The sequence below is a fragment of the Crocodylus siamensis genome, chromosome 9 (genome assembly GCF_052110815.1).
Source record: "Crocodylus siamensis isolate JL-2025a chromosome 9, ASM5211081v1, whole genome shotgun sequence".
Lineage (NCBI taxonomy): Eukaryota > Metazoa > Chordata > Crocodylia > Crocodylidae > Crocodylus > Crocodylus siamensis.
The window spans coordinates 67,554,271-67,838,621 of NC_143403.1; the positions used below are offsets into that span (position 1 = coordinate 67,554,271).

Here is a 284,351-nt window from a genome sequence, read left to right on the forward strand (position 1 = left end):
TACCAGACTCTCTTAGGTGCACTGAACAACTTCCAGGCCCTGTTTTCCAAGGGTGCCAAACACACTCACCAATCACGCTGACTTCCAGTAGTTGCACGTGCTCCACACTGCTCCAGGTCGGGTCCTTGAGATCAATTGAAGCAGAAAGAGGTTAATTTGGAAACTGAGTATAATATTTGTCTAAGTATAATATCCATCACGACTTAACTGAAGGGCTCAAGTCCTTGTGCAGTCCTTAGTCCAGTTTTCACTATACAAATGCAAAACACAGCATTATTCTGCACCAAGGCTTGAATGTATGCATTAAGCCAAACAAAACCGAAAGTTTCAAATTTCATCTGTTAATCATCTGAACTTTCTCCTGCGTTTTTGGTAAATGATAGAATATATGAAAAAACACCATTCACCTCTAGGCAAAGTATACATTTTCAATACATCCCTGCTTCCAAACCATCTTGTTTTAATTAATAAAATATTCCAAGATTATTTATTAATAAGGGTTTGTGTGCTTTGCAAACTCCAGACATTTTGCATGGATTAAAGAATGGCATCATTAAGTTTTAATGAACACGAACAGAGTTAATATAAAATGTATATGTTCCATGCTGGAGGGGAAGGGAGTTGAGAACTACTAAATGGGGGACGTCTAATCACAGGTTACTGGCAGCTCGGTTACTTGCTTCTCTACTGTTTTCAAGACTGCTTGGCCTTTATCTTGGGACATTTATCACTCCAGCACAACAGCTGAGTCACACAGAACCCAGAAAAACCTTGCTGGACTACGAGGCATCTCAGCATCCCACAGGGAACATGATGCTGTTGCTGACGATAGCTCCATTCTTCAGCTTTGGCCAGGGATTACAGCAGAACCTGGATCATCCATACCTGGACTGCACAAAACGTACTTAGCTCTTGGCAGGTTGCCAAATTAGCTGTTTCAGCTGCTTGCAGTGACTCTTACATTAAAAGGGGACAGCTTCTCCACTCAGCTGGAGCACCTCAGCGGTTGCACTCAGCTATCTGCTGCAGCTATACCCCCAGGTAGGTCACAAACCCTCATCTTCACAGGGAAGAAGGAACCTCTCCCAGCAAAGCATGCAGGTTCTACGTATATTTGAGACAAGGGCTTTCTCCGGAGCCGGTCCATAGGTTCATACACATTTGAAGATGCAATTATTGTGCACTTAATTTAAAACAGTATTTTGGTATTTTAATGGCACATATTCAACACCCATAAGCCTCCCCATATTACATTCTCAATATATCATGCTTCCAAACCATCGGGTTTTAATTAATAAACTATTCCAAGATTACTTATTAATAAGGGTCCGTGTGTTTACAACTTGCCTATCTGTCTACAAGAAGTGCTAAGGTTATATCTTTGGTGCAAGAAAGGAGTATTTATGAACCAGGATGAGCAACTCAATAAACATCAGTGAAGGAAAGGCTATGGCAGTTTTTACATGGGTTGATCTGCACTGGATTCATCCAAGTGGAGGTGCTGTACATTAAAAATGCCAAGGTTTGTCTCCACTAGGATTTCACAGCAGTAGTGAACAGCACCTTCCCTGCAATGAAGAAGGTTTGCCACACTGCTTCATGCAATTGCTGCAAAGCTCAAAGCACCAGGGTATATCTTCAGCAGGTTTTCTTCCACACCTGCTCACATGTACCAAGGAGCATTCAGATTATGTAGCTACACACGTGCATTAGCTGTGATGTGCACCTCCAAAGCTGTAAAGCACAGGGGGCTCCTATACACGTGCAGGGGCCTGCTCCAATGCGCTGTAATTCCAAGGCGTTGGAGCAGACTCAATTAATCAAGTATGCTGGAGCTTGAAAATTAGTATGCTCCAACATCGCATGCATCAGCATCCCCATGCTGAAAAATGGCCGTGAGGCACTTTAAAGCTCATTCAATCAGCTTTAGTTCAAAGCACCCACCCCACCACCTTTTTTCAGCGCAGAGACCTGATACACATGACGCTCTGGGTACTTTTAATTAGCGTGGCTCTCAGAGCAGTGCTATTTCAAGCGCCCCCCAAATGCCACCCGTGCACGTATATAAATGCCCAGGGTGACAATATGAAACGCCATTGCAGGAAAAAAAAAAACAACTATGGAGATAACTGAGTGAAAACGAAAAATCCACGCAAATTAAGAATCAGAGTTTATTTCCTTTTAATTAAATCTTAACAACCTCCATTGCACAGATACAATTATAAGGACACCCATGATTTTAATGCATTAAATACTTTACCCACAATATTCAAATAATGCAGGACGTGCTGAAGGCCAGAGGTTCGGTACAACTACTGCAACTGCATTTTCATTGTGAAAAAACACAAGGTGTTTTAGTGTTTCCCTTTTATAGTGTTTTCATCTTATAGTTCCAAAATACTTGTAACAGCTTTTCCCCGCTCTTTATAAACTGGAAGGATCAAGAACTAGAAAACGTTTTAGTTTCTCACTGTCAAGAACACATTTAGTAAAAAAAGTTACAAAAAGATCAGGTTTTTATTAAATTAATACACTGGAATTCTTCTGCTACTGTAAAACTGGATTTTTTTGCTTTCTAGACTCTAATAATGGACTTTAAAACCAGATTAGGGCAAAATCGTGTCCTCAGTTATGCTGACATAAATTCAGAGCAATTCAAATGATATCAACAGAGACTTTCTGAATTTACACCAATGTAAATGAAACAGCATTTGGCCCTCACGAAATACACAGACGGATAACACTAAAAGCTTAAAAACAATATGAAGGTAACATCACAAAATTAGGCAGCAAAGTACCTCCAGAGGTGTGATGAGATGCTTCAAGACTGCACTGTACAAATAAGATGGGCATAGTGCATTAAGATCTGGACAATATGCACAGTATGCACAGAATGCTTTTGTGTTTTACGGTGGTGTTTCAAGAAAAAGCTAACATGCCTTTACCCTCAGATTCGGCAGCACAAAAACATCAAGTATTTTAAACAGCCACAAACCCCTTGCTGGCAGCTCTAATAAAGATGTTTAAAAGAAACCCCTAAATATAGTTAGAAGTCCAGTTAAAAAGTGGAAAGTTTTATGAAACAGAAGTATTCCATTAGCAATCATAAATATTTTGCTGTTGACGGTATTTGTTGGCTTGCTGATGCAAATCTAACTGGAAAAGATGCATTTGTCACAGGTATAAAAATCAAATGACAGGCAGGTTCTTCTTCCTGGTTGGAAGAGCCTCCTGTACATATGGCGTATTTAACCAGTGAGAGAGAAAGAGCTATGCCTTACCCAAGCCTTTCATAATGCACTTAACGAAATATTATTTTTCTTTTAACAGAACCACTGGTATTTAAATAGCTTCTTCTTTACATACAGTTTTCATATATACAATACACGTGGGACACAGAGAGATGAAAAGATCCACTGACTTCAGAATTTCTGAAGCTCGGGAATATTTTGATACAGGTCCAAGGTCTCCGGGTTGGAGAAAGCTCCCCGCTGCTCCACTTCCTTCCCTGCAATGATTTGCTTCACAGCCACTTCCACTTTCTTCCCATTTATTGTGTACTGTAACATTAAAAAAAGAAGAAAAGAAGGGCAACAACCAAGTTATGCTCTCCCTTTGGTTGCTTCCTGGATGGCTTAACACAATGATTCTCAACCAGGTGTCATAGTGTCAGGGGTGCCATGAGATTCTTTCAAAGTGTGCTACAGGTGCCACACAGTATTAGCGCTGTTAGGTGCGCCAACACCTACACGAGATTCACGAAATAAACCCAAAGATGTCAAACAGCAATCCAGAGCATCAAAAACATTCTGACCTGTCATCGTCTTTCTGGGGTCTTCTCAACAAAAGAATTGCTTTATTATTTTTCTGTAGTCAAAAAACCAAGTGAAAGTTAAAAGGGGGCATTTTCCAAGGGGTGCCTTTAGTCTAATGAGCTTGAGAGCCAGTGGCCTTATGAAAAAGCCACCACCAATGCTGGAAACAAGCCATAAAGACCGGCTCATCTCCTTGCCTCCACTGCTCTACCTGGTTTTTCAAATGGTTTGAATAGGTACAAAGAGTTCAACGAGCGGTTTCAGTAATCTGTTCAGGTTTTCAAGAGGCAATACTGGAAACACATACCAGGTTCCCTTTTTCATCAGGGGACATACAAGTGGGCCTAGCATATCTGAATTATTTTGAACCTTTTTTTATCAATTTAAAATTATACCCACGGTTTTCAGCTGCTTTAAGTCTTCTGGAGTTGGCCTGAAATTAATATCTCTGGGGAGCAGGGGAAAAGGGGGGCAAGGTGTGCAAACCTGCATCTTAATGCTCTACAAGGACACTCTCTTTATGATCGGCCAAAGGCCACTTCGTGGGAGTGCGGGGGTATTTTGTGCATTAAGGAACCAACTAGATAATTGAAAAAAATATATATATTTGCAGTTTTGGGGCTCACACACCCTTCCTCAGGCAAAGGAGAATAAAAACACTGTAACATTTCTCCCAGGTAGAAACAAAGCTTCATATTGCACAGGAGAACTGGAGGATGATATAAGTTTCTACCGGGGAGAAATTTTACAATCTTTGCATTCTCCTTTACCCGAGGAAGGGCATGTGAGCCTGAAAACTTGCAAATAAAAAAAGTTTGCTTTTTTTTTTTTTGCAACTATCTAGTTAGTCTAATAAAAAAATATCGCCTCTACCACAAGAGTTCTGACTGCTTTTGCCTTTAGGCCAACATAGCTACACCCTATATCCCTGAATGCATTAAAGAAATTATTGAACGACTCCTCTCAGATCACCACAAGCGGGACAACTACCATCCAGTCCGGACTACTCTTCCTCCCGAGTCTCAACACACCAAGACGGTTATGGCAAAGCAACTCTAAGCACTGTTGGCCCGAGACCGTCTCAGTCTTTGTCCACCGGCACCTGACAGAGAGACTGGTCTTGTCCTGTTCTCTGATCTCGTCCTCCTGTCTCATCAAAGGCCCCCCCATGACTGTTAGGTCTGTAAACTGCTTTTTATACTGTTGATCCCCAGGCATTAGCCCTTCTGAGTCTACTCCAAAAGGTGAAAGCAGGCCAAGTCAGAAATGACCTTCTGTGCCGTTGGGAATTTGTTCTTGATAAGAGGCACATTTCTCCCTGTTTACACTAATTGGCTCTCGTGTAGTTCCAATCCCCTAAACCAGCACTCTCCCTCCTCAGCAAGTGCCAGCCTATCTGAAGCACATTAATCTTCAAAGGGATGAGCTTCCAGGAGCTGCACTAGGGTACGGTGGATTCCAGGTCCGTGGCACTTCCAAGATCCAGGCTGGAAGTCTGCTCACGCAGAACCCCCCAATTAGCAAAGCAAAAACATTTACATTACTTCAGCATGTGCTTAAGTATTTTGTTGACACAGGGCTGCAGCACATGCCTTCCCCATTCTAAGTCCACAACGTGTCTTCAAGTTGTTTTTATAATTTCTAAATTATGGGTCAATCCAGACCTCAGACTTTAACACTGCTTGACTGCTGACAGCAGAGCAAATCTGTCGATTCCTGCCAGTATAAAATGGCATCAGAATCGGACCCTATATTTTCAGATGGGGGCGTTTATTTATCTAAACCTACTTCCAGAAATAGCAGAAAGTGGGGGAAGGGGAGGGAAAGATCCCTCCCCCAAGCAAGATCTTCAAAGAAAGCAAGGAGACGGCTTTGATCACTTTACTGCTGGCACATTTTACCTGAAACGTAATTAAAATTCATTCAATTGTAAATTCAGTCAAAGTGGGAACTAATTAATGATCTAAGCAGGCATTCCTAAGAGGCTAGCTGTCATAAACACCTCATTGCCATCAACTTCATTCTTTACATTCAGGTGATTTATGCGTTTTCATAAAAAGTTTAACATTATGTAGAAGCTGGAGTTTCAGCTGGGACTATCACTTAGGAAGTAAGTCTTGCAGCAGCAATTCGTTTCCACCCATTCAAATAAGCAAAATCAGAGCCCAGTCCTGTTCTCTTATGGCATCGTAAACTACAGTAATCCCATTGAACTCAGCAGAGAGCAGAATTAGGCTCTTGCCTACGCTATGAAGGCAGCTGAGGCTGCCAGTTCTCAGCATCTCTGGAAGTCAGGCCACCACTAGCTTGAAACCTGCATTTGGATGAAATGAGGCATCAATGTCTCAAGTTCAGTTCAGTCTTAAAGCACTGTCCCTGCAAGGGCACAGGCAATGACCTGCAGACAACTATACTTCCCTTTCTCACCAGGCCATGAGCGACCTGTTCACCCAACAAAGCCTGGCTGGGGACTGGTTTTTCCCACTGTTGATACTTGGTTTTTTTCAAGGGGCCACAGTTCTAGGACCAATTTAAAAGGAAGCTTTTCCTAATACACACCTTCATGCAAAACTAACTAAGGGATGTCTTTCAGATTTCCTGCTCTGCTCTGCCTGCAAATACACCCACTACATAGCACTTCACTTGCGTCTTATACCTCCAAGGTGAAACAGCAAAGAAAAAGAGCTACTTAGAAGCAGTAGGATAAAGATCTATAATGGAGACAGTAAAAGACTCAATTCTACAGAGTCCATCTGAAGGATGGGCCAAAAACACCTTGCAGAAAATGCATCTGATGTGAAAAGGGTTCTACATTTGAAACAAAGCATGTCTGTACCATTACGTGTGTCTCTCATAGACATGAGCTGAATTGTATGTGTATGTGATAAACTTGCCTCCTCAACTGCCTCCAGAACCAGAAGCATTGCAGATGCCCCTGCAGAGCACTTGGGGAGCAGACCAATTACCACCGCTGAGTGACAGTGCCAATTACCTGCCCCATGGCTCACGAACCCACCTCAACAGCAAATGCAATGTTACTTCCAGGTTTGGAGGTAGTTCACCTGGAACACCAAAGAGCTGGTGAGTTTACGGCTGGGCATGGCCTTGTTGAGGCTATTCCTACTACTATAACATGAATGGACCAAAAATTAAAATGCTCAGCTGATGCAAGAGAGATGCAGCCTCCACAGCGATTTCCAAACATGCTTGCTTTGTGAGCTCACTCTCAACTCCTGCACCGTTTGACCTGGAAGAACAGCTAAAGAAGTAAACGTAAGCTTCTGGGCATACTCCAAAGCCAAAAGTAAATTAGCTCATTAATATTTACTTAGAAAACACAGAAAATATCTTTTGTAAGAAAATAACCCTAACACCTAGCACAGAAGGGCATGTGTATATTTATAAACCAAGGATTGATTTTTATATATATATTATATATATAAAAATAAAATTGTTTTAAACACAAGCTTAGTTGAGAAGAAAGCAAAAAAACGAAAGACAAGATGTGAAGTTGCTAGGCAACATGGACAAACTATTTATAAAACTTGAGTACACTTTTTAGATGCTAAAATTTCCATGTGTGTGGGTTTGAAGAGCAATGACAACTGCTCCTTAATTATTATTCAAGGTGACAAAGAAAAAAAGTTCAGCAGCATTTTCATGACATACCGGAATGCCTTTGGTTTCTAGAATGAGGCTGGGAACATGTCTGGCAGAAAGCGCAATGCGTATCGCATCCCTAATCCTTTTCACCAGCTCCTGACTGAACACGTGATTCAAAGCCATCTTCAGGAAGAGGATCACCCTTTCCTCGCCATCTTTGTTGTACTGAGGGATGCAGAGGCTGTCTGAAACCTCTTCAAAAGCTTCCACTGCAAAAGATAGAAAAACTTCTCTTTATCATGTGCCTGTGTTCTCTGCCGGATCCATTTCTCGCTTCACATTAAAGGACCTATACCGAGGAAACAAACAGCGAGTGGACATTCACTGGGATTCTCAAAAGACAGAGAGAGAGCAGGCATCCAACTGCCATTGGCAACCCGTGGGATTTGCAGACCTAACTTCTGTAAGCTCCTCTGGAAACCCCAGCTGCTCACTGCTGCTTGGGGGAAAACCCTGATTTAAAGACCCAATAAATAACAACCAATCCCAAGCCAAAGTTAGGATCTCATTTGGATCAATAACCTTTTTGTTCAGTCTAAGCCACATACTTGCTGCCTCTTCACCTGAGGCAGTTCTATGCCTCCTATTCATATAGACCCTGAATACTTAACGATCTTTAAGATGCCTTTATCATCACAAACTCGGGTGTGAGCTAGGGGAAGAGCTACTATCCCCATTGTACAGACAGGGAAGTGAGGCAGACCATGGCTGAGTGACTTGGGTAAGATCACAGAGGAAATCTACAGTGGAGCAAGAGACTGAGCCCAGGTCTGCAAGCCTTCACATCACTGATCAGCCTCCCTCCCTCCTTGCAGGGCGAAGGTGTAGGTAAGGGTGAAACTGGGAACCCAACTGAGACTGTGTGGATTTAAGACGAAGAGGAGGGGTCTCTGCAGAACACAGCAGGGTCACAAACTGAGTAAGTATTCAACTTCACCCACTATGGGAATGTAGCAGTCTAGTCCCTACAAAGCCCTTGCCTATGAAGAGTCAGACCTCATTAATACTGGTGTAACCTAGATCAGAAACTGGCTTATACATAAACGAGACGAAGGAGCGACTGGTCTCATTCCACAGCTTCAGGAAAGGAGGAGCTATATGGAATATGGCTTCAGGCAACAGCCGTGAACTTCCTGAAGGTCCCACCAGCTCCCATAAGGGAGGCTGGCCCTCCAAATACTCCTCTGGACGAGACAAGCACCTCAATTCACTATGTCCACCACCTCTCCACCCTCCCTCACTACTGCTGGCTTCAGAGAGTTACCAGCGTTCCCTTCGTGCACAAATTCGTCATGGCAGTGAGGAAGGGCACTACTACACACTATTAACAATGGCTCAGTAAGAGCCACCGTGCATTGTCTAGAAGTTCTCCTTGAAAGAACAAGCCACAAATGTCAGGCACTCTCCTACAAAGCCAGGTAAAAATGGTTTGCTTGTAGACCTTGCTGTATAATTGCTTGTAGACCTTATTATACAAATGCAACATCTTATAAAGAGAACAGAGCTTATTTCAACTAGCCACCTCCGGTTCTGTACACACTTTTGTAAATCAAGCAATTTCACAGCCTACAAAGCAGAATTTTATTGTTAATGACAATATGCTCTTTAGTGCCTTTCATTTCAAAGAGTGCAAGTGTTTTATTAATTAATCCTCCCAGCAACCTTTTTAACGCTTATATTTCAGATTTAAGGCTATAAACAATGTCACGGTTGAAAAAGGTGAAAAGTTAATTTCATACCTATGTTATAGATTTCAGAACTTCCAAATCTCACTCCATTCGGATTTAATGTACCATCGCTGAAAATCACACACAAACAAACAAAGGAGCATTAAAATATAATTAGGGTTTGATGAAAAGAAAAGAACCGATGCAATTACATGGGTTTTTCAATATTCAGGGTGGCGAATTGTGCAGGAAGCTGTACAAGAAACAGGGTTACAAGAGATCTTTGTCTACAGAAGGCTCTTCATGCTTCCTCCACAGCCCAGCAGCTTACCTATGCACAGGCCTTTGCAAAGTAGTCAGCAACAGCCAGGCATGAAATTACTGCCAGGTGCTTTTGTGGTACTCCTTGGCACTGCTATTGCTTTTCATTCACTGCCCGCGTCCCGTCTGTATTAGTAGTGCTTCTCACTCCCCATAGATCACAGACACTGTGCGCCAAAGCCTCATAACTGAACCACGTCTGCTGGACAAGAGAGCTGGACACAACTCTAGATGGCTAACCCAGCTCTCTGTTTTCATGGCGCGTTGTAAACGGTAATACAGAAGCTTGCAATGCTCCTGATGCTCAACTTCTATAAAAGTGTTCAAAATGCACACTGCAGCTTACAATGAAGTACTTGGCATTTTACACATATAGCTTTAAAGTCCTTTACAAGGTCAGTCGGTACCATTATCACCACATTAACGATAAGTAACCTGAGGTATAAAAAGGTTAAGGTAGGACTTTTTCAAAAGCCTCTATTAACTGCGTCTCCCTGTTTGAGATGCATAGGATCTAATTTTCAGAGCCACCGGACATCCACAGCTGGCCATGAAGCCCCAGCCAAGGAAGCTTCCTATCTGTGGTTTCTCATTCTGGACTCTTGAAGACTGAGGGACTCTACTTCTGCAGGCAGGACAGAACTAGGCTAAGGTTACATAGCAAGTCAGTGGCAAAGCCAGGAAGAAAACTCGTATCTTCTGACCAGCGTTCCCTCTAAGCTGTGTGGCGTGAGCGGCCGTGCAGGTGCACTCATGCTGCACTGCCAGGCGTGCCTGCACGGCTGCACTGTTTAGAGGGAATGCTGCTTCTGACTCCTCACCCATTCATTCACTATCACTACATCCCCTAAAGCACTAGCTCCCCAATCAGGGGACCCATCCTCAAAAACTCAAGGGGCTACTGTCTTGTAATGGTGGCCAACTAGCTGTGCTCCCTTTGGTCTGATCTTGAGAGCAAATAGAAATGCTCCTGTTTTACAAGAACTCTGAAATGACGGGGAAAGGCAAGGCAGCAAGCAGAGTGGAGTCACCTGCTATATGTACATGTCCTCCTACAAGCCAGAAACCAGTAGGTCTCCTGATGATGGCAGCCTCCTTATGTACACTGACTCATGACTTTTACCAAAATATAATCATTTTTACCTGCGGCCCAGCATGACGATTCCGCCTGTCTTGGGATTTATTTTGCAGTAGTCACCATGGGCCCAGACACCTGCCGGTACAAGACAAAAAGGAAGACAGTCTCGTTTATCAGCCGTCCAGCTCTCTCTGGCTTTTCAAAAATTTACTTCCACTGATGAAACTAAGACCAGAGGATTTGAGGACCAGTGTTTGGAGGAACAGAGTTTAGAAGAAAGAGTTAAAATAAAGGTACTGCCCAGCTTGGTTAGAAGACAATTAAAGGGACACATGGCAGCCTAGAAATATTTGCAGTGGGTAGGACGCCAAAGATGGAGAAGACTTTTTGGATTCTCTAAGTGGGACCACATGTGTGAAGTCCCTTGTGCTCACTGGTTTGAGTAGTGGCTAGCCAAATCAGCCCTGGTCCTGATTCTGGTTACAAGTAGAAAGATCAAACACCATCAGGACAGACTCTGACAAGCCACAAAACATCCACCACAAGCAAACCCCAATCGGATGTCACCTCTCCCCGACCCCTTCAGAGCGTGATGGGAAGAGGGTCTGATTTCAGGCACACTCAAAGTCACCTCCTCACTCAACACCCCCACAAGGCAGATGTCTGATGACTTTGGAGCTGAAGGCCTCACTGAGCACTTGATGAGAGATCTTTGGCAAAGAGATGAAAAAATGCTTTGAACAGCATGCTCTGGAGAGGCTGCAGCTGCACAGGTAATACACACACTTGGGCGTGTTACCTGGCTGCTCCTCTCCACCACCGCACTATGTAATTCTGGCAGAGAAGAAGTTCTCTCTTCTGGGCTTGCATGGCAGGCCCCAACCAAGTGAATCCACAGAGGATTTCCCATGTGCCCAATGGAGCTCCTCCAGACTTGCATTAGTGCAGAATCAGGATCAGCCTGTCCCCGTCTGTGCCAAACTGCATTTGTGGTGTCAGTCTGGAGAAACTCCTCTGAAGTTAGGGGCTAAGAAAAGAAACATGACCCAATTTTATTCTAATTTTGCCTAAAGAAAACAACCCCAGCCACACGCTTACAGGCATTCAAATTCCTCAGTTGACACATTTTATGCCAAGTATCAGCCTAGAAAACATTTATATAGAAGAATAGGGGCAAGGGGAAATCATAGCCAGGTTTTTAATAGAGCCTCTGAATCACAGTGGTTTCAGTGCTGACTCCTGTCACATGCAGCCATTCTTCCTTTCAGAGTTATGGTTGTTAAGCTTATACTCACCCGTCTGAGCTTTAACATGAATTCAATGACCCCTTTGTTCTTAAAGATCCCCTCCGGCTTCTTATGCCCAGTTAAAAACACTGCACATTAAACTGCTAAAGCACCAGGAATAGCAATATGGTGATCCAAAGCTTAATCTATTATGAGCAGACAGTTTGCAAACAAAGATGTCATGTCTGCGTGTTGCAAACTACTGACACTGTGACAGAGAGCGGTGTATTTTCTGCATACTCTTTGGTATTGCTACGAGGCAGAAATGGAATTGCAAAAAAGATTGTATTTTGATTTCCAAGTCAGGAAAAGCTTCCTGCATGGAAAAACGAATACTTTTTTTTAGTGCATCAAGGCTCTATTTGGAGCCTTATTTCATCAGCTATTATAACGAGCAATAGATTAGGGAAAGAGAGATTTATAGATAGAATTACAAGTGCATGGGATCTTGCCACATGATTTCATGTCAAAATCAATTCTCTTCCCACCCAAGCAAAGAAACTACCCACTTGGTATAAATGTGGGACAGGAGGATTGCTGAGATTCTGAATGCCAAGCAAGAGTTTGCCATTTTTTTCTGACAGTGGAGGCAGAGTATACGGAATGGGACATTAAAAAAGTACCACTCAAAAAAACCCAAACAAAACAGCAAGGACGTCAAGCCTTTTTAATCAGATCACAGTCTCCTGATGCAGCACGTAGCATCTCACTTAACCACTCTCTTCCTAGTAAACCTCCTAGTACAGCTTGGTGATGCAGCATCTTGCAAGCAGATCCCCATCCCTCTCTGAGAAAAAAAGGATGTGTGAGGCTTTGCTCCCCCAAGTCTTTGTCTGCTGGGCAGCAGTGCGTACTGAGTTGCTGCACTCCAGTGCTAGCAGGAGCAGAAGGAAAGGATGGGCTGAGCCCCTGATGATGACCACAAATAAGTCTCTAGCCCAGAGCACACCAGCTCCTTCACTCCTATCAACATAGAGAAGTGTGAGAGTGGGGATGTGCATATCCAACAAGACACCAGGTTAAACCCAGTCCCCATGCTAATGGGGAACCAGGCCAGCACTTATCTCTTGAGACTCACTCCTTCTGCTAGGTAGGAACTGTCTGGCATCAGTGCAGTGACACTTTCATTAATGCAGGACTGCTCCCCAACCCATTCATCACTCCCTGCCTTGCTTCCATGCCGAGTACTCCACACCTGTGCAGTGCAGGACCATTGGCTGCTATGGCCATAGCTGCCTATTGACAATAAAGCAGCAACAGCAGAAGAGCTGGAGCTTTCCAGGGATTTTAATTACACCAACCTGGACTGCAGTTCAAACCTGTGCATCACGGAACAAGGAGCAGAAGATTTATCAAACACTCCTTACAATTCTCATCCTAGCAAATCCAGACACACAGCTACCGCTAGCTGTTCAGCAGTGGGAAAGAGCACGTTTGTGAATTTCCAGGTTTGTAAATGACCCACCACTTCTACAACCAGTTCAAATAATGCCAGTGTTTTCCACGACTAACCTGGGAATTTTGAAAAATAAGCTTTCCTGTATTTGTTTCCATTCTCATCATTCCAGAAGTGGGTGGGTTGACAAGGAATAGGCTTGGTGCAAACCAGCTCGCCACTTTCTCCCCATACTGGTTTCCCTGTTTACAAATCAAATCAAGAGATATGTTTAGTATCTCTCTTCTGTGAACCACAGAACATCAAAGCAAAGAAAAGAACATTATTCTTTATAAATAAAAATCCAGCTGCATTGGAACTTGTCTAGAAACTTGGCTAGATATCACTGCTGGTTCAGAAAGCCACGCAACAGGTCACATTCATCCTAACTTTGGCTTCATTAACTTCGGCAGAGTTGCAACACACATGAATTTAGCCCAGTGTCTAAAATAGAGTTTAACTACTAAACATAAATAGCAATGGAAGGGTTTGGAGGTTAGCAAAAAAACCCGCAAACGAACCACTTTCCCAAAGTGAGAGAGACAAGGAAGGTCAGTAGTGACAGAGTTTTTACCCACAAACTCTCTTCACTTAAGACTCCCTACTCCAGCAATTGTTGGACAAGTTTCCACATTGCAAAATCCACAGTCATTACTGGGCACCACTGTGGAATTAGACTGAAATCCCCAACATGTTTCAAGCTGGCTTTGTAATAGCCAATAGATGTTTGCAACTTGTGGCCATTCCAGGTACAGGCAGGATTAAAGCTGAAGTAGCAATGAAGACACAGTACCAGTTACCAGTCTCGTAAAGCACCAGCCAAATTCCCACAGCTGTTACCTTTCAGTTCTTACTGAGTTTCCTGGATCAGTTACCTTCATCATTCCAGGCTTCCACTGCCATGCCAAGGTTTCTAGCCTGAATCTCTCCTTTGTAAACTGGAATTGCAACATTCTGGCCCATGAAACAGGAAACTATATCTGTTCCACCTGCAGCAAAGGAAAGACGCTTAGAATGCATGAACATGTAAAGTGCTTGCTTTCAAAGGTTCAAATAAAGTCCACGCATGAACTGGGAGGGAGGGTAGGAGATCAGCATGTAATACCGAATTTGCTCTGTTCATGCTAAGTAATAAAATCTAGAACACACTAGATCATTTACAGAGTGATGTGTCAGGAGTCTTAATTAACTGCCCCACAGTAAATGAAACAGAAACCAGGTGACATCTCCTCAAGAAGCAGTTTCTGCTGAAATCAGCTGTTTACAGAATAGTGTGTACTGTAAGTTAATAGACTCTTTGCCTTCTCTTGCCCTGCTGCCCCTAGGGACATCCCCTACAAACACATGACCCTGCTCCCTTACATCAGAATCATGCCACCTCCAAGTTATTATGCACACCGGCTTCATAATACTAATATAAAGGCATGCTGAATTATGCAAGAAAACCCTGCAAAAGCCACAGCTAGTTGTGGGTTTACCAAAACCAAGGCTGAGCACTCCAAGGCTCAGTTTTCCTCTCCTGAAAGTAAGCAAGAAATGCACAAGCTGCAGAAGGGATTAGCAAATGGAATAGGTTTGCAGAGTAAAGCATCACCTGAAATGGATCCCAGGAGCACACTGCTCTTTATGTGCTTGTAGACATACTCGTAGCTTTGAGATTTCAGTGGCGATCCTGTAGATAGTATAGTGTGGAGTGTTTGAAGATTATGGGTTTCACCTTAAAAAAAGAAAACCAAAATAAATAAATAAAAATGACAAGGTTTTTAAATCATATCGCCTTATCTATTCACCACTTAGATTCAAGAAATCACAAACAGAACAGTCAATTTGCTGTACGCAGACAGGATACAGAACCAGAAGAAAAAATAAAAATCAATAGGCATTTGAAGCTTACATGGTTTTAAATTTTTCTCTTCTAGAACAGCCAGCCACTTGGCGCCTGTTCCAAGGATGGTGATCCTAGAGGGAAAAAGAAAAAGAGAGGAGAATTTTTCAGCTACTTTGCCTATTTAAATACCATCCTCTGAGGTGCTGAAGACCTGCAATTCCCAGAAATGCAAGCAGAAGTTGTAAGCACATTGCATCATCTGCACATTGATCAGCCAGGAAATGTAGCCACTTCCAGCTTTGAAATTCCAGGCACGCTTTTTAGGGGGGAATGAAAAGCAGTCAGGTCACTGGAGACATTTTTATAGCCTTGAAACTTTTACTTCCAGTTTTAAATATCATAAGCTAAGCCTTCCCAGGTAGCAAAGAATATTCACTTACAAATCCAGGAATGCATAAACTGCAGAGCACTCCAAATCCATTAGGGACACTAACAACATTTAATTCATTAATTGACGATAATTGTCACTGCTCTGTTTAGCAGAAAGCTAATGCCTTAATATAGGGTACACATCAGATACGACTTGGCCTGGATACCTGGTCAGGCGAACACTAAGGAACCGTTCTAGAGGGGGATACGTTGATCAAGAGTATTCTGAAGAGATGAAAGTTTCCTCTTCCATAAGGAGGAACTTCTGGTTCAGCTCCTTTTGGCTTCTCAAAAACCCCCCAAAAACCAGGTGGTTTGATACCACACCAGGTGCTGAAAGAGTTAAGGTCAGGACATCATCTTCAGCATCCAAAAATCTGAGCAAGTCATTCCTTCAACCAGCTGCAAATCACCGATCTTTGTGACAAGGCAATCACCCTACAGCAATTACTAGTCCCATGAAGCAATGTATTCACACCAACACAGAAGGCAGGGAGCGAAATAAATATTTCAATTAATGCAATAAATAAAGAAAATGGATAGCTAGAGAATGTTGTCTGTCTTGCACATTTGACAAAGCATCACATGCATTAGGAACAGAACTTTTTTCATTTTGGAACCCAGCAGAACAGCGGGCAAAATGCCTCGGGTATTAGCAACAGCCTGAGCGTTAAATAATTGAATTGTTACAAGCAGCTCAGAGCTAAAATGGATGGCTGCCTCCTACAAGGGCCCAAACACCTGCACTGATAGGAAAATGCACATGGGGAGAAATCTGTTTGGTCCTTTGAGCATAGTGACTGCAGCAATGATTAGCCGCACTCTGGCAGGAAACGACTTTGCCCCTTCCATATCACACAAACATCAGCCATTACTGGACCTCAATTCAGCCTTGCCCAACCTCATACAATCCTATAATGCCCTGGTATTGAGGCAGAGAGGGCTGGCGGGACCTACACAGTGTCACAGCCCAATCCAAAATCTCTGCTGGAAACACAACTCACGACTCCTGGCTCCATCCTCCTCCCCAAACCAGCAACTATGCAATACAACCATGAACGCTCTCAAAAACAACGTCGGTGAGAAAAGAAATCCTTTGGAAAAAGAACTGTGCTTGTTTTTTAGTTTGAAAAAAAGTTAAATTATCCACAGTAATCAATGAGGCCTAATACCTACATTTATCTACATTAGTTATAATATCACTGAGGCTGAAACAGAATTTCCAGAGCTTTATTTGCCTACTGTTTTAATATATGAGTTCTGAAGTGCCATTAATCTAACCGGGAAACAACAGAATTTTAAATGACTGCATATAACTCATTTTCAATGCTCTTAGCAAGAGGAGAAGGAGAGTGGGGGGGAAGTGTTCTCACACATCACCCGAAACTTAAGTGAACCTCCCTGCCACCTTAGCACCTTCTACTGCCAGAGCGTCAATCAGATCTATACATTAACCTTCTTCACCAAATCATATTCCCACATCAGGAATGTCCAAGTGGTTTCTGCCGCCTCGTATAATAGCAATAAACTCACTTAAGGAAATCCCGAGAAGTACTAACTTTATTGTTATTTATATACAATGCTTTATAGAATTAGGAGTGTAAAGGAAAGCATGTGACAATTAGCATAGGCAATAAAAGATACCTTCAATGGGCATGTGTACACGTACAGGTTTCCCTCGCTTTATGCTATACATGCGTTCCTAGAAAATGGGGTATAACGTGAATTTGCATAAAGGGAACCCACTTTACAATGTAACAAATAGGGATACCTTCCAAGACCCCGACTGTACTGACCCCCAGACCCATTTCTACCACTTTTACAAGACAATTTTGTTACTCACACAAGCACAGGGTGGTGGTGAATGTTTAGTTGGTGTGAAGAGAGGATGGGGAAGGCTTCATTGATGGACATGGGAGAGGGGTAGGAGATAAGCTAGCGAGACGCTTAGAAGCCGTATGGGGATGGCAACTAGAGAAACACGCATCGCAGACAGTAAGCGAGGAGCACAGTCACGCAAGAGACTATATTTTGGTGCACATCACTCCCACAATACACCGCAACTGACTGCGGGCTTCCACCACCGGAATCACATAAGAGTGAATTTACCACACATAGAACGAATTTTTGGTATAAAAAGGGTCATCACTCAAGAGCAAATTTGCACATACACAACCTGCACAGAGCGAGGGAAACCTGTACATTTGTCTGCTCCAAAGCTTTGGAGATCCAGTGCATTGGAGCAGACTAAATTAACCGAGTCTGCTCTGCATGCAAGCTGATGCGCCCAGTGCTGCATCACATGCATTTGTATAAACGGCAAAATGCATGTCAGCACCGAGAAAATGGCAGCGGTGCACTTTTGAACTAAAACACCTTCGATGTGTTTTAGTTCAAAAGCATGCCACTGCCATTTTCTCAGCACTGATGCGCATTTCGCCATTTGTACAAATGCATGTGCCACGGCACCAGGTGCTTTTAAAAGTGCCCAGTAGTGCAGCACAAACATGTGTACAAATGCCCAATATTACTCGCATTAAAACTGATAGAGAGGAACCACTGATGAGCTGCCAACACCACCAAGACACTCCAAGGTGGAGGAGGCAGCAGCTGCTGAAATGATGGTAGGATATCAGGGGCGGCAGGCAGAGGTCAGTGTTTCAGCAATACAGAACAAACTCTTTTCGGAGGGGGAGTTTTCTCCCTCTGCAGATACACGCCTGAAGGGCACCTCCAAGGCTGCCGTTTCTTAAGCAGTGACAACCTGTTGGCACAGATATTCCAGTGCATGAAACAACTGTCAGACACAGAGACCATCTCCTGGGACAAGAGCGCTAAGTTAGCCCAGGGACATAAACTGGTTGTTCAACAGCAGCTCAATGCAGTCATCTCAGCTATTTTTAGCCGTGTGCAGTATTTCACTTGCCTCTTGTCCTTCAAGCCATTTCTTATCATGTAGCAGGACTAGTCAGTGCTTCCCTTTCCTTTTTGTCTTTATTGTTTTGGGGTTTTTTAAATTGATGTTTCCTCTTTTAGAAACCTGGAGATTAGCGTTTTCTTTCTATCTGTATTTAATGCTAATTAAACCACCACTTAATCCCTTGGTAGAGGCTAAATATAGTCCAACTGAGCAGAATCTTTGCCAGGCAAGTCCCAATCAAGAAATTATTATAGTTATTGACTACCACTAGGGCAACCAATTAACTGGGGGATACTGTAGTAAACATGCCATCTCTGTTATGTAGAGCATATTGTGCCTTCATCAAAGCAGCAAGATAATCCAAACATGCTGCAGCTTTTTTGTAGATGAGAATATAACATAAGAAAGATATTCAGTAACAGACTGCATTAGAAGAACGGTAGGACACAGATGGCTAACACTAGATTGCAAAAAAAACTAAGACCTGCATCCACACTAGAGTGGCTTTCCCTTGCTTTCGGCATACGTGGATGGTGCTCAAAAATCAACGTTGTCTTTCATTTCTAGCATCTACATCTTTGCCCACTAGGCTCTGTTCATGCATCCTTTCTAAGTCTCACTGGGTTTTATTAACCTTTCCTTCTAAACAATCTTGCTTGGCTGTAACCTTTAATCATACTAGCCAGAGCCAAAATGTCAGCGTTTAAATATTATATAGCATGAAAGGGAAAAACGCATTTTAAATTACTAAATGGCAATAGTCATCAAATGAATTTTTCTGTACCCACCTTCTGCTACAACTGGATTAAAACAAAGCATCAAATAATTTTTAAAATGCCAGTTATTTAACTAGTGGATATCTGCAGGTCTTCCATATGGCATCCAGCCTACAGAATGCCAGCGTTGTAACATCATTGCCCTGCCTAGTTTGCAAATAAAATATCACTCAAGGATTCAGATTTAAAGTCCTGATATTTCTTTATGCACCAAGAGAGGGCACCATACCCCTCATTTCTCACAGAGATACACAGGCTAATTAATGAATTGCCTGACAGAGTGAAGTATTATAGGTGAGAAAGCAAAGTATGAAAATACAAGAAGCCCTGCTGTGCCTTTCCAGTCAATTTATGGCTTTTAAATCAAGCGCAGCATTCAGTTTTATGTTGAGCTGCCTGAAATAAAGGATTCTTACTTCATAAGTTCTGAGTGTAGCGAGAAATTACTCTTTGATTGCACCCAATTACTGCCTTTTCAAAAGGCAACACTTGAAAACTGACTATTGAACTGAAATTCTTTGTTTGCTGGGAATCTGAATGCCTAAATCAATTTTGAAACAGTAAGGCGTTTGTCTCTTCCAGTCCCTCTAAGAGACCATTTCAGTCTTAAATTTAAATAAGTGGTTTATTCTAGCTTAAGCCAAAAGGCAAAACTATGACATCCTACATGCTGGCTTCAGACCCAAAGAATGGCATCTTCAATTAAGGTGCTTTTATGGGGTCACTGTAACATAGAGAAATGAGTGCATACAGTGGACTTCCAGAGCTCACAGTGAAAAAAGTTTGATCATTCACTTTAACATCATCTTTACTTACCCAAGTCGGTCAACCAAGTCCCAAAGCACATTGGGTGATGGGACGAGAGGAGATCCATCATATAAGACCACTGACGCTCCTGTAGCAAGTGCAGATACCACCCAATTCCACATCATCCAGCCAGTCTGTAACAGAGAAGGCAGCTGTGTTAGCTTAGGTCTCTGTGGGGTTGCGTAGGCAGACATCCCTCCCAGCAATCCCCTGATCTGTGAATTCAGCCTTCACTTCATGTGAGAATGCCCTGGCCTCAAGTTCATTTGCAACCAAAAACACAACCTTGCAACTAGGTCCCAAGTTCAGTTAACATTGCTGTAGGTCCCAAGTGATTCCATGGAAGTGAGTTGCCTGAATCAGAAACCAGACCCTGCTTTCAGTGTCCTGCTTCTAAGACTTTTAGTTGGGGACACACACACACACACACACACACTTACTGTAGGACCCCAAAAGGGTGCCGGCTGGTTGTATACTAACAAAAAAGATCCTCAATGATATAAATAGATTAAGCCTAGAAAAGACCAGTAACTCATTTAGTCTGACTCCCTGCATAAACACAGGGCATGCAATTCCAACCAGACACTCCTACACTGAATTCAGTAGCCTGTGTTTCACTAAAGCACGTCTACCAGAAAGACAACCAGTCCTGATTTGAAGATGTCAAGAGATGGAGACTCCACCTTAAGTGGAGAGCACATACTTATCTCAAATTACAGTAATTGCAAGGTATAAAAATTACCTGCTAATTACAGACCAAAAATACAGTGCAACTTTATTTATGCAGCATCATTCACACATGCACATACACATATATATAAAAAATATAGCGTGTGTGTGTGTGTAATTTTTTTTTTAGTTGGCACTTGTCCTAGTATTTCACCCCAAATACTTCACAGGGAAATGTAGTTTTTAGGAAACAACTAAAATGCCATTTCTGACATAGCTGGTAGGATCCCGAGTGTGTTAAACGATGTTCCAAGCTCCTTTACAGTGAGCCCTATATATGTCTATCTGATAACCAGACAACATTTCTCAATGAAAGTTTAGAGAACTCTGAAAGATTCCAGCTTATATTGTCTGTAGGCATTTCTATGCAGGGCTGAGAGAACGATTTATTCCATTCCTATTCCCACATGTGTGCGTGTCTGTGCATGTGTGTGCGTGTATGACTGTGGTCTCAACTGACACTTGGGAAGGAAGAGGTAAAAATAACCCCAATAAACCCACTTTAGGCCAATTAACAGAACCATAATATCCTACAAGGAGCCACCAGGGAAAAGACAGACTGGCAAAGAAAAAAAATACTCCCACTCTATCACGCACATTACTAGAGAATCTCTTCTTCCTCGGTTCTGCACCAAAGTGATGCAAATAAACCCTAGCAGAAATCAACTTATGCTTCTCTTTTACAGCTGATGATCCCAGGATGTGGGAAGTGTGTCACCCTGTAGCATGATACCCACTTAAAAAATACTTGTAAAAGCCCCAGCACAGTGGATTGGGAACCACTTCTCTAACATGTCACAAAATAGCAGCTTGTTTTTTTCCTTGCTTTGTACCTTATTAGTATTAAAAACATCAGGAACTTGGAACACATGAGTTTCTAGGCTGAATCAAATCAGTAATCCAACTCATAAAATAACAAGTGTCCAACAGTAACCAATATTGGATGCTTTAGAGGAAGCAGGGAGGGAGAGGAGGTATAAAGTGATCGTTTGTTCTTTTATCACCACATGTCCAGATCCCTGCATGATGCAAGAAGGTAGAATATGCTATGGAAACGGACCGATGAGACATTTATAGTAAGAACCCGAAGAGGCAGCAAGAGCCAGTTTTTCTCCAATTACACTCGAAATACAGGTTTAAAATTTCATCAGAAAACACCCAATTACATTTTACTATTTCACCTGATTTCTAATACCACTGAAAACAAAAAGCCCTCCCTTAGATAACATGAATTAAAAATATGTGGAACTGTATTTGAAGTCTTGTGGGAAATATTACCACTCTTAAGATTCATTAAAAAAAATACAACACAGAGATCAAGTTCATAAATGTCTTATAATCCACACTTGCCGTTGTATAGTACATAATGACATCATTGCTGGTCATGTTGCCATGAAAAATATGCTCCTTCAGGTGCTGAATTAGTGTGCCCTGAAAATAAGAGTGAAGGAAGGAATTTATGTAAATGCAAAGCAAAAGACGTGGTGGCAAAATATGCTTTCCTAAATCAAATGTGGCACACACACACCAGAGCGTATTTCATGATTACAAACAGATATTAAACCCTGCCCCTTTGCAAAATAGAGCACACCAAAGCAGGCAATACCTGTCCCCATCAGTACAACAGTTCAGGCAGTGTTCTCCATTCCCCTTGCATATAACTTTTCATCCCCGCTCACTAGACCTCAGTATTTCCTGTGCCTAACCTGAAACAAAAGGCAAAGGTAGCTTCCCTGAAGAACTTCATCGCCTTTCCATCATCAGCCTGTAGGGTTGTGCATTCCTGTACAGAGCTCACTAGGGCTTGTCTATAATTTTCTCTCTGCGGTTCTGCCAGTCGCTTTCCCCAAGTAGATAAGCCTCAGTGAGCGTTTCAAATGTAACAGTATACGAGACCCAAAGCTGTTCTGAACCTAGCCATCATGGCAGCGGATTAACATTTTTTGACTAGGTCACCTTGATGATTCAAACCATTTCATACTTAAACGCTTTGGGGATTGCAGACGTAACTACCTACACGTCCTCCAAAGCATTCAAGTTACAGAAGACATTAATAGTAAATGACAGTACACTGAAAAAATACTACTGCTCACTCTTCTCTTTTGCAGAAAAGGTAACTAACAGCAGGACACTGGCCACCTTTGTCCCCTTGCCTGACCTGTGGCAGGTTGCGGTGTAATGCCTTGTGGTTGTGTCAGGGTTGACTGTGTAGTTTTACTAATAGGTTAGAGAATGGCTTGGATAGGGATGATCCTGCCTCTGGTGAGGGTTGTGACTAGACAACCTCTGAAGGTCCTTTTCCAGTCCTCCTTTATATGATTCTATGATAAAGTATCTTTTTTTTTTTTGATCGCCGTTACAAAGTGACTTTTCAGGACCAGTGAATTTATAAACTACTTCACTTTATTCAAGTGACAATAATGTGGAAGATTTAAGAATTTCTGCAAGGGCTCATGATGAACCTATGAAGGTCTTCATATGCAAAAAAGATGCATGTGGAAAGGAAATACATTACAGGTAAAAACTGACAATAAAATGAAAGAATGACAGGGGCAGGGGGCTGGACTCAATGATCCTCTGGGGTCCCTTCCAGCCCAAATGTCTCTGAAATCTATGAAATGACACATGCTTTGTAGGAAGAAAAAAAATACTGAAATATATAAACAAACCTGCTTCTCCCTTAGCTTCCCACAGGAGCCATGACTAGATTTTACCTGCCACTGCTGCTGTGCCCTGAGGTATCACAATGCTGCCATCTAGCTACACGCTGTGTTCATCAGCCCGGAGTTTAAAAGCAGAATTCAAGTCCATAACATGCAAAAATAGTGTTCACAGGCTTACTGAGACTACCCAGAGTATGTTAAGCGTACTACGGGCCTTGCAAGAATTGAATCTCAAATAAGCATCTTTGTTAGACACCTGTATCAGGACTACATCCCACTGATTCAAACTCAGCTTTTTTTGCTCTTTTATTCCAGTTTATACTTTACTAATACAAAGCTTGAACACTGGAATGCCATTTTAAATGAGGAGTCCAGCCATTGACTATGAACTTGGAAAAAAACTCAGTTTAAACAGAAGTCTGGGGACAGAAAGCTTGGAATTTTCTCTTTTGTATGTAAGGAACTTATTTAATTCCTATTACCATTGCATCCACATGCCTTACAATCTACAGAGGATATATCTTCACAACTTCCCCATGAGGTAGAGAAGGATCGTTCCCACTTCAGTCAGAGCACTAAGGCACAGAGGGACAAAATGATGTGCCCAAGGTCACAGAGGCAGTCTGTGGCAGAGTACAGAACTAAGCTCAGCTTTCCAAAGTCCTTAGGTAACCAGTAGACCAAGTTACCTATCAGTAGAGCTTGCGTCTCCTCTTCTTTACAGGAAATTCAGGAGTAACCACAAAAGCATAAAATAAGCACAAGGAAGATAAGAATGAGGGCCAATGTTTCTATGACTAGGAACAGGAATGACTGGATAATTTCTTTAAAAAAATTAGGGAAAAAGCCTCCATACATTTCTCTTTCATACAACTCACTGCAGGATCACTACGCAATACAACAGAACTTTGCTTCCAAAAGGCCAAAAAACAAAATCCTTCCGCCTGCAAGGCAATACAATTCAAATCTTTTCAAAGGTTTGGCTTCATTTAACTTATTTACATATGTTGTTTCAGTACAAGACACAAGAGGCATGCAGAGGAAATGCATTAACACAACACAAGTCGCGCCCTAGGCTAATTTAAGTTATAAAGTTAAAATTAAAAAAAAAAGGGAAAAAAATTTCTATCACTGTCTATACAGAGATCAATAGGATAATCAAGCCGCATTAAAAGCCTACTGCAATCAACAGTAATTGAATATACTTTTGCTGTCATTTCATCATCTCTTGTATTTTTAATTACACTCACCAAACTTCAACTAACCTTCAGCTGGGTTCTGGAAAAGACCTAACTTCACGTTACGTCAGGGCTGAAGCAATAATGACCTGATTCTCCCTCTGCTGAACTCAACAAGAGTCTTACCACTGACTTCACCAAGAGCCAAACTGTCAAATGATGGAAGCCAGGCAACCGCGCACACTGTGAGACCCTGCGTGTATGCATGTTCTGGGGGCTCTGGACCCTATTCAAGTGGAAAAATGTTTGCAACAGGCCAGTCCGGGGCCCAGTGTAGCCACACCTGCCACATACACCAAGCCAACCCACATAACAGTCATCCCACCTCAAAAAGTAGTCACTTCCCAATAGGTTGTGGTAGAGCAGCTCAGTGGGAACACAGAAAGTGATGACACACCTTGTCATCCCATTTTCAGTCTGGCCTTTCCTGTGGTGTGGCACAGATGACCGCAGGAGTTACCAGGATCTTAGGGCTGATTTAGTTGCAGCTGGGGCTGGGGCAGAACTTGGCAGCAAACTGAGCAGCTGCCTAGATAATCATCAGGAAGGAACAAACCTATATAATAATGGGATTTCTCTTCCCTGCGAGCTGCAGGTCTCACCTCTCAAGTGTTTTATCATGCACCCTTGTTCAGCTCGCTGGCCCTTTTGCTCCAGCCTGGCCTTCTAAACCCTGTGGGGCTCTGGAATTCCTTCCATTTTCTGCTACCCAAGTGGGATTCCCTTTCCAAAACAGCTCCCATGAAAAGCATGATGCCTCATGGATGATCCTCTGTTGGAGATGGGCAGGAGGTGTCTGGGAGCAGGGTGGAAACAAAGGAGTCACCTCTGTCCAAGTCTCGCTTAGACATCCCAAACGAACTTGGCAAAATTGTGAGATGAGGCTTGTTGGGCTGAAATTGTTTAAATCTTTGACCTCAAAAAGTGCTCCCCAAAGCTTTGCCTCTGTACGAAGAAAACTTGCAACAGGAAACTAAAACTATGGACAGATTAACAGGCGCACTGTTTGACACAGGGTGAAAAGAGTTCTTGCCCATTACAATTCAGCTGATCTATTGTTATGGTGTCATCTGGCTGCTCCTGTCACCCAGTAAGTGAAGTTAAACACTGGTAACTTGAACCAGGGCAGCTTACCCCTGAATGACACGGGATAAACTTGTACTTACAGCAAGACAGGAGGGCCTGGTAAATCCAGCTGAATAGTGGTAAATTCCTGACTTTGAAATTGCAGATCTGTCCACCCCCTAACATGCTGGTTGCTTTTTTTCTTTTTTTAAAGGAAAGGGAAAGGAGAACAGATGATCAGATTGGCAGCTTTGGGGTTTGAAGTCCTTCAGTCACAGATGTCCAGCCCAGTAGCATGAGCTTCCCCACATCCTTTGCCAGCAAGCCTCATACTTGACAGTTAGTCATTAAGTCTGAGGGTCATTCATCCAATTACAGGCTTCTCTGGCAGAGAGGGCATCAGCCATGCCAAGCAAGCTTTTCCTTTCAGGATGGACACCTGTCCACTGGGAAGTGCACCAAGAGGCTTCACAGGGCACCACGACAAGGTTCAGACAGCCATGTCTTTGGGTTCTTATTGACCTGCATGGGACCCCAGCCCTGAGCTAGAGGTGAACATCTTTACAGTCAGCTACTGAAATCCCCCAAGCCAACCCACCACCTAGACACTAAACAACCTCCCATACCACAATACACTTTTAAGAAAGACGAAAGGGTAACTGGCCATCAACAAACACTGCATCTCCAGGAGGAGATACCTACCCCTGCGGAATGAACCATGCATTTAGGTGCTCCTGTTGTACCAGATGAATACATGATGAAGAGGGGATGACTAAAAGGCAGCTGTTCAAACTCCAGCTGGGGAGCCTGGTCTCCCTTCCCGCCACCAAGGAAATCTTCTAGGAATACACTGTGAAAGTAAGCAGGGGAAAATATAAAAAAAGATCAACTGATACTCAAGCACAGCTGTGTACAACGGTGGTGCTCAAGACTCCAGCCCCATGGACCGAGTTGGTTCGTGGGCCTGATCCAGCAGGAGCTTAGCACGCAGGTCTGGTCCCACCTGCCAAATCACAGTGCAACCTGCAAACGGGGCCATGTCATCCAGCCCAGCGTGCCCCTTGGGTCTGCAATGGTGGCAGTGTTAACTGCCATGGCTCTGGGATTAAAACTGCCACCACTCCACTGCCAACAAATTCCTGGACCCAGGAGGAGTGCCATGGGGCTGAACAGCAGCCCCGCTGGCCAGATTCAGGCCATAAGCTAGAAGCTGAGCATCACTGATCATCTCTAGATGCAACAGCCCTCTTATTGTCGTATCATAGGATCATAGTGCTTAGGGTCGAAAGGGACCTAAATAAATCATCAGATCCAATCCCCTGCCTCAGGCAGAAATGGGTGCCGGGGTCATATCACCCCAGCCAATAATCTGTCCAGCCTCCTGTTGAAGACCCCCAGGGTAGGATAAACAGCCTTCATTGAATTCCTCTCCCTTCTCAGTCCTTTGTTTAAATTGCTTAGCTGTTCAGCTTTAGGAAATTTTTTTAAGTGTCAACAAAACCGCATAACAAGCCAGAAAAGGTTTCCCCAGGAGAACAAGTGTACCATTCTGCACGTGAAGTCCATCTAAGAGTTAAAAAGCCCCGAACAGAGAGCAAGTCAGCCAAAGGGAGCCTGGCTCAGTGACTGGGGCTATGTAGGCACCCATGACAGATGCACCAGCTTCAGAACACCTCGGTCTACAGGGAGTGACGTGGAATCCAAGTGCTTGTGGGTCTGAAGGCCAAGTCCTCCTTTCATCCTCTGGTCCTAACAGCTTGAGTCCTGGTGTGCCATGCAGATGAAAGGGCTAAGGCCCTACCTACAGTGCACTCCAGAAGAGTGTCAGGGGACAGCTATGCTGTAATGGGGGCCCTTGACACAGCTGAGAAGGTAGCTATGGCTGCAGTTCCAATTGCACTGGAGCTCTTTTGGGGTGACAAAGAATTTGGCCCTCAAAGCGTGATTTGGAACTGTAATCAGTTGAGAGAGGGCTCCAAGTAACCTAACCCAGAACAGTAAATAAGCAAAACAAATTACTTCTAAAAATGTCATTTAAATTATTCATCGCTCAATTTTGAAGCTTGCTTCCCTTTCCCCAATATACACTATTACATTTATATAAACACCCCGCCTAATAGGATATTTCACACAGAGCAAACATTTTCCTTAAGATGATCAATAAATCCAGCTAAATAGCTGCCACTTCACTGCTTTTATAAAAATGAAAAGCTTGGTGGGCTTTTTTTTATGTTTATCTGTAGTATCCAGCAGTCAAAAAAAAAATGAACAGCAATGGGGAGCAAAATCCAAGCTGTTTAATGGAGGCAGCTTGTTTTACGGTATAAAGCTAAATGAAGTGGATAATGTAATTTTACTGGATGCTCCTATTTTATATCAATTACTGTTGCTCAGAGTGAAGGCGATATATGAGAAAAAGATACTGTCGCCTATTTCAGGAAAAAGGAGAGAGGGGAAGACAGATGCACAAAGTAATTATAAACCCAGTGCTGACAAGTTGAAATTACAGGTAAATTAGTTTAAAAGCAAACTAATTCCATCTCTTTGTAGAACTACTCGCTGTGTCAATACAAACAGGGAGATAAGAAGCATTGTAATTAAAGAAAGCAGTTCAGTGGCTTGCTCATTTAACTTCATGCATCTTGATAGTGGGGTTTCCCCTAAAGTAAGCACAATACAAGAGCTTACTGAAGTACAACGGCACAATGTACGCATGATACAAGAGCTTGTGTCCCCACAAAGGACTCTACGCACTTTTACTCCCTTGGTGCTCTACTACGGGTTCAGCTCTGTTGAATAAACAATCGGGGTTTCATTTCTTTAAACTAAAGCTCCCCAAACGATGTTGAAAATTAAATGGCCCAAACATAATGTTGGCTCAGGAGGAAACAAAAAGGTACAACTGACAAAACAAAGCAGGGACTTCCTTTCAGTCAAAATTTAACCTGATCCTGCCAACCATGCTCATTAAGAGCTCCAGTAGAGGCAAGAGCACAAATTCTGCTTCCACTTACATCTTCAACATGAACCTACTGAATTCATCTGAGTTGCAGATGTGTTGATGGGAACAGGAGCTGAACCATTCAAAATTATTTGCATAAGAAATGGATAAGCAGAACCTAAGCTATGACCTAAATACAGAAAACTAACTGAAGGATTAGATTTCTGAGCTTCTTGCAGGTTTAGTCAACTGAAAAGCTACCAGAAATAAAACAAATCAAGCCATAAAACATGATTTGTATGTTGACAGAAACCTAACAAGGTTATCACATAGATTTAAGGAGATAACATCTCACGGCGTATTGTGAAGTATAGACACGCTTCCTTCATGCCAACACTCATGGGAGAGGGGACAACTCTGCTTATGCTAGGCACTGTACAAGCAGGTTTCAGGAACCCGACAGGGACCCTAACACTGCCGCGGCAGAAAGAAACCTGCAGCACAAGTGTTCAGAGCCAAGATGAAGTGGGGCAGAATTCAAGGCGACAGAAGTTGGAAAAGTCTTGCCAGGCTTCTGGTTCCATCCAGTCCCTATTTTAAACAGGGGCAACAGTGGCTCAAAGACATTTACTTCATGCGATTACCTGTTAGGAATTTTAGAAATATCAATCGTTTCCCTTGAGGAGACGTACGGAATCACCACCACTTTTTTTAAATCAGGAAGTCCTGGGAGGGAGGAGGAGGGAGAAGCAAAATATGAAAATTGTTATTCATTTCATTTAAGTTTTATAAACAAAACCCCTTTTCTGCTCGGTGGGCCTGTGTAATGTCATGCCCCGGGTAATGGAAATAGCTCAATCTTTTCTCTTCTCCCATCTATCTGCTTCTCCATGGAACATTGCCAAACTGTGCCAGCTTAATATAACCAAGTGCTGGATCATAATCTCTCCAATGGGCCACATTTTGCTGTCAGGTGAGCCCACACAACCCCAGACAGCCTCTGGTTTCCTGGGTATAAGCAAGAGTGGATTTGGGCCAAATGAACGTATCTATTCACCTGCCTGGCCAATATAAACACATATAACACATTCCTCCCACAACGAGTTCCCTTCTCCTTCTTTGCATGGAGAGGACGTAAGTCCAGGAAGATGTGGAAGGACCCAAAGGCCAGCGCTACTCTGGGCTCCAAGCCTGTGCCCCCAAATGCTGCAGGAATCCCTCTATGTGGGGTACTTAGGTCTCAAGTGGACTGTGATCTTCAGGGTTAAGTAATTTTGCCTAATCTGGATTCTATTTCCTCTTGTTTTACCCTTGAGGTTTCTAACAAGCTCCGTGAGAGTTCACGTGTGATGTAGTGAATGAAATACCTTTTACCACGCTCTGTAGTTTCTCCATGTGGTTATGCTCTTTGCCATTGTAAATGACAGCTTCAACCGAGAAGATCAGCTTGGGCTGAATTTGAGAGAACCTGTCCAGCACGCCCTGTGAAAAAAAGAGAAAGGAGACAAACAATTGCACCATGAATTGCTGCAGGGGGGGAATCCACTGGCTGCTAAATCCAAAGCCTGGTCTCAAAGAAGCAATAAAGGAATAAGAGGGGCTACATACAGGAATAACATTAAAGCACTGACTGAACCTGCTCTTGCCACCCAACCCCCAACATTTTGAGGAACAGTGCTTTGGTGAGGGCTAGGCCATTTCATGATCCCAGCACCTGACCAAGCCACTGAAATACTACAGTAATTGCCCAAGACACTCCACCAACACTACTACCTGCAGGGCTAGTTTTACAAAAGGTACGACATGAAAGTAGCACCTACATGCAAGTGCATCTGCACAGGTGAGGCACCTAACTGCCTTGATGCCAAGCAGAATTATGCACTACACCTATTTAGGCACTGTTGCACAACTTAGCAGGTGCTAGTTTGCACCTACATATCTCTGTAAATGCAGCCCCAGAGTCTGAGCCCATTTAGCAGAATATTGCATTTGTCTGTATAGTAAAACTGAAAGACATTTTGGAAATCACTAAAAGACATGTCATTTCCAAAGGCAGAAACTTCCCAGGAGTTCAGAGATATTCATTCTGCTAAGTCAAGGACACAATTTCACCAGCTTTATTGGCATGATTCGGTTTTGCAAGAGAATAAAGTCAAAACAGTCCTTTGGGCATCTCATACCAGGTCACGTGCAAAAACTAAACACTCAGACGTTATCCTCCAGTTAACTGGAGACTATTCAGGAATGAATTGCAACTATTATCACATCTGAGCAATAAAAGCCTCCTGGCACTGTGTTGATTTTTCAGGTGTACCACATGCTGTGGCCTTCCCAAGATGGGGTTTTTGTATTCGACAGGAAGAAGCAAATCCTATTAATAAAACATCTCAGCAGAGAGCATCTTCATCTCTCTCTGGTTGGATTACTGAAGCATTAGCATTGCAAAATCTGCCCAGCATCAGAAAATTGACAGTCACCCACAACAGAAGAGAATCTCCCAAAACACTCTTTGAAGCCACCAAACTCACTGGAGTGTTTGTTCTGCCTCACTACCCATCCTCTCCAGCCTCCAGCCTCGCCTTCTGCATGACAGTCCAATTGAGACGCAACAGCTAGTTTGCTGGGAATTCCTGTGGGCTTCGCATATACTGCGCAGACAGCAATTTCCTTAAGTCATTTGCCCAGAAAGAATAAATCCATTATTCCTTTTATGCACACTCAATAAATGTGGTATCACAGCAAGCAATTGAGTTCACTAAATAAGTAATAATACAGCTTAAAAAGCTCCTCACAAGAACCAGCCTTTGGGACCAGATCAGCTGAAATGGAAACCCAATTGTACCACTACCATACGAATAATGATGAATTCCCCCACCCCTCAAAGCCTGAGCAATTAGGCTTTATGCAAAGTTGCTCTGAGTCACCGTGGGCAAGAGAGAGGCTTCTGTACCCTGTGCGTTCCTGCTGTATAGACTGTCCGTGTACAGAATATTTTTGAGCAACAGGATCGATTCTGCTCATGCCACCGTGAACAGGGGCAAGTCCATGGAAGTTAAAGGAATCACTCTGATATAAACCTGATGAGAGATCACAGCCAAGCAGCGTGAAGTTCTTCCTCCTACATAGCTTCTTCGTACTGGCCTAGTCAAGCTTGGCATGGAGTCTCCTGAAGGACTGTGAAGCCATCCTGTATCATTTCTCCGTGTACTCCTACAGACAGGATATAAAAGAGTAAGGGATGGAGCACTAGGCACTAGGCCAGCCCTCCAATCCAGGGAGAATTTCTTCCTAGTTGGCGTCACATACTGCTCCTGGGTTTTGCAAACATTCACTCCTAAATTCTGGCCAAGAAACATTTCTCCCTCCCTTCACATATTTCTCTGATACCCAGGAGAGAGAGCCTCATGCTATCTCATATTCCATGTCATGCAGCAGCTCTCCAAGTTATCAGCTACAAGAAAGCCTTCTGCAGACTACAGAAGAGCACCAAAGTGCATTTCTCCAGAGATGGAGCAAGGAAGGGAAAAGGAAACAGCAGTGTCAAAGTCTGAAATCTAAATGTACTAATTAGTCGAGAAATCCCTAGTGTCCATTCCAGTGACAGGGAACAGATTTTTCAGGAAACCTGTATCCACAATATCAGCTGTCACAAAAGCCCCGGACTCTAGCATGGTGATTTAATTACAATGTTAAAATTAGCCTTTAAAGGGAGCGCAAGTCACATTTCCACCTGCCTCCAACAAGTCTGCTGTCTTATCGATTTGCTTGCAGCATTTTCCAGGAACTGCCCAAATGTCAAAGTGAGGGGCGCACATGCTTCAAAGGCTGTCGTGCTTGCAGGCTGAAAGCCATACTGAAACAAGACTGCTTTTAAGTTCCAAAAGCTAGCTGGCAAACTAGCAAGGATGTCCCTATCCTGTGGGGGAAAGAGATGGGGAAAAGGAAAAGAAGAATTTTGCATCCAAGGAGAGACAACCTTGATCCTGAGACTCTTTAATGGGGACTGCCAACACCCCAGGCTGGATTCATTAGCAGCGACAAGGTGAGACCCATAGGGCAAGCTTTGAGTGATCAGACTACAAAGTGATGGAGGTCACCAACTCAGCTGTAACATTGGCTCTTGGATCCAACAAAATGGCTCAACATGTATCAGATCTCTCCAAAGCCCAGGTTGTGCTAGACTCAGCTGTATTCTCTTAGACCCAGATGTATAATCCCCTTGATTATAAACATGCTCCCTGCAAGGGTCCATCTGCCCCATTCTCAAGAGCAGAACCTGACCCTAAAGCTTGCATTTCAAACACCTGCTTACACTTGGGCAATAGTAGACCCTTCTTCCTGCAGTTGTACCCTTTGGGCACAGGAGGCCCAGAGATGAGGGGAAAGTGCTCCCAGCACCAGGGTTCACCATGACAGGGAACCACCAAGTTCCCTCTTCTATTTGCCTCTGGCAACTGATTTCTTCCAGGCTTGCATAAAAGACTTAAAATCCACGGCATGCAGGAGGCTGTTCCAAGCAGTGCAAGAGAAATCCTAAATTTTGCAAAGCAATCACATCCATTTGGACAGGATACAAAACAGAAGCATGTTGAACCCTGTAAGTCACTTAGCACCCCCCAACCCACACATAATGGAAATGGAATCTGCATTTATGTTAACAGGCGTTATACCAGCACATAAAAGATGACCTGTCCATCAGTCTGGAAGCTGATACATCGGGGGTCTCTCTCAAGCCCACTGAGAGCCTTCTGATGTGGCCCTGAATTCAGGCCAGCCAACCTCTAACAAAAGGAGTGTAAATGATATTGATGGCACCCCCACTCTGAAGCTCAGCTTGGTTAAAAAGCTATCACAAAAATTTAATGAGCCTGGGTAGCGAAAATAGCAGCACATTGGTGCGGGGAGAAACATATTTGTACTCTGTAATAGGAGTAAAATGAACAATCTTGCCCCAAATGAAAAATCAAATCACACTGCAAAGAGAACGTTGTGTACTGTCATTTTCTGACCCAGCAAAAAACATTTGTAGAGCAGATTGGTCATTACAAGGTGTAACGTTCCCCACCCCCCAACCCCTGACATCATTAAGGTTTTGTCAATGTGTAAGAATAGAATCATGCTGCCCTCCAGTGCTCACTCGGCAATACAACAGGTCTCTACTTTCAGCCAACTACAAAGACTCTTCTTATTATAAAGAAGAGCTAAATGTTTCAAACTGGTTTGACCTTTCTGTGCTTCGTAGAATATAAATACATAGCAAGCGAGATGCCTCAAAATGCTTACAAATCCGAATGCCTGTAAGAAAGAAATGAATGAGGATTCTATATGCCAGTATTATGTGCTTTAGCAATTTGTATCTGGCGCTAATTATGACATGCCAGGTACTTCCTAAAAAGAGAAGTTATGCCCAAAGCTGCCAGAGAGCACTCTGTTATCTCAGTGGAGCCCTCTTACATTTTGTAGGCAGCACCTTCATTTGCCCAAACACACCGGTGCTATTCAAGCCCTGAATGTTTAATCCATGGAGAAGTATGCCATTTGGTGATTTCACATAACCTTCAGGATCTTATGACAGTGAAGCAACAGGAAGATGCAACCAAAAATGTGTCTGCGGTAACTCAGTGATGCTTGATCATCTAAAGCTTCGTCTTGCTGAAGATGAATCCCCGCTATTGTAACTGCAGAGAGCCTGGCATTATCACTCAAATGCCAGCGGTCTGGAAGAGAAGCAGCTCTTATCCACGGAAGACACTCTCATGCAGAATTCCCACTTTATCCTATTACAGGGGCTGATGTTCTTTTTCACGGAAGAAAGGTTGACACATCTTAGCCCCATCCAACATCTTACCAGAAAGACTGAAGGGAAGAAAAGGAGGGAAGTAAAAGACTAGATATTTTTTTTTATGGTAAAAAGCCTGTTTAACCTTGCGTGTACCTGAAATTATTCCAGGCTAATAGCTCTGTATAATCTGAAGGAGAGTTAGGCCTACAGTTTCTTTGCTCCACAGCAGACACGGATTGCCAACAGAGGTCAGGAAGGAATCCCTCACACATACTGCAATGCTTCTTATGCTTAAACCATGCCCTAGAGGCCACCTTTACACCAAGGCAACCATTGTTGCCCTTGCCTAATTCAATCCCTGACCTCTCAAGTGGTGTGCCATTTTTCATCTGTTGCGATGCACTTTTTTCTATACGCCCCCCCCCAACTAGGAAGCAAACTGTGATCCAATTGATTAAATACAAGAAGCAATCACCAGGTGGCAACAAGTTTTTAATGTTACTCACCTGGCCTTGATTTGGAATGGAACAAAACCAGCTTCAGCTTTTGGACACTTCATTCTCATTAAAATTAATGGAAACTGTCCTTCCAAATCACTTGGCAACTTCGAAAAAAAAAATCTGCCTGCAGCCAGGAGTTTTCTAAATTTTGCCACAAGATGGCAATAGAAGGAAAGGCAGGGTAGGTTTGCACCTTATAAACTAACCAAATCAGAAATGGATAGCATAAGTTTTTGTAAGCAGACAGCTTACTTCATCAGATGCATCTGTTTATGAAAGCCCACTGCTTACAAAAGCTGATGGTACACGTCTCTGATTTAATTAGTCTTTAAGGTCCAAATCTACTCTGACTTCAGACTAAGAGGACTAGCTACCTCCCTGCTGACAGAAGGAAAAAAGAATCGGATTTAGAAGACACATCCAATGCCCTTCCCTTTTACACCAGGCAGGTTCATGATTGTAATGTCTCTGGAAAGGGCAATTCTCAGAATACTTACATTAATTCCAAAGTCGGGTGAAGTTGAACTCCAAATGGCACCAATACTTGCAGCAGCCAACATCGCTTCTACTGCATGGATGCTGTTTGGCAAATAACCTGCAACCAACAGAGTTGGAGAACAGTTAAAGGTGGAAAAGACCTAGAAACCTTGACTCTTCTAATAAAGCTAAATGGCACTGTCGCCAGTGTACACAGAGGTTAACAAGCGAGCGCTCTGCTTCTTCCTCTGTTTTAAAAGATCCTGACAGTAACACTGCCCTCAGAAAAACAATTACTCCACATCAGATGTAAATCGAATTACTCCCTGTTCGTGCTGGTCCCAGAGGAGTGAATCTCGCCTCTTGTTAATTAGCATCTCAGGGAGGCAGATTAGCAGAGCAAAGGGAGAAAAGAGTCATTTAATGGCCAAGTGATAGATGGGCTGAGGATCTAGCCCTATATTGGGGGGACTTTAAATGATAACAGGAAGTAGGATTACAAAATGCACTGTGAGATCCAAGAAGACCAGGTATGCCCGAGTCAGGTCACTGCTCCTCCCCAGCCAACATGCTTGCTGCAGAGCAGGAAAGCTGTGTACGTACAGCAGGTGTCTGCCACATCCCTGAGACCTTTCCACCCCCCCCATTCTGCATAAAGCCAGTTAGGTTACCTGACCAGAAGTCATTGTTTCTATGGGCTGAAATGACATCGCTAAAACCCTGCTGAGATCAACTGAAGGCTCCAAACTTCTAGCCTTGAATCAACACACGACTCAGAAAGCATAGGGAAAACCCTAACGCAAGACGCTCTGCGTACGTGTGCAGACCTGAGCAGGAAGGAATGCAGCCAGTATCTTTCCTTTTAAAACTGAGTTATCTTCCCAAAGGTGAACTGCATCCTAATTTCAAGGTTTAAATGCATCTTATAGATATGCAGAAGAAACGAAGTGTCGAGAGAGGCCGTTTTTCAACAGACTCCATTTCAGTCCATCTCCCACAAAGTCAACTGTGGGATTGAGACAGATCCTTAAAAATGATCAGGATTGAGCAGAGAGATTAAAGGCACAAAATTTACATGAGCATCTAAATCATGGGACTCAAATCCCAGGCCTGTGCGCTCAGATTCCCTGTTTCAAGGAAGCAACTGAATGCTCAAGGGCACTGGGGTAATTCTCTAATTAGACACAAGATAACAAGTGGTGTATGCATCTAAGGGCTGCAGGCCTCATTGTTAAATTCGCTACCCACAGGCAGCTCCCAAGGACTTTGCTAGCAAGCGCGGCACAAAGCAGCTGCGTACACGTGTTGGGAATTCTCCAAACACAGAGCAAGAATCCCTGCCCTGAAGAGTATTTCTGCAGACAAGGCTGGAGACTTTTGTAGATGTATCCATTCACGTTTTAATCATTATCCAGCAATTTCAGGGGGTACAGAATGCCCTTTTTGGCCAGGTGCTTGGGATGCTGTTTGAGAAGCTGGCTATTTCCAGCCTGTAAGGGTCGGACGTATTTGGCAGGTCTTTCCCTCCTCAGAGGCACTGAAGTACATTGTTTTAAACCGAATGGACCAATTTCTGCTAGTTGATAAACGGCTGGGCCTTTCAGAATAACAGGGAGCATTATTTTCAGTGTCCATAAAAGAGATTATAGCACCTTGATAAGCCCCCGTACAGGACTTCTGAAAGAAATACGGAGCTCTTCCTGTAAAGGATGAGCTGTATATAAAGAGGGTGTTCGTTCATATGGAACTTGGTGTGTGTGACTTCATTTGCAACATAAAAAAGTTCAAATGCCTAGCGTACTGTCAGCTTAGCTTGCAATCACACCCTGGAAGACCAGGGCTCATTATTCTAATACAGAGTCCAGTACTTTGACCTTGAAATGCTCTTGGACATTTCTAAGTCTTAAAAGGAAACACCCTTTTGCAGACACTTTCCCTTCCCTGTCCCTGACCTTCCTTACAGCAACTATAGTGGTTGGCTTCACGGAAGCAGGGAAACAAGCCAAAATGCTCTGTGTAATATGATGAAAGCAGCTGTTTGGCTAAGTCCCCTCATTTTGTATTGTGTATTTCTACTGTGTATTTATTAGTACTGGGTCAGGACTCTTCTGCAAATCTTGCAGAGTCCTGACCAGCAGTCATAAAAAAGAATTTATTGCTGGAACATCTGGGAGTCTTCGGTGTCATCAGAAGCTGGTCCACAGACAAAATTACCGTGCTCAAAAGGACCAGATTACACAGCAGAAGAGCCTGTGCTATAGTAGGAGGGAGTTCTCCCCTCTCCCATCTTTTCTAGTATTTCCTGAGGGCAGGTATGCCAGCCTTTCACTTACAGTTATAAACTGTTATCAGTTATTTATGACTCACAGCTTGAGTCAGACCTTTACTTGGAGCAGTAAACTTAAACTGTGGCTTTGAAGCTGCAACTGAACTTGCTCTTTTAGAGCAGTGTCTCTCAACCAGTGAGTCCTGACCCAAAAGTAGGTTGCAAGAATATTTCAAAGGGTTGCGAGCAAGTCCCAAAAAAACCTGGGAAAGCATGGGTTTCTCCTTACAGGCAGGCAGGCTTCCAGCCTGCAAGGAGCTGCTTAGGGCAACTGGAGGCAGTGGGTGCACATCTATCTATGCGCACGCACACACGTGGCCGGTGTGCAGCCAGGCAGGGTTGTGGAAGCAGCCACAGCAGCTGGATGCAGGAAGTGTATGGGGAGTGGGGGTTGGAGGTCCAGGGCTTGGGAAGCGTGTGTGTGTTTGTGTGTGAAATGCAAGAGGGGCAGGTACCAGCACAAGAGGAAAGGTGGCAGGGCACTGAAGCTGCATCAGGTCAGAGGGAGTGGGGGCCAAGGTCCTTTAGGGGCAGCAGGGAACTGCGTTGCTAGGCTGGCGGCACTGGGGCCGATGTCCGTATTGACAGGGGCAGGGTGCCCAGCAGATGCTGCTTGTGGGGCAGGTAGAGCCATGACCAGGTTGCCTGGCATGGTGTCCCTCCTCCTCTCTCCAGCCCCTGCTGGGCTGGACTCACTGCGCTGGCTCCCCCATGAGCTGGAACTGCTGCAGCCACAGCACTCTGGCCTGAAGCGGGGGGCAGCTGAGGACCCCCTCTGGCAGGGCAAGGGGCAGGGGGCTGCAGGTTGGGAGTGAGGGGCACCAGCACAGCCAGGGGTCTGTGGCTTGGGACTGGCCGTCAATGTTTCCACGTGGGTCCTGGCAACCCACTGCACTACAACTGCTTGCTGCTGAAAGAGCAGGACTGGAGGAATGCTGGAGAGGAGAGGGTTACCATGCAATGACATCATCCTCACCCATAACATTATGCAAATCTTCAGCAGCTGTTTTGCAGCTGGCAAGGAGGCAGCGAGAGACAGGGAAGAATTGAGGGGGTATAAATAAGGGGTTTGGGTTGTACAAAGGGGGCAGAAGCCAGTGCCTTGAGCCCATGGGGCAGGAGACAGGTGGGGAGGGATTTTCTGCTGGGTCTTACGGCCAGAGGCTGCTGGTGATGACTGTGAGCAGACAGGCCCTCGTGGCTTAGCTTGTGGTGACATCTGGGAGGCTAGACCTGGGGGTGCTGGAGTTTGGGAGAAGTTCAAGGTATCGCTTCTTGGCTTCGTGAAGGCTCAGATCAAGTGCCTGTTCTTATCAGCTTTTTCTTTTTTCCCCCCTGTTTTTTTGCACCAGTCCTGGAAGCATTACAATACCAGGTCAATGCATGGAGTGGATGGAGCACGCTCCCGTTCCACCGCCCAGCACCAGAAAGACTGCTCAATATAGACCTCTGATGGAGGACATATCAGAGACAATCACCTGCCCTGGGGAGTCCACCTACGTGGTCACGGTGCTTCCCCTGCACCCGCCACACGTGGTGTGAGCCGTGGGATACAAATACCCAGCTGTTTTACTGAGGTGGAATCTCTGCACCCGCCACATGTGGTGGTAGGAGTGGGAGCCGAATAACCCTGCAGTTTTACAGGCATAATTTGAGAAGAGTAATAGAGTCACTGAAATCCCTTGAGCAAACAATTTCTAATTTGGCATCGGGTCAACTGGATAGTGTAGATAGCCAGGATGGCGGAGCAGTACGCCCAAAAGACCGTGCCTGAACTGAAAGAGCTGGCGAAAGAAAGAGGCCTTCATGTGAAGAAAGGGCTAAAGAAGGAGGAACTGATTAAACTCCTGTGTGACTCAGCCATAGAGCAACCTCCACACACGCCAACTCCTGAGTCCTCCCCAGAATCACAGGGCCGCACGCCAAGTTCGCAGTCCTCAGGGAGATCAACCCCTCCGGAGGAGCGACAGGGCAAGCTCAGGTATGAGCTGGAGCTGAAAAAGATGGAGGTGGAGGCCCAGCGTGAGCACGTGGAGGCTCAGCTGGAGCTGAAAAGGACAGAGCAGGAGGTGAAAAGGATGGAGCGGGAGGCCCAGCGTGAAGAGGCCCAGCACAAGCACGCTTGTCTCCATACCTCTGTGAAGCTACGGATCCAAGCTTTTAAGGGGGGGAGAGTGTGGCAGAAAGCCACCTTGGTTTCTCCCCAAAATCTCTGCCCTGTGACACTGTGACTAAAATCTCTGAGCTGCAACCATTTGATGAGGGTGGGCCCTGCACGCAGGGGACCGCACCCTCAGCCTGTCTATTTAGGTGACTTGAGCTGGCTGCAGTCCTGAGGGAGGGGAAACCTGCTTCCTCTGCCTACGTGTCTTGCATCAATTACCTGGGTGGGGGGTTTCTACCTGGGGAGCTGGAATCTGCCTGGCAACTGGTGATGCATTTCAAATTGGTTGGCGGAGAGCCAACTGGAGCTGGCCTCCACTGGGCCAGGTGAATGAGGTCACGGGGGCTATATAAGTTAGGACGGGCTAAAAAAAGCCTGTTCTTATCAACTGTGATATCTGATATGTCCATAGGAGGTCTGTGTTGAGCAGTTTTTTGGCACTGGGAGGCTTAAGTGGAGCTTGCTCCATCCCCTCTATGCATCGGCCTGGTACTGCAGTGGTGCACCCCTCTGGGGGAACACGTGGTGGTAGCAAAGACAGAGCTCACAATCATTTCTGAGGATGCTTGATAGCAGCTCAGGGTGCAAGACCCTTGAAGAGGGAGGACCGTTGTCAGCAGACAATCAATTGATGTGACTGTTCCTGCATCCAAATGGAAAGATCGTGGCCCTTAAGATGCCAGAAGTCTTTGGGTTTTGTCATCATAGAATCAGAAAGTTAGGGACCCCAGGAGATCTAGTCCAGCATTTCTCCACCTCTGGGTCACCAGAATATATGAAAGCTTAACAAGGGAGTCTGCACCTCTTGCCCCACTGGCACAGCACCTTCAAAAGCAGCCAGGGATTTTGAAAGGGCATCCTGAAGCAACAGCAAGGAACCTGATGTCTGAAAAGTCAGGCCTGTCTGAGAAGACCCAAATTGGGCACAAACAAAAAACCCCTTAATCTCTCATGTCTGTGGCATGGTTTAAATGCTACAATACAAACAAACAGTGGAGAGTGAAGGGCTGAAAAAGTCCCTCGAGGCAGCTGATGTAGACTTCCCCAATTCCTGATATAGAAAGAGAACAACCATAGGCCAGGGTTCAAGCCAGAGTTTGGACTTTGACAAAGCATCCTATGCCCCTGTTGGGATTTTAAAATGGTCTCCTACCTTTATGACCACGGCCTGGGACTATTAGTCACACGCTAATCCTCTTACAAAGCTAGCTTTAAAACCCACGTAAGCTACTAGGGCTAATGCAGTTGCTATAGATAAAGGACTAGCTTTAAACAGTATAATGTAGGGCTGCTTTGTTGAGCACTGTCAAGGGCTTTCAGGTTGGAGGGAGGAGGGAAAGAGTGGTTTGAGCTGCTGACGGGCAGGACAGGATTTACTACCGCAGCACGGTAAGGGCACTCACTCTGGAGATTAGAATAAAAGCCAATTCCAGGGTCATTTTACACCAAATTGTTGTCACACCTGTTTGCCAACTAAGGTGATTTTGCCAGCTCTAAAAGTAGCAGTGGTTGCCATGTGGCAAAGCATGCAGTACCTCAAGATTTGGATGGTTTCAATTTCAGTACCTGATTTGCATCTTCCACCTCGGTACTCATCACAAGCCCTGCTGCAAGACCTCACCAGGCAAAAAGGACAGCTGCTAAAGTTACCTGTGCTGTTAAATGCCTCCCCCGAGCTGCTAAGCTGTGACAAAAGGCCAAGGAGAAGAGATGAAGTTGAAGAAGAAAGCATCAACAGGACTGCCTGGTCCACTCGCCTCCAATTTTGGTAAGAGTGAAGCAAGTTCACAGTGCGCTTAGAAGAAGATATCTCCTGGTGCTAAAGAACTTGAAGCTTTAGTAACAATGAAGTAGAAGGCAAAAAAAAATCCCTAGAGCCAGCTGTATGGACTGGGATGTGGTTTCCACATTCCTGGAGCCTGCTACTGACTCAACACCTGGAATGCTTTAGGGGACAAAGTGTCAGGGGCAGCATCCACACCCTGGCAAGAAGGCTGAGGGTAGAGACAGATGCACATCCAAAGGGCTCCAAATCCTGAAGCATGTCACATTCAGCAGTGTGCAGACATGTGCCTGCTCCCTCAACTCCCTCCCCATCCAGAGCATGTCAACATGGCTGTGAAGACGAGCAACAGCAGGAGAGCAGGAATCCCTGCACGTTTTGGCCTCCAGAGTTTCCCCAAGGAACTCTCCATGGAGGACGTGGCGAGAGTGAAGCACTGTGGGATGCTGAAGGACTGCTGAGTGAACAGATGTTTCAGGAAGCATTGCAAAGCTGTTCCTCTCTCTTCAAGGGTCATTTCTGACTGCTTATGGGGCCCTGCACATCTGTACCCTCACTGTTTAGAGGGCTTCAAAAGGTGCTTGTAACTGCATGTCTTCTCATGGCTTAAGCATCAGGCAACTCTAACCAAGTAAACCTGCATTTCTTCCTATTTAAAAAGTGGACTCTTGGGAGAGGGGAACTCTGTCCCTTGTTGTTACCAAAAGATATAGAATCATAGAAGTCGGGTCAGAAGGGACCTTGTAGATCTTCAAGTCTGACCCCCTGCCTGGGCAGGAGAAAAACTGGGCTTAAATGACTCCAGCCAGGTAGGCATCAAGCCTCTTCTTAAAGACCCCCAGGGAAGGAGCCAGCACCTCTTCCCTTGGAAGTTGGTTCCAGCTCCTAGCCGCCCTGACCGGGAAGTCGTTCTTACGGATGTCTAATCTAAACCTCCTCTCCAACAACTTGTGGCCATTATTCCTTGTTATGCCAGGGGTGCTTGGGGAAACAAGGTCTCTCCCAAACCCTGCTGGTCCCCCCAGTGAGTTTACAGACTGTCACCAGGTCCCCCCTCAGCCTTCTCTTGTGAAGGCTGAACAGGTTCAGGTCCCGTAGTCTCTCATTGTAGGGTCTGCTCTGTTGTCCCCGGATCATGCAGGTGGCCTCCTCTGGACCCTCTCCATGTTGTCCACATCCTCCTGAAGTGGGGCGCACAGACCTGGACGCAGTACTCCAGCTGTGGCCTGACCAGTGCCGCATAGAGGGGGAGGATCACCTCCTTGTCCCTGTTAGAGATACACCAGTGGATTCATGACAAGGTCCGGTTAGCCCTGCCAACTGTGACCTCGCATTGTCGGCCCATGTTCATCTTGGAGTCAATAATGACTCCAAGATCCCTTTCTGCCTCCGTGCTCTCAAGAAGGGAGTTTCCCATCTTATTAGTGTGCTGCTGGTTACTGCTGCCCAAGTTCAGCACCCTGCACTTGCAAGTGTTGAAACGCATCCTGTTTTTGTTAGCCCACCCCTGTAACCTATCCAGGTCTTGCTGCAGTCTTTCCCTCCCTACTAGCATGAAAAACCCTTTCCCCCAGCCAAACTTTCCACTTGCTGTTGCTGTGTATAAGATAGGTTGGTAGATTCTGGAGGACCTGGCCTGCAAAATCACAATCAAGGGAGATACCACAAATAGCAGGCTTCCCCACTCAAAACCCAGGATCTTCTTCCCTCTCCGAGTGGCTTCCCCATGAAGATGTGGGATGGCCATATTTCTCAGAGACAAAAGACGGTCTACCCCAACAACAGGATTCTAGTAACATATGAGCAAGTGCACAGTGACTGATAGTTTCATTGTTGTTAGGGGCTGAAAGGGACCTTACAGATCAGCAAATCCAGCCCCCTGAACTTGGGCAGGAAAGACTGGAGATCAGATGACCCCAGCAAGATGGACCACCTCTGGAGGGAGCCTGTTCCAAACCCCCAGCACTCGACTTGCAAAGAAGTTTTTCCTTATATCTAGCATGAAGCAATATTCAATCAGTTTGTGCCCATTAGTTCGTGACCTCCCCTGGGGGGCCTCAGTGAGCAGATGCTCCCCCGAGTCCTGATGTATGCCTCGATATACTTATAGGCTGCCACCAAGTCCCCTCTGAGTCTTCTCTTCTCTGGGCTGAACAGTCCCATGTCTTTCAGCCTCTCCTCATATGACCTGGTCCCTAGGCCTCTAATCATGCACATGGCCCTCCTTTGGACTCTCTTAAGCTTCTCCACATCCTTCCTGAAGTGTGGTGCCCAGAACTGGATGCAGTGCTCCAGCTGCGGTCTCACCAAGGCCAAGCAGAACGGGAGGATGACGACGTCCTTAGCCTTGCTCAAGATGCCTCGGTAGATGCATGCCAGTGTTTGATTAGCTCTGCCAGCTACGGCATCGCATTGGTGGCTCGTGTTCATTGTGTTGTCAATCATGACACCCAGGTCTCGTTCAGTTGTGGTGGTGGCAAGCATAGCACTGCCAAGCCTGTAAGTATGTTGTGGATTATTTCTCCCCAGACGGAGAGCTTTACATGTCTCTGTATTAAACGACATCAGGTTGAAGTCCACCCAGTGCTGACATGGTTAGGATCCTCACGAAGCGTGAACGTATGCACTTCCACTGAAATGGGGAACTAATAAGGACTCACAAGTGTATGCTTTAGCTAGGTGGAAGTGGGGCACATTTGCACTGACACATGGGGTCTCAGGCAGACAGCATTTTGCAAATGCGAACAATGTACTAAACAAGTGAGGGGTCAAGACTGAATTTCTACACTATGAAAACTTAAAGTCCAGCCATGCTTCCCTGATAGCTTTCCATCTACATTACATTCTGTAGTGCACTGGTTTTCTTAACATCTCTCTTCTTCAGATAAAGCTTTATTAGTGTTTTCATAAGGTTTAATAGGAATATTAGTGCCTACAATTTAACATTCAAAATGTAGCCTGTACAACTGAAAAATGTTGTCTTTGCATTTGTTTTGCATACACACTTATAAATTGATAGGAAGTCTACAAAGTAACTGGAAAAGCTATTACAAAGGCATTGTATTTTTTAGGAAGAGAAAAGTACAAAATATGTGAAGGATGAATCCTTTCTGGTAAATCAAACACACACTAATAGCTCATATAAATGCATCAAGTACAATGCTTGGAAACGAAATATTCTGGCTTTTTCACAGAACCACAAGCATCGCACCCTATAATTTAAGTACTATTCTGTTGGTTTTTACAGTAAAGCCATGATTACCGTGGCAAGCAATACCAACTGCCAACTTCCAAGCCCCCCTCTAAAGCCAGGAAGAGGTTTTTTTCCCCATGTTAAACCAGCATGGCTAAGACCTTGGGGCTTGCAGTTACTTGTTCCTCTACACATAGGAATTAAAGAGTAACATTAGGATTAGTTAGGATGGAGCATCAGCAGGACTCGGGAACTGATGAGCTCTGGGAGGTTTGTCTCTCGACATCACCTTAAAAAAAAGCAGCAAAGCAAAAACGAAGCACTGAAAGAATACTGGATGTTAGCATACAAAGCCAGGGGTTTTCAACCTTTTTGAGTCAGCGTACCCTCAGCGGCCGGTCGAGAAGGCAGGAGTCCAGCAGCCAGACAAAGCGGAGGGGGCTCCCCAGCAGCCAACTGGCAAGGGGGGCCCCTGCAGCCGATTGATAAGTGTGCTGGTAGCACGGCAGTGGCAGAAGTGTCGGCAGCAGCACCCACCACCAAGTACCTCCTGAGGCCATCCCAAGTACCCCCAGTTGAAAACCCCTGATATAAGCAATAAATATATCCACCGACTTGTTCCTCCGAGCACAGCTGAATTAATTTTATAAGTTATTGGTACTAAATATTGATCACACTGTTAATACCAGGACCCAACATCTCCCTAGCAGACCCTTAAGATCCTGCCTCTTAGGAGCTGGTATTAGTAAACATTTAATAAAAACCTAACTCTGCACCTGCCACAAGCAATGAGTTTTCTCGTGAATTTTAAAAGAAGCTGAATCAGGCCCTAAAGTGAAAAGAAGAAAAGTTATTTCATACATGCTTTCAGGGCTTAGTAATCCTACCTCAGCACCCAGAAGGCATTAATGTTTCTTTATTTAAAATATTAATGAAGTTTTTCCAAGTTAAAACCAAGAAAGAGATGGTCTCTGACTCAGTTGCTCTTGCTTTGTCAGCCCTAAGATTCGCAAGTCAGCCAGGCTGCAGTTCACCTAAGGAAAACTCTCTCATCACAGAAGTTAAGAGAAGTGGCAAGCTGGGCCCAAATTACCTTTCAACTACAACACAGACCTCAGTGAATTCTCAATGTGGGAGGAATCTTGCAGTGTCACTCTGGAACCCGTGTCCCGTCCCCCCAGGCAAAAAAAGCAAGAACAAAAAACCCTGCACACACAAGTACCAAGACAAGCATAGGATTTTCTGCCCCTACTCCCATCCCCCCCCACCCTGAATCTAGAGTCCCTCTCATATAGACCAGTCTGGCAAAACCTCAGGCAAACTATATGCTTTTATCCAGATGAATGTGTTCACTTCAGACCAGAAAAGGTCTGGATTTAGCAAATTTAATCTGTGTGTTAGCAGACTAATGAGCAATTATTTGTTCCCATGGTTTAAATGCAATCAGTTTGAATTCACTGCTCTGAATTTGTTAATTCACTACTCAATTAATGAACTCCATGGAATGGGCTTTGTCTGAGTTATTAAGAAGTGGTAGTGTGGACAGAGGAGTTATCCATTCCCAAGAAAACACGAAGCTGACGCAAAAACCACCCCGGGCAATTCTCAAGCTTGGGGGCTGGAACTGTGTAGTAACCCCTCTGTATCCCTACTGAAAAGCTTCACAGACAATAATGTATTCAGGGGCCTCCACTGGTTTCTCTTCTGGAACCACTGACTCTCCAATCAGTGAAGTGCCAAGGGAAGCATCAAGAGACTAGCAAACAGCCTTACCTGGTAGCAAATACATGAGCTATAACCCCCCTTTTAGCACTCAGTCTGCAGCACACCTCACACCCAGCCATGGGAAAGCCTCAAGAGGTGGGTTAATAGTTGTGCAAGCTGCAGGTAAAGCTCCAGAGAACACCACTTGGGGGGATGTTGTAACACGTCTTTCCAAAGATCTCTGTTACAATGAACCGCTTGCCTTTATATAGCACTGAGCAACAGCTGCTGCGTTTTAGATTACTAACTCTAGACTTTCCCCTGTGCATATAAAGGTTAAATTTCATTGCAGAATTATCAGTGCTCAAAATCAGTGCAAATTTGCTTAATGCATGCCCTAATTAAGAGCAGTGTTTACAGACAGCATTACAGAAGTGGGCTGGGCTGTTACAGGACTTGTGCTGCTTTCAAAATGCTCTGGTTTCCAGTTACTTGTACTGACTTGACTCCATTTGCCAAGGCAGCTAATCAGCGCAGGCAGGGCAGCAGTCTGAACTTAATGCATCCGTGACCTACATTAAACAGGCCATGCACCAAACGAGCAGCAAGGCAAGGACACTACAGATTTAAGTACCAGAATCACAACATCCTTCTTGCATTACGCTTTCCATCCCCTGCTCTCACTCAAGGCCTGTTTCACATATAAACTAGGCACTGTCTTCCTGAGCCAATTGTCAGCACCAAGCCTGGCAGTGGCAGGGCAAAAACTGAGCCAAAGCCTCACCAAGTTAGATGGATATTTCACCAAAGAATGGATTTGGTACTGCCTTGTTATACAAGTGCTCTTTTCACTGAGCAGAGGCCAACTTAAATTAGTTGAAAGTCCTGCTGGCTGAGCTGTATAGGTGCTGACAGATGTGGAAAAAAAACCCAAACCAAACAAACAACCCCCCCCACACACACATTTTACTGGAAGCAGCCACACATTACTTCAACCCAACTCTACAGCATCTGTATAGATTGGGCATTTCACCAGAGCTTTTCAGCACTTTTCTCTAACAGCTGATTGAATCAGCTATTAGGAAAAAGTGCCAAAAAGCCCCACTAACGCATCTGATCTATACAGGCATTGGGAAAGCCAACTCTAACTAATGTGATGCTTCTTCTAGGCATCTGCTGGGCTTAGCACAAAAGCATGCAGAATTTAAAGTAAAGCCACGCCCCACCCCATGTCTGCAAACAGCTTTTAGAGCACAAGTCCTTTGGGAAACAAATTTTTCAATCAACAAGTAAGGAAGCACAAAGGAAGTCCATTCCCAGGCAGAGAAAAAGGTAACAGAAGAGCTGGGAAGCCCTCTTGGCTAAACAGGGAAATCATGGTCCTCTCAAGAAAGAGGCTTACAAACAACGGAAGCTCAGGGCAGGCCCCAAAGAGGACTACGCAAAGACAGCCTGCATTTGCAGTGAACAGATAAGAAAGGTGAAAGCGGCAACCGAACTTAGATTAGCAACAGAAATCAAGAACAACAAGAAATCCTGCTTTAGGTACATAGGGAACAGGAGGAAAACAAATGGGAGTGTGGGGCCATTGCTCAATTCAGGAGAGCTGATTACTGGCACCCAGCAGAAAGCTGAACTCCTGAATGACTACTTCGCCTTGGTCTTTCACCAGACCAAGGGGAAAACAATGCCAGAAAGAGTACAGGATGAGCACGGTAGGAATAATTGCCTTCCTACTATTGCTATTGAATTGATGTATGACCAATTTAAAGTTAGACATGTACAAGTGAGTGGGACAGATGATCTTCATCCGAGAGTGCTGAAGGAGCTGGGTGAAGTCACTGGTAATCCCTGGCAAAACTCTTCCACAACTCGTGGCTCTCTGGAGAAGTCCCTGAGGACTGGAAGAGGGCCAATGTTGTACCCATCCACAAGAAGGGCAGAAGGAAGGACCTGGGTAACTAGGTCACTCAACAATCTTCAGTCAAGTGAAATGTCAGAGGTATTGCAAATTAGCAACAGATGCACTGACAGAGCCAATTGGGACTAGTTTGCATGACATGTGCCTATACTTTGCTGGACTTCAGATGTTGCAATTAATTCATGAGCAAAGAAAAGATTTAAGCAACTCCAGGTAAGAGAAAAATTCTGGGTTACTAACTGGAGCAAAGTTAGCTCAGTGTTGACAGGCGCACCTTGGTCACTTCTGACTTCCGCAGAGGGCATATTAAAGGATCTCAGCAAAGTTATAAAGCGTTTTCTTCAGCCCTTGGAGACGGAAAGCTTCAAGCCAACTCAGCTTCCCTCCCTTCAGAAGCACATTTCATACAAATATAAATGCACTCACAAAAGTGTCTGGTCTTCAGAGTGTTTCTATGAAATGGGGTCTCCCAACATTTGTGTTTCTGTAGCCCCACACGAATCACCTAAACATTTCAAGGGAGCATCCGCTCCCTTCAACAAAAGCTTACTCACCAACAACTCTGTCTCCAGTCTTCACTCCCATCTTCCTCATGGCTGCAGCATACAAAGCAACATCTTGTCTTAGTTCTTCAAAAGTAACTTTCAAGATTTCTTCTTTCCCTTCCTCTGAAGAAACAAGATTTACAAACAACAACCAGTGAGAAATGGCACATGGCTATCAAAGAGGTAGTCTACTGCAAAGTTGCAACCCTGGAAGAAAGAGAAAAGAGGAAGTATTGCAACAAATAATGTTCCTGGCACTTCAAAAGCAAAGCAAAAAACCCCAAACTAATAAATAAGCATAAGCATAAACAGAACCAAAAACCACCTACCATCCTGTGTAAAAGCTTGTCTTTTTTAATTTAAAAAAAATACAGTATTAAATCATGGAGATTCCCTCAGCTGGCCATGAGGAATGTTAAATGGTAATACTTAAGTCGTTACTGACTGTACATGAGCCAAGAGACTGCTCCAATGCACTGTAATTACAGCGTGTCAGAGCAGACTCGATTAACTGAGTCTGCTGGACCATGGCTATTACAGCGCTCCAGCCAGCCTCCACATCTCGTCCATCAGTATCCCCGCAGTTCAGAATGGTGGCAGGGGAACTTTAATTAAAGATCGTTCAACGAGCATGTGGAGCCACTCTTCAAAATGGCACAGGGACGCCGATGCACAAGACGCTCCGGGCGCTTTAATGAGAGCAGCTCTTGGAGCCACTTTAATTAAAGCACCCCCTCCCCCACTTTTACATTTAGCATGTGTAAAATTGTCCTAAATGTATGTGCATCTGTAAAGAGACAACACAGAGCCAAAAAAAATAAAATAAAATAAAAATCACTTGTAAATGCTAGGAGGTGGACTATATGCCTATTTATGCTTTTATTCTTCTAGGAAACAATTTCTAATTAGATCTATGGGGAAGTCAAGCGTTTAAAGCAGGTCATTAATTAGGGCAGATCACTGGTGACTGGACACACTTGTAAGACTGTTAATGAAGTCTCAGTGAAGACTTAAAATGTTATGACTTGTGGTATTCTAGGGCTGCAGAAGAGCACAGAAATTTCCTGTTAGCCTGTCTCCAAAACAAATATACTAAGCTAGGCCAGCTTCATGCTGGAGGAGAACTACAGGGCAATTTGAGGGGTTTTTCATGCAGTGCCAGAAGTTACATAAGCCTTTTATAAATCACTGGCTAAATAAAATAGAAGCAAATAAAAGAAGAAATGTGGAGATGCAAACTCTGTATTGTTTGAGCTCCTTCTCCCTCACAGCTGGTGTCCCAGGAATGGACGCACCTGCTCCACCTCCAAGGACAAGGATCTCCCACACCACTGCATTTACCCCACAGAGGCAGCAGCTAATATGCAAAGCTCACCATGGATTCAACACCACCGTCCCAGCAGAGAAAGGGTGTTGTACCCTGCCAGGTTAGGGCCAACACAAGTTTTGTTCTTCATCTTCGATAGCCTTGCCCTCATATAAGTTTGGGGCCATATGGAGAAGGCAGACTCTCAAACGCTGAGAGTCAGTGTGAAATTAAACAAAAGCCAAAAAGCCATTTTAAGTTCGTAAACTCTCCAGGGTAGGGGCAGTTCTTATCATTCTGTTTTTAAAGCATGCTCTAGCATAGGACCATCCAACTGGGGGCCCATGGGCTGCACATGGCCCCCAGGCTCCCACTGCCCCTACTGTAGCAGCCTGGGTCTTAGGGCTACCCTTTCCTCCCCTGGCTTCTGCTGCATGCCCCTGCCCCACAGCACGGGGCAGCAAGGAACTTCACAGCACGGCCTGCAGGCAGGGGAGCCGGCAGCCCAAAGCATCCATGTGGTGAGGTGCCACAGAGAAGCCCACGGGGAGATGCAGGTGAGGCAGGGTGATATGCAGGGGAACACCCACCCGTCCACCCCTGCAATGTATCAGGAGAGAGCAACCTCCCGCACGCATGTGGGGCATGCAATCTGGGGTGGCCGTGGTCCCCATTTATGCTGTTCCCATGGTGTACAGCCCCAGCCACTTTGGAGTTGGAAAGCCCTGCTCTGGCATTGCAGCAATACAGATCAGAAGCTGTGGGAAGAAGCGTAACATGTGGCAAGTGAAAGGACTAAACTACGTTCCCTGCCACCGTTCTCAGGCACCCACAACTCTCCCCCATCCTGGAGCCCTGCACAGCCTCTCCAAGCTCTGTTCTAACCTAGCAGAGAGAAGTAAAAAAACAACTGCAGCAAAAGGCTGGGAAAAAAAGTTGCTGCTGCAACTCTATACTGGTGGCAAAAGTATTGAGGCACAATGTGCTCGTGCACCTGCCAAGCTGAAAATACCAGTAGTGATTGTTCCAAACGTATAACTAGGCATTACAAATATGTTTCCTGGCTGATGGTGGAATATTTCCCTTCTTTGGCTGATAACATCCATGAAGTAATCCGACAAGATGCAATGAGACTGGCACATTTAATAGTGCAATAACCAAGGAGGTTAGGATCTAAAAAGTTACTAGTAAATTGTATGTTAGCTGACTCACTCATCTAAGTCACCAAAAAAATCCTTCTGTTACTAGGACTGAAAATATTTTAAAACTCCATCTTTTTTTCTGGTCATGCCATACAATTTGTTGCATTCCTCTTGGGACACTGTAAGAAGGAAATAAAAAAAGCAGGGTACCCCAGAGCCATCAATCCTGCTGTCTAAGGCCCCAGCTTCTTGTGAGGTATGGCTTGAAGCCACCCACAATTTAAGGGGAGCAGGAAAAAAAAAACAAAAGATAATTAAAGGTAGTTTTACATCTGTTTAGGGTTAGTTTTTGTGGTTCGCATTTGACTGGCAACCACTGCAGAGGGCTAGTTTAAAAGCAAGTCTGCATCTCTTTTTTTCCTTTTAAATAGTAATAGACAAAAAAGCATCCAATGGCCCTAGATATTTCAAGTAATGAGGCAGTCCTTCAAGACTGAAGCTAGATTTTCATTACATACCTCTGTGAGACTTTACCAGTCACTTCTTCAGGCAACTGATTTAGGTTCAACTTTGCCATGCATTCTTGACTGGATGCAGATTGTGAATGCAATTAAAGGGATACGTTTAAAAAAAAAAAATGTAAGAAACAAGATCTGGGGTACATCTAACCTCCATTGCAACGAAGAGCCATTCAGCAATGTAAGCAATGAAGAGTTATTTGGACAGGTCTGAAAAAGGTGATCTCAGAGATGAGTGCACAAGCCCAAAAACCTGGGTGTTCATAGTTCACAGTTCATAATGACTTTTCATGAAGACAAGGGATTTGGTGTAAAGCAGTCTGCAAGCATTTACAGAGTTTGAATCAAGCCCCTGCTATAGGAAGAAGGCAAAAAAGGATAATGCAGGAAACCCTACCACCTTTATTCTCCTGGACTTAAGACCTTCCCAGTACAATAGGATAGAAGTAGACTTTGATGTTCATGCGCACAAGCAATCTTTTTGCCTTCCTGCAAAGCCCAAAAAGAGGTATTCAGGCACCCACAATAAATTACCCGCTATTACAGGAACAGACTAGGGGGATGGAGAATGAGGAGGTATCAGGAAATCGTTATGTAAAGCATTTATTCTAGAAAGTCAATCATGCTGGATAACCATTCACTTAAAGGACTGATAACTAATGTGGACTAAATAGTGCAAGTGCTAGAAGGTGCTCATCAAAACTACAGCCCAACCCCAATGGGAGTAGGCTTTAAACCTAATAGAGGGCCAACTTGTGAACTTCCATCACAGTTTTTGATAAAGACTGAAGAAGCTAAAGCAGTAGCTGCAGACAGAGAACATGGACTTGTTTGTTTTTTTAAAGAAGTGTGCATTACCACCAGTCACGAGTGTAAGCCACAAGTACTGTTATAACAACAGTAGTATTGAACTTGTTAATGAGCTTACACTGGAAGTTAAATTTGAACCTATGATAAATGGCAGTGTCAAAATGAATGGCGGGGGATAAAAAGTTAAACAAAGTGGGATGCTCTTGAGATGTGTACAATCAAACAAGCATTCAAATAACAGCCTCAGAAAGAAGCTCCCAACAAGATGCCATTGGGAAAGAACAGAATGGTGGAAAGCTAAATCGCCGGTCTACCTGACCTCCCCAGGATCCTGCGAGTATTGGGTACGCTGTCCATTTTGTATCACTTGCCTCTCCTTTAGACCCAAGCTTCTCTGCTCAGATTCAGTTTCAAGCTCAAATAAAACTATACTATATCCACTCTCTTACATGGAGACCCTCGGTCCAATAGTACGTACCAAAGCCACCAAGAGGCAAACTCTATCAAGTGGCCTTATGTTAAATAAATCTGAGCAATATGAAAATAATTAAAATTACAAAAAGCAGTACTAGGTTCTCAGCACAGCAAACCTTAAGGCCCCACAGGGCTTGCTGCAGCCAACAGCCTGCTACCAGAGGTCACATCTTCCCCATCCTCCAATGTAGAGGGCATGAGTCAAACTTTCCAAAGCAGCCTGCCTTCCTCATCTTTTCTTTGTGGAAAGGCATGTTTGACCAATCACGTTTGATGTGTCCTGGTGCCTTCTGATCAATAGGGCTGTATTGTGCTACAGGGCACAGCTTGTTTAAATTCTAAGTGAAAAACAGGGATCTATCATCGAGAGACACAGCTCATACTTACTTGCTGCATAGAGTGCGATTTTGTCATTTTCCTTGTGCTTCAGGAGGTTTTCCGCATAGTTCAGCCGACTACCCTTAAACCACTCTGGGACGTCTGCAATTCCCTTAGAGAGGTCCACCACCTGCAGGAATGATGCCAGACACCCTTAGAAAACAGCACCAGCACTTGCTCTTCAAAGTGCACCGCAGACATCAGCTGGTTAATTCATACCCAGTGGCAGATAAACACCATTATTCCCAGTCCACAGGAGGGCAAAGCCCAGACCCTACAGTGCTGAAAGACAAGCGGCATGCCGACTGCCAGTACTAGGGGCAAGATCAGAACTCTACAAACTCCATGGCAGGAAGTCTTGCATCCAAACTACCTACCTCCAAGATGCTCAGAAGTGAGCAAAGCTTCCTTGTGTATTTAAATAACTTACTGAACAGCACAATAATCTTTCTAAATCTTTCTAGAAAGTATTTGGTTTGGAGGGGTCCCCCTCCACCTTCTAATTTTCCAGTTAAGAAGAAGCACCTCAGGACAGACAGACAAACACTTACATTGTCTGGCCTAATTTCCCCCTTCCCCTTCGGTAAAGATCTACCACAAATCTCATCAGATTAATGACAGCATTTTCCATTCCCAGGCACATTCCAGCCTGGTGCCTTGCTGACACCCCAGCCCACCAGTGGGCCGAGTTAGACTGCCGAGGCAGAAAAAGGATGAGACAATCTGATGCCTTCCTCCAACAGCACTTATTCAGAAGATATAGGGGACACAATGGATAGTATCTGCAGGTTACAGACTGCTTCCCCAAGGTAGGTAAGAAGAGAGGGATACTGTACTGGAAAAACAGAAGCTCAATACAGAGCTCATTTGAACAAGCTACAGTGTGCATATTTTTCCAAGCTATACAAGTGTAACATTAAACAGATTTAGGGCTCATTTAAAAAAAAAAAAAAAAAAAAAAAAGTGGCAGCAGGTTGTCCAGCTGTAAGTGTCACACTGAACAGTTAGCCGAACTGGTACAACTCCACACGGAGCAGGTTTTAGACTCCAAAAAACTAAGGAAACGGGGCAGTGAGTTGCAGAGAAGTTTGCAAAATGGACTCCTGTGTTCTCTCTCTCTCCAAGTTCAAGGCCCTGACCAGCCAGCAAGAGCACTGCTGCTACAGGCCCCTGCTGCAGATGTGACCAGGACCCTTATATACCATAGTTTTACATCATCTGCAAAAAGTCCCTGGAGAGGGCTTAGCAAATCCACACCAAAAGATCGATCCAGGGCTTGAAGTGTTCTAAAAGAATGAAAAATGCAACAAGGAGGCTGTGGCAGGGCACTGTTTGTGCTTGCCACTTTTAAGGGCCCGAGACAGCAGTTGGCAGGTGCCTGATTAGGGCAGCCATTTTAGATTCAGGGCTGCCCATATAAACATTGCCTGGCTGCATGGCTGCTGGTATCATCTGGAGGTAAGGGAGGAGCTGTAGGGGATGGTCAGGAGGCTCCTGGCTCCGAGTACGACCTAAAACTGTACCTGCTGGGAGTGGGTGGCCTGGTGGGGCTCTCAGTGGTGTACCAGGCCAGTTACCACCCCGGTGAAAGGTGGGTCAGGGCACCTCAACCCCCTAGCCCCCACAAATGGGTGGGTTCCCCCCTTTGTAGGGTCTGGAAGGTAGAACCCCAGAGAGAGAGTGGGGCCATAGACTCACACCTGTCTGGACATCCCCTGACTGGTCAATGCTGGGGACAGGACCGGAAGGGTCAAAGGGCCAGGGACCCAACACGAGGAACACCCAAGAGCCTGGGGTTCCAACTGGCCTGGAGGTGAGCCAGGGCTAGTACCCAAATGTCTCGGGGGGATCACACCCAGAAGAGGAAGCAGTTCAGGGAGCTATGCTGCCCAGGATGAAGGCGGAGTAGGCCTCCAGAACGGAGGGATCTTACAGGGTCCTGATCAGAGAAGTCTGGGGCCCAGCATGGGGCCAGTGACTGTTGAGAACATCTGGATGCCACCTGTGAGGCTTGGGCTGCAGTGTAGGGGAGGAACAGAGCCGCAGACAGCACCTCCTGGCATCAGGGCAAAAAATGGGCAGCCTCCCGCTTAATTACATCAGTGAACTAGTTACCAACAAGGCGTAGCGGGAAAGAAGGCGGGCGGTTAGCCCAAAAACAGGTGGGCAGGCCACAGGGAAATCGGCCCCAAGACGGCCCCCTGTTACAGATGCATTACCAACAGTTGCAGAAGAAACACTTTCCTCCCTTGCCCCCTCAAACTGATGAGCATGGATTAAAATTTCACTTTTATAACATTTTGCAGTTGTTGTTAAACATTTTAGTAATCTCTCCTTATATAAAGGGATAGGGGAAAAAAGTCACCTAGGCTTACTCGCTTCAAGCTAATACACTGGGACTATTCAGGACACTGTTTTGATTTCAGCTGCCCAGCAGGGTACACATTTCTTATTCGCCACATGGAAACATGCTCCTATGACCACATCAGCTTTTTTTGAAAGTTCAAATGATGCCCTCCAGTCCTACCATAGGGACTGTATAGGTACTGCAATGCCAGACTTCATTTGGTCAAATACAAAGCTGTCTTCTATTAAAAGCTTGACAAGATCCCAAATATAGTACTTCTCTCTTTCAGATTAGTGGTTTTAAGACTAGAACAGCTCCGCATGCGTATGTTATCAGTGGCAATTTGGAAGTTACAGCTCAAGCCTTTTTAAGAACAGCAAAGCTCACATGGATGCACTGTATTGCCCAAGGATGCATTCAGGGACACAGTTCAAAGAAGCCTCACACGGCTTTCTGTTCTGTGCACTTATAACTAACTGCAGTTCAGTATGTTAGGCTGTAGACAACTCACTGGTTGATGCAAAGGAACAGCTAAATGTTTCCCTTGCACCAACACTTGACTGTACTGTGAAACACTTGAGGTCACTTTTGAGATGCAGACTTTTCTGCAGCTACACTTTACAACATTGATGTCCAAGTTGGGGTTGCCAAATATACAGACTCCCCTAAAGGAGTGCACTGGGGGTGATATGCAAGTCTCACACCAGTAGCATCCTTATTCATTTGCACTGGGTATTACTTAAAAGCTGCAGTCACCTACCAGGACACTGTTGTCCTAGATATACAGATGCAGAGCAGAAATAGTTCCTACCCTAAAGAAGCTTGCAATGCAAGGAGCTGGTTTCACAAAAGCTAGCAGCACAGAGCCAAAGCAGCATGTCGGAAGCTGCTGCCAATGTAGTGACAGATCCCAACTGTTCCTAGCTTGGGTGAGGTGAGAAGGGTTGTACAAGTCATCATTTCTCCACCGTACACAGCCAGGACCAAACACAATAACACTCTGCAAGTTCCTGCAAGAGGCAACGCTCTGCCCCATATGGAGCACAGGCCATACCCTGAAGGGACACACCATGCGCAATCTGATGCACTAGGGAGAAACTGTTTGTCTAGAGGCACGATTTTCCTAGCGTTCCCTGGATGCAAGACTCCAGCATTCCCCACTGTAGGCCTGTGAATTCATGGCACAGCATGACTCAGGGCAGTAGCTGTCCCCGTCATGTTTATACAAGACGAACAACACACCCAGGCACAGCCCTTCTGGCAGGGCTTCCTGCCAAGGCACAAGGTTTTGGCAATTCTACTGCAGCCTTCAGTTTAGTATCCAGAAATGGGGCTCCAGCAGTCCAACATCCCATTCCCTTGATAGCAATCTGGTTAAACATGCTTTTTGTGAACACATGCTCCCATCCTGTTAACAACGGGGCTAACCAAGGTGCTGCTCCAAGCTGGACTGTCTCCCACAACTTTGTCCCTCTAAGTAAAATCAGCCATATAGCAGCCAAACATCTGGCTTGTATTTTATTATGAGTTATTGCTTCCACATGGAGGGTAATTTCCTCTGAAGCTTACTCAATATTATGCAAAGGCATCCCATGCTCGTTCTCCACTGCTGCCAGGCACTATAGGATCATTCCTGCAGTACACGATGGGAGATGTAACAAGAGCCCCAGCTCAGTTCAAACTCAAAAAAAACCCCATGATCCAATATTTTTTGGCAATCAGTGCCATTTTCAGACTCCCAATAGACCACTGTGGACAGAACAGATCTCCATGGTGAAACACCAACAGACAGAAATAAGTATCAGCTTGCACTCATGTGCATGCATACACATACAGACACTGGACAGGACACACTGGATGGCTGCAGCTCTGCAAGCCAACTGCCAAGCAGTCCTGGCTGCAGTTTTTTGCACCACAAGCAGCAGCCTAAAGAGGAAAACAAGAGTCAGGAGTACAAAGAGGTGCAAGGATCACGACACTAAGCACTTGAATTTTTCGGAGAGCAGCTTGGCTCTTGCGCAAGATGGTGCCTGGACTTGCAAGCCAAGCATTGCCTAGTGGATGAAGATGGTGGTATAGATCTAGGGTGAGTGGAAGAGGCTGCAGAACTTCAGAGTGACCAACACCATCCTAAGATCACCATGGATCTTACTCCAGAGTACTCCAGACTAATGACAACTCTGTAGCCCTTCGGACATATGCAGCCGCTCGTGGAAGCTTGCAACCTGCAACTGCTACCAGTGGGTCATTAACCAAATCTGGTATGAGCAGATGTGTCAGGGTAGCTTGCCACATTTAGCTTTAGTTGCACCAGCTTGACCAGTGACTTATAGTATCTATAAACTTTTCTTTTATATTTAGCTTTATTTAACCACTGCTTAAGTTTTTGTATAGCCTCATTATTTGAACTTTTTTTTTTTTTTTTTGTATCTAGCCTTGAGCTTGCTTTCACAGGCAGCTTATGTTTCAGTGTTATCAACATAGGCATGTGAAATGTAGGCCTTATTACCAGGTCAAATTAACTGAACATGGCACTAACTAACTAAATTAGAGGAATGACACGTTTGGATATGTTAATGAAGGGCAATAAGAGGGAACCAAATGGACAATGCCCAATTGCAGAGCCACTGGAATTTCCAGAGGTGATGGACAGACCAAATTAGGAGTCCGGCCCAGATTAAGACACCAGTAAAAAACCAAATTAAGATGTATGCAAGCACGTGATGGCTTTGCTGGAACAAAAGAATATGCTGACAGGATAAAAACATGAACAGCATGATGATCACAGGGAAATGAATTAACAGTACCCAGAAATCAAGAATCAAAGGAATGAAGTTAAAGAAATAGCATAAAGGGGGGGCAACAAGGAAGTTGGGGAGGGGTATCATCATCTAGCAACATCTGGACTGAAAAACAGCCATCACCCACAGACTACCCCCTACTTATAAGAACTGACTTCAGCTTTTCTGTGAAGTAGAGTAACATCTGAGAACAGAACAGAACAGGACACAATTCAACAAGGACAAATGCAAAATGCTGCACCTAGGGAGAAGGAAACACTAGCACACTTACATGTTGGGGGATGACCCTCTCAGCAGTACCGCAGCAGAAAGGGATCTCAGAGTCACAGTTGACTCCGATATGACCATGAGTCGTCAATGTGATGAAGTGATCAGTAAAGCTAACTGCACTTTATCATGCATTAGCAGGTACATCACAAACAGGTCCAGGGAGGTGATACTTCCCCTCTATGCAGCACTGGTGAAGTCGCAGTTGGAGCACTGCATGGAGTTTTGGGTGCCGCACTTCAAGTGGGATGTGGATAACCTTGAGAGGGTCCAGAGGAGGGTCACTCATATGGTTAGGGGCCTGCAGGTAAGGCCCTACGAGGACAGATTGAGGGACCTGAATCTCTTCAGCCCCCGCAAATGAAAGCTGAGAGGTGATCTTGTGGTGGTCTACAAAAATTCATCAGAGGGAGGGACCCAGCAAGGGATAGGAGACGCTCCAGGGCACCCCCTTAGAGTAACTAGAAATAATGGCCATAAACCAACAGAGAGCAGATCCAGGTTGGACATCAGGAAGAACTTCTTTACGGTAAGGGTTGCTAGAATCTGGAATGGTCTCCCAAGGGAGGTGGTGCTCTCCCCTACCCTGGGGGTCTTCAAGGAGGAGACTGGACAAGCATCTGGCTGGGGTCGTCCGAGCCCAGTGCTAGTTCCTGCCCACAGTGGGGTGGACTCAACGATCTACTGAGGTCCCTTCTGACCCTAATATCTATGAATCTGAGATTGGGTGAGACCATTGGACTAAGTGGTCTCTCTCCCTATGTAGAAGTTATTAAAGTAACATTTCATGTATTATTAAAAGTTAGACAAGGTTCTTTGGGTAAATCCAATACCTTATTAGACCAAGTCAGAGAGTTAGAAAAATTCTTCTTAGCAAGCTTTCAGGCACAAACACCAGGCTGAGGAAGTGTCTGCAGATGGTCTGTGCTCTTCCTGTAAAGCAGCCAGAGGCTAATACGTGTGCATGAAAGCCAGTCAGTTAAAATACAAATTGAGGTGGTCAGTAAATGAGAAACAGGTCAGGGGGGAGAGGAATGAATGTAGCTGTAGTCAAAGGATGGGAAACAGGAGAGTGGGGGGAAGGAAGAAAGTGAGAATAGCTGGTAAAAAGTAGAGGGTTTACCTGGGAAGTCAGGCAGGTTGTGTGTCATAAATCCAACGTCTATATTTAGTTCACAATGCGCCTGAGAGCTTGCTAAGAATTTTTCCAGCTATTTGAGTTGGTCTAATAAAAGATACTGGATTTACCCCCAAAACCATGTCTGCCCATGTCCTTAGACGAACTGTGAGGCACATTCCATGTTAAACTCTAGGCTGATTATGCCTTGGCAAACCGTTAGCACAATGAGTGTATAACAGATGGACCCTTTGGGCTGATGTGATGGAGGTACATGTCACTAATGGAGAGGCAATGTCACTGCATGTTGTAAAACCTGAGAATCCTCAAGGGGTTATTAATGGCTATTCACGTGGTACCCTAATTGTACTGAGGCAATTAACAGAATCCACATTCTCCCATGCCAGACCCTGGGGGGTCATGGACAGAAAGGAATACATCTCTTTAGTGCACCAAAGCCAGGTTTGCCAATATTAACGCAGGTTAGTATGGAAGAGTCATGCCACTAGACTTCGCAGAAACTGCCAACTCCAAAAAAAGGCTGCTGAAGCATATGGAACACAAAAAAGGGAGAGGAGAGTTTTCTATACACAAGAGGTATTAAATGTGCTAGGCATCTCCAAACTTTAAGATACCATGGGGAAGCGAGAAGGCAGAGGCGGGAGAAGGGGCAGCTTTCACTGAATAAGAACACTTTGGCTTCCAGGCAAAAATAAGACCCCTTAAATTAACATCTCTTTATTTTCCTAGAAAGTGCAAATGCCTAAAAGAAATTGCAAACAGGAACAGTTTGATTTAAAGCAGTGGTTGCCAGTCTTTTTAGACTGCAGACAGGCAAACTGCAGACCAGAAGTGACCGCAGACTGGCAAACTGTGGAGCAGCATACTGCAGACCAGAAGTGAACGGCACACTGTGGACCAGGAGCCAACCCTTTTTTATACTTCGTATAAAAAGGGTTGACTCTCAGTCTGCAGCATGCCAGTCATTTCCAGACTTCTGGTCTAGCAGCCAACCCTCCTGTAGACTGACAGCCAACCTTTTGCAGCCCAGGGCTCGGGAACCTCTGATTTAAAGGATAAGAGACAGTTTGATTCACAAGCTTCAAATGTTTGGCTCAGAACATCTCACAGTCATGGTGAGCACCTCCCCTCTTGGTGTCTGCTTAGGAACCCTGGTGGGCTAGCGCAATGCAGCACAAGCCTCATGTCTGCACTGGACAGATCACAAAAACTCTGCTCCTGCAGCCAGTTATCACCACAAGGTTGGAAGGAGCTGGGGTAGGGTTTTTTTTGTGGCAACCAACCACTCCTATAGGTCTGCAGAACTATAGCTGCTGAACCTCAAGGCTGATGCAGCCATGGGGGGAGTAGATAGCACAGCAGTTTTGATGGAGCATGCTTCCCAATTAGGACGCCCATTTGTTGTTGCTAGAGAAACAGTAGCTAAAAATGTATCCATCTCTACCCTCCTATACCACAGCAGGGCACTATTCCACTCCAGGAAGCCCCTTCTTGCCCTGCCAGGTCCATGGTTGCGGCAAAAACTTCTGTGCCAGGTCCTGCCTAGAAAAAAAATAACTCTTCCCTCTCTCCCCCTCCCCATTTCGGACTGCTTATCCCCAAGAAGCCCTCCCCTCGTTTCTCAGAGGCTTCTACAAGGCCAGCAAAGTGTCTTCTGTTCCTCTCTCAAATTTGTCAGACATTAGGCAGCTGTTAACAGCAGTGTCCTTGAAAGTCTGGGTGCCTCAAGTACCAAACCTGTAAGACAAGAAAATGCAACAAGCACTTATTTCACACAGTCTGGTTACTACAGCGGAAACTGAGCAATCTACTTGAACAGTGTTCTGGAAAACTAGATTATTGACGCTCCGCTCTCATTTAAGGGATAAGGCTTGGGTTTTTCCAAGACTCTGGAGCAGGTGGCACATGAACATATGGTACAGAGGGCAAGTGGGATAAGGTGACAGGAGACCCTACACTGAAACAAGCAATTAACTGGTGGACAGCAGATAAATAGGTTAGTGCAGATGCCTTAATTTTTGAGGATGTGGCAGGGCTGTGAGGGCCTGAGCAGAAGGGAGAGATATGGCTGCCAAGCCCATTTTACAGCAGAGATGGATCGTATCTGCCATTTTGAGGGCATAGGAAAAAAGATGCAGTCACTCTGAGGGGGCAGGACTTGGAGAAGCTATTTGCTGATACATCCCCTAAAAATATAAAGCACTGTCTTGGGTGGGTCGGTGGGTGGGAGGAAGCCAGGGACAGGGCAGCTGTACAAGTGGAAAAAGCAGTGGATTTCCAATAAAGGCAATGCAATGATACTTACCAGCCTCCTCCACACCACAGCTGCAGTCCAAGTGTTTTCAAGGACAAAAAAGTTTGGCTCGCAACAAGGATGGAGGCCTGGATGTCTACTCCTGTCTCTGAGGTCTCAGCTGAGTCGTCACATTAAAGAAATCCCACATGTCAGACACGTGGTCACCAGCTCCACAGTCCTTTGGCCACCTCTGAGGCAAAGCATGAGTTGATGCTGGCTTTCTGTGTCCAAATCCTTTCTAGCTCCTCATTAAATGGACAGGTGGCTGGCCCACTGCCAGAGGTCCAGATGTCATCCTTTGCTTTCTTGTAAGCTGTCTTCACATCCTCCATCTTAAACACAGCACTACAGGGGCTCTTGGCTATGACCCCACCCTGGTATCACCTCAGATAGTCTTCTTTCGTAGGACTTTTGGTCCTATACACAGTTCCCAGAATTTACTGTCTTTTTGCCTCTCCCTAGCAGGCTGCACACCCAGGACCTCAGCATGGCCCCAAGAAGAAACATGGCAAAAGCAGCATGGAAGAGCTGGAAGAAAACACTAGGTGCATGGAGCATGCAAACGCAAACGAACCAAACCTGGCCACACTCCAGCATTTGAACAGGAGGGGACACCTGATCCCCATGACCCTACTGTAGTAGACGGCACTCAAGTAAAGAGCAAGGCAGCTGGAAGGTGGCCCGAACAGTTCCAAGAAGATATGAAAACAAGGGGAACCGCTACACATTGGAGTTGCTGCCAATTCCAAGAAGGGTAAGAAACACTCGCTTACCAGTTACCTCTGACTAACAAACAGCATCATGTGGATGCTGATATTTTTACATTTATGCAACCTGTTTATACTGGTTTATGCCACCCATGTAGACCAGCCCCAAAACGGTCATTCAGCAACAGCGTATGAAATAGTAAGAGATGCACTTTTAACACTGACTCTCTACTTCCCCTCTACTTAATCTGATTCTTGTAGTCCAAGCCCAGGAGGATTACTTAATACAAATTAAAAACCACTAAAGAAAGCATGAACTGACTCACCTCGTCATACAGGCGAGAACACACAATGCCACTGTACTTCCAGACTTCGGCCCAGAAATCTGGGTAGAACTCCAGGGACCACTGGTACAACTCGTCGTAGTTGGCTAGAAGCAATATATAATATTTATGATTATGTGTGTATACATTTACAAAAATGTTATAAAAAATAGGCAATGGTTTCCTTCAAAAAAACATTTTTAATGGAAATCTACTAAGTGGAGCAGGAGAGTAGAGAAATCAGTGGAACAGAAGGAAAAGAGGACAGAGTCACATGAATGCATCTCACAAGGAATGATCTGCTCCATCCAAAGATAAACAGTTGTTTCCCTTTTCGGGGCCTCCTGTACCAACTGTCAAGCAGAAATTACTGGCCCACCTGAACAACTAACAGACTGTTTCAGCTTCCTCGACTGCTTTTGCAGCCATTAGCTAGACTGAGAGATGGGAATGTATTTATTGAGAAAGTCTGTACCCACGTGCCTCACTGAAACTCACAAGAACTATACCAACAGAACAGCACCCAAAAAGCTTGCTAATTAAGTATTTCTATCCCTTATGAAGGGCATCAACAGTAGACTCAAATGTGGCACCAGAGGGAGGAGGCCAATCACCTACAGTGCCCTGCCATCTACGACAGCAATACACTAGATCGGGGTAGGCAACCCCCGGCACGTGTGCTAGAACGTGGCACGTGAAGGTATTTTGCCTGGCACTCGCATCTCCAGAAAGAGGCCAGGGCTGTGCTTCCACAACAAGGATCGGGACCCTTGCAGCCTCCCTGCCATCCACCCCTGGCACATCAACATCTTATAAGTTGAGGAGGTGGGCATTTTTTGGCACTGCCCAAAAAACGTTGCTGACCCCTGCACTAGATCTTGGTTCCCACAGCAAGGTCTGGAAAGGGAAGGGAACAGCTTCTCCACAGCAAAGCACATCATTTAAAAATATGTACTCTTCCCCAAAATCTAAGCTAAGTGCATAGGGGCACCCCACCCTTCTACTCAAAAGGAAAGTAGAAGGTTAGGGCGCTGTTCCCATGGTATTAACTACACTGAGCTATTAATGCAACCAAATCTCATGGTGCATTAACCAGAGTACAGCCCAATGAATCTAACAGATCAATCGCTCTGTCCACCTCCACTGTAAATTGTACATGACTACAGTGCAGGGACAAAAGCTTCCCCAGGTCATTTCAAGGATTATGTGCACACACATTTAGTAAAATTCAGGTACTTATTAAATAGCGGTTCCTGTGCCTCTGGAACAAGAAATCTTTAAAAAAAAAAGCTTGAACCACATGGTATCTGATTTTCACAGTACACATTAGCTTCAGCTACAATGAAATGCTCAGCACTTTTAAAAGTCAGGTCCTTGCCGTCTCAAACTGAGCATCCAGGCTAAGTACAGACACTCAAAAGCCCGACTCTAAATCCATTTGATCTTTGCAGGTTAGTCGAAGCTGCATAGATTGAACCAATAAGCAAGTGAACATTCATTTCTGATTCAGAAATGCATCCACTTGCCTGTAGTGACCCAGGCCAGAAGCTGGGAGGCACTAGAGCACGCCTCCCTACTCTGCTAGAGCAGACAGCTTGGGCCAAGGCTGGCTCACCTACTCTATGAGAGGGGGTGGAGATCAGGGCTTGAAGGGTGCAAAGCATCCTGGGATGTTGGGGGACTGCAAATTAACTTGAATCTGGAGGGGATCTGGGACAGAAGTTCAATAAACTGATTTAACCTAAAAATTAGTTAAGTCTGATGCTACATCCATCAAGGTTTATCTTAACCTGGTTTCAGCCATCTTGAAAGCAGTTTATGTGCACTGCATGCCTGTTGCGTTACAGATTTGAACCAGTTTCTGATCACTTATACTGGTTTGCATGTAATCTGTGTCCCTAGCCAATGTTTAAGGCACCTAAAACTACAAGCTTCAAAAAGTTAAATCTTAACCTCTTTATATGCCTCCACAGCTGTAAGTAGAAGAAATTTGAGATATCCAGAAAGAAGTTTTAAAATATCCTCATCACTTTTCTCCTTTCAGCGTAGACCCCTATGTACCAACAGTTGCCATTTCACTGCCAACAAGTGACAGAGCCAGAAGCAGTTGTAACCACATCGCACACGTTGATATTTTAAGAGTGGGAAGCACCTGTCTTTTTCTCAGACTAGATGACAGCAGCCACCTTAGATGCCAAAGATGAACTGAGAGGTGCACTTCTCAGTGCATGTCTGTCACTTTCAATTGCTCTCTTCTGGTCACCCCTCATATGCTCCACTTCTGCCAAATCCCACCTTTTTTTCCTCTTTTTTTTTTTTAAATCTACACCTACAAATACATGAATCCTTTCTCCTCCATTACAGCATCTAAAACATTCACATTGATCACTGCATTCTCTCTCTCCCAGGCCTACCTCATTCATCTTTGGCAGCAGCTGACTTTTTGGATCAACCAGAGGAATTGGTGTAAGCCATTACCAGATGCTCTCTTACTTCTTGCAGACCTACAGCAGCACCACTCTTCTACCATACCCTTTGAAGCTTTATATCCCCAACTCCATTCTTGCCTACATACCTGCACTAATCCCCACCCTCTACATTTTACTCTGCACAACACCTAAGCTTCTCCCTTTACTACCCAATTTGTCCCCACACCAACCTATATATTGGGATAACCCTGTTAAAATACTCCAAGGTCCCTTCTGTTTCTCCCTTCAAGAAACCATTAGAGAGCAGCAAGAACAGTTACAAGTTTTACTAATCATTCAAGCTCTTGGAGATGGCCAGTCCCTATTCTACTCTCTCCATCCCGTCAGTCCTGTTTATCCTCGTTTCAGCCTCAGTCTTCCTAAGCTTCAGGGCAGACCCGTCATGTACATGGCACTGACATGCCAATGGAGATCAGCAGGCGTATGCAACATCATGTGCATCGATAACCAAAGCTCTCTACATGTGTGCATAGACCTAGGACCCCAACACACAGCCACCTGCATATAAGCAAGCACCCGGGCAGGGGCCAACTCAAATCTGTGCGCCCATGTCCTCATCTACCACCACAACAGAACCAAGGCCAGAGCTTTAGAGCAAAAAGAACAAGCTGCTAACTGTGCAACTCATATAACTGAGTCTGCAGTTAAAGACGTTTCGGGCTCAAAAAGCTAGTCACGTTCACTCGGATACTTCATTTTAAATTTGCACATGCGATTGCTATGGCTCCCTAGACTAGCTTGGAGTGCCGTTACATTTTATTTGCATCACGGGCCACCGTACAGGACCTCAATTCTCATCTCCTTCATATTTGAAACCCAACGTGTGTAGTCTACATGAACAGCCCCCCAAAGCTGCAGCAGGGGGAAATCTCTCCAACGTAGAATCGATGCCCTGGATTAACACATTTCGGGATTGGAAGCCAAAGTTGAATGGAAAAGGGTTTCACGTCCAAAACCCAAGCACGTGCTTTAGAGATGAAAATGGGATGCTCTGAAACACTGACGTTTTATACCACTCCGTAACCTCATAAAACGAGGCCTTGAAAAATTCACCCGGCTGAATACAAGTTCCTTGTTTGCCGGTACCAGGGTAACAACGACACAACACCGACCCCCTACATCAGGATCTCCATCAATCGCACAGGGAGCGGCCCCCTTTAACGCTTTGCATTTTGCCGTTTGCTGCCCACCGCCGGTCGCTGGAAATGCAAAAACCACAGCAGATTTAAAACCACGATTTTTACTTCCTCGGCGATCAGCAACAAACGACCCGCTCCGCCAACCTGAGATGGTGAGCGGCAAAATAAAACACATTCGAGGAGCAGCTGCGGGGGGACTGACGGACATCCCCACCCGCAAGACGGTTTTCCTGAAAGAGAGGTGGGGCTCGGGGTATGAAACCCATCGGGATATGCACCCCCTCCCACCCACTGGACTCCTACTTTTGGGCGCCCAACTCCAGCACCCCCCAGCTCTGGGGGGGTGTAGATCAGGGGTGGGCAACGATTTTGGCCCAAATGACGTGTAACATCGACGCGGCAACGATTGTGCCCCAAAACCCTGTGAGGTGTCACTTGAACGCGGTGAGGGGGAACCTCCCCACCCCTCCCCGGGCGACCCCCGCCCCGCTCACCCAGGCGGAGGCCGTAGGCGCCGGCGAGGGCGGCGCGGAAGCGGTCCATGTGCGTGTTGCGCTTGGAGTCGGGCTCCCACATCACCCGCGCCTCCATGATCTCCGGCTCGCGAGACATGGCGACGGGCAGCTCCCCCCAGCGCGCCCGGTCCAGCCGCTCTGCGCGCACTGCGGAGCACGCCCACGCCCCGCCCGTTAAAGCCTCCGCGCGCCGCCGCCTGTAACCTTCCGCCGCGCCCGAGAAAGGAGTGCGCGGGCCAGCGCCCCGCCCCTCCGCCGCCCGGGTGCCGGGTCTACGTTGCGTACAGGGCTGCGCGCTGCATCATCGCGCGTGGTGCGTTACAGGTAGTGCGCGTGTCTTGTGTGCGTGCTTCATACGCTGCACGGTGTATACTGCTGGCGTGCATTACACCCGTCATGCAGTGCATGGCATGTTATAGGCTGCACGTTACATGCACTACACACTGAATGCTGCGTGCGAACACTGCTACGTATGTTACACGCTGCACACCACATACAGTACACAGTGCATGTATGTTGTGTCCTTCGTTACACACTGCGCACTGTATGCACCTGACATGGGTTACTCATTGCACATTATACATATCATACATTGCCCGTCACATTATGCACTGCACATTACGGGCCTTACCCAGTGCACATGTATTGTGTACGTACTTTTTACACTGCACATTGTGTACACCTGAAATTATTACTAGCTTTGCACATTACACATAACATGCACTGCATGGCACATTATGCACTGCACATGACATACACTACGCAGTGAACGCTGCATACATCACAAAGTGTTACACATGCTACGTACTGCATACTACCTACACCACTCACTGCACGTTGCATTATACACTGCGCACAGGATACACTGCACGTGATATATTATACACTGCGTTACATACATTATACACTGCACTTTGTATATACACACTGCACATGACATCTGTTACTCATTGCACATTACACCTATCGTGCATGGCATGTCACATTATACACTGCACATTGCATACATTAGGCACAGTGTGTTACATATATTATGCACTGCACATCACATACATTGTATACTGCACATTATATTATACACTGCACTGCTGCACACATTATACAAGGCACATTATATATTAGGCACTGTGCATTGTATACATTATACACTGCACATTATATACATTGCGCACTGTGCATTACATATATTGTGCGCTACATGACAGGCAAGGTTCTTTGGGTGGATGTGATATCTTTTATTAGACCAACTGAGTGGTTGAAAAAAGTTCTTAGCAAGCTTTCGGGCACATGCTTTCAAGCTTGCTAAGACCTTTTCTCCAACTACTCAGTTGCTCTAATAAAAGAGACCACATCTACTCAAAGAACCTTGCCTGCCTCTGTCCTTAGGCTGACATGGCTACAACCAAAAACCCAGCACTACATGGCATACACGACACACTGCACATATATTGTACACTGCACATTGCATACATTACACACTGCACATTGCGTATATCACACACTGCATGTCACATACATTACATATTGCACGTTACATACACTTGTGAAGCATGCAAGAAATTCAGACTGGTCATCCATGCAAAGTCACGCTCCCTCTCATGATAAAAATGACTCCAGCTATAACGAGCCAATCAGCAATGACACGAGCACTTGCAAATGTGGAACAACTCTAGTCTGTGAGCCTGTTGGAGTGCCTCTAGCTTCCCCCATGTGCAGTGTATAATGTATGCAATGCACAGTGCATAATGTAATGTGCAGTGTGTAATGCGTGCAGTGTGCAATATAACATATCTAACACAGTGCGTAATGTATGCAGCATTCAGTGTATAATGTACGTAACGTGCAGTGTGACATGCAGTGCATATGCATGTCTGCCCATCTGGGTAGGCCAAAGCCTGCCACTCATCCCTCTGGGGACTAGAGCCATGTTTGATACCGTGTGTCTAATTCAGTGATTCTCAGCCAGGGGAGTGTGGCACCCTGGGGTGCCTTGAGAGCCTGTCAAGTGTACCACAGAACATTAGTACAGCTAGGTGTGTACTAGACAAACCCAAAGACTTCAAATAGGAATCTGCGGTGTTAAAAGCATTCTGCCCTGATCTGGGCTTGCTGAGCTCTTTGCCACAGGAGAATCCCTCTATTATTTTTTGTAGTCAAAAAATGAGTGAAAACTAAGAACCGACAATTTCCAAAGGCTGCCTTGAGTCTAGTCAGGGGTGCTTTGAGTCTAAAAAGGACTGCGACCCACTGGGCTAATAATAATAATGCAATGCATCCTCTTCTCCCCCATCCCCTATGTCCTAATTTTTGGAAAATGGGGCAGAGGTACCGCCCCGTATCTGTCCTGATGCAAGAGATCTTGGTTATGAGGTAAGAGTAACTCCTCTTCTGCAGTGAACCTGATTGCAGCATCCACCTAGCAGCTTTTAAGGTCATTCTGTCTGAGATTACATGTGCACAGATGCACATTGCATATATAACACAGAGACAGACAGGATATCTGAGATCAGCATTTTGAGTCCTTACCCTTGTTAAAATTCATCAGCCCTTCCCCTGACTGAGACTCAGGGACAGCCAATTTTGGCTGCTCTTCAAGTAGTCCCAGAAAAATGATGATAGCTTTTTTTCCCAAATAAATCTGCAAAAGCCACTGCCATAGATTCCATAAACATTAGGGCTAGAAGGGACCAGGAAGTCAGCTGGGGTCAATGAAATACTACCCATGAGCCAAAATTGCAAGAATGAGGTGTCTTTTATTAGACTGTGCCTTTGCTGTCCCAATTAAACCTCTGCAATGTTACCAATATGTTGAGGTTCGTTATTTTATTTTTATTTCTTTCTTTGATATATTTGCTGCCCTTCCCAACAGAAGTTCATGGCCGCTTACAACAGGAGAACAGAATAACTTACAGAACACAAAAAAATGCTTCTAAAACAGGAAAAAACATAAAAAAGAAAGCCACTAAATATCCCAGCTTAGCTTTGTTTGCTAAATGCCTGCCCAAACCGAAAGTCTGATAACTCTTCCTAAAGGTGTGCAGGTGCGGGAAGCAGAGCAACCTGTACAAGCATTGTATGAGTAAAAGTCCATCTGGATTTTGCCATGCTAGGACTTTTAGGACACTGGAGCACACCCATTTCCTAGCAGCTTTGCAGGACAGAACATGCTGCCTTTCTAGAATCAATCTGCTCTGGGGCAGGGAGGGAAGGAAAGGGGTGAAGTCGGGGCACAATGAAAGGATGTATGGAACTTATTTCCACCTATAGGACCTCCAGCCAGGGAGAGGGTTTCAAATGAGAGAGGTCCAACTGCACTACAGCACCTGCCAGGGGTTAGAGACAGCAGGGACAAAGTAGATAGAACAGCTTTGACCTTCCACATAGACTTCAGCATCTGACAACTTGGAGGGTTAGAGCTCAGTGGAGGCCCAGTGATTAATTCCCTTTTTGCTGTTATTAAACCACAAAGCAAAGCAGCCTTAACCAGGAAATAGGAGTTTATTCTCAATGGGGGAGAACGTTTTCCCCTTTTCTTTGATGGTCTATTTCTCTCTGCCACTTTACATATATATTATACCATTCACTGATGAATTGCTCAATAAATTTAGACCGGCCACACCTACAAAGTAACTATCACATGATAAAAATGACTCTCCAGCTCTAAAAACAGCCAACCAGCTGTGAAGTTAGTGCTTGAAAATGTGTAACAACTCTGTGGCTGGTTGCTGCCCAGCTTTTACTCGAATGTGGAGCAGAGCCCTTAAATACTTCCAGAGCAGTTTGGCATGTTTTGTACCACCGTTCATCCATGCTGCCCCCCAGCCCTGCATCGCTCTGCTCTGTAACTAAACAGCGCCTCTGCCACATTTAGCAAAGAGCTGGAAAATCTTTTGCTGCACGTGGCGCAATATATACTTCTTAGAAATGCAGTTATTACATCTCTCACTTTGCATTCGTTCTTGGCCAAGCTTTAAAGCCTCTCGCTCTCTTCTTTTCTTTGTCTTTTTCCTTTCTTTCCCTTTTTCCTTCCTTCTCTTTTCTTTCTTTTTCCTCTCCCTCGTCTTCTTTTTTCCAATTTTCTTTCCTTTCTTTCCCCTCTCTCTCCCTTAAGACGAAGCCTTTTTCTTGCAGCGCACCCACCCGGCCCCGAAGAGCCCCCGCCCCCCGCAGGGCGCCGCGGCTCAGGCCCCGCCCCCGGGCCGGCGAGGCGGCCGCAGCGCGCAGGGATCCGCCGGCCGCCGCTCACCACAGTCGCACTATCCCGCGATTGGCCGCCGCGCGCCTGGCCACACATCAGCCCAGCCAGACAGGGCACGGCGGCCGCGGCCGCCCGCCAATGACCTGCCGCCCTCCTGCCCCGGCAGCCAATGAGCGGAGAGACGGCGGGGAGGTGTGCCCAATCGCGGAGCGGGGCTCCTGGAGGCGTGGCAGGGAGGCAGCCGCTTGCGGCGGGCACCGAGGCGTCCGCGACGTGAGGTGAAAGTTGCAATGGGAGCGTGCTGCACAAGCAGGGTGGCACAGGAGGGGCAGGTCTGCCCTGGGTTTGCAGACCCGGGGGGGCAGAGGGGAGCACGGATCCTGCCCTTGGCCCATAGGCTGCCTTGCGGGGCGGTGAGCCCACCCCTGCTCCCGGCTCGGGGCTCTTCTTGCTGCTCCTCCGCCCTGTTCGCCCTTCTTTCCTTCCTCCCCATCCGCCGTTCCCTCTTTCCTCCCCGCCTCCGGCTCTGTGTCTCTTTCCCCGCCTGGCTGGCTGCAGACAAGCTCTGACAGGGCACAGGGAACAAGCATCCCTTGAATGTGGGTGCAGGAGAGAGGTGCAACGAGGCGACAGCATCCCCGAATGCAGGGCCACGGAGAATTTGGGGATTACTTTTAAAGGCTTCAGTAAGATGTATTGTGACTCGCTATTTTGGCGAAGCATTTTTCGGAAACAGGGTGCGTGACGATGGCACTCCAGGTTTGGATTAAGGATGCTGACTTTCACAGGTTTCGTGCTGCTGTGATGGCTCTTCAAGAGCTGTGCTCAGCCTAGCAGGGGTGGGATTGTTGTCCACTGAGGTGGAACATGCCCTATCGAGCTGTTCTGTGGGCCAAGGGCACGGGTGTCCCTCTGAAAGTCAGCCTTTCGGCTCAGATCAAGCGTAGCCTATGCCTGTCTAGGGGAAATATCATGGTCACCACAGTGGCTTCCTAGCCACACCCAGGGAAGACTGCTCTGCTGGCATGGGATAGTACCCATGTAGATAATGCACAGGTAACCTTGGCTTTACAGCCACTTTATGGAAATGGGAGACTCTTCCCTAGCTCGCTCCTGGGGCCTTATGGCTAAGGGCAAGTGAAACTCGGGAGCATCAGCACTCCTCTGCAAGTAGGATGCCCACCAAAGAAGTTGGGAACATCTGAAGCCCCAGGTTAGGGTGGAGGATGTCTGCCATTTATGTATGGTTCTGGACTGACACGGATTTGGCCAATTTGGCTTGGAATATGAAAAAAATGTTAAAGCGCCCTCCTTTGTGATATTAGTTGTGAACTTTTAGAAGTACGCTTTGGTTAGCCAGTGCAAAGCTTATAGCAAGGAGGTAAAAAAAAGAAGGCTTCATAAATAGGAAACACCCTGATTATGGGGCCCCAGATCTCTTTGTGGTATCAGGACTAGGGCCACAGAAATCCAGCAGATGCCCACAGAAAGAGGAAGAAGAAATGGGGAAGCCCTGCCGTGCAAACAGAACAAGCTGGAAGGTGCTCAGGGTTAGCTCAAAGCAGGAAAGAAGTCTACAAACGCAAGCAGCCCCATGGAGAATCGCTGTGGTGAATCCAGGCAAAGGACAGGCTGCAAGGAACACTAGTTGGGCTGCATCCCCTTATTCCAGGCAATGGAAACAGAGGTGGACATCTATTTAAAAACAGCAGTGATGATTACATCTGCCCCAGCTTTTTCCCACCACAGCAAATCCAAGGAGTCCCATGAGGCTTCCAGTATAGATCAGCAATGAGAAGGAAACATGTTCATATCTTAACCCATACAGGGTTAAGAGCGCCTGTCAGGCTTTCTGAAAAAGCCTCAGGGCATGAGCTTTTTCAGAAGCCTGACAGGTGCTCTGATGAAACAGTTCAATGGAGTTTAAGAATCATCTGTTAAAGATTTCATGCTGTGTTGCAATGTGATTTTTGAGCAGACACAATTTCATTTACGCAAACAAGAGAAGGGTGGGACAGCAAATAGTTTCATACAGGCACCAAGCACCTTCAGTCAACAGTGTGACTATGGGGAGATGACTAAAGGTCTTATCAGGATACGCTCATTGTAGGAGGGCAGTCAACTCTCAGAGTCACCAGAAAGTGATCCCTAACCTCATGTTAGAGGTAGCCAAGAACATTGGCCTCCAAGGTCGGTTTGTAAAGAAGCAACAGATTCTTCTCAAGAACAATTTTGAGGAGGAACCCACTACAGAAAGCAGGGAGGACAATACCCCAGGATGCCCAGAAGCAACCAAATACAAGCACAAGGGAGTTCAGAGATGGCAGAGCAAATAGGAAGGTCTATAAAAAGTCTATGAACAAAGGCTCAGAGGGTAGCAAACCGCCTCATGACAATGACTGTCCAACAAAGGCCTCCATATGCAGGGAACATCTATAAAAGGACATTGTACAGCCAGTCTGCCAGTCTTGGAGTAGCATCACAGGAAGGTGATGTACCCTAAAGACATAGGATATGATTCAAACCTACTGTCTATCCAAGATCATCCCTGGGCAAGCGTGACATAGACTTCAAGATACACACTAGTTCTGAAATAACGACTGCAGGCTGGGAGCACGAAGGCTCAGAACTACAAAGGCATTTGCATGTCTACCTCCCACTGAAATCAAGTAGCAGCTAGCACCTAAATACATTTATGGATCTGGACTCTAAGGGGTGGGGGAGATACTGAGAGGTCCAGGACAGACAGCCTCATTAAGCATGAAAGGAAAAATGCTGGCCACTCTAAATCAATGGGAGAAGAGAAGGCCCAAGAAGTCTATGTGGCAGATAACCAACACACCGCTCGGCTTATCTACTGACACCTCTAGATTGGATGATAAGGGCAAAACCAGCCCTCATGACCCTAGAACTGGGAAAAGGACCCCAAAAATTATCTCCAGGTCTGAGGAACCCAGAGGGAGAAAACACATACCAAGTTCAGAGTCATCTGCTTTGCTTTGCAGAACTGCTGACAGAAAGGTCGTGCTATCTTGGCCGCCTACCTGTTCCCAGTCAGATTGTTGTTGGCCTGATTTCCCAATACTACTGAAGAAGAGAGATCAACATAAAACCTGTCAGAAGAGGGGGCCAGATACTTAAGAGCACTGCACCCAGCAGATCATATCTAGGTGAATGTGTCTTAAGAAAATGGGACAGGGCAAAGAGACGCATGCCAGACCCTCTGGATCCTACTGGGATTGTGTGGCTGGAACTGGTTTTGTCTCAAGGTATCACCGGGGAGACCTCCTGTGCAGTCTGATTGAACCTGCAAGCAGAACCCCACCTGTTCACACAGGACTGCCAGCACGTCCTCTCGGACCACACCTGCAAAGATATCCCAGCTGAACACAGCCTGCCTCCAGCACCCCCTAAGAATGAGATCAAATCTGGAGAAGTCAGGAACATCAGAAGGCAGAATAAATTACATTTGTGTCTCTAAGATTCAGCAGGTCGACACTATCCCTCACGGGGATTTTTGTTCTTTTTTTGGGTTGTTCTTTAACAATTGAAATGACACTTGCTGGTTTCAAGAGACATCTCCTGTTAGTCAGGAACCTTTAAAAGCACTATACAGAGTGACCACGTGGGGGCATGATAACAAAGAAATAAGTGTTAAATAGGAAGTAAGTCCTTCTGCATTTATCCCACTCACCATGTCCCCCCCCCAGGATTAAGTACATCCTGCATGCCCTTGCTCACTTGCATGTAAAAATTAAAAGCATTAAGTAAATGGAAGCAAATATATAGAAAATTATAATAGTCTTTTGTTGCTACAGGTTACTTTGGCTCACTTGAGTGGAGGGGGGATTTTGCTATGGATCCCAACCCTGCTGCTGCTGATTCCTTCTCCAAACTCCATCTACTCCCTGCACTGAATGAAGGGATTCTGTGGAAAAAATAGCATGTGATTCTCTCATTAGACAGCCATATCATGCGTATGCACAAGGGGACTGAACTGTGGTTGCAGAGACCACCTTTGTGGATGCATCAACTAACTTTATAGGCTTGAGTTTATAACCTGATTGTTTTTAGCAGTTGAAATGTAATCTTGTCAATAAGAGTGCAGCAGTTTTTTCCTTATGATGCAGATGTTGTCAGGACTACCTGGTGTAGATCATTTGGGGGTTTGCATATCTTTATTTATCCCCGGTGTATCTGCACATTCAGGTTTACAGTTGAAACTTTTCTACTGAAAGCTCTTCAGTGAGTACAGGCAGATGTATGACGAACAAGCAATTAGTCTGTTGGAGCAGCAGCATATAGCACAGCATGTTCCATTAGAGTGTTTTGGGGTTTTTTTCAATTAATGACTATGCCTAAGGGAAGACTGCTGCTTGACATGAATTGGGACTGTTTCTACACAGGTCAGCCATCAGTTTTCTGAAGCAGAAGCGTACAGGAAATGACCTGCCCATTTTGCCATATCTGAGCTTTGTTTTAGAGTCATTCTCAGACCATCTGCATCCTCTATTAGGATATTTATAAATGAAAGTGGGGTTGTGAGCAGCTGAAGAAGGCAGTGATAGCTGCATCCGTGTGCTAACAGACAGTGCGCTTCATTAGAGTAGGGGGTAGGCACCCACACAAGGCTTTTAATATATTATTTTATGTCAGAGTTGAGGGAGTGGTTTATGTGTAAGCACCTGTGGCAGCTACCAGCCCAATGTACTAAATAAGGCTGCCTTACTGTTCCGTGTAAGTATTTTCCAATGTGAATAAAGCTGTGTGCATGCATGTTGCAGGCTCCGAGGCTAATGCTGCAGGCAGATGGTTCTGATGACAGCCTTCCTTCGTTTTAAAGTCTCGCTGACAGTGCAGGTATTGATTGGTTCTTCGGTTTCATGCAGTTGCCAAGCCCTTGTGAAGTAAATCAAATGCTTTCTTTTTAGCCTACCAAAGTCATGGCGTGTCTGAAGTTGTCAAGAAACATACTCTGTACTTAAAACAGAAAGGCTTCTAGCTATGTCAGACAGATCTTTTCCGACAAAGCTGTGGTGGCAGAAGCACCTAGCAACCAGTTATACCACCCTACCCACACTTTTACTAGTTAACTGCTGGATTCACACACCGGGGGAGGTTTTACTATATCAGCATAGATGCCTCCATGCTAGGAACTTTGCCAGCATAGTATGCTGGTAGTTCTGTAGTGCTGAAATGTTCCTAGTATAGCCCTAGCCCTAGTGCAGGAAGATCTACTTGTGAGCTGCTGCTTGCATGTGAAGATAGGTGGAGAAGTCTGAATTGAAGGTGACACACAGGTTGTGACAGGCAAGAAGGCACCCACACCAGCAGAGCAAGCTAGTAGAGGGGAAGGACTGGAGGGGAAGATAAAGAAGAACTCTCTTCTGTCCATGTGGACCACAAGAGCGTGGTCAGACAATCCACAAAGAGATGTCAAAGGCAGGCTGAGCTTTTATTCGTGACATGTGGAGGCAAGTCTGGAGTCGAGAGATGGATCTGTGAGTTCGTAGAGACGGTAATTCAATTTGTATCTGTAAAAGGGAGTACCCAAAGCTAATGAGTGAGGTAGGAGGAGAAGACAGAGGAAGCCAAAGAAGAGGAAGAGTCCAAGGAGCCAAGCATGGTTTGTTGCCCGACTCCTAACAGCTTTGCACAAAGCAAAGAAAAGACCCTCCAGAGCGTGAAACAAACTTCAAAACATCAGCTAAATATCATTATAAAAATCGTTATACCAAACCACAACAATCCCATTCAAACAAGGCTTGTTAGCATGCCTTGCCCAAATATATTTGTAAGTACAGTAAATTCCAGTAGAAACAATGGCAATTCTACAGAAGATAGGTCATGTCCTAGAGGGGAAAATAAAATGACAAGCATGCACAAGTTTTGGCAGGACACGTAGTCTTCAGCAGTAGGTTCAGTGCCAGGGTCATTGTTTTCTGTTCGGGAAATAAGAGTTTCTTTTGAGTTCCCATATGACCTTGATTTAAACACTGAGGGCAGGATTTTCAAAAGCACACAAGCGACTCTGATGTGAGTCCCACTGATTTTTTTCAGTGGGATTTGTGCTGCTACATCATTCAATCATGGCTGAAAATTCCCAGAGGGAGTAAATAACTGAAGATGCACAGAGGCAATGGAGCTAGTGTCAAAGCGGTAAAGCAAGCTGGGAAAAGGTTTGGGAGCTTTCACTGTGAAAGCAGCACTACCTAAAATCTTGCAGCCTGGCTACAAGAAGCAATACTGCTGATCCGAAATGCTCCAAAATAAGGACTCAGACCCACAAAAGTGTTATTTGCCTGCTACCCGCTTCAGTGACCTCCATGAGCTGTATTTTGTGGTGAGCAGGTGGGCGTGTAGGGTGTCACCCTTTCCCAGAGTGGGGACTGGGGTGTTTGTGGGAAGCCTGAGTGAGCTGCGATGTGTTTGTGTGGGGGAGGGTGGGGGGGTGTGATGTAGGGGCCCCGTCACTGGGGTGTGATACAGGGGTGTGGAAACAGTGGGATGTAATGGGGGTGTTGGTGTGGTGGGAGTGCCTGTCAGAGGGGTGTGATGTGGAGGAGTCTGCAGTGGGGTGTGATGGGGATATCTTTCTCAGAGTGCAATGGAGATACCTGTCAGCAGCGTGTGAAGCAGGTACATGTCAGTGGGATATGATGGGGGTGCTGGTGTGATGGGGTGTGCGTGTGATGGGGTGCCCATCTGTTGGTGTGAGGCGGTGAGAAGGGTGTGACGAGGACGAGTATGAGGGGTTGTGTGTGTGACAGGGCTGTCTGTCCATGGGTGTGAGGGGTGCTGGTTCAAGGAGGGTGTCGGTGTGAGGGGGCGTGTGTGACAGAGATGCCTGTCTGTGGGTGTGAGGGGTGCTGGTGCAAGGGGGGTGTCGGTGTGAGGGGGTGTGTGACACGGGTGCCTGTTCACAGGTGTGAGGGGTGCTGGTGCAAGGGGGGTGTCGGTGTCAGGAGGGGTCTGTGACAGAGGTGCCTCTCTGTGGGTGTGAGGGGTGCTGGTACAATGGGGGTGTCGGTGTGAGGGGGTGTGTGACACGGGTGCCTCTTCATGGGTGTGAGGGGTGCTGGTGCAAGGGGGGTGTCGGTGTGAGGGGGTGTGTGACACGGGTGCCTGTTCACGGGTGTGAGGGGTGCTGGTGCAAGGGGGGTGTTGGTGTGAGGAGGGGTGTGTGACAGAGGTGCCTGTCTGTGGGTGTGAGGGGTGCTGGTACAACGGGGTTGTCGGTGCGAGGGGGCATGTGACACGGGTGCCTGTTCACGGGTGTGAGGGGTGCTGGTGCAAGGGGGGTGTCGCTGTGAGGGGGTGTGTGTGACAGAGGTGCCTGTCTGTGGGTGTGAGGGGTGCTGGTGCAAGGGGGGTGTCGGTGTGAGGGGGCGTGTGTGACAGAGGTGCCTGTCTGTGGGTGTGAGGGGTGCTGGTGCAAGGGGGTGTCGGTGCGAGGGGGCGTGTGACATGGGTGTGAGGGGTGCTGGTGCAAGGGGGGTGTCGGTGTGAGGGGGTGTGTGTGACAGAGGTGCCTGTCTGTGGGTGTGAGGGGTGCTGGTGCAAGGGGGGTGTCGGTGTGAGGGGTGGTGTGACACGGGTGCCTCTTCATGGGTGTGAGGGGTGCGGGTGCAAGGGGGGTTTCGGTGTCAGGGGGTGTGTGTGACAGAGGTGCCTCTCTGTGGGTGTGAGGGGTGCTGGTGCAAGGGGGGTGTCGGTGCGAGGGGGTGTGTGTGACAGAGGTGCCTGTCTGTGGGTGTGAGGGGTGCTGGTGGAAGGGGGATGTCGGTGCGAGGGGGCATGTGACACGGGTGCCTGTTCACGGGTGTGAGGGGAGCTGGTGCAAGGGGGGTGTCAGTGTGAGGGGGTGTGTGTGACAGAGGTGCCTGTCTGTGGGTGTGAGGGGTGCTGGTGCAAGGGGGGTGTCGGTGTGAGGGGGTGTGTGTGACAGAGGTGCCTGTCTGTGGGTGTGAGGGGTGCTGGTACAACGGGGGTGTCGGTGTGAGGGGGTGTGTGACACGGGTGCCTCTTCATGGGTGTGAGGGGTGCTGGTGCAAGGGGGGTGTCGGTGTAGGGGGGTGTGTGTGACAGAGGTGCCTGTCTGTGGGTGTGAGGGGTGCTGGTGCAAGGGGGGTGTCAGTGTGAGGGGGTGTGTGACACGGGTGCCTGTTCACGGGTGTGAGGGGTGCTGGTGCAAGGGGGGTGTCGGTGTGAGGGGGTGTGTGTGACAGAGATGCCTGTCTGTGGGTGTGAGGGGTGCTGGTGCAAGGGGGTGTCGGTGCGAGGGGGCGTGTGACACGGGTGTGAGGAGTGCTGGTGCAAGGGGGCGTCGGTGCGAGGGGGCATGTGACACGGGTGCCTGTTCACGGGTGTGAGGGGTGCTGGTGTAAGGGGGGTGTCGCTGTGAGGGGGTGTGTGTGACAGAAGTGCCTGTCTGTGGGTGTGAGGGGTGCTGGTGCAAGGGGGGTGTCGGTGTGAGGGGTGTGTGTGACAGAGGTGCCTGTCTGTGGGTGTGAGGGGTGCTGGTGCAAGGGGGTGTCGGTGCGAGGGGGCGTGTGACACGGGTGTGAGGGGTGCTGGTGCAAGGGGGGTGTCGGTGTGAGGGGGGGTGTGTGACAGAGGTGCCTGTCTGTGGGTGTGAGGGGTGCTGGTGCAAGGGGGGTGTCGGTGTGAGGGGGCGTGTGTGACAGAGGTGCCTGTCTGTGGGTGTGAGGGGTGCTGGTGCGAGGGGGGTGTCAGTGTGAGGGGGTGTGTGACACGGGTGCCTCTTCATGGGTTTGAGGGGTGCTGGTGTAAGGGGGGTGTCGGTGTGTGGGGGGTGTGTGACAGAGGTGCCTGTCTGTGGGTGTGAGGGGTGCTGGTGCAAGGGGGGTGTCGGTGTGAGGGGTGTGTGTGACAGAAGTGCCTGTCTGTGGGTGTGAGGGGTGCTGGTGCAAGGGGGGTGTCGGTGTGTGGGGGGTGTGTGACAGAGGTGCCTGTCTGTGGGTGTGAGGGGTGCTGGTGCAAGGGGGGTGTCGGTGTGAGGGGGCGTGTGTGACAGAGGTGCCTGTCTGTGGGTGTGAGGGGTGCTGGTGCAAGGGGGGTGTCGGTGTGAGGGGGCGTGTGTGACAGAGGTGCCTGTCTGTGGGTGTGAGGGGTGCTGGTGCGAGGGGGCGTGTGACACGGGTGTGAGGGGTGCTGGTGCAAGGGGGCGTCGGTGCGAGGGGGCATGTGACACGGGTGCCTGTTCACGGGTGTGAGGGGTGCTGGTGCAAGGGGGGTGTCGCTGTGAGGGGGTGTGTGTGACAGAGGTGCCTGTCTGTGGGTGTGAGGGGTGCTGGTGCAAGGGGGGTGTCGGTGTGAGGGGGCATGTGTGACAGAGGTGCCTGTCTGTGGGTGTGAGGGGTGCTGGTGCAAGGGGGTGTCGGTGCGAGGGGGCGTGTGACACGGGTGTGAGGGGTGCTGGTGCAAGGGGGGTGTCGGTGTGAGGGGGGGTGTGTGACAGAGGTGCCTGTCTGTGGGTGTGAGGGGTGCTGGTGCAAGGGGGGTGTCGGTGTGAGGGGTGTGTGTGACAGAGGTGCCTGTCTGTGGGTGTGAGGGGTGCTGGTGCAAGGGGGTGTCGGTGCGAGGGGGCGTGTGACACGGGTGCCTCTTCATGGGTTTGAGGGGTGCTGGTGTAAGGGGGGTGTCGGTGTGAGGGGGTGTGTGTGACAGAAGTGCCTGTCTGTGGGTGTGAGGGGTGCTGGTGCAAGGGGGGTGTCGGTGTGTGGGGGGTGTGTGACAGAGGTGCCTGTCTGTGGGTGTGAGGGGTGCTGGTGCAAGGGGGGTGTCGGTGTGAGGGGTGTGTGTGACAGAGGTGCCTGTCTGTGGGTGTGAGGGGTGCTGGTGCAAGGGGGTGTCGGTGCGAGGGGGCGTGTGACACGGGTGTGAGGGGTGCTGGTGCAAGGGGGGTGTCGGTGTGAGGGGGCGTGTGTGACAGAGGTGCCTGTCTGTGGGTGTGAGGGGTGCTGGTGCGAGGGGGGTGTCAGTGTGAGGGGGTGTGTGACACGGGTGCCTCTTCATGGGTTTGAGGGGTGCTGGTGTAAGGGGGGTGTCGGTGTGAGGGGGTGTGTGTGACAGAAGTGCCTGTCTGTGGGTGTGAGGGGTGCTGGTGCAAGGGGGGTGTCGGTGTGTGGGGGGTGTGTGACAGAGGTGCCTGTCTGTGGGTGTGAGGGGTGCTGGTGCAAGGGGGGTGTCGGTGTGAGGGGTGTGTGTGACAGAAGTGCCTGTCTGTGGGTGTGAGGGGTGCTGGTGCAAGGGGGGTGTCGGTGTGTGGGGGGTGTGTGACAGAGGTGCCTGTCTGTGGGTGTGAGGGGTGCTGGTGCAAGGGGGGTGTCGGTGTGAGGGGGCGTGTGTGACAGAGGTGCCTGTCTGTGGGTGTGAGGGGTGCTGGTGCAAGGGGGGTGTCGGTGTGAGGGGTGTGTGTGACAGAGGTGCCTGTCTGTGGGTGTGAGGGGTGCTGGTGCAAGGGGGTGTCGGTGCGAGGGGGCGTGTGACACGGGTGTGAGGCGTGCTGGTGCAAGGGGGGTGTCGGTGTGAGGGGGGGTGTGTGACAGAGGTGCCTGTCTGTGGGTGTGAGGGGTGCTGGTGCAAGGGGGGTGTCGGTGTGAGGGGGCGTGTGTGACAGAGGTGCCTGTCTGTGGGTGTGAGGGGTGCTGGTGCGAGGGGGGTGTCAGTGTGAGGGGGTGTGTGACACGGGTGCCTCTTCATGGGTTTGAGGGGTGCTGGTGTAAGGGGGGTGTCGGTGTGAGGGGGTGTGTGTGACAGAAGTGCCTGTCTGTGGGTGTGAGGGGTGCTGGTGCAAGGGGGGTGTCGGTGTGTGGGGGGTGTGTGACAGAGGTGCCTGTCTGTGGGTGTGAGGGGTGCTGGTGCAAGGGGGGTGTCGGTGTGAGGGGTGTGTGTGACAGAGGTGCCTGTCTGTGGGTGTGAGGGGTGCTGGTGCAAGGGGGTGTCGGTGCGAGGGGGCGTGTGACACGGGTGTGAGGGGTGCTGGTGCAAGGGGGGTGTCGGTGTGAGGGGGCGTGTGTGACAGAGGTGCCTGTCTGTGGGTGTGAGGGGTGCTGGTGCGAGGGGGGTGTCAGTGTGAGGGGGTGTGTGACACGGGTGCCTCTTCATGGGTTTGAGGGGTGCTGGTGTAAGGGGGGTGTCGGTGTGAGGGGGTGTGTGTGACAGAAGTGCCTGTCTGTGGGTGTGAGGGGTGCTGGTGCAAGGGGGGTGTCGGTGTGTGGGGGGTGTGTGACAGAGGTGCCTGTCTGTGGGTGTGAGGGGTGCTGGTGCAAGGGGGGTGTCGGTGTGAGGGGTGTGTGTGACAGAAGTGCCTGTCTGTGGGTGTGAGGGGTGCTGGTGCAAGGGGGGTGTCGGTGTGTGGGGGGTGTGTGACAGAGGTGCCTGTCTGTGGGTGTGAGGGGTGCTGGTGCAAGGGGGGTGTCGGTGTGAGGGGGCGTGTGTGACAGAGGTGCCTGTCTGTGGGTGTGAGGGGTGCTGGTGCAAGGGGGGTGTCGGTGTGAGGGGGCGTGTGTGACAGAGGTGCCTGTCTGTGGGTGTGAGGGGTGCTGGTGCAAGGGGGGTGTCGGTGTGAGGGGGCGTGTGTGACAGAGGTGCCTGTCTGTGGGTGTGAGGGGTGCTGGTGCGAGGGGGCGTGTGACACGGGTGTGAGGGGTGCTGGTGCAAGGGGGCGTAGGTGCGAGCCGCGCCCGCCCGCGGGCCGTGGCTGGGGAGGGCGGTATGAGGGCCGCGCCAAACAAGGCCCGCAATCGCGCGGCCTCCTCGCCAGGGGTCGCTGCAGCGCCGGAAGGGGCGGGAGAGTGAGCGCGGCGGCGGCGGCGGCGGGCGCGGCGGCCGAGGCGGCGGCCGTCCGGGGCTGAGGCCGGTCCGGGCGGGGCGGGCGATGGCGTTGGGCGGCGGGGCGCGCCTGGTCTGGCTGCTGGCGGCGCTGGTGCTGGCGGGGCCGGGCGCGGGGGCGGCGCGGGCGCGTGGCGCCGACAAGCAGAACAGCCTGCGGCGGGCGGCCAGCGGCGTCTACCAGGGCGTCAGCGGGCTCGTGGGCGAGGACAACGTGCGGGCGCTGCAGAAGGTGAGCCCGTGTCGGTCTCTTTGCGCCGCCCGCTCCCCCGGCGCGCAGAGGTTTCCCTCATCGCCAGCCTGAACCTCCCCGGCTGCAGCTTGAGCCCATTGCTGCTTCTGTCACCACTGAGGACAGCCCGGCTCTATTGCCCCCGCCTTTGCAGGGAGCTGAAGGGTGCTGTGAAATCCCCCTTCTCTTCTCCGCACTAAACAAGCCCCGTTCATGTGTCCTGGCCCCCGAACCAAATGTTGAGTTTTTGACGCGCGGCGCACCAATTTTTTTGCTATAGTTTTGAGGAGGAAGTGGTGAGAGAGAGCAAGACCGTTGGGGTACCCGCATACTCCTGGGGGTGCACGTACCACTGGTTGAGAAACTACGGACTCGATGATCTCCGAGGTCCGTCTGGCCCCCGGTTCCTGCGATCTTCGAGGGTAGGATAGGTTGGCAGTAAAGACCTGAGAACTGGATTGAGAGTGGGGTTTTGCATCGCTTGGGCGCCAGCCGTGAATGGGCCGGACCTGATGTGACCACAAACAAACTGCCGTGTTCATCCAGCTATTTTTCCTTCCGGCCAGAAAGGCAGAGAGAAATTTGTTAAATGCTTTGGCAGCGCTTGGGTACTATGGTGATGGGGAATATGCATCACTCAGTTGAGTGATCGGTATATATTTTTTTAATGATCAGTGATGTGAACCCTCCTGATAGCCATGATTTCCGTACTGCTTCTGACTTCAGAATAGGTCACATAGGTGCTTTAAACAAACAAACAAAAAATTATTTAATTTTAGTATGGCAGCCAGAAACCTGTGGTTGGGTCCTATGAGATATGAAGTATAAAAATATAAATGAAATCTATTTTTATGGGCAGAACCTTGTAGCTTTTATCGCTTGTGGGGGGTTTATCATGTTTTGCAACTTGGCTCCTATGATTTATTGTGTTACCAGTGATAAGTTTCAGATTCTGAGTGTGAGAATGTGTCAAAGATCAATGGAGATTTTTCTTAATTTTTAAATTGTTTTATTTCACAGTTTTTCTCTAGGCTGACAGAGAGGTTTGTGTATGGGGTGGATGTTTTAGTAGACACTTTCTGGAGGATATGGACAGATCTGCTAGATGTTCTTGGAATTGATGGTAAGTGTCATGGCTGGGAATGCTAAAGTTACGTCAGGTAATCATTGCAGATGTTTTTAGAGGGATAGGAAGATTGCAGAGTGTATTTCTCATTTTTGCTTTTCTGTTACTCAGGCTATCTTTGTTTTATAACTTGTAAGTCATCAATGTGGTATATGTGTTCACTTCATGTAGCTTTGAGGTTTCAGTTCATATTTGTGAATAAATGCAGTGAAACAACCGCACTGCTCTATATTTTCTACGTTCTAAGGCAGAGACTTGAAAGAGACCCTGACCAGCCAGCTGTAAAGTCAAAGATCTGGTAGTACAATGAATTGAAATTCTGGCCCAATTGATTTCTTGCAAAACTTTCTAAGTGTGGCCAAGTTTGTACTTAAACTTTGCTTTACTGCTTTTGCTAAACCTTAGGACTGTGCCTTGTCTGTCCAAGGCACTAGAAAGGACAATTTCCATCTGCAGCACACAGCTATGCAGGTTAGTTTAGGTAGCTATCGTCTTCTGTGTTGACACAGCCTGTTTCCCACATTTAATTTGAATTTTTTATGGTATAATTCCCCAAGTTTTACTGGCCTATCTCTCTTCTTACTACTCCAGAAGGGAGTGAAGTATGTTGTTAAGACTCTATGTCCTCTGAAAGACTGAACCTCCTTCCTCCCCGTGGGTTGAGTGGGTGAGGTCTGTAGCTTAATCTTTTTCTATTGTGTCAACATGGTTGGGTATTTGTTCCCTCCTTTGGAAAGATCAGCTATTGGAAAATACTGTCTGGGAAGGTCTGAAAATGCCTATATACTTTTTTTTTTGGTGACATTTTAGTTTTTTCTTCATGTTGTTTGCATCTGTGCCTTTCACCTTCCTTTCTTTCTCTTGTTTCCTTTTTGAATATTTATTCCTCCCCCTTTTCCCTTCCCCTTCCCCCTCCCCGGTATAGTATTTATGATGCTTTTAATACTCTTCTAATGGTGGCTCTGGTCATGCAGAGCACTCTGAATATTCTCCCGACCCATCTACCTGCAAGGGAAGATCACCTGTGATCCAGGGGATGCGGTGGATCAGACAGGATCCTAAGTAGGAATTTTACCTGCTGAGTTTGTCATTGAGTGATGGAAAGCCTGTTGAAGTTAGTGAAGTTGCTTCCTATAATGTGCTATGCAACAGTTCATGATGGAATGATCCCTCATAACCTGATATCGTTTGCTAGATTGACAGCATGCCCAGCTTTCCCTCTACCAGGACATACTGCTGCATCTTATCCATGTGCTTTGATAACTAATATGGCAGCACACTTGCTTGTGGTTGAAGGTCTCTTCTAGTAGACTGCACTTGGCTCCAGTGTTTTGTGCATTTTTTTTTAAACAAAGTTTGAGAGCTGTTATAGGTGTTGCATCTTAAAACAAAGGATAGGCAAGCTAAAAATCTGGATAATGCTTTCCTTGCTAAGTTATTTTCCTGCTGGTTCTGGGTTCTAGATGTTGCAAAAATGAATAATTCTAAGATGACTTGCATGTATGTGAAGTGTCCATTAATCTTTATACATGTTTTAATTTTGTTGCTGCTCATTTTATTAGATGGGATGAGGGAGGAAACTGCAAAGAGATGCTGCAAAGGGAGAATAACAAGGTGTGGGGAGGAACAATGGGTTTCAAGATAAGGAAAGAACCTGGGAATGGGGGGGGAAAAGAGCACAGAGTGGGGAAGAAGGGAAGCAGTGGGAACTGTGGTAGTCCCAAAGGGCTGAATGTGTTTATTCAGTGGGTGAGGCTGAACTCAGCTGAACAAATAGCTAAAAGTTGTGACTTCAAAAAGGCCATATTGTACCATTCAAAGCTTTTGTCCTCCTTCAGGGAATGTTTTGCATCTCTTATTTAATGGAAGTCACTCAATTGCAAAAATAGAGATGGTCCATTGGTTGCTATTCAGAAAGTAGGCTATTGTATGCCACTTTATACAGTGTATTCTGTGTAAAGCAAAAAAAAATCCCCCAAAACAATGCAATTCTCCACACTTAACCTGAACAATGGTTGTGAAGGATACAGGCTATGGGGGCTCTGGTACTACCAGCCCTATAACTGATGAGCTCCTGTCACTGTAGCAGTCAGTTTCTCTCTGCCATTAGAAACCCTTGAACCTGATAAGGACTAGCTGGTTTCAGAGCTGGTACTAGAGAACAGGTGGTGACAATAGCCATGATACTCATCAGTTGCCATCAGTTTCAAGGCTTTTTATAGGAGCCCTTTGCCAGCTACTGTTTTGACCCTTGTGAATATGCAGTTAAACAGGGTTCACTTACTCTTAAGTACCTGAAAGATGCTATGTGCACTAGGATGCCAAACAGCTTTTGTTACCATGTAAGTAGTAAGCAACAAAGTAGGACTGGCACTGTGGTATGCACTTCAGAGAATCGTGCCATCATGCAGCAGAGTACACCCTGTGTCATTATCCAGGAAATGAAGAATGAGCTTTTTTCCTATTCTTAGAAACCAATCATGAGACCTCTGCAAGTAATATGGCCCTTCAGTAGTTACGCTTACAGCTACCTCTGCCCACTTCTGATTAAACTGCCTTTTTGATTTATCTCATGAGTGTTTCTTTATTTTTCAGCCTCCAACTTGACCCATTATTTCAGCCCAGCAGCAGTTGCCAACAGCCCTACCCGTGCCCTGCTGCTGGTTGGTGCCATTTTACTTGCCTACTGGTTTTTGTCTCTCTTCGTTGGATTCTTCTTCTATCTCTTGCATATGGTGTTTGGTCGCTTCTTCTGGATCGTGAGAGTTGCTCTGTTCGCCCTGTCGTGTGTGTACATTCTCCAGAAGTATGAAGGTGAACCAGAGCATGCAGTCTTGCCTCTGTGTTTTGTTGTAGCTGTCTATTTCATGACTGGGCCTGTTGGATTTTATTGGAGGAGAAACAGCAGCAGCAGCCTTGAGGAGAAGATTGACCATCTTGACAGTCAGATTAGACTTCTGAACATCCGTCTTACTAGGGTGATCGAGAACATGGACAGAGGCAACGACTAACGGAATAAATCTATAGATCACTTTACACCAGCTCTCTAGATATTTACTAAGCACGATCATTAAAAAGTTACAAAGCAACAAAATATCCATGGTAAAAATGTTCAATGTTAAAACTTTAGAGCGTATATTAAGGATAAGAGTAATTTATCTAGACTATACACTTGAGACGTTACACTTGTAAAAATAAGATGTGAGATGTCAGCTGTATATTCAGAGATTTTATCCATGACTAGAATTTTATCAGTAAATAAGCAATTACTTTTACAAGCATTTAAAAACATCTTTTGTAAAGTTTTTATAAAAGCAAACTGAGTAGTCTATTTAAAATACTGAAATTGAGCTGAACATATGCAAATTTGACATTGAAAAAAATTAAAAATCTCTCAAGCTACCAAACATTTCTATGGAGAAGTAACTATTGTGGGTCCTTGTTTTCCTGTCTCCTCCCCCACCTCTCACAAGTTGTGACCCATCATTTTATTTTACAGTTGACTTATTTCATTGCCTTGAAGTTGACTTTTCACGTGGTAGCTGATGAATATTTTGGGTTCAGGCCAATAATTTCATACCATGGCTTTTAACAGCAGATAAGGAGGGGTTCTCCAGAAATTAGAAGTCATTTAACACTACTTCAAAATGGAGAGCCCATACCTCTCTGCAGTTGTATAGTTTTCTTTATTAGCTTTTCATATTACAAACTTCAAATTCAGTGTATGAAATTTTGAAAGGAATTTGAAGAAAAGAAGCATACTGTGATAGAAAATGTTTAGTGGCAGACTATAGCTGATCTTCATAGCTAAAGCATTTTTCAAATAGAATCGTATAGGATGAAATATGATTTTTAATCTCAGGACCCACATACTTCCTTAGAAAAAAGGCAGCAGATAAAATACTTGCAAATGTATTGTTGCTTTAAGCTTTCTCAGGACCAGTAAGCGGCAATAAATTTATCTTCAGGAAGATCTGGATTTTTTTTCTAAAGTTGTAATAGGTTTTTATAGGTGCTTTTTGCTTGAAGTCTGTATCCTCGCTGCAGTGGATTTTGGGGGAGGTCAGGCACATTAGGAGATGAGCTTATAAAAAGGGGTCATATTTCAAAGTGATGTTAGTGCTTTGAAGCAACATTATTTTGGTGGGCTGCATGTATATGTAACCTAATGCTAGCAAGCTTGGCTCATCACAAAGCTGGCTTCGTAGAGTTCGAAGTGCTTTGAGACAAAGGTAATCTCAGGGAAGAAAGTAGTAATATAATGTTAGTAATGCAGTGTCCTCAAGGGTATTTTGGGAAGTATGGCAGGAAGCATACCATAGTGATGAGCACAGTATAAATATTTAGATGGATAAAATGCATCACCGCTACAGGAACACCGTTTCCTAGTTTAAAAGCAAAAAAACCCCAAACAAAACAACCCAACAAAAACAAACAGAAAAATGTATTGGAAACTGGGCAAAAGCAAACCCAAGGAAATAAATCTGAATTGCTGAGCCAAAAGCTGTTGTCCCCCATGTGTAAACTTCCCTCTGTGCAATTGCACATGTGAAATTGAATAGAAATTGGCGGTTTATCTTTTAAGTTGCTGCTGCTGTTAGGTTAACACAGGATTTTGAAATTTAATTGAATGTGACTTTTGAGAAAGTTCATTCTAATTTATTTTAAACTCTGAAGTATGAGTATTCTACAAATTCATTAACTTGACTAACCTTACTTGGTCTGTCACATTTAAATTTACATAGGCTTATTTAAATCCATGTATATGGACATTTTAAAATGTAGGTTTCTCATCTTTTGATAGTTCCAGCTTTTTAGCAGTCACTTAAGATAAGTGTATTGGTTTAATATGCCATTGATACTGCATATACCACAAGCTATCATGCCAGCTGAGTGGCACTCTGTACACAGCCAAAATCCTGTGAATTTTTTGCTGAAAGTTGCAAAGTAGTTGTGCTAAAAAAAAAAAATTCCTTCCCTGTAAAAACCGGGTGATAAACACTATGATGATGTGCAGACTTTCAGGTTAGTAAAGCCATATTTAAATTGCAGTATACATGTTTGTGCAGTTCATTTTCTGCATCCTTATAACTTAAAGCTAGTTGTTCAAGATGAAACAGGCTTGACTGTAAATTACTAACCATGGTGCTTGCTAATGAGTAGTCCAACTAATAGGAACAAAAGAGTTGGGGGGGGGGATTTAGCATACACTGTGTAGTCTGTTGGGCTACAAAATAGACCTGAAATGAGAGATTAAAGCCTTGCCTAGGCAAAGCACTTAAGCACCTCTACTTAAGTTCTTTGCCGAATTTGAGGCTTTTGGACCAAAGTATGCAAAGCCTTATTCATGCAAGTAGCGTCATAGACTTCAATGGGATTGCTGCTATGGAAGATAACTCAGAGGAGTCAGTGTATTTTAGGTAATCCATAGGTAATATTGTAGTGAAAAGCACTGATTATAAAAGGTTAATGTAAAAATAAGAGCTGAATATTAGAGATTTATTTTAAAACGTTATATAAAAATTACTTAATATTCTTCCCATGTTTCCCTTTAGTGACATCTTTCAATTTTGGTAAAACCAGACCTCTTGGTTTAACTCTTCTCCCAAATTTGCTTACCTGGTTGCATGCACAAAAATATATATTTTTGTATTTGGTTATGTCCCATGTACAGTGAAATGTTATTGGAAAAGCAGTATGTGTAAAATTTGTTATTTTTAATCAGTATTGTTTCCCAGTACTCGTTTTTTTTTTCTGTGGTCAGATTTAAAAGTAGTCATTTTGAAAGAGCACAAACTAACCTTCAACACATGTACTTGAAAATGCTCAGAATGTTAATGTGCGCTGTAGTTGATATGGTCTTGGGAGGTAAGTCTGGTTTTGTGTGTGTGTTCTTAATTTTTCCGTGTGAAATTCCACTGTTCATTTGCTAGGTTTTTGTGCTTCATTCTTCATAAATTTATCCTACTGGCAGTGAGAATGCATTGCTGTTGTGCTGCCTTTCATCTGAGGGTCTCAAAGCACTTTACAGAGATGTGTGTCCCCATTTTACAGATGGTAAACTGAGGCACAGAGTTTGAGCAATTTGCCCAATGCCACATATCAGGTTGGTGGCAGAGATGGGAATAAAACCCAGATCTCATGACTCCCTGTACCTTGCTCTAACCACTAGACTGCTTGTTGCAGAATGGGCAGTAGTGCCTATGCATTCACTAGCATAGATAAACCCTGTCCCTAGTTCAAAAGGCTAGCGATTTTGAACTCTTCCATCTGATTTTCCTGTTTTTAGCAGCTACTTGAAATACTGACACCTTACTTGTACTGTTTTGGCGCACGATAGCTTACGATGGAGTTCAGACTGTCTGGTGTCAGAAATTCCACTAGGGTCTTAAGTGTTTAAGCGTCATGCTTCAAGGCCTAATATTTGAAACTTCTCTATTCCTGTATGTATTTCAATACATCAACGTTCTGGAGAACTATTTACATTTGTAGTAATTTATCTCAGAGTTCACACCTCACCTATAGGTAAATGATTTATTATATTCAGAATGTAATGCTTTGAAAGTGGTTTTGGATGTCAGAGTACAATGTACAAAATCTGGTGTAGCTCAGTACTGTACTTAATAGTGCATTCTTTGAATTGTGATTTGCTTTTAAAGATTTGTTGCATAGTAATTGTGGAAAATAGACAAGTATAAACCTTAGTTTTTCGATGGCGTAAAGTTTTTAATGTGATTTGCCTCACACACCAATAACCTGTATTTGGCAGCTAATGATGTTACCGACCGTAAATTCCATTTATCTGTTTTTTGAGAATACAACGATTTTATTGTATCAGCATGTATTTTAAACTTTTGGAGAATTTCATTGGACTGTGATGATGATTAGCACATTAAAATTGATCTTTTTTCTTCTTAACGAGAAATGATATTTGCTCTTGTAGCACTAGTTATCAGCACTGATGTTAGTGATTTCACATGCTGTTTTGTACATCAGATTTCAAGTTTAGATAGTGTTTAAGTTTGTACAACTGGATGTTTATGTAAAATGATTGGGTCTGAAGAAAATGGTGTATGTATACTTTTGACACGTGACTCTTAGGGAAAATATTAGGTTCTACTTGATGATGATGTTGTTAAGTAGTTATGAATATATCAAACTTATTTTCTACAAAGCTATACATGCCTTTATTTATTACTTACATGACCACCAAATCAACGTATTATGTAGTTAAATATTTGTAAACCAATTTCACAAATGAATTATGGTATTGTGACAGCTTAAACAAAATAAATGTTTATTGAAACTTTGCACTGAGACCTGAACTGTACTTTAAGACTCTCTGTGTGTTGTTGCAAGTCACCTTTGACCATTGATAGTTCTCAAGGTCGTAGATTTTGCTCACATTTCCACTCAGTCTGAGATAAGTTCAGGTAAGAATGAAGAAGATGGATTATTTGTACCCACCAAACTCACAATAGTGTTTCCTTGCCTTTTTTTTTTTTTTAAATATGAGCACTATTCTGTGCCACTGGCTTGTACAGACATATCTGAGCTCTGAGCTTTTCACCTGATACCACGAAGAGCTGGATGGATTAGCTCGCTTCCTATGTTGGTGTACACCAATGCTCCCCAGCCACTGTTGGTCCACAGGTAACAATATTGAGCATTTAACAGGCTGTGAACAACATCATAGAGTTGGGTTTCCTTTTGATCTCTTCAGCCCACCTTTGCCCCTCAGCAGTGCCCCCTTTCTGTATCCTTTGTATTTAAATGACTTTAGTCCTTTCTGTACAGTACTCCCATTCTCTGCAAGATCATTCACAGCATCTGCTGAAGCCGGCCATAGCCGACAAGCTCGTGCCTCTGAAAGAGCCCACCGTGGTTCCTCTGCTTTGCCTGTGGCATGTCGGGGCATTACAGATACTCTGCAGTTGTGCAGTTCTGCTAATAGTTTAGACCAGAGATGTCAAACTCATCCGGCCCCATGGGTTGCATGAGGGTTACTGGGCATGCCAGACCCAGCGTGGGCCCTGTGCCAAGGAGGCTCCACCACCCCTGCGTGCTGGCTCGGGCAGGCCCAGTCCACGTTAGCCCTGGAGCTGGCCCACGAGGCCGACTCACACACGTGCTACCACTGCCCCGCCCCCCCCGCTTCCCGCCCTCCGGAGGGGTGGTGACGTCAGCGCGCCGCCGGGTCTCCCCTTTCCCCCCCCTTGTCTCCCCCCCCCCGGTATCGCGTGACTTCGCAACTCTCGCGTGACCCGAGCGGGTGACCCCGGAAGTGGTTGCGTGCGGGCTCGCACGTGGGTGCGGCGATGGGCCGAGCGCGCCGGCGGCACAACTGGAGGGCGCGGCGGCCCGGCCCCGGGGGTCTCCCGCCGCGCCCCCCCGACCCCGCCCTGGAGCCGCTGCAGCTGGAGCTGGGAGGTGAGTGCGGCTGCACTCCGGGGAGCTCGGGGACCTGCTGCCCCTTTTGTCCTGAGGGACGTCGTCCTAGCACCCCCCCCCCACCATACACATAGCCACGTGCACGCGCGCACTGGGCGTACACATGCAGTGCCAACATAATGCGCAAGACAAACGCAGAGGTTTCGGCTAGGGGGATCAATCGCTGGGTCTAAAGTTTTTTGCCCTTCTGGGTTTCCCGAGTTCTTCGGGCTGGAGTATGTTTCTGTAGTCAACAAACGAGAGCCAGCATATTGGTTTGGGTCTGGATGATCCTGCGTCAGAGGGGCTTGGACCTGATGACCTCTCCTCCTAGTCCTGCTTTTTCGTAATTTCCAGGATCTTCTGAGGCTGCTTTGAGTTTTCCGAGGGCTGCCTCGAGTCTGTCTGGAGGCTGAAAAGATTCAGACCCCCTGAATGAAGGGGTCTAGTTTGTGAGCAGAATGTGTATGGTCACGGGAGGCTTGTCTGTAAAAAGCAAAACTCCAGTTTAAGATTTTTTTTTTTCTCTCTCTCTCCAGAGGATGGAAGTGGGTTACAGAGGCAGCAAGTTGAAACGGTACTTGACCCAGCTGCCGCTGCAGCTTTTGAGAGAAATGACTCGTTTGTCACAACGCCGATGCCAGAATGGCCCGGTCTTGGGACACAGCAGGGATTTGATTTGTTTGGGTTCTTGTCTGGTGGGAGCATCGCAGACCTGGGCAAGCTGCTTGTTCTGGGCACAGGTCACAGCCTGTTCTAAAAACAAAGCACTAGAAGCGCTTAGATTGAAAACAGATTGCTGACGGTCTCTCTTGCAGCCGTTCGCAGCAAAACCAAGGAGCAGGCAGACCTCAAGTTGAACCACCACCACTTTCTGTCACCAATTTTTTTTTTAAGCTGTATTGTCATAGGCAGCTTGCACTGTGTTTACTCGTATTGCACCTGCCCCGGTGTCAAATGCAGGGCTGTTGCTATGTCTAAGGCTCTCAACCTTTCAGCAAGAACAAAGTGCATCTGAATGCTTAGGTTAAAGTTATTATTGAGCTATGTGGCGAAGACACAAGTGTCGCTAACCTGCTGTGTGCTGTGGACAAGTCACCAAGTCTTTGTGTGATTTTGCTCACTTATTAAAAACAGAGGTAGTTTTTACTTAGCAGGTGAAGTTTGTGTGGTTCAGTGTTTGCAAAAAGGGCTATGTTTCTCTCATGTTATCAGTCCAAACAAGGAAAAACTCGGTTCTCTTTTCACAACAGCAGTGAGGAGAGCACCCATTCCTTTCCGTTGCTGTAGCCAGTAATGTCCTTTAAATTGAAATCAAGCTGAAATACCTTGAAAACTTTGAATTTTGCAAAACAGCTTAAGCAATAGGTTAAGAATAAACCATCTAGACCCTGTGAATAATCAAGCGAATGCTTGCAGATGAGACGCTACTCAAAGGAGTGGATGAAAGCAATGCTCTGGTTCTGCCAGCCAGAAAGGCAAAGAAGAAAAAAACATCAGAGGATACGAGAGAAAAGAAGAAGCCCCTGAGCAAGAAACAGAAGAAAATCTTGCAGAAAGTTTTAGAGCAAAAAGAGAAGAAAATTCAGGTATGTTGCTTCTCAGTAGTAGGGTTCTAGCCAGGTTGTCTGAGGCAGTGATTTAAAAAATAGAAAAAAGCAGTGTTTAAAGACAGCTCCTGTCAGTGAGCTTCTCTTCTGATTTCCCTGGGAGAGCGGGAGGGATATTCTCTTTAGAAGCGTTTATAAAGCCATTCTAGGCCAGGTTGGGGAAGCAGAAGAGTGGTGCTTTGCTCATCGCGATCTTGTGTGCTTTCAAGCAGTGTGAACTGATTTAAACATCTGGATTGTCACTGGCCGCACCTGCGTTCACCTGCTTCCCCTAGCGGACAGCAGCTGGCACTGCCAGCCCACCAGTGGGTCTGCGCAACTATGTGCTTCTGGCAGCGCTGCACAGCGCCACTGCCGCAGCTGTTCCAGCAGAGCACAAAGAGCACGTTCGGAAAGCTGTAGCTGCAAAAGGTGCAGATGTATCTGTGCATGGCTTCTGCTGGCTGCCGCATAGTAGAAGAAGCCCCTTTTCTCTCTTGGGAGACGTGGTGCATCATGTGTCCCTGCCAGCAGGAAGTGGCATTTTGCAACTGCTGAGCAATGCGAGGTGTAGATATACTCAAAGTATTGCCAGAGGAGCTTGGGTTTTGTTGACAGGACATTATAGAGTAGATCAAAACATACATGGCCACCTGTGTGGTAGGTGCAGCCTGCGATTTTGGACATTGTCAGGGTGGAGTCCCAGCTCTTTTCTGCCAGTCTAACCTCTCAGTTTATGAGATGTCCTAAGTGTGGGTCTGGAAGCCTAGGGCTTTTGCAGGCCACTCCACTTTGACCCTGAGCAAATCGCTTCATCTCTTTAGAGGGCAAGTTTCCCTATCTGCAAAATATGGGCCGTTCTTAGAAGGGAGCCATGAGCAATGGCTAATGTTGATAAAATGCTGTAGTATGAAAACTGGTACTTATTTGAAAAAATGTGTCATGCTTGACCTTTTACCAGATGAGCAACAGCATGAAAGGCTTTAATGCCTGCATTGGACCAAATTTGGAGAAAGATTTGCCAATTAAAGTGTGTAAAAAGGGTGTTGTTCTCACTGTATGTACAAATTGTAATGTGGCCCATCCACAGAGTCACTGCCAACACTTCTCTAGTTTGCCCTGTCTGCAAATGGCAGTAGGGTGGCTGTCCCTTGAGACCCCTATCAAGCAGATCCCCCATTGACTGTACTGAAACAAGAGTAAAGGGTCCAGCTTGAAGTGAGTCTTTTTGTTGATACAGCTGTACTAACAGTATAATTTTTCCCCTTAGCGCGTCGAGTTGTTAAATAAATTAAATGAGGTCCAGGCTTCTGAGGCTGAAATGAAACTTCTCTACACCACTTCCAAGCTGGGCATCGGAGAACGCATGTTCCAGGCCAAACGGTAAAGATCATATGGAAAAGTCCTGACGCCCTTATTCCCGCTGCTGCCTCTAATCAAATGTATCAGTTGCTTTGCAGTCTCTTTACAGCACCTGGGTGCTCTTCTGCTCTAAATGATTTCCTTGCTGTGAGAGGTAGATTTAAATACGCAGTCTTTAACTTTGTTTTGCACTTTAGCTTTTTAAACATTTTCATAAAGAGACAGTGATTTCCTTTTGTTGCTCTAATTTCAGACTGCTTTTTTTCCTATTAGGAAGATACAGTATGTCTAAACATGCTTGTTAGTATGTAAATGATAAAGCACATGACATGATTAAATTACAGTTTTCTTTGATATCATTCCAAATCTTAAATTTACTTTTCTATATATGTTAGGGAATGGGGACTGATACATTTCTTATTTACTAGAGTTGGGGAGTATATTTTTAAAAAATTATTATTCCTGATTTCTGTCAAGCTCTTTGGATGGAGATAAGAACTCAATTATAGTGCACAAAAACACCATTTTAAATGATGTATTAAATGAAACTAGCTTCAAAGTGCTGGATATATTAAGAAACGACACTTTTGAAAATGTGCTTAGTCTGTTAAAGGAGATACCCGAAAACAAAGGAAGTGCCTGTAGTTAAAGACCTAAAGTGGGGTCACCGTGTCCTTCCAGTTCTTTAGAACTAGTACAAGGTCATCCTCTCTCCAGTTTTATATAGCGTGGAAGAGGAGAGAAGGCTTTACTGCTTTATTCCCCATCCTGCAATTGGTTTCTTAACTTTGAATTCGTTAATTCACTGAACAAGTTGAACAAAGTGAAATGAGAAAAATATTTTTGATGCATCTGCAGAAGAGGCTGCCAGTATCAGAAGTTGATGCAGCGCTTCAACAAACTCCACTTCCAGGTGTTTAGCCATTGCTTCGCATGAGTTCTGTTGTTTGATGCTCTTTAAAACTTTAGGAGCAAACTTGGGTTGGCTGATTTATTTATTTTTTTTCAAATGCAGCTTAAATGATTTTAAGTGGATGCTTTAACCTATCATGAGCTTAATTATAAAAAGGAAAAAAAGGTGATCTAATTCAATTTTAAAATTTAATTTCGTATCCATCCTCCTTTTCCTGTGTGCTACTATACAGATTATTTCTAAATTCATACATTATGCTGAGTCAGGCCATTCCTAGTTGTGGTAAGTTAGCAAGAAAGTGAGTTGTTGCACTGTAATGGTCTTTGACTTTGTTCACCATCTTTCCCTGGGGTTTCTGATCAGAAGATGTATGTAAATGTGTTATTTCAGGACAGTAGAAGAACCAGGGGCTGCATGTCCAGGGAAGATTAGCAGCATTAGCGGTGCCAATAAAAAAAGACGCCGGCTGGACCTGAGAGTGGAGGATCAGGAAGAGTCTGATGCCTCCGCTAGTTCTCAGGAAGATGAAGATGAACATAAAGAAGAACTTGTGAAGATGGACACCAGTAGCTTGGATGTTGTCCAGACAGATGAAGTCAATCAGATACCAGCAAATAATAAACCAACTGTCCCCCAAGTACCACCTCCTCAAAGAGCTCTTCCAAAGCCACCTTCCAAGCCTGCAGTTTTCATCCCTGTGGATCGGTCTCCTGAGATGCAGGTTAGTGATTCAGAACAATAAAAGCTTGAACAGGTGCTAAAGTTAGCCTGACCTTTTCCATCAAACTAGTTCACCACAGACACTTAAGTATAGGCTTGTGTTGCTCACCTGGGTCAGTTAGTTACTGGCTTTGAGTTCTTCATTATGCTGCATCTGGTTTCTGTTGCACTGAATCACAGCATGCCCAAAAAATGAAATTATTATATGTATTTTTTTTCCTGTGTTGAATAGGAAGCCAGGCTAAAACTTCCCATCCTAGCAGAAGAACAAGTTATCATGGAAGCCATTAATGAGAATCCTATTGTCATCATATGTGGAGAAACCGGGAGTGGTAAAACCACTCAAGTGCCTCAGTTTCTATATGAAGCTGGCTATGCCAGGTAGGATGCTGTTCTTATACTGAAACAGTTTCATTAGAAAAATTGAACTAAAGCTAACTCACTCTTGTCTTCTGTTTTTAGAATTTGTGCACCACTTACGACATGCCCTTGAGTAACAATGCCCACGTTAAGTAGAAATGAATTAAACTTGAAGGAGAGAGGCTGTGGTTTTCATAGAAGTCCCTTCAGATAAATTATTTAAAATGTTTTAAAATATTGCTTTATTTTAATCTTTGCCATTTATTTTTTATAATAGAGCTATAGTGCTTGCCAGTGTCACCCATGTAAGCTAACTTTGGGGAAAGCAAATGGGTAGAAGTTTACCTGCAAAAGACCCCGCATATCCCTTGTAGAATGGACATCAATTTATCTGCAGGGCTCCCTGATGGTACTTCACCTAATTAGATGCTCAGGCAGCCCACCCAAAAAGCTGAATCTCCTTCAGTGACAAAATGCATCTGGATTCTTCAATGGTCCATCCATCCCTCACCCAGGTTTCCTTCCTGAAGTCACCAGCTTGATAAGGGGTGATTCAGGGACCAGTGGGGGCAAAGTAAGGAGGCCCTGTGATAGACAGGCCAGGCAGCTGCTTTGGAAAAAAATACGTGATGCGTTCATACATGTAAATACTTGGGTATTCAACAGTGTTGAATAACTATGTCCCTTCCTCCTCCTTTGCAAGCAGTAACTGAAAGCCTGTGAGTGTGGCCTCTGCCCTTACGTTGTCCTCTTCCCTAGATTTGTCTCTAAAAAGCTTTTATCTTCTGTCATAGTTCTAATGGCATCATTGGCATCACCGAACCCCGGCGTGTTGCTGCAGTGTCCATGTCGCAGCGGGTTGCCAGGGAAATGAACTTGTCCCACAGGTAAGAATGAAGCTCAAGACCTAACCAGGAATGTCAGAAACAGCAAAAGCCCATCATCTCCCTAGTTAGTGCACTCATGCTGCTGAGCGGAAGGGGTGGGGAGGATATTATTTTGTAATAGTCTCTTCTGCTTCTCATCCCAGAGATGAACTGTAGGGAAATTTTCTGGGACATGGGAAGGGGAAGCGAATGAGCTTTGGGAGTATGAAGCAGGTGTCTCATAATGGTGGGAACAATTGAAAGTGAAGTCATGGTGAATCCCAGTGTCTTAAAAAAGCACTGCTTGTATCAGGCTTCTAGCATTTCTGAGGAGCAGCGACTTGGACGGTGGTAGGGGATGCTGCTCTGGTGTCAAGCCATAACTGAGTTTCAGGCTGGAAGTGCACTGATATATCAGTCGCATATAAGATCAGCACTGATTTAAGGAAAATTAACATCGGGTATTGCCTTTTTTTGGGTGGTGTAGCCAGTAATGTACCGATAAACATACTGTGTTTTCTGGCTGGGGCCCCTGGACACTGCGTGCATGTGCATAGCTGCAGCATGGATTTGTGCGCAGGGCAGATGCAGACTGCCCGCTTTGGGCTTGGGGCCAGAGATGGTGCCACCTTCTTCCGGGTGGGGAGACTGGGCTGGGCTCAGAGTGGGCAGGCGCGGGGCGGAATCAGGTGCATGGGGCAGATGGGCAGTGACAGCACTGGGACGGGGGGCACTAAGACAAATTATGGGTGGTTATAGCCCCCTCCCATCACTGCCCCTGCTCGCGGCTCTCTGCTCCATTGCCTTTTTCTTGGGAGCCCTGCACTGGCCACACATCCCCTGCCTGCCCCATAGTGGGGGTGGTCAACGGAAAGGTAGTAGAGCAGAGTGCCCCAAGCAGGGGTGACACTTGGGAGAGCTGTAGCCACCCTAAAATTCACCTTAGTCTCCTCCCCACCATAGCCACCCCTCCCAGCACGCTGCCCACCCGCCCCACACAGCTGAGCCAGCCCTGCTCTGGGCCCAGCCCAGGCCTAGTCCCCACACTGGGAAGAGGCTGTCGCCACCCCCGAGCCGACAGCGGGCAGCCCGCATCCACACTTTGCACAAATCCAGGGTGACATGTGCCTCCCCCAGGGGTGTGTGTAGCGGTAGGGAGCTGCCCTCCCTCCCCAGGCCCCCTGGATGAGTTGTCCATGGCTCCGTCCCACTTCCTGCCCCAGCCCCAGGGTCCCATTCACTGCCCTAGCTGGGCAAGGCCCGCAGCCTCTGGCTTTGCCCCTGCCTCCCTCCCTGTGGGGACCTCAATCTGCCCCTCGTCCCCCTTCCCTCCCCCATGCCTCTTCCCCTCCACTGACTTACCTGCAGGGCACTGCTCTGCATGCTTGCTGGCTACAGTTCTGTAAATGGGTTATTGGATCGGTATCAGTTGCGATAGCTGGTTAATAATTGTGTATTGGTATTGGCCAAGAACATCTTTTTTGGTGCGTCCCTATTGCCAAGTGAATTCTGCATGTCCTTTCTTTCCCCTCGTTTTTCCATCTGACCTGAAGTAGTTTTTGCGGAGTGTAGTTTTGTTGGCATACTTCTGATATTTCCCCTGCAGGGAGGTTTCATACCAAATACGTTATGAAGGAAACGTTACAGATGAAACCAAAATCAAGTTCATGACAGATGGTGTGCTCCTGAAAGAAATCCAGAAGGTAAGTTGCTTTCTCACTGAAATAAAACAGAAGGTATTTTGCACTGTTAGAGAGAGAGAGGCTTCATGCATTCCTTTTTAGCACTTGCCGACACACAGCCCCTCCTGAAACAAGACTTCCTTTCAGCTGTTAAGTGGTATTTTGGAGGTTTTTTCTTCTGTGATTCTCTTTGCTTACTGAAGGAATGGTTCCTGGTTAAGCTGCCATAGGCTTTGTAGGGTAGGCATGTCAGTACTTAGAGGAAGACTGGTTTGGGAGTTGGGTCACTTAGCCTAGATTTGGGGAATGGTTCAACTCGGGTCTCTGCTCTGCTACCTGTTCTGTGCCTGTGTGAGTGTAGACAAGTCACTTCACCCCTCTGTGAATTGAGATGGTGGGGATAAATACATGAGATATTGCAGTGATGCGGCCAGTTTAAGTAGCCACTTCAGTTCTAAGTGCCACATAAACCAATTGGCCCGGACTTAATTTAGTAATGCCCCTGGCTGAGGTTCGACTTGGTGACTACACGATTTGGTTTACTCAGATTCTCTCTCTCTGTCTTTAGGATTTCTTGCTCTCAAGGTACAAAGTCATCATTATTGACGAAGCCCATGAAAGAAGCGTGTACACGGACATCCTGATCGGGCTCTTGTCTCGTGTCGTGCCCCTTCGCGAGAAGGTAGGAAAAGCAGAAGCGACCGCAGAAATCCTCAGTGTTAGAAGTGGGTCCATTTCTGTTGTGACACCTCTTGTGGCAGTGGGTTGGTGCCCAGTGCCACAAACTCATACAAGTGGTTGTTCCTGCAGAAAAGGCAACCGATGAAGCTGATTGTTATGTCTGCCACTCTTCGTGTTGAGGACTTCACGGAGAACAAGAGATTGTTTTCCGCCCCCCCTCCTGTTATACAGGTAACTTTCAACCAGTGCAGGTCATTGGTCCTGCGTGTGATTAATGGAGTGCCACTAAAGCTTTCTTTATCACTGTGGTATTTTACCTTTTGGAGCCTTTATTGACAGTTCTCTCAGCTAGTTTTTTTTAGGGTTTTTTAAATAATTTCAACAGCAACTCTGACCTGCGCTCATTAGATTTTTTTTTTTTTTTTTAACCTAGACGTATTACTGTTTTTTGTGCTAAGAAATCCAGGACAGCTGTGTGAATGCTGCAGGTTACAATGTAGAAAACAGTCCACTAATAACCCTCAAAATTAGGTACCAAACCATCTGAAAAGAAAAGCCCATTGGATTCTAAGCAGCTAACTTGGGTTGTCCCTTTCTATTGCTCTGTTGTCCTTTGGCATGGCAGGAGCTGGCAAGGATTTGTCTGCCCTTCTTGGCAACCCTATGAATCTGAGGTCCTGCTAAAGCAGTTCATGTGTTACTCAGAGCTGTGCTAACACTGATGATGGTGAACAGTTAGCAGCTTTCAAGTATATTAGCCAGCCTCAAGCTTTGTTCTGGTGGGGGCTGGATTGCTTCTGGCCCTGGAGGTATTTTACTTACAGCTTAACTTGGGTTTCTCTGCACCGCATTGCTGTCTGCAGTGAAGATGCCTCATTTGGTATTTAAAATCCATTTATGTAAACCTTGATGCTGTTTGTATCAAGTATGAGTGTTTAATAATTACCAATTCTTCTGTCTGCGCTAGGTGTGGTGGCTGTATCAGAATGAAAATTGTAAGGATTTTATCTTTTAGACGGGCATTGGAGAAAAAGAGGTCTTCATTCACAGGGGTGATCCTGTTTGAACTTAAAAGACCTTTGTGGTTGGAAATAGGCTTCGATCTTAGGGGACGAGACCAGCAGATTGATCGTAGGGAACTTCCTGTCTTCTGGGAGCCAAACCAGTTTTGGCAATTCTCTTGGCAAAAGGATTACCAAGCTTAGGACCCTAAGCTTGTCACGTGTAGTGTGGTAACATGTTTAAACAATAGGCAAGACTATTGCCAAGAGCTTTCTCATTCTGACCTGCAGGCTGACCCCCAGCTTGTGCTGCAGATGTAAAACGCAGTCTGTTTCCTGGTGCGATTTCCCCTCTAGGTCGATGCCAGGCAGTTCCCTGTGACTGTTCATTTCAACAAGAGAACTCCATTCGATGACTACAGCGGGGAGTGTTTCCGAAAGGTTTGTAAAATCCACCGAATGTTACCCCCAGGTAAGATGGTTGCTGAGAACTCTTCGATCTCTCAGATGCTTTTAACTTTTAAAATGTGTGCCAGAGGGCTACAAGCCAGCGGTGCTCAACCTTATCTGGGCCCCCATGAGCCAAAGGAGTGGTGTGGGGGCCAGTCTGTGGCCCAGATCCTGCCCTTGGTGTTGGCACATGGGGTTGTTCTGCGAGTGCAGTCCTACACACTGGTCTGACCCTGGTGGGCTGGATCCAGCAGCGGAGCAATTGCATGCCAGTGGGATCATCCAGATTGTGGGGTTCCCCATGGTCCGGCAATTTGGTGGCAGTGACAATATTAAATGCTGCTGCTTTGGAAGCAATTAGCACTGCTACCACTCCCCCGCCACCAAATTGCCAGGTCTGCGGAGTATCCCACAGACCGGATGATACCGTTCCATGAGCCAGATCTGGCCCACAGGTCAGAGGTCGAGCATCACTGCCTCGTTCGGGTGCAGTGACTTGAACGTGACGTAAAAATGAATCCTGCAGTACTATCTCATGTACTTTTTCTTGCAAGCAGAACGGTAGGCCATTCTGTTATACTGTTCTCTTTCTCGTGCTTTCTCAGAGCAGTAAGGGCTAGTTAAATGCTCTCATGTCGCCAAGTGGCATGTCCCACATTCTGTTGCAGTTGTGACATACTTGACTCAATAATGCGTGGGATTTCCCTTCTGAAATGACCTGTATTTGACGGAGCATGACTTGTTCCCTTGCAGGAGGGATTCTGGTGTTCTTAACAGGCCAAGCAGAAGTGCACTCGCTCTGTAGACGGCTAAGAAAAGCCTTTCCATTCCGTAAAAACAAAACTGAAGGTAACTCCAGAGAAGAAGTGGCAGCTCCCTTTTTAAATGTTCATTGTTACAGACGAGAGTTTGCTTGTTGGTGTAAAGTAGTGATTTTTTTCCATTAGAAAAACTAAAACTGTGGGGGTTGGGAAATGTTGAGCAGGATTGTTATGCCCCAGCTTGCACTAAATTAATTCAGGTAGACGGTTCTCTTGCTTTGTGTACAGTCCCCTCCCCCAGTTCACTTGGGCTCCATTGCATTTCACCTGTTTCACCCTTGCACTGAATTATTGGTGAAGGTGCCAAGTGGCAAATTTTTATCTTAATGGAAAATCCAAATCCTCTCCTGATGCAGCAAGCGAGCCTTCCCCCTCATCTCCAAGCTCATGGTCTCAGAGCAGAGGACTGCCATCCTACTTCCTGGGATGCTGCGATTCCTTAATGCAAGAAGCATGATGAACAGCCTCCTCCTCCTCCTGGGTGCTTTAGTGCTTCAACATTTCAAATGCTGAGCAACTTGTATCCAGGGCTGTGATTTCATGCTGTGTTCTCTGTAGAGCAGCGTGTGCTTCTGGTAGTCCAGTAAGGTTGATTTCACTTCTCTCCTTGCAGGAGATGGAGATAAGGAAGACACTGTTGAAGAAATCAGCAAGTTTAAGAAATCCAGACGGAAGAAAACTATGGTAATGTGCGCTATCCAGAACTGTGCCAGGAGACGGGAAGGAGCGGGTACCTCCTTGCAGGGCATTAAAGCTTGTGTTGCTTCATGTTCTCTGTGCTTTCACATAAACTCTTACAATACTCTCACTTGGCTAGACACCATCCTAAAATAATCCTCCTGCTCAGCCTGACTCTTGAGATCGGTGGTCTAAATGCACAGTTTATTTTATCCCCTGAACTGGGGAATACTAATTTTAGCTTTCGTTTGTCCATCACACAGGAGAATAGAATATTTTCAAATTGTTTTTTTTTAATTAGTTTAATTCTTTGGTCTGATTTGCTAAGGAGCTTGTCATTCACATGGGCATCTCCTAGGTTAAAAAAAAAAAAAAAAAAAAAAAAACCCCAAAAGAGATCCTATCCCATTTTGATTGGGATTTGCAACTGCATGGTGGGTGTCTGAGTGAGAGGGCTTCATTATCTCCTCAGCAGGAAAAGGAGGAGATGGATTTCCGTTAAGCACTAACCCATTGAAGCTTTAATGGCAGGTACTTTGGACATGCTGGATCCACGCTACGTGACTATCATTGCCAAAGATCACCAAGCTCTGTGATGAACGCTGCACTGGGATGTTAGACTCTGAAAGCATAAGGGTGCTTGAAGTGCAGCTTTTGGGAATAGGGAAAAACCTTAAATGCAAAACATAATTTGACACAGAATGCTTTCAGTAGCCTCTAGCTGCCTTATCTGCCTGGGTCCTGGAGGTTATGGATGCTAAATTGATGTTCCTGACGCATGTTACAAATGGAATTTCTTGCTGCTTGATCCTTCGTTCTGAAACTGGTGGAAGTCTAGGGTCTGCCCTTAGCGCTGGTTTTGGAATCGGGTGGTAAATGCTTTCAGTGTGTGTTGTGCTAATAGGGATATTTAAACCTAGAAAAGCTTAATGGCTTTCCTTCCTTTCTTTCTCAGACACTACCAAAAATAGATCTGGACAGCTATTCTGTCATGCCAGTGGATGAAGGAGATGAAGACAGAGAAGCCGAAACTGATGATGAAGACGTTGCGGGCTCTGATCATGACCTAGATGTGGGAGATGGTGAATCAGAGGAAGGTCTGATGCTTTGAAATGCAAATCATGTGTCTGGAGCAAATCCTGCTTTTCAGAACGTAAAACTCTGCTAGTGGTTTTTTAATTAATCTACAGCCTGGGGTCTAAGCAATGAAAGTAGTTTATTTGTAAAGGATTTCTAATGGCAGCTTTAGAAGAAACAAATTTACATGTTCTGCCTCTCTGTTATGCTTACTATTATCTACTAGTTTAGTTACTGTAGACACTGCTGGGAATGAAGTCCTGAGAGTTTGCTTTCTGAATTTTTCAAAATACTGTTTTGTTCCCTTGCAGGTGAGAGGTCTGATTCTTCCCTTCCACTCTACGTGCTCCCACTCTACTCTTTGCTAGCGCCAGAAAAACAAGCCAAGGTAAACGTTTATTGGTCATGGGATCGGTAATGGTTACCAGTGTCTCGGTACAGAGTATATGCAGCTGTGTGTTTTCTGTTTGCCAAAGTTTGCATCTTGGAATATTTTGCTGGGGGCAGGCTTGAACAGGTTGACAGAGCAGTTCACGTTGGAGGAGGGGCATGTTTTAGGTGTCAGCATAGCACAGGGGTGGGCGAAATGCGGCCCATGGGCTGGATGTGGCCTGCCAGGCCATTCTGTCTGGCCTGCAGGGCCCCTAAAAAATTTAGAAAATTAATATTTATCTGCCCCTGGCTGTCATGTGGCCATTGATGGCTTGCCAAAACTCAGTAAGTGGCCCTCCGCCTGAAATAATTACCTTACCCCAGCACATTAGGAGATATGCAAGATGCCTGCGCCCATTGTGCTGGATAGCACATACTATAACATATTTAATACGTGTCTACATACGCTCACACCCCCACCACTGGGGTCTTCCAGAATCCCATCCTGAAGTGATGGTAACAGCACTTCCGACCTGATACCAGAAGATAAAATTTCTCCCTCCGCTATGGAGCACGAAGAAGTTAGTGCTGCATCTACACGCCATAGGCCATTGCAGTGGTTTGATTTTTTTTTTTTTTTTTAAATGCGTTTCACTTGTCAAACTGTGCTTGCTGCAGGTGTTCAGACCCCCACCGCCTGGAACAAGACTATGCATCACAGCAACCAATGTGGCTGAAACGTCTCTGACCATCCCTGGCATTAAGTATGTGGTCGACTGCGGGAAAGTCAAGAAACGCTTCTACGACAAAGTGACTGGCGTTTCATCTTTCCGGGTCACCTGGACATCTCAGGCGTCCGCAAACCAGAGGGCAGGGCGTGCGGGTCGGACAGAACCGGGCCACTGTTACAGGTTAGGCAACTGCTTCCTCCGTAGGGTCCCCACAAAAGAGAGCTCTGCAGGCAAAAGCCGTTTGATGTTATGGAGCCAAACGGAAAGGAAGAGCCCAGGCCTGGTTGCTGTGTGTCTGACAGCCCCTCCTGTGCAAATCACTTGCGCTTAACTGGTTCAGAAAGTGTGTCTTCTGCAGGGCAGCAAAATGCCACGTGATACTAGGCAACAACACTTCTCTTGAAAACAGAAGCGACTGGCTCGAAGATAGACCTGACCCTAGGTAATGCTGAGAGGGGGAAGAGATTGCAGGGTTTTAAGTCTTTAGAGGCTTAGCTCCTGGAAAGCCTTCCACATCCCTGGAGCTCCCTTCCACCTACTCTGTTTCTGCAGCTGAGAAAAAGCTCATAAGCCTCTTAGCTCTGTGAAGGAGGCACGGTTTGCTAATTGCAGCACTTTGGCTACTTCCAGCTAGAAAACTGATCCTGCTAGAGAACTGATCCTTCAGTGGGAGGGTCTGAACTACTTGCAGGTCTGTAGCACTGTAGAGCCTTAGTCACTAAGTCGCAGGCCATCTGTGTGGCTTACCTCTTCTGAGTGCAGACAGCAGTCCTGCCGTGCCTTAATGTTAGCCAGCTGAATCAGACCCAGCATAGCAGCTTCCAGGGGCTCTCTGCTGGGTAGTACATGAAATACCTGAACGCACTGAGTGGGCAAGGACAGAGTTCAGTACGGGACAGACAGACTGATGTTCTTGCATGGTCCATTGCTGCTGCTGTATTAATTGAGAACTATCTATTAATATTTGCTATTAATCATTATTAATGCTTGACAAAATTTAACAATATTTTATCAGCATTTTATGCCTGGTGACTGAGTACTTGCTTGGAATTTTAGATATCAGGTTTTACGGTTCCTTTATAATGAAATCTTTTGAAACGTACTGGTTTTGTATTGTTTTAAGCCCAGCACAATAACAAATAATAACCCTAAAGCTATTTTCATTTGCCTTTGCTGTCACCTTTGCTTGGACCTTGCGAGGTCACATTTCATTTAGCTCTTTAAGCAGTGTTTGTATTTTACCAGGTTGTATTCCTCAGCGGTCTTTGGGGATTTTGAGAAGTTTTCTCCTCCAGAAATCACAAGGCGACCTGTGGAAGATTTGATTCTGCAGATGAAATCATTAAACATAGAGAAGGTAAAGTGTCAAGCTGGTTTAAGTATGTTTTAACTAGCTTTAGTTAAGGTAGTTAAAGCATACTTTAAAGCGTAAGTTTGCTTTAAGTATACTTTAACTATCTGCTGCTTGGCACCAGAAATGAACAGAATGCTGCCCCTTTTTTTGCACGCTGGGGGCCTACAAGATGCTTTCTAATAGAAATGAGCTGCATTAGTGCCAGCTCACGGTCCCAGGGCTTGGTTTTCTTTCAGCTCTGATCTTGCAGTGAATTGCATCAGATCTTCTCAATGAACTTTACAGTCCCATCTCTACTTGTTTCAGTTCTCGGCTCTGCCATCAGCGTTCTTGGTGACAAACACTTGGGCAGGCGAACTCCTTGGGTTTGAAAAATGGGGAGGGAAAGGGTTTTGTAAGGAGTAATTGAGGTCACCCCTTCTGCAACAGGAGCAGCAAAAGCTGTAGCTAGGTGTACACGTGGATGTTAGCATCTCAGGTCTCAGCCTCTCAACACTCCTCTGAATAATAATAATAATAAGAATAATAATAAGAATAATATCCCCAGTTTATAAGGGGGAAGAGTTGACCGAGATGCACACAAAGTAAGGACTTAATTTCCAGGGGTCCCGAGCACCCCAGAATCTCATTGCCGTAAACGGGGTTATGAGCACCGAGTGCTGCTGAATGTTGGGCCTCAAAGCAGCCTGTCTGAAGTCATGCAGTCAAGAACGAAATCCCAAGTTCTGGGCTTCTCCTTTGCTCTCACCCTTCCCTCCTGCTGTAGTTATGGTTGTATATTAATTGAAATTGTTCTTGCTGTGCTCTTAGACAGTCAACTTCCCCTTCCCAACACCGCCTCCAACAGATGCACTGGTGGCAGCTGAAGAGCTGCTGATAGCGCTTGGAGCCTTACAGGAGCCCCCCAAGGCAGGAAGGTATGTGCCTGGGGTCCCTTGCGACTTCCTCCATAGTATTCGCTCCCTGCAGTGCACAGCTGTGGGGAGGAGTGGGATTCAGTGGGCTCCTCTCTCTACCTCCTCTTGTATATAAGGCAGAGCTTTGCTTGTGTCCTGTTCTGTCTTCTGCCCTGAGGTTTTTCTCAGTGATCCCAAGGGCATACCAGGGCTGTGCACCAGGCCACCTCCCAGGGTTTCTTGCACTTCCTTTGCCTTCAGAAATGCTAGCTCAGGCAGCAGAGCACCGCATGAACAGCTGTTCTTCTTCTGCCAAGTTGGCCAGCCAGAGGTGAGAGGGGAGACAGAGCAAGGCTGAGGCAAATAAAGCCCTGTGAGCTCTTACTGGTTCGCACTGCAAGGGCTTGGTTTTTGCTCCTCCTTTCTTATGTCTGCTGCATCTTGGACCCGGGAAATGGTGTACAAACTCAAGTGGGCATTACCACAGAGGAGGGAATGCTTCAGGCATCGCTGAAATCTCGGGTCACAAGGTTCAGAGGCCTCCCTACACCTTGTGATGTTATGTGCCCAGAAATACAAAAAATGAAACTGGGGATCTGATAGTTCAGCGGTGTGATGTGGGGTAGGAACCTTGCACTCTCAGCAAAATGAGTCTCGTTTTAATTTAGCCCTTCTGTTGTTTCCGTACATATGTATCTAGCCGCTCTTGTTCTAGAATAAGAGTAGTTTATTTCAGTTGGAAAAAATAAACAGGCCATGCCTAAATAATGTACTGTTTTCTGAGTGTCCCGTTCCAGACTGACCACAGAGCAAGAGGGTGATCAAAATCCAGTGCATTTTTTTTTTTGCTTGCAAGTTTGTCTAAATTGGTCGTAAAATACTGTTTGAATTTAGCTGTCTGGTAGTGACTGGAACTTGTCACAGAAGAAGTGTTAACATGCTAACCTCAGTGAAATAAAGTGGTTTTCAGTGTAATTTCTAGTGCCAGCAGGCAGAGACCAGCTGGTAGCATGGCCAGCAGTCTGAGACCTCCAGGGATAAATGGGCTGTAGGAGTGATCTGCCCTGTCACTCTGAGGAGGTCCCTAGATGTTGGGGGTTGGGAGAGAGGAATGAATCGGGTGCACAAATGAAAAGAGGAAGATGTATGAGTCTTGCAGGGGGAGGAGCAGATGCCTAGTAAGGATTTCGATAGAAAGCTTGTTCGCCGGGGAAATTCATTACATCTCATGGCTTGGTTTCCCTCTTTTCCAGACTGAAAGAGCTGCAGAAAGCAAAGCTGAGCTGTCCAATTAGTCCCTTGGGCACAGTAATGGCCTCCTTTCCCGTGGCTCCGCGCTATGCGAAGATGCTTGCTTTAAGCAGGCAGTATGACTGTCTGCCGTACACCATCACCATAGTGTCCGCAATGACTGTGCGAGAGCTCTTTGAGGAGTTTGACAGGTGAGCTGCTTAGCGTGGCAGGGGGAGGCTCCCTTAAAGCCAGCTGCCATTTAAAGCGTGTCTGTGTGTTGCATTCTGGAAACACAGCCAAAAGCAGGGGTGCTGGCTGTGCAGGGAAGCGACCTGGAAAGGAGAGAGCAGCTTAGTGTGTCTTGTTAACCAGTTATATGCTCTTTTGGTAGCAGTGATCCTATAAAACTTGTTCCAGTAAATGCAACTGAAAGTAATGGCAAAATACCAGTTTCCTCCATGTTTTGTGCCTCGTGGGATTAGTGTTAACAGAGGCAAAGCGGCCGATAAACTAAACTGCAGCTGACGGATAAATGCCGTCCATAGCCAGTCTCCCAGCAACATGAAGCTGGGAAACCGGCGTGAAGGATAGGGAAGTCCTGCTGGGTTGAATGGTATGAGTTCAGAGTTGACTAGTTGTGTCACCTTCCCAGTACCAGCTTGGCTTTTTAAACACCCTCACTCGGATTTGGATTTTGCCCTTCTGGTCTCATCTGCCAGACTGCCATCTCCCACATCGGTGGGGAGGAGGTGTCTCCTAATCTGTAGCCCTGCAGCTTCCCTGGATGCCTTGTTCTGATGGGAGGATCTCCTGGTAGGATGCAGTACTGGCTCCCTCAGCAGGAGCATACCTGATCTTTTCCTGTAGCCTCCCTGGAAATGGCATTCAGGCTCAGTCTGCTATGCAGTAGAACTACCACTTCAGCATTAGGACTGTACTTTTCCTATTTCTAGTCTCCATTATGTAGACTGAGTCTGAGGCAGTCACCTTCTGTGCCCTTTCATTTTCCAAGTTTATACGGGCTCTTATGTGCTACCAATGTGGCGAAATGCCGGGCTAGCGGCTCCGGCACCGCTTAGGGGAGCCGCGGGCTTTGCGGAGTTGTGCGAGCACGCGGCTTGTGGGGCGGGATTGAGGTAGCTCTTAGCCGCCCTCGAGGTTCGCCGAGTTGGCACAAGTAGACGACTTAGAGTAAGTAGTTAGTGTCTCTTAATCTATCGGGTGTCCGTTGGTTCACGAGGTTCCAGAGCCAGCCCTTGCTCTCCAACAGTGGAGCTAGTCCAAAGCTAGGTGCGGCTGCCGACTCCTTAAGTCCCAGAACTGGTCAACGGCTCATAATTGGGAAACACAAAGCAATACTGTAACACAGTGAATTGTTGTCAGTTGTCGGATTTCTGAGGCCTTTATCTTCGCTGGGATACGCCGAGGCGGGGAGGCTGAGAACCGGTCTGCGGGGTGATCAGGCCCACAGAGTTTTCCAGTTGTCGTCTCTGCTGCTTCCTGCTTTTTTGCCTCTTTTATAAATGTTTGTTGGACTGCCTCTATGACACTAACTATAGTATACAGATAGGATAATTTTCTTTTACATAATTATTGCTAGGCAGATTTTCTACATAAGTTTCATTTCTGCAGAAATGACACTTCTAGATAAGAAATGAAATTTACAGAATGCGCGTGTGTAGCTTAATGCCAGTGGAGAAAAGTACAAAGCGTTCATTTTGATTAACAGTCCACTTCAAGGTTACATAAATGTGAGAGTGCCGCGCGGCAGTTACACAAAAAAGAGAAAATAATATAAAGTCTTTGCTAAAAACTAGTCTGCTATGCAGTAGAACTACCACTGCAGCATTAGGACTGTACTTCTCCTATTTCTAGTCTCCATTATGTAGACTGAGTCTGAGGCAGTCACCTTCTGTGCCCTTTCATTTTCCAAGTTTATACGGGCTCTTATGTGCTACCAAGAGGCTTCATTTGCAACCCAGTAGGTCTTCAGTCTGCCTGTAGCGTTACAAGGGAACATGCAGTGTTGTGGTGCTTTGGGCATTGATTGTGCTTTTGCTTTAGACCAGCTGTAAGTGAAGAAGAGACGGAGAAGCTCAAGGGGAAGAGAGCGAGAGTTGTGCAGATGCGGAGGATCTGGGCAGGACAAGGAGCTTCTCAAAAGCTAGGAGATCTTATGGTGATGCTAGGTATTTTTTGTGTCACAGCATGCACAATGCTAAAGGGCTCACGATGGTGTGGGGGTGGAAGGATGGAGGGGAGCTGTGTAGCCAAGGGCTACTTCCTCTTCGTGGCAACTGAGTCCTCTAGCTCAGCCCTTAACCACGGTGGGATTGTCCCTGTTGATATGTCCATCCGGTTGTCCTTCAGCCTGATTCTAAATGCTCGCAGCCAGGAAATGAACCTGAACAGGTAGAAATGACCAGGCCTGGCTGTTGTTTTTACCGGTCCCCATTCCCAAAGCAGTGCGTTTCAGCAAATACATACGGACAGGCTCAATTGTTGCAGAAACTTTGCTTTTCTCCTGCTGAGTTGCTTCTCTCTTCCAGGGGCCGTGGGGGCCTGCGAGTACGCAGGCTGCACACCACAGTTCTGCGAAACAAACGGGCTCCGATACAAAGCCATGGTGGAAATCCGGCGCTTGCGAGGGCAGCTGACAACAGCAGGTGAGAGCTTTGCCTGGCATTATTTTCTGCTGCAGCATGCTGCAAGCCTTTGCCTACTGTTGGATGCTGCTAGCTGCCTCCTTGGCAGTTTCTGTTAGTATACGCCTCAGTCAATTTAATTAGCTTGCGGGGCTTGGCTGCCTGCAGGGAGCAGCAGATGGGCGGTGGTGCTCGGTTGCACCCTTTCTTTTCCAATCTTGAGAGACCTTTAATGGTTGTTGTCTTTCCTCAGTGAACTCGATCTGCCCCGATGCTGGCCTCTATGTTGATCCAAAGATGAAGCCCCCGACAGCAGCCCAGGTGACCTATTTGAGACAGATCGTGTTGGCAGGGCTGGGCGATCACATTGCCCGAAGGATCCAGGCAGAGGAACTTCTGGATGAGAAGTGGAAAAATGCCTACAAGGTAAATAGATGGCTTAACTTGACCAGCCCCATCCTCCCCTAAGAACATGAGCCACAAATATGCTTCTGTGTGGAGCGTGGCCTTAAACACAGTCCCCTCAGACCTGCCCCAGCCTCAGTGAATGCAGGCTGCACTTTCTCACTTATAACGTGGGGATAATTCCTGTGAGATCTCTTGGAGGGGTTGGGAAGGTTCATTGGCAGATATTTATGGTGTACTTTGGAGGGAGGTGATGCAGAAGACCATGGTCTCCTCAGAAATCACCACCAGCTCAGGGAAGAAGTATATAAGTTTTGGTAACCTTACAGAGGCTTTAGACTAAGCCTGTGCGTTTGCTGCCTCCTCACCCTTCTCTCATTTATCTTGAATTCCCTTGTTTTCTTTAAGACTCCTCTCCTAGATGACCCAGTCTTCATCCACCCAAATTCAGTGCTTTTCAAGCAGCTCCCAGAGTTTGTGGTGTATCAGGAGATTGTTGAGACTACAAAAATGTACATGAAAGGTAAAATCGCTTTTCCCTGTCTCTTCGGATAAGGTTTGCAACAGGTCTGAGCAGAAGGACCGGCTAACCAGTGCCCTTGCATCAACCCCATGTGCCTTTTGGGGTTTATAAAGCAAGAATGCCTGCTCAGGGCAGGTATTGATGGAGCCATCCTCTGATTCCTCTCTCTTTAAAAAAAAAAAAAAACAAACCAAAAAAACAAAACAACAACAACAACAAAAAAAGGTACAGGCTGGCTGTGGCCAGCTGGAGATGGCCCCTGGGACTGCTCACTCTTAGTGGCTCTTGCCCTCTTATGTAGCAGTGGTGAAGGTGATTGCTGATACGCTCTTTGTTAGCAGTATCTTGGAGCTCCCCCCTTCAGGCAGTTTTATGTTCTTTCCTTAGGGCTGACCTGGGAAAATGATACCCATGTGGGAGATGGGTTTCTCCCCCCCCCCCACCTGACTTTCATGAGCGGGGAGGAGGGAGTTAACAGAGCCAGATGGCCGAAAGAGTTGGACCGAATGGCTGACAACCACTTTTGAGAATCCAGTCAGAGAAGAACAGGCCTAGTGAGATTAAACTATTCCTTCCTTCCCCCCAACAAAACGCACCGGAGCAGGAGAGCAAGGCTTGGGCCCTGGAGACCTTTTCCCCATCCCTTTCTATGCCAGTGGCCTTCATCTGTAGGTCCTTTGAGGGCCTGTGAACTAAAAGGGCCCTGGGGTAACCTGTGTCCTGGCTAGAAAGGAGGCCCTAGGTTCAAGATTCATTTTAAGGTGTGACCCTGTAAATGTGAACAGGTAGGTTGTTCTCTGTGAAAATGCTTCATTTGTTTCTGTGTGTCTTTCCTCCAAAGGTGTTTCGGTCATTGAACCTGAATGGATCCCCGTCCTCCTCCCTCCCTACTGTCACTTTGGGAAACCAATGGAGTATCCTCCTCCATCCTACTGCCCTGAGACGGGCAGAATCAAATGCCACCGGCCAAGCGTCTTCTGTAAGTTCCTGGAAGCGTTGCACGTTGTGAGTTAGCTGCACTGTGTGCTAACGTCTCCTCTAAACTGTTTCTTGTGCTGTCGAGACTGTCAGTACAGCACAGGACTGAATACAGCTGGTCTTTGGTTTTATACAGCCAGACAGCTTGATGGTTGGTCCATGTAGTTCTGTTGGGCTTGGTTGTGTTGGTGCAGACTCCTAGCATGATCCAAGTGTCACCGTAACAAGCTGTCTGCGTCTCCAAGTCCATCATATCTGATACGTGATCTCTCCCTCGGAGTCTCCATGAGACCCACTGTGACTTGTGTTTGCAGATCGAGTTGGCTGGCAACTTCCTGCCGTGGAAGTCGATTACCCAGAGGGCCTCGATCGCTACAAATACTTTGCCAGGTTTTTTTTGGAAGGGAAGGTAAGGGTATTGCCACGTGCATTGGCTCCCCTTGCAGGAGAGATCTGACTTTTCCCCTCTTGCAGCAGGCTCATCATGAACGCTAAATATTTGCTCTTCTAGGTTGTTAAAAAGCTGGGGTCGTACACCCGCTGTTTGCTCTCCAGTTCGGTCACAATGCTGAAGACCTGGTCCAAGTAAGTTCTGAAAAGCAGCAGACTAAATTTACCACCTAATCGCCCCTTGGAATGTGTATTGGAGTTGTTAGTGGCAAACTGATTCAACAAAGCAAAGGCCAGTGACCTTCAACAAAAGGGCTCAGTTGTGTTTTTCAGGGTCTTGTAAACATTTACTCTCACGGGTGATGATCACAGCGATTCCAATGAGTTTTATTTAGGAGGAGTGAACTTGCTCTCATGTATAAGTATTGGCAGGAACTGTGGTGGCTCCGCATTTTGCTTCTTTACAGGTCAGGCAGCTCGTTCCGTTTGCATTCAGCTGAGTAGACGTTCTAGGTGGACTTTTTCCCTCCCTTTGGCTCCGAAAGGATTTGTGGGAAGTTGCGTCTCAAGAACTGACACATGAGTTCCTGAGTTTCCCTAAAAATCCTGATGCCCCTTAAGTTGTGTATCGTGCGTCGGGCGCACCGTGGGAGTAAATGCCAAGGCATTTTCCGGGCGGGTGCAGTTAAGCATCGCAACAGACTGAAATGCTTTTACCTGTGCAATACGGGGATTGCCTATCTGGGTCTGACTGTAGATCCAGCCCCCAATGCCCTGTCTCTCAGTGGGCATTATCACATGGTTCAGGTGCCACAATCCTGTTAGGCAAATGGCAGATTACCAGATCCCTGTGTTAGATACTGTCCTGAGCTCTAAGGCTGCTGTGACTGCAGGAGCCTGGTGGATTTGTCCCATTCACTTTGTTCTTTAATAGTGCCTTATGCCAGTTCAGTCCCCCAGGGCCAGTCAGTGCGAAGTGTTATGGGTATGAGTTCCTTTCACTACAGGTATAATTATTATAATTGACAAACAGGCAAGCGTAGGACCTGAAACTGCTTCCATTTAGCTTACTGGAACCAACTGAATTTCAAGCAGATGGTGGCCTTTTCCCTTGGGGGCTGCCTCTTGCATCTACAGTTGGCCTCGTAGGAATATTACTAGGAAACACTTTCCAAATGCTACCCCAAAAGCTTTCAGGGAGCTGCATCTGTCAGCCTGCTGGATGGATTGCATTGGATCTTTATTTTGGAATCTCTGCAGGCTTCAACCCCGGACAGAAGCTCTCCTGCAGGCTCTTGTGTCCGAAAATGCAGACTGCCGGGATGCCTTGCTGGCTGCCTGGAAGAAAAATCCCAAGTGTAAGTGTCCGATATGCTGGGGTGTGGCAATTGAGCTCTTTAAATGAAGGCTGCCAGGCAGTTTGACAGAGCAAATTTGAAACTTTCAAGGACCAGATGGGCCTGAAAACACTGTTAGTTTGGGTGTTTCCATGAGACTGGCTGAGAGGAGCCCTGAAAGCTGGCATCTTTGTTACCTGGAGGAATACACTAACTTGCAAACATCCTTAAGTAAAGCAGCTTTATTTGATAGGATTTTAGAATAATGCATTATCCTCTTTTTTTTTTCCTGTCCCAGTTAAAAGCTATAAGGGTTAGCAAAGCATTTACCCAGAGGCAGGTTGTCTACTTTGCTCTGTATTAGATCCATGGCTGTGCCTTTCTTAGGGAGTCCTGCATTGCTCTAATGACTCCTTTCTTGCTTGTGTGTGTGCATAACTGTCCCATTGGACCTAGTTGGGACTTAGTGTCTCCTTACCCAATTGCTTTCTGACGGTGTTTCCTACTTAACCAATTTCTCATGACAGTTCAACAGTTCCTTATCTCGGGCCGTGCCCCTAAGGGTTTGAGTAACATCCTCTGACTTATCTTTGCCTTGCAGAATGTGCACAGAACCATAAAGATTTAAAAAGGCCTTGCGCATGGAGATGCCATTGCTGCAAGCTAGAAATTTAGCTACGCTGCTTGTTGTGAACACCCAGTTACAATGGGAGTCCCATTGGCTTAGCATCGCTGCCCTCTCCAAACAACTCCAAGTGCTTGCATAAGCTTCCCAGAGGATATTTAAGAACACCTCCATTCAACACCTGAACCATCAGTTGCCCAACAGTGAGAAATCAGTAGGCCCCATAATGTTTTGAAAACACTTTCTTTTGTAATTTTGCCCGAAGTAGAGTTTGGCTTTGTGAAAGATGAGTGGGATTTGTAGGCAGGATGTCAGCAACAGCAGGGGGACTGTCCTGTGCTAAGGATGTGTATTTTTAACAGCCTCAGATGTGCAGAATTGCATGTACCAGGTGCAGCCAGGAGCAAGAATTAATTCCTGGTGGGATTCCCACTATTCACTTGCATAAAACTTGCCTACTTGTTAGTGCATTTACATTTTGAGAAGGCGTGCAATGCACTAATCTTCAGGCCTAAGGGTTTCCCCTCTTTTTACTAGTAGGGAAATTGAGTAGAGGACCAGAGGTTCCTGTTTGCCAGTCTTTTGCGTGGGCCCTACGTTCCTGTTCGTTCGTAGGACCTAAATCTGCGAATACACATGCTTCCCTAGAAGCACCCGGTATCCCCATCCAAGTCAGTGCGCTACACATGCGTCGGTATCTTCTCTCAGGCTCTAAGTTGCTAATCAAGAGGGACACGTCAACCCCTTCAGTTGTACCTTTCCTGAGTGGAAAACATCTCTATCTCTGAACTTTTAAAACTGAACAAAAGCAAAGGAGTCTCCCATTTGGTGTTGTGCGCGAGGACAAAGTGTGCTGAAGGAACCAAAAAAAATCCAGCTTGCACCCAGTGAAAAAGAAAGCTTTGTAGTCCCTAGAAAGTGTGTTGGAACTGAGCCTGCCTTTTCCCCCAGTTAGCCGTCTCTGCCTTCCAGTAACTCGCCTTTCTGTTTCAGATTTGCTATCTGCATATTGCCAGTGGATCCCAGAAGTTACGCATGACGAAGTAGCCAAGAACTGGCCCCCCGTTGCAGAGTGAATTGTCAGGATTTCTCTTCCACAGACGTCATCCCTCTCCCATATCTGTTGAGAACTGGCTTTTGCTAGGAAGAGTGAAGGAAAAGAAATCTCTGCTTAAAAAAAAAAGGTTTCTTAATGAAGGACAAGTGAACTGTTTGTTTTCACAAAATGATACTTGTCTTTACCCACTTTTGTTAAAAACCCTCTTTTTCAAAAATCTTTCCAGTTGTTTGGATGGAGTGTTTAGTAATATTTATTACCTTTCTGGATAACTGTATCCATTGTATTTAATAGATTTTTTTTTTTCCAGAAAAGTTTCTCTTAGACTACATTAGTCACGTGGATGTAGAGTTCTTGTTCTGGGCAAGAAAAATGTTTTCTATGCTACTGTGAGGATGTTGTAATGAAAACCCACAGCGTTCCCAGGCATCCCGTACATGTGACTGCAGGTCAAGACTCACATGAACACGCAGCAGCTTCATGTTCCCGGTACTACATTCACTGTGGGAATTTGCTCTGGGATCAGAGTGCCTAGAACCTCCTTCCTTCCTTTCATTTTTGCCCCTTCTTGCCTCATCTATTTCTTCATCCCCCCCCCCCGGCAACTGGCTGCTGTAATGTGTTGCAAGATGTTTGCCCTTTCCCAAAGGAGAACAAAATCCTTGCGTCTTCTCTGACATGCCTGGGTTGCGTATTGCTGCTCTGGGCAAAGACTTCCACGACTGCCCTGGGAGCTGCTCTTCTCCCATTTGACACAATGGGACCTTGCCAGTAATCTCACTGGTGCTCTTCCTGTTTTTTTGGGGGGTGTATGCAATAGTTCACTGGAATTTTCTGCAGTGAGAAACTGTCTTTGAAAAGTAACGCTGGCAGGAAAAGGCGTGGGCTAAGATAAGCCTATTCTTATAATCTAATCTTTAAAAAAAAAAAAAAAAAAAGATTGACATTCCTAAAACCTTGCAAAAGGTTGCTCTGATCTTGCCTAGGCAAGGGAAGATCCCACATTAAACTAGAGATGTATTTAAATGTAAGGAAGCTGATGCTACTTGTTTAGGGATCTCTGTTCAGTTATGTATCCTTACAGGCAATACAGCGCTACAGGGGATAAAAGGAGGGGTTTTTTGGTCTTGGGATCCATGGACACAATACTTAACTTATGAGCAAAATAGTTGCTGAAAAGTATTTTAAACATTGTAAAAAAATGTAAAATATGTTTCTATTGTGGAAGGTGATTTTGTGAAATAAACTTATAATTCTGTATGCACCAGCCTGGTTTGCGTTCTGCACAAGTTGGCAAAGTGCTCTGCCTAGTTCTTGCAAGGCAAGAAAAGTATGAAGCCTTACTGAGTCAACGAAACACTTCCTCAGTATTGCCAAACTCAGTTGAATTGGCTGAAATATGTTTTCTATCCTTCCAGTTCCTTTCATCAGAAACCTTTACATTGAATTGCAGCTTTAGTTATACAGTCTGTACATTTTTTTTTTTTTTCTCCCTACAGTTTTTATGAAAGGGAAAAACCTTGTCTGGAAAAGAGAGAAGAACAGCTTGTCTGGGGTTTTTTTTATTATTTATTTCGTGGGATAAGTTGGCAAGTAAAGTGTCAGGTGATATTTGCATGTAATCTTCCATGCCGTACCAGCTATCAAGCTGGTGTTTGAGTAAGACTAAAAATTGGGAAACTTACTAAGCCCACTCGCCTCGGAAACACTGGATGTCACTTGGGAGGAGTATATGCCAAAGGGGACCATATTCAGTGAGATGGCTATGACAGAGCTCAGTGCTTTACAGCTAATCCCCAAGCAGCTCTCTTAATCCTGGGTGCGCAGCTGTGGTCTGCGGGTGCCGTGCTGGCATTGTGTGGTGCCGCTCAGCAAATTCATGTGCAATTAATCCGTGAAAGGAGCCTTGGCCTTAGCGCAGGAGCGTTACGCCCAGGAAGCTGACCTGTGGCAAGTGCCTGTCCTTCCCTAGTGCTGGACAGACCCCAAGGGCTTGATTTGCCCCAATAGGGCACATTTACATGTGCACCTTTACTGCGCAGTAGCCGAAATTACTGCACAGTAGGGGGGTGGCTACAGGTGCACACGTGTACTGTGCAGTGAATATGGCAATTTATGCCCATTTGAGTGTAAGTTTGATACCTGCATCGTTCAGGTATCAGATTTACACCCAATTAGTTACTGTGCAGTAACACGTGTAGATGCCTTACTGCGCAGTAGCACTGTGTGTGTGTGTGCACGCGTGTGCGCGGACTAAGTAGGGTGGCGATCAGAGGACAGTCCAGTTGTCCAATATTGATAAAACTGATGCCTTTCTGCCCTCTGTTTTTTCTTGAAAACTATATTCCCTCAAAGAGAAAAATAGAGGACATAAAGACGTCGGGTTTCGTGTCGATAGAGGCCAGAGGAGCAGAAAACCGCGATGTCCTCTGCGATGGCCGCCCTAGTCCCCGGTCAGTCGGCCCACAGAGTTAATGCGCTCGAACTCCTGCGCGTGTAGACAGTGGCTTATTCCTGCTTGCTGCACAATCGTTTACCCTGCCGCAAGTTTAAGCCAGCGTAAATGCACGTCTGCTAAATTCATCTGTGTTCAGCTGCCCTTGGAAATCTAGCAGCCTGCGCGGGGCCTTATTTTCACGGTGGCAATGCGCCGTAGCCGTTTTAACCCTGCATGCGATGGCTCCCTTCCGGCACTCGCAAGGGGACGGTGTTTTCTAGCACCGCTCTCCCTGGGGGCCACAGCGCAGCCCTTGGAGGGGCAAGGCCGGGTGTGAGCATTTGTTGCAGTGCTTTTGCATCAGCTTCCCCCCAGGAAAGGGGAGGTTGGCGGCCTCTAGAGCCGAGCAAGTGTGCCCATCCCTGGGCGCTAGCAGCTTTTAACTAAAAGCAGCAACTCCCGGCAGGGGGAAGGGCTGGGAGCAGAAGCCTGGTCTTAAAAAAAGCAGGAGGAAAAAAAAAAAAAATAAAAAGTGGAGATGCCGGGGATTGAACCCGGGGCCTCATACATGCAAAGCATGCGCTCTACCACTGAGCTACATCCCCTGGCTGCCGGCAGCCGTGCACAGAGCCGGCACATGGCCGTGCCGCGCTCCTCCCGGGGCGGGGGGAGTCGTTTGCTTCTCCTCCCTGGCGGCAGCCGAGCCGAGCCGAGCCCGCCTCCCCGCTGCACCGTGCGGCCGCAGCCTGCCCCTTGCACCCCTCGCCCGCCTGCCGGGGCCGGGGGAAGGGGCGGGCCCCGAGCCGGGGCAGCGGCGCCGGGCGCGGAGATGCCGGGAGCGAGCGGGGCCGGCGGCAAAGACCCGCCCGGGGGCAGCGCCGCCAGGCCGCTCCTCGTTAGTATAGTGGTAAGTATCCCCGCCTGTCACGCGGGAGACCGGGGTTCGATTCCCCGACGGGGAGGTTGCTTAATTTTTTTCTTTCTTTCTTTTTCCTTTGCTCTTTGCAGGAGAAGCGCTCAGCTCTTCCTTGCAAGCTGCAGCCTTGCAAGCTGAAGCTCCTTGGACCTAGATTTATTTTAGGACCCCTTGTATAGTTCTTCCAGGGGCTCATCTGCTTTGCCAGCGAGCAAGCACAGCGGGCGTGCGTGGCCTGTCTGCATAATCGCGGGCTGGATGCACCCGTGCCCACGGCAGCCCTTGCACGCTGCAGCTGGACCAAGACCTTGCAAGGGTCCCCTGGGTGATCTCTGCGGAGCCCCCCCTGGTGCCAAGGGTGCCCGAGACACGCAGCAGCAAAGCAGGATGGGGCAGGGTGCGGGCCTCGAGGGAGCACAGGCCTGCTATGGAGATCCCAGCAGCACCTCTCCTTGCTGGCATGCAATCAGCCTCTCCTCTTCAGGGTGAGAAAGCAAAGCAGCATGTGAGGCCACAAAGTGCCAGTGCTGGAGGCAGCGGTGTTTGACACTGCAGGCTGCAGGGTCCACGGTGCGTGGGCAGAGCCAGAGGCCCGAGGGGCCTTGCAGGCCACATCCGGGGACATCTCTGCAGCTCAAACCGGTGACAGAAACCGCCGTGCGGCTTTGCTTCCTCTTCAGCGCTTCCTCCTTTCTAAACGGCTCTTTCAGGTGTCACAAAGCCGCTGGGCTGCAGGCTTCAATGGCCACCGTTTGCGGTCGGTTGAGCCCACGCTGACACGAATACATCCAGTGTTTCCTGCAAGGGAAGAGAAACAGGCTGTTGTGATGCTGCGACCGGGTGAGACCGACTGCAGTGGTTTGAAGGAGATGTTGCAAAAATGTTGTGGTTCGTTTCTCGGAGGCGAGGAACTCTCAGACACACACTATTAGCAACACAAAAGGTATATTTGCAAATAGGGTCAGAGAAGACAAAAGACCACACTCTGCCCCCGAGGAAAACTCTCAGCTGGGCTTTATCCCTTCCCTCCTGGGCACGTGTGCAGAAGCAGGAACTCTTACAACTCATTTCCGGTTCATACAAACATATAAAGTAAAGTTCCCGAGGGGAAGAATTAAAAATCACCGGTGCTCAGTAATGCCCGATGAGCTAACTCTGATGTGTGCATGGCCTTGACTTTGCACTCGAATCCCTTCCGTGTCTGCGGACCCGCGGGGCAGTTCAGCCAGTGCTTTCTGCTTGTCTTTTCTGAACTGGACCCACCAAGCACACAATTAAACAAGTGTGTAGGTCTGTGCAGGAGCAAGGCTATGGCTTTTAGAGGCAAGCTCTAGCTGAGGAATGGCTTACACCCAGCTTGTCCTAGACACGGAGGGCAGACCCGCGCGCCCAGACAGAAACGGGGCCCGAAAATGGTCATTTTTTTCCCATTGTCTGATTATTTTTATCCTTATCTCTGGCGAAGAGAGGGCTGATACTAAAAGTTAGCTCGGGACCAGCAGGAGCGGAGGTACGGTATCGATGGAGCGGCTCTTCGCCACTTTCCCTGTTTCCTATTGCTCTCTTGACTTCACGATGACTTTTGCCATGGAAGTAGTTCTACAAAATAGGACAACCCCCCCCGGTTTAACTATGGGGCCTACCCCAGCCCTGCTCCATGTAGACGGAGCCGGGACCCCCCACACCAGCTTGCAAGGGGTCCAAACTCGCCCGGCTGGCTTGATTTCCCCTGTACCGGATGGGGAAACGATGCCCAGAACCAGCTCTGGAGCAGGGCAGAGGCCCTGGGCCAGACCTGAGATGCTGGAGGCTGCGAGGGAGAGAGGAGGAGCGGGGGAAGCCAGGTCCGACCCGGTTCAAGTGCCGCGTGCCCGTCCTGGGCGCACTGGTATGTGCGCGCTGCAGGCAGCCTTGACACCCGCCGAAATAGCTCAGTTGGGAGAGCGTTAGACTGAAGATCTAAAGGTCCCTGGTTCGATCCCGGGTTTCGGCAGATGCTTTTTAGCTTCAGACGTGCACTTTGCAGCCAAGGTGCGCAGCAGAAGGATCCCGCGCGCATTTTGCACCCTGCTGTGCGCCGCAGCGCCCGCACCCAGCCGCCTCTGAAAGGGGACCCTGGCGGGGGCAGCTCCCAGCTCCTCCTCGTTAGTATAGTGGTAAGTATCCCCGCCTGTCACGCGGGAGACCGGGGTTCGATTCCCCGACGGGGAGAGCGCCTACTTTTCCCTCCCCACCAACATTTCTGAGCTGTTCCTCGCTTTTTTGTTTTTGTTTTTTTTGGCAAGTATCGAAACGCAGCGCCCTGCCAGGACCGGCGCATCCATCCGGTGCTTTTTAAGAGCCACCTCCTTGTGCGAAAAAAAAAGAAAAGAAAAGAAAAAGGCATTTGGCCTGGGAGCTGCGGGGCGTGCGCGGCGGCGCAGCCAGATCCCGCCGGCCCGGCAGCGGCTGCAGGCAGCGGGGATGTAGCTCAGTGGTAGAGCGCATGCTTTGCATGTATGAGGCCCCGGGTTCAATCCCCGGCATCTCCACTTTTGTCGCCGGTCTCTTTTCCTGGCAACATCCTCGATGCTCACGTGCGCGGCGGCGACTGCTCATTTTAAAGAAGATCCGGTGCAGGAAAAGCCCCGTTGGCGGCTCCAGTCACAGAAGGAATCGGAACCCGTGGCAGAGGTGGGATCTTTTATTAGATATTTGCAACCCCGCCCCCAAAAAACAGGCTTGATTTGCAAGGCCGTGGCCTAGAGGACAGGCGTGTCGCATCTGACGCGGGGGCCTGCGGTTACTCTGCATTGCACGCAGCCCCAAGTTCCTACTTGCTTTACAGATAAACCTGGAAAGAAGATCCCTAAAGAAGGTCCCTGACACAAGGGGATTTACTGAACCTGGAAAGAAGATCCCTGCCCCGAGGGGGATTACTGCAGCTATTCTGGGCGTGAGAAGGCCCGGAAGCTGGGCTCTGCAGTGCGAGGGGCTGTGCACGGACCGGCACGCTCCTCTTGCACACTATTAAGGGCATCACGAAGCTCAGGGCAACCCCGTGCCGCCCTAAGTCGATGCCCGCAGCTGGCGCGGCCCCACACATCGATCACCTGCACAGCCATTACACTCTGCACGAGGCACCGGGGGCACCGAGTCTTTCACCCCTGGAGTAACTTCCTTGCCCTCCCCTTAATTGCCCCAGAAGCAGCCTTGGAAAGGCCAGTTTCACAACTGCTCTGGCTGTCAAGGCTTTTCGTAGCAGCCTTGAAGCCGTGATCAGCCTTGGGAGATGGTTTTGGAGATGCCACTGCCACGGCCCTGACTCGGTGAGCGCTGCTTGCGCTCAGTCTGGACGTGCGGGCAGAGCCTTGTTTCAGGCCCCCGGCGATGCCTGTCTGTGGGGTGCCTCGCACAAGTGAGAGGCAGGAGACAACGAGGGAGTGTGACAGGTCTCGTCCCTAACGTCTCGGGATCGCAGCAAAGGAGAGAGGGATTTGTGAGCGTGCTACCGAGGGAAGCAGCGAGGTGCCTCTGTGGGCATTTAAGGGGCGCACAGCCTAGCTCAGGAAAGCCTTCCCATCCAGCAGAGCATTTCAAACCATGCTGGAGAGGCCTGTGTGTGCAGGACTCAGGCCCGAGGCTGGCATTCGCCCCCGCTGGTGTGGGCCAGGCCATTTACACAGACAAACAAGACAGATGCAGGGTGTAAAACTTAGCTAAGTTTCCAATCCGTGCCTGTGCCCCAAAGCTTGCAAATCAAGCCTTTTTTTTTTTTCCAAATATCGAAACTTTCCTATTCATGCTGTGAACTTCCCCTGCATCAGAGCAGCTTGCTGTGTGATTTGTAGACGGGTTATTTTTAAATCAAACAGCGATAGGCTCACCGCCACCCTTTACTTCCACCTGGCCAACACACTCTAGACTGGAGCTGCTATCCACGTCCAGCGAGGAGGAGCGCCCACAATGCGGCCCCCTGCCTTGCAATCCTAGCCCTGGTTGGATCCGAAACCGAGGGACCCTTACTTCAGCGACCAGCTGGAAGTTTGGCTGCTTTGACGTATAATGCAGAGTAAGTTGTAATAAGAGCAGAGCACTTGGAGACCAGGGAAGTCCCCGTGGCACTGTAAAGTCGGCGTGCATCGTTTGCATGCAGCGATCAGCTTTGCTCTGGCCAGTTTGCCAGCTGTTGCTGGGCCTCGGCTCCTTCCCAGTTGCTCTGCGGCCCTCCGTCATCTGCGGCCCTGCTTAGGCAGCTGCTTCCTTTGGGGGCTGCCAGGGAAGGGTTTGGGATCCATGCTGCCCCCGAGCAGCCCCAGCGCCGGCTGGCCTGGTGCTCGTTCGGGCTGGCAGCTCCGCCTGGAGGATTTCACAGATTGCACAGACGGTAGGGCTGGAAGGGACCTCGTGAGATCGGCACATCCAGCCCCTGCCCAAGGGGCAGCAAGTCAGCTGGGGCCCAAGGATCCCAGCAAGATCAGCATCCAAACGTTTCTTGGCAGTGTCGGGAGTAGGTGCTCTCACTGCCCGGGGGGAGTCTCCTCCAGACTCTGGACGCTCGGACAGTAAAGCCGTGTTTCTGTACTACGTCCAGTCTAAAACGCTCCTCCAGCGCCTTGTGACCCCCCGCCTCGTCTTCCCTCGGGGTGCCCTGGGGGGCAGGTGGCCTCCCTCATCCCGATGCTCCCCGATACGCTTCTGTAGGAACCTGGGGCCAAGTCCAGCCAGCTCCTTCAGCCCCAGCAAAGGGATCTCCTGGGATCCTTTGGCTCTCAGAGGAATCTGTGACCCATCTGCTCTGACAGACGTATCGACTGTGATCCTTTGGCTCCAACAAAGTAACCCAGCTGGGTCCTTTGGATCGAACAGGGGATCCTTTGGATCTAATAAAGGACTAAAGTGGGGTCCTTTGGCTCCAACAAAGGGATCTAGTGGGGTCCTATGCATTTAAAGGGTGTCCCTTTGGATCTAATACAAGAATGTGGTGGGGCCACTCAGCTGCAACAGGGATCTACCTGGGATTTCTTTGGATCTAACCAAAGGACCCACTGCGCTGTGATCCTTTGGCTGTAACAAAGGAATTTGTGAGTCACTGGCTCGGGCAGAGGGATCCACTGCGAACCTTTGTTCCCAGCAAAAGAATCTAGCTGGCTGCTTTGGCTTTAACCAGGATCCGTTGGCTCGATCTAGCGAGGACCCTTGGGATCTGGCGGGCTCTGACAAAGCGATCGTCTGAGCCCCTCCGCGGCGCACTCCCACCCACCCGCCTGTAAAGGGTTCGGCTCTGCCCGTATCCTTCCGCGCCGCGCCACACGCCGCCCCGCCCCCTCCACTAGCGCCGGACTATCTAGCGTCTAGATAGTCCCGGCGGAGGGATCTCGGAGGAGGCGATTCTATAAAAGGTCCGGTCGTGTCGTGTTGCGCAGTCAGATCCGCTCGGACGCCGTTTTAGTAGGAGTTGCACAACTTTGTCTCGCGGTAAGCACCGGGGGGACGGGACGGGACGGGACGGGGGAGGGGACGGGGAAGACCAGGATGGCGAAGCGGTGTGGTGGGGCCGCGGTGAAGCGGGGACGGTAGCGGTGGTGGCGGCGCTGTTGTGCCAGGGAGGCCTGAGGCATAGCCGTGAGTGCACCAAGATGGCGGCCGGCGAGACCGGGGCTGTTGCGTTGGCCCCTCCCGCTAGGATGACGCGCGCGCCTGGTGGCTGTGACGTCACTAGGAGGGGCGGAGCGGCCCGAGCCCGGGGCCCCATCCGGTCCCGAGCTGGTCTCCCGCGCTCTGGGGTCATGGGTAGGGTGAAGGCGCCGTGAAAACGTGCGGGGGTGCTAAAGAGTGTCCTTGTGCCTCGTTTCCCTCAGGTAAAGATGCAGATCTTCGTAAAGACCCTGACGGGCAAGACCATCACCCTCGAGGTGGAGCCCAGTGACACCATTGAGAATGTAAAAGCCAAGATCCAGGACAAAGAAGGCATTCCCCCTGACCAGCAGAGGCTGATCTTTGCTGGCAAGCAGCTGGAAGATGGCCGCACCCTGTCTGACTACAACATCCAGAAGGAGTCCACCCTGCACCTGGTGCTGCGCCTGAGGGGTGGCATGCAGATCTTCGTGAAGACCCTGACGGGCAAGACCATCACCCTCGAGGTGGAGCCCAGTGACACCATTGAGAACGTGAAGGCCAAGATCCAGGACAAAGAAGGCATTCCCCCTGACCAGCAGAGGCTGATCTTTGCTGGCAAGCAGCTAGAAGATGGCCGCACCCTGTCTGACTACAACATCCAGAAGGAGTCCACCCTGCACCTGGTGCTGCGCCTGAGGGGTGGCATGCAGATCTTCGTGAAGACCCTGACGGGCAAGACCATCACCCTCGAGGTGGAGCCCAGTGACACCATTGAGAACGTGAAGGCCAAGATCCAGGACAAAGAAGGCATTCCCCCTGACCAGCAGAGGCTGATCTTTGCTGGTAAGCAGCTGGAAGATGGCCGCACCCTGTCCGACTACAACATCCAGAAGGAGTCCACCCTGCATCTGGTGCTGCGCCTGAGGGGTGGCATGCAGATCTTCGTGAAGACCCTGACGGGCAAGACCATCACCCTCGAGGTGGAGCCCAGTGACACCATTGAGAACGTGAAGGCCAAGATCCAGGACAAAGAAGGCATTCCCCCTGACCAGCAGAGGCTGATCTTTGCTGGCAAGCAGCTAGAAGATGGCCGCACCCTGTCTGACTACAACATCCAGAAGGAGTCCACCCTGCACCTGGTGCTGCGCCTGAGGGGTGGCATGCAGATCTTCGTGAAGACCCTGACGGGCAAGACCATCACCCTCGAGGTGGAGCCCAGTGACACCATTGAGAACGTGAAGGCCAAGATCCAGGACAAAGAAGGCATTCCCCCTGACCAGCAGAGGCTGATCTTTGCTGGTAAGCAGCTGGAAGATGGCCGCACCCTGTCCGACTACAACATCCAGAAGGAGTCCACCCTGCATCTGGTGCTGCGCCTGAGGGGTGGCATGCAGATCTTCGTGAAGACCCTGACGGGCAAGACCATCACCCTCGAGGTGGAGCCCAGTGACACCATTGAGAACGTGAAGGCCAAGATCCAGGACAAAGAAGGCATTCCCCCTGACCAGCAGAGGCTGATCTTTGCTGGCAAGCAGCTAGAAGATGGCCGCACCCTGTCCGACTACAACATCCAAAAGGAGTCCACCCTGCATCTGGTGCTGCGCCTGAGGGGTGGTAACTGAACTAGCTATATACTGCTGGCATCCATGTGATGATTTCACTGCACTTCATCCCAATAAAGCTGTTGCATTCACTAAGTTGATGTCTCTTTAAATTACACTAGTAAGCAAATGCTTAGTTGTAGTTCATATTCATCTAGTGTGGCAAACATAGCTGACAAACTGAATTGCTGTCCCTGTTAGTATATTACCTTCGCTGCAGTGGTTGTGCATGTTGAATAGGTGATAAGGTCTAAATGTCAGGTTTCCCTGAATTCTTGTTGTATGCAAACCCAGCATTAGACTAATCTTAATTAAGCTTTAATATTAAGCTTTATACCCCTCTAGTAGCCAGTTGCTAGTTAAGGTAAATTAATTGCTTAGACAAACCCCAGAGAAAATGAGTGACTAATGGATGGAAGATGCAATGTATGTGGATTAGTGGCCAGATAATAGTTTCTGTGGGCTGATGAGTTGAAAGTATTTGAGGACTTCAATATCAGTATCTTCATGGGAGAAGGAAGGCAAAAAAAGTTAAGATTCCCTGTAAACTTGTTCACGCAGCGGTACAAAACAACTGCATGCAATACATCTGCTTAAGAGATCTCTACGGGGGAATAAATTGTGGAACACTACAGGTATTCTAAAAGTTTAGCATAAACGTGTCACCTTTAAGACTTCTCAGGCAAATTAAGCTGCTTTTGAGCTGAAGGCTTGTGGGTGTTTGTATGGCAACACTGCTTCCTGCTAGAGTTTTTGCACATCCCTTCTATTTAAGCAACTTTTGGATTTGCTGTATAGCATTTGTGATCACAACTAAAGAATTCCATAAACAGTGATACTATGGCTAGGTTATCTGAAACAAGTAATTCAGATAGCATTTCTGATTACCTTTACATACTAAAGACAAGGTTAGCATGCTATAATTAGAACAGTAGGCTAATGCAGATCAAGTCAAATCTCTTGTTTGTTTTTTTTCTTTTTGCCTGTTGCACTATAAGGCATGTGCATCTAAAACTTGTAATCAGTCAGTAAATTAACTTATTCTTACAGTTGGGACTTAATGATTCCAACTTATCACTACCAAGGGAAGGAAGTCAAATGAACTAAATTTTAATACAAAACTTGCTGGAATAGCTGCCAATCGCAAGGAAGGGTGCACATCAGATCTGCTACAGGAGAGAACTAGCTAGAGAGATTGGATTGGCTCAGCAGTACCAGGTAGGCATTGCAGTCTAGTGCATCACTGGGTCTCAAGTCTGTACTTGATAGACTGCATTTGAAACTGGGCAGTTTCTATATGAAAGATGAGAATCCTTGTTTGCGGGTTGTTAGTCCCAAAATCAATCGCCAGAAGTGTTTTGGGAAGGGGGAGGGGGTCTCGTAGTTCATGTTGTATCTGCTTTTGCAAGGGATGAATAATACCCACTTTTAAAATGGAAAATTTACAGTATCAATATGAGTTACATGAATGCTATTGCTATCAGTGAAAGAAGTAGAACTGGTTCTAAAAAGCTAGTTACTTGAATTTACTTGCATCTCTTAACACAACCTAGTATCCTTTTGTGTAGTTTCTCCACCTCTCAGTGGAGAGAGTAGCAAGCTTAAAATCACTGTGCCTCTCCCTGACCTAATTTATGCAAATTTAAATGTTTTTTTCCTTGAATGGCAACCAAGGGGCTGCTTAAATCTTACTCTTCAGATACACTTGGCTAAAACAAACTGAACCAGTGTTCCTAATCAAAGCAGTAATATGTACTGTGCAGCATATCTTGCAGTCCAAACCAATGGGTTTTTGACTTACAGGGGATGGCTGATTAGGTATTTTCATGCTATCTCAAAACAGAATGGAAGTGATGGGAGTGAACCAACAGTTACAACTCATTTCTCAGACACCACTTCAGTGCCCTTTGGTAATGCTTCAGTGCTTGCTGGAGACTCACTTGTGTCTGAAAAGATGTTAATGTGACTTGACTGCTTGTAACTGAATAAAAATGACATACTGAATTGTGGATCTACCTTTCTGGCTGAGGTTGAGCTTGCTTACTGCAGTTCTAAGGTTGTCTCTTCTCCCCACCCTCCCTCCCTATACCTCTTGTGCCCAGTAACGATACCTTTGGTATAATTCAACATATTGAAGAGGGCCAAAGTTGTACTTTGAATGTGTAGTCAAGAATGGTTTAAGAGAGCTTGAACTACTGAAATTCCACAATGGTTTAAAGTGAGCAGGGTCACCTATGGGGGAGTGGGGGGGGAGAAGATTTCGCTCAAAATCAGTAGCTCTTACTATAGGTTTAAAAGTGGAAAAATGAGTTTAATGTCAAATGCCTTGGCTATAAATGGATGAAAACAAGGACCATAATGTAGTTTGATATAGGGTCAGTCTTGGTAGACTAAGGGAGAATGAGAGGGGAGGAACTGGATGTTTTGAACAGGACCTTGACAACTGAGTTTGGCAAGGTGCAGAATAAGACTTGTTAGGAAAGTAGTGAAAAGTGAGTGAAGGTACAGGCATGTGGGCAAGAGCATACACAAGTTTAGATACAAATGGACAAGATTAAAAGCATTATACATGTACAGAATATAATGCAGTATTGTATTTGCCATTGGAATGTATGAATATAAGGCATAACCTGCAATAAAAAAATGTTCAAAAAAGGTGGTGTTTATTGCGTCAAGCTGGAAATTTAAATGAGTTTTTCGGACCCTAGTTTTCCTAGAGGGTATTGATGCAACAACTCACTCTGCAAGTTAAAAAAAATAAGTTTGCCTGCAGAGCTCAGAGCAGAGAATGGCCTTTATATTCCCACCCATAAACATTTAATAACAAAAAAACCCCACATTTCTAAATACTGAGTACTACCCAGACCTCTGGCTGTAGGGAATTATCAGAGAAAGATGACCATTTGGCAGGGCTTTTCCTATAACAGTTGAGATGCTGAGAGTTCCTAAGGTCTGAGTCTGCTTCCTTTTTGGGAAAAAGATGTGCCCCTTCCAGGAGCAGGGGAGAAACAGAAAAACATTTCTATGATACTCCTTTACTGTTGGGGAAATAAGGGCACAGCCTCTGGCCCTACAGACCATTGAAACCGACTGTTGCAAGAGAGAGGTCGTGACCATACTAAGCCAGACTTACACAAGGCAGAAAGATGATAAACTAAAGCTGGGCAGGAAAAGGATGTGAGCAACTAATTCAGGTTTTGGAGCCCACCTCATTCAGGGTTGGGCTGAGATGGCAATTCCAATGCAGTCTTTTGCTGTTCAGGCTGCTGAAGGCATAAGAGTCTTTGAGCTGCAAAGGTGGAAGCTGTCCTGGCACACCTTGATCCTGGTACGTGTGTCCCCTTAGAGCAGTGGTCTCCAAAGTGGGGTGTGCAAGATGATCCATCAGGGTACGGGAAGAAAATAGCGCTTCTATTTATATGTATATTTATATAAATATATTGGCATGTGCTTAAAATTGTTTTACTGATAGGGGGTGCATCCTCAAAATTGTTTTACTGATAGGGGTGCATGAAAAAAGTTTGGACACCACTGGTTTGGAGCGGTGCTTTTCAACCTTTTTTTTGTACCAGAACCCATTTGTCAACATTGATGGCCAGGTCCTAGCCCCCCAGTGTAGGGCAGGGGGGCCCAAGCAGCCCCTCACAGGCTACAGGCCTGCAAGGGAAAAGCCCCATTTCCCATGGTATTCTCCTTTAAAGGAAAACCTATTTTTAAAGTTTGAGTCACAGTTCACAGGTTGAGAAACGCTGGTCCAGGCTGTATGGAGGAACGCTCCAGGTAGCTAGGAAGTGGCAGTGGTCATCTCCTTCCCTGATCACAGGAAATACATTTTGGTGTATTCAGCTAGAGAAGTTTCTTCCCAAGTCTAGCACCTTTTGGCTTATACAAGCCAGTAATTTAGGTGAAACATTGATAAAGGGTCATGGCTTTGTGCCCCCAGAATTCAGACAGTTGAGTTTTGACCTTCCTTCAGATGTACTGCATGCAAATGTGACACAGCTTCAGTACTGGTGCTCTTACCCAGCTGCCTTGTTTGGCTAATAATAGGCTGCAAAATGTAGCAAGCCTACTGAAACCAGACAGACATTAGCTTGGATGCACATATCACAAAAATCTAAACTAAATGAACAGAAGGTTGCAAAGACAAGCATGCATTAGGAAATGCCAGAGTAAAGATTGCTTGTGACTTTAATTTGGCTCTGTTGCATATGGGCACCACACCAGTCTTTAAATGACGTGACCACATACTACTTTTTCAACAGATCTCCTGTCTCACTCAGCCCAGAAGAACAGTGCTCACAACGAAACAGGATTCTTTTTAATCCAAATCATTTGATGTGTGGCCTGGGGGCCTCTGAATCCACTTCCATCGTGTTCCCCATATGCCTGTGGTGGGTTTACTGATCTTGGCTTCACCAGCCCATGGGTTTACTGATCTTGGTAACCAGCCTGTCGCAGGAGTGGGCTGGTGTTACAGAGAAATGCTAGCTTCACCTCTGTAGCCCAGAACAGAACCATGTCCAAGCTGTAGGTTGGAGCAATGAGCAAGTGGAGCATGTTCGGTGAGGATGGTTTTGAAAGCAATTTCAGCTGCTAAAACCTAGCAAGGCTCTGCCAAGCATGTGCAAGTCCAGGGTTTGCACAGGCTTATTGACCAGATGTAGGTGGATTTTCACAAGAGAAGAAAACCCCCTCCCAAACTAAACCCTAACAAAAAGGCCACAGTTGTACCTCATTTTAGTCCTTGCTCTAAGTCTGGGGGGAGGGGACACTTTCATTGCCTCTAACAAATTCAGCCTCTGGAAGAAACCCAAAGTGGAAAAGTTTAGGCCAAGAAATGCAAGTCTGGTAGCAGCTGTAAAGCAACTGAAAACAAGATCTTAAAAGAGCAACAGTATTAGAGGAGACTTGCATTTTCCAGTAAGAAGAGATACAGGAGACTAGAGACGTGTTTGGCAGGGCTAGGCCAAAGCAGCAGCATGGGGATCAGACCCCCGCGGCTCATTCTCATTTGGCCCTGTCTAGGCGGATGGGCCCTGCTCTCTGCCTGTAGGATGTTGTTGTAGATAAACCCGGTTCCAGCTGAGCATGTTGATCTTTGGACTCTGATGCAAGGAGGGCCTGTTTATGTAGGCTTTGCCAAGCATGTGTTTAGCTGGGATCTGAGGCTCCATATATTCCTGGATGGGAAGGGTTTGTTTTTAAGCTGAACCACTGAGCTTTTTCAGCAAAGCTGTTGCATGCCACCTCTCACCGGATTTAATTCATGCATGTGGGCAGTCCTCACTCCCCCGCAAAATACAACTGAATGGGAAATACAAGGCTTCGGGTGGGATCCCCGTTCCTCCTCGTTTTCCATCCTGGCCTCGGGTCGCCGGTGGGAGCGGCCGCCTCACCTCCCCCTCGCGCTGGCGGCAGTGACGAAGCAGCTCCCGGCGACCCTGACCCTTCAGCGCACAGATGACGCCGGCGGCCCTCACGGCCGTTGGCCTGACGTGATCGGCTCGAGCGACAGCGTCGCGAAGCGCGTTGCCCAAGGACACCTGTGCCGCTCTCTGGGCCTCTTCGCGAGGGCAGACGAGCAGGGCAGGACGGGGTCTCCAGAGCTCGCCGGGGTGACTCCGCTGCCTTCCTGGCGAGCCCCACAAGCCAGCTCAAAAACGGCCCCCAGGACCAGCCAGGGCACGAGCAGCCACAACTGAGGCGGGGAGAACCGCCTGAAGCAGAACGGGGGCGGGGCGCGGGGCGGGGCGGGCGGTATAAAGCGGCGGCGGCGGCGGCTCCGCCGGCAGCGGCGCTGGGCTCGGTGTGGTGGTCTCGGTCCCGGTCGTGATGGCGATGCGGGCGCGGCGCAGGGCGGCGGCGGCGCTGGGGCTGGTCGGGGCGGGCTGCGTGGCGCTGGGGCTGGCGCTGGTGCTGGCCGTGCCCGGCATCGTGAGGGACCAGGTGGAGAAGGTGAGGCCTGGCGGGGCGGGACGGGGGCGAGCCCCTGCTGCAGGGCTCCTGCCCGGCTTCCAGCCTGCTCCGCCCTCTAGGCACTCGCCTGTCTGCGTTGAGCACGGTCTCCCCACGGGAGCTGCGCGTGGGTCGACTCCTCATTCCCCCCCGCTTGTTCCTGTGAGGGGAGGTAGCAGAGGCCCCAAGCCCTGGGGTCCAGGAGACTCCTTCTTCCCACAAGCAAAACCCCCTTCTTGGGTCTCCTCCCCTCCTGCTGTCCAGTGCCCGAGCCTGGGTTTTATGAGAATTAAAAGCAGGAGCAGAGGCAACATCTGCTGGCCAGTGTGTCCAGACTGGTCCTAGACAGCTGACCTCTCCTCTCCCAAGGGACTGGGCCAACCCCTGAGCCTCATAGACAGCATCCTGAGTGTTTGCATGCTTGGAATGGCTTGCTAGGCTCCCCACACATTGCATGCTCTGGAGAAAAGCCCCTAGCGTGGAGCAGTAATCGGATTTGGGGCAAGGGGGAGAGGGTGGCAGGGTCTGGTGCTGGGCTGCCCCAGGGCTGCTCTGGACTCATGGGTCTGTGGAGGAAGCAAAGACAACTCGCTTATGTGTAAACAGGATCTCTGCCTAGCTTGAAGCTGCATCTGATGAATGGTTATATAACTCAGTACGATAGTGGAGGCTGCTGGGATTACTGAGCGAGCAAAGCTGGGCATAGCTCATCCTGAGAGCCTTGGGATAAGATAATGGCACCTCTGATACCGAGGGGTCTGATAGTTTGGGGTCAATGGCCATGGTAGGCAGAGGGTGGAAGATGTTGGGTCTTACACAGCTGAGCTTGGGGCTGACATGCTGGGAGCAGAGAACAGGGCAGGAAGCAGTTTCCTTTGTGCTGGCTTGTCCCTCTGTGCAGCTGGGATGCTGGCTGAGCATCCAGACATACCAGGCTTCAAACTTTTTTTTTTTTTATTTGTTTGTTTTTTTCTTCTCTTTCTTTTTTCCCAGCACTGCCCAACTGGCTCTGAGTGCTGGAAGAGTATTCAGGTCCCTGTCCTGGCTGTTAGGGACTTCCTCTTGGATGGTGGAAAGCCAGGTGGTAGTTGGAGCAAGGCAAAATTGTTGCTGATGACCAGAGAAGGGAGTACTGAATTAATACATGTGCCTGCTGGAAAGGGGAATGGACACTAACTTTCTAAACCTGCCTATATCTGATGTACAGCTCTGTGGCTCATCTCTTTGGTCACTTGAATGTGTTGCTCTTTAACCTGACTGTGAGTCTCTTGTGTTTTTGAGAGAGAAGCTCAAATAGGAGGAAGGGGAGGGAGGATCCTCCTATAAACTCCAGCTGGTGGCAATAGGCTCATCTGGGGCATGGAGTTACCTGCCTCCCTCTCCAGAAAGTTGGGAAAGGGGCTCTGCCCAAGATCTATCGAGACTGTCTGTCTTGTTTCAGGATGAACCCAGCTGCCTCCTTCCTGTCTTGGAGGGCCTAACATAGGGAAGCTGATCTTTGGAAAGTGCTGCAGGGTGGAGGGTAAAGCTTGTTACACAATGATCTGACCGGTCTTCCCTTTTGCTGTCCTTGGAGCAAAAAAACCCAAGCAACAGTGTCCCGGAAGAATGGCATGGCAAGGCTTTGGACTGGCTGGTATTGGCCATTTTCAATTCCCAAATGGGATAAGGGCTTGAGGAGAGATGACACGAGTAGTCTCTGTGTTGGTCTCTTTTCCCTTCCTTCTGCCCACCAGACCGAGGGGGGGGAAGGAAAAAAAAAAGACGGGGATATGACCATGCACTTGTCGGCCTCAAAGTAAACTGTTCCCTGGCTGGAAGAACAGCCTGTACTGCACCCTCTCCTTGCACAGAGGGCTCCAGTCAGTACCTCTCATGGCAGACTTTAAAACTGCTGGTGCTGGCAATTCAAGGCTGCTGTAGAGGCCTTGAAACCTTTGGGGGTCTGTGTTTTGTACTCTGGTCAGTTGTAACAGATGGCTTCACTACAGTACACAGTAGGAGCCAGAGACTGCCTCTTGTACTTCAGTCTGTTTGCAGCCCAGTAGCAGGATCTGGGACTGGCTAGTGCCTTCTGGAGTTCCTGAATGGCATGGATGCATGCAGTGGGTAAGGACTTCCTTAGGCTTGCAAGTGAAGTCATTGTCCCCTCTTTTCCAGGTGAGAAGGGGGTTAGGCCCAGATGTGCTGAGCCCACAGTATCTGCCAGATGCAAATTTAAACTTTAGCCCTGGTTCTTGTGTCCAAACACCTAGACCTATAAAAAGCTTCTTGATGTACAAGATGCAGCGGGTTAAATTCTGCCTTTGGCAGTATTGTGCAACTTCCTTGTATCGGAGTGCTAATGTAGCCTTAATGACTTCCAAAGAGGGAAAGGATGGCTATTCAAGCCTCCATGCTGGAGGAACCCTATCTGGCAACTGAGTGCAAGATGATGCAGGTAATAAGTTAAATGGCCTACACCTGTGATCTGTTGAGTGATTAACTGGGGAGGAGGCAACAAAATTAGTTGGCTTGGTCAAATAGTGGAGTTTGCCTACAGGCACAAGCTAATGTGAGTTTGGACTTATGCAAGATCTTTTCTACTTTTTGTTGGGGTGGGAGGTGCTGCTAAGATGCAGCAGATCTGGCAAAAGAAGATGCTCTTTCCACATCTTATCCAAATGGGCATGAATCTGTCTCTGTCTCTGTCTCTGTCTCTGTCTCTGTCTCTGTCTCTGTCTCTGTCTCTGTCTCTGTCTCTGTCTCTGTCTCTGTCTCTGTCTCTGTCTCTGTCTCTGTCTCTGTCTCTGTCTCTGTCTCTGTCTCTGTCTCTGTCTCTGTCTCTGTCTCTGTCTCTGTCTCTGTCTCTGTCTCTGTCTCTGTCTGTCTCTGTCTCTGTCTCTGTCTCTGTCTCTGTCTCTGTCTCTGTCTCTGTCTCTGTCTCTGTCTCTGTCTCTGTCTCTGTCTCTGTCTCTGTCTCTGTCTCTGGATTTTTGGAGAGCTCTTGAGTCAAAGGGGGTGAATGGATTGTGCATGGATCCCACCTTTCCATTGGGGTGGAGGGGAGTACTGTATTGCTTGTGCCTTTGGGTGGGGGGAGGGGTGGTGGCTTTGCTTGGTGTTTGTTTTTAACTTATCTCCTCTCACGAGACCCTAGTTCTGTTTTGAGTGAGGTATGGAGCTGTGCAGAGATTTGTCATGCAGCTCAGCAATGCAGTAACAGAGGATGCACTCCTGTTGCGTTCCATGTGCTGGGTGGAGAACTGTTGCTTAACCGGAGCTGGGGGAATTCAGCCTTGGAGGCCAAACTTCCAGTCTAGTAGGAGCCACTCAATTGGAAGAAAGTGAAAGAGCGTCTCTGCTCTTTCTTAACTGGTTCTGTAAGAAAATACCCAGGCAATAACAATGAGATGGTTTTTGTTTTTCTTCCTAGCCCCTAGCAGGAGGCCTTTTCTCATGCACTAATTATTCTTGTGATGACTTGCTTTTCATCTTTGACTGCAAGTGTAACCTCAGGCCACTTCCACCTAGAAGCATTTAAGTAGTGTGTGCTTTCTAATGGGGTATTGGTGTGTGTTGTAACTTAGGCGGCTGGACTACTGGGGCAAGCCCCAACTAGGAGGTGTCTTGGATGGATTCTTCCAGCTAGAGTTCAGTTCTCCATGTGAAGTCCTCTGCAGCTATTGAACAGATCCACTCTGACCTCTAGCTGGGGGACTATGGTTTTGCTTCACTCTTCTTGGTAGCTTGAAGTCTTGCTTGTGACTGAGCAGTTGAAGGATTCCAGCATAGCTTATGGGCATTATCTGCAAGACATAATGCAGGGTTGGCCTGCCTGGGGCATGGGTGCCATGAGTGGCACAGGCAGCCTCAGTTGCATGCAGCAGATTGGGGAAGAGTCAGAAAGCAGGGCAGGGAACAGAAAGCAGAGTAGTCTGAATAAAGAGCTGGGAACATAAACCAGAGCAGAGAATTGAGCAGTGGAAGGGAACTGGTGTGGCATGTGAAGGAACGTGAGGTGGGTTAACTTTTGGCATGCTTGGCAAAAAAAGATTGTACTGAGCACAAATGCATGTAATCAGTTAAGTAGTCTGTTATGCCTCAACTTTAGCACTGACTGACTAATTTAATTTAACCAATGCCTACAGTCATAGGGTTTAATTGCTTGTAATCCTTGCCCTGTCCCTCTTTTCCCAGCCTTCCCCTCCCTTAATTTGCTACGTTAAACTTATGACTATGGAACATTGCTTTAATTGGAAGTTAAGTCTAACTTGGTATGAGGAAAACTAGTTGCCCTTTGAACTAGGGTGTGAGCAGCAGTGCCCAGGAGACTGCAAGCTGGGTGAATAAAGCTGTAGACTGGAGTGCCTGAAACTCCTAGCTGGGAAGTCCTTGGGGGTGGGGTGGGGGGGTTGAATTACAGCAACATGTACCAACAGGGTAGCATGTATACTGAAATTCCTTAACTGACTAATTATCAAAACAATTTTAATCTGTTAAGCATCTAGGATGTAAATCCCCTTGAAAGGAGAAACTGCTTTGGCATATGCAAATTTGGTCACATCCTAAAAACATTGTTTGCTGTGCATAATACTCTTCAACTTCCCTCCAGTCCACCTGTATCCTAGCTTTCTTGGCTTGTAAGATGGCTGCAATGGTCACACTGCCTTTTGAACAGTTTTTCTATATGTGGGTTACAGCTGGTCTTCGGGGAAGCTGCTCATCTCAAGGCTGTGTAGAGTTAAAGTTTGGTCATGTGCCTTAATCTGAAAGCTGTAGATGTTGAATTGGCACTGCTTCAGTGATGACTATAAATGGGGAAATGAGCAATGTCTCTTCCTCATAGCAAAGAAAAATAAAACTTCTGCCCAGCTCAGATTTGCTGTAGTCAAGCCTGCTCTTCACTGCACAGGTATCAGGGACTCTTTCTAAACTTGTTGCACACTGGAGAAAGGTCAGAAGCTTACTTCATGTATGATGATGGTTGTAGTGAACTGGTCCAAGGCATGCCAGCATGCAGGTTGGATCAGTCCAGCACAAAGCTGTACTAGAGCTTCACTTTGGCTTTTAAAATTGGGCTTAACAGTTAGCCTGACAAGCCAAGATAACTACCTGAGATCAACTAGCCTCAGACTCAATACTTCTAGTTTAGTTTTGAGACTGCTGTCACTCCTGATCTAAGAGGTTGTCTTTAAACCAGGTCAATGTTCTCAGACAGGGTCTGAAATCAAGGAGAAAAACTAACATGGTGCTTCATGCAAGGAAAAGGAAAGTAGCAACTGGGTGACTCTTTTTGCCAGCTGGGGGGGGAGGGGAAGAGCTCCCCTATCCTAAAATAAGATCATATCATTAAATGATGGATCTTGACTAAATGGAGTGAATGACCTAAGGTCATCTGAGTCCAGAAAGCAGACCTGGGTGCCAAGACTAGCAGGAGCTGTTGTAGTCAACACTCTAATTTCTCAATTACTTGCAGATAAAAACGTGCTAGTTTGTTCCTCTACAGGAACAGTAGCTGGTGTGGAGAGGTGCACATGAGCAGCATATAGCAAGGTTCCTCTTAATTGCTTCTGGTGTTTTGGTCTTAACGCACAATTTTAGTCCTAGGTATGGAAGTAGTTGTGTTTACAACAACAGTTGCACTGATGAGTTCCCAGCCTTGCTGCACAGAAAGGTGTACCGCAATACAAGCAAAGTGGATGTTGGCAAACTAGCCCACCATGTGCCCTACAGCACAGATGCCTTACACTGTAGCCTGGCATTTAAATGTCAGCACTGTGAAGCTGGAACTTGAGCCCAGAGTGGGTGAACATTGACTTTTTAATGTCATTCTGTACCAAGAACTTCATATACAGGAGCGGTGAGCAATACAGTGACTAAACCTGAAGTGGACTGCTTTTAGTGCAAAGAGGGAATGGCTCCAGTTCTCCAGAAAGAGTTGCATCTCCCTAACTACTACTTGTACATCTTTGTGGCTTCCTCATTAAAGGAGCTCCATAAACTTGAGGCCTGCTTTGAAAGGCTGACTTTCAAGCTGCATCTTGCTTTATGGGGAATCACTTTCTCCAGCAGTTCTGAATATTGGGTCAAGAGGCCTTGAGCCTTGCCCATAGATCACTATTTAAGTAGGAACACGGCAAAGGTGGTGAAGACCAAGACTAAATGCATCTGTTCTCTTGCAGAATGTGAGGATTGATCCCAGTAGCATCTCCTTCAACATGTGGAAAGACCTTCCTATTCCTTTTTATCTCTCCATCCACTTTTTTGAAGTGGTAAATCCAACAGAGGTGGTTGATGGGGCCAAGCCTGTGGTGGTTGAACGTGGACCTTATGTCTACAGGTTTGTATTGGTACTGGGCTGATGGCTTGGCCTGGCCCCAGGCAGACTGCAAGGGAAGGTACCTGTTTGGCATCTGAATAGCTTGAAGCTTCTGTCTTGTGCACTGTGGGGATCTGGCTGGGTAGGCCTCTATTTGGGTTCAGCCTGCAGTGCTGTCAAGTTGACGACAACTAGCTTGCTTCTCAAGGTTACCACTAACCTTCATTACAGTTGGGTACATGAAGGGAAGATGCAATAACACTTCAAACTTGCCAACTTTTGGCTGCAATGCATCAGCTTGCTATTCTAGGTTTCTGGGCTGAGGTTGTCCCTGTAAGCAACTAGTGTGTGATTCTCCAAACTTACTGGTTTTCTCTCTGCACCTTTTGCACCCTTTCTAAGGCAGCTATTAAAGGGGGTGGGGGCAAGAACCCAGACCCTAGATCATGAACTTGAATTCCTATTCTGCACTTGGGGGTGGGGAAGAAACTTGACATCCACCCCCCCCCCCCCCCACACACACACACACACACGGTAGGCTGGACAGACTAGGTAAAGTTGCATGGGAAGGCTGGCTCCTAAACCACAGGATGTCTGGGTACTAGGTTAGTGATCACTCCTGTTTCTGACTTGCTAGGTCAACACTACCCAAGTCGCATGGCTAGTCAGTATGTTGTGCCTATATAAGCAAATGGCTGGCTTCTAATAAGCTTGGTTCTTTCCTTGAACTAAAACAAAGGCAAGCTTGTTGGTATCAAATACTCTTGCTTGGATGGTGACAGACATCCTCTTGTAGCAATCTTGAGACCTCCCTTGGTGCTTTCTAGAATGCCCAAAGCCTCTGGATGCCTGCTGGCAACCTGCTGAGCATCCTTGACATGACTCGGTGGTATTTGCTAACTGTCACAGCCTGGTGTGTGTGCTGCTCATGTCAGTCTGCCCTGTTCCTGTTGCTTGGCTGACTCTCTCTTCCCTTCTGCATAGAAGAGAATGAAAGCCAGGAAATGGTTTCTTCCTGCCTAGACCTGTAGAGGTAAACAGTACAGCTAGTTCAGAGGCGCTTGTATTCTAGACATCCCAGATCTGGGCTATAAAAAGGTGGCTGCCTGTGTTCCTAGTGTCTCTTTCTCTGACAGAACAAGTGCTGGTCTGAAATGAACAGAGTAGCCAATCCCTAATGGGATTAATAAAGCTGAAACTGAGGGGATGTCAGTGTGTCAGCAGAACTTTAACTTGCTGTGTAAGCTCTGCTCCTAGTCATGCAGTGGGGTGTTGCCAGTATGTTATTGACCACTGCAGAGCACTCCTATGATGACTTGTTGGTTATCTCTTTCCACAGGGAACACCGGTTTAAAACCAACATCACTTTCCATGACAATGACACTGTTTCATTCCTGGAATATCGGCGTTTTCACTTCCAACCTGACATGTCTAATGGAAAGGAAGAGGATCACATAGTTGTACCAAACATCCTGATGCTGGTGAGACTACCAGAAACTCCTAATATTTCTCCATCAAATGAAGGAAACCCACTAGAGCAGTAACAATGTAGTATCCTCTAGTGCATGAACCCTAGCCTTAAACTAGATCTTCAACCACATCATGGTGGCTGTAGCTGCCAGTCCATTCCTAAAGTTAGGGACACATGTTTGATAACTAGTTGCAACTATTCTTCCTTCCTGATTTGATTCCTAAGTGAAATAGCAAAGGAGATCTGAAGCTGATTTTTGCAAGACTTCTTTGCCTTGCAGACAAGAAGCAGCAGCTATAAAGCCCATGGTCATGCTTTCCTAAGACCTGAAATGCTGTAGTGTCACCCCCACTTCTGGGGAACAGAATAATCTTCTCAAGGGGTTGAGGTGCATCCAGAAATAATGCATGTGGCTGGAGGTGATGGACTTAGAGGTATGCTAGTAAAATGTTGGCCTGGAGTGGGGAGTAACTTGGAGTAGATGTGTCCTGTGGCTTGACTTCTTGAGTGAGCCCCAGGAGCTTCACTTCATACTAAATAGCAGTAGAGCATGTTCTGCATTGCCATTAGCCTTTCTATCCACCCTTTATGCAGAAGCTTCTCCTTGGAGGATTCTTGAGCATACTCTAAGGTCACATCCATCACAACTCTGTGTACCGCCTGGGTGCCCCTGTCTCTTCCTCCTAAAGGGAGAGGCATGAGGAGGGAAGCTGGAGAGCTTAGATGAAACCATACTGGCTAAGATCTGAGTTGGAGTGAACTTGGCTTAAGCTGCAACCCAAACCTGGGGAGAGTGGGTTTGTGAGTCAGAACTTGGCACAGTTCAGAGGAAAGTTGTTGTCTAGCCTATATTTTGGAGTAGGAGGTAGTGGCAGAAGGTTGTGGTACTGGGATGAGGTGTGCCATGGCTTCTGACCCACTGGCTGAGCAGGGCAGTAGCAGCTTGCTTGTATTCCTGAAGACCTGTTCTGAATAGATGCTAGCTAGTGTTGTGATGTCCTGAACCTCTCTCTTTCAGGGGGGAGCTGTCATGATGGAGAATCTCCCCAGCTTTCTGAAGATGTTGATAAGTAGTGCATTGTCTGGCCTGAAACAGGGGCCTTTTATGAACCGGACAGTGGGGGAGATCCTGTGGGGGTATGATGATCCACTTCTGACAATACTGAACACCTTTGTACCTGGCTTGCTCCCTTTCAAGGGGAAGTTTGGCTTGTTTTCTGATGTAAGTACACCCGTGCTTGGCAAGGCTAAAATACCCACACCAGGTTGTGGGACAGACTTGGTTCTCCCTCTGTCCACAAAAAGTGAGTTTCTTTGCTGCAGTTGCGTGTAGCAAAGGAACAAAATTCCGATGCACCCCATAAAACAAAGGGAAGTATTTATCGGAACTTAAAAGTAGTCTTCAGTTTACATGAGGCATTATCCCCTGTACTCTGAGCTGTAGCACCAACTTGCTGCTGCTTTTGAAGGTGAGCAGGAGTCCAAAGGATTCCCTGTCAAACATTGCTCAATACTTCTGGCAAGAGAATATCAGTTTACCTTGGATAAGGAGTACATCTAGGAAGAACACAAACAACAATCACAGTGTAATGACTCTGGTATGAAATGACCATGAAACTGGGAATAGGCTCATAAAGAAACTAGAATTGGATATGATGGATTGTAGAAAAAGCTCATGCCTATCTTCTTCTTTCCTCTTCTTCCCCCCCCCCCCCAATGCAGTTTAACAACTCTAATTCAGGACTGTTCACTGTGTATACGGGGGTGAAGGACATCCATAAAGTCCATATGGTGGATACGTGGAATGGGATGAGAGAGGTAAAAGCCAAGTTCCCTAGAACACTGGTCTGCTGTAATAATGCCAGCTAAACTATGTTGTCCAGAGATGCCTCTGACTTGATTCTTGTATTGTATCTGTGTAGCAAAACCCCCATGCTAGCATTACTTGGTTTCCAAGATTGGGTGGGGGGGACTGTTGGGCATGCTAAGATTCAAGAGAAATGGCAATATTGATTTGGACTCTTAAAATACGAGCTGCCTTAGGTGGGACTCCTCACACTTCAAAGTGGGACCTGCAGACTGTAAAGATGTTGGAGTTTGGAAAACAAGATCTGGGCCACAGTGCTATGTGGCATCACTTCTGAACCAGATGACTGCATGGCTTCTAACTGGCCGAGTGTAAAAAGTGGCATGGGCTGCAGATCCACAGCTGGGGAAGAATTTAATCTTAATACGGAGTGGGCCTCTAATTGGATGGGGATGAGTCTGGCTTATGTAACCTTGGAAAGGTCTCTAGCTGGCGATTGGCTAGCACTTGGATAGCAGCCAAGGAGAGCTCTGGAGCTGAAGTAATAGCTTGGTTGTTAATACCAGCTTGGGATGGAGGCAAGCAAATTGGCCGTTTCTAGCTGGCTGGCATGTCTGAGTGAAATGTAATGCATCCGGGAGGCTCTTCCTTAACTCTTGTTAACTTTCCTGTAGACAAAATATTGGCGGAGTGAGCAGTGTAATATGATCAATGGGACTTCTGGAGAAATGTGGCCGCCTTTCATGACTCCTTCTACTTCTCTGGAGTTCTATAGTCCTGATGCCTGCAGGTATGATGAGCAGAAATCTGCCTGGCTACCAACATAAGGCAAAAGCTTATGAAGGGTGGTGCTACCTTTTGGCTTCAGTGGGTGGACAGCTGATGGCTGTAAATTGAAGAAGGATGAGTCCTGACTTTGGAACTGAAGTCCCACATGCCCTGAAGAGGGAGCCAGGAAATAGATGGTGGCTGTCTACCTGATTAGACTTGTATTGTCCGAGCTGCCTTCAGATGAGGGAATGTGCAGTTCCCCATGAGAGGAAAGGTAGAAATGTCAGAATCCCCAATTTAGTTGGGGGGGGGGGGGGGGGGGGGTTGGCTGGCACCCAACTCAAATCCTACCTGTGCTGTGGATTTCTTATACCAATTCCTTGCTCTAAACAGTAAACCATTATCATAGTCACAGGAACCCTGAGACTGTCTAGAACAGTTTCTTGTAGAGGTCAAGTTCCTTGACTTACTAGGAAGAAGAGGTTCTCTGCATCTCTTCACCCAACTTCTTTATTGAAGCTACTTGAAGAGTCATCTGCACTTACTTCCAGTATCCTAGCTAGGAGATGAGGGTACTCTTTTTTTTGTTTTCACTTCATTGAAAACTCAATAGTAAATACAACCAGGAGAAGGTGAGAAGGAGGCAGTTGTTCCAAGAGCATCTCTTGACTCAGACTCAGTTGCCTGTCTTTCCACATGGGAACAAGCTTCAGCCCTTAACTTGAGACGTTGTCTCAACTATAGCTGTTGGGTAGCCATCTAGCTTTAGCATGTCTTTGCCTTCATGTAATAGTGAAAAGAACTGAATACTTGCCCAAGCCCTTTACCGGCTACTGGGTGAATGAGTTCAAGGCACAGGTTGCCCAACTGTAAGATGAACACCTGCATGCTTGGCCAGTGTCTCAAGCAAAAAATATCAATTCAAGGGTGTAGGGTCAAACTTCCTGATAAATGTGACCTTAATCTCAATTCTTGAGGTTCAAACGAGGACAACTTTCATTGCTACACAGCAAAAAAACACACAAGGGCCTTTCAGCAATACTGTATTGGCAGGAGGTGTAGTGTCCTTGGTCCCATGCCAGGCAGCAGTCTGTTCCAGAACTAACTAGACAAGCCTTTTACCATATATAATTTTTTTTATCCCACTGAACAAGCAGCATTGCTCCCTTCCATATTGGAGCCCCTTGCCCTCCTTGGATACTTGCCCTACACTGCCTGACTAGGATCTCTTGGCCTGCAGAAATGCTGTGCCTGGCAGCTGCACTGGATGAGTTTGTTTTCCTCCATGGAAGAAGCTACCTGTGTTCCTGAGCACAGAGGCATGGGGCTGTGCACCAGGTCATGGGCCTCTAAACTGAAAAAACACTCACCATGATGGTAGACAGAAGGGCCCTCTTTTCCTAAAGAATGTAGGAGCTGCAGCATAAGGCCAAGGGATGCTTCCCTTTGGTACCCCTAAATTAATGCGTTCTTAGTGGATCCTGCTGTGTTGTTTCCTACTGGAATAACACCCTAGATGTAACAAACTCCTTCCAAGCCATTTCCCTCTAGGGGAAATGCATGCCAAAGCTAATGGGAGTGTCCCATTGCATTTCAGAGTTGGTTCTGCAGCCTGTTGCTGTATGTAGCATGCAAGACCCCTTCTGTTCCCTCTAGGTCCATGACGCTGGTATACGAGCAGCCTGGAGAATTTAAAGGGATACCAACTTTTCGCTATGTGGCTCCAAAGACACTGTTTGCTAATGGAACGGACTACCCTCCAAACAAAGGTTTCTGCCCCTGTAGGGAGTCTGGAATCCAGAACATCAGCTCCTGCCGACTAAGTACGTCTGTCTGCGTAAGGCTTGTGTCCAGTCTAAGTTGTTCTGTGCGCTGTGGCTTCTTCCCAGCAGACTCCCTGATCTGTCAAATGACCAGTGGTGGTATTTCCTTCCTCGGTCTCCTTCATGGTTCTCATACTGCCAAAGCCACACTTAATGGTGTATGGACCTCCTTCCTCCAACACTTTTTGGAGGGGCATATCCTACATTTTCATAGGCATTAGGGCTGGAAGGGACCTCAGAAGATCATTGGGTCCTGCCCTAGGAGCAGGAAGTCAGCTGGGGTCAAAAGATCCCAGCAAGATATGTCCAAATGTCACGCAGTAATGTAAAGAGCAAGGGTGTGAAGCTTTTAAAGTTCATGGTAAACTGAATAACTTCCAGGTACTGCAAATGGTGTCAAGTAGCTTGCATACCTCTTTAGAAGTCAATAGAAATGGGTGGCAAAATGCCTAGGACACTTCTATTCTTGCTTGTAACACTTGCATGTTCTGAAGTTGCACTAGTTATTTCTCAAGTCCCAATTGGATGGTCTGGGGCTTTTCCAGCTGTACTGAATATAGTGGGTTTTCTTCATACTCTTGCTGAACCATTGGCTATTAGTGGGTCCAGTGCTTTTTCCATGAGGGCCTACCACCTATGGCTACTACCTGTTACTGTATATCCTGAAATTGCTTATCTGGTTTTACTAAACAAACCATCAATATAGTAAACCCTGTCCTAGAGGGTCTGGAACTCCCTTTTTTTTTTGTGGATATCTTTTAATTTGGCTTGCTCCTGCATATGGAGCTAGTACAGGTCTCACAACTCCTTGGCACGAGCATTTTGCAGGATACTAAAGAAAAGTTTCATGGACCTTGTTATATGCAAGGCTTCTACCATAGGCTTGAGCAGCGTGCACAGGTTTGGTAGCTAAGAGAAGCTGGGTACTCCTGTTACACTAAGGAGTAGGCAGCAGCTCCTTATGTTTTGACAAGGAGCCAAATGAAGCCAAGTTCTCCAACTGGCTGCAAGACAAGAGGCCCTGGAAGGGTAACTAATGTGGTTAGCAAAGCCTGGCTTGTCAGCAACCCACATATGCCCAGGAGCCCCCTCTCTCTTTTTGGTGCGGGGGGGGGGGGGTGTGTACTGAACCTAGTATGATTTTTTTCAAAGAAGGTTAAGTTCAATCTTCCTAATAGGATCAACTGCTAGCAGTAGGACTAAAATCTCCTCTTAGTCCCAACTTCCTGGTGCCCACAATGGATTGTAGGTATCTGTGTGAAGGACTTGCAGGGCCTTCTTCCAATCCAGATGGTCCCATAGTGGCTGGTCAACTTGTCTAAACAAGCCTATTATCATGAACCCTCTGCTGTGACCCTCTTTTTCTTTCTGCTCAGATGCCCCAGTATTCATTTCCCATCCTCACTTCTACAATGCTGACCCGGTCCTGGTAGAGGCTGTTGACGGACTCCATCCCACAAAGGAGGAGCATGGGCTCTTCTTGGATATACACCCGGTGAGTTGGTCTCCAAGCTGTGCATCTCTCCTGAAAGGGGAAGACTGAAGTTGAACTAGAGGGATCTGAGTGAGCAAGCCATAGTGTATACCCTAGATAAACTTTTCAGAGCTTGAGCAGAAAAAAATTTAAGGCCTTTTTTCAAAAGTACCCCTATATCAAAAGGTCAATGGGATTGGCTACCTTTTTCAGCTTCATGCTCAGCCCTATGGCATGCTGCCATGAGAACAGTTCCATAGTGCAAAGACTTGATGATTATTACAGGGACACATTTAGATAAAATCCCTGTAAAACAATAAGTTAATTTACTGGCGCACCTTTATTTTGCAACTTGCAGAGAACAGATCAGATAAAGCATCACAAGTAATTCAGTTACAGCTAGTCCTACCTCTGAGCAACTCCTGTTTTTTCTGGACTTCTTGGAGTTGGTGAAATGGGATGTTAGTCTGTTGTTCCTTCCTCTTTTGGGAGGGGGCAGGGGAACTGAGCCATTGACTGACTGAACATAGCTGGCTACCATAGCTTATACTGTTGGGTCAGTGGAGGAGCTCTTACTGGCATTAGAGTTAAGTGTTTAGTCATGGCCACTCTAATCGGTGCTACATGGCAAGCAAATATTTTCTTCATAAATCTTGCTGCACGTAACTGCAAGGAAATGGCAAAGCACAGTGCTTGATACTGGGGGTGGGGCAGGTAGCCCAGTTGCCTGCTCATACCTGATTTACTAATAGGGGTACTTCTTGGTGCTTATCCTGTGGAGCATTCATAGCGGTCATGAAGTTACAGGATTACAACTAGGGGAACAAACATCTTCTGATGACCTACTACTAAATACTCCATCCCTAGTGTACTACCTAAAATAAGCCCATCCTGACGCACATTATTTAGCTTTTCCTAGTAGGTTGAGTTCTGCTAGGGGGACTTTATTTATTTATATGTTAAGGCTTTCTCTGGGCTGGCACCTATGACTCTAGTTGTGCTGTGCTGCTTCCAATGAATAATAGAAAGGAAAGCTCATTATTTTTCTATTGTTAGCCTCTACAAGATCATACCTTGGAACTACTCTCATAGAATCCTAGGGAAGAACTCGGACTGCTGGCAGGCCATTGGAGTCTCCCAGTCCTGTCAAGTGCAAAGGTGGCCGTTGCATGGAGGCTGGTATGGTAGACAATGCAATCCTACCCAAGCTAAAAGAAGGAGACTGGTACTTGCCAGGACACTTCCTGCCCTTCTGCTAATCAAAATGGTTCTAGTGTAAGCATCAACATCCAGAATAGGGTAGGGCAGCACTGCTTCATGCTAGAAAACAAACATGCCAGAGTAGAGAGTGCTATATGGATTTGGCCAACATGTCCAATAATGGATTGAGAACTGTACTTTACTTCTTGGAAAGGACCTAGTTTCTCCCTGCCTCTATTGTCTATGCATACTTTCGTAAGTAAAGTCCATAGTGGTAAAAGCTTATCTCTAGAGATAAACTGTAATAAACTTAATTAAAACGCCAACAGTGTGCTGTTATGGAGCATACTAGGCTGTATTTAGGAGTGTTGCCAGCAGATCAAGGAAAGTGACTTATTTTCCCCCTTTTTATTCTGCCCTTGGAGGCTGCCTCTAGAGTAGTATCCAGTTCTGGGCCTCCTGCTACAGAATTGGAGACCAGTGGAAGGCAGTAAAAACGGTTTGAGGGCTGGCATGACTTGAGGGAAACTGGGCTTATTTAATCTGCAAAAGAGAAGAAGGCTGCTATTAAAATCCCTCCCTCGGTCAAGTCCCTGCGGGGGGCGGGGGGGTTGCAAAGATGGTGGAGCTGAACTGCTCTCAGTGGTGGCAGATGACAGGATGAGGAGCAATGGGCTCAAGTTGCAGCAAGGGAAATGGGGGGAGGTTGGGTATTGAGAGAGCTCTCATGAGTGCAGCGGTGAAACACTGGAACAAGCTACCCAGAGGTGATGGACTCTCCAACCTGGGAGGTTTTTAAAGCCATGGCTGGGATGATTTGTTGGGGCTGGCCCTACTTCTGAGCAGGGGGTTGGACTAGATGCAACTCCTGAGGCTCCTTCCAACCCTCCTTTTTTGATTCTATGGAAAAACCTTCATACTACACCACTTAACCTTCTCATCTAGTAGCTGCAGGCTCTGGTAAGTAAATGTATAATCCCTTCATATTCCAGCCTTTTAAATAGCTTTGCACTAGGAAGGTTTTATGGAGAGACTGGAGGATAGATTAAGTAGAGGTGGTTTCTCTGAACAGAAACTTCCTTGTGACCAGGAAGGACTTTGGTCTCAACTCTTTCATGGTAACATCCCCTCTAGCTTGGCACTTTTTTTTTTTTTCATAAGGTCTTCCAGTTTGTATCCCGCTAATGCCAGTCAATCAAGTCATGGTAGCATCTGCATAACTAAATGTGAAGTGTTTTGTTTTGTGTTAATTTTTCAAAGCAAGTATCTCTTTGCAGATGACTGGCATTCCCATGAATTGTTCCATCAAGCTGCAAATGAATCTGTTCATGAAACGGATCTCGGGCATAACGTAAGTTGCCACTTACAAAGAGCTCTCCAGCCGTCTCTTGCTCCTCTGGGCTTCCCGGTACAAACCTTGGACCACAGGGACTAGAGCAAACGGCTGTACTGCAGCAGGAGAGTCTACCAATGGAGCTTAATTCTACTCCTTTGTTAGGATCCCTAAACTTGTCATAGCATCTCTGTAAGGGGGTTGGAGGGAGGCTGTAGTGCCTACTGGGTTCTAACAATTGTTCTGTATCTTCTCAACTAGTAGTGTCCATAGCAGCTTGCCTTTCCTGTCTTTTGCTTTCTTAACCTTGGACTTGGTACACCATCTATCAAACCTTAATGCTAATATTTCATGCACAATCTTGAGTAGCTTCCCTGCAGGAAGACTTGGAACCCTTACAGCCTGTGTGGACCAGCCAGCTGAACTTGCATAAGGGTAAAACTTATTTCTTGTTTTCCTCCTTCAGGCAAACGGGGAGGATCAAGCCAGTCATCTTGCCTATAATTTGGTTTGGAGAGGTGAGTTGGCTCTCCCTTGGCGCTAAACAAGTGCCAGCTCTGCAAAACTTTAAATGCTGGAGGGGGAAATGCAGGTGGTTCCCAAAGACCTGCAGCGCGAGGAAAGGATTAGAAAGATTTGTATTGGGCGACCTACCAGCATTCAAAGGCTAGACCTCCAGGATCTCCACTGCAGCTCTTGGCACAAGCTTTACTCTTCAGCACTTTCAGCTGTGCACTCTTCCATTGCAATACTGAAAGGGACAGGAGAGGCTAACTTGACCAGGTCTCCTGTCCAGATGTTTCAGTTGCTGTTTGCCATGTATGGTAGACAGGCAAGTATGTTCAGGTGACAGATGTGGCAGGACATGCTTGTCCAAAGAACTTGATGCTACATTGAAGACTAGGAAGTGGGCTCTATAGGAGTTCTGTCGTCATGGACTTCAAGGACTAGGAGGGGAGGTGGGCAATGCAGCCTCTGTTCGCAAAATAACTTTTAATGGGCCTGGCATGATGTCCTACCTGGGGCTGGGTTACATAGTCTGTTCTCCCAAGACTGTTGGAAAAGAGCTTTAGAGTGCTATGTTGCTGCTACCTCTAAACTCTGCTTTACAGAACCTGCTAAACTATCTTTCTCTCCTCTTCAGAGTGGTTCCATTGAGGGTTCAGTCCTAAAAGATTTCTACACCAACCTGGTCCTGATTCCATCTATACTGGAATATGTGCAGTATATCTCCATTGGTCTGGGTACTGCTTTGATGATTGCTGCCATACTACTCGTAATAAGTCAGGTAGGAGCTTGTAACTTGACTTCTGCTGCTCTGTTTGGTTTGTGACCTTCAATCAATTGTGTATCAAGTTTATGCAAAAAAACCAAAAAAAAAATCTGACTCTGCAGCGCATGCTGATCTGATGTGGAATGATGGAGCTCTCAATGTTTTGCTTGCAGCATGACCTGCCGCTGCTCTTCTACTCTTTCCTTCTGCTAACCTGAAGTATTTCTAGCCAATGGTCTCTAATATTTGGGAGTGACTTGCTTTTCATGCCATAGGCTTGTGAATGCCAACACAAAGCACTTCTAGGGCTTTCCAAATTGGGTCACTTGTAGTGGTCTTTTTCAAAGGAAGAAGCCACTTCCTCCACTCTACCCAGGAGCTCTATAGTTCTAGTTGGTGTTTTGGGTACCTGAGGCTTATTCTTATCTCCTAGTTTAATTGGAGTAGGCTCCTGAAGTTTTTAGCTATGGACTGAAAGTGCTCAGAATATACAAATGCTTCCACTTCTGCACTCCTTCTCCACCTAGCTTTAAATGCTAAAACATGTTTCGGGGGGGGGGGAGGGTTCTCAAATCTTTTCTATACCCTACTACTGGCAAACATCCTCCACCCATCTGGGGCTTCAGATGTTTCTAAAAGCTCTGGTGGGCAGACTGAAGCCTGGAGGCTTGTGCTTTGGATGCCCCTAAGCTTTTTCTTGGCCCCAGGAGTAAGCCAGGGAAGTGTGTGTGGCTCTCGCTCTCATTTCCAAGAAGTGGGCATAAAGCGGAGACCTTCCCACTCCAGGAGCTATATGGGAAGCTTTACTATATACTACCTTAGCAGGTACTAATCCCTGTGCCAAGCAAGCTGTCTTCCCCAGTGCAGTTAGGAAGACCATCTCTGTGGTCAGTGTTTCCCTTGCTAGGTAGTCCTAGACTATGCTTGACCAAGCCTTCAAGAGGCTGAGAAGAACATGCATGCTCTTTTTTGAGAGGTGATTCTCTCTGAGAATCTAGAGTAACTTCTAATGGGGCAGAACTGTCAATATGAACCCACCCAGCCCTTCTCTTGTATCCACGCTGCAGTCTCTGCACAGTAGAAGCCAAATAACTAAATACAGGGTGTACTGAGCACCACTGCCAGCTCTGCTGGAGGCTGAGCATTACTGGCCATCTGTAGCAGTAGAAATGTGCTGCTGGCTCTACCATGTGCTCAGTGGCTTTCAAACTAAGCTTACAAGAATTGGAAATGAGGAAGGGATGCTTGAAGGCTTTAAAACCCAGACAGTCAGTCTGTCTTGGCTGGGATCTAGTTGAGGGATGACTGTGCTTTGGGAGGTCATCTGGTCCAGCCACCTGCTCCGAATCTCTTCCAACCCTCACTCTCTCTTTCCCCTTTTTTTTTGTGGTTCTTGGCCAAGGAAGTAAGGTGCTATTGCCACACAGTCCATGTCAGACTAAAATGGGTTTTAATCGGGGTATGTAGGCCTACTTTTGAGACCTTTTGAGTGAAGCAAGGGTGCTCTTGAGTAGTGGGGTCCAGTATGACCCAGAATAAATTACTCCTTTTTTTTGGTTATTTAAACACTGTCTCTGGTGGGGCCTTCTAGACTGGCATGAAATTATGCCAGCTTTATGCTAGTAGAATCAAATGCTGTGGCCCTTTCCCCTCCAAGGCAAAGCTGCTCAGAGCACAGCTCATCAGCCAAAGCACTTTCCCAAGCATGTATGTGAATGTGAGCTGGCTTGGAAGTGAGAGCACTTCTATCATGGACTCCTGCAACAGCTCCTCGGTGCCAAGGGGAACTCCACAGGGGACAAAAAGCCTGTGCAGCACTCCTAATAAACCCCTTTTATATACTCAATGGCATTTTAAAGTCTGGCAGTTCTGGTGTCCAGGTACTTAATGGAGTTGCTAGACTGGGGTGGGCAATTGGTAAGTGGGGGGGCCCCCCTGCCTGAAATGAGTTTTTTGGCAAGCCATTGAAGGGCCATATGGCAGGCAGCCAGGAGCAGATAAATATTTTTCTAATTTTTTTTTTTTTTTCCTTAAGGGCCCCACAGGCCAGATAAGATGGCTTGGTGGGCCACATCTGGCCCCTGAGCTGCATTTTGCCCACCCCTGTGCTAGACACCCTGCATTAAAAGCACAGCAGGATTTTACCTGAAATTCTACTGCTGCAAACAGTCTCAAACTGGGATTAAATGCCAGCCAGAACTTACTGCACAGGAAAAGAACTCTTTCCTAAAAACCAAACAGACCAAGACGGGTGACCTTGAGCTCAAGCCAGAATTGGTGTCTGCCTGAGACCCTTTTTCTACAGAGTTGGTTATAATAGTTAGGAACCTCAAATTCCTGGTCTTTAGGCTTAAATGGGCTGGTACCTTCTCTCTCCACCTTTTTCTGCAATGTGGCCTCAAGTTGGTTCCCCCATGAGTATAATGGACTTCTGCAGTGCCAGCTAAAGACGGATTAAAATCTGGAGTTAATAAGAAGCATTAGGCTATTAAAAGGTGGGACTGACTCATGCGCGTGCACTCTCGCTTCCTCTGCTCCTGGTCTACTGTCATCTAGCTCTCCTGTACCTTTTGGGCTCCCGGCATGCATTGCTGTTGCTAGGACAACAGCAATGCATGCCAGCCTGAGTTGACTGCCATGTTCATAACTGTCTATAGACTTGCAGCTACCCTCAGCTGGTCATCAAGGCAACCTCTTCAGGGTGGTAGGTGTGTGTATGCCCAGGCAGCTTGCTCCTCTGGCTGAACTCCATTCCTTCAAGCCAATATGCTGTTTTTTGAGGGCTTCTTTCATGGAGTCTACTTGGAAGCAGCAGGATCCATGTGGGACCTTGTTCCTCCTGTTTTAAGGGAACCCTGTGCCCAACATGGGATTGAGCCCAAGGCTAACAAGCAAATTTTGTCTCTGTCCACAGTCTTCCAGTAACAAGCTCTCCAGCTGAGTGGTGGTGTAAGCAATAGTCTGGAAGCCAGTTCCAGGTGTAGGTTATAAAGATCAACCTGGCCACACTTCCTTACTAGCAACTTGAGTGCTGCTTGCTAGAAGATGAGCAAACCAAAAACTTGAAGGCTATAAGCAGATGGAACTGGAGAAAAAGACCCCATAACTAAGTCTCTTTCTGGGATCCTAGAGATGTGCAAAACCCATAGTCCCATCCTAAGTACCTGTGAAGTGTATTGAATACCTACCTTCACAACAGTAGCAGCTCATTTGGATTTAATAGTCATTTGAGCTGTATGTATAAAAATGACTCTACCCTTCCATATTTGCTGCCTGCCTACCTTTTTTTTTTTTTTTCCCCCCCCCCTTCTTCCCTTCATGTGCCCCATGACTTGGTTGTCCCTCTCTTCTAGCCCCCATGGCTATAAATCCTGTGGGGGACTCTCTCTCATCTTGTGTTACTAAGCAGGTACAACTCTGGATAGTACTGTAGTACTGGATAGCCTTGGACCACAACAAAAAGCTTCCTTTTTTTGGGCAGTCATGATAACTGTTCCCTGGAAGTGTTAACAACTGATTCTTCATCATAGTGATTTGTCTAATCACCCACAGTCCTTCCCTCTTGAAGCTTCCTATTCTGTCAAGAGACTTCTGGCTCCTAATTCCACTAAGCTAGTGAAGTTTTTATTGTGACTAAATTCCTCCAAACTGCATGTTTAAGGGTGTGTGTTGGGGTGGGAAGTAGCCTTCTGAAGGGGAACACTGTACCTATAAACTAAATCTGAATGAGAACCTTGGCGTGCCTTGATTATAGAGCTAAACAATAGATTATAGCTTTGGCCAGGTTAAATGATGTCTTCACCATAGTCCTGAGCAAAAACTGCTCTAAATGTCACATGTGCAACAAGAACATCACTTGTGTGCATGCTACTAAGTCTGACTCTCCCAGACTTCCAAGGCGAGAACAGACCATTTTAAACCTGTCTGGCTATTTGTTTTTACTAAATTCCTGTTTGAATGAAAATTGGAACACTTAAATTCTAGCTTAAACATTTGAATCAAACTATTAACCCAAAACATGACTGAGTTAGCTTTAATCATATAAAGGCTTATAATTGTATAGAGGCTTTTAAAGTAGAAGCTTTTTCTTTTTTTTTTTCCTTCATTAAATGATAATGTCTAAAATGCAACAAACTAGCCTGATTATCTTCTAGGGAAAATGCTTTTTATTTTGGAGTAGCAATAAAAAGGGCTCAGAAAATAAAGAGGCCAGCGTGGCCTTCTCAGCAAAACCACTGCCTCCAGTTAAGAGGAAGGTGCTGCACGAAGCCAGCTTGTAGGTGGGTACCCAGTCAAGGTAAAGCTTGCATGCTGTAAGCAAAACTAACAAATGGTGCTCAAGTCTGCTATGGAAACTAAGCTCTCACTACCCAGTATAAAAATACATGTGCTGCTTTACAAGCTTTGCTTGTGCTTTTAGCTTGAGCAAGCTCCTTGCAGCAACTACCAAGGAAGTGCCAGGGGTAGGACAGAATGCAGCCTTGAGTTTGAGGCAGAACAAGAGCTGATGATAATGTGGGGTGGTGGACTTAAGGTGTTTGCAATGTTGGTTGGGGATGTGGAGGCTCTTCTGGCAGGCTGTGAGGATGAGCAAAGAGGGGAAAGAGAATATGGATCAGACCCATGGCCTGGCACTTCTGGAAAGCAATTTTGCATGGGGATGGGGGGAGTAAATTGGATACTACATACAAGCAGTAAGAGGGATTTGGGCAACCTCTTCAGAGATTTCATTTGGGAATGATGATTGAAGGTCTGCCTCGCACAATACAATGTGTGCATATATCTCCTACCAAGATGGGCCTTGCTGTTGGAGCTTCCTTCTGAGTCTTCTACCTAATAAAGAGAGAACCCTATCTTTTTAGAATGGGTGTCACCTCAGGAAGACTAGGTTCTCTGGGTAAAGGGGTGATTTTTAATCTCTTATTAGGCCAAGTAAATACTTTTAAATACTGTTCTTTGACCCTATGCCTGAAGGGTTTGTGCCTGAAAACTTGCAGTCTGCTGGGGTTCATATGTTCTCCTGGGTGGAAGAGAAGCCAAGATGCAAAATGCAGTATGAATCCTTGGCTTGAGGAGGCTCACTTCCTCCAAGAGGGATCACTTGGAGGATCTCTACCTAGTGTCTTGCATCCTTGTACAAAAATGGGTGGCATGGGGACAAGGATATTCCCTTAGTTAGGTGGCTATCTTGACTATAGATTGGGAGCGGGGAGCTGTGCCCTGTGGTCAAGTCCTTACTCCATACCTGAACACTTTTTTTGTACTTGCTTTTTGCTCTTCTGGAACACCTTCATGGCAATCTGGGCCAAGTAAAAGACTACCTGCGAATGAAGCAGCAGGTTGCTATCTACTAAAGTGTAGCTGGAAAGACCTGCTGTCATAAGTGAGAGGCTCTTTCAGCAACCTTCTGCCAAGAGTGAACAAACTGTCCTCTGATCTGTTGCTCTTGTCATTTTAAATTGCCAGGGCTCCAACCTAGAAGGGCCTGGCACTTGCAGTAGTCCAAGATGTATAATAAAATAACACCTGTGTTGAAACCTACAGCTGAAGTTCCTTTTGGCATGGTTGTAGAGTAGTCCCTGTTGAAGTGACTTGGATGCCAATGTCTGCATGGGTAGAAGAGTGCTGGCTCTTCCCAGTAGGCTGGGGGGGGTGCTGACTTAATGGAAAAGTTCCTACTTCTCTCACTGGTCAGAGCAGGTTTTCCCCACCAATTGCTGTTAAACAGCTCTACTCAAGTCCCTGTTGTGAGACTTGAGCAGAAAGCTCCTAATGCTTCCTAGCAGCTCTAATTATTGGGCAGATGCTGGTGTCTGCCTGCACCATAATGAGCTGCCTCTAACTCCGGCTTTTTTTTTTTCCTTTTTCAAATCCAGAGAGAGGCTAGAAAGAGGAGTCTAAAGGACCAAGGCCTACCAAATGGATCACCTCAGTACTCTGAAACCAGTCCACTCCTGCAAGATACCAATACACGGAACCAGACAGAGGCTGCCAAAGCTTGAAGTGCCAGCCTTGAAGAGCAGCTCTCATTAGTGCATGTCATTATACTCAGGGATATGAATGAAAAGCAGTTCTTTAAGAAGGAACCTCTCAGATGCATCCAGTTGAACTAGACCTCTTGCCTCCAGTCTTGCATCAAGCACAGAATATGCTCAAAGAGCAGTCGGACACTGCCACAGCAAACCTGCCTGTCTTTTATTCTCCTCTCGTGCCTTTGCAGCTGACTTCAAAGGACTACTCCTGGCACGAGGGCCTGCAGGTGCCTTACGGCTGTTTGGCTGCCTGCCTGCTGGGCAGAAACAAAGACAGAACTTCCAGGCAATCTCCTAAAGAGTCCTCCCTTGCAGCTGTGTTCCTGGCTTGCCTGCTTGACAGCAAACAAGGCACTTGAATGCCCAGCCCTAAAGCAGAGGAGGTGCAGCTCTGTCTCTTATAAGCTGGCAAGCCCTGTTTTGTTTTGGTTTTTTTAAATAAGATGGAGCATCTTCCCCTCATCTGCTGCTCAAGGTGTGGTGTAGAGGGGCTCATTGCACTAGACTACTTCTGGCTACAGTTTCTAAACTGCTGAGGCACCAGGGAAAATCAGTTGAGTTGTTGTTACTGGAGAGTTGGCAAATCAAGTCTGTCCCCCCAGTGGAGCAAGCTTATTCTGGAGATCTTCACTGAGGCTGACTTGAGTCAGCACAGTGTCCATGCATCTCTAAAGGGCCACACACTACCAGGTTAAATCTGTGCCATGCTATTAAAGACTGCTGTAACTTTCTTAATGGAGGCTTCAGACTGAAGGCTCATTCTTAATTGTATTATAGCTCTAACAGGGTTGAGTGAGGGATTTTTTTTTCTTTAATCTGGCTGAGCACATGACAGCATTGCAAATCACAAGATTCAGTCCTTGTGACTTACCACTAGAATATTTAAGCTGCTGTTCAGTACAGATGGCTATATATACATATTTTTTTTTTTCCTTTAAAGAAATCAAGTCACACCTTTTTATAGGAGTCTCTTGGTTGTCCTGGATGATGGCTGTGAATGTCAAGCCCAGGTGCTGTCCAGCTTCTCCATGCCAGAGCTCTTCAGCCTCACCTGGGAGTATGGACATGAGCAGAAGACTTGTCTGTAGGGCAGAAAGTGGTGCATGGTCAGAACTTATTTTCAGGCCTAGATTAGTTGACACTAATCAGCCCCTAGTGGCACTTCTTTTGAAGGCATCCTTGAAAAGTTATGTACAACTTCTGTACCAGATCAAGTGGCAACCTCTTTTAAACCTGTCCCCTTTATTTAAAAAAAGAAATCTCCAGCATTGCCATTATGCTAGTTGGTAGACTAGACAAATGGCTACAAGTTGAGTAAGAAGTCCATGAAGGGAGAATTAAGCATAGTTGGGGAAAAATTTGACTTGTCTCATGGGGAGCTAAAATGACTGGACTTGGTTTAAGTATGTCCGTCTTGTTTTGCACCAGCAGATCAATGGGGGACAGTCTACAGTCCGGGTGAGCATGAATTTATCCCTAACTGCAGGTAACTCGGGTATTGGTCCCAAGATGGTATCTTGTTTAGTCTACCCGAGTGTCTTGTTTGTTAATACTCTTTTTGTATACTCTTGAATGACTTTGCACTATTTTGTAATCTGGTGGTTACCAAATGGCTGAATGCCCAACCAATGGAAAGCACAATAACCCATTTTGGTTTCCTCCATGTCGTGGGTTGCCCCTCTTTTTTGAGGGCTGCTTTCACTACTGAAGTGTTTTAGTGGCACTAATAAATAATAATTCCTTGTGCCAGGATGCTGGCTAAAGGCAAGCAAAATACTAAAGTGCAGGCACCAGGTGAACACTTTCTTCAGCCTCCTCCTAAGGGAAGGCACAACTTCAGTAATGGTTAGCTGCTGCATAATGTCTGTACTCTACATCCTAGTGAAATATCTCATCTCATTTCCTTTTTGTACAGACCATACCCTCTCCTAGCACTTGTCTAAAGACTCTTTATTCTGTGGTTTCTCCAATTGCACTGAGGAGGTAAAATTTGTTTTGCTGTGTAACTGGCTTAAACTGAAATTAAAAGTCTAGTCTCAAAATGGCATGGCCTTCATTTGGAGTTTTTTGTTCTTATTTCTTTTAATGTCCTTGGCTTGGCCGTCAAGTTCAAATCTGAACTGTCCTCTTGGGTACTCACTCCATCTAGATGTCCAGTTCCTGCCCCCTACTCCAACTAGTGCTGGGGATTAGATCTGTTCCTGATCTGAGACCTAGATGCTCTGGGTCTGTGTAGGTCTGTCTTTTTGAGGGAAGGGGGCACTGAAGGATTTCAACCCACACTTTGCCTGGGTAATTCTGATGCTACCATCCTGCAGGGGAGTAGGTATTTGCAGATCCTTTACCTCTTATGGCATCTGCCCATTAAACTAGTTGCAGAAACTGGGGCAATTCCCACTAAAACTGGAAAACGGACTCCTACAACACCCCAGGGCTGCAGGCAAGCATTGGGGGTAGGAGGCATTCCTCCTTTCCCAGTCCACTAGCTGTGTAAACACTGCAGAGAAGCAAATCCCACTCTGGCTTGGCAGTGTAACAAAGACTAGTCTTGCAGGTGTTGCCTGTGTCAGTCCCACTAGCCTTAAGGAGGACTCTCTTTTAATATGTGGATTGATTCTTTCCCGAAGAATGAACTCCTTGCTCTCCTCTTGAGCTATGCACCCTTGTGTAAAAAGGGGTTACAAACTAGTTCCTTGTCTGTCTCTTTCTTTTTCCTTCCCCCTTTTTAATCTAGTGGGGGCAGTTATCCAGTTCAAGCCAGAGGTTTTCTGAGAATAGTGCCTGTAATTAAAGGCCCTATACTTCCCACACTTTAAACTGAGGAACTACCACCTACCCAACAGCCACATGGCTTATGGAAATGAACTATGGTCTTATGCGTGCATGTGAGCATAAAGAGAGCTTTATGTGGTTTTTTGTTGTTTCAACTTTTTGCATTGAGGGAACTGAACCAACCTCTCACCTCTCCACTAATGGGGAAAATACTTCAGCTGCAAGGGTGTGAGGGGTCTTGCTGAAGAAGTTGGGAAGCACTGGTCTAGTCTCCTCATAGCTGAATATCGGGGGGGGGGGGGCCTAGAGCTGCTACCCTCAAAGCCCCTTTCTTTCTTTTTTTTGTTCTGCTTCCTGTGATCATTATGCTTTCTGAAACTGGGGGTGGGCTGGAGAGAGCAAGCTACCTGCACCAGAAGAACATCTGGTGTTTCTGTCTACTTGAGTGGTGCTTTATATAGACTTCAGGAAAAACTACAGGAAATGGTGTGTGCATCTGTCCCCTCATCTTCTACATCTATTATACAAGCTGTAGTTGGAGCCTGTACTAAGCTGGACACTACAGTCTTTGGGGCAAGCAAGCTTGCAACCCATGCCATAGCTGCAGGCGTCTCATCTCCCATGCCCCACCTCAGTGAACAGTGGGCTTTGAACCCATGCCTCAATACAGAGACCAGGACTTAATTCTGCAGAGATACCTGAGAACGGACACAGTGAGGAACAAATGATGAACTCTTGCAGAGACCTGCTGTTCTTTGGGAGAAATGTACTTGGGGTAGGAATACATGCAATGATGGACCATAAAATAACCAGGTGCATCATCTTTATCAAACTACAGTAATTAAATATCATAACACTTGCTACTCAAATCTTGTGATTTTTGGGCTGCCTTTTTTTAATGGTGCCTTCTCAAAATGAAAGCAACAACATTGGTCCTGCTCTGGAGTCAACATTTCTTGTTAATGTCTTGCACCACAAAGCACTTGCTTAAGAGCAGGTTTCTTTTAACATTTTGTTCCTACAGTCTGAGTTTCACATAAGCCAGGAGGCACAAAGCTGGGCTCTGCCCTGGCTGGAGTGCTCCTCTGTGGTGGAGGCATGTGGTATTGGAGGGGATGCTGGAGACCTGGTATCTAAAGACTATCCTGAAAGTAAATGCCCAGTTCCCTGCTGCTCAGCCTTTTTTTGGCTCCAGGCACCCTCCAGCTCTTGGCTTTTTATTGTATTTATTGATTTATTTTTAACTACAAAAAAACAATTTGTGCAATTCTTCTTTGCAAAGAAGGAAGCCTGTAACTTGGTATGCTTTTGATGCTGGTTTCTTCTTTGAAATCTCTGGGCTTGCATCTCGAGTCATGAGTTAATATTGTCCAATTAACACTAATATGCCAAAGATGGGACAAACAACTTTTTGCATTTGGGGGAGGGGGGAACGGAACCAAACAACCATTGTTGAAACACCCAACAAAAACCACATAAAGCTTGGTTTTTGCTATCTGTGTATTAGACCAACAAGATTTTTGCCCCAAAAAAATCAATTACAAGCTTTTGGGCACAAGCACCCTTGTTCAGACATAGAGAAGACGGTAAAAGTTCTCCAGTGTAAAAGGATTATGGTCCCCTTGATCCTAAAAGGGTTGAGATGCCCTGCTGTAACTTCAACTCAATCCATGTGATCTTTAGGACAGTGAAGCAAGAGTGTGTCACTCTAGACCAGCAATTCTCAAACTTCCCGTTTTTTGGCGGATTACTTGAAAATTGCTGAGGGTCTGGGTGGACCACTTAATAAACTAATAAAAATAAATCGAGTGCAGGGCCAAGTACAGATGTTCTTGATTGTTCTGCACCTTTTTAGCAGACCACCTGAATAGAGCTTGCGGACCAGCGGTGGTCCGCAGGTCCTGGTTTGACAGCCGCTTGCTCTAGAGATACTTGACCATCGCGGAGCTGCTTTTGGACCAGCAGCAATGATTTAAAAGCAGCCGTGTTCAACTTTCAGCGCACAGGCCAGGTCAGGCCGGTCTCACCAAACAATACTGCTCTCTGTGAATCCAAGTGGGTTTGTTTTTTGCAGTCTCTCCTTCGGTGTGAGAGGCTTTTGGAGCACACCCTGTAATTAAATAGTGAGAGAAGCTTGAAGGCCTCACTTTCATAACCTTGGTCGAACAGGTAATCTTTCTTGTTTCAGGACAAAGTACCGGGAAGAAGCCTGTGCTCGGAGTTCCTCTGTGCAGTCGCAGGGGGTCACTGTTGGTGCGCGGGAGCGAGGATGGATGCTCTACAGCGCCAGCCCTGGCTTCCCGTCTCCCCTGCCTGGGTGATCTAAGGCCGCCTGCTCTCCGGTCTGCGCGAGTGGTTATAGTCAGCGCTGTAGGCAGATAAAGCTGACTGAGGCAATTGAACCCTATAAAGTTTTAATTTAATCTAGGAATGCTAGGGAAGGGCTGGAAAGTGCAAGCTTGTCATTTTGGCTTTTCTCTCTCACTCCTAGGAGCCAGCTGATCCCTTTACTGTAGGAGGCTTGGAAGGATGCTTCCGGTAGGGTTTTTAACCCTTGCTTGTCCCATCTTGGTGCCTGGCTAATGACCCCTAGGCCTTCCTCAAAGTACCTGAAGGTCCTTACCAGCTATGAGCAGGCCTTCAGGCATGTCTAGGGGTCAGCTGGTTTTATCCCACAGCACAGCACTGGCCACCTGGGTATTCACCACTATTGCTCTGCTGTTTGTACTGCAGCTGCAGGAGCAAACCTCTGTTTTCCAAGCACAGGAAAATCTTGGCTGGCGATGGGCAGCAGAGGGCACATGACACACAGGTGAGCGTTTCTGAAAGGGCAGCAGAGGTCAGCGGCGCACAGACCACCCCCCCCTGCCGCCTATCCCATTACCTTGCATGTGATGGATAACGGGAGCAAGCTGTGCAGAGAGGCTAATTGCCTTCCTCCAGGCTGGGCGGTAGGTCAGTGGCACGGCGGGGAACAAGCCTGGAGACATGTCTTGTTTTAAGGCTGAATTTAATTTCTACCCACTAGCTCTTGGCACGCCCTTATCAGCAAGGTTAAAAAATACTAGGAGGTCTTCTCCGTGCAAGAAGGCCTGAATCCCATGGCCTCTCGGACACCTTGTTGATGAACTAAACACCAAACAAGTTAACTGAGTCACCTCTTGAGCCTTGTTCTCCAGCCTCTGGCTTGCTTTTCTGATCCAATGATCTTCCTCAGCAGTGTAACATGGGGTGGGTGAGAGGGTGCCAGGACAACAGCCTCCAGGGAGCCCATATTTGAGCTTGCATTGAGGCTGCGGCAGCCCATCCTGCTGCCCCTGCAACTGCAGCAGCATCTAGGGGGAGGAAGTAAGCACTCATCCCTCTCCCCATGACCTGTCCAGGGCCCCCACATCTTAGGTGAGGCCCCTGATCATCATCCCCCAAGGCAGCCCACACAGGCACCTGTGAGGCTGGCGAGATCCCCAAAATTAGCATCTCTTGAGCTACCCAGCAGCGTGGCCAGGGACAAGGGGTGAACCTGCCCCCCTCGGCACAGCGCGCTGGGGCTCCCGCTGCGGTCGAGCGTCTGTTCGCTTTGATCACGGTAATGCCCCACGTGTCTTTGTCTCTCCCTCTCTGGATCGCCATGGCCACTTCCCCTTTGTGCCAGGGCTAGATGCCTTGTACCTGATGAATGCTTGTTTCTAGCGAGTGAGAGCCGCCCCTACCTGAGAGCTAGGTTGCTTTTCTGTGCCTAGACCCAAGCAAAGCTCTGCAAATCTCACCCTCCGTTGGCGACTCAGGAATGCGTAGCATCTCATGATAGCCCTGGGGACTAGGGGACACACTTATTATTCCTAGGTTATACTGGGGAAACTGAGGCACGGGCAGTTTGCAAACTCAGAGCCGGAAATACACCTGGCCCCCTGTCCCGCTGCTTGAACCCGGGCATCCTGGCCCCCCATCCCCCTGCCTGAAGCGCACTGACGAGATCTCGGCGTTGCAAGGAAACCTTGCCAAGCAATTAAGCCGCCTGCTCTCCTCCGCTGCCTCCATCCCGCTAGCCTGAGCCTTTGTCACCGGTGCCTGGCTCTGTCGCTCCTTGTTGCTTCACCTCTCGGCCCACGTGGTCCGGAAGCCCCAGCTGGTCGGCAGCTCTGCAATATGGTTATTCATCGGCTCAGAGCACTCTGATTATATTTCCCCCGTGCTTCAGTCACCTTGCTGGCTCCCTGTGAAGTTTCCAATTCATTTAGAAACGCCGCTTGTAACCTCCAAGTCCTCTTGGCCTTGACTCACTCTCCCCTGCCAATTTCCTTTCCCTTTTCTACTCCGCTGCGTACGTTATGTGCCTTGGCCGCCGGACTGGTATGGTCCCCGCTACGGCCAAAGTGCTGCGAGTGCCTGGGCCTCGGTTAGACGTGCCCCCGCCATCTGCAGGGGGGTTACCTCTGTGTCCCCTCCCCGCGCTCTCTTCCAGCCTAACTTAATGATATTTATATTCGCCCACGGATTTTTAATTGGGCTAAATGGGCTCGGTAATTACTAGGACAGCCTTGTTTTGCTGCACGCTGATCTAGGAGGCTCCTTTGGAAAGGAGCCGTCTGTCCTTCCTTAGCCCTGGAAATGGGACAAAGCAGCCTCAGACGTATCTGAAGTTTAAGGGGTCCCGGGCCTGGGCTTTGCTTCAGACTAATTTCTGGGAGCTGCCAAGTGGAAGAAGACTCTGCAATTTGGGGTCCGGTCCTTGCCTGGCCACGGACTTCTTTGCAGAAACCTCTGGCAAGTCGCATCCCCTCCCTCCGCCTCGTTATTCAGAGGTTACACGCGCCTGCCTCCCAAGCGAGGGATGTGAGCGGCCGTTCATTAACCTTCTGTGGTGCTGAGTGCCTTAACAATGTCCGCAAATTAATTTCCTCTAACTGAGACGCATTTTAATCAGCGAAAATAGCCCTGGCTCTGCTCTTAATGCACCAAAGCGGAGCCTTGTTTGCTTTGAACAGCCCAGATCACCCCGAATCGTTTTGAACTGAAAGAGGCTGGGGGCCAGAGGAGAAGCTGACCCCAAACCCGGGGCCACGGGCACTTCCAGAGGGTGCCTGGGAGGAAAGCGAGGGAAAGGGAAAGCGGCAATGCGGGGAATTGGGAGACCCGAAAACCAGCTCTGCATAGTCTCCTGGGTTGTTAGAGCCATTGCCAGGGGGTCGTGGTGACACAAAGGGTTACTGCTATCCAGCACAGGGTTGTGGACCAGTATAGCGAGCTCAAAATGTTGTGGGTGGCTCGGGTAGGAGCGGATTCGGGGCCGTGAAGCCCGCTAGATGCTTCTGGGATGATAGGCCTCCTCCGCCTCGCCTTCCTCCTGGGAGGCTGCTCTCGGGGCGTGCTGGTGACTCCGTGCTCTTAAGGAATCAAAACTCATAGCAGAGGTGAGATCTTTTATTAGAGCGACTAGATTTTTGCAAAAAAAAAAATAAAAAATTCATTTTGCAAAAAAAAATTTGTAAAAATCTAGTTGCTTTAATAAAAGATATCACTTCTACCATGAGTTTTGATTTCTTTTGCCTCTAGACCAATACGGCTACAACCTGGATACCCTCCGTCCTCTTCATACCCTCACTTGAGGGCTCCGTACGGTCAGCAGCGAGCGCAGAGAACACCTACGGGTGAGGCGGGAGACGGGTTTTTGTATTTTTTATGTGTTTGCTCCCCAGTCTGACAAACCTCTCCTAACCCACCTGCAAACCCTCCTCTGCCCCTTTGCTTTCTTCTCTGCGCTTTCGGAAAAAAGGCCCCACTCCCTTTGCTCCACTGTGGTTGCCGAAAAGCCCATGGCTGCTTGCAGCAAGAAGGGCTTTCCCCCAAGCTTGGGTAGCGGTAGCCTGCTCCCCAGTTTCCTCGGCCGTTTCAGCTGAATGTGGCATTCCTCATTTCCCACGTTACGCTGCTGGGCTTTAAACAGCTGCACGCGGAGGAGGCTGCTGCCCAGGTGTGAGCCGAGCGGAGACGCCTTCTGCACAGCAGGTGATCGTTACCTGCTACTTCCCCCCCTCCCGTGCTAGAGACAGTCCAGCTAAAGGCTTCAAACGCACGAGGCCAGGATGCAAGGAAAGCAGCGTGAGCTTTGCTTTGTGGAGTAGCACCTGGGCCAGGGAAGGGAGAGGTAGGGCCGGGTGGCCTCTGGTTTCGAGTCCCCACACATCTGTGCTCTGGGCAGCGTGAGCATCTCCTTCCTCCTGCCCGGCAGTGCCGCCAGGTGCGTAAGGGGCGCGTGGTCGAACCCCAGCAGTCCTGCGCGAGTCTTATTTCCTCTCCTGGAGCTGTTGTGATGCGAGTGCGTGCTTTACCCCCCCAGGCCCTGGAGGGAGGTGCCGTCGCTCCGGTTCTCAGCACCGAGCTCGTTCCTCCGAGCTCGTCAGGAAACGAGTCCGGCTCCTCCTCATCGCAGGCCCCTGGACCACTCGCGCGGCGCTGAAAAGCTGCGGCCGCGCTGAGCGGTGAGTGTGAAGCCTGGGGGCTGCTGTCTTCGAAGAGCCCCTGCTGCATGGAGGTTAGATACTGATTTCTGTCTGTGTTCAAGGAGCCGCAGAAAATTGTTCCCATCCCATCCCAGGCCACTTGAGGACAAAATTGCTTTGAAGAACGCTTTTTTCCCATGTCTCGCTCAATGTGATTTTTAATTTAATCCCTTCTGCTGAAAGATCCCAGGCTTTGGGAGAGCTCAGAACAGGCTGCTGAGCTGATCTCTCCGTGTCTCGCATGGGGGTGATGGCAGAGGAGGTCATTCGTTTTGACTCTTTTTTTTTTTCAACCCGTGTTGCTTAGCACTTGTCCCGTTTAACCATTGTTCGGTGCTGCCGGAGCTGGCAAGCGATGTGCTTGCTGTCTGTCGGATGCCAGCACGGGCCCCTGTAAAGATGCCAAAGGGAGCTAGACATCCAGCTCTGGGATCTGACCATGCAACACGTGTCAGCACCTCTGAAAACTGCAACCTCCGTTGCAGTAGCCCCGGTCCCTTATTGCTGTTGAATATCTCTGGGCTGGGGTGGAAGGTCCCGTGCCATGAAAGGGTCAGGTTGCCCCACAGCAATTCCGATATGGAGAGGATTCTTGGTATGTAGTCACCCAGCCACTATGGAAAGCAAAAACAAGTTGCATCTTCCCCCAAGCACAGTGCAGATGGTTGTAGGAAGTGGGGTTCAAGGAACAAAATTGAATCTGGCCTCTAGGGCTAGGTACAGACCGTGAAAAAGCCCAAGGCTGACTTAATTAGAGGGTACAGAAAGTGAAAAAGCCCAAGGCTGATTTGATTAAAGACCCTGGGGGTCTTTAAAAGGAGGCTAGATAGACACCTAGCCGGGGTTGTTTGACCCCAGTACTCTTTCCTGCCATGGCAGGGGGTCGGACTTGATGACCTGCTCAGGTCCCTTCTGACCCTAGAAACTATGAAAATGTCTCTACCCCATCCCTGGCTGCCAAAGCTGCACTGAAGCTGTGCCAGCTCCAGAAGACTGGGCATCCTTGCAGAGGAAGGCAGGTGTGAGACTACTGCAGCTTTGCAGTGTGCTGAGGCCCTAAAACAACCTCAACTTCCCTGCTGGGAGGAGTTGTCCTGGTGTCTGCCCGCCTCTGTCCAAGGCAGAGGCAGCCGGAACGAGGACGACATGCTTGCCCGATGCTGGAGAAAAGCCTGTTTGGTCTCTCGTGCTTCTTGAGAACAGTTTGTCTTTGCACAGCAAGTGCCCAGCAGCACGGCCATGTCCTTCTGTTTGAGGCTGTCTGTGGCTACTCCGGGTGCACGGCTAGTTAATCCTTCCTCCTGGGTGAGCTGCTCCGGCTTGAGCTTGGTGCTGCTTTGCAGCCTGGCAAAGGTGCTTGGTTCTTGGCATGGGTGCCTACTAGACGTGTCTCTGCTGTCCCTGCACACCGGTCTAGGTTCATATAAGGCAGATATTCATCCACATAGGTAGCGCATGCTTGCCAGGACTGCGCCACTCAATGCTAACCCTTTCTGAGGGTGTGGGCATATGGCATGGAGCAACTTGACTTTACTCCAGCTTAAAGTAGGATGATGTACAGCCTTGCATTGGTAGACACCACTCTGCTCTGGAGTAAAGGTACCTCTCCGCCAGCAAGGAGTAACTATCCGCTGGTGTGAATGACATTAGTGTACCCGTCTTGTGTCCCCTGCCCTGTCCACTTCACCCTGGGCAGCTTTTGCTCAGTACAAACGGGCGCCCCTGCTACCTACTGGCCAGGAACCGTAATAGTGCCCACTTCGGGTGTGCGACCTGTGTGTGTGTTGGCACCCTGAGCGCGCTGAAATTCATGCTGTCTTCACAGGTGTAGTAGTGCAAAATGTGATGGTTCTTTAAAGGTGTTTTGGAAAGGATTAAAAGAAATGGATGGACTGTTGTGACCTTGTTGGTTCTCTTTCCCATTTAAACAACCCAAAAGGACTGTACAGTCTAAACCCTTCCCCCTCACCAGGAAAAAGTGCAAGTCACCATTATTATCTTTTCTTGGCAATATCAGGAATGCCAGGCATGTCCTTCTTTGGAGGCTTCTGCCATGTTTCTGTGATGGGGACTGCGAACTGGCAGCAAAGGTGAAGGGTGCAGGACTGCTGGCTCCTTACCAAAGACATCTCTTCTCCCAAGTGTAAGCTAGGCATTGAAGTTAAGCCAAGTGTAAAACACGGGGACGTCTGAGTAGTCTGATCACAAATTCCTTCTCTTCTTCCCACTCCCGAGTGCCCGGCTGTCACAACACGGCAAGAGCCCAGCTCTGCTTGCTGTCTGATTATTGCATTCCTCTGGGACAGGTGAGATTTGTGGCCTGGAAAAGCAAATGTGTATGTGTGCACACACTTGCATGCTGGGGCATGAACCTGGGCTGCCCTAAGCTGGTTATATTACCCAACACCTGGGCTTGAGCGCGCGCTGAGTGCGTGGGTGGGGGGGATGCTTCACCAGGGCATGGGTTGCAGATTGCCACGTTCTGCTTTGTGCACAGACCTCCCCTTGTGTGACCACTGAAATGTGGCTACTTCTGGGGTGGAAACTGAGCTGTGTGCTCTCAGACTTGACCAACAGGCTTGTGTTTGTGGAGGGAAGGGGTTTGTGGCTGCAAGGGCCTGGGATCCCGTTGTCGATGGATGGTTTCCGTATGGCCCTGCTCCGTGTGCTCCTCAAAGCCAATCTGGTTTTGCTGTTTCCTCGGCCGGCTGGAGCTCTCCTCGGCGGTGCAGCGTCAGGCAGCCTCAGCAATGGGCTCGGGTTGCTGTGGTTTAACTGCTCTCTCATGGAAACCTAGGGGTCCTGCCCGATCCCTTGTGCTTTGCAGCTGGGTCCCAGGGCAAGACAGGAGCGGAGCTGCGGGGGCACGGGGGGCTACCCCAACACACCGCTTTGCAGGGCCGGGGCCTGGGAACGGGTCACTCCTTGGAGCAATCGTCCGGCCTTCCACCTCTGCTCCAAGAACAAATGCCCCTCGTCTGAAAGGGCTCCCACTCCAGCGGCTGGCATCTCCCTGCCTTGCTCGGGGTCCCTGTGGATCTGCTGTATGGGCAGCATCCAGGGGGTTTCCAAGCAGGAGGCCACCTTCCCTCCTGCGTTGGTAGATGGTCCTCCTCCTCCTCGCTTCAGAAACCCTGTGGTTTGCTCTGGAAGCCTGCAGCCGCAGCGCCTCTCGCCTCTTGTCGTTCGAGTAAAGCCCGGCGAGGATCTGGCCAGCAGCGTGTCTTCAAGGATGCACTGCAAAGCCTTTCCAAGCCCTTGAACTTGGCAGGGCCGCGATGGCAAAAGCAATGCAGTGCCAACAAGCCCTGCTGTCAACCCGCGTCTCTGCGGGCAGTTTGTCTGCCGCTTCGTGGCTCAGCCGCGTGCTTCGTCTTGGCCCGTGCTTCCTGCAGCTATTTGATCGTGATTGAGTAAATGCAGCCGCCTTAAAAGAGTTTCTGGGACGTTTGCAGGCTTTGGGATGGGTAATGTTTGTGCCCTGATGGGCCTCTCTCGCCGCTCTCTGCCTGTTACCCTGCCTCGGTCTATAGTGGGAGTAGCATTTAGTCATCAAGTGCCCCTGTTGAAAAGGACTGGTGTCCCGGTGACCCTGCCACATGGGGACATCAGCCCCGCGTGGGCTGTGAAAGCCCAGCTTACTTTCTACTCACCTGGATCTAGACCTCTGGAGCGTCGGGCAGCGGTTTACACGAGAATCAATGGTAGTGGGCTATGGCCAAGCCTTTCTTAGTATGTGGCCTCTGTACCCCACTTGAGGCTTTCAGCTGGGTAATGCAAGGAGCGCTGCCTTCGCGGGACGCAAGAATACAAGGTATTGTTCAATACGTTTGCTGTCATTGTGTCACCAGGACTTTCTTGCCAGCCCTAGTCCTCTGGAGCACGTTAATGCCAGGCTCTCAACAGCCACTTTCCTAGGTAACGCCCCTGCCACTCTCTTCCTCTTTCATCCGTGAACAATTGTGCCTTGGGACCCGTTCTCATGAGAAGCCACCTGTCGATCCCGAGGTGATAAGGAGCAGCTCTCAATTTCCTGGTTCCTTTGTGTGCTAACTGCCTGCTTCATTATCTTCCGCCTGCTGATGCTGAGAGGAAGAATATCCTTCCCTCTGCAAATGATGATGGACAGGATCAACTCTCCAAGTTGCATTGTGCCGTAAATTGAGAATCCTTCTTCACAGAATCGAGGATAAAGAGGCAACGTCCTGCCATTGCAAATCCTTGCCCTGAAGGTAGCGGCATGCTCGCTCTGCCTCGCTGGAGATTTCTTCTTCTGCTTTTCCAAATGTATCCTTGGGTTGGCTCTGTATGCCTAGAAAATGGAAAGAGCCACCAGCTGGATCCACTGGGGCCAGAGGTTAATGCTGGCCTGATTTATAATATATACGCACACTCTTATTCTGGGAGCTGGAGGCAGCTTCCCTCCTGGGGACACTTCTTTGCACCACGTGCTGCGCGGAGCAGTGAAACGATTCTCGGCGCCGAGAAAAGCCAAACTGCTGTGACTTTTATACCCACTTCTGAGAAACGGGCACTCCTCTGTCACGACGGGACGGGCCTCCCCGCCTGCCTTCACCCTCAGACCTGTAGATCTCCAGACTCCTGGAGTCTCGACGCCCTGCAAAGCAGTCACGTGGGCTTTGTGCTGGCTTAAAAGCCGTCTCGCCGATCTGTGTGACTCTGGAGACTTTCCTCAAGCCGCTTGATCTTGTTTGCAGCCCCAGATGCCCTTGCAATGCAAAGAGCGAGATTTCCCCGTGCCCCGGCCTCGGCCGCCGGATCTCAAGTTGTGATCCAAGGAGCGCGGCGGCCTGCAGCGCCTGGCACGTTGCACGTTGCACGGGGACGGCTCTTCCTTGCACGGGGTGGCTCTTCGCACTTGCAAGTGGCGGGGCGGGTGGGCTGTACGACCGCCTCCAGGAGGGGTCCGCGCAGGTTGAGATCCTTGCTGGAGGGGTCTCATGTTCCTCCCTGCGTCGGGGTGGGCTGGTTCAGTGGTGTTCAGTGCAGCCTGAAGAGCGTACCTGTGAGATTTTTCCTTGCTGCCACCACCCGTACCCCGGGCCAGGGTGGGCTCTGAAGCGGTGCCCTCCGATTTCAAAGGCTTCTGCAAGAAACCAGAAGGGTTAGCAATCTCAGCTGGCTGGAGCTGCGCGCATACCACACACCCGTTTGATGCTTGATCTGCATAATTGCATTAAGTAAGCCTTGAGAGCCCCAGCTGGCTGTAGGCCCTTTCCTTTGCATGACTGTAAATCACCGGGCACGTCACGTGCCGTAAGCAAAACCAGCAAGCGAGCAAACTTGGAAGGCCCGATCTGCCTGTTTAATCGCAATGACTTGGCTGGGGAGGGGTGCATTTTGGAGTCTGCTCGAGAGGCTCGTTTGGCTGAGATCTCCGGGTGCCCATATACGAGTGCCGCGGCTGCTCTGACGTGCTGGAGAGCAGACTCGATTAATTCGAGTCTGCTGGAGCGTGGCAATTGCCGCGCTCCAGCAGCCTCCTGTGTCTCCTGTATCAACGTCCCCGTGCTTCAAAGTGGTGGGGGGGGCATGTGAACTAAAGTTTGTCTAACGTTATTTATTTATTTATTTTTAAAGCACGGGGATGCTGGTACAGGAGGCGCGGCGGCGTCTGTCCCCCACCCCCCGGCCCTTGGGGCAGGTGTAAAAGTGCCCTCCGAGGGCAGCGTGTCGGGGGTAGGAGTCTCGGGAGCCGCGTTTCTTCCGGAGTTTGCAGCAGCCCTCCCTGTTCTGTAGCCTTTGGTTTTACCTTCATAAAGAGGTGGCTCAAGTTGGGAGCAAAAGTTTTGCTGCTTAAACACCAGCTTCCCTGCCGGTGGGGGAGAGACTGTGTCTGCCTTGTGTGGCCCCGTGAGCGTGCGCAGAACTGACGGTGGACTGTGGATTGAGGGGTCTTGCTCATCTGGGAGCCTGGCCCCTTGCACCAGCATGGCCCGCATCTTCCAGTAACTTGTTTCTCGTTATCTCCCACCTTGTAAGCTCTTTGGGGCAGGAAACTTCTTTTGCTCCGGAGCTGGACGACAAGGATGACGCCTGGTGTGATGTGACGCTGATTCCCTAGGCGCTTGTGGACACGGCAATCAGCCCATATACTCTGTGGATCCCTTCCCTTTAACTGAATTATACATCCCTTTCCTCCTCCTCCCCATTCCTCAACCACAGTCAGACTTTAATTAAGGAATAAGCTCTGCTGAAATGGGCACTCCATAGAGATAATTGGCTTTCCAGGAAAAAGAGCTTGTTTCAGCTGTGAAAGCTTTAATGCACCGATGATCCATTAGCTGTGTACATCACACGGATTCGTTCGGTTTGGTATGAGCCATTACTGACCATTTTTAACCACAGTACCATTTTGGTTAAATGCAGAGGGTGACATTTGCTGCGGCGCTGAGCTCGCAGTTCAGACACTGCTCAAACCCAGGGCTATCTGGGATTCGTATGGCTCACGGGCCTTGTCCTGGCTCTTTGCGTTGGGATGAACTTCATGCACCTGGAGACCAGGGACTGGTTCTGGTAGGACATGGCAGCAGAAAGTGCCTGTGCCCTGCCCGACACCGAAAACTGTGCATTTAGCCTTTCGGTGATTGTCAGAAAAGGCACTTGGAGAGTTTGCAAGGGATTTCAGTACTGCAATTAAATCGATGAGCAGCGCACCCCTTGAACAGAAGGGGTGTGCCAGGGACATTATCCATTAGCTGGACTATCGAAACAATAGCAAGCACCAAAGGGAAGCGTAGCACATCTGCTCCAGCTGTGCTACACCTGAAAACGACGTCATGCGGCCACTGGTAGCGGAGCCAGGGCTGGGTTCGTACCATGCCAGGGCAGCGACCTGCCGTCTGTTCCCAAGTGTAGCGTCCAGGGAGGGTGTACCCGGGCTCATTGCAGTCTGCTCCAGCACAGTCCTTTGCAGGAATGAACATGCTCCAAGTACCTTTATGTCTTGGCATCTGGCCCTTGGTTTATCAATGATGGTGGCCCCTCTGCCTTGTGGTGTCCCGTACTACGTTCTGTGGGACCAGGCATTGTTTCTCGAGATGTCAGCGAGTTGTTGGGCATGTTGAGGCCTGACCTCCCTATCGGGGTGCAGCGAATCTTCTGCACGCTAACACCTATGTGAGGTGTGTATTACCATGGGTGTGAACGGACTGCAAGATAGACCAAATTTTTTATCTTAAATAAAAGTGCACCTCAGTAGTTAAGTGCTATGCCGCATCCTTTTGTAAGCTAATTAAATTGGCCCTGTTAAAATATTTAAAATGCTATACTCTGAATCTCTTCTCTACAGAACGAGTCAGGAGCTCCACTGTGGTGTTTTGCAGGGCTCTTTTAAAGAGAGCAGCCGTTCTGTTTTTCATGACTCTGAAATTTAAGGATAAGAGTGTTTTTTGTTTCCAGTTTCGGATAATCATCCAAAGTGATTTTTTTTTTTAAGTGTTAATTTATTTCATATCCTCTGAAGGAAATCATCGGTAAAGACCAGTAGTTGTTCATTGGGGTTGCCATTGTAAATATGATTGTTGTGAATTATTAGTAGGAGCAGATAAAAACAGCCTCAGCAGATACATATTTTAGGAGTCTTAACATGTTCTAGAAAATAAAGTGGTTTTTAATAAAGTCCTAGAGTTACGGTCTACACGCACAAAAGCAGCCATATAATTGTAAGCCTGAATGCCTTTTCCTTAAGATGAAGGGAAAGGAGGTCATGACGAAAGGGAAAAGGAGAGAGCATGGCATGTATGCCTCCTTTAGAGGAGCAGCGGGCAATTATTTTGGGCAGAGGGCCGCTTACTGAGTTTTGGCAAGCCTTTGAGGGCCACATGACAGGCAGCCAGGGGCAGATTAATATTAATTTTCTAGGGGCCCCGCGGGCCGGACAGAATGGACTGGCGGGCTGCATCCGGCCCCCGGGCCGCATTTTGCCCAGCCCTGCTTTAGCACATGGCCTCAGCCCTGCCTTGCAAAGTGGCAGCTCTCCCTTCAGACAAGCTGAAGGCTTTAGAAATGCAGCACGCAAATATAACAGCAAAAGGGGGCTGCAGATGGACTGACTCTGAAGAGGCACGGTCCTAGTGTCCAGCTTGGTGGCCGAGCTACTTCTAGCGGGCTTTCTTCGAATGAAATCCTTGCACCGCTCTCCTTGTGCTAGATCGCTACTTCAGCGGTCAGCAGACGCTGAGCTGGATTTCCCCCCATATAAAAGGGAGGAGGCTGTCAGCGTGGGCGTTTTCTGCAATGACTCGGATTCCCTTATCTTGCTCTAAAATAATCCATGCTGACCTCTTTCTGATGACAGCCAGCGCTATCTACTTGCAGGGGCTCTTAAGGAAGGTTGAGGTTAATGATGGAAAGGGGAGAGTTATATATTCGTGTGCTGTGTTTGATTCCCTTGGAGCGCGAGCTTTGTGCCGCTGGGCAGCTATTCCTAGTTACCACACCGGTCATAACAGGTCTGGCCACAACTGTCCCTTTGTGTCCAGGGAAATAAAAATTGCAGCCCCTAGTCCTTCAACAACCTCTGCATGGATTTGCAGGAATTGCTACCAGGGCTTTGCCAAGGGATTTGAGTGCCCAACTCCTAAGCTGAACTTTCTTTTAAAACTCCCTGTCTATCCACCCTAAAACATGTACAGATGGCTGGCTAGATGACACGATGGATGAAGCCGCCCAGACGATGCTTCTTTTTAAGGCATGGCCTTCCTTATTCAATCAATGTTGACTTGTACTCAACATGGCCAAAGGAGCTTTTCACTGTAAATCCTACCAGCAGATGCATGCAGATTGTTGTACGGTTGCAGTAGAGTATCACAGTGTAGGGACGGTGGCTTTGCCACACTGGGTTGGACTCAATGTCCCTCTGATTCGGTAGCTTGTCTCTGCTAATAGCTGCAGTCAAATGCGTCCCAGGGAAATGTAGGAACCCCACGGTAAAAGGTGTTGTAAAACCAGCCCGTGCTTGAGTTTTTTCCTTCTGGCCTCTAAGTAGATTTAGCTTATAATACCAGACCCAGTTCCTTGCTGCCGGGGCAGTGGAAGGTGCTGCCAGGGAAGCGGTGGGAACTCTTTAACTAGAGGCGTTCAAGATGCGATCTGTCTGGGGCAGCTTCGAGAAAGCACCTACCGCCTTTGTGCAGGGATTTGGACTGTGCGACTCCGACGGTCCCATCTGCCTCTGTGACTAAACAGGTTAGAAATTGGTTTAAGCCCTGAAGCATGAAGTTTCATTTCCTTTCCAAAGCTTCATCACTCTGAATATAGTCGCCTATTCATAAATGTCCAATCCTCTTTTGAGTCATGCTCAGTTCTTATTTTAAAAAGAATATACAAATGAGTTTCATGTTTTTAAAACCCCCTCCATTTCTCTGGATTTTTTTTTATCACCTTGTGAAAGTGGGTGCCTTTTAACAGGCGAAACTTTAGCTAATGTAAATTGGTACAGCTCCACTGATTTTTAAAGAGCCCTTCGTTTGCAGTGGTGGTGGATCTAGGCCTCTGCTTAATGGGCCCGTTGCATAAACGAGTCTCCTGGCTCATAAAATTGCAAAGTAGCGTCTTGGAGAGACTCTTTGACAGCATAAGCTGTAGCAACTCCTTCTGAGCGATTGGTGGTCTATCTCTCTCTTTTTCTACATCGCTCACATTATAATTAAGAGATAATGTCAATAGAATAAAACATTGTCACAGGATAATGGTCTCCTGCCGCTACAGAAATGTCAAGGCAAAGTCAAATCATTTATCAAAAATAAACGTTGAGGCAACACGGGGAGGTTTGTTTTCTCTGCAGGAGGCATTAATCCTGGGACAACGATATTCCAGTGCCTTGACTTCTCCTCTACTCGGTGATTGATGCCAGCGTATCATTTTATCTGAGGGCTGTTGGAACAACTGAGTGATGGTTTCTTACTGAAACATTATTGACCAGCTGCATTTTGACTGGCTGAAACGCGTAATAAATCATGGAGCAATGGATCATAAACGTGGTGTGCAATTGTGCCTCTGTGTCTGTAGATAGCTTTAAAAAAATAAAAATTATGTAATCTTCCGAGCAGAGTCTGCCTTTTTTTTTTTTTTTTTAAAGGAATGGGCAACTCCCCAGCAATTACGCCGGGAGGTACTGGGGTTTGTGCTCCAGAGGTCATATCTCACGACACAAACTTCATCACAGTGGTGGCGCGTTTCACCTCTGGATTTTCACTGAGCTCCTTCCTGAATAGGGTTTCTCCGAAGCCCCCGGATGATGGGAATGGGGCAAGGGGTCGCTCCTTGGCTATTTCTTGAGTGCCAACAACTTCCTCCTCCTGCAGGAAGAGATGTGACAAATTGCTTCTTAACACCACCGTGAACAGAAAGCGGAGGAGAGAACTTCCTTTCCGAGAGCGTGCCGGACCAGGACGTGGGCTGTGTCGTCTGCCAGCTGTCTGAGCCTGAACGAGTTGCCTTGCCCGGCTGTCCATCTTGTGGGGCTCAACCGGGCCAAGGCGCTCTCTTCCGGTGCATGTGTGGACACCGCCACTCGAGAGCAGTGCGGTGGATACACCACAGCCAGGCAATGTGGCTGTCGCTCAGCATGCCCCCAGGGCTGCTTTAATGCTATCTGCATTGCACGTTTCCAAGGCTGTAGTGCAGGCATGTTGTACTTCATCACGGGGCTCATCCACGGCGATGCAGACGTGCCCCGGGTGCCTGTATGGTGAGCAGAGGAGCGCTACGGCCTCTTGGGGCTCCTAGGCACTGCTGTCAGTGCTGGTCAGCTTCTCTCCAGAAGAGGCAAGTGTCGTGGGCAATAGGGGATGGACTGATCCCACAACAGAACAAGTGTGGGCATATCCTAAGTGTGCAACAGCATGTGTACATAGCTGCACTATGTGCATATACTATTGCACACTTAGGATATGGTGGCTTCTCCAACAGAAAATAGGTGAAGCTCACTACAGGGCTATCAAACTACCCAAGCGGTGTGACCCAATTCCTATGCTCTTTCCCCTTCTCTTCCTAGGCTCTTTCGGCCAGGTAAAAGTGCATCTAGTCTGGTATTTGGAGTTCAGCTGTAGAAGGATGCAGCAGTGCTCCTGAGCTGTCAGGTTTGGGACGTGGCTCTCTGGGGATGTGGGAATGTGTTTGGGTCTAAAGGGATAGCCAGCCCTCTGGCAGTGGGAAGGTGTCCTTAGGCTATATCTCCTGCAGCAGAGTTAACGCAGGTGCCTGCTCATGTTTGGCCTTTAACGTGTTCACCCCATTCTCCTGAGTGTGGTGCTGGCTGGAAAGGGGAAGAGGGTCTGCTTTGCACTTGGTCTGGTAACCTGCCCATCTTGGTGTGAGGACACCGCTTAAGTCACGTGTATGCTCCTAGTCCTCTGGTGTCTTCCCATAATTATCCCTTGTGTACCTGGAAAGAGAGACAAGAGCCAGCGTGGCTTAGCTCACTGTTGCACAAAGGACCATGGCATACACCTTCAGACATGCTCATAACACGCATAGGAAGGGTAACGGGGTGGTGGCACCCATGAAGATACAGTAACTCATGTGGAGCTTTGCTTATAATAACTGGGCAAGGTTAACCTTGGTGCTGATCACCCAAATTAACTCAGCTCTGAGGCTGTGGCCTTGACGTGCAAGCTGCGTGGGGATTGCAGCCAAAGGTCAGAGTGGCAGGGCATAGCTGGACAGCGGGGATATACACTCTTGACATTTGGGCAGTAATACTTTGTGTTCATTACTGAGCTGTAACAAGGCTTTGCCGAGGTACCACGTGTCAAGTGGCAGCCCCACAACAGAGGAGGCGGCGGGCATCTCGCTTGTCAACGGCACTGCATTGCATTGCCTTCCTGTTTGTTCACGCAGCAGTGGACTTTTCCAGGAGTCGGGGAGAGCCGAATTGTTTGGGTTGCCTTTGGACAGTGGGCTGCACTGAGGTTAACGTGTCTCTCGGCGCTCACAACTCCCTGTTCAGGGACTCCATCCAATGCATCCTAAACAAGGTACCTCCGTTTAGGCTGCAAGTCAGGGTGAGCAATAAATTTACAGTAAATGTTTATTGTGCTGCTCAAAAAGGCAGTAGCCGCAGAAGGCGATGGGTGCAAGAGACCTTGAGGTTGCCTAGTGGGTGAAGCTGGCATTGGTGGTGGTTATGTTGCACTGTGCTGCTGGCCTTTGTGCAACGAAGCCAAGGTAGATGGAGCCAGCCGTGGTCAGGCTAGGCTAGAGGCATTTTGATTGCTAACCACTTACAAAAGGTGAAGAACTTGCCCCATGGCCAGCCCCTTTATGGGGTGGGATGTCATAAAGGAGTCCTGAAAAGCCAGCTGGGTCTTCGAATCGATGCAGAATAGCCGCCACAGGCACTTCCATGAGGCTGCGTGCTGGAGAACAACCCTGTTGTGGAGGACGTGGAGCTGAGTCTGGGCTGGGGCTGCAGCAGATGGGGCTGGTCTGAGGGTGGCCTTTTGGAAGCTGCTGTAGCTTAAGTCCCCGAGGACTGTCTAACTTATGCAGAGCAATGGGACGTCTCTGCAGCCCTCGCAGAAGCCCAAGAGGGAGGGGAGAGATGCAAAGGTGGCTTGAAGCCTCTTACCCCTCCTTGAACTGTGCCTGTGAGTTGTGTTGTGCCTCTTAGAAAACCCAGCTCCAACCCAGCAGTTCGGAGGCGCAGCAGAGCGGCCTGTCCAGGTCTTTCTGGTTGTAAGCGATTCCAAGATACGGGTTTTTTTTTAGAGGTTGCGTCTATCTTGGCTCTTAAATTTATTGCCTGCCATCTATATGAAGAGACTACTTTCCAAAAGAGCCGGACGCCTTGCAGCTGCCATCAAAATCAGTGGGTTTCGCTGTCATAAAACTGGTACTTAAGGAGCATGTACAACACGCAACCTTGTGTTGACTTGACTGCTGTCAAATGTGCCCACCACGGTGTGCAGCTATTGCACTGGCGATCTCAGAAATAACGAGCTGTCGGCACACAACAGCCCACAGAGTGCTCGGGGATTCGGCCAGGAATCGCTCCACTAAATTATTCAAGCACAGCGAAGCATGAATCTCGGGTGTTTCTGCTAACCCAGCCTATCCGCGACTGGATGTCCAAATAAGCGCCATCGCCTTGTCAGTGTTCGTGCCTGTTGAAGGACAGTTCTTCCTTGATTAAAGGCAAGGGCCTGTTTTTATGTACAAGTCTGGAAAGAGGCTGTGGGGATATTTGGCTTGGAGAAGGGAGCCTTTGTTTATTCCCTTTTAATTCACAAGTGTGCTTTCCACCTCTTCCTCCACTGTGGAAAGTAATAGCGGGGGGTCGCAGCGTCGGTTGTGAATATATGGTCTGAAGTGAATTTAATGCGCCTGCACGGTGCATGATTAACAGCTGTGGCGATCGCGGTTACCAGGCCTGCCCCTGTCACTATAGATCAGGCTCGTTCAGGAAATCATCTCTGAGCTCCCCTCGCACATCATCTTCCAGGGCCATTTGCTTCCTACGACCCTTTCTGTTGTGTCGTTGGTTATTAGGGATTGAGACGGGGAGACGCAACCGCCGGCTCGCTTTGCTAAGGCCACTAGATGGTGATGAGTTGCCTGTCGGGACCGATCGCCAACCGGAGCCAGATTTGAATTGGAGACCTCGGGAGGAAAGGCTTGTTCTGCTGCTGCCTGTCCCCCATGGCAGGGGACTCTGGGGGGGTCGGAGGTTAAGGAAGAGCTGCTGTCTGACTGGCTAAAATAGGCTCGTTTTCGAATAAACTACTTTTTAAACCAAAACTTCCATGGGGGTTATGAAGCGGCAAGCCTTGGTTTGTGAGAGAGGCCTTTAGCAACCGTCCTGCGCCGAGAAAATGCACTTACAGTATCTTGTTTCTTCTCGCTGCTTAACTCCCAGCGTTCGGAGATGATGCCTGAAATGTTAATGGTGCAGGAATTTGGAAACGGGCCCGGCGTTGCTAAGGGAGCCCGGTAAGAACATGGCTGACTTGCTTATGCAGTTAATTTCTTGCTGAACAGCAGACAAATTGTTCTTGCCTGCTGCTTTGTAATTAAAGCGACGAAAGAGCGTTAGTCTTAAATTTGAGAACCTTTTAAACTCAGCCTGCTGGGGGAAGTACATCCTTACGTAGGCACGCTGGAATTAATCTGTGGGCCCGTGCTTTTCAGGCTTCATTTCTTATGCATCCACCTCCCTTTCTGCTCTCTGTCTAACGTCCAGACCAAAACTGGCCAGTGCTGGGTTTTGTACAGAATAGGCGCTTGCCTCATTAGAGAGGAGACTTGCGGTGAAGCAAGTGCATAAGGGATTACTGTCGTCCTGGGGGTTTGGGTCTTTTTTCAAAAGGGCAGCTGAGGTAGAAGGTGGGTGAACAACTTGCTGCTGATGGAGCGGGGACTTGCATCCACTTCTTCCATTTTTCATGCTAGATGCGCCCACTGAAATGGGTAGTTTTCAGTCGGCTCTTGGACAATCCCTACCTCTTCGGGGCTGTAACTGCGCTTCTGTCACGGACCTTCCTCCATGGGGTTGTCCTTGAATAGACGCCTTGAAAAGGAAATAATATGCACAGAAAACGAATCCATTTAACACAGTCAGAGTCTGTGTGTATGTCACTGGGATTATTTAATTGGAAGGGATAGATCTTGGCTGTCGCTGTGGCATTGGAAAACCTCCTGGGTCCCACACCCTCGGTGCGATCGGGACCAGCGCAGAAACGGGGACTTGCAAGGAATGTTCTTTTGTAAAATCAGATCGAGTCGGGGTCAAGAACAAACAGAGTCGTAGCTGGCTCTGCAGAACAAAATACTGCGATGCTTCAGTAACTGCTCGTCTCTCAAAGGCGTAATCTTCCTTTAATCTATGATTTGTTTTTTTTTTCTTTTCCATTCACCTTTTCACCCTACCCGTGCAATCAGTTAAGGCCCCAATTCAGCAAAGTGCTCGGAGACATGCTTTTCGTCCTGTTGACTGCACTCTGATGAGAAGGCATTAGGCACTAGGCAGGACTGATTTGAATGGACCTAAAGTACGCGTCTAAGTGCTTTGTTGGGGAAGACCTGGCATGAACAGCTTATCAGAGTTAGGGCTGAAGAGCCCAAGTTTTGGAGGTGCTGAAAACCTGTTAAGCCAATGGGAGTTGTGGGTACTTGGATGCTTTGAAAATCAAACCCCGAGCATGGATTTCTGTGGCTGATGTCTTTTATTGCACCAACCACATGGCTGGGATAGACTTTCAAAAGCAGCTTTCAAAAGCAGTGCATTCTTCTTCACGTCCTCTGCCTTTGAAAGTTTGTCTGAGTCTATCCCAAGTGTGCAGTTGGTCCAATAAATAATATCGCCCACAAAAATCCTTACTTCTTGCATATTCGCTGGATCATCATGGCTGCAACGTCACTCCAGCACTACCAAAGTGTTGCCATCAGCATTTTCTTTTTCCCTGGGTTTCCTTTTCTTCCTAATGTTCTGTAACTTTTAAAAATGTGATATTGCTGGCAGGGAATTACACGCAGCTTGATTTTTGTAAGTAGGTTGGTGGCAATAGATGAATTTAAAAATGCTCCAGAGTTCAACATTTGCATCAGATGTATGCCCCGAACCTCCCGTACATATTTGAATATGAAATGTTCTGACCTGGGTCCTTACTGTGCAAAAGACAAACCACGTAGGTCATTCGGTATTCTTTTTGCGCACACCACTGCATCAAGATAAATCTGCTGGTAAGCTACGGCGTTGAAACATTATATATATTCATAAGCTCTCTCATTGTGGAACGGAGGCCTGCAATGAAGGTGGTGCTAATATTCTTCTCGCCTCTTAAACATCTCGTCTTTTATGAATATTCTGGGGCTGAGCGGGCTTGGGCCAGTTGCTTCTCTCTTAATTTCTGCGTTCCTGATGCTCTCCAGGATGGTCACTGCCAGGGTGCAAATCTGAGTACAATTTCTGCAGCCTCCTTTGTGCCACGTATGATACGCATCCTTTCAGTGACTCACATGGATGATTTTGCGCCCGGTGCCTGCAATGGTTCATTCCCCTGGGCTCTGCTGCTGAGAATTAACACAAGGCATTTTCACGCACGTGCTTTGTTTTTAGAGATGGGCTGCGGCGGTAGATTTTGGTCACTTGTACAGGAGGCCGGGCTTTATGGAGCATTTTGCAAAGTGAGTTTTCACAATCAGCTTCCCTGAGCTGCTGACTTAGGGGTTAACGGGAATCTTGCATCCTCAGTGATGCGGGTGGACAAAACTTTGTTTCCTCCCATCAGGCGCGCTCTCACCCTGTCTCCACGACCAGGCACAGGGCACCTAATAAAACAGTACCAGCAGGTTTTCAAATGAGGAGTCGATCAATAATAAGTAAAGTTAACACAGATGCAGCATAGCTCCCCAGCTGTTTGGTCATAAGAGAGAGCTGAATCTAATTTACTAAGGGCCCGATCCAAAACCAACGCATCCTAAGCTGGAACGTATGATCCAGAAATCGGCAATTGACTGCGAAAGCAGCAGGAGTTTCCTTCATTTGGAGACGGTGTCATCTCCTCCTCCATCCCTTTGTTTTGATTGATCATGAAATCGCAGGGAGCCAAATACTCCCTCGTCCCGTGCAGCACTGGAGCACATTTGCAAGGACTGCTCATGTGCTCTGCCGTACTTGAGACTTGCACAGCAGTCCGTGTTTGACACTGTCCACTAGGGCAGCTCGAGTAACACGAGCTGGCGCAAAGCAGAAATGCCGCGCCAGTTCAAAGCATGGTTACAGACACCTCGCAGTGGTGTCAATGCCAGCTAACAGTAGCGTGATATGTGAGCAAGAGCCAGCGTCATAAAACTGATGTAGGGGGGTGAGTCAAGAATTTATGCACAGGGTTTCTTTCCTTCCTTTTTTTTAATTATCTTAATTTATGATGTATCATTAGTCTCTCTTGGAAACACAGAATGCAGCCGTGGCTCAGAGGACATTAAGCGAAAAGTAATCACCAGTTTTTGAAGAGTTCACAAAAAGTCTCTTCTGAGAGTCTGGAGATTTATGGACAGGAGACGCTGTTTCTGAAGGCGTCGTCTCTGCTCAGAGCCACTTTGAATTGGCATTGGGTGCTGGGATTCGGCGGGGAAACCTGTTATCCAGGGTTTTTGGAGGTGTACAATTACGGCAAAAAAAGGGTGCCTGTGGCTGCTGAGGTCAACTTCACTTCATCTCTAAATATTAATACAATTTGGACAAGAAAATCTGGCCGGAAGCATGGGGTCGGTGAAATGAGACCTGCTTCGACGCGACGCAGTTATACCTCTGCTGGGCCGAGGTGTTCCAGTGAAACTGTCCCGGAGCTTGCAGGAAAGGGTTGCATAAAAAAAGTGGTGGGCTATGTGTGATTGCAGGGCTCTTCCGAGTTATCCTCTTATCAAGCATTTGAACTCTCAGCGATAATGAATGAAACTGCATTTAGGTCATATTTATCCACCCAGGTCCAAGGCGTGGTTGCTACAGGACAAATACCCTTCTGCACGTGGCCAGCCTTGGGAGCCTTCTGTTTACTGGATGTGGACTCAAAGCTGGAAGGACTTGAGGGGGTTGTCTTATCTCGTTTAGCCGGGGCTTCACTTGGCCATGGAGTGGATAGCAAAGGTAGGAGTGTTATGGGTTGAGAGGCATGCCCCATCTCAGACAGCTTCTCGGCACCTACCTGTGCTCTCTGCCTCGGCCTTTGAGGCTCCTCAGATCTGGTTCTCCTGTGATTTTGCACGTAGTAGCATCACCGATCACATTTATCATGACATTTATCCTCTCTGCAGAGTGGATGTAAAATACCCCCCCTCCATCAGAGCACTGGTGTTCTGTACCCACTTCAGCTTAGACATAAAAGACGATGCAAAGAGCAAAGCAGTGGAAAATTGGACATCTAATTTCTACAACTTGATGGATGGAGACAAACTCCTGAGCAGCAAGGTTAAGAAGGAGCATCAATAATCTTCCAACCGGTGTTACGGGCAGCCTGCTGGGGAACTTCAAGGAAGAGGATAGCAAATGCTCCAAGTCGTCAGTGCTGTCAAACATTTGCATTAGTATCAAGCAAATGAAACATTACTCCATAAAATGATCCCATCCTTTCCACTCCCAAGGCTGGGTTGTTCAGTCCCTCGTCTCTCCGTGCGGCAGGTCTAGTCAGCACAGGAGGCCACGTGGGAGGTTTTGCTACTGGCTCCCTTTCGCTCCGTAGCAGACAGGCCCTCATCCCACAGCGAGTGCTTTGACCCAGCTGCCTTTGGCGGGATCCAAAGTCAACCCGAATTTCCGAAAGGTAAGACCTGAGCCGCATTAGCAAGTCCCTCTTCAACTGCCTTGGCGAATGCAGCCCCGAATACAGTCATGTTACCCCAAGAAATAGGAAGCCTGGGCAATGTTGCAAAAAAGCAGAGATCTTTGTTCTGATACAGTGCTGCTCCAGCTTTTATATATAATTGATGGGACAGTCAAGAAAGAGAAGATCACGGTAACCTCTTCACTCGCCCGGGTCTCCAAATCTGAACTGCCAGCCGTGCCGAGTACTGGAGCATCTGGGCACCTGGCCCCACATCACAGGTTGAGCGCGTAACGTCTTCCATGCTTTCATCCTGTTTTCTTTTTCTTCCCCTTTAGTCATAGGCACTGAAACATAAGGTAGAGAAAGACATTTGGAAGTGAGATCAGAGAGACTGCTCTACTTGGGTCAAAGCTGCGCAATGCAGCAGCATATGTGGAGATGATGTATTATTCATGTGCGGCATGTACTTCATCCTGCGTAGCAGGGAGACGGGGGGTTTTGTTTCTGCTCTTAGCTGGCGCGTGTGGCCCGTGGACTGAGATGGCAGAGCTTATACAGAGGGTGTAACTTTTGGCACGCCTGTTCCTTTTTGTGAGCGGGAGTTTGCAGATAAATCTAGACGCTGCGTGTGCTGGTGCCTGAAGACTGAAACCCCTGTTCAGGGTGGGGAAGTAGGCAAATCGGCTCTGACACAGTGAGACTTGGGGTCGGGAAAGGGGTTTCCAGCTCCCCCCGCCAGATAGGCAAGGACCAAGAGTTTTTTGTCACTGCCTTCTGTAGTGCGGGACTTGCTCCTCTTCCCCGGATCCTCCTGAGTATACATTTCCCTAGCACATTCCCCGTTATTGCACTGGCCAAGGGTTGGTGGTGCCCATGGCTTGCCTGCTTTCTCCCAGTACCACCTTGTAGGTGTGGTTTCTTCTCGCCCCACCCCAACCCTGCGTGCCGCAGGGTGCTTTGTGGTTGTGCTGCCCCAAGCAGCTACCTCTTGATTTCGTTTTTGGCTCTGCAGGCATACGCTCCTATTCCAGAATGACTCCAAAGCAGCCTTGAGAGAGGTTTTTAATGATTCGCGAGCTCAGTCTTGTGATTCCCTAAGCTTGGTAATGCTCAGCTCATTTCAGTAATTCCCGTGTCTTGAGAGGCAGGTGGGGATTTCCCTTAGAGAAACTGGTTTTCCTTTGTGTGAAGCATATTCTGTGTGCATCAGGGTGGAGGCTCTTGTTTTCTTGTTCGGTGGCTGGCTTTTTCTCGCTGCAGGACTGCTCTGGAGAAGAAGTTGGCTATGTGTGTCCAGGTTCCCTTGCTCTGAGGCCCAGGCCTATCCCTTTGTATGCCCCTTCTCTCGCACGCCAGCATTTTGGGATAGGATAACGGTGTAAACTGTTCGGTGTAAACTGTGATTTCATCCTGTGGAGGTAACCTCCTCGTCCAGCTGTTCTCTCAAGGGCTCGGACATATCGGAAAGAGTAGGAAGAAGTTGTGTTGGATATGGCTTAAAAATCCTAATATTACGTGAAGGGATCTAATGTCTTAGGTGGGGGCACCTGCTTTTACTTCTTTGGGGTCAGGCAGTAGTCCTTGGGAGATCAGTGTAGTAATACACTCAGTTGTGATCGCTCTGTGTGTGTGTGCATGTGCGTGCAGATGCATACATACATGTGCTTCTACGTACTTCATTTCCCTTGGCCTCTCTAGCAAAGAGATGATGCCGGGGTGGTGGCCCTGTACCAGCGCCTCATCGGCTATGACAACGATCCCTATGAATCCTGTGACTAATGCACCTTGCTGGTGGCGTTGTTATTCTTCTGTTTCTCGTTTGACCCCAAACAGCTTCCCCAGCCATCTGTATTCACCAGCTGGCACCTAAAACATGGTGAGGTAAGCTGGTGTCCTTATCGAGTAGCCCTTGCCAATATTTCTCCCTGCGTTGTGTACAGTGAATATTCTTGTTTTGCCAGCTCGGGTCATATCTCTGCAGTTGCAGGTATCAGGTAATGTGCTCATTTTAGAGCTGCTTGTAGACGCAAGCATTTTTAAAAAATATATGCATTATGCCTGGCCTCTAATGGCTACGCTGCTGATTTTATTCAGTGGTTGGCACTCCAATGTTAGCCATGATTTTTTTTTCCTTTCTTTTTTGCTTTTTCTAAAAAAAAAAAAAAAAAAAAAAATTTAAATGGGTGCTCTACAAGGCAGGTGCTGTGCTGGCTGAAACATTTTATCTGTTTCCAGCTATAACCTGCCTGGGAGACATTTTAGTCCTTCAAAAGCTTGCTGCAGGGATGCTACACTGTCTCGTTGGCTCTGGATATGGCCAGTCTTGCTCGTGGGTCTCTTGTATGAATGGTGTGTCCCAGGTTTAGTGTCACGGACTACCTTGCTATAGCGGAAAGCAGGGGATTCGGTGTTTTTATACTACTTAAAAATGTAGTATGTATATCTTTTCTTGGGCATACTGCTTGCAATGCACGTTGTCTTGCAGGTATCATATGTGTACTACAGTATCACCGTTAATGTCACTTTGCTTGACTTTTTTTCTTTTTTTTTTTCTTTGCTTTGAATTTTACTTCCTTTTCCAAACACGGTGCTGAGAAGGTCCTTATAGCTCACCCCAATCACTGATGACCTAGTTTCAGTTTGGTGCGTGCTTGCTTCTGCATCTTTCGCTAGTCTGAGCTTTACCAACCCTGTATTTTTGTTGTTTTGCATTGCACTGATGTTACTTGTGTTGTTAAATCTTATCCTCTGAATCTGTGCTTGCTTTCTTGGTATGACTCATGCTGACTGACTTTGGTCCATTTGCTTTTGGCCTAGTTGCTTTATTGTATACAAACCCATATGCAAGGCATTTTCCATTATCACGTCTTCCCTTGCACTTCTTTAATCTCTTCTCTTTTCCGTTGGTGCACGCCTCCTTGTGTTTTTATGCTTCCCCTGTGCTCTTAGGTGAACTATTTCTGTCTTCGCTTCACTTTCTCCATTGTGGTGTAAACGTGCCCACTAGTTCAGCACGTGTCTTGGAAGAATTAGGTCTTGTCTAATTCGGGGAGTAACTCTGCAATAAGCTAAAGTGTGACTGTTCAGCATGCTAGCTGCTTTGCACTAATACCCTATACTTAAGTGTTCAATAAGAGTCAGGTAGCTTACTAGTCACTTTTCATCTCTATTACTAATCTATCATAAATTAGTTCATCTTCTTAAGAGCTGATTAATCGCGGTGAGTCAGCCATCTGGTGCAATCTGGAAATATACGGATCTATTTTTTCTGCAGGTTCTCCTTTACCTGTGTCGAAAAGAGATCTTTTTATTTGTGGGCTGCAAAAGCTTTTGGACCATTTCTGGGATCTTGCACAGGCCCTTCCACATGCAGCCAGATCGCGACGGCGACTTTCTCTTATGGCGTGGCAGCTCTGTGCTTTCTCCTTTTAGCCTGCCGTGTCATTTTGTGGTTTTTCCCATTGTGGTCTCAAGACCGTCTGATTGCTAAACCTGGCTCTCTTCGTGCTCGTTTTCTGCCGGCCAGGAATCCGGCGCGCTGCCAGGGTTTTTCAGTTCTGCTGTATTCCCAGTTTTGGATTTCGCACACCTGACCCCACATCCGGCATGTGAGCCTGAAGGCAGAAAGCCCGGGCCCTGCGATATTCAAGATTTCCTCCCCATGTGCCTGGCTCTTTCAACAAGCGCTTCCTGAAAGTAGAGTTGTGAGTTCCCAGAGGAAAGCCTACACCTGAGCTTGCAACAGCGCCCAGCTCCTGGAAAGCTCCTAGGCATGGCTCCTATTGCTAAAGTTGACCCGTTTATCCTCATAACACTTCCCCGTGTCACATCCCCCTTTTCTTTATGATGGCCGATCGTAACAAATGGCCTCCCGCTTGAACTGCAGAGAAGACGGCAAAGAGTTAAAACTTGCCCGTCCTTGCTGCTGAGGCTCCCACCGCATGACAAATGAAGCTCTTGCATTTCACTCCACAAATGAGCCCATAGTCATTCTAATTTAGGAGAGAGCCACCTTCTGAACCAGAGTGACTCAGATGCATTTATTTTGTTAACTGGGAGGCTCCTTCTCTGGGGCTGAAGCTGCGGGTTACAGGTTTAATTTGTAAATGCGGACACATGGCATTTCCCCACTGTCTCGTGGCGGAGGGCGGCGTGTCTGTCGGCAGGGCTCATCTGTCACTGTCAGGTTGGTCCCCCTTCGAATGTCTGTTGCTGCAATGCCTTGCATTGGCCACCAGCAGCTTCCCATTTTGGGACGAGGAAGAGCTGGTTTCCTCTTTAGCTGCCTGGAAGCTTTTTGGAAGCTTTTGTTTCCTGCTTTGTCTCCTTTGGGTGCTTTTAAGAAGACATGGTCACTGCTGGCACAGGGTCTCGGAGCTGTAATGCACTGCGATCAGCCACCAGTTCAAGCGCAGAGCTCGCCTAGGCAAACTTTTCACTAAGAAGATGCCGTGTTAAGGTGCGGGTCTGAGAGAGTCAGGCCGAGCAGTCGGAAACAAACCCCGTCCTCGAAATTACATGAAAATATAGGATGAAGGCCTTGTCCTAGGATACCAAGCCTTTGCTCTGATGGTAGCGGTGGGCATGCTCATCTCCCTTAGATAACACTTAGCACTTGAGGAGCTGGAGGATTTACAAAAGGAAAGCTGTGGCCTGATCCTTATTTTACGCGTATGGAAAAAGTAGGCTTCTTTCTCGGACAGCCTGTGGGACCGTAGGAAATCATTTCATCGCTTTGGGTTTCAGTTGCACCTAAATCCAAAGGGGATCTCGGCGCTTCTCTTTGGCCCCGGGAAGCGCTATGAGGATAAACAGGTCAACTTCAGCAAGAGAAGCCATGAAATGTATCCAAGGACTGAGACGACATCAGGGCCGTGCTGATGACAAACCACATCTGGGTGCTTTGCTACAAAACGGGCATGCTTTTTCTCCTCCGTCTAGTGTTTCCTATGTTTTCTGTGCTACTTTTTCCTTTGTTTCCTTTTCCATCACATAGCTGAAGGCTTGCAATCAGTCAGAGCCCAGCCTGGCTGCCTGACTCATGTACTATGCAGTTTTTCTTGGATGCTTGCTCATATTTTTATAGTGCTGCTTTATTAGAGACGTTAAACTGGTTGGGGATTTTTTTTTTCAATAAGCCAGACTCCAAAAGATGCAGCTTCACATACCGAGCAAAATTATCTTCAAGACCTTGTGGAGAAAATGATGGGAAAAATCCTTCTGTTTACAGACAATTTGGCTGGTAGATCATCTTTATATGTTTTAGTCTGAGTGGCTTTTTTTTTTTGTATTTCTTGTTTCTGAGGACAGTTCCAGTAAAAGAAGATCTTGGGGGCTTATTCTTCCCTCTGCTTGGAAGTCCTAATTCACTGTGACGTGGAGTTACCATGGAGGTTATTGTGATGTTGCAAATGTTGGATTATGGCTTGAGGGTCATGAATAAACAGAAGGAGCAGATGAACTCATAAGAAACAAAGATCCACTTGTCTGGGAAATGTCTCCACTTAAACGAAAAGGAAATAGGAGATGGATAGAAAAGATGGCCTTTGAGGATTGGGGCGCAAGGCATGTAGCTACTGTTCCCGCCTCTGCCACAGACTTTGTGTGCCCCTAGTCATGACACTTAATTTTTCCATGCCTCAATTCTCCGCCTCTAATACAGGGACAATCTGTCCTTTCTCCCACTGTGTTGTTTCATTGCTTAGTCTGAAAGCTCTTTGGGACAGAGTTTTTTTTAAACTAGATATACCCAGCACAATGGAGCTAGGATCTCTACTGATGCCACCAGGACCTGAGATACAAATAAATAGCAAAAAGGAATCGGGATGCTTGGTAGAGGTGATATTTTTTATTCAACCGACTAGATCTTTGCAAAAAATTTCTTTCATTGCAAGCCTTCAGGCACAAACACCCTTCATCAGGCATAGGAGAAAAAATCGGAAAAGTTCTCCTGGGTGGAAACGAAAGTTCATATTTCATACCACACTTTCAGCTCTCCAATGAAACGAACTTTCATGTAAGATGGGATTTTTCTAAGGTGCGGAAGTGAGTGAGGTGCCAACTCCCCTTGACAAATCACCGGTAAAAGCCAGGTGCTCAGTGTCTTTGGGCTCCTCTGGGTAATGCCAGTCACAGAAGCAATAAGCTCTCAACTCTGGGGCTTCCCACTTTTACCTCCCACTGAGGACTTTAACCATCGTTTTCAACTTCTTCAAGTCCCGGCACGCTCAAGCACTATTGGGACTGAGAGTGACAATCGTGTTACGCTCTGCCTAGAATATGAGCTACTGATTTCGGAGCAGATAAATTATTAGTTCCCCTCGCTGATCGTGCAGGGTTTATTGAAGTTTTGTATCTGGTTCGACGGCAGAGGGATTACCCTGTCAGAGTCTGTTGCTCGAGTGATCTTTCCCCCCACCCCAATCCTTATAGACCACCAACGGGATGTAAGGAGATTGAAGTGGCACAAGTACTTAGATGTGCAAGCCCTGTGTCTTCTGGCTTGGGGATGCGGGTGCCCACAACTCTTGTGCTTCCTGTGCCTTTTGCCCTTGAAGGCCTGTTACTTGTTCTTCTCTGTCTGCTAGAGATGGCGGGTGCAGGTGTGAATGCTCCTCTGACATTTTAGACATGTAGCTCTCCTCCCTTGAGCCTGCAAATTAGCTCTGGATTTCTCCAGCTGGCTCTCCCACTTCTGAAATCCTGAAATAAAGGTCTTGGAAAATAGAAGAATATGGGTGGGGGAAAGCTAGCTTCTTTGCCGTGACGTTAGACTTGAAGCCAAGCGTTCAGACTGGTTTTTGTCTCGGCTGTGATCTCCCTTGTGTCTATGAAAACCTCCCACAAACTGACTGTTCTCATTGTGCCTGAGAGTGTGCGAAAATCCTTGAATCGAGTCTTCTGCCCCCAAACCCAGATCCAAACTTTGCAGCACTTTCGGTGTATATAATGAATTCAAACCCAGATCTAGGTGGTACTGTACTTTGGTGAAATCCCCATCTAAACCTTGGAGTTGTTTCCATGCATTGCAGGGTGTGGTATTGACCCTCTTCTCTAAACTAAATAAGCCCAGTTCCCTCAACCTCTCCTTGGAAGTCATGTCCCCCGGCCTCCTAACCATTTTCATTGCTCCCCGCTGGACTCTCTCCAACTTGTCCACAGCCTTTCTATAGTGGGAGGCCCAAAACCAAACACAATACTCTAGATGTGGCCTCCCCAGTGCTGAACAGAGGGGTATATCACTTCCCTCCATCTGCCGGCAGCACTCCTACTAATGCAGTCCAGCATGTCATTAGCCTTCTTGGCAAAAAGGGCACACTGTAGACTCGTATCTGTCTTACTGTCCACTGTCACCCCCAGGTCCTTTTTTGCAGAGATGCTGCCCAACCAGTTGATCCCAAGCCTGCACCGGTGCACCGGATTCTTCTGTCCTAAGTGTCCTTGTTGAACCTCATGAATTTTATTTTTTTTTGGCTCAACCCTCCAATTTGTCTAGGTCGCTCTGAATCCTAGCCTTACTTTCCAGCGTATTGACTACACCCCCCAGCGTGGTATCCTTTGCAAACTTGCTTAGGGTGCACTCTGTGTCATCTTCCAGATCGTTAATGAAGACATTGAACAAAACCAGCCCCAGAACCAACCCGTGGGGCACTCCACTTGATACCGGCTGGCAATTAGACCTCGAGTCATTGATCACTACTCACTAAGCCTGACAATCCAGCCTGCTTTCTATCCACCTTACAGTCCGTTCATCCAACCCGTACTTCCTCAGCATTCTTGCAAGCAAGCTGAGGAAGACCATGTCCAAAGCCTTACTGAAGTCAAGGTTTATTATGTCCACTGCTTTCCCTGCAGCCACAGAGCCGGTCACCTCATCATAGAAGGCAGTGAGGTTGGTCAGGCATGACCTGCCCCTGATGAACCCGTGCTGACTGCTCCTAATCACCTTCTTCTCCCAAGTGCTTAGAAATGGATTCCTTGAGGATCTGCTCCATGATTTTTCCAGGGACTGAGGTGAGGCTGACTGGTCTGTAGTTCCCCGGATCCTCCTCCTTCCCTTTCTTGAAGATGGGCACTATGTTTGCCCTTTTCCAATCGTCCCAGACCTCCCCCAATCCCCACAAGTTTTCACAAGCACAATTGCATGGACCCTGCCATAGACTTTCTGCATGACCGTGGATTCGTCACTCTAGATCTGCTTCTTCCCATAATTTAGGAGCACAAGGGGGGACTTCTCTCTGAGCCTCTCTCTGCTTCCGCTGATGTTAAAGGAGTTTTATACTACTGATTTGAATTGGAAACAGAGTCGAGGTAGTATCAAGGCCTGCCTCCCTGTTCATGCATACATCCATACTGCAAATTCACCAGGCCACGCAGCACACATTAGACCAGGGGCAGGCAATTATTTTGGGCAGAGAGCTGCTTACTGAGTTTTGGCAAGCCATCAAGGGCCACATGATAGGCAGCCAGGGGCAGATAAATATTAATTTTTTAGGGGCCCTGCGGGCCGGATAGAATGGCCCGGCGGGTCACATCTGGCCCCTGGACCGCATTTTGCCCACCCCTGCGTTAGGCGCACCACACGATCTCCAGGAGTGGGTAGCCGTGTCTGCTTGCCGGTGGTCTGTGCTAGTTAGCCCACTTGCTGCCCGCCTTGGCAGTATGGACATGCCCTTATGGTACATAGGATAAGATGCTATTTCTACACATACTTGGTATCTTATCAGTCCCCGATTTGTTTTTTTTCTTCCCACACTATATGTTGCACCATCCCAGGAGGAGCAAAAGTTCTTACTTCCCATAAAAAAAGACAGTGATGATGATGGTATTACCTCCCATTACACTGCTCTCATGTAGGTCATAAAATAGGGTATTGTTACAGAGACAGATGATTCCTTAGCGTCACAGTTCCTTCTCAGATACATTTTCCTTCTTAATGCATCAGGTGGGGCCAAGACTTGGAGATTAACACAGAAGTCTGAGGACAAGGGAGGCCTCTGTCGCTCTCTGTCCTCATGTACTGTGCCATTATTACAAGCCAAAGAGGGGATTGGGTCCTGTTTCAAATAAAACGTGTGGGGAGAAAGCAGCGGATGCATGGGGCTAGCGACGCTCAAGTCCTGCAGAATGGTCCAGCTTGGCTGATCGCAGCGGCGCTGGGCTGTAGCACTGGCCTGTGGACAGGGTCATTTAAAAGAATAAATTATCCTCGCTACAAAAGCAAACAAGCCAGCCTTGTGTCCTTTCTTGAAGTCTAGGAGCTACTCCGGGGCTCTGCGTTGTTCTGTTTCCCAGGAAGGACTTTGCACAGCTAAGAAACACGGTCTTTTATCAGCTCCTGTACATGGGGAAATTTTCCAAGTGTCATAGAAGACCCCGGGGCTATATAAAAGTTCAACTTGTGATTCATTTCCTCCCCATCCAGAGAGAGGCTAATTTGAGAATAAGCCCTGAACATTAATTACCCTCCTCGCGGTGGTTTCTTATTCAGGCATCCTTCCCCAGATGACTTTCTGCTAGCTCAGGTCCAAGGCTATAAAAGCTTCCCTATTAGGAAAGGAAATATTTTAATCAGGTTTGCACCGTATGCCTGAGGTCATCGCAAGTACAGCTCGAGTGGCAGAAATACACCGCTCTCCCTCTCTCTCTCTTTGCAGCACACACACACAAAAAAGAATCGGTAGCTCATTGATTTAAATTAAAATGTCTGCCTTGCAAAATGCCTCTGAGCACTAATATTTGTAGCCCCGTGTTTTTTTGCAATTGTGATTGGAAATCTGCTGCCCCCGTAAAATATGGGCACGCTAACCATTTAGGCTTGTCAGAAGGCAGGCATCCATTTAGTCAAACAGCCCGTGGTTGCTGACGCTCCCAGAATCGACTTCCATCTTCAGCTGCTTCATGGAAAAATCCAACAAGGGGCATGTTTAGAGCCTGTCCCTCTTGGCACATAAATTATGTATCGAATACGGTCTGGTCAATATATCTGACTTTGCTAAGTAATTAAGACCAAACAAGGGAATTCGGGCAGAACTATTGTCCCGCAAGGGAGCAAATGTAAACTTATGGAACCGGCTGCAAGGGGGGCCAGCAAAGCAAAGAGCAGGAGTGTCGACCTGCCTCTTAAGCTCGATAATCTCTGGAGAGCGGTGATTGAAGGGATGCAGCAGGGCTGTTTGGCACAGAGGAACCCAGGCTAAGCCCTTTCCTGGCATCTTCATAGGGCTGTACACCTTAGAAGCAGGGTTTTTACAAAATTGATTTGCTCTTTTACTCTTTGGAGGCTGTAGTGGGGGAAAGAGAAGCCGGGGGGGGGGAGGGTCTGCTTTAGGCAGAGGACCAGGGTGTGGGCCAAGCACTGCTCAAAACTCACTGAAGTGCTTGTGTTTTGTGTTGGCCTGAGGCCGTCGTCTTGTTGCGCGCTCTCCAGATGGATGCAGACTGGGCCGGCTCACTTCTAAGCCTCCAGTTCTGGCTCACTTCCTAGGTAGGCTGTTCTCCCCGTCTGCACACCAGCTGTCTTCAGCCCTCTGGCCTCCCCAGACTTCAGGTGATGTTGGTGCACCTTTTCGCAGAGCTCCAGCCTTGCCGGTACTGTGCTTTGGGCCTTTCCTCCTTGGGGGGACATGGGTTAGTTGAAGTAAGGAGGCGCGGGCTTCATGGAGATGCTTGAAAACCAGTTGCTCTGCGTTTCAGACCACACAAGAGATGCACAGATCCTTGCAAAATAATAAGCACAGGCATGCTGTTTCCCACCCCAGTCTCTTGCCCCCTCAAGAGCACGCCTTGGGACTTGATCAGAGTTTTGTAAGGAGCTCAAGGCCTTCCCTTCGCCTTCAGAGCGTGCCATCGTCTCTGTGACCTTTGGAGCCCTTGCCCTTCAGCTCTGGAGGCTAAGCCATCAACAAGTTCCCCTTGCCCAGGAAACGTCCTTTTCCTTTTTTTGGATCTCTCATTTCTCACATCTTCTGTGACTTTCTTTTTTTAAAGGGCTGTACCAATGCCTCAGTCTCCCTGCGGAGTTGGAGTACTTGGAAAACTCTCTCCTCCAGAGATTTGGACAGAGCTACTTTGACCTAAGGTGAAGCTATCCCTTTGCTCTACCAAGGCATGGCCTATTGACTGGTTTGATAGTCTTTTAACCACCGTCTCATCCAAAGGCAGACTCCCAGGCACCCCTCCCTCTCTCCTTAAAGCAAGGGAATGCCTCTGGAAAGCTGACTTCTTTGACGCCGAGTAGTCAGCAATATCGCTGTAAATGGGTGAACTCTATCACATTTCCAAAAAAAAAAAAAAAAAGAAAAAATCCTTGCCTCCAGTTCTTGAGTTGTTTGCTTTGGGAATGGCTCCCACGGGCACAAAGAACTGTCTGAACACACCTGTACGTGTCTCTAACCGCATAAGATAAAATGATCTAGGCTTCCAATTAATCAGTGACAGGCGTTCTTAATTAGTTGGCCAAGAATTGATGGCAGAGACCTGGGGGGGGAGGGGAGGGAGACTAGGACATTTAGCTTTGTGAAGTGTCGGGAATCTTATGCTAATATTGATTTACAATAACAAAAATATCTAAGCATTCCTCCACATTCAAATCTACCATTGTGAGCTAATTAAAAAGTATCTATATTACCTAACACATTTGTGGCCATTAGCAAGCAGTCAACTAACTAATTTTAAAGATTTATGAGGTTGGCAGCAGGTAAATTTATAGTCTTTGGAGGCCTTTTTTGTAAATGATCTGAAAAAAGGGTTTGTTCTAGCCTCAGGGAAACATAAAGGGAAATGCATTTAATGACTGCAAATTGCATGCATTGATATTCCCAATAAGATGTTTAAAGTCTGGTTGGAATTTACACTCTAGGAAAAATACAATAGCTTCTTTTAGCAGAGGGCGAGTAGGAACACAGCAGCAGACATATAGGGTCAACATGTTGCCTTGCCTACTTTGGGGTCTCTTATCTCCAAGCCAGAAATAAAAAGCTATTCCAGATTTTTGCCTTGGCTTTTTCTATAACTTGTATGACCTACTCGGCAATATTATTAGGCCATTGGGCAATTTTCTCCCCAAACTTAGCGGGCGAAAAAATAGTGTCCTACAACTGTGGGTTGCACTAAAACTATTGGTTTAGTTGAATAGTTGTATGTGTTCAGTTATAAAGCCTGAAGGTCCTCAAATATAAGTTGATGCATTTATGGTCATGGTTTCGTAGTCAAGGGGTGAATTAAGCTGTGCCTCAAAGCTCTGTATCTATATGGATGCTTATCTTGCTGGGATCCTGTGACCCCAGCTGACTTCCTGCCCTTTGGGCGGGGGGCTGGACTCGATGATCTCCCGAGGTCCCTTCCAGCCCTGATGTCTATGAAATCTATGAAATATAACACGTGCAATAATTGCACGGGTATCTTCCCAGATAGTTATATCAGTACAGTGACACATGCTCAGTTATAAATCTCAGCTGTTCTAGGACGTGGTCATTACAGTCGTGGCTTCAGAGTGGAGGTAAAATTTTGCTCTTACCCTTAAAGCTCCCTACGTACAATTGTTATGCGTGCTGTGTGCACATTTTGCATGTGCCTACTCATCTTCCTGTGTCTCTAACAGTGAAATTATAGTGCAGCATCTTTCTCCTACAACCAAATTATTTGATGTACAATGGCAGAAGTCTTGTGAGAGATCACGCTCCATCCCCTTGGGAGAGGCAGTGAGGTCTGTTTTTGCTCACTTAATGTTTTAGTGGAGTTGCAGTATCTTCCATGTGCTGCGGGCTTATTGGACCTGCTTCCTAAAATAGGACCTGCACAAGCCTGGTTACTTGATCTGGTTTAAAATGAAGATCTCTTGACCTCTCGCACAGGACTGGGACCAGGACCGCTCTTGGCAAATATAATTGACCTCTTCCGTGTGGACGGATGGACACTTCTGAGCCCACACACATGCTGAGCTGCACTCCTGATGCATTGCACTGGGAGCCTTCCCCTTCCACCGGTGGAGAGAAGAGTTCAGATAGAAAACTCATCCAAGATGAGGCTGATGCTATCCAAGCCTCATCCCAAACTAGCACTTGAGCACAGTGTGACATCTTGTTGTCCATTTACAACAATGGGTCAGGAAAGCAGAAGGACCTTGTGTCCAGTGAACCAAAGTGAAGCTTCACGAGGTTATATTCCAGGCTGGAGATGACACAAATGGACAACTTTGGTCACTTTAGCCTTCACATACCCGTTTTGCTGATGCTTTTTACCCTAGCAGGGAATTTTTCTTGCAAAGAACTAAAACTGGAGGGGACCCATGTCTAAAAACCAGTGGGTTTGTGGACCTGCCAGGAGAACGCAGCAGGAACTGTTCCATTAATCCTGAAGTTGGAGCATCCTAGCAAAAGCACACCAGCACGGCACAGAATGAAGTTTTAATTAAAGAAAAACCAGGCCCTAACCTTCCAAAGGGAAATTGCTTACTCGATCAATTAATATCCTCTAGCTGAATGCTGGGACCCTGGCAGCAATTAGTGCTGAAATGGAAAAGCATCACTTATCTCTCATTATTCAAATACAAAACACAGGAGCAAGCGCACCCAATTGTTTTGCTTGCTGTATATCTTTCCTTGCTTTTATAGGAGCTATTATTAACACACACAATTGCTTGTGGGGTGGGAGGGGGGGGCGGGGAAGGAGCCTTGCTTGTAACCAGACCCAGATAGAATATAAATGACCGCATTTCTCCTTGGTAGCAAAGACTCCAACTGAGGGTTATCTTCACTGCATGTTAACTCTTAATTATAGGATGCGTTTATATCATTAAGGTTTATTTGCAGCCTTCTCCTTCTCCCTGTTAAATCACTAATGTATCTCGCACAGATTAATTCGTTACACTTGCCCTTTTTTTCTTTTTTTCCCCTTATGCGCAAATCTGTTCCTCACCTGTTAGCAGGAACGTGCTGTGCAGCAGCTCTGCTCCATCCAACACGTCTGCAGCTGCAATTATCTCTGCAAAGTATTCAGCTGCACATCTCATCTGGCTCTGCTCCCTCGGCCTCGGCAGCATGCAATGGGCGGAGGTCACCGGCTACGATGCGGCGAGCCGGTCAGAGGGGCAATTAAGAGCTAAGGCTGGCTTTCGCAGCGGGGTCTGAGTCTCTTCTGGTGTCGTTGGCTCGGTGGGTTGGTAGTGGGACGTGGCCCTTCCCTATGCAAACCCAAATGAAAACCGTAGTCCCACAAGGACCTCCATGAAGACAAGGAAATCTGCCCTTGCTGAGCTCCTGGCTGGATCAGGATTAAAACATAGCTGCCATGCGGTATGAGGTGACCGAAACAAATGGGTGACCTCCTTCTGCAAGCTCGGGCATGTATTTCCTGGTCCCAGAGGCTCTGACAATTGCTTCCAAACAGACCTGCTTGTTGGAGGCCTTGGGCGAGAATCGTCCTCCTTCGCTTAGGAAGGACCCGTGTTTTGGCTGCCTTGCAGAGGAGGATAGTGCAGTCCTGATTTCGCAATGCACAGCGCTTTGTATGCCCCACACGTTTCCCCATCTTGCTGCAGGGGATGCGAGGCGGGGCGGCTGGCTTGCGATGGCACGGGGGGGGCGGCGGTCAGAGGAGGTAGGTGTAGGCTCAGCACTGCGTCGCGCCGCTCGCCAGGACTTCCCCGGGGCTCTGCCTTGACATCTCTACCCTGCTCCCCGCGATAGGACAATATCGAGCCTCCTGTTATCGTGACCTGTGCTTGGTTTTCTTCTACGTCTTAGTTTCTCAGCGTCTTCCACTGCCGTCTCATGAATCGCATCCAGGCTGTCTCCAAAAGCTGGAGAAATAGCCAGCCCAGACTCAAACTAGGCTAGTTGCCTTGGGGATTAAGGGGAGTCGCAGTGGTCACGCCACCCGTCTTGGGACCTAGAGGCATGGGTGAAGCCGATGACCCATTGATGGTTCTCGAGGTTGGCACAGGCGCTTTTACTGAGCGATTTCTTTTCCCGGAGCCAGACCGCGATGCTTCGAAGCAACCTGAGCCCGAGTCCTAAACCCCCCTTCCACGAGGCATTCCCACCAGGCCACTTGGTTAGTCTGCCCAGCATTAATTTCTATTAAACGGGAGCTGATGAGGAGCTTTAAATTGGCTTAAATCAGATTGGGTTAATGGAGTAGAGCAGCCGGGTTTCTGTCTGGATGTTGACGGTTAATTGTCTATTACAAATCTAATTTTAGTTCCCTGGCAGGTCCTTAGATGCCCAGGTACTTGCCATCTGGGCCGGCGCAGTCCCCAGACACTATCGTCTCCTCTTGGGCTTGTTTTTCTGGAGGGCTGGACTCCGCAGCCTTTGTGTCCAGCTCTGCCGGGGAGATCAGAGCCTCCCCACTCGCTTGCGCTCCCTTTGCCGGACGCGGTGGCGTTCGCGGCTGCAGCACGCCCTACCGCGACGGAAAAAAATCCAGCCTCTTCGGTGGGGCCTGAGCCCTGCAGACTTCTGCCCTGGAGCTCAGCTGGCCTTGACGATAAAGCTGGGCTCCGCAAGCCTGTTGCCTAGAGCGAAGTGCAGGAGGTTACACTTATCCGAGATCCCCCATAATTCAGGCGATCATCATCTTTTGCCCCCCTGTCCGAGCCCCCTAGCACTAAGTGTAGTGTTGAACAAGAGCCTCTCTTAATGTCTCTTGCAAAGCATTCAAAATGTTAATGAAGAGGCACTTTACAGGGGCTGGGAACTCCACTGACGACTGCTTTATTTAATAATGAAACCTTCCGCAGGGGAGGGCGCCCTGAGGGAGCGGCATGCATTTGGAGGGCTCCCCCTCCCCTCCCCGAGCCATAAATTAGCTTGCTGTCAGTCAGATGCCCTTGGGGTATCAGCGAGGAGCTGGATGAAGGTCCCCGGGGCATCCCCGCACCTCTGCGATGGCTGTTGGAGCACGTTGTGGTTGAACTACCCACTCATTGGCGAGCGCAAGCACAGCCACCATCTGAGTGTCTCTCTGACAGTGGGCATGCTTGGCAAAAGTGCCACCTAGCCTGGTCCTGGCGCAGGACCCGGGGCGCGGCAATCCCAGGGTGCGAGCCGGGCTGGGCCCTGGGGCCTGATCCTGGCTGGGTCCTGGGGGCTCTATGCCAACCCCACCTGGCTGGGATTGGGCCCCAGGGCCGGCCCCACACCCAGCCCCAGGTGCTGGGATTGGGTCATGCCCCCCTTCCCTGCTGTGTGCCTGACGTGGCGTGCCGATCCGTGGCCCGTGGGACTCCTCGCGGGATCCAGGTGGAGCCCCAGAGGCTGGACAGCGCACTGCTGGCGTCTGGATCCGGTCTGTGGGCCTGGCGCTGAGCACCCGTGAGCTGGAGGCTTTCATAAGTGGTTGGTTTTCACTCCTACTACTGTGCAAAATGAAATCCTAAGCAGAGCTGGGGGTAGCATTTCTGCTGAATCTTTTCCCAACATTTCTGTGTGTGTGTGTGCGCGCGCGCGCGTGCGCGAGAGAGAGAGAGAAAAGGTGTTTTTTTGAGTAAAACAGACGTTTTCACATAGTCATTTTCTTTGAAAGTTTTTATTTGGAGAAGAAAATGGAAAAAATGTTCAGCTTTGTTTCTACCAAATATGTATTTGCAGAAAGTATTTATTTCTCGGCTTTGGATTTCTGTCAAGTTGTCCCTTTCCCCCCATGTTAATTTTCACATTGTGACCCCTACCCTGGGCAAAGGTGATATTTTGCAAATATTTTTTTCGTGCTGGCAGCCATGTAGATTTGCCACCGGATGCATTTTGATGTCCTCACCAGTATCCTCAGTGACAGCTCCTTCTTTATCTCAAGTGTTAGATTTGCGTGGTCTTGATATCGGGGCACCCAGGTCTTGATCTTGATTTTTCAGGGATTCCCAAACACCTGTGTCCTTGACAGCGTTGGACCTGTACTGGAGGAATAAGGTGACTACCCCGATTGTCAGCTTCCAGCAGGCCAAGTATTCAGCCTGGTCATGGATCTGAGGTCTTAGACAGCCATTCATTTAATTTGTTACGGCCATGTGTAAATGGGGCCATTTACTCTGGATTCACAAGCGAGGTTTTAATGGATTGAGATGGTGTGTGTGTGTGTGTTTGTCTCCCCCTCCAATGCTGCCGATGTCTTTTTTTGTTGTTGCTGTGTCACAAAACCTCTTAGCATAAAAACATTACAGGAGCAGATTATTTAAGAGCTGGGAGCGTGAGTGGGGGTGGGAGGCACGAGGCCAAATCTGTGTGTTCCTGGCCATTATGCCACATCTCCTGCTTAATATAGCAGGTGGTATCTTTAAACCTCCCCACAAGCTCAGCGCCATGCCAAAAATAGTAGAGGAACTGGTTCTTGTCAAAACGGACTTACTATTACCAGACAACTCTATTTAAATGCAGTTGTTTAAATACGTGGCGACAGCATGGTGCGCGTTTGACTGCGGCCTGTCGGAAGGGGAAGTCGCTCTCACGCCCCGAACGTTTCTTTGAGAAAGGCCCGGGGCGGGCGAGGGAGCGACGTTGCTTCCCCTCCTTTTTCTGTCTGCAATACATCTTTCAACTCTGGTTTAAATAGTAGTGTAAAATAAATGACTTGAGGGAGCGAGTGGTAAAACACAGTAACTTGCCTCAATTTGGCAGGCATGGGCCAAAAAAAAAGAAAAAGGCAAATTGCATTTTGTTGCATCTTTAACTTGCAAAGTTCCTGCAACCTCTGGATATGGAAAGTCAAGTAAGTCTGCCCTGCTCTATAAAGCAACTCAGTAGGAGCTCATTGCATCCAAACTACCTTAATTCCCAGTGCCCCAAGCAAGGGCAGTGTTGGCTCCCAGACTCTTTCTTCTGCAGAGCTTTTTCTTTCCCGGTTTGTTCTCCTGGCGAGCACGTAGCCAAGACGTGAAGAATGAGCGTGAAGTGGAAGCTGAAAAAACATTAGCAAACAGATCGCCAGAAGGAAATGCCAGCGCTCAAGCTTCAGGCCGCACGTTCTTCTCCCAGACTTATCCTTTTAAGGCTCATTGTCTATGCTGTTGTAAGATAAGGAGTTAATTTAAAGTCCTTTTGGGGTTGCGGCAGCTCTGGAATAGGGGCTGTATGAAGTGTAAAGTCATAGGGAAATGGCAAGGAAACCCCGCTCGGCAGTTGTTAGGCTTGCTGAATATTAAGGTGCTTGGGTCCCACAGAAGGACCTGCCAAGAACAGAAGGGGAGACGCGGGGCTCTAGAAATAATCGGCGCGGGGCATTCCCGCTGCTGAGAAAATATATCAAAATGTTCTGCTGCTGTTACTTCGGTTCCAAAGCAGCTCCACAGCCGGCAGCATAATTGCTCTGGGAGTCAATACTAAGCTATTGAAGCAGCACAAGAGAAGCTGTCTAGTTAAACCCAATCTCACTGTTCCCTCTGGAGCAAACTTTTTCATTTTATTCACTTCATCAATGTTATCCTTCAAAGGCGGATGGGAGAAGGGGGAGGGTGGGGGCCGCTAACTGCAGTCAGAGCAGGTTTTACAACAGTTTACTGTATGAGACATCAAAGATGCACTTGCAGCTGTGCTTCGGGCGGGGAAAGAGGTCCTCTGCCCCAAGGAGATTACAGTCGAAAAGCATGGATTGGAAACCCCCTGCCTCCGGCTGTTGTGCACGCCTAGGGCTGGGCGTCTGCTTGCAACGGCACTCTGATGTTTTAGACGCATTTGTCATCTGCTAGATTAGAGAGGCTAATCTTTGAGAAATGAGTTTCATTTCCGAGGGTGTACAACTGCCATTAGCAATCAATGAAGCTGCGCATGCACAATTTGACACGTCGCTCTGCAAATGCCCTCCCTCCCCATCTCTCCTTTAATCTATCGATGGGCAAGGTCTATGCGAGCTCTCTTAATTGTTTGGATGTCCTAGAGAGGGTCTGCCCTTCTTGATGGGGAGCTCTTCTAAGGCAGTGACATAGTTTCCTGAGGGTAGGCCTGAAGGGCCTGCCACTTGCAACTTTAAGAACAGAAAGTTTGGACAAAGGCCTGGAGAAAGCAGACGCGGGAACAACCCTGCCTTGGCCGGGCAGGTGGACTTAGAACTGGAAGTGATTTACTAGCATCCGTGAAATCATACATTTTTGGCAAATCAACACCATAGCACAGGACTCCACCGGGATTGAATTGGGATGGCTGGCCGGTTGTAGGCGGGATAATTAGCCGCTTTGCAAGCTTTCATTCCTTTGCTTCAATGCCTTTCTTCCGGCTATGGGCCTAACAAGCGATTGAATTTTTTTTGGCCGAGAAACCCAAAATTCAGATGATCGTGCCAATAACCCGGTCTCTCTGCTCTGCTGAGCTGGGCTGGCGATCGCTTAAGAAACAAGCTCTTGCAAAAAAAAAATGTCCAGTAGGCGATAGAGCAGCCTGCGCAGCAGGATGGCATTAGGTGATTGATTATTTTACAGAGAACGAGCCTGAATGATGGAGCTCACAGATGCGTCCGGACCGGTGTGATGAAGGCTTTTTTCTTGCTCCATCCATCCAGAGCTGCTGCTTTCAACATACCGAATAATATCTAAACTCGGTCCCTTCCCCCGCATCTTTCATGAGTCTCCCACTGTCTGAAATCTTTCAAGCAATAAACCGTGACTAACGGTATCAAATGTCTTGGCAAGGTCAAGGAACACTGCACCAACAATGAGCCCAGTGTTCCCAGCCAAGGATATGTGATCTGTGGCTTCAATAAGAGCCCTCTCTGTGGATAGCAATTACTAACCACGGAGAGGAGAGAGTCTAGAAAGCTTGAGTGGTGCATAATACTGCTATTTCGTTCCTGAGTTGTTCCCTGCCAGGCGGCCTCGCATTTAGCTGCAGGAAGTGTGAGAGCTGTGACCAAGGGTCCCTGAAATCAGCAGGAGGATTGTTGCGGCGTATAGTACTGCGCCCGCAGGTCACTGAATAGTGGGACAGCGCAGCACCCTGGATTTGGCATCCGCTTGGGTCTTTTCAAGGACACGGCGAGGTGCAGCCCTGTTTTGGCACCCCCGGAAATTCATTCTCTTCTGTGCCTTCGCTGCAGGGAGACACCTACCCGAGCCCCTTCCCAGCTCTGGGCCTGAACAACAGCCCCTGCCTTCCTGTGCGTCCTACCTTGCCCATGGGGTCAGCTGATTTTCTGGCTCGGTCTTCGAATCCAGTGGTTTTCAGCCTCTTTTTTGGAGGTGGACTCCCCAGAAAAAAAGTTTTAATTGGAGGTGCAGTTGGGAAATTTCGAATGGGGGTGCGGACCCCGTTGGATTGTAAGCGCGGGCATTCACGTACTTTTGACTGATCATCGTCATCTTCCGCGGGTCCCTTAGACATAGTGTGTGTCCCTCCCCAGGGGGCTGCGGACCACAGGTTGGAAACCCCTATTCTAATCCATCGGGGTGAATTATGAGGTTGTGCTCTTGAGCCTTTCAGAGGGCAAGCCTGGGGATAGCACTGACCAGCCACGGGCCATAATGACCCTTCAAACAGGGACAGCCTGTCCTGTTACACATGCCCACGGACTCCACGGGCTTTGAGATGGGGCCTGAAGCGACTGGGGTAGCTCTGCGGGTCAGATAACTTTCTATAAATGGGATTTTCCTGCCTGAGCCCATGCTCCTGTGCAGAGTGGCTTTTCTTATTTATTCCCCTATTGTATCTAGCGGCTGATCTTGGCAGGATGCTGGAATGCTGTCTTTCCTCCTCTTGCAAAACCCTCGGCATGAGCAGAAAGCTGTGTGTGCGTGTCTGTCTGTGTGTGTGTAGAAGGAGCGGACACACAACTTTAGGGGTCTTAACAAAATATGAGTATTGAAGCCGTGCTAAAATTATACGCCGCAATCCTCATCGGATTGGCTCCTTCCGACCCGCCAGGTGATGCCAATTTTAAGGCAGGTCAGATGTTGAAATATCCTGCCCGTCTGTCTGCAGATCCAGCTTGTGTTCTTTCCTAATAAAGCCATTGTAGGAACTTTGTCATGAAAATGTTTATAAAGTTTCATAAACTCAGATGTGCTTTTAGCCGGCTAATCTTCCAAACACAGCCAAGTCCGCAGCTGATTGTTCAATCGGGGAACACTCTGACCCGATCCATTTTTGTCTGGCCTGTTTTGCTAATGCCTGATCCATTGCACTTTGTTTATTCTTCATCCCTGTTGGTTCATAACTATTATATCGTGGAAACTTTGTCCCTGTAACCAGCTTATAACTCCTTTAAACACTCCGGCGTTGGGCTTTGCCAGATGCCCCACGTCTCATAATTTTTGACATTCCCTACCACTGCTATCCCTCCCGTATACATCTGGGGCTTTGTGCAACGATTCTTAAGGCACTCTGGGTGATTCAAATACTTGGCATGAATAGATATTATCGTTTAAGAAGTGCAAGTGTACTCTAAGCGCTCTGCCCTACTTGCATCAGGACATAACGTTCGCATCGTATCGGGGGAATCATCCATTTCAACCTTGCTGTCTCTTCCGATTCCTAGTCTGTCCATAATCTTTCCCATCAGCTGGTATATTGAGGGGGAAGGAAAGGCCAGGTCTTGTTAACCTGTCAGGATGTCTGAATTTAGTTCCTGGCCATGCCACAGGCTTCTGGGTTGAACTCAAGCAAGTTGCTTAAGCCTGACTCGGCATATGTAGAGGATGGAGCAGATTTCCTCGGTTTTTACCCTCGTCTGTGTCCTCCTCTTCAAGTCTACATCTCTGAAAGGACAAGGAGCTCTCATGCAGAGCGCAGGTTTGGAAATAAGGAACAGCTGAGCTGTGGTCCTCGTTGACCATCGTGCGACCGTGTCGTTCTGGGTCGCCGCACGCCCCGAGCGCTTCTAAAATGCATCCCCTTTCTCCTGGCATTTTCTCTCTTGCTTGCTTAGCTTGTGAGCTGTCTGCATGGGCGGCAGTCATATACCTTATGTGATGTGTATGGGCAGCAGTCACATACCTTATGTGATGTGTATGGGGGGCCCTTGATGCTGCCATGACAACAACCGTAATAATTGTTCGGGGGAGAGACGAGCGGGGTTGCTTGTTTTGTTTTTACGGAAGACTTGGATTTGTACACCGACTCCTTAAAGCTGGGTGCTGGGTCTGCTGATGCAATCGGTAAAATCGGTTTTCTGTAAAAGGGACTTTTGGAGTGGCGGGGAAGGGGGAATTATCCAGTAAAATGTTTCCAGTAAACTTTTTTAGTGTCTGGGCACATCATGAGTTTACCCCGGTGTTAACATACCCTTACACGTGATGAACACAGCACTGGCCTGGCAAAACTGAGCAGAATATCGAAAAATCAAGGGTACCCCTCCACCGGTGTGCATTGGCTCAGCCTATGCGTCATCTGTCTGCTTCAGTCTTGGTCTAGCTGTTTGCTCGTCCCAAACGGGCCGCGCCTGACTGCCTCCCGCCCATACCGGCGCCTGCGGCAGTGCTGGCCAGCCTGCTCCATACACCTGTGGAAATGAAATTGGTGCACAAAACCAATGTAAGCAGTATGGATGTTGGCATTCAGTGTGTCCCGGCCCTGACATCACCTCTGCCGTGCTTTCTTTTTGACTAGAGATGGCAGGACCAGGCTGTCAGTCCAGCTCTGGCCTTGGGGAGGAGGATGACCCGCGGGCTTAGGACTGGGGGAACCGGAGTGCAATTCCCTGCTCCCCTACAGGCTTCCTAGGCCAAGTCACTTAATATCTCTGGGCCTCAGTTCCCCTCCTATAATGGGACTGCGATATCTCATGGGGGTGCGGTGAGGATGAACATACTGCGGTTGAGGAAGTTCACAGACTTAGTTTCATAGTCGGTCGGGTCGGAAGGGACCTGAGCAGATCATCAAGTCCGACCCCCTGCCCTGGCCAAAGGGAGGTGATCCCAACACGGATCAACTTGTAGGGCTGGAAGGGACCTTGTGAGATCATCGGGTCCAGCCCCCCGCTCTGGGCAGGAACGAGTGCTGCTGTCGAATGACCCCAGCAAGGTTGCGTCCAGTCTCCTTTTGCAGATCTCCAGGGGAGGTGCCTGCGCCACCCCTGCCGGGAGTCTAGTCCAGCGTCTGGTCACACAAACCGTGAAGAAGTTTGTCCTCCTATCCAGTCTGAAACCTTCTTCTAGGAGTTTATGACCCTCGCTCCTGGTTTTCCCCTGGGGCGCTCTGGGGAATAGTTGTCCGTGTGCTCAGATGCTCCAGAAACAAGGGCCGTAGACGTACGGTAGACGGAGAAACGTAGCGCGTTTCTATTCTGAGTCAAACACTGCAACGCCTCCGCGATGACTTCCAGCCCAGCCTTCTTGGAGAACAAACGCCAGGGATACTCGCTGGGGCCAAACCCACTTTGAAGACCGCTTGCTCCGAGGATTCGGGGGTCCTCCGTTCTCAAGAGACACACAGCTGCCGCGGGGAGCGGGGCTTGTTCGGGGGTGCTCGGACGTCCCTTCTCGTGGTAAAAAGATGTGGGAGCAGGGAGAGACTTTCTTTTTTTGAGTGCAGTATCAATTGCTGGGGAATAGAAACGGATGGGCCTGTCTACCAACCAACAGACAGGATGCTTGGGTGGGTGCCAAGTCTGCTTATTACCAATAAGGGCACCTGTCATCCCTAACAAGACAGGAGAAAAAATAACAAAACATCCTTCCACGAGCCGTCAATACGGGGTCTAGACGTTCCCGCCTGACCTTCATCTCCTCCACTCGTCATTAGCGGCAGGTTTCATAAAGAAAAGCCTTTTTCATGCAGCTTATTGCAGCTGTGTTTTCAGCTGACTGCCAGTCCCGCAGGATGCTCTCGCCCTGCCTCCCCCCCCGCCCCGTCAGCCTTCAGGAGTTTCCAAGAGCTGTGCTTGAAATATCTATTGCCGCTGGCATGCCGAGCTGTCTGTGCTCTGCAGGCCGCTGCAAAACCCGGTCAAGGTGGAAGAGCGGTTCTTTCCATTCGCCCTTTCTGAGCCGGGGGCGTGCAAACCAGGCGTCCTTTTGGCTTCTGATTTCGCCGAGGCTCTCCTGGAAGCAGGGAGCGTGAAGAAAATAAACCCCAATTAAACCAGTGTTGTTAAATACAATTCCAGCTCCGTGGATGCGTGCAGCTAACTCCCGTGTGTCAGTCACCGCGCCTCTCGCGATCGTCAATTAGCCTTTGCCACCACCGCTGCACTGCGCCGCGCGAACGCGTCGGGGCCGAGCGGCGCGGGAGGTGTCATTTCCTTGGCTGCGCTGCATGTCGGCTTGCCCACTGTTTTCTGTTTTTTCTTTTAATGTGCTGTGTCTTGACAGAGCTGCAAGCTCTGTCCCCGACCGGCGCTGACAAACCCGGTCTTATAAAGGCGGATGTGTGCACTGCTTCACACCCCAGTCACTTCTACCTGCCTTCCCTGTCTGTGTTATTGAAATCCAGGGACTCGTTGGATGCCGTGGTTATGATTCTTGGCCCGACCAGCATCCCCAAGGACTGTACTGTTTCCCAAATGAAAGAGGATCTATTTGCTATTCCTACAGTGTTCAGAGGCTTCCTGCCAGTCAAACGGAGTGGTATTTGCAAGCTTTATATAGACTTGTTCTATTTTGGGGATTAATAGTTGGGGTTTTTTTTCTTTTCCGTTGCTAGCCTAAAGAAAGCGGGGGGTGGGGTTGGTTTCGTGGTGGAGATCGTGCTAACTGCAGTGCAAGCATAGGGAGTGGAGAACGAGGGGCCGAAGCATTAAAAAGGGAAGGATTTGGGCCAAAAATATCTGTTCTTGTACCTGGATGGGGGTAACCCGTAGAAATCCATTAAGAAAGTGCTCTGTGTAATGGAAAGCACAATCTGACCTTCTGTTTTAACAACGTTGTTGGCTTTCAAGTTGTCTAAAAGCCAGCTTACTTAGCTGGGGTTGTATGAGCCCAGTATTCGTTCCTGCCCGGGGCAGGGGGTCGGGCTTGACGATCTGCCCAGGTCCCTTCCGACCCGACCAGCTATGAACCAGAGTCCCCTGAAGAGCGAGCAGCGATCCCTGCTCCAAAGAGCTCGCCTTTTCAGTAGACAAGAGCAGGAGGAGAAAGGGATGCCTGCAGAGCTGAAGCGAGTTGCCCGAGGTGATGCAGTAAATCAGTGGCAGAGCTTGGAGTCAACCCAGGTCGCTTGAGTGCCGAGGCAGTGCTAGGCCATGCCACCTCTCAACAACTTTGCCATGTAGGGACTGAGAACCTGTCATGTCCTGCCAGCTCTTTAGCTGGTGGGGATGTCGGGTCAGCGCCCGTCTGTAGCACAAGTAAGTAGCAGCCCCTTTCTCTCTCAAGCAGAAGTGGAAAAAGTTGGTCAAGGGATTCGCGTGTAAATCTGTGGTGCAGCAGGGCAGGAACTGACTTTGCAAGTTCAGATACTGTAGGAGCCTCTAGCCTTTGGCTGTCTAATGTAATCTGTGCCACGGCCAACAGCTGCCGAGAGGTTCAGTTGTCCATCGGTCACGTGAGACTTCACGCTCCAGGTGAGTGACTGGGCAGACTCTAACGCACTGGGTGCGCCGGGAGCACCGGAGTACGTGGACTTCTTGCTGAACGATGAAAAGTGCTTCTCAGCCCCGATCCTTTCTAGATATTAGCTCTGGCATTGTGGTGCCGCTCTCTTTTAATCTGCTGGCACTGTCGCTGCTCTCCCCCAAGCAATCAACCTTTCCCTTTTAAATCTTTAATCGTTTCCATCGTGGGCAGGAATTGCATCTGACCCCTGTCATTAAAGGAGATGTAATCACTTGTAAGATTAACGGCAGAACATTGCGTTCCCGTTCCCAGACCTCTCTCTTCGAGCGAGCCGCGCTTGGTCCGACTCGTGGCGGGACAGCTCTTTCACAGCATCCCGAGGCGGCGTTGAGTGCTTGCCCATAAATGCAGGTCCCGCTTCAGGGCGCCGGGGGTTGAACGGTTCAGTCTGCTGAACGCAGTGTACCGTCAGTCAGCTGAGTTCCCCGGGGGATGTCGAAAGCTGTGTCGGCAGGCTTCCAGCTGCTGGAAAACCACACCGACGTTTCAAACTGCGAGATCCTGATTGTGTACGTCGCATCAAACAACAATCACGCGCAGCCATCCTTCGGCCTTGCACCATTTTGGGTAGGGGCGAGGGGGGTATCTTTAGAGTTTATTTGCAAGGAAAAGAGGAGACCAAAACCGCTCAGCCCACGAGTTCCTCTGCGCTGCGTGGGGGACGGTTGACCTGGGCTCTGGCCAACTCGAGAGCATCTTCAGGCTGCACCTCTGGACCCAGCCAGTGACAAAGCCAGGTAAGCTGCTGTCTTTCTTTCAAGTTTGAGACCTCGTTGCCCTGAACATCTTGCCGGCAAGTTGCCCCGGGCGTCCATTGATACTGTATATTGGAATGAGCTGCTCAGGGTCATGCGAAATGGCCAGGGTCATGCCCAGGGTCATGCGAAATGGCTTCAGGTGTGCCAGCTCCTCATGTGAGGCCCTTGCATGATGCCAAGTGCAATCTCCAAATGGATGTTGTGGGTGGCGCAGTTAAGGAGAGCTCAAACATGAAGGCTCGCCTAGTGACCTAGGGAGCTGAGAGACGCAGAGATGGATGCAAAGCTGCTGTCAGTCATGTGGCCCCGCTGAAGAAAATGGAGCTATGTTGACTTACTGCTGCTGAGAGTCTGGCCTTGCTCACTTTTATTGCCAGGGGCTTGCGTATGCTATCACCTGGAGGCACGATTGCTCCTTATGTCGGCATAGCTAGCTTGGTTACTTAGAGAGCCAAAGGACCGGAAGGGACCTGCAAGGTCATCAAGTCGGGTCCCCTGCCACGGGCAGGAGGTGATTGGGCTCAGACGAGCTCGACAAGGCGCTTATCCGCCTTCGTGGTGTGAGCCCCAAAAGACCTGCCGGCAGCTAACCACGGGAGGTGCATCTACATGCTGACTTCCTCTGAAGTGGACCGAGAGCTCGGGTAAGTTGCTGCTTCTGGCTGCATCTGTAAAATGGAGCTAGCAGTATTTACCCCCCTGTGGCGGGCTTGCCGCTTTTGCCCAGCAAGCCCGGCTCGGAGAAGGACGCTTCAGATTGGTGGAACGTTTCTACCAATCGGGTAACTGCTTGGAGGGGGCGGGGCGAGGAGCTCTGGACCTGATTGAAGACTGCACTTTGCAGGTCCGGCACATTTCAGGGGCGGGGCCTCCGGTGTAGATAAAAGCCGAGCGTGCACAGCGCTCTGGGCAGAGACGGCGAGGGACGGCAGAGAGGGAAGAGCCTCCAGCGGGATCCCTCCTTCGGCCCAGCCGTGCACAGGCTGGCGCTCGGGCTCAGGCTGTGGGAGCTGCATTCTCAGCGGAGGGCTGGACAGAGCAGTGCCCAGACTGGCGTGTGGAGAGCCGGCCCGGGGAGCAGCTCGAGGCTGCTTGAGCCCCTCGCGGTGTGCAGACCGACCCTGCCCTGGTGTAAGCCACATGACCGGAGCCCCGCAGCCAAGGAACTAAAAGAGCCCCAGAGCCTAGAGCAGGGCCCGGGAAAGGGGGAGCCCAGGCGTAAGGCTAGGTAAACCCAGCTAGCAGCGGCTAGGTTGCTCCCCATGAGAGCTGGAAGAGCCCTCGGTCCCGCAGGGGAGGCATTCCTGAAATAAGGCGACCCCCACCCCAAGAGGGACACCCTGGGTGGAAGTTTCCCTCCCAGCTAGTCCTACAGCAGGGGAAGTGCCCCTTACTAGCTAGGATCCAGGGGTAAACACGCCTTGCATCGTGTAAAACTGCGCCTTGTATTTTGTCCAGTTGTTATCATAATTATGAACATGTTTTACAAAATGTTATGGAATTGGGTTAGTTTGGTATAATAGGCTTTGGGGCTTTTTGCATTGTAAATATTCATCTGTATACCTCTGGTGTTGTTAAAAGATATTGCCAAAACCATTTTTCAGAAAGGTGTCCTTTGGAAAGTTTTTCCAAGGAAAACTTTCTGAAAAATTTTCTTGGCAATATCTTTTAACAAAGGAAAACGTTCTGAAAAATATTCTTAGAATATAGATATAATTTATTTATTATTTATTTATATAAATAAATTTGATTTTATTTATTTTATATATATTCTAAGAATATTTTTCAGAACGTTTTCCTTTGTTAAAAGATATTGCCAAGAAATATATAATATATTGCTAATAGGTAGCAAAGGAAAACGTTCTGAAAAATATTCTTAGCAATGTCTTTTAACACCACCAAAGGTATAATATAAATAATTATATTTATTTAAAAATAAAAATAATCAAATTTATTTATATAAATGAATAAATAAAATATTGCATAAGAAATTAATATGTATATTATAATTCAGTCAACTGTAAATAATTAAGAGCATTGGCATGGAGTTGACCGTATAGAGGAAAGAGGGACCTGTGCTCAACCACCGGTGTCCTCTCATAGCACTGTTGCCTGCCTCATCCTCCCCTTCCCATTGAGGACGGGCAATCCCTTGGGTGTTCCCGGGTTACACCCCTCTGCGGAGCGGCTCTAACATCTTTGGATGAAAAGTACTGGGTGGCAGGGGAGTTATCAGAATACGTTATGGGCCTTCATTTCTACAGGCACACATAAAAATGCAAATGTCGCTGTTAAAACCGATCGTGTCCCTGAACCCAGTAGCGAGAGTCCAAAATTGCTTGTTTCTCAGCAATTCTGTGCTCTGCCCTAACTATGGGATAAAACTCCATCTAAAAAACAAAATTCCTTTACAAGAAGCCTTCTAAAAACCCTGATCCTATGTATGGATGGAGAAAGTCTGTTCATCTCCTAGAGACGCGCTGCATTCTGAATGCTAAATTCTGTAAACTGCACGTTCAGGCCCGTGTGAATACATATGCGGATATTGGCTTTGTTGTTGTTATTAAAAAAAAGTGTGGGGGGGTATTTATTTATTTATTCTTTACCCTTAAGCTAGCTGACGGTGCATGCGCCGTTCTGAGCAAAAGGTCCAGCGGTGACCAAGTGCTTTGGCTTGACTGAGGGTGCAGTTGGCCATGCCGGCCCTCTCCATCTGCTTAAGGTTGACGTTGCCGAATTGATCTCTGTTTGCTGAAATGCCTTGTCCTCAGCTGTGTGTTTTACCATGGAATAGCTCCCTCTCCCTGGGTAGCCTGAGGTTAAAATGAATGGACGCTTAGCAGTGAGGACAAGGCCGCAGGTAACAAAGCCTCGTGTACGATATCTCGTATTTACCTTGAGGCTGATGCTGACAAAGCAGATGTTTGAGAAGGCCCTTTGAGATCCAAGAAGGCCCTTGCACAAGGAAGGACCTCTGGACCCAGCCAGTGACAAAGCCAGGTAAGCTGCTGTCTTTCTTTCCTGTTAGAAAGACCCAACTGAAAGTTTGAGACCTCGTTGCCCTGAACATCTTGCCGGCAAGTTGCCCCGGGTGTCCATTGATACTGTATATTGGAATGAGCTGCTCAGCGGTCAACCAGGGGACTTGAAGAGATGAGGACAACTCGAAATTTTAGCTCCAGATCATCCTTCTTTCTTAAATCCTTGTTTTTAAGAAAAAGAAAAAAAACCCAAGCCCCTTCGGCACTGATATTTGGGTTGCCTTTGGACAACTAGATTATTTATTTTCCTGGGCTACAAACCCTGTGCTTGTGCTTCATTTTCTGAAGGTTATTGGGTGGGATCCTGTTTATATTTAACAGTGGTCTAAAACTGATTAATTAAGGCATTTTAATAAATACCCTGATCACCCAGTTGTCACTTCTGTTTCTAAATTGCTTTTATCCTTAAGCAACCGGGTCCCCATGTGTTAGCTTAATACGTCGCTAGCGTAATATCTTTGATGTTGATTAAATTAAAGAATGGTTTGCACTGCAACTCAGATTTGATTATATGTTCTTAATCTTTTTTTTTTTCCCCCTTCTCCAAAGAAATGTAGCTTGCCATAAGCGAGCTTCTGTACAGGGTTTTAGCAAACACATGATTGGAGTACCTTGAGAATTAAAGGAGAGGAAAAAAATGATATTCTGCTGTTTGTTTAGTCAAGAGAGAGTAAGCTGCCTTCCAAGACACGGAAATCCTACTTCAGACTATTTTCAAGTCTTAAACTTAACAAGATTTTGCTTTCAAGCAGGGAATCTCATTAATCTCTTTATATCCCAGTAAGATAATTTATTTTAATTTCACTCGTGTGCTGCCTCGCAGTGTCAAAGAAGATTCTCGTCCAATACCTCTCAAATGAAATATCAAGGTAAATGAGGGCTTATTTGGAGAGGAAGAGTAGGTGTCTGATTAGGTCAGCGCTTGGGGGCAAGATGGCTCCGTGCACTTGTAATTGGGCACAGGCAGGCTTTTTTCTGCAAGTCGATGAGTTTTGAATCCTGCCCAGCTTGGTGAGAGCCTGGGTCATTATTATCATCCACCATTTGGATGGTGAAATGAGTAGTTGGCTTGTCTAGTCGCAGAACTGCCCTCTCCTTGGGCAGTCTTATTAACAGCCTCATGGGTTTTTTAGTGCGGGTCATGGGGTTTTTTTGGTTGTTGAACATCTAACTCTCCAATGAAAGCTTAAGTTAAACATCTCCTACCTGCCCTGGGCTGATCCTTCTACCTGTTCAGATCTTGGAAAATGTGGGTGGTTGCTCTTTCGACACCGGGTGCTGACAGGAGACCCACAAGATCAGCAATAACTATCATTACTTTTCTTATCCGCATGTTTTAGCTTTCTGGTCCTTTAAGAGGCTTTGATGCATCACACTGTTGTGAATCTGTTAATTAAGTGATTTCCATCCTGATTGATTTCTTGCTATGGAGTGGCCCAGATCTAGAGGATGAAGGCTACAGGGCCTTGGTTGCCCTGGCAAGCCAGTCTCAGTGCCACAAACACTATCATCTCTTAGCACTTAGTAGCATATTGATGGTGTGGGGGCAGGAGAGGAAATTGTCCTGGGCTGCTATTTGCTTGGAAACCACAGAAAGACCATTTTTTCTGGCTTGTGAAAGGTCTGCATCCCATTAGGGTAGGCTGCACGTTCCCCACTGCACACTGCCCCCCCAGGCATCCCACATGCAGGGGGGCACCTACCTCACCTTTATTAAAAACCTATGCGGTTGTGAACAGTTCTCTGTTTGTTTGTAGTTTTGGCCTTTCAGTCTCCATGCGAGCTAGGAAAGAGCTGTTAGACTCATTTCAAAATCACAAACTGAAGTGAAGATGGATTGTCATAGAAATCACAGAGAAGCAGGGCTGGAAGGGACTTCTAGAGCTGATCTAGTCCAATCCCTACCTGAGGTAGGAAAGGTCTTGGGTCCCTCACCGGGATCAAACCTGTGACCTTGGTGGCATTAGCACCATGGCCTAGCCAACATGGGCCAAAGGAAGTTTCGGAGGGACCCCGAGCTCATACCCAGCTATTCTCAGTCTTGCACTTTAATCAGAAGACAATCTACCTTCTCTGTACTTTCTGCATCTTTCCTTACCCATTGTTCCTCCCTCCTGGGATTTATCGTGAACAGAGAAGCTGCAAAGTGAAAAGTTTGGATCATGGTGATGTGCAGATCTGAGCAAGATATACCTCAGGGGTTTTGCCATCTTGACTGAATTTAGGTGCAGCTTGGGTTTCCCGTTGCAAAAATGCCGTGCACTGTGTGAACAAGGCATCTCTGGCATCAGAAGTGGAACAGGAAATAGCATTTGTTTACGGATTAGGTACAAAAGTAGGTTTCCATCCAGGGATATGACTCAATCAATGGCTCTGTGACTCTTCCCGAAATGTGGATTCCCCGTCTGATCCAGGATTTGCCGTAAGGCTTCGGTGAATGTTTGTAAAGGGCTTGGGAGCCTCTGCTGACAGATGCTGCTGAAATGAAAAGTGTGATTTGCGCTGACTTGACAGTCCTGTGACTCATCTGGCTCTTATCTGAACATTGATCCAAAGTGATTTCCATGGAGCAGTTCTCTAACCTCAGGCGAAATACCTTTAGTTTTTTCTTGCTGCAGAGGTGTTTGTTTCCAGCAAAGCTTGACCAGTGTAGGAGTGCTGATGGATCCGTCGAATCAGAATATGCTTGTGGGCTGTGGGGTATATTAAAGGGAAATGTTCAGTCTTTCAAACACGCAACTTATTAAAAGAACCAGATCAAAAACCAAACCAAATGGGGAGCCCCCCACCCTCCGACTTCCTCTGATCCTAAAGTCTTCTTGAAAGGGCTTTATTTTTCTGTGGCAGGTAACCAAAGAGGCACAGTTCAAGCTGAGTTCTCAGTAAGGTTATTGTTTCATTTCATAGTCAGCTGATGAGAAGAACTAGCTTTAAAAAAATCAATATTTGCTTTTGCCTAAAGAATTAAGACTTTACATTTCTGAGAGATGACTCTACCCTCCAGGAGCCCAGTGAGCTTAGTGTGATTATATACAAGGCCGCGGACTGATCCTAAGGCTCACTGCACATAGGTATCCCCCCACTGATTGTAGTAGAGCTGTACATAGGTAAAGGGTTTCCTCCAATATCTAAGAAGATACAGGATTAGGGACTAACGTACCACTCAGTGGGCACGTCTACACATGCCTATTAGCGTGCAGCAATAAACTCCAGAGCTTATTGCTGCTGTGTGTGCATCTGCATGTGCTCCCAGCAGGCAAGACACTGAGCTGAGTTGGAGCAGCCCCAGCTGGCAGGGGACCCAGGGGGTCAGCCTGCCAGCCTGGGCCTGCTTCAGCCAGGCTCAGTGTGCTGCACAGGGGCTGGCGGGGGCACGAGGGCACTTCAGCGTGGGGCAAGCCCCCACCCTGAAGCACCCTTGTGCCCCAGCCAGCCAGGTCAGCTGCGCATGGGAAGAACTCTGAAGCATGGTAGTACTTGTAAATCCTACTACAAGTATCAGTACTGTTACTATTACTAGTATTATTTATTAGTTTTTTGCACCCTGCTAGGGCTGCACAGGTAGGCCCTGAGATGCTTCCTGAGGAGTTAATTAGTTGACTGTTCAGTAGACATCTCGTGTAGATGCGCCCAGTGTGAATGAGGTCAACAGAGTCCGGCCGCATGATATTTCCAGGCTGCTGACCCAGCTGGGGTCACTCACAAAAGGGTACATTTTGCTGTAATAGGAAGACAGATAAAAGTGGTGATTTTCAAGTGGCTTCATTGGTATGTAGAACAGAAAAGGGAGCTTCATCAGTGCTACCAGCAACTCTCTCTGCTTCTCCCTAGTCTCTGTATGCAAGATAGTCTGAGGATAGTTTAAAGTTAATACATTCTTCTCCCAGAATGATCTGCTCTTCCTGTAGCCTTTTGTATTTTTCCTCTTGCTGGTGCCACGCGTCTGAAATTGTATTAAAATAAAGCGGCGTTTCATTAAATCTGTTGTTATCCTTGCAAACTAGAAATGGTTCTCTCTCTCTCTCTCTTATAGTTTCAATAATAAAAAAAAAAGAATTACTAGGCACAGTAGAGCAAAGTCCTATAAACTCCCTCCTGGTTTTAATCTTCCTTAGCAAATATATAATCTATATTATATAGAGTAGCTTGCTGTTTAAAAAGCCTGTCTTCCCATAAGACAAGGAGTGGGCAGCACTTAAAGGGAGACGTTATATATTTGAAAATATTCACAGTAAAACCCCGTGGTTAGAAAATGTTTGTGACCAAACTCCTATTCTTCATTTGAGAGTCATTTACCAGTAGGAGACTAAAAAGGCAGGTTGCTCAAACACTGATTGCCCTCCACGCTGCATTGCTTGCTGACTTTTTAGATTCCTTCCTCCTGGTAATTATCCAGGCTTTCTAAACGATGACGCACAACTTCCAGAGGGTTTGCACGGCAATTATGGCTGGACCATCCAGGCATGGTTAGTCAAGGTTAAGTTCAGACTCGGACATAAGGGTCCAGGTTAGAAGCCGAATCGAGACTAAAGTTCATGCACGCAATGCCAGATGCTTGTGTGCTTTCTCATGGGGCTTTACCCTGACACGTTGGGTTTCTGTGGTTTGATTGTGCTATGGTGGGTCCACCTGAATTGATTGGGGGAAAGAAGATGGCTCCTGTCTATTGCCAATGAGACTCAGACTCCAAATGATGGGTAGGGCCCAAGGGCAGAGGTTCAACTCCAACCCTGCCGTCTGTCCTTCTCCGTCATTTGTGCAACCATTGTTGCCTTGTTGGTCCAGTGTAGGTTAACACTGAAATGATTGTAACTCTCCATCAAACCCCGGGAGCATGGAAATCCTGGTTGGGAAATTCTGTCCTTGTTCCCTGGGGACGTGGGTCTGCTGAAATACCATGTATTTAACTGCTGAGTCGCGTTAGACTAAATAAGAGCTCTTTTATATGGAATGAGAAAAGTTAAATGAGTTGGCTGGGTTTACAAGGAGCCATTAAATATTTGTTGCTGAGTTTTGATGGCTTTCCATTCTGTCTCTGCTTTGCTGTCGAGTCTGTTTAAAGCAATATAAATAATCCTGGAGGGCTTACTGCATCGCTGGTGTGAGCTGCTGGATGAAATTAAGATGTAGGGTTTATGGCTCTGTGGTCTTGCTGTTTTGGATTAAATCTGCTAACGGGGATTGCACAGCTTGGAGGAATTGGCTGTAAAGTTGGGCTGGGTTGAATGTCCCCAGGGGTTGGGGACAAACTGAAAGGGCCCGTTCCCAGTTCAGGACCCTCTCTTCCTATCTAGGTTTGCTCAGTGGTGGCCAGCAGTCATTCAGTGCCCTCTGCAGCCTGTGTAGCTGGTTCCCAATGAACAAATTAGCACTTCCTACACTAGCTTGAACCTGAACTCCACCCCCTCTTACCCCATCCCCGGGAGCAGTCTCTCTAATTTAGACCTTGGCTGTGAAAAGCAGGTTGGGAGGTACTGACTTGGGCACCATGAATCCATAGGAATGGAAATGAAGATGCACAAGGGACCCCATAACTATCTAGAGATGTCAAACTATGCTTCCCCTCTCTCCCCCCAGCCCACCATTAATAAGACGTAAAACTTCGGAAAATCATCCTTTTCAGAATGACTTTCCAGACGGGATCAACCCACATGGCACTATCCAGTGTCTTAACTGGGCGGCATACTGAAAAGCAAGTGGTGTCCATCCATCTGGATGTTATCAATAATAACAATACCCAAGATATTTGGCCCATTTTTTATTCCTACTTCCATGAGAATGAGTTCCTTTCCCATTGATTTCTCATGCTGCTGTGGCTATTGCTAACTCAGTCCCCATCCCAAAACAGTGTCATGCTCTAGGGGATCCCACAGGTTACTCTTCCTTTCTCCCAGCAATGGGAAATTAATCTGTAAGTGGAACCCTTATCTACTCTACTTTCCGTCGCCCCGTCGCCTTGGCCCGCTTGGCGTGGTGTAACAAAGGAGAAGAGGTGATTACACGTCTTCTGTGAAGTGGCTAGTTTTCTAGTTTCCCCATGTTTTAGAGAATCCCCTGATAAAGCAATAGCTCAGCTTTATTGATTATGTCAAAAGCAGTAATTCAAGGAAGCTATTTAAATTCACAAGAGGAAGCTATGGCAATTATAAGTGTCTGCAGCAGATTATTAATCATTTTTGTTACGGCTCTCAAGCCACAAGGCAGACATTTTCTGTACGGCTTGCGTGGTAGCAGGCGCTCCAGTAATGACTTGGGTTTGACTTGCTTATCGGTTCATAATGTGGAATAAAAAATAAATAAACAGAATGTTCTTCTATAAATCAATATGCATAAAAGTTTATAGGAAATGGCTGTAGGAGAGTGTGAACTTGGAGCTGTATAAGTTCCTATTCTGTTGAATCGAAACAAAACCTCCTGGAAATGCCCACCTTTTTTTAGGCAGAATTATTTCCAAAATAACACAGTGGTTTGTGATGGAGCAAGTTGATTTCTTGCAATATTTCCCCCCACTTAAGCATTAATGAAAGCCTCAGTCAAGACGGAGCTCCTTTGGGGCCGAGGCTCTCGAAAGAGATCTGTGTTGGCGTCGCAGGACTGTGTGCTCTTGTTGAAGCGAGAGGGCGGAAAGGCGCCGTTCTCTGATGCTGGGATGCGAGCAAATGTGCCATGTGTTGCCCACCCTGAAAAATGAGCCCGAGTTTTGTTTCTCCTTTTACTGAGTAGAAGAAATGAGTTATTTCGGCATTTTCCCTTGTGCATATTCCTTGCAAATCTGGCTTGGGGAGTTAACAAGAGTCCTGTCTTTTCCAGGCACTGTATTGCTCTAATTATAAATTGGTGATTTTCTTTCCCCCCCTCCCCCACCAAAAGCAGCAGTACAATTGGGGTGGGCGAGTGGGGAACCAGCCGCGGTTGCGGGTTTCGAGAGGACCCAAGAACGGTGGGGGCTGCTTGTCAGCCCAGTCACCGCAACTGTCCCAGCCAGCGTCGCCAGAACGGCCTGTCCAGAGGAAGCATAAAATACACAGCGTCCGCCTCTAATCGGGTCTCGACTTTTGTCCTTGCCACATTTTTGTGCATGCAATAAAAATACCAAGTGTGCCCTTTTTTCAGTGCATTTTTTTATTTTCATGTTTTTAATGCATTTTAACCTTTTTGTGTCCTTTCCCTGGTCATTTGATTCTCCTGTGGGATTTTTGCGAGGGCAAGAGCAGTTCAAGGTCTTTCACTGTAGTTATTGATTCACATGCGGAGGAAAAGCTGTAATTTTTTACATCTAAAACTGAACTTAGAAATCGGGAGTTGACTACTTGGAACTGGAGCAGCCTGGTGTTTATTTATCTCTGATATTCTTGTTGCCCCTGTTAGGGTAGTAGCTGACAGCTGAGCACCATTATTAGTAGCGGCGCCTAGTGCTTGTGAAGATACTACCTGACTTGCAGGCATTTTGGTAAATGCATAACTACTATGAGGTGCATAACTATTTTGAGGGCCAAAGATGCTTGGTGCCTCCACAAATTCAACTAAGGAGACTCACTGCTTTTTTTTGGAAACTAAAGATCTTGTAAATTCAGACCCAAAGTGACTTCCCCAACACATGTAGGAAGTCCATGGCAGGGGAAAGCCAAGAGCCTGTATTGCCCGAGTCTCAGGCTCGTGCCCGAACCGGTGTACGTGGTTCCCTCCCCTTGTAGGAACAGAACAACCTCTTCTCTCTGCCTGTCTTGACTTGCATAAACTATTTGCTGGCAGCAGTAATGAAACCCCACATGAGTTATTGCCTGCCACTCTCGCATCTTAATACCAGAAATATGTCAACAAATTAAAGGAAATTCAGACGACAGCAATAAAATCAGTGAGGTGACAGAGACTGACTGACTAAGGGAAGATTATTAAAAGGAGATCACAGACCCTCTCTGGGAGGCAGCGTCATCTAGGGAGCTCTGATGTCTTGGTGGAGCCAGTGCCGATCTGGTTTCTTTGGATAAAGGATTTGGCAGGGTCTTGCAACGCCGTCGAAACGGGCTGGGCAGGTCCCAAGGAGCAGACGCATCAGAAGACGGGTGTCCAAGGTTTATGGAGATGCGGTGCCTTTGGCAGGCATGAGAGATGCGTCTGGGAGGACGCTGGCCTCCTGGATAGGAGGGCAGCTGCAAGTACATTTCTTGATGTAAACTGGAGTTTCCATCAATAGGGCAATGCTGGTCCATGTGGTGAAATGGAGCCAGAGCCTCTGACCGAACGTTTCTTGGGAGCACAAATGGATGGAGACTTAAACTTCTTCAGTCTACCAAGGTCTAGGACTTGAATCGGGTAGATGTAATGGCTCAGGCTGCAGCGCTTGTAGAAGGGCTGGTCTGCTCCCACACACCCCTTGCATGCTTAGCGTGTCAGCTCTTCAGGGTAGGCAGCATCTTGGCTGAAGGACCTGGCGTGACAAGACCTTGCTCTTGATCAAGGGTTTTGCGTGCTGCTGCAGTATGTATAATAACTAATCTGTTTGATCTCACCGAAGCATATTAAGCCTCATTTCATGCAGCCTATAATAGGTGCCGGCATTGTACAGTACCCAGCTAGTTGCATGATTTCATAAAACCCCTTTTAGATATGAACCGAGCACCTCCTATACCACAACACTGAAGCATCTTGGAGGAAAGCTTGGTCAGACACCAATTTCCCAAATAAACGCCTTGTCTCCAACCCAACAACGCAACAACCTTCCCCGGAGCACGTGGGCAGCCCTTAATAGGATACGTGCTGGACACGGCCCGTGTGGCCACCTGATGTACTAGTGGTGCCTAAAATCCTCGCCTGGCTGCAACTGTGGCACCCCTGACCAAAGCACGGAGCACGTAATAACATCCTGCCCCAGGTACGCGTTTGAAGGCGATATCCTGGGGTTGCACTTGCTTTCCAGCAGCGGGGCATTGCCCTGCTTGGGGAATCGGGAATTAAAACTGTGACGATCGCTCTTGGCCCTAAAGCCAGACGAAAGAAGAAGAATGGTGGTGGTAAGTATTTTTCCGCCTTAGGGGAGGTTTTTCTGGAACCACAAGGCATTTCCACTGCTGCTGCTTCAAGGAGGATGGATGGTGGTTAGCTACGCGGGGGTGGCCTAGGACTCACGGGTTCAGCGCTGAGTTTCCCCCACAAAATCTCCCATGTGTCTTGGGGAAGTTGCATTGTCTGTAGGTCTTGTTCCTCCATTTGTAAAATGGTGGATAATGGCAGTACTCTCCCATGCAGGGCTGTAGTGAGAGGAAATACCTCAAAGGCTATGAGATGCTCCTGCGCTACAGCCATGGGACCACAGATGTATTGCAGATAAAACATGGAATATAGCTGGGATTTTGCGGGGGAGGACTTTGGTCCCAGTCCTCAGTCAGATTTTTTTCAGCTTTCAAGCCGTGCTCGTATTCGTCGAAGAGCTCGGCCTTTTGGCTGCACTTTGGGTACTGAGCTCGTGTGTAAAATTTGCCTGCGAGTGCCGTGGTGGGAGCTACTTGGTGCCAAAGCCAAAAATCAGGCCTCCTACACGGCCAAATGGCAGCTGAGCTCTCCTGAAAATGCAGCTGTTGCCGGGCACTTGAAAATTTGTCTCCGCGTCTTTCTCTTGAACGTAGTTATGCTTTTTTAATAGCTACCCATTCAAACAACCCTGTGTGTTAGCTGGAGCCCTCTCCTCCTACTAGCAACAGGTTGGGGCCTTTCCACTAGATCAGTCTCCTCCAAAGCTGTAAAAGCTGACCGGTCTCTTAGGATGGCTATTGCTGCGGTTAACATGGGGTCCTCTGTTGTTACCGCCTTTGATGCCATGACATTAAGTGACTGCTTCCCTTTGGTTACCAGTGAGACCTTGAGGCTGATAGAGCTGGCTAGCTGAAGCAGAGAAGTCCTGGCTGCAGTCCAGCCCACATTTATATCATGGACGTGTCTTTAATAATGTAGTTAAGCAGAGTTGCTCCCTATTAAAAGCAGTGAAAGGGACTGGGAATGTCTTCCACCTCCCTTGCTTAGTGACCTGGAACTAAATGTTGCTTTATTATTAGAAAGAAATAATACAAGGGGATCAGGCAGAAAGGCTTTGGGTAATGTGTCTTTATGAGAGCGCCACGGTTATATGTGCCTCTAAAGCAAGACGAAGTGCTGGCTCTCCCATGGTGAAACGGCCTGCCGAACTAAGCAGTGACCTTCAGTAGATGCAGGGGCATGGAGATGGATAGTTGAGTTAACCGGCTTCATCCTGGCCCTCTTTGGTTGGCTCTCCAAGATAACGTTGCATCGCAGCTAGCGTTGCTTTGTAAAAGCAAGGACTTGACCAAGTTCTTCACCCTTTTCCTCTTTGGCACATGCAAAAGTCTCTGGAGCTGGTGGTAAGGATGTGGCCACTCAGCACCCTTGGCACTTTGCAGTACAGTGCTGCTTTTGTGCTTGTGCCGAGCTAGCAGATAACCTGCGAGAGCCGATAACCCAAGAGAGAGTCTACCTCTCGGAGGGCAGAGGTCTGGTTTATTGCTGATAGCGAACGTCACTCAACGACCCAGAGAGGGAACGAGTGCCTTGCACAAATCCCAAACCAGAGCTTGCCAAAGGTTGTGTTTTTGCGGCAATCAGGGTGTGGCTGAAGAGGACGGGGATTTGGCTAAACTGTGATATGGGTGGATGCCTGTGGCGGGGACACTAATAGCCATCTTAAAGTCCATTTTGCTGCCTGTTATCTCTGGTGCTCTGCAGAGCTTGATCTACTCCTGATGGGTGAGGTTCACGCCTTTGCAGAGGCCGTGAGGTCTGCTCTCGGTTTACAGCCTGCATTAAGGGCTTATATGGGATAAAGTGGACAGAAGTGGTGCCTAGATCCTCTGTGTGCAAGAGCAAATTGCCTCTTCCTGGGAGGTCTGTTCTCAGCTTTAATAGATGTGAACGGAGGGGCTGGGGGTGTACAGGATGTTTCCTTTGGTGGAGGTGAAAAAGGAGTGGAAACTCTAGTCCTCGGAGTGATAATGGCTGTGGTATAAATATGCACGGTGATGATTGTATGCAGGCCAGACTGTCTTCAGCTGTTTGAATTCCATCAGAGCCGGGTTTGCATAGCAGAGGCGGCAATCTGGACTTCGCACGCTGAGAAGTAGCAGTCGGGGGCTTCATCAGGACCTTCTGCAGATTCAGCCTGCAAGCAATGTCTGGTCCTGCCCTTTCCAGCTCGTGCACTGGCAACATCTATCACCACCTCTTTGCAGAGAGTGGAAAATAATCCTGCTCTGTTGGAAGGGCTCCAAGGTCATCCTCCTCTGTCCCCTGGCTTTCTGTAGCTCTAGATCATCAGGATGCAGAGCTGGCAGCTTCCAGGCAGAGACGGGGAGCAAGAGAGGTAGAGGAAATTGCAGATTTCATCAAGATGTTGATTGTGAGAAGTGTCTCACTTTCCTTTGTGCCAAAATTGGTTTCCTTCGGGGAGGGGCTTTTAGTGGATGTGGATGTGGGAAATCCAAGTTCTTTGCTTGATGTTACTGTGCATCTCTTCTATGATTTTTGAGCATGTGTTTGCACCAGCTGCTTGTATCAGGAAGGAAGCATGTCCTGAACTCATAGGGGTCTTATGAGGATAAAATACCTTGGCAATTGTGGAGTGATCTGATGAGAGATGGAGAAGTACATGAGTGGGAGCTGCAGAGAAGCTAATTTACTGCAAAGGCTGCTATGGGGTGGGAGGGAGGCTGCGGGAGGGTCAGGGCAGAAATGGGGAGCCAGGGGACTGGGGAGGGTGAGTGACCTGTTTCTCTGACTCCTGCCCTCTGGACAGACCCAGGGAAAGGGCTTTCTCCAGAGACCCTTCTCTTGGGGCGCTGAAAATAGCTTGCATTTGCTGGTCACTTTTCGTGGCATAGCATTGTCCTGCTGGATAGCACGAGCCGATGGAGAAGCAGCAGTTTAATCTTGCTGCAGTCGCCTCCCATCCTTGCCCAACCTCAGAGTCCTTCGTGCAGTGCCCAAACACAGACAGGCACCTACACAGCCCTAGAGATGCCACTTCCTGCGGGAGGATAGCCGTCACCTTTTCCCCGCTATGGGCTGTCCCCGTCCCCGTCTCCCTTGTCTCTGTGGCTTCATGCTGTGCAGTCCGGGAGCGGGGTTTTCAAATGCATTCGGGGCCTGGCCAATCTCTTGCTTCCATCGACCCGCGAGAGTAAAGTCTGACAAGGCAGAGGTGCTCCCGGGAGGTCATTAGCTCATGTTGCTGTGCAAAAATTTGATCTTCAGCCAGCGTGCGAGCCCACTATTCTCCCCGGGCTAGTTTGGGGAGTGGGCTAGCCCCCGACTAAACCATCAGATGCCGCTGCCTTTGAAATGGCCTGGAGTCTGAGTGATTGTAGGTCATTTCACAGGGTAACCCGTACGTCTTGGAGGGGCAGAAGCTTTTTGTCTAGCTTCTCTGTCCTTGGAGGAAAACCTGATTCTTAAAGCAGTCACGTTGGCTCAGTCACCACTGGCTGATGTCTGGCCATGACTGAGCAAAATGCAGGATTTAATTTAAATTAAAGGTCTCTTGCTAGGAAGAGGCAGCACAAACCCTCCTTTTCCCTGCAGTCGTATTTCACATGCTGCAAACCACCGAGCCAACCTCCTGCTTTCTTATTCACCATCTGCACAAGGTTCTTTGCTGCTGACGAGTGAGTCTTCTTAGCTGGCTGCATCTGAAATATAGGCCCTTTCGTTATATGTCCTTTTAGAGTTAATATTGCCATTTTGGAGCCAGTTTAAATTCCAAGACTTCCTGATCATAGGGTGGTCCTCTACCCCCACCCCCAACACCCCCCCTACACCCACATCATGCCAGTTAAAGGGCTCAGACACTCTTCTGTAACACTCCGTGGTTACGGACAAAAATTACACCTAAACCAGTATAAGTGATTGAAAACCAGTTCAGACCTGTAACACAGCAGAAGTTCAGTGCGCAGACACTGCTTTCAAAAGGGCTGAAACCGGTTTAAGATAAATCTGGATGGTTGTAGTATCAGACTTAACTGATTTAGGTTAAATCAGTTTATTGAGCTTCTGCCCCAGATCCCCTCCAGGTTCAAGTTAACTCACAGTCCCTCAGCGTCCCAGGATGCTTTGCACCTCCCCCAGCAAACCCCACCTCACAGGGTGGGCCGGCTAGCATTGGCCCAAGCGGTCTGCTCCAGCCAAGCAGCGAGGCATGCTCTAGCGCCCCCCAGCTTCTGGCCTGGGCTGCTGCAGGCATGTGGCTGCATTTCGGGAATCAAAAGTAAATGTCTGTTCACTTGCTTATCGGTTCAGTCTACGTAGCTTAGACTAACCTGTGAAGACTGGATGGATTCAGTCTCAGTCTTTTTGAACGTCTGTACTTAGCTGTTGTAAACAATATGTCAGACCATGCCCAAACGATAGAGCAAGATAACAGGACACGGCCTGGCGTAATACTGTGAGGCATGAATTGCTGGAGAGAGCAATGGGTAATACCTGCCGCATCTTCCACCTAAACATCTCCAAATACATGAGTGAATGGACTTGGGAGAAGCCGTGGAGGGGAAATGTAATCCCGGGTCCAGAGGGGGAAGCTGAGGCACAGGGATTCTGTGACAGACAAGTCTACAGAGCTAGTGCCAGGGCTGGGGAGCAGAGGGTGGTCTGGTTTTGGAGCTCCAGGCTTACAGCTCCAGGCCCAGCTCACTAAACAATGTATGCCTCTGTATTTCCATTCCCATTAAGGGCAGGCCTGTGCTGCTGTGCTGAGCTTGCTGGCTCATATATGGGTAGCAGCATAGCTATAACAACCTGAGTATTTACCCTGCTTTTCGAGCAGGTTGTGCAGCCCACATTGAGCTGCATGCTGCTGTGACTACTCTGAACCAGCTGATTTAAAGCAAGCTGCAGTCTGCAGGGACTGCAGTGAAGACATACCTTTAGGGTGCCGAGTGTTTCTGGGTCAGGTAATTAATAGAAGCCGTGGGTTAATCAGCTCTCTTGATGATGACTGGGTGTTGAACATGGCTCTGGCTGAGGTGCAAGATGAAGTGCCTCATTACTTCAGATAAATTGCTCGACTTCCTTTGGATGCTGTTGCAGTTCTATAAAGTTCCTGCCCAGGGAACCTGACGAGGAAAATTGCCAATTTCCACAACTGCATAGCGCTGAAGTCTTTGAGCAGGGGAAACCCAGGAGACACTATAGCTCAAACAGACATTATAAACTCGATGAAGAAACCCTTGACTGAGGTGCTTTGAAAGTCAGCCTTGACAATCATGGTCCTTCTTAAAATCTATTGCTGCGAACATCAGGCTAGTTTCCAAAGTTTGGGCCTGTTTTGCTTCTAGCCTGACCTCCTTCCTGGAACGTCACAGGCCAAACTCATCCCTGTAACGTCAGTGGTGAGCACAAGGGATGAATTTCACCCCATGGGCCAAATTTATAGCTGGCATAAGTAGGTCTGATTCCACTGATGCTAATCATGGATTGCAGCTGCTGCCAGTGGTGGCTTTGGCCCCCGGTTTATAAGCAGCCTCCTCCCCCACCATCCGCAACGCAACCTGGTTCCTACAAGGGAAGCCAATATCCAGCAACCAACTAGGCAAGTGCCTGTGAAAATCCATCCTTTAGTCTCCAGCCCATCGATGTGGAATCTCTTTAAAGACCGTCTCCCCTGAACAACCAACTTAAACTTGCCCCACTTAACATGCGTTTAACTGGATCTAATTCTGATTTGCTACAACTTTCCATAATTGGGTCCACTGCACTATTCAGCCTTTTAGCCTTTCACATTTTATGCCTTCGCTGGGTTGTTGAGAATCTTGTTAACTTTTTGCCAAGGATTCTTTAGGCAGGCAGTGTTACATGCACCAGCAGAGCTTCCCAGGAATTGCTTCTCTGTGTTTTAATTAAGTATGGGTTATGTGCAAAAATTAGGTAGTTGTATTTATTTATGAAGCTGTCTGTGCCAGGCTTCTTTGTGTGTGAACCCAAAAGGGACAATCTTGGATGAATTGCTGGTGCCTAAAAATTGCCGTTTGTCTGTGGCGATTGACATATATGTTTTCAGAAACAAAAATCAGTGTCTCCTGAGTAAATAGGCTTGCTTCTCCCTTAATTTTTTTTAACAGATTCACCTCCCCTTTCTTTATACTGGGCATGTCTATACAAGATACTTACTGCTCAGTACACTAATAACACTGTGCAGTAGCATGCTAGTCAAAAATGGTGCTAAAACGCTACTGCGCAGTAAGCATTACAAAAAAGCCATGTGCTGGCACTACTGCACAGTAGTGTAAATGACTGCACGTTTAATTAGGACTTAATTAAGCAAGTACTAAACGAAGGCTATGGACAGACCTTACACATAAACCAGTTTGAGTGATCAGAAACTGGTTTAAACCTATACCAGAACAGATAGTGCACATAAACCAGTTTAAAAATGGCCGTAACCGGTTTAAGATAAACCTGGTTGAATGTAGCATCAGACTTAACGGATTTGGGTCAAACTGGTTCATGCAGTGTCTGTCCCAGACTCCTTGCTGGTTTAATTTAAACCAGACTCCCCCAATATCCCAGCATGCTTTCTGGGCTGCGCGGGGCTCTCTGCTCCACAGCGGGGCTGGCCCCTCCCCTCTGCTCCTTGGCTGGAGCTCCAGCAGAGACTGCAAGTACAGGGCATCTGCCTCTTTTCCCCTTCTCTCCCCTCATAGTTTCATAGTTTCATAGTAGCTAGAGTCGGAAGGGACCTAGGTAGATCATCTAGTCCGACCCCCTGCCTTAGCAGGAAAGAGCACCGGGGTCAGATGACCCCGGCAAGGTGCTCATCTAACTTCCTTTTAAAAATCCCCAGGCTAGGAGCCTGCACCACTTCCCCTGGAAGCTGGTTCCAGGCCCTAGCCACCCTGACTGTGAAGTAGCGCCTCCTAATATCTATTCTAAACTTACCCTCCGCCAGTTTGTGACCGTTATTCCTGGTCACTCCTGGCAGCGCACGGGGGAACAGGGACTCCCCCAATACCTGCTGATCCCCCCTGACCAGTTTGTAGCAGGCCACAAGGTCCCCCCTTAGCCTTCTCTTGTGGAGGCTAAACAGGTTCAGGTCCCGTAGCCTATCCTCATAAGGCCTGCCCTGCTGACCCCTGATCATACGAGTGGCCCTCCTCTGAACTCTTTCCATATTGTCCACGTCCCTCTTGAAGTGTGGCGCCCAGAACTGGACACAGTACTCCAGCTGCGGCCTGACCAGTGCCTCATAGAGGGGGAGGATCACCTCCCTGGACCTGCTCGAGATGCATCTGTGGATGCATGACAGGGTAATGCATCCTCCTCCGCTCACCACTCCTTGCTAAGCAAGATATCCCCCTGCCTTACACAGACACAGAGCATTAGCTAGCAGACCACATGCTGGCTACAGTCCGTGCTGTGGAAGACCAGTTTCTTCCTTGGAAAAGCTGTTTAAGAAGAGCTAGAACTAATGGAAAGAGGCTTTGTTTTCTGGTGGGGTGATAAACACTGAGTTAGGGGTGATAAACACTGTTATCAATTCCCTGCTGGGCTGCTCAGCAGGCGGGGGAACCCCTCCCTAATCAGAGCACCTTGCTGGAGCCTGGCCACGCCCCCCTCAGCTCAGCAGTGTAGAAGAGACGGAGGGCTGCTCTAGCATCCCCCGGTTTCTAGCCTGAGTCACTGCAGGCATGTGCCTGCATTTCTGGAATGTCTGTTGGGTTACAAACTGGTTTAGCCTAGCCAGGTTAGACTAACCTGCAAAGATTCAATCAGTTCGGGCTCAGGCTTTTTGAATCTCTATTCCTAGCCTAAATGTGCAGTAACTACTGCACATTAATGAATGTGTAGATGTGCCTACTATGCGACCTTTATAGTGTGTAAATGGTGGCTGATGTGTGTGCAAATGCATGGTGTCAAGCATGCCAGCAAAGCATGATTGTCTCTCCCCGTTTCTCCTTTTTGTAACAGTCTTGAAATTAGTAGGATGTGACTGCACTTTTTAAACAGGTACCTCAGAACTTCTGGATACTAGCAATGTTTTATGGTTTCACTTGAATTCCAGTCTTTTTTCCTTGTTTTCTTTTTTTGTGCTGTATAATCTCATTCTTAGCACCAGTAATTTTTGTGTCTTGTCTTAACATAAATCTAGCTGTGCTTGCTAGGTTTTTGTCAGGGTTGTTTTCTTTGGCAAGCCCTGTGAAAATCTACCCCCATTTGATCAAGTTCTGAGTCTTCTAGGAAAATTCCAGTTTACACTTGCCCAGAGACAACTTAAGAGTTTAGTAAATCAAAACTTTAATTCGGGCATTTCTTAACCTTTAAGAGCTTGATATTGCAACCTTTCTCTCTTTCTCTCTCTCTCTGTACAGAATATAGGAGTTTATCTGTTCCAGTCACACCAGTGCAAAACTTCAGCAAGAACTCCTGTATAAATTTAAATGGTTTCTTCTGTCCACCCTATGCCTCAGGGCCCTCTGTGTAATGCCTGGGCCTAGGGTACCGCAGACTAAAGGTGCGAGAAATGTGTACAATATGCATGGACATACCTAAGCTAGCTTGGGTACCAATGACGGCAAAACTGCAGCTGTATCAGCCTTAGATCAGGCCGTACTAGCCTGTCCAGTGTCCCTGGTACTTAGCAGCCAAAGCCTGTGTTGCTGTGCCTCCAGTGAGCGTGGGCAGGTGCCCCATGTGTAAGATCAGGGGCCTGGGCCCCATCCCCTTCAGTAGCACAGGCCTTGGATCCTGATGATTAGGAAGACCCTATTAAAGTGGAAACAAACTCGAGTCAGACTCCTTCTGCAGGGTTTGGGAAACTGAGACCTAGACAGGGTAGGCACGAAGCTACGTTCTCCTTAGCCCCTAACTTGCTGCAATAGCCTCTTGCCCTGTCCTAGGTCTTTCTCTCGACCAGGCTAGCCTAATGTGATGGCCACTGTCTTAGCTCCCCCCAGGAGTTGAATGGGGGCATTCTGGTCTCTAACGCGTGAGTCACCACATCTTGAGCTGAAGAGCCAGGCCCTTGGGTTGATGCTTGTAACAGGCTTTCATCTTTTGTAGATCAGGCACAGAGGGAGATTCATTAAGGACTATGGCCAGTGGGCTGTATTGATGTAGGGGAAACACAGGTCAAAGCAGCGGCTTTGAAGTCTCTGCTAGCTGCCCTCTGTGTCTGAAGCTCTTTCAAGCTGATGAGTCTCTCCCACTCCTTCCCTTTATCTTCATCTCCAATTACCTCGCTCGGAGACTCCTTGTACATCGGCGGAGGAATGGAAGGACCAACGAGTGGATCTGTGCAACTCTTGCCACCCCCGTGCACCCCTAACTAATTCTGCTTCAGATTATTAATTTGAAACCTTTAAAAAAAAAGGTCTTCTTTTTAAAAAGTTTTGTGAAACCCTTCATTATGCCTTTTTTTTTTTTAAACCAAACCTTCCATTTTTCCATTGTTCTTGGTTCCCCCTCCCTTTCCTTTTTCCCCTTTACCATTTTGTCACTGAGAAAGGGGGAAAGGAATGAGAGAGACGAGAAATGCTTGAAAATCAGGAAAGTTCAAAATTTTGTCTTTTTAATTTCCTAAACCTTTTTTTTCATGAAACATACTTTTGGATTGGTTTTGCCCCTACATCTTCCATGCCTTGTAATAGCATGCAGTGTCCCAGTGGTGATCGCTCTCCAGTCCAAATCTTGTAGTCCCAGTTCAAATCTAGAGAGAGTTCAGGGCCAAATACTGTCTGTGGGCAAAATCCCAATGGGGATTTGACTGAGGACTGAGAAGCTTCAGCCTTTGCAAACTGCTGGGCCAAACTGTGCCACCTTGCATTTCTTTCCTCCCTTTGAGGAGCCTCCAGACTGTATCCTTGGGAGAAGAAACGGAGTGGAATAGACTTTTCAGAGATTAGTCACGCTTTCAAAACCGGTCAAAGAAGGAGTGCCCTGTACAGATGCCTGTGTACAGACGAGGGGCCTGGGGTTGCCAGGGCAGCAGCCATGTGTCCGATAACTTTCCTTGAACCAGATGTCACTCGGGTTTCTGTCTGACTTGGAAAGCTGCAAATCAGCAATAGCCCTGGCCCATCTGAGGCCGATTTCGTTTCTTCTGCCGAGATAACATTGTAACAGTATCGTTTCCTCCATCCGACAGGAAGGATGCCAACCCAGTTTGCTGACATTCCCGGTGTGTGTGTGTGTGTGTGCATGTGCCCGAGTGTGTGTCTGTGTATGCACAACATGCTTTTCATTTAGGCAAACCTATAGGGCAATTAATTTCAGGACCATTGTGCTGCCTTGGCAGGCTTCTGATTTATAGCCCGAGGAACAGCTTCTGGTTCAAAGTGCACATCCGCTGTGTGAATGCTCCCTGATCTTTACCCCCTTGAGGAAATGGCAGAGAATGCAGAGATTATTGCCACCAGACTGGGCTCCTAGTATTAACATGATAATGCCTGCACAAATTAGCTGAGAGTATGCATACAGAGCAGCTTGGCCTCCATACAGTAAGGAAACAGTCCAGTGTCTTCCCCCAGGGAAGACTGCAGCCACGTTCCCATCCTAAACTGCAACCCTGGCTCTTTTCCCTCCCTCTTAACTGTGCTTCAAAGAGTCATTTTAAGAAATGAGTGTCACTGCTGAGCTGATGTCCTAGTACAGCACGTGGGAAAAGGCAGACTAACTTTACATGAACGTAGCTGGCTGACTGCCGCTCTTTACAACACCGGTCTAGGAACTTTCCAGCTTCAGCGCCTTCCAAGGTGGCTTTAAAATATCCCTGCTTCCCCCATCCCTCAAGGCTGGGAGAGGTATTCTAAGGCTAAGCCAAGGGTTTTGCCCAGGCTTATCTCTAAATCATCAGGCTAATGATTAGCTGCCTCCTAGCAAGGTGCAAGCTTAACTCATTGAGTGCCAAGTATCATTGCCACCGGTTACTGCTTGCTGAGCTGCTTGCAAACCAAAAGTCGTGGCATGACCCAGCATGCAGACACAGTCCCGTCCCCTCCTATATCCTAAATGGATATGTTAAACCTGAAAGCTTGCTAAGCAAATGTGTTCCAGCTATTTTAAGTTGGTCTAATAAAAGACATCAGATTCACCCAGAGACCTTTGTCTGCCTATGTCCTAAATGGGATACCCAGCACCCAGACATGGCACCTTCCCCTTCACCTAGATAAAATCTCCTTCCTGTTAACTTCAGGGAAGTTCATTAGCCTCATTTTTGGAAGACCTTAAATCCTCTTTTCTCCTGCCTAATCTCCCCCCCAGTCACTGTCTCGAAGGATTTTCCCAAGCAGATACTGGAGCTGAGCCCATCTAGGCACAAGCACTGTAGGGTGCCTGCTCCTAAAGCGGCAGTGGGCACGAGTGAGGGTGCCAAGTGCAACGCCTGGTCCGTGCAGAGCCAACGAGCAGGGGCCTGTGACCCTCTGCTCTGTTTGTTTGCACAGGGGCCAGTTTTCAAAAGTGATCGAGGCAGCATTTCAGAGTTATGCAGAGTTATCCATACATATGCCTGATCATTTTTTAAAATTTGAAATAGAGTTGGATGTTTTTTAATATAATTTTGGTGAATGGAATACTTTTTAACCATGTTGAGATCTATATATCTATATCTATATACATCTCTCTCTCTATATATATATAGATATATATATCTATATATATAGATATATAGATATAGACATATAGATAGATATAGATAGATATCTATATATAAATATATTATGTCCTCAAATTAAATACAAAAAATAGGTAAGAGATTTGTTTTTTTTCACAGAAAACTGTGTTCCAGAGAAGCCTTTACTAATTTATCAGTGGGCAAAAGCAGAACGGGCAAGAGTGAAATCACTTTCCATCAGCAGTGGCTAGTGAGTCCAAGGAGCATATTTCGTCTTGGAAATATCATGTTTCGACCATTCCAGAGCCAAAATATTGTGAGCTTTTTTGGACTGTTGGTTCCAGTTTACTAAGAATCCCCCCCCACCCCTGAAAGCGAGGTCACTACTTGAGAACAGCAATTGAATTTCTCAGCCAGGTCTACTGCTAATTTTCCCTAAGAGAAGGGCATAAAATTTGCTTCTAAAGATGAAATGGCTGGAATTAACTGAGCCCTTCCTGAAAACCCAGGGAACATTTTTCTGGATTCACTGGAGAGTGCTTATCTGTCATCCTCAGATGGCGAGTTGAACTTTGCTCTCCGCCGTCAAACCAGCCAATGCGAGTTGTTTTTTCAGCTGCAGCGATGTGATTCCAGTGTTGTAAGAAGGGAATCCCACAGAATTGCCCTCTTTACCTTATGATAAATGCTCTCTCTTGACATCAGTGTATTTACTGGTGGGGTCGGCCTTCCTCCTGGAGCTTGCCAATGAGAGAGCATGTGTGCTTCAACGGGAAATGAACACGCAGCTTACTCGGTTCCCCGTCCCTCCCCGCTTCTCACCGCATGGTCCAGTGGGACGCAGGGTTAATTGTAAGCCGAGGGGCTAGAAAGTCTTGTGAGACTCTGTTGTGTGTGAAGGAGCTGGAAATGGTATCTCTGGTTAGCCGAGTGTTGCAACGCCTGCCTTTCTTACGTATGGTATAGGCTGGGTTGCCAGAGGTAGAATTTAGACTTCATTTGCGGGGGGAAAGTTGAAGCTGCTGTCATGACATCTCCCCTTTTATTTAATAGATGTCATAGACATCAGGGCTGGAAGGGACCTCGCAGATCATCGAGTCCAGCCCCCTGCCCCAGAGGCAGGAAGTCAGCTGGGGTCAAAGGACCCCAGCTAAATTGGAAACTCGTCCCTGTTTTCTGGTCTTCAGTCAGCTCTTGAATCTATGCTTCAGCTGCAAATTTCGATCGGAGGATTCAGATCTGAACTCCCCTCTTCCAGCCCAGACATCTAAAGAGCAGTTTGGGTTTGGAGCTATAGGTCTGACCCATCTGTCGACTTAAGGCCTTGTTTGTTGGGTACCAGCAAAGCAGGTGGAGACACACGCGGTCCTTGCCTCAAGCGGCCTGCAGGCTGTAACAGAGCGGGCCTCTGAACAGTGGCTGTCCGGTGTCCACCTCTTGCGCAGATGTAGCATCAAAGCACTTGCTTATGTGATGAGAAAGAGCAGCAGTAATGCATAGTGCATGTTTCTGTCTTTGCGAACTAAGATCTGTTGTCTCACCAATGTGCTGCATTCACATACCTCTGTGTGGCTTCCTTTTCTGACTCTAGCACTGCTGGGTGACCTTGGGCCCATGTCTTTACATGTCTGCCTCTGTCTATCCTCCACCCTTTGCCTGGTTAGATGGTGAGCCGCTTTGAGGTAGGCAGGTCCCGTACTTGGGATTTGATTCAAAACCCCATTACCATTGAGAGACTCCAGTTCAGTTCACTTCAGTGAGCCAGATCCTACTCCATCTGTTAAGTGCCTAAGCACAATCCTGTCCCACCCCGCTCAATCCCCAAAAAAGCTGCTAATGCAAAAGGTGCATGGGTCATTGTCCCCTTGGGTACATTTTTGGGACTTTAGTTTTGAGGCTAAGGTTATGTCGCATCACAGAAGAAAACAAGTTAATGGCTTTTTGGAGCTTGAGCCGTGTGGCATTGGCTTGCACTTAGGCACTTAATAGGTGGGATCGGGACTTTCCTGGCAGGTTTTGGATCAAACTCTATGGGTAGTGCTTAGAACAACAGGGCCCTGATTTCAGCTGGGCCTTGTAAGCATTTCTCTAATACGGACATAATCCCACACCGAGTATTCCCCAAGGCTACTTTGATGCATCAGAAAACTCACAACTAAACTACAGAATAGATGCCTGGCAGCACCGCAGCTTTACTTCCCCGTCCCTTCCATAACAAGCTCTCCATTTCTTAGCGACCAGTGTATTCAGCCACAGCGAAAAATGTTGGCCGGTTTTAAACCTCTCTCTAGTGCCAAACCAGAACCTCTGCAAACAGAGACCGACTAATCCCTGAGAGTTTATCAAAGGTGTTCACAAATGCAAATGTTAGCACACTGTCATCCTAGCTCAGAATTACAACTGATTGAATATTAAAGTATAATTATATGCCGGTAGCTTTGCATTATGTAAACACCTTAAATTGATTCTCCCGCCCCTCAAATTGTAAATTCTCTCTCGTGGCATGCCGGCTGTCTCTGAGAGTTGAAATGATTGGGCCTCTTGAACCTTCTCTACCTGTTTGGATTTTTTTTTTTAAATCGGTGAGCAAACATGCTTGCTTCTCTGCATAGGATTTCATTGCAATTGTAAAAATTAGACTTGAACAGAGGGTGAGTGGAAAGGAGCTTTTTTGTTTTCTGGGGGAAGATGGAGAGATTTCCAAAGAGACGATAGGAACACGTCATCACCCGGGCTTTCGGGGAGAATTGAGGTGCTTGCTGGTTAGCCGGTCTGATGACCCCAGATGCTTCTGTTTGGCAGACTCTCTTCCTCGCTTTGGTCTGAGTGGCATTAGACAGATCCGCAGGAAAGGCTGTGTCTTGAACGAGTATAAGGACTTGTGCCAACCTGCAGCAAGGAATTCAGAATAAATCTCCAGGGGTGATCTGCTTCTTCCCCCAGTTGCAGCGGAGGCCCGGCAGTAATCGCTGCCAGACCTGCAATGCAAAACGGCAGCCTTCAGACCCAAAAACCCTGGGCTGACCGCTCGACCTGGTCTATAAGTGACCCGAGGCTTCCTGGGTCTTTGAAATGCCGACTCGGTTTTATCGTTCTCCCTCACAGACCATGGGTCCCATCTCCCCCTGCTGCTCTTCACGTGAGAACATCTCTTGCCATGTTGAGCACTTCTTCAAAAAGTCCATCGGACCTCCCGCCGGGGTAACCAGCACGAGGCAGAGCCCTGCCCTAGGCTTCGGGAACCAAATGTGGTGCTTGCGGCCAAGGGGCCGTTACCTACCTGTGCGCTGGGTGTACTGGGGCAGGTGTGGCCCGGTGTCACTCTGGAGGAGCTGCGTGGGTGTCCCTGGTCGTGAATGCACCGAGAGCAGAATGTGGTCTTCCTCGCTCCTTTACACCGCCTTCCTTCTTAGCCAGCGTCTCACCCCTAATGAGTGTCTACCAACTCAAACGTATTACAGATTGTTCTGATTTTCCTAGCTCATGCAAGAATATATTTCCCCCATCCAGGGTTTTTCCCAGATAGTCCTTTTTCCTATGCATGGAGGATTATCCAACGTTTAAACACTTTTTTTTTTCCCCTCCCTGGTAGCAATTGAGTCTCAAATTCATAAGTTGTTTGTAAAGCTCCTCTTACATCAATATTCAGGCTATAAAAAGCAGAATGCCGCAACTGTAGTGGCGAAGGGAAAAGCTGCCCTTTGGTTCCTTGACACATCTGTATTTTTAGTCTGTTGCTTTGAATAGGAAAAAAAAATATTCCGGCAATCTGTCTTAGCGCTTTAATGTTAGCTCACATTTCACATACTCCACTGAGGGCTCTTTCTGTGAAAGGCATAAAAAGGCTTTCCCCAGATGGCCAAACCATCTGGAAAACCCAGAAACCTGGGCTGAGCTGACTTGAAAACAAACTTTCATTTTAATCCTACCCAAGCACCGTGTTTTGATCTGGAAAATGGGAAGAAAAGGACTACACTTATCCGTTTCTTACCTTGTATTCGCCTCATCCTTGATGGATTGGGGCCTCGATGGGAGGGAAAGCGAGGGCTTCTCCTGCCACTAATAGAACACTAATGTAGCGTTCAGAAAACCACACAGCCAAATCAATACTGCAGAAACATCATTTATTTAAATGCTTATGAACAGTGTTATTTAATTTATGTTCCGCCATGTGAGAGAGTATGCGGGCGGGCAGGAGGTGGAGGAAGGTGGCTCTGTCGGGGATTGTCTGCAGGCAAGAAATGGGACGGAGCTGAGCGTGCAACTGCACTGAGGATGCAGGGTGTGATGCCCCCTTGGAGCTGACACAGCCATGACAGATGAGGGCCTTGGTGGTAAAACACCAAATGGCCATCTTGACCCTGTTGCCATGCTAATAAAAGCCAGGGCAGTCTGCCTTTCCTTTTTTCTTCGCTTCTATTTGTTCAAACCTTCTAGGATCATCATCATTTGTCGCTGTCAGGCCAGCTGGGCAGACCCATTTGAGGAGTTCAGCATGTGGAACGCCAGCCAGGAGGGAGAATTAGCTTTGTTGCAAAGAATCAATGTTTCAAACCCCTCAACATGGTGAAAAAGGGTGCACTTCAATTCTTTCATTTTTAAAAAAAATTTTTTAATCTGCTGCTTATGAAGCAAGCGCAGTGCTGCTTCTGGGGGGACGGAGGCGAAACAACTCGGCATTCGTGAACGTCAAGTGACGGAAACTAAAAGGAAGAGACGTAGGGAATCAAGTTTTGGCTTCTCAGGTCTCTTCACTAGCTTCCAGTTACTTCCAGTCCGTGCCGAGTTGCTTCATTTCAGTCCACGTACCCCGTACTTTAGAGTGAGCCCTTCATTTTTAAATTATTTTCTGTTCAGAAAAATCGTCTCTTAGTTTCACTGGTTCCTCTTGAATGATTCTGCTCACCTCTGTTAAGTTCACTTCAAAATGTCATGGCTGTACACACACGCGCACACACATTATATATACACGAAAAAAATATATCAACACACATATGTATATGTGTACACACATATATACACACATATGTATATAAATATACAAACATATACATATGTTTGAAACTAAGCTCATTTTGCCCTAATATAATATATAAACACACAAACACACAGATGTATATACATATACATGTATATGAAAATAAACTCATTTCCCCCAATATATCTAATTCACACACACACACATGCATACATACATGCATAGATATGCGTGTGTATATGTGTGTATGTATGCATACACACACACACACACACTTACATACATATATATGAAAATAAGCTCCTCTTCCCCTAATATTATATATATAAATACACACACACACACACACCCCTATCTAGCTATCTAGCTATCTACTGTATTAGGGGAAGAAGAGCTTATTTGCATATATATGTTTGAGGCCGGACTCGATGATCTTCTGAGGTCCCTTCCAGCCCTAATGTCTGTGAAATCTTTCCCTAAATCCATTTTTTTCAGAGAAAATAAGCTTATCTTCCCCTAATGCTCCATCGTTCTCAGGACAAATTCTCTTTTCTTTTGCTGTATCCTACAATTTGCCCAAGGCAAAGCGCCCGTCCCGTGGTTCGGTGCCCCGGTTCGGCGTGCTGCGTTCCAGGGGGAGCCTACGGCGACACTGTTCAGATTCACCGACTAGACTTCATCCCTCTGCTCAGCCAACCCATGTTTTCTGTGTAACGTCAAGGAAGCAAGGGGCTATTCAGAGAGATTTAAACCTTGCTCATGCTAACTCCCCAGTGGAGCAAGTTACGTTACGTTTTGAGTTTCGTTGCTAACCTGAAACCTGGGCAGGTTCTCAGTATTTCAGGCAAAGTTGGACCGAGTCCTAAGTAAACCTACGATGTTATGATTTTTCTCTTTCTTCTCTGCAGGGGCAGGGGGGGAGGGTGTCATATTTTTCTGATGTGAAAACCAGGCAGAAACGTTGTGTGGTTTCCATCTGTGTTTTCCTTTGAGTTTAGGGATTAGCTTGACTCTGAAACCCTTAGACTTAGGCCTCTGGAACTGAAACCAGAAACAAAACTCTTGGCAAGAAACACCAAATTCCTGGTACTTTGTAAGCCTTGATCCAGCGAAGTAGTTGAACGCTCGCTTCACGTCAACATGAGCTGGTCACTGAAGTGCGATCCTTTCATGCTTGGCTGCATTGGGACCATAATATCAAGAGCAAAACCATCCTGCGGGTCTGTGATAAAACCCCAGCTCTTAAAGGAGGGGAACATGGCAATTCAGTTGTGCTACTGAAATGACAGCTTAGTCGCTGGTATGAGTGCTTCACTGAAGCCGTGGGACATTAAAAACATAGAGAAGCAGGAAGTCACAACGTTGACATCCAGATCAAACCTCTCTGAAATCTGACTTCCATTTATATTTACGACTTGAATTCGTCTCTTTAGGTACTTCAAGGCCCTTTTCTGTTTTGGCTGTGCTGGACTGAATCTCTAGCCCAATAAATAGGATGTCTTGGACACGTTTATCCTGTGGCTGCAGTGTGTCTGGCAGAGGCGTTTCGGAGCATGGCTTCCCGTACCCCTTCCCACCCCCTCCTGCCAGTACGTGCCAAAACTGGAAAGATGCTGGGGTGACTGCTCTGGGGATGTGCCCTGCACCTGCAGAGAGACATCTCCTGGAATATCTTGCCTGCCTATTTCCAGGTTCGGAGAGGGCAAGCAGGAAAGGGGACGCAGGGCGTGCTGAGGAACCTCTTTACTGGGAGACCCTGCCACCGTGCTGCAGGCATACATGGGTCAAAAGCCCTGAAGCATATCTTAGGCAGCTTCTCATTGCCTTACTATGATCCAGTGGGAAGCTTGGGCTTGAGTGTTTCTCCCTGACCCTGAAGGCAGGTCCATCAGAATAGAGGGCCTTTGACTTTCTCAGATATGCTTGTGCCCTTTGATGGCAGTTGCTGGGGCACAGCAAGAACCGTCTCATTACTCAGGTTTACTCTCTGAGATGGTGGCTTCAGGATCTCTCTCTCTTATTTTTTTTTGCAGCACCTTTTATATTAGATATCACGTGGTAGGATCATTTTTGTGCCTCGAGTAGCTGATAGGAACTACACGTGCATAGTTTGGCAAGGAAGTGAAATCTCTTTTGGGGCACTTGGATCACTAGGTTTCCCCCAGGAGCTGAAACAACGGGCTAAGGGAGTACTTAAGAATGGCTTTCCCTAATTGCAACCACTTATGTGCCTGAATTTTTGGAAAACAGCTCCTTTTGTCGATCCCTTAAGGCTTTGCGGGAATTAACATTCCTCCTCCTTTCTTTCTAATGCTCATTCATCCACGTTCTCTACCCGGTTATTCCCTGAAGGCTCCTGTTTGCATTTGCCAAAGAGGGAGCTGGCTTCATAACTTTAGACCCTGGTGAAATCGAGCCAGAGAGATTGCACAGCTCTGTGCATACCAGAGTCTGCAGCTTGAACGGCACTTCTGAATTCCTGCTACCTGCTTGGAAATCTCAAATGCATGGAAAAGCTGATGCCCTGTTTACTGGAGCAAGGCAGTACAGCAGGGAAGGTGCCTTGCTACAGATCCAGAGGCGTGAGCTTGTGATGAAGGTCACCACCCAGACATCCCAGCTATAAATTTGTTTCCTGGCCATTGAGCCTGGGACCCCAGGGGTGGCTGGATTTGGTGCTAGCTGCATTGCTCCCTTGTGACTGTTGACACCGAACCCTACCAGCTTGGTGGGCCCCTTGGTTTGGGCAAACCTTTGGCCCGACTTCTTTTGATTCTGTTTACTGGCAAATGGTCCACTCAATTGCATGGTGCCAGTATGAGATAAGAGAGCCCCCCAAAGCTCCCCCAGGGGCTCCCACCCCTACACTGCCCGGACCACCCCTACACCACTTCCAGGGTCGCCTTCTCCACCCCGGCTGGGCAGCGCCTGCCCCTGCTCCACTCCCTCCCTCACTATGGGGGCCTTGATCTGCCCCCTCCGTGCCCCTTCCCTCCCCCATGCTCCTTCACGGCCCAACCCCACAGAATGACCAACTGGACACTGCTCTCCAAGCTGCCCCTAGCTCCGCTCCTGGCCATGTGCATGCTGCAGCTGCACGCGTGCACGTGGCATTTATCAGTGGCGTTATCGGGTACACCAGCCAAAGAAAGGCGATTACCAATAATGTCCATTTTCCATTTTATTGGTGCTGATCCAATATGGACCGATATATCGGCGCACCTCTGTGAAATCTGCCAACTTTGAGTAGGATGACATGGAGCGCAAGGATTTTATGCCAGCCTTTTTTTGCATCCTTGACATCAGAAAAAACGCACGGTCTGAAACCAGGCCACAGCTAGCAGTCATCCTGCCAGGTCTCAGGCTGAACTGGGTCTAGGAGAGCTGCTGTTGCAGTGTCGGCTGAGATGGCTCGGTGTGATTTGTATTTGGTGAATGGTGGCGGGGGTGGGCAGGTGGTTAAGGAAAATAAGAACCAGCCGCCTCCGTGAGAATCTGAGCTGCATCAGTTCAGGGAAACTAGCTTTCCACAATCTCGATTATGGGATTTCCCTTGGTGCAAAATGGTGCCTTTTGCTTTCTTAGCCCAAGCTGCTAGTCAGTGTTTGAGGTTTTGGAGTGTTTCAGTCAGATGATGACCCGAAGGCGAGTTGAGTATATTTCTTGGTGCAATCTCCTTTGCTTCAAAACTTATATAAGAGCAGTGGATGAAAAAAGGGAAACAGTCTTGTCCCTGCCCCATGGAAATGTCCTTCGGCCTCTTGCCGCAGAGGAAGCCAGCATTGGTGTTCTCCTGGCTGCGTTCTGCAATGAACACCCCTCTTCTCCTGCCTAGTCGGTGCTGCCGAGGGCTCGCAGCTTGGTATTACAGCTCGCTTCTCCCCACAGCACTCTGGTAAAGGACTTGCTTGATTCAGGATCGGCTGGTGGGCTTCTCTCCAAGAGGCCTATGCAGGGTGGGGGGGCAAGCTTTCTTTAACCCCACTTAGTGAAAGATGTAATATTCCTGCCCTTGGGTTGAATTGTCAGTATATGTACAGTGCTTAGACCTTCATCAGAGCAAACTCGCCTCTGCCTCCCCCTCTTTCCCAGTCAGCTGGCTGTGAGGAGGCCTCCTGGAGACGCTTGTGGAGTTAACATAATACACACGTGGAATCGCTTACAGCAAGGCAATTGGTACAGCGGCTCATGCGATCATAGCGGGGATGGAGAGCGTTGGCTCTGTGCTTGGCACTTGCTCTCTAATCCCCTAATGAATGTGTCTGGAAAGATAAAAAAAAAACACACAAAAAAAGACCTGATTCCCAAGCCTTCCTTGAGCATGTATAACCTGGAGATTAACCCTGGAATGCAAAGTATTTGGGAAGTGCCTGGTAGCCCGGTGGGGAGCATGGCCAGCCCCTGTGGGAATCCAGCTTGGAGTTTGTTTCGGGCTTTCACACCCCAAGCCTTGCAACGGTGCAGGGAGCTGGTGGGAAAGGTCCCTTCCTCACCCAGCATAGATCCCATCAGAGCAAAAGGCTGGGACCCGCAGGTGTAGGCATTCAGTGGGCTAAGATGTAGCGTGCGGACAGCCCTCTCCTGCCCTCCAGGACCTGGTCCCTAGAGCGCGGGATCTTCTCGGCTGTCAGTTGGCCACGAGCCCTGCTGTCCTCCAGGTCTGCCCCGCCATAGTCACAGAAGTGCATTTGTCCCCTTCCCGGCAGAGGGAAAAGGAGCCCTTTCAGCATCCCTGGTGAGCAGCTGGCTGAGGGCAGCCACGGCCACGGCAGGCATGTTCAATGGTGGATTTCGGGCAGGCCCTGCACCCTGCGAATGGGTATGCCAGGTGTGAGAGGAACCTGCAAGCAGTGTCGCCTCCCTCCGACTTCTGCAAAGACACTGGCTTGGCGTCCTGTTGCGACAGGTCATTTCCTCTCTTTTTTTTCTTCCTGCCGCTCCATACTAGTGAGAGGTGAAGGTGGCTCGTCCCGCAGGGATGGATTGCAGCACACCCACGTGCAGCTGGGAAGCCTGGGGGCTAGGGGATCCACCCAAACCCTGCCTTGTCTTGTGCAGACTCCATGGTGCATCTTGAGGCGGTCCACACATTGTGTGGGACATCCATCACCACCCCCTGCCTGCAGCAGAGGCTCCGCGCCTCCCTGCTCAGCTCCCCGCGTGAAGGCGAGCAGAGAGCTGCTTTCTCTGACGTCTCTGGCCATCATCGAGAAAAGCCGCTGGTAGGACAGAGGGAGGGAGGCAACAGGAGGTGGTTGGGGAAATCCCCTTTGGATGGAGAACGTCTCACGAAGATGATGTGAACCTCACCGAGCGGCTTCGTGTCTCCTCCGAGTTCAAGTCACGACGTACGGCTTCCTGCCCCTGCGTCCGAAGTGGGATTTCTCTCCTCTGCAGGCAGCAAGAACATGCATGTGCCCACAACAGCTGCTTCAGCAGTTCAGGACATAGCGTATCATCACCCTGCTCCCCGCCTGCCAAAAGCTTCAGGGAGCGGCACATTGGTTATGCTCCTTCAATGGTGTTGCAATCTGTTTTACGCCTTGGGGCTGTTCAGAGTAACCCCTGTGTTCCTGCTGCCCTTAAAACATCACCTGGGTGACAGGAAGAGGGGTCTGTGCCCATCCAAGGGCATTTTTTGGATAGGATAAGTAGGGATCTTCAGGCTGCAAAACAAGATTTGCTGGTCAGTGAGGAGTCCTCCTGGCTTGAGACCCTTGGGGGAAGATGCCCTAGTGCAGTCAGCCCTGCTGGTTTAGGTTCAGGCATGCGTGCAGTATGAAAGAGAAGTTGCTGTTGCCACCGTTTCTGCCGCCGAACCCTTCCATTCCCAAGGAATGAGTTGAAGTCAAGGAACTAATCAAAGTCACTCCCCTTTATTTTTATCCCTTCCTGTGCTCGGCCTGGCATCACGTCTGTGCTCGTCCCTGTCACCCTTTTCAGCCCTATCCAAAACTTTGTCCTTGTGGATTGTGTCGTGAGAATGGGGGCTCCTGACTTCCATCCCTAACTCGCTGTCCACCTCGGTGAGCTTGGGCAACTTCCTCCGTCCGTTTGCAGCTTCTCCCTTCCTCCGGCAACCTGCATAGAAGGAAGCTGGAGCAATGGCACAAGCCTGACAGAAATCCAAAAGCAGGAGAGAGACATTTTTCCTCCTCTTAGAAGAACTTGCTGTGTATTACTCCTAAGATGCTTGCGCCATCTCCTCCCACCCTGTAAGGGTGCTGAGCCCCTCTAATCATGCTTTTCCCTGCACGCTAATCTAAATCCATGACACTGAGTCAATGGAGCTTAAGCTCTGGCTTCACTTTGATTGGCAGAAGTTGCTTACAGGGAAATAAATAAGCTATCCATATATACAGGCGCTACCGACGGGGACAGCTCTTTCCTTGGAGAATTCTGTAAGCTCCCTTAAGTCTGATTTCTTTCCCGTTCTTTGTTTCCATTCATGCTAAGGCTCTTTATACTGCAGAGGCACCGATCCCTGGAGCACAGCCCCGATGCACTGGCAGGCTGGCAGCATACGTGCAAAAACGGGGAGTGAGGTTTATTTGACCATGGAACATATGGCTCAGAGCCTTGGCTACTTGTAAGCCAGAGATGTTGCCCACAGTGAGTGGCAGCCTCCTAAGAAGGGTTGCATTATTATGTGTCAGACATTGCAAAGACCAAGCGTCTCGTCCGACTTTAAAACAGGGAGGCAAGAAGATGTCCTAGGTTGCCTGCCAAGCACCTCACGATCTGCAATAATCTTCCCTTTCCAAGATGGGGTCCAAGGCTTAGGATGCAAAGCTGATGGTTTGCTTGAAGTTGCGCAGCAGATCCGTGGTGGAGCCGGGAAGATGAGCCCCGGCGCGTTGAGATGGACCAAACCCTTCTGCTCCCAGACCTCAGCCCCACGTAAAGCAAAATCTGTAATACCGCTCTGTGTACGCGGCAGGAACCAGCCTCTGGCTGCAATGTCCAGGACACTGGGACACCTTCTTGCCTTGGCACGTGCTCAGAGCCTCGGCGTGTTCTCGGAAGAGGGTTTTCTCTGTCGTCAAAGCAAACCAATTTAGGGGCCGATTCTTTTTATCGTTATGTTGGGTTTGAATGTGCAGCCGGTCTGGTTTTCCTTTCACCTTCTTCAAATGAGTTGTAGAAATACGCATCTGGTGTCCTTATTTCAAAGTAATGATTCATAACTATGTTAACACACAGGGAGAGAAAAGTGAGAACCACAGAATTTGGTAGAGAGCTGCACCCACCAGGAAACTTGCTAAATGAGTCATAGGAAACTGCTGAGCCGGAAGCAGTGAACTGTGCTCCAGCTTCCCAAGGAAAAAAAAAATCTCAGGCCTAAGCTATAAGAAGTTTCATCCGATCAAAGTAGACCAGTGGTATTTTTCAGTGCAAATGAGCACATGATTGAACTGTGCTGAAAACCGACACTGCTGACGGAGCTATTGTTTTGTTCAGCTTAGTCACTGAAAACCTCTCGGCCTCCAGACAGGTCTGGAGCTTGCTTTGTTTATGAAGTGAGATGGTCGTAGTCCGGGAAATGGCTGGGCGTGGAAAGGGCCGGGCACTTGGATCCCGAGTGGCAGCCCAGATGTATGTTGTGGTGGGGACGGTGCATGTCGAATTAGATTGGGCTCATCCGTGTGCTACCCCGGGCCTGGGCTGTTGGGCTGGCAGGAGAGGGCCAACCCCTCCCCCCACACGCACTTTATACAAATAAAAATGAATTACGCTGAATATTTGTGTTATTGATATGGTATCGAGATACTTTCACTGGAGTTTCATGGACAGGGCAAAGTGAAATCGAAAACGTCCGACTTGCTTATCGGTCGTCAAAATTAAGCCTCTAAGGGGACCCAAAAGACTCTTGCCCAGGGCGCCAAAAAGCCTAAGGCCGCCCTCGCTGCTGCTCTCCTGCATCTGCGTGACCAGCTGCAGGTTGCCTCAAGATGCCCGGGCCAGGGCACGGCGGGGTAGCAAGGTAGCTCCAAGGCGCCTCTCTGGACAGGGAGACTCCTCCACGTGCTGCCTGGAGCCCGTCTGTGCAGCTGGAGCACTGCAAAGCGCTGTGACGTAGATGAGGAGCATTGGGCCCAAAGCATTTGATCGTTGTGTTGTGGGTGAGCACTGGCTGGCAAAGGGCACTGAGATGCCTCCCGTCTCTCCTCATGCAACCATGCAGGAGTAGGTGGGAAGTGCAGGCTCCATCTCCTCCCTGGGGAGATCCGTCTGCTACGTACCTGCGTTCCCTTGGGCAGTGCTTCCCATTAGTACAGCGCCCCTCCACGTGCCTCTGAGCGTCACGCAGCGCGGGAACATCCTTGTCTGGGGCGGGAAAGACCTGGTATTTCCTGCTGCCTGCATTATAGATCGGTGTAATGGGGCATGGAGAGAGGAGGTGACTTGGTGCAGCCTGGTACCATATCCTTTTTTGCCAACTGAGTTTTGATGCCAGGATCTTGCCGCGTCTCTGCAACGTCTTCCAAGTCAGCAGGAGGAAAGGCTTTACTCAGACAGCGAGCTGAGCTTGCAGTGCCCTGTTTCGACCAGGTTAGAGCATTCAGCTAGCTGAGCCGTCCTGTTTACATGACTGTTAAAAGTCTTCCCGATTTTTAACATAAGTGTTTGCTTTTCTCTGTTCTGACCCAGCTATTAATCACTGCAGCAGCAGCTGAGGACCAGTCTAAGTCAGCATCAAAGGGCAGCCTAATCATCTCTTCATGAAATATCTTGGTTTGCAAATTTCCAAATGCAAATAGTAGCTTAGCCCTCTTCCCACTGAAGCAGGTAGAAAAACTCGCATTAACTTTAGTGGTAGAAGGTCAGGCCATTAGCAGCTAAGGAAAACCATGCCTTGCAGATTTAATGAATGGAGAGCTTAATCTTCCCTAGATGTAATTTTATTTTCCCCTAATTATATGAAACGGCAGGCTGATCCAAAGCCCATTGCAATCAAAGGTGAGACTCTTGCTGGTTTTAACAGGTTCTCAGATAAGGTCCCTACATCTGTAGTTGGAGAATAATCATTTTGTACGGGTATAAGTGTCACAACGGTTACGTGGGAGATGGTTTGTATAGGCTCGAGTTGCAGTAGATTTCTACCAGGTGGGTTTTTGTTGCTTTGGTTCTCTTCATAATATAAGGCAGTCATCATGCGAGAAATCCTAGGTTTCGTCTCGGGTGGAAAAGTTCAGGGGGAGCTTGCTTTCTGTGGATCAAAAGTGCTTGTGCAGGTGCCACTTAAAGTGTTTGTTGTGTCGCACCTCCTGCTGTCTTGGGACTACACAGCCAGACTATCTTAAAGATGAAATGATTGTCTCCGTAGGCAGTTTCAGATACCAAAAATATCTCCCTAGGAACAAATCTGTTTTTCTGAGAAAAGAAAACCTGCACGTAATCAAACTTCATCTTAACTTTGTTCAACCAAAAGACCAAAGAAAGCCACCGTGCCTTAGGAGGGAGTCTCTATCTTGACATCGAATGCTTATAAATGGTTTCTGTCTCAGCATGAGCTAAGGTTACCCATACCCTCTGGTAAGCAGACGCAAGCATTAGACCAAAAGAAGAAAAAAAGACCTCAATATATATTTCCTGAAAGTATGGCCTCAAGAGGCCAATAATTCTCCTGTATGCATGATGGACTCTTCCAGCAGTAGCAAAGGGGAAGGGATCATATGTCATGAGAAGGAATTACGATCCTATACCCCAACAGATGTTGGGGTATGAAATGGTTGGATGCAATCGGACTCTCTGAAACTATTCTCTAATTTCCCCTAAAGCTCTCTTCCTTTCCCAGACCAAGAAGGCCTCAGCTTTGCATCCTGTTGCATTTAGGGAAAAGATTCATTTTGCAAAGCCAAGATGGGTTCAGCTGCAGTTGTATTTTATGCATCACCTTGGAGATGAAGAATGGATGAGGTTCACACGCACAACTGTGCCTTTACTCGGTTTCTCCCATACACCCTGGTGAAAAAGGGATTTGTGGAATGAGTTCCCTGGGAGGAATGATGAGTGGAAAAACAGAGGACAGCCCCATCTGAGTCAGTGCTCTGGTGCAGAGGAGTGAGTGAGGAGGACACTACGTTAATCCTAAAAGGAGTGGGTGGAACAACTGCAGAAACAGGATTCCCAGATACCCTTAATAAAATTACTTCCATGAACAGAGAATTCAAATATTGAAAGGGTCAGATATGATGAGCCAAATCAAACGCTGGTGTACAGTCTCGACTGCAGTGCGGTTGCAGGAGGGGTGAACTTGGCCCGGAGATTTTTGCTCAGCTGCGTTGAGTTATTGGGCCATCTGGCTGAGTGCTCTATAATCCATGGTTTCTTTTCGCCCGTATGGGGAAGCAATATTGCTCTGTGCAGTGAATGTTCTTTCTCACAAAATGTATGGCCCATACACTTAAAGTCTCTGAAAACTGCCTACTTTATTAGCAGATAATACAGAGCAAAGGCACCTGAGGTTCCCTTGGAGCAAGCCAAAGGAGATTTATTTTTCTCTCTTTTCCATGGCTTTAAAATGTGATCCTGCAAAACGCAGAATTATTGCCAGGGCTAGGTTGGCTCTGGGCTCCAGCCTGGGTGAGGGACCTGTGGGTGCTGCACAACCCCAGGAGGCTCTAGGAAGCTGGATCTCACACATGAACCCCCTACCTCTGCTTAGCTCTGGAGCAGAAGGGCAATGGTAATTTGCTACTGGCCTATAATAGCAGTAAATCAGTGCACTATAGTCCTTCCAAATCCCTTGCACTGGCCACCAAGCAGAGGAAAAGAGCTAAATCTCTGCCCATTTCATGCCTTCCTGGTCCCAGGAGGGATTAGGCTGCAGGTTTGCTGTGCAGGTTTGAACAGCCCATGGAGGCAGGCAGAGTAGGGAGTCCTACCCCAGGGTAGACGCTGTCTAGGCCCAGAGAAATGAGCTGTAGCAATAGCCACAGTAGCACGGTACAGAGAAGCAATATAATTTGATATTGAAAAGATGTTTTGATGCACTCTGATATCTTTGCCTAAATAACACGGGGAAGTATCACCACCGGGTTGTGTAATCATAGTCTGGAAGCATAATCCCTGGGTACTTACAGTTCTGCTAAGGGGGAAGGACAAGAGGGGAAGCTGCTGCCTGTACCTTATAACTTGTCATAGGGAAAAGCAGGGGAGATGAGGGCATCCTGGTAGGCTGCCCCACAGGTTAAGCAATCTGCTCGTGACCTTCACCGCTCAGGATCAGGGAAATTTCAGTTGGCTGTTTTACTCTGGATTGCATACAGCATCGCTGTCTCTCCATTGCAGTAGCTTCAGATGGGACCCCAGCAAAGATTAAGCATTTAAAAATGTTCCCAGTGTAATTTTATATAAATATATATGTATAAGGTGTGTCACACTGTGACACACCTTATAGCTTAAATATAAGCAAATGATTTCATATTGCTTTGAATGTATGGGCAGCGCAGCTTATGAAATGTGTCACCAATGTGGTGGATGGAAGAAAACCAATAAATCTTCCATATGGGCAACACATCATGAATTATTGGTCGGGGGGGAGGGAAAATGGTCTTGCTGTACCGAGTATTTTGACTTGGAGTAGGCACAAGTTTTCATTCTTGCTTCATGACTACATTTCCTCAGCTGAAGATTCAAATAAAATGATCTCACCCTCTGTGCAATGATGCAGTTTTGCCATGGGTAATGCTCGCTACCCAGGGGAGTCTAATGGCGCTGCAGGCAAATTCCTCTGCAATGAGGAGCACCGCTAGGCTCCGTGAGCAGGCAGGCCTCCTTGGGAGGACGACGATAGCAATGCATCTGCAGTCTGCTTCCACTGTCTGGTCAGAAGAAGGCTCTGGGGTGCCCAGGGAATTGTAAGAAGTGATTCTAACAAATCAAACAGCTTCCACTGAAGTCAGCTGGAGGCATTTGGCCTCTTGTGACCATAGGGGTTTCATCACACCATGGAGTTCCTTGGCCATATCATGAACATTGCAACGTGCCACTGGATGTCTTAGACCTACACACGACTGAGAGAGTCAATGCAGCCTTTCAGCTTGGGTGGGTGCTCTTCTTTGTGAGGGAAATAATTTGAGGGTAGATCCTCTGAGTTCACCCTGTAGCAAGGACTCACCCATTAAGCGTGGTATTGGGTATGAAGCAGACTACCCCATTAGTACAGGTACGTTTCCTCTCTTGTGGGCAAAGAGGAACACAGATAAAGAGTCTGTTGCCACTCGAAGCCGCCCTGAGTTTCTTCTGGAGAGAGTGTTATTTCCATCTAATAAATGCATACATAAAATAACACCCCTTCTAAGTTTGGCCAAAGGCAAACAGCTTCTGGCAGCTTCCCACTCTTTCTTCACACCATTGGGTTTGGCCAGCAGGCCTCGAAGATACCCGAACAGTAAAAGAGTGAATTATGGCACATCCCTCCCCTGCCACCTATTACAAAGGAAGTACCATCTGTAGGCTGGAAATGGTATGCCTATAAGGAGAGGCGTCAAACCCTGGCACAGCCCCCGAAAGCAATGGGGGTCATTGCTGGTCTGCAGTGAATCAGTTCTTTGCATGTATTGCTTGGTCCAAGCCAATAGCCAGTGCTGACTAGATGTCTATGAAAGTGTCTGGGTGAGCAGCATCCCCCTTTCCAATGGGCAGCCCCCAGTGAACTGGCATGTCAAGGAGTTGAGACAGGATTGGCAGAGCTTTTGGTATGGTGTTTTTCTTCATGCACACATAAGGGGCTCTGCATTGGTGGATCAGTTTGAAATCAAGCTGACTCCTGGGTTAGTTAAACATGATACACAGCAAGTCTAACTAAAATGGCAATAGGGCCTGAATCTAGAGACAGAGCAGTTGAGCTTGGGAATTTGCGGGGGGAGGAAGAGGGGTGCGGGGCAGCATGGGAAGGTAGGACATTAAACTTGTTTAGTTTAATAACAATCTGGTCTACCCAGCATTTTTGTACTACACCACTGTGAAACCAGCATAACAAGAGCATTACTAATGTCCAATGTAGACATAGTTATACTAGCATAATGGCCCTTCAGACCAATGTAACTGCATGCCCACTAGAGGCTATAATGGTTTAACCAGTTCAGAATTTAAAAAAAAAAGAATTAAAAAATTTAAAAACTGATCCACATTAATTAATACGCATTAATTAGCTCTGCTTTGTAGTTGGCTGGGGCAGCAAGTAAGAATGGGCCCTGAAAAGGGCCTGAGGGCTGCAGGGGGTGGAAGAGGTGGGCATTGGGATCAAAAACCACTGAGAGCCACCGAATTAATGGCTTTGTCTTTAGACTTGAACTTCTCTGCTCTGCCAGATTGTCTTCTCAAAGAAACCTAGCAAAGTCTCCCTGCCAGAAAGATTTGTGGGGTTTATCGACTTATTGGAGCCAGCGACGCTCATGCAGAAGGGTGTTTCAGGGAAAACGGGTAGGCGGCACGCAGTTTACGCTAGCAAGGCCCCGGGTTGCCCTCCTGTTTGTGTTGTACTCCAGGAGTTTTCCTGCAGGCTAGCACATCTCCGGGCTTGTGTTTCTGCACAGCAGAGCTGCAAAACACACACTGCACTTTTCATGGGCTCGGAGGCCAGACCATCTGTAGACACGCAGATGGAGACAGGAGGATGTTTCGTATGAGATCCGTCCGGCAACAGGACCTAAACCGCTAAGGATTCAGAAGGGCGGGTGGCACAGACAGGTCAGGCACTGTTTTTCATTCTTGCATCGTGACCAAATGGCTTAGTTTTTCCTCAGCAGAGGATTCAGATACTATGAGCTCATTCACCAGACAGAGTGGATGCTGCTTGGGCCAAAAGTGAAAGCGGTGGGAGCGGCTTCTATGTTTCATCAGTTGAGTCAAACTCGCATAGAGCAGCCAAATCTCCAAGTGACGTCCTCAAATAAGTGAAGGAGCTGGGGCTGGCACCGGCTGTTATGAACGCCCTTCTGCGGTGGGGACGTCTGAGGTCCTACCACATCAGCCACGAGGATTGTCGTCTCTTCCTCGCACCAGTTTGGTAAATATGTCAGACGCAGAAGATGATCTCGTTATGGGTAGATTATGCTAATGAAATGTTTCCTGAGATCAAGCTCATTTTGTGTTCAAAAACATTAAAATAAATGGCTTCTAATTGAATCTTATAAATGGTCCCCTCCTGTTAATGAATTGCTATTAATTATAATTGGAAGAAGGCAGAACATAGACACGGTGGCAGGGCGGAGGGAGATATTGGGACATAAAGTGCCACGTGAAACCTGACTGTGCTGCTTCGTGGCTCCTGCCTGCTTGAGGCTCCATCCTGCTCCCTCGGGACTAGGGTCTAGTGTTTAAACCGAGCAAACCCAAGAGCTCAAAGAGGACGCGTGTCCAAAATAGCTCTGGTTTCACCTTGCTTTCTGCTCCGAATGTGGAATAGTGCATCAAACAGCCTACACAGGCCTTCCTGCATCTGAGCGCCCTTGATCACAAAGGGATTTTGTCTCTTCAGAGACGAGGCTTATTAGGAACGAAGATATGACTTGCCCATAGCTGTAAGAAACCACCCCCCACCCCAAGTCTATAAGCATCCCAGGAGAAAGGAGGGGTCCAGTGCTTCTGGATCCAGCTGTGGGAGACCTGAATCCACTTCCCTCCTCTGCCACCAAGAGCATGTGTGACTCTGGGTAAGTCCCTTTGCCTGTGCCTCAGTTGCCCACTGGTACAATGGGAGGAAGAGGACATCTCCTGTGGGACCCCAGAAGTCATGTAGCCAACCTCCTGCCTGCAGACCAGATTTGCTACGCTAAACCTTCTTGGCCATCTCTGGCCTTTTCTTGGAAATTTCCTATGACGGAGATCCCACAACGTCACACGGCAGATTTGTTCCAATGTCCTTCTGTTCCCTGAGGTTTGAGCCAAATCTGCTCTGCTGTAGTTTCAACCCGCTGCCTCCTGTCCTACCCTCTGTGGCCAGGGAAAACACTTTTCCTTCCTTTTCTTTGTCAGCTTTTTGCATGGTTAAAACTTTTTGCAATCGTGTCCCCGCCCCCCCCACCTCCTTTTCTCCATCCTACCTGTTCCTTGTTCCTTTACCTCACAAGGGCCGTATGATTTAAAAGTAGGAATATTTATGGATTAGAGGGGAAAAGAGAAGCCGTATCCTCCCACACCTCCTCTCCTTTCCAACACTGGAAAGGTGCATTGGCCAACCCAACTAGGGGAGAGATTTCAGTCCTTTGCTGTGAGGGTTCAGATGAGTTGAGAGTTGAATAACTTTATTTCCATTCTGTGTTTGAGTTGGCTTGAGCTTCTGTGTCTCTGCTGCCTTCACTTGGCATTTGGAAAAAGGCAGGGATGTTGACCTGGGTCCAGGGCAGAGGAGAGATGGAGAAAGCGTGGAATGGGCAGAAAGAGGAATGAAGAGAGACGCACACGCTGGCCAGCATATTTGGTGTTGTAATGCTGGGTGTTTCTGTTACTTTAGCTTTTCAGTTGTGCCCTTAAGGAAAAGGGGAAAGCGAATGAGATTTTTTTTTCAAATGTTTAAACAGTTTTGCTTTAGTGTTTTTGAATTCTTGGCTCTTATTATTATTGCCTATAATATTATATGCATATATGTTCTTAAGAACTAGTGGCCTTTAAACCACAGAGTATCCTTTCCAGCAAGGGTGACCTCATCCATTTCAAAGCAGAGACGGGAGATCAACCACAGAAAATTTTTACAGGAATCCATCTGTCAACAAAGACGTTTCCATTTAATAAGCGCTCAGTTTGAGATCCCATTAGCCCCTCAATTATTTATCAGCTGCAACAGTGCAAGTTCTTGGTATTTAGTCTAAAAAAAGAAGCAAATGTTTTCAGTTTTCCCTTCACCCAGTCTGTCCGTTGAAACTCAACCCACTCTGATTTTCACATCTTGCGAATGATAAATGAACAAATAAAAAATTACAGCTTCTTATGTGTCAAAGGAAGCCAAAGTGCTTTGTAGAGTGTGTGCAGTGTGCACAGGAAATGCTTCCCCCTCAGCTGAAACCCAGCCAGCTTTTGGCGTAGGATGCAACATCTATAAGTGAAGTATCAGTGCATTTGTTGTTTCTGAAAGGTGTCTGCGTCGACCAGGGTGGCAGGCTCTGTTCTTTTTATTTGCAGACTGGGTACAGGAGTCATGCTGGATCACCAGCCACTTGGGTCAGAGCTGACTTGGAGACGCGCCTCTTACCATCAGCAAGTGCGTGTTCCCGTTAATCTTCTCTCTCTGCAGGGTCGGATGAGAGGGGGCAAATGCCGTGTGACAGAATATTAGTTATGGTACTCAGTGTACAACTGGAAGGCCCTTGGGCACTTTTTGTGATGAAGTTATACATGATAAAAGAGATGGAAACTGCTAACTACACTTAGTTGCAAGCCTGCCTCTAGCTGAGGCTGTAGCAGCTGATGCTCTTTGCTTTAGTTGTGCCTGGTTTGCTTCCCGATGACCAAAGTGGTGGCTGCTGTAGCATCTCTTGTGATGTGGATGTGTAGCCACGGGTGAGTGCAGTGGAGACTTTTCCAGGTTTGTTCTCCAGGAAGGCCTTCATGGCCATCAAAAATCTGGGTGATGTCTGGGGTAGATGGATGGGCTTGCTTCCTACCCTGGGCTTCCTGCCTTTGTTAAGGGAGAAGCAACTGAGAGGTTGATTCCCTACCACAATGTTTCTCAAATCGTGGGTCACGACCCAAAAGGGGGTCCCCAGGAGTATATGAAACAAACTTTAAAAATGGATTCTCCTTTAAAGGAGAAACACGCAGGAAACCGGGGCTTTTCCCTTGCCGGCTGGCAGAGCTCCAGCCTGCGAGGCGCTGCTTGGGGACCCCCATACCCCACATGCCACCTCCTGCCCCCACACCGGGGGGCTGCAGCCTGGGGGCAGCAGGTTGGGAGTGAGGTCAGGATGGGCTATTGATGTTTACAAATGGGTCCGGATACGAAAAAGGCTGACAACCACTGCTCTACCAGATGGGCGCTGGCTCTTTCTTCCCTCTCACTTTGTCAGTCCTGTCCCCTTTAACCAGGGGTGGGCAGTTATTTCAGATGGAGGGCCACTTACTGAGTTTTGGCAAGCCATTGAGGGCCACATGACAGGCATCTGGGGCAGATAAATATTAATTTTCTAAATTTTTTAGGGGCCCCAGGGGCTGGCTAGAATGGTCTGGCGGGCTGCACCCGGCCCGCGGGCCACATTTTGCCCACCCTTGACTTAAAGCAGCGGTTCATTAGGGCAGGGACTATCTCGTAGCATGTGGTTGTACAGTGCCTCCTGCAATACGGACCTTTTGCGGGGCCTGTAGCTCTAGCTGTAAAGTACATAGTAGTACAGTCTGCCCCAGGAGCCGTGTGTGTGCGTCCCATTTATTTCCTAGTCTGCAGAGGTGAAGCTCTCTCTGCACATCTCTTAGTGCGGGGCGGGGGAATGAGATAGCACAAGGGCTCATCAGCTGCTCTGTGATAATTCCCCATGTGTATGCTCTTACCCTGTGTTAAGTGGAAAGCAAGCTTTCTCTTCTTTCAGTGAATTTAGCTTCTGCTTACCATGGGGTAAGGGCGTGCACACGGGTAGTTGCCACAAGACAGCTGGCGCACAGTTAAGCCCTGCCTGCTCTTTTGCTGTGCAGTAAATCGATCGTATGTCCCTAGCTCCAGGAGTCAGACCACGGGACCGTAGCTGAGGCCCCGAGCACCAGCTGACAGCCCTCACAAGTGGATCAGTGTCAACGTGGGAAATGACTAGGAGAATTTGAGACAGAAATGATCCAAATTGGATTTTGGCCTGTTCTCTGGAATTAGCACTTCTGAACAGTGCTCTGGACTCATTAATACCTACAATTAGTCAGGAAGACTTCACTCTTATGTCTCATCTGATGGACAGTAGTAAAAGGAAGCAACTAAATACCCAGCAATACAAAAGATCAATGCAATAGCCCTGGTAATGACTAAGAGCGTTTCACCAGAACAATATAAAGCTTGATTGACTTGTACACAGCCGGCGTGTTCCCCGGATTTGCATTGTATTGGCGAAATGGTTGGCAGAAATCATTAAATCAAGGTTAGCTATGTTGGAGGAGATGCATTTCCCTGAGGTACGCATTGCATCAGCGCAGTTAGCCACGGTGAAATCAATGAGACTGACTCAGATTTCCAAGTCGGAGCTACTCAGCTATTAGACAGCACTAAAGCTATATTTAAAAATGTGCTCATCTGTGCAGCCCGGGGAACAGAAGAAAATTCGCTGGGAAGACAGATTGCAGCTTCTGGGTAGATTGCCACCTTCTTCGTGTCAGCATGCAAGTTGCTGGCTGCCAGAAACAGTGTTTTGACACGGGTCCAAATCACAGCCCCTAGCACCCGGGGCTGCCCCGTTTCCAGGGTGGCTCTTGGCAACATGGGGATCCATTTAAAGCAAAAGATCTGTTGTCAAAGAGGAACACCTTTGGCCACGGGAGTGCAACTTGTACTGCTGCCATTTGGAGCTGTGGGTGTGTGAAATGAATATTGTCTGCGGATGGGCCCCAGTAGCGGGTGAAGTGAGGTGGTGCCTGCTGTGGGAATTCACCCTGATGAGACGGGAGCTTTTTTCCAGCGGGAAGAAATTTTACCCGTGCAAAGTGCAGCCTTCCTCACCCATGCGTGGGAGGGAGGTTTCACACGTGGCAGCCATGCCGGTGCCCAGCTCCCAGTCCCGGGAGCGAGGGAGGGCCCCTTCCCTATGCAGACGTGGCTGCAGTCCAAGCGTCTCCCTCTCGTTTTGACAGAAGAGTCTGTGAAGAATAAATCCTCCGGTGCTGGAAAGAAGTGCCTGTTAATTTAGAGCAATGTGAAGGCAATGGTTACTTACCTAATCATAACTCTGGGTATGGAGAACCTGATTAAGCTCTCTAGGGAGCATCAGATGGTGGCTACAATTTAGCATGATGGCTTAGTGCTATTGTTAATGATGCTGTTACAAAGAGGAGGCCGGGGCCTTTAGGCTGCCCTGGTGCTGGGTGATTTCACAGCTTTTGGGGAGGCAGGAGAGGGTGGGGGGAAGGAAGGCGCCTTATTTTTACGTGCAATTATTTTTTTAGACAGGCGTCTCCGCACAGTCCTTGCTCGGCACTCCAGCTGCCATCCTCCATTAGGGCAAATGGGCCTTAATCACGTCTTTCCGAGCATCCTTGGAAATGGGATGCGACGGCTGCTCGTCTTGGAGGACTGGGCTGCTGCTGCCACCGCAATCCACCTGCTGTCATGGTGTTGCAGCCACATCGAGGCAAATCTAGAGCCGCTGAGACGATCTGAGTGGACCTTCTTCTAGCTCCAAGACAGATGAGGAATGTGCCTAGCTTCAGCCCTCACTGTGCCTGTGGAAAGGGTTGTGCTTGCTTAAAAAGAAGTCCGATCTGCCTGGTGTGCGCGGGTACTAGGTCCTGGTCTCTCTGGCATCCCAGCGCTGCCTCTGCTGTCCAGTTCCACAGGGGCAAAGAGCCTTTTTTGTCTTTTTTTAGCTGTGGATGAACTTAATAAGGTTCAGAGCAGAGCTGGATTTGAGCCCATACTTTTCAGATCTAACCCCTCCCAAAATCGGGGGGGTCTGGTGAAGGCAGGGTTTTACCCAGCCCTGTCACGAGTTGAGTGGCTTGATGCAGATCAACATCAGCACCCAAAGATCAAAGCAAAGCAGGCCCTGCGTCCTTTGGGAAGTCCACCTTAATGGCTGCATCCAGCTGGCAGAAACACCCCAGGAGTGGAGCCCCCCCACAGCATTTTTGCCTGCTTCTTCCAAGGCTTAGGTGGAATCCGGGGCCATGTGCAAAAAATAGGAGATGGTGGAGCTGGGGGAGAAAATTTACTGGCGTAGTAGCATATAATTGGTACATTAGCCTGTGTAGGAAACCCCCCATCTGCGTGTTCCCCCCCCCGACACCCAGCACTGCCCAGGAACAGAGGAGTATTATGCCTTGCCACAAGTTAGGGGAAATGGAGGTGACCTGCCGCATCCCCTGAAGCTGAACAGATTTGAGCTCAGCTGGACCAAGTTTGCTCCAGACAAGTTAGACCCCTCATGGAAAATGCCAGGCAACCCCTTTTCCCTTTTAAGGTTGAAGAATCTGCCTCTCAGCGTCCAATATTTTCCTTACAATGCAAAGGCCATTTGATGTGAACTCTGACCCCTTCCTTGGGTTAGGTCTTCCTTGATAGACAGTTTCCAGTTAATTGCTCTTTAAGTGTGAGCTCTGCCGAGACGCTCATAAAAGCCTTATTGTCCGAGTCCTTTACAAGTCTAGGCTGGGCCAGGGATGTGAAAACACGGTTTCATTTATTTGATTTATATGTTGTAAGCTCCTTGGGTCAGGGGAGTGTGTGTGTGTGTGTGTGTGTACAACACCTAACGCAGTGGGGACCTTGTATGGAAGTGTGTGTGTGTGCGTTAAAACACCTAACGCAGAGGGGATCCTCTGTGTGTGTGTGTGGGGGGGGGGGGGGTGTCTGCAACACCTAACGCAGAGGGAACTGTGTGTGTGTGTGTGTGCGCGCATGTGCATGTGTGAGCGTCTACAACACCTAACGCAGAGGGGACCCCGTCTGATACTGGTTCTTCTAGGCTTTAGCACTGTAAAACATAAACTGGCACCTTCGCAAGCCCCGCTGTAACACAACTCTCGGCCACCTTTCCATAAATGTTTGACGCGCTGGCCGATGTAGTAACCCCACAGCGGAGCAGGGGACTTCTGGCTCTCAAACCGCTCCTTCCCCAAGTACCTGGGAGAGCAGGAAGGATTTTCAAATGCATCTCGGGGAGGTAGGCAAGGATGCGGGTCTAATGTCTCTCTTCACTTCGGAAAACCCTTCTCTTACAGGTGCAGCTCCTGCCTCACCTGGGATTAGGTGGTATAGGAGAGATGAATTCTCATTTTGCTGGGCTGAGTCCTACTCTGTTACATCGGCAGATTGGAAATCCAAGTAACCTCGTTCACTCCAAACGATGGACTTAAACCGGGGGAAATGAGAGGGGAATCGACCTGCACGTACCTGGCCTCGCTCTAAACTGCAGATGAGGCTCTGTCTAAAATAAATCATCTGGCCTTCCTAACGCAGCTCCAGCCCTGCCCGTTCTTTCCTACTTGCTGCAACAGCCGGGATTTATTTCCCCGATTCCAGTTAAATGAAAGGACCCCGTCTTTGTTCCTTTATCCCTTTGGTATGGGGCAAAACTTTCTCTCGTGGAAAGTTGGAGGTGTGGGAGGAGGGAAACCCACAAAAGGCACACGCATTGTCTCCAACACTTCACGGCAACTTCTCCTGCTGTTTTACGGCTGGGAAAATCAGTGCTAATGTGCTAATTAGATTTAACACCAGGGCTAGGAAAGGGGCAAATTAGCCAAAGTATTACACTCTTAACCCTGCAACCAGGTGCAGTTTTTGACATCCGTTAGGAGCCAAGCCCAAAGAGGCACAATTGCAGCGTGGCCCACGAGGACAGACGAGGCTCCCTATATGCTTCCAAAAGCATTCTCCATAGTTACGGTCTGAGTTAAGCCTGTTGCTTGCTATTGAAGCTTCATAATAGCCTGCCGTCCTACGCAATAAAACTTCAAGGGTGCTCTACAGCCAGAAGCACTCTCAGGATCATACAGATTCATAAGAATGACTGAATAAGCGTGGCTAACAAGAAAGGGGAGGCGGGGAGAAGCCAAGCTTTTCACCAGCAGCCAGCACTAATCCCGGTCTAGTGGATCGGCAATGGTTAATCATTTACATTTATATAGAGTCTTCCCTTATGGAAGCTCCTCTCAGATGTAAAGTGCTTTTTGAAGCTGCAGCGGTAGCAGGATCAGCTCTGTGGGCAGAGGGCAGGTGCGCAACACCTCCCGGAGACGTCACCGAACATGGATTGGTGAAAGCCCCGGGCGGGGGGTTGCGGGACCCTGCGTATAATTGCCTGCTTATGGTACTTTTTGCACTGGAGAAAAACTCTGGGAAGCCCGTTTATGTTAGCCTGCCTCCAAATACATACTGGCTCATTAATACAAGGTGCCAACTTTTTAATTGCAGGCCAGTTCAATACGAGAGGCCAGGGCCTCAACCACCTTGAAGCACTACGAGGTGTGAAGTTCTCGGCTGATTCAGGCTGGCGGAGAGGGGAGAAAACCTGGCTGCTTTGTACATGGAAGCGCAGCCTTGCTCACTGGATTACAGCTACCTAGTGACTAATAAAAACCCAAGCGCCAAGCTTTCCAGGGAAGCCAGCAAAGAGTTAATGTGGTTAGCAATCAAGGTGAAATCATTACGTTCTGGGAGTATTTAGTTGCAGGTCAAAACCTTGGGATTACAATCCCCAGATAAACTTTTGCTTTTCAAACACCAGCTTCCCAAAAGAGTGTCTAGAAAGATTCAGCTCTGGAAGCGGTGGGTAGTCTTACCCGGGGCCTGGGAGCCAGGTGGCCCTATCCCAACTTGCCTGGGAAATCGTGGAGCAAGAAATCATCCACAGACTAGCTTGTGTTAAATATGGGCTAAACTTGGAAAATGGATTCTTATCGCATTGCCTGGATTAGCTTTGATAACCCCTGTGTCCTCCAGCGGGTTAACTGCTTTGTTTTTCTCTTCTACCCGTCTAGCCTCTCCCAGCAGCATCCCCTTCTTTCCTCTTCCTTACCCTTCGTGTCCTCATCATTGCTTTCAATTTAGATCTGCTTCCTGCAACCCCTTCTCAGCATCTGATGAAGCAAGCCCCTGCTGGAAAAGCATATGCGTCCCTGATTTAACTTGTCCATAAAGTGCAAATCTCCCCTACCTTCTGCCTGACTTCAGACTAACTCAGCCGGCCACCTCTCTCTCATCGTACTCCTGTCAGGGCTCATCTCAGCATGCAGGCAAAAGCCATCGTGGAAGTAGTTAGCCTGAAAAGGGACACCTCCTTGACAGAACAAGGAGCAAGTGTCTCAAGTTGCAGCAAAGGAAGTTTAGGCTGGGTATTAGAAACACTGAAGGGGGTGAAGCACTGGAACGGGTTACCTGGAGAGGTGGTGGGAGCTCCATCCTTAGAGGTTTTTAAGCCTTGGCTGGGATGATCTAGTTGGGGATGCTCCTGTTTGAGCAGCGGGTTGGACTTGGTGACCTCCAGACCTCACTTTCTGGTAGGTTTTGCTCTCTGATCTGATGCCGATGTCATGAGCCAAGATGCAACGGAGGGCCAGGCTGGTACTGGCTGCTGCTCCATAGCTGGTCCCGAGGCGGAGTCCGGAGCGCGGTGCTGAGTTGCTTGGAGGTCTGCAGAGGCTGAGAGAGGTTTAGATGCTGCAGCGTTGAGGACGAAGGGTGAGAACGGGATAGAAAAGCAGTCAAGGCATGTGGCAGGACTGCCCTCCTCCGCAGCAAGAGGAAAGGCACAAAGAGAGAGCGTCTTCACAGGCACCGGGGAATGGGATAAGGCAGGAGGAAGAGTGGGCGTCCTGTCCTGAAGGAGGTGCAGATTCTCAGCGCTCACAGATGTGAAATGATGGCTATCACACCCAAGTTTCATCAGCATCTAGCCAGGGTTTTTTCCGTCACATGCAGATGTCTAAGCCTTGCAAATCCCCCCTCCCAGGGAGACTTCTGGATCAATACAGCTTCACTGACATACATGTCCGGTTCCTGGCAGATGTGCGAATGCCAGCCCCTCGCTTTGGGTCGGCGATGATTGTGCCATTTCTGTATCTACCTAATGGCTACCCGGATGGCATCAGGCAGGATCTGAAACCCATTTCATCCAAGGGAATCTTTTCACTAACCACAGTCAGGTTGGGGGCTATGCTCCAATACTGCTTTCCTCCTTAAAAGAGGAACTCCAAAAATCAAAACCTCAGGAAGCCTGACAGTGGTTGAAGCAGGGCAGTCCACTGGTTAGTCCACTTGATTGCCCCATGGGCCACTGGGGTTTAAATCCTGGCTCTACCCCGACCTCGTTATAGGAGCTTGGAGACATTACGTTTCTTCCCTCACTTTGCTTTTTCTTGTTGGATTTTAAGCTCTTGGGGGTAAGGATTTTTTCTCATGCCATGTGTTTTTTCCCAGTACCTAACACACCAGCGTGTTGATCTCATCAGGGAAATCTAAGTGCTGCTGTGCAAATAATTAAAAAAAAAATAGCACATAAAATTTTGGCCTACATAGATTTAGCTGTTCATTTCAGCTAAATGTAGCAGGACAGTAATTGTATGTTGAATGTTCACCAGTTGATTAAGAACATATTTATTGAAATTTACTGTAATATGTATGAGTCTTATATTAGATAATTGCTAAACCTCAAACACCTGTTTAACAGATCATATTTATAACCCACTGCATAGCTGTTAAACCACACTGTTTTTAATTCATCAAATTGGAACATAAAATGTATTTTAAATTAAATTCATTTTGAGACACTTAAAGCATAGCTTCTTATTCCTGCCCCCTCCCCCCCGCAGTGTGAAGGTGAATATTAACACCATATTTTCTAGTGATGATGATGTGCCAGGACAGCCATGCACTCACAGTGAAAATAATGTGCTGCTTATTGGAGAACGAACTCACTAGAGACGTTCAAAGTACTAAAATATTTTCATAGAAGACCACAATTAAAAAAATCCAACTTGAAGCCCACAAAAAGCTGGAAAATTCCTAGGGAATGTGTAAAAGCCTCATGCTCTGTTCCAGTAGCTCTTCGGGGCCAGTATACCTTGTGTAATCCTATTGCAACCAACCTTAGAGTATTGAGGAGCTAAATCCAGCTATTTGAATGTTCAGGAGTTTGGTCAAACAGGGTTTCACCCTCCTGGCATTTTTCTCTGATGTCCCCATAGTTGCACTGGCACTGGCATAGCTCTCCCCACTGGTACTTGTGCTAGGAAGTCTGTTGTACAAACACAAGTGTAAGCAGGAGACTCTGAGCAGTTTAGGACCCAAACAGACACAAGCCCAGTTTTTCCAACTACAGCTGCACCCAGGGCTGCATCGGGGTAGCAGAGCTCCTATCTGCCAGAGGAGCAACACGAGCTCTGGCAAAGAAGGCTCTGCCATCACCTGGCTTGCCTGTGCCTTCTGCCAGCTACCGTGGGCCCTCCATCTGCCAGTACCTCTCCGGGTGCTGCTGCGGCGGAGCAATGTGGAGATGCCAGGTATCGTGCAAATGTGAATGCACGCCGGCAGGTTCCCTGCTGTCCGCTGGCAGCAATTCTGCTGGCAGGAGAGCATAGAGCAGACGAGGCCAAAAGGTGGGGAAGGACACGGAGGCGTACAGGACGTGAAATCGGATCCTCTGGAAGGTGAGTGGCTGGGAATACAACCTGTGTCTCCTGAGTGCCATTCTGGGCTCCTGTCCTCTAGACCATGCTGTTCTTCAGTGCTTTTCAGTGGTACCCCTCGCATAGACTGATCTTTGGGGGTTTTAACCACCGCTATATCTAAATCTGCCCAGAGCAGGGCTAAATACCCCAGTACGTCTTAGCATGGAGCCCTGCAGACTCCACGGGCCCAAAAGTCTGAGAGCCCAGCTACCAGACTTGGCTCCAGGACAAGGAGGAGGGCTGGGCTTGCAGTTCCCTGGTTTTTATTCCTCCTCCTCCAGCAATTGGGTAAAATAGGGAGAAACTGCGAACTCTGAGGCTGTTCTAGTTGCCGAATGACTGGAATAAAGGCAAGGAGCTTTTAAGCTATAAATGTCTCGCTTAGGTAGGCGTGATTAACGGCTGCACAGAGTTACTTGCCTTAATGACCGGCTTGGAGCTTCAAATGTGTTTTATACAAACATCAGCCAGCTCTGCTGTGTCTCGTTGCCACGTTCTTCTTCCACCGTCGTGCTCTGAAGCTCGACAGTCAGGGCAAGTCCCAACCCCTGGGAGAAGCACCCTATTTTTAGGATTAAAAGGCCTGCAAAGCTAGGAGTTGTGTGTCGCTTAAGAGTTGAGAGCCTGAAGGAATAGCCCAGGCAGGGAATGCCATTAGCAAGAGCAGCCCATGCCTTTTCTTGACCCAGGGCACTGTGTTCACAGAAGCCAGGGACAGAGATTAATTTGCCTCCTCACCAGTGCAATCTCACTTCCCTTTGCCATTGCTCTGCCATCTTCCAGTTTTCTTCCAGCACCAGAACCTGTCCCCCAGGTACTAAGAGGAAACTCCTGTTTCTCACATTGCTTCTCCTTTCCCGGGCAACATATTGTGATGGGAGATTAGCAAGGTAAGAAGGTTTTCCAAGAGGAATATAAAAAGCCCCCAGACATGGGCAAGGAATGCAATTCCGTCGGCACGAAACGTTTCAGAGATGAAAGGACGGAGGCGATGAGCTCTACAAATACCTGTTACTGATAACCTGCTCAAAGCACTTTTTCTGTTTCACTGTTTTCAAAACCTAGAAATATGACAGTCTGTCAGGGAGATGCTCGAGGAGGGTCAGGTCTGTTGTTCATATTTAATAAGTGGATTCTCTGATATGATAGGCTGATCAAAAATAACTGACCTGGATTTCCTGCATAACAAGAATGTGATGCTTCGGTCCAGCGGGGACTAGAACGCTGTAAAAAGGTTTGGATAAAGGGACGTATCCTCAGCTGGCATCATTATGTTCCCTCTGAGCCCTCCCCAGAAGCTGGCATTGACTGTAGTGCTAAGTTTGAAAAGCTGTTGTTCCTATTCATTTTTGGGGGAATCCAGATCCTTGTAGGAAAAAGGTATGCTAAAATACCAATTAATGAGGTGTTACACACAAAGCAAATGCAATTGCCAGCTTAGCTGTGCAGTTCAAAGGTCTGCCTGCCCTAATAACCCTCACACTCCTTTAATGCTTCCCAGAACCAAACCATAGGGCTCACTTTTCCTCTTGTGCTAAATGTTTGGCCCAGGGTAGCTATAGCTCGGAGAAGATGCAGGTATCCTGCGCCTGAATGGAAGTATTTGCACTTGTCTAGTGCTTTTCTTTCACGTCCTGCTTTAGAGCAGACTTGTATTTCCCATCTTGGTGAATCTGCCAACAAAGAGAAACAGCTAAAAGAAATAGGGGCTCATCTGGGACGCCTCGCTGGAGCTGGGGCCAGGGTGTCGCAGTTTGGGATGCTCCAAAGCACGTGCATGTGGGCCAGGGGCTCTATATCGGTATAGCCCCGTTTAAATTGCGGAGTATTTTGGCTTGCATCATCTAAGCGTGGCCCTGGGTCTCGTAAGATGACACCTACATTTTGCCTCCAGCCCAGCCCAGGAGTGTAGATTTAATGACTGGAAACCCATCGGTGTGAGACTTAAATGGAAGCTTTTAGTCTGTGAGCCCTGGCTGGCTCTGCTTGTCGCCTCTGGCTGAGCTCAGATCTTTGTTCCATGTGACTGATGGTCCTCGGAGGGCTGTGCAAATCGGGCAGTGATGCTCAGTGGGTTACACCTGCCGGGCCCAGGCCTGTGACTCCAGGTGCAGAGAGTCCTCATGCCTGGATGCACTCAGGTGGAGAGTCCTCCTATTTAGCATCCAAATCATTTTCTGAGTCATTCTGCAGGGGGTCGGACTTGATGATCTGATTAGGTCCCTTCGACCCTACCAACTATGGAAACTCTGAAATTCGTGGCGGTTTTGGCTTAAGCTGCTGGAGATACATCAGTGGATGATCTGCTTTCCCACCCTGATACCTCGGAGGGGCTATTTAGCAAGTTTGTTTGAATGGCCTAGACCAGGAGCTGAGCTGGTGTTTGGCATGCATCAGTGAAGCTCACGTCCTAGTCATGTTGTAGTATCGTTGCTGAGATGGCCAAGAAGCGAGACTTGTGAGCTAAGGTAATATCTTTTAATGGACCAATGTTATAGGTAGGAGCAATATTAGATGAACTTTCAGCCAACAAATGCCATAGCTTATGCTATATCGGCTTCTCTCCCGGACCCAAGGAAGCTTGCTAACAAGGGATCTTGCTTCTTGCATGCATCTGAGAAGTATTACCAAGGAATGAGCCTTTTTCTACGAGGCAGGGCATCTGGTTCAGCATGTTCACTACTCTCTCCTTCCCCAGCAACTGTTTCACGGGAGGCCGAGCCTAATGTGATGAGGGATCACATTTATTCAGAGTTTACCCTTTGTTTTCCTGTCTTTTTATTTAATTGTCCCAAGGGGGATTGCTGAGTGGCCTTCATTTACGATGCAGAACTGGTGTTGACATGCTTATTTATTAAGTGAATAAGGAGGCAAGGTCCTTGGAGACGCTCTTTAAATAAAGGAGAAACCTTGCTAGTGGGAGAGAAGTGAATAAACGTGTCAGACTTAGTGAAGTTTGCCCAGTCGTGTCTTTTGGTGCTTGCCTGTTCTGGGAATGCTTTGCTAACCTGCTTGTCCGCGTGAGCAAGGATGTAAAACAATCCTGTGCAGTTGCAAAAGCTGTGATGTCTCAAGCATGTACCAAGACACGTTCTTGAGGGGGCATTTGGTTTCTTCTTTTAATGTGAGGTGTTGATCAGGTGCTTGTGTATCACCTGCAGCGCGTACAAGTGCATTATTCCCCCGGCTGTATGCTACTTGTACCCGCAAGCCACCCTGGCTTAAATGGTGGCTTCTGAGAGCTGATGCCACTGTGTAGATCTGGAGGAAAGATGAACCCCATAGTCTAAAGAAGGGAGAAAAGAGAATGAAAATAAATGGATTACTTTCTGGAATAAATGGCTTTCTCTCCGAGTCTTTTTGGCCATGGTAAGTGGGGGATTTCTTATAGGTAGATGTGGATTGAGTAAGAGGGACAGATTTTGTGGTTGCACACAGGCACATATTATCCCGTTATGCAGGTCCATTCGGGAACTGAAACAACCTTGGGGGTATTGCTTTGAGAAGTGGGGGTGTGCACTGAGGTTGCAGAGAAACGGGCAGAAAAAGAGACGGAGCCTGACAGCCTGACCAGCTAGTTGGCCCCAGGAGAAATCTAGGGAGTGGGCTTTTTTGGGTTGGGGCAATGGCTAAACAAGCCTTGGGACTCTGAGCAAAATTGTTTGATGTTGTTGTTCATTCGGCTACGTCCACGCAGCTGTATCAACAGTACCCGATTTCATCCCCGATTTCTTCCTCTCAGCCAGAAGAATCTGCAAGATCCCTGAATATTTGGCATGGAGCTTGGGTCAAACGAGGCAATACCACCAAGTCCTGTCTCCTGCGCAGACAACATCAGAGCTACCTTTTATTTGGTCTCTCTCTTTTTTCCCTGGCTGAGATTTTTGGCCCCCTTTGCTTTCCACCTTAATGTTAGACCCAACATTAAGGTGGAAAGCAGAGACAATGTTTGGTACATACCCTGCTTTATTCCTCCCATGACTAATATTCATCTAATAGCTCAAATGTTTTATCAAGGTTTTGAGCTGGAAAGTCAACATAAATCACCTACACTTTCCAGCCTGCTCTTGGCAGTGTGATGGGAATGTCTTCACACATTCCTCCTCTTTGTAGATGGGCTAGGCGTAGGATTATATTTAGGTCCCCAACAGAGGGAACAGAACCGTATAAGATCAATTATCCAGCCCTCTGCAAGGAACACAAGCAGAAGTCTGCCGTATGGAAAATGCTCTCTGTCAGCTGGATGGGATGGGAGGCGTGCGTACCACTGCAGCGCATGAGCTGCCAAATTTCCAGTATGCGTTTCTGTTTCCCGAAAGCTGCCACTCTCTCTCGTCACTGCCTTTCTGTTTGCAATGAAACAGCTTGGAAAGGAAAGGCTAACGCGTGAAATACCATGCAGCAGATGAGATCAAACAAAGCCCCTTCTCGAGTTTGCTCCACGCTCTTTCCTGCGGCAGCTAAAGTTTTGCATGGCTTTGGGTTTTCCCATGTTTCACGGGGTCTGGAAAAAATGTTTTTTGCTGGGATCAGGCTCCCAAGCTGCACAACTGCACTCCTCTTCAGCTCAGGGAAAACCTGATCCAAAGCCCAGTGAAGTCTCTGGGAGTCTTTGTGGTGTCAAGGATGCAGCCTGTAGGCTGGATCCAGCCTGCAGTGTCCTATCATCTGGCCCCCACTGCTACCGGTGGGGCTCGGAGTTGACTCACGAGGGCCAGATGAGTTTAATACCCGTGATGTAGACAGTGGTAGGTTTGGGATCAGATCCCTGGAACGTGCTTGAGCTACATCAGGATCCCGAGAGCAATTTGGAAAAACCTGCCTTCAGGCCTCTAGAGAGATGCTAGGTGTTCCCAGCTTGAGTCGGAGCAGGGGTGTTCATCAGCTCTCGGGAGGCACTCAGCAAAACGCGGGAGCCAGAACCCATTTCAGCTAGCCAATTTGATAGCAACTGGGATTTTGCTGCTAAAGGATTATAATACCCTGTAGGTGCCAGATGTTCCCAACCCGCAGTTTCTCGACCCTTTGCAGAACGTGCTGTAGAAACTGATGTGTGGTCTTAACTCCCGGACCAATATTTTTCAGCTGATTATGATGTTGGCTTTTAATTTCCTGTGGGTAGCACTGATATGCAACATGCAAATGAATGCAAATTGGGAATAGGTAAGAAATTGCAAGTGTTGCTCATTGCAAATGTATTTCCTTGCATAGCAAATCTGGATCACGTGTATACTTTATGTATGAAAACACATGGCCCATCATCCCAGTGTGTAGGCGTGTGAAATTGTGAGCCTCTTTCCAGCTAGAAAGAAGGAAGAAAGAATTAATATTAATAAAAAAGGGATATTATTTCTTTATCTATGCTTGAAATAATGCCTAAAGCCATATGTGTATGCTACATTTCAACTAAAGGCATGCACACTGCTCAGGGAAGCAATATTGCTAAGCTCTGTTCTGGCTCTGTTGATTTTGATTTTTTATTTTTAATATAGCATCTAGACAACAGGGTCTGTCAAAAACTGTATGAAGCATTCATTTAACTAAGCCAATTTAAAATGTGTAACAATTATAAAGAGAGAGGCTCAGATGAGTCAATTTATCTCATGTGTTTTCTGACTGAACCTAATAATACTGGAAATGTGAGAGAAACTGGGGGGGGGGAAATCCCCCCTCTGTGTTCAATTCTTTTGAAAAGTGGAAATACCTAATTCACTCTGGCAAATGATAAATGGTCTTCCCCTGTTCTAATTACATCTTGCCTTTAGTCACGGCAGCGTCTAGTAAATCTCCTTTTGAGTTTATACACATCACGTACCATACTGCTAAAAAAAAGAGGGGGAGGGGAGAAAAGAAAGAGGGAAGTTCTTGATTAATTTTTTTGTGGGGGAGATAGCAATTCATTCCAGTAATTCAGGATTTGCAATTGATATCTCTTGTTACCACCAAGTATCACTTCTTTATTGCAGCCTCTCCATATGCTGGAGAGCTTAAAAATATGGGGCCAGGTTCTTAACTAGTTGAAATCTTTTGAGCTCAACTGACACTAATGAAGTGTTGCTAATTTATACCTGCAAGGGAGCTGAAGCTTTATTTTCTCCCTCACACTTTGTCTTCCCCTAATGCCCCCCATTTTTTTTCCTTTCCTTCTTTCCTATCCTTCTGTTTTACTTAATTTTGAAGGTACATAAGGTCTGTGGAAAACATACAGCAGTGGTTTTCAACCTTTTTTCATTTGTGCACCCCTAATATTTTGCCTGGAGGTGTGGAGCCCTTTGAATGGTAAGTGTGGGTATTCACATACTTTCAATTGATCATGGCCCTCTTTTGCAGACCCCTTGGATATGGTCTGGGGACCCCCAGGCATCTGTGGACCACGGGTTGAAAATCACTGATATACAATGTTGGGACCACGAGAACCAGTGGCTAGACATGAACGCCAGGCAATTTCAAATGAGAAGCAGGGCACACATTTACTTTTGAAGCAGTGAGCGTGGTTTAATCACCATATCAAAGGAAGAGGCAGGTCGCCCATCTCTTGATGTTTGCAAATCAAGACTAGAGTGCCTTTCCTGAAAACAGGCTTCAAAGATAGTTGATTGGGTTTGGTATGGGAGCAAATGTATTACATTCAGCGGCCTGTGCTACATGGGAGTTGAGACACAGGGATCTCCTTTCTGTCTTTGAAATCTAAAAATATGAATCTACGAATATCTACTGAACTATACAAGCAGGGATGATACGGGCAAGGGCAGCGCAAGCCTCCCCCGGGATGTTTTGCCCTACATCAAGTTGAGAAAAATGGGTACGCTCCAAAATGGTCCCGTGCATGTCCCCGCTCTGTCTAGATCACCCAAAAGGGTGCCGTCTCTGAGGGTTGGGGGGAAAAGACAAAATCTCCGGTGGAACCGAAGTAAGATTAATGGGTGCATCTCAGGGGAAAGAGCAGGAAATAAGCTTAACAAGATAGTCTTCTCTCCCGGGCAGGTGTTTAGACAGTAGGTGAAGGAGCTACTGTCTTTGTCAGCATACAACAACGCAGGTTTGTTTTCTTCCAGAGATGTGAGCCTTAGGGAAAATTATTCTCATGTGCTTTAAACTACTGGTTTGGTGTTTTCTTAAATTAAAATTTAAGAAATACGTTTCTAATTAGCAAGCTCCCTGAGCTATTCAGACAACAGGGACCTGGAATCATTTTTGGCTCACCTAGAGACCTATCAGGGAAGCCAGTAAAAGCTACAAAGCTGCCAGGAAGTTGTGCTCAGTTACAATCCCAGGCACCATTAAAATTTCAACGATCAAGTTTTGTTTCCAGCTCTAGAGTCCACGGTTTCCAGATTGCGCGTCTTCCTTGAAAGCAGAATTAGTTGTTGTGTCGCTTGTAAGCTCGGATAAGTCCATTGTCCCATCTCTGTTTTACGTGGGTCCAAGCTGAGTGCCGATACCCTATACAAAGTGTATTTTATGTATGTAAAATGCATACTCAAAATGTAGTTGATGAGTTATGAGATATATTTTGATTACCGAGTTTGTCAGTTGACAAGCTATTTTGAAAAGTTTGAGCGGTGTCACCGCCAGCTGGCTAAGGAAGGCTGCTTTGGCAAAATATGGTCTGTTCTACAAAACTACTGTGCTTCCAAAGACGTTTTGTTCCTCGTTCCTTCAAGTTGAACAGATGAGCAGTTATTTGTTGCCTGCAGCGAGAAAGTCCCAATGTTTTCGTACTGTCTTTTGAACCAGCAATTCAATTTTAGCGCTTGTTATAGCTCATTGCCATTTCTGACCGACGTGACTTCCAGAGCTGGTAAGCAGTGTACCCAGCATCCGATTTGAAGAGGCTGTAACCGGCAATTCTTTCAAGTCAACTTTGCCTCTCTTGGTTTGTTAAGAACATAACCCAGAAACAAGAGAATGACCCAAAAAAACCTCCCCTGGAATTGAATTCAAGGCTTGGAGTGTCTTTCAGTTCTGCCCAGGATGTTCGAAGCCAACCCGGGCACTGTTTCCAGCTTCTGTCCGATATATTGGATTTCTATGGAATTGAACAGAAATGAAACCAACTTAAACAGAACTAATTTCTTCAACTGAAAAGGTAACTTGGGAATTGGCTGAGGTTTTAACATCCTGCTTTATCCGTGCTGAGAGTGCGTGGAGAAGATGGTATGACATTGCACAGAAAATGCAAGTGGTAATGACCACTTTTTGCACCATGCCGGTGTTTCTGTGGCCTGACTAGCATTTAAGTTTAGCATAGTTGGCTTTTCCCATGGATGGCCTAGTCAAAGTAATCTTCCACTATAACCAATATTTAGGGCAGATATCACAAGCTTGTGGTTGTAAGCGGGTAAAGCTACAGCGGTCCTAATCTGAATACTGAATGCAGTCTTACTTCACTCAATCTGGAGCGTGGACTTCCACCTGTCCCGCAGGACCAAAGTTAGCGCCTCTTTTGTTTAAGAACGGAAGAATTCATTTTTTTTTTCTTGGCCAGGTTCAGAGCCTCAAGGGGATGCATTCGGGGAAATGACCAAATGCTCGTCTTCTCATTACGTGACTTGCCAGAAGTTTCCTACAGTTTGTTCGACAAAGGATCTACTAGTGCCTCACACATCTTTTTTGGATGTGAACCAGATACCCCATCCAAAACCCCCTCGACACTTGGAGATGTTTGAAATCCGTCTCCAAATGACATGGTTTAGACTCATCTCTTGAAGGGAAGCTTGATTTGCTTTCTTTGCCTGGTTTAAGGACGAGTGAGCAAGTCCTCCCAGATGTAGGGCTACCATATTTCCAGTTTCAAAAAAGAAAACCTGTGTGTGTGTTGGGGGGGGTGTATGATTGGGAGGGGGCACTGATATACTCATGCCCTGCCCCTCACTCCCAAGCAAGAGCCCCCCCAGCCCTGCTGCTGCCCCTCACTCCCTGCATGCAGCCCTCCTTGTCCCTGCTGATACCCTGACTCCTGACCCACAGCCCCCTGGCCCTGTGCCCCTCACCCACAGTGCCCTCCCCCCACTCCCAAGCCACAGCCCCCCACCAGCCCTGTTGGTGCCCCTCACTTCTGACCCCCAGCCCTGCTGCCCACGCAGCTCCCCACTGCCCCTAAAGAACGCCCCACCCATCCCCTTCACCCACTGGAGCTGCCGGCAGCTGGAGATGAAAGGACCCAAAAAGAGGACATGTCTGGGAAAACCCAGACATATGGTAACCCTACCCAGATGTAGGTTACCAAAAGCACTGCATAGCCCCATCACTACCTCATCTTTTTCATTTAATTAGCTTAGGCCTCCCATGACTTCTGACCAAAGTGCCGCTCCAAGCTGTAACTTAGAAGGATTTCTGCAAAGCGCTCTGACTTACAGCCTTGCCCTGGACCAAACAGAAGTTCACTGTTGGTTGCAGGGGAAGAGGAATCTAGCTGCTGGTTGGGATCCTGCAGCCCGGTTCCTGAAGCAATGGCCAGAGAGGCTGAAACCCCCCGAGATTGAATTCCCTCCTCTCCCATTCTGAAAACAGGACGGGCCGGGAGCTCCACAGGCACAAGTTACAAAAGGCGTTATATTTTGAAACATCTTTATCTGACACCTCTGCAATGAGAGGATCGATTTTCATCCGCTCTGCTATTTTGGAAGCTGTTTGCAGCTGTGCACTTGTGTTTGGTCACAGCTATAAACTGCTTTCTGTGGCCAGATGAGGTGGAAATTGTCCCTTCTGTCTGCACCCATGAGGCTTCCTTTGTACTGTAGCTTCCTCACTTGATAGCTTGCTGTTGGTGATCTTAATTTCTACATCTTTCCTAAATGTATACAGTGTTATCAGTTATAGGAGGGGAGGGGAGATCATGCCAGCGAGGGAGTTGCCTGTTGGAGTGACTGCTCCTGGAGCATGAATATTATGGGCAATCATTTTGTAGCTGCTTCAGTCTCTAGAGCAGAAAACTCCTTCTTTCCTAACTCTTAAGTCTTCAGTCTTAAAAATAACTGGCTTGCCTCCAAGAGGAGGAAGAAAAGTGTAATAGCCCATTTTTATATACTGCAATCTCAGGGCAGCTGTCCCCCAGGGATTTATATTGACCCACCATGCCATCACAAGCAGTAAGCCAGGCAGCTGCACATATAAAAGGGAACTCTGTACTGCTCTGACCCAGCCTCTGACATAGAACGACCTTATCTTTGCAGGCTGAGACAGAAAAAGAGGTTTAGAAATCTGCTTAGAAGTCTGATTCATTATTAAGCTACTGAAAGCTTTTATCAAATAATTAGCCTTTGTATTGCACTTCCCACTCGGTTATAAATAAATAAAATAAAAGGGAGGAATAAAACAAGAAGTAAGCTAAAGCAATAGTGCAATGGAAACGGAGGGCCTGATGTCACCTCCATGGCAGCCAACAGAAACATTCCCATGATTTCAGTGGGCTTTGCATCAGGCCTATAACCATAAGCAGCCCACTGGGACGACTGGAAGCTGGGAGCAGCTGCATCCAACCTGTTCCAAATTCAGCAGATGCGCCGCTCTTCAGGACATATTCCACAAGGACCGCCGGACTGGAAGGGGCCTCTGAGACCATCGAGTCCATTCCCCTGGATTCACAGGCGACCGCAAGGCTCGCAGAAATGCACACCCAACAGGGAGACACAACGCCAGAAACCCCGAGGACATCCTGCACAGCACCAGAGGTAGACACAGACGAGATGAGGTCACTCCAGGAGCCAGGGCAATAACAGGCAAATTAATATATGCTCAGAGGGTCCTAGGAAGAAGACAATCCTCACATAGGGAAAAAATGTGTTCTGGACCCCATCTATGACCTGAAAAAGGATTGCCCGTGGAAATGGATGGAGTTTCGCCACTGACTTTGCACATTGGGTTTGTCTTTTAACACGGGCATTTATTTGCCCGGTGACCAGAATTGGCCCAGTATGGGGGTGGAAGTTTTTTGTTGGACACGTAGAATATGAAGCATCCAGACCCATGCGTCCAATCTCACTGGGGAATTTTGATCCTCAAAAATCAATGCTCTGCCTGTGAATTATCTCCGCTATATGAAATTTGCCCACCTGCCCGCCTTAACAGGTGTTTGTGGCAAAATCCGAGCGGGCAAGCCAGTGGCTGAGGTCTGTAGAAATCTCCAGTGCTGGGTCTGAATGTGAACCTTTTGGTCAGTAGGGTAGTTACTCATCTGAGAAGTCATCTTGGGCTGGATAGTTAAAAAAATCAGCTTCTTTGACCTCAATGGTCCTGCTTAGGTGTGAATAATCTCTTACCACTATAGGTGAAGGGACTTGCCATCTCCTCCTGTATGAATGCAAAAATCGACTTGTTTGCACGCATGCTGTATTTCTGTCAATACCAGACCTGAGGCCTTTTAAGAAGACTGCTCTTACCCTGCATTAGGATTGTATACAGATGGACTTGATGGCACTTTTCACATTCTAATGAACTTGGACAAAACGCTCATTTTGAATTCAGAAAAAAAGATTTGTCTGCTTGATTTCCTTTTGACTCTTGTCCAGTGTTTGATCCCCTCTGTGTAAAGCACTGCATATTTCATATTTCTGTCATACAGTCTCTTTCTAAGCCAGGCTGCATGGAAGTGTGTATCTGTACCATTCAGCCATGTTGGGGATGCTCCATGATACCTCTGGCATCAAGACTTCTTCTTTTCTTTCCTTTGCTCCCCCAGTCCCAACCCAGAAAAATCCTGAATACATGTACATTAATTGCATCAAGAGTGTAAACGTGCCATATCTGCAGTTGCTGTTCTGACTGTTTAGCTTGTTTGGTCTAATTATGTCAAGTAAGTCATTATAATTTTATGTTTTTAGATTAACATTTTTGCCCCAGGGCACCATAATTAGTGCACGCTTGGTAGTTTAATGATTGTGAGCATAATCAATGCAAACTTTTTAACAATAAATCAGTGTGAGGGACTTTCTGTGTTGAGGCTGATGTCCAAAATGGCAGACTGCAATATAACCCACTGATGTCCTAGCAAATGAACATCCCTTTTTGTCTTGGATGGGTGGACACGCTCAACGTGCCACTGGTGGCTTGAAAATGGGATCCTTGTCCCATCTTCGCAAAAGGAGGGCAAAGGATTTGCTCAGCATTAAAAGTGGCAGTACGATGAGAGCTGCTTCCTAGGTGCCCCAGAATTTCTCCAGGTATCTCCCACTCTAGAGCAGCTCAGAGCTGCTCTAACTCTGTCTGCTTCACCATTTCTTTGGGGTCTGCCTGATTTCCTCAAACCAGCATTGTTTGGATAAGACTAATTTCTCCGTTAGCTCATGCTGCCAGTGTTAAGCATCTATTCTGTCCGGACGTTAATGCTGAGGCTTACAAACCCATATCCTCTTTAAAATGTGGAGGGGCTTGGATGCTGGTGATATGAGGGTGAGGGTTTAGGGCTTTCTGAGGGTATCATCATGCCTCGTTGCAGCCAGGTTCTCAAAAGGGCATGAAGCACAACAGTCTCCACTTCACTGGAAATTTTTGTTCATTTATTACTAAATTGTTAACATAGTTTTGGCCTCTGTTTGACTGTGGGATTTTCCCAGGATAAATGTCAACAGCTGTCCTTAAATCAAAGCCCGGCAGGAGGTCAAAGAACAACGAGAATAAGCCAGAAGCCTTCCTCCTACAGCTCCAGGTATTTCCAGTTAAATTACTGCTGGTGTTTGGGTCACAAGGCAAAATTTCCATCTCACATAAGGGCAAAGCAAGAGCAAGACTGAACTTTGCACAGCTTTATATACATCAAATGATGTTTGCAGATGTGGTTCGGACCTTCCCAGCCCCCGTGTCCAGAATGCATCCGTACCGTGGAGTCGTGAACTCATTTTCACTCCTGCAGCAGGGGAAACATGATCTCCATCTGACAGGGGAAATGCAGGTTGAGAGAGACTAAAGGCCAGATCCTGTCTCTCCTCTTAGGCACAATATCGAAGGTGATCCATATATATATACCCTCTGTTCCAGTCCTGAAAAAGCTGCTGATGCACAAGATGAACGTAGGCATGTGAATGGCTTTTTAAGGACCAGAGCAAAGTGGAAGTCCCTGGAATGACTATATCTTTTATCAGTTTATATTGCTGTAGTGCCCAAGAGCCCGAGTCAGGTCACTGTGATCCCAAAGTAGCACTGTACAAGTATGGAACAAAAAGATTGTCCTTAAACCCAGCAATTTTTGTGCCCTGGCCATATCTCTTGTTCCTGGAAGCAGCATATCAGTTCAGTGCCTGCTATCCTTCCCGCAGTGTAACCTCAGCCTGGGTTTTATCTACATTTCCAATGACCACCATCATTGTACCAAACATAAATAAAGCGCATCAGCCCATCTCCCTCCACCTCGGCTTTCGTCTCTCATTCCGGCGCGGTAATTAGCGCCGTCTGTTAATTCTAGCCTGGTGATTAAGGCAGTATTGCACAAGCAGGTATTTCTGGTGCAGTTGCATCAATCCTCTGGTAACAGGCCCACGGTGCAATCCATCCAGAGTCTTTTGGGAGAGTGGTACACCGAGTAATAGCAGTTCTGACATCTGGCATCCTGACATCTGTATTCAATCACATCCCATTAAACTGCAAGCTTAGGAACTCTGTGTGAGTTGGCACTTTAAGGGACAGTCAAAACAGAAGTCTGTTGGACCACAGCTATTCTCCTGAGCAAAGAAACCCCAGTCCCTCCCAAGGTTCACCATAGTCGGTCATGACTTATCTAACCCTTATGGGGCAAGAGGATAACTGCCTCTTCTATTGAGATGCATTTTAAGGAATGACCTTGGCTCTGACATGAGATGGGATCTAGATGATTCACCGATGCTGTTTGGTGAGGAATTTTTGTATGTAAAATTATGGCTCAGATACATTGAAGTAGTATTCAGGATCTTAACATCCAGCATGTGCTTAAATCCATCTAGCAGTCCCAGGGAAGTCCATGAGATCCAAGTACATGCTTAAATGCTGTGTTGAATCAGGCCCTGATTTAATGTGTTCTTAACATATTAAATAGGTCCTAAAAGCATCCTTTGCACCAGAATGGCAATCATGCATCAACGGGCAGAATTTGATCTCTCTTTTCATGTAAACTCACCCTTACTGTAAAACAGGCTCTTTAATAAGAGCAAATCAGCTGCCTGGATGCCTACGTTAACTCAAGCAGAGTCTGCCTTTTCATCTTGACTGCAGATCCTTGGTTTGGCAAGGCAGCAATTTTAAAGGCACTCCTTATTTTCTAGGTGAAGCATTTCACCTTGAGAGAGGAAGTCCCGAATTGGCACAGCCTCCCTTTTGCTGGGTTAGCACACCACTCAGAGCAGCGGGCCAAGCTTTCTGGAGGAGAATCCCTTCCAAAGCCGGTTTAGATGGGGTGACCCAGTGAGCTCAGGAGTTAGTACAAATGCATCCCTCTTCTTTGCTTTGCATGGTCCTTTCAGAGAGGTTTTGCAGCTGGTTATAGCATGTCAAGTCAGGATACAAGAAAAGCTACGCAGGTAAGTTGGAAGTGTGCCCTGCTGGAGCTGGAGTCTGCCCCTGTCCTCAGACGGGGCAGGTTGCCGCACTTCCAGCTAGTCCCTCTCCTCACTGTCCCATCTGCTGTCCAACAAGTGGTGACACCAGTTGCACAGACCTCACGTTTGTTCCCTCTAACTGCAGTTGGGGGGACTGCTGGCTTGGCTGTGCAGAGGAGCTATGGGAAATTTTATTGCCTTTCAGGGCTGCCTTTGGATCTGTCCCCCTGCACCCTGAGACAGGGACACTGAAGTCCTTTCCCAGCAGAGGCATTCACCAGTGCGGATCCTGCTGCTGCTACAGCCTGCAAGGCAAGCGTGAACTCCAGCAAGACACCACTTAATCCTGTCTGTGACCTTCCCCGCTTCATCCCCAGGCAGACTCCCTCATAGTCATCTCGTCCATCTCAGACGCTCCAGTACTATTTCTGTCCCAGGGCTGGTCCATACAGGGAAGTTAATTTGGGTAAAGTAGGTGAAGCTCAGTGGCTATTCCTGGTTAGCTTGTTTGTGGTCAGGTTTATTCTAGAATAAAAGCATTGGCCAGGAGCTAATCAGGGATAGCTATCCTGAAATGACTGCCTTACAGACTGAGCTGGTAAATGAAAATGCTTGCGGCGGAGCATGAGGACTTAGGTGTTTCAAAGCTTCTTTACGACACTGAGATGTAACACCCTCCCCATGCAACTTTGGTATTTGGGGGCTATGTTTGATGGGCAAGTGAAGCGCCGCAAGGCTTTTCTTAGAGTCACTCCACTCAGCGTCCATGCAAGCTGTTTGGTGCCAGGCTGGTACATTTGTGCAAGGTTGCCTTAGACGCAACGCAGCACCAATCAATCTGAATCAAGCTTGTTACTTTGCTGCCGGCTCCTAAGTGTGGGGCTTTCTTCCTCTGGTAGGGAAGGTGAAATCCCTGGTACCTAGAGCAGGGTAAAGGGCAGCCTTTGGGGCTGGTTGAGATATTTGTAATGCCACTGATGGTTGCCGGAGAGGCAGTCTGTCCTCAGCCCAGATTTGGCAAGCAGAATGCTTTTTTAATAGCTCCTCCAAAGATCCATGTGCAACTCATAAACCACAGTCCTGCTGAAAGCAGCTGGCAGTAGCGGTTTGCAAAAATTAAGCTTGGTGTTATGTTTTTATGGTCATGCTGTTCTCCCCACTTCCATAAGGCCCTTCTTGAGTTCTTCTTATCACTTACTCTCCTCCCTCAAGGACATATATTGCAACCAACAGAGTCTAGTCTCTACTGGATGCTCCTGGAAGTCTTTCCCTGTTGCACTGCTGAGGACAGGGCACTGGTGTAGATGGTGCGCGTCAGTCTTTCCGTGCTCTGACAGCGGGGGGAGACGCTTGGATGAGCTGGGGATAATAGCCATGGGAAGACAGTGGGTGGCTCGGTTCTGGCTTCCATCTTTTAGCAGACCAGTGCCAGGGCAACAGTAAAACATTTTAAAAAAAATCTAGCATAGACACAGTCCATTTGCTGTCATCTAGGAACGATCAGTGCCATCAGCACCCTGTTGTTTGCCTTCACCAATCACTGGCTAAAGGACATAAGTAGTCCTTGGAGCTGGGACCGGGATCTCTGCCCCCACGGGAAGGCCCTCACTGCTTGCCTAGAGCAATGCAGTATTTATTTTGCTCTCTCCTGGCTAGATGAGTGTTGAACTCCCTTCTGGGCAGGCAGACTGATTTCCCAGGGGGAGGGCAGCCAGCCCTCACCCCAGACTGGTGGGTAGCCCAGTGGTGCAAGGAGTCTGCAGGCGGGCAGGGGCTTGGAAGCCACGGAGGCAGCAGAGAATAGGGCCTGGGTCTCACTTTCCCAGGCGGGTGCTCGACCTGCTGCGCTCCTGCATAAGATGAGCTGCCAGCTCCAACTTTTTTTTTTAAAGAGACATTGGCAGCAGCTCGGAAAGGGTTAACGAAGGGCCTAATTCTCTCCCCAGCCCTGAGCGACCCATAGGGTCACCAGCTCTGACTGAAGCTATTCCGAGAGAGATATTTTTTTTCCCCCTAACGTGACGTAATGTCATTAATTGAATTTATTTTCTTAAAATATCCTCTTAAAATCTCCCAGATTGCTTTCAAGCAGTCACTGGGGGATCGATGCCGATGCCGGTAGACTCCCGGGCAGTCCAGGAGGGTTGGCAGCCCTAGTGACCCAGCTGCTAACTTGCAAAGAAAGAGGTCTGGTCGGCAGGGAAAGGTCAGTAGGAGCAGCAGTGGCTGCGGGAAGAGGAGAAGGTGTGAAGTGGGGAGGGACTGAGAGTACCAGGCTGCAGCTGCCGAGCCCTGGGTCTGCATGCTGGAGCCCTGAGGAGTAGGTGGGCTCGTGGGCTCCTGCCTCCCCCCCATGGAAGAGGACGTAATGGTTCCTGAAGCAAAGGGGTTGAGGGCACGTAAGTCCCACATTGGAGGGAGGCCCAAAGCAAGGCACACAGCCCTCTGGACTTTGAGATGGGACTTATCCGGAGTGGGGGGCGAGCTCTCAGCTGCACGGAGGAAGGGGGTGCAAGGATGAAGGAGGTCTGCAGTGCATGGCCTACCCAAAAAGGGGGTGTCCCGGCATCAGGGTTTGGAGCGCAGCCCTGCAGAGGTGTGTTACAGGCACTCTCCTGGATCGGGATCCTCTGGGTCTCAGGCAGAGGGACGTGCACTGGGTATGTCCCGGGTGGGTGCTGAGCTGCCAAGCTGGAGGCAGTTCTGGGCGTGCGGTGGGCTGATGCCTCTGGACTCTGCGAGCGCGGGTGGAGGTTTTGAGGATCGTGCTCTTGGGCTTGGGCAGCCACGTCCCAGGAAGGTCCCTCGAAGCCTCTTCGTGGGCCTGGCCCTTTGTGTCTGCGATGAGCACCATTTCAAAAAATAAACCAAGGCCTCCCCATTAGAAATGCAGCGAGTCGGCAGGGACCACAGTTTGTTTCAGTGCCCCGAGCAGAGAGCAGCTCGAGACTGGTGGCGTGCAGGGACTCTGCCCCTTGGCCCTCTGCTTACACTGGGGCACTCTCTGCACTGGATCTCGATACTTAAAATCAGCATTTTGGACCCACGCTGGAGCTGTTCTTTCATCTGATGGAAGAAGAGCTGGGTTATACCTGGCTAACAAGTGCAGCCTGGAGCCTTTGGGGTGATTTTAGTGAATGATGCACTTTTTCCCAAGCTAGCACTGATCCGCTGGTTGGGGTGCTGGGCTCTTGGAGGCTCTAGGTAGCCCCAGTCAAAGCCCCCCGATCCCGATCATTATGTGGTCATGCAAAATCCTTTGGCACAAAGCTTCAATATGGCTGATTACAGCCTATCAATCCGAAACCACTTCTGCAGTTGCAAGGAGATAGACTATTACTCTCCGCTTCCTTTCCAAGCACTGCAGTGAGGTATTGTTTTTCAGCTGTTAAATACCTGCCATCCTTCACCCCAGAGACGGCTGTATTGCAGTAAATGGATGAGGTGCACGAGCCTTCCCTTTTCTTTTCTTTTCTTTTCTTTTTTTCTTCTTTTTTTTTTTTTAAGGTTTGTGATTAGCTCCTAAAGTTTGTCGGTTGCTTGGAGGCTCTTTGGTTGGCAAATTCTGCAACCCTTGCTATGGGTGAGCCTTAGTTAGTGCTGTTATTCTGTGCAAAAGTAGGACTTGCTTGTTTCTGGCTGTTCTCGCAGACACGATCGCTGCCTCTCTTTGGGTTTGAAGGACAGGAAGATGGGGACCATCTTTGAAGTGGGAATGGCAACTGCCTTTGCTGAGAGACAGAGATATGACCACCACCTAGATATGTCTCCCAAGATGGCTCAATAACTCTGTGTCGAGGTTGTCTCCCTTAGTGCCAGTGACCCAATTAAGTGGAAACCA

General features: G+C 47.6%; 5 protein-coding genes and 5 non-coding genes across 15 annotated transcripts; 8 read left to right on the plus strand and 2 right to left on the minus strand.

Annotated features, from left to right (window-relative positions):
• Positions 1–2,164: 2,164 nt before the first annotated feature.
• AACS (acetoacetyl-CoA synthetase) lies at positions 2,165–67,888 on the minus strand. 2 transcript variants are annotated; one of them, XM_090062754.1, is made up of 18 exons: positions 67,686–67,887; positions 63,567–63,670; positions 53,694–53,814; positions 49,066–49,179; positions 35,441–35,538; positions 30,029–30,143; positions 29,306–29,387; positions 26,423–26,570; positions 22,105–22,185; positions 20,035–20,159; positions 15,160–15,224; positions 14,860–14,982; positions 14,141–14,254; positions 13,343–13,468; positions 10,610–10,679; positions 9,218–9,276; positions 7,485–7,687; positions 2,166–3,560 (listed from the first exon to the last, which is right to left on the minus strand). In XM_090062754.1, exons 1-18 carry the CDS (start codon positions 67,801–67,803, stop codon positions 3,423–3,425), a joined length of 2,004 nt encoding a protein of 667 aa, XP_089918880.1. In that variant the 5' UTR covers positions 67,804–67,887; the 3' UTR covers positions 2,166–3,422. The 2 variants fall into 2 exon arrangements, with proteins under 2 accessions (XP_089918881.1, XP_089918880.1); XM_090062755.1 differs by lacking the exon at positions 22,105–22,185 and having other exon boundaries at positions 2,165–3,560; positions 67,686–67,888.
• Positions 67,889–83,736: 15,848 nt separating this feature from the next.
• On the plus strand, positions 83,737–92,428 carry BRI3BP (BRI3 binding protein). Its single transcript, XM_090063296.1, has 3 exons — positions 83,737–83,992; positions 85,013–85,115; positions 87,714–92,428. Exons 1-3 carry the CDS (start codon positions 83,807–83,809, stop codon positions 88,127–88,129), a joined length of 705 nt encoding a protein of 234 aa, XP_089919422.1. The 5' UTR covers positions 83,737–83,806; the 3' UTR covers positions 88,130–92,428.
• A 974-nt stretch (positions 92,429–93,402) lies between these two features.
• On the plus strand, positions 93,403–119,554 carry DHX37 (DEAH-box helicase 37). The gene is made up of 27 exons (XM_090062879.1): positions 93,403–93,548; positions 94,968–95,137; positions 96,408–96,520; positions 97,803–98,133; positions 98,365–98,513; positions 99,287–99,379; positions 100,965–101,061; positions 101,609–101,722; positions 101,851–101,952; positions 103,080–103,194; positions 103,926–104,021; positions 104,607–104,677; positions 105,627–105,768; positions 106,060–106,136; positions 106,799–107,031; positions 108,097–108,208; positions 109,016–109,122; positions 110,355–110,543; positions 112,399–112,523; positions 112,884–113,000; positions 113,233–113,405; positions 113,793–113,907; positions 114,749–114,886; positions 115,200–115,294; positions 115,397–115,470; positions 116,536–116,633; positions 118,231–119,554. The coding sequence occupies exons 1-27, from the start codon at positions 93,437–93,439 to the stop codon at positions 118,311–118,313; spliced, it is 3,441 nt and encodes a 1,146-aa protein (XP_089919005.1). The 5' UTR covers positions 93,403–93,436; the 3' UTR covers positions 118,314–119,554.
• A 1,710-nt stretch (positions 119,555–121,264) lies between these two features.
• Positions 121,265–121,336, minus strand: TRNAA-UGC (transfer RNA alanine (anticodon UGC)). Its single transcript has one exon. It is a non-coding gene; the product is annotated as a tRNA-Ala (tRNA).
• Positions 121,337–121,621: 285 nt separating this feature from the next.
• TRNAD-GUC (transfer RNA aspartic acid (anticodon GUC)) lies at positions 121,622–121,693 on the plus strand. The gene has a single exon. It is a non-coding gene; the product is annotated as a tRNA-Asp (tRNA).
• A 1,874-nt stretch (positions 121,694–123,567) lies between these two features.
• TRNAF-GAA (transfer RNA phenylalanine (anticodon GAA)) lies at positions 123,568–123,640 on the plus strand. Its single transcript has one exon. It is a non-coding gene; the product is annotated as a tRNA-Phe (tRNA).
• Positions 123,641–123,786: 146 nt separating this feature from the next.
• TRNAD-GUC (transfer RNA aspartic acid (anticodon GUC)) lies at positions 123,787–123,858 on the plus strand. Its single transcript has one exon. It is a non-coding gene; the product is annotated as a tRNA-Asp (tRNA).
• Positions 123,859–124,106: 248 nt separating this feature from the next.
• Positions 124,107–124,178, plus strand: TRNAA-UGC (transfer RNA alanine (anticodon UGC)). The gene has a single exon. It is a non-coding gene; the product is annotated as a tRNA-Ala (tRNA).
• A 2,777-nt stretch (positions 124,179–126,955) lies between these two features.
• On the plus strand, positions 126,956–130,930 carry UBC (ubiquitin C). The gene is made up of 2 exons (XM_090063704.1): positions 126,956–127,104; positions 127,488–130,930. The coding sequence occupies exon 2, from the start codon at positions 127,494–127,496 to the stop codon at positions 128,865–128,867; it is 1,374 nt and encodes a 457-aa protein (XP_089919830.1). The 5' UTR covers positions 126,956–127,104; positions 127,488–127,493; the 3' UTR covers positions 128,868–130,930.
• A 3,665-nt stretch (positions 130,931–134,595) lies between these two features.
• Positions 134,596–160,331, plus strand: SCARB1 (scavenger receptor class B member 1). 5 transcript variants are annotated; one of them, XM_090063701.1, is made up of 13 exons: positions 134,596–134,804; positions 140,969–141,126; positions 142,445–142,586; positions 143,595–143,798; positions 144,299–144,394; positions 145,058–145,173; positions 146,811–146,977; positions 148,354–148,472; positions 150,929–151,002; positions 151,451–151,502; positions 152,129–152,272; positions 156,412–156,537; positions 158,134–158,266. In XM_090063701.1, the coding sequence occupies exons 1-12, from the start codon at positions 134,682–134,684 to the stop codon at positions 156,535–156,537; spliced, it is 1,521 nt and encodes a 506-aa protein (XP_089919827.1). In that variant the 5' UTR covers positions 134,596–134,681; the 3' UTR covers positions 158,134–158,266. The 5 variants fall into 5 exon arrangements, 3 of the variants coding, with proteins under 3 accessions (XP_089919827.1, XP_089919828.1, XP_089919829.1); XM_090063703.1 differs by lacking the exon at positions 134,596–134,804 and adding an exon at positions 137,911–140,646; XM_090063702.1 differs by lacking the exon at positions 156,412–156,537 and having other exon boundaries at positions 134,597–134,804; positions 158,134–160,331.
• Positions 160,332–284,351: the final 124,020 nt, after the last annotated feature.

Excerpts from the sequence above, each read along its gene's own strand:
- BRI3BP (XM_090063296.1), top strand. The coding sequence starts at position 83,807 with ATGGCGTTGGGCGGCGGGGCGCGCCTGGTCTGGCTGCTGGCGGCGCTG. Across the intron at positions 83,993-85,012 it reads ACGTGCGGGCGCTGCAGAAG|TTTTTCTCTAGGCTGACAGA; the intron begins GTGAGCCCGTGT and ends TTTATTTCACAG. Across the intron at positions 85,116-87,713 it reads AGATGTTCTTGGAATTGATG|CCTCCAACTTGACCCATTAT; the intron begins GTAAGTGTCATG and ends TTTATTTTTCAG.
- SCARB1 (XM_090063701.1), top strand. The coding sequence starts at position 134,682 with ATGGCGATGCGGGCGCGGCGCAGGGCGGCGGCGGCGCTGGGGCTGGTC. Across the intron at positions 144,395-145,057 it reads CGTGGAATGGGATGAGAGAG|ACAAAATATTGGCGGAGTGA; the intron begins GTAAAAGCCAAG and ends ACTTTCCTGTAG. Across the intron at positions 151,503-152,128 it reads CTATAATTTGGTTTGGAGAG|AGTGGTTCCATTGAGGGTTC; the intron begins GTGAGTTGGCTC and ends TCTCCTCTTCAG.
- UBC (XM_090063704.1), top strand. The coding sequence starts at position 127,494 with ATGCAGATCTTCGTAAAGACCCTGACGGGCAAGACCATCACCCTCGAG.
- AACS (XM_090062754.1), bottom strand. The coding sequence starts at position 67,803 with ATGTCTCGCGAGCCGGAGATCATGGAGGCGCGGGTGATGTGGGAGCCC. Across the intron at positions 49,180-53,693 it reads AATCGCACTCTATGCAGCAA|AGGAAGGGAAAGAAGAAATC; the intron begins GTAAGTATGAGC and ends TTGTTTCTTCAG. Across the intron at positions 10,680-13,342 it reads TTATTTTTCAAAATTCCCAG|GTGTCTGGGCCCATGGTGAC; the intron begins GTTAGTCGTGGA and ends TTGTACCGGCAG.
- DHX37 (XM_090062879.1), top strand. The coding sequence starts at position 93,437 with ATGGGCCGAGCGCGCCGGCGGCACAACTGGAGGGCGCGGCGGCCCGGC. Across the intron at positions 103,195-103,925 it reads CCACCGAATGTTACCCCCAG|GAGGGATTCTGGTGTTCTTA; the intron begins GTAAGATGGTTG and ends GTTCCCTTGCAG. Across the intron at positions 112,524-112,883 it reads AGATCTTATGGTGATGCTAG|GGGCCGTGGGGGCCTGCGAG; the intron begins GTATTTTTTGTG and ends TCTCTCTTCCAG.